This window comes from Aptenodytes patagonicus, chromosome 3, assembly GCF_965638725.1.
Source record: "Aptenodytes patagonicus chromosome 3, bAptPat1.pri.cur, whole genome shotgun sequence".
In the NCBI taxonomy this organism is placed as follows: domain Eukaryota; kingdom Metazoa; phylum Chordata; class Aves; order Sphenisciformes; family Spheniscidae; genus Aptenodytes; species Aptenodytes patagonicus.
The window spans coordinates 130,812,166-131,089,806 of NC_134951.1; the positions used below are offsets into that span (position 1 = coordinate 130,812,166).

Sequence of the window (277,641 nt, forward strand, 5' to 3'; positions counted from 1 at the left end):
GTGCGGGACCCCTCTCCGGCTGGCAGGAGGACGAGCAGCCGGAGCTGGACGGGCTTTGCTGAATCATGTGCACCGTGTGCCTGATTTTATTTTACGAGTGATAACGAAAGTAAGAAAAGTGCTTTGAGGGTTTTGCAAAGCTCTGCCGCTGACTTGCTTCGGGAATGACTTTGCCGCGATGCTTTGGGAATTCCTTTCCATGCGGGGTGAGCGGAGGGGGAGCGCCGCGGCACAGCCGGCGTGGGAAAGTGCGCCGCTTCCCGCTGCCAAAACCCGTGAGCAGCACCCGGCGCAAAAAAAAAAAAACCCAAAACCCCAGCGTATTTTGTGCTTTGCTTTACCAGGAATCTCCGAAAATCCCCAGCCCCGCTTGCAGACGGCAATTTCTCCCGTCGCTGAAGACGACGTACTTAAAAAAATAGTGCAGTTTTGCTGGGACCCACACTTTTCAAACAAGCCGGTGCCACTTGGGTGTCCTGATTTTTCTAGCGACCAAATTTCCGATGCACACAAGAGGAGACGGCAGCTGCCGCCGCTGGCCGCAGTGACTGTCATCGCTACAGACGTGGATTTTATTACGCTTAAAACCAAATAGTCCGAGTAGGAATGAAATTATTGATGTCCCTAGATACCAGACCATCAAATCCGCCACATACGTGGTTGATAAATGTGAGTTTTGAAAATATAGCGTGAAATAATATTATGAAAATATGGAAAATTTTCTACACGGGTAGAAAAAAATACATTGAGCAATTGCTCAAAGCAGTGCAACAGTCAGGGACTAGACCTGCCTTATTTTAATGCTGTGTGTGCGGTGGAAGAGCCCGGCGAGTACGGGGAGGGGCACCTTCGTGCCGGGATTCGGTCCCAAGTGGCAAATATTTAAAAAAAAAAAAAAGTCCTTAAAATCTGGAAGGCCCCAAACTGCTGGAAAGCCACACTCCGCACCCTTTCCCATCCGGAGCCCCCCCGGGAAGCCCGGCATGGCGGTGGGGAGAGAGCGGCTGGGTGGGCGGCGGGGCCGCAGCCACCCTCCTTCCCGCCCGGCTGCCTCCTGCCTGCCGGCTGGCTTGCAGGCAGGGGCACAGGCAGCGCGTTGGTGGGGGCCAGGCTGGAGCGCCGCTTTGACGCTCAGAGAGAAATCCCCACCTACGGCGAGCATTAGTTTCGGTTTCGAGGCGCAACAAACGCTGTGGCACGAGCTCTTTCCTCCGCCGCTGCCGTGCCGCGGGGCGGCAGGGGAGGGGACGGGCGCCGGGCCCCCGGCAGAGGCGGGCAGCTGCCACGCCGGGGATGCACGGCGGCACATGCCGGCGTTGCGTGTCGGCACGGGCAGGCGGTCTCCAGCCGGAGTCAGCTCCCTGCATCCCTGCACAGCTCCCGGCGATGCTCTCCGGCACGGCAAGCCAAAGCCATGCCGGTGCCTTTACCGGCAGTTACAACCCCAGAGGAGAGGGGAGCAGGGCGAGCCGTCGCCCGGTGCTGGGAATGGCACTATAAACCCAGCCATACATACAGAATATGGACTTGGCATCCTTGGAGGCAGCCAAACCGGGGCTGGATACGGCCCCGAGCTCCCGGCTCTGCTTGGGGCGAGCAGGGAGGCAGCCACAGCCGGGGCTGCCCATGTCTTCATCTCAAGACTCGATACCCTGCCTGGGTTTAATCCTTCGGCTTGTCTCAGTTCTTTAAACCAATTTCCCTGTAAGTTCTCACAAAGGAACAGTTCCTGTTTCTCTGCCTCAGCCATGACCGCGCTTTTTTCCGCCCGGCCCTGGGCGCAGCCCTCCTCCCCGCAGCTCCCCCGGGCGCCTCCGCTACAGCCCCACGGGAAACCCGGGGATTTAGAAAATACTCAGCTTTGCTCTAATTCAGACCTTTTTTTTTTTTTTTCTTTTTTTAATTCCCTGTGGGCCGAAATTCCTAGGAAACGTTGGGTTTGGATACCTGGCATCACCAACCCGCGCCCAGCCCCGCGGCTGCGGTGTGACTCGGGTGATGGAGACCCTGGCCGGAGCCGTACCCGTCACCACCCCCTGCCACCCCAGGGCTGAGGGACAGGGACGCCAAAAGCCGGACACGTCGCGTTAGTCCCGGCAGGCGCCATTAACCCCTTTTGTCAGCACAACGCAACCGCGCGCTCAGGCTTAAAAGTGGGTTTCGTGGTTGGTTTAAGGATGCCGTGATTAACACGCACCTGGGTTCAAAAATCATTTTTCTTCCTCTGCCACGCAGGCACGGGGACACCCGGGCGCTTCCCGCCGAGAGAAAACTGGGGCTAGCCAAAGGCCACGGGGACGGGCACCCCCACTTGCACCCATGCCTGGGTGCAGGTGCCTCCAGCCCCGGGCTGCTTCTCCGTAGGAGGACCAGAGGAGAGCAGGGCAGAGGCGAAAGCTGATGCCCAAGTGAGATGCTGCATCCCTGCACGGCCCCGCGCAGCAGCACCAGCACCAGCAGCCCCACCAGCACCAGCAGCAGCACCAGTACCACCAGCAGCACCAGCAGCAGCACCAGCAGCAGGAGAAGGGACGGCGGCAGAAGGGGAAGAGCATCCCAGGGCGCCGCTCTCCCCTCTCCTGCAGCAGCCGCGCTTGCTGCTGACTCATTTTTGGCCAGCGAGCCCACGCGAGGCGCAGCACCTCCCGCCGCTCCGTGGGGTTTTTCCTTTCTTCTTCGTCAAACAGGCGCCAAGTTACCAAAAACCCTCATCACGTGGCCCAGCTTTCATTTACTGGAACTGTACAGCCTCGAAAAAACACAAGTTTCCAGCAGACGAGCCGAGCCACTGATGCTCTCAGCGGGCCCTCCCTGGGCTACGGGGTCCCGGTGGCACCCACAGCCCCCTTCCCGGCCAGACACCCGGGGCTTCGAAGGTAAGGAGCTCCTGCATGGGTGGGTTCCCTGTCCGGGCAGCCCCCCCTCAGCTCGGTGCCTTGCGGGGTGCACTGGGCACCCCAAACTACCCGTCCCAAAGCTGTGCCGCCCGTCCCACGGAGACACTCACCCGAACTGCAGCTCCTTCCCTGCATCCTCCAGAGCCAGCGCCTGCGATGGGGAGAGAAAACATCAGAGCTGGGTATGTTTTCATGGGAACGGGTTAAAAAAAACCAAAAGCGCTGTCTGGACAGGCACAAATGTTGGTTATTTCCCACCATTAAGCGATGACCAAAATAATTAGGAGGGGAAAAAGAACCTCCCCCCCCCCCCGCCTCGGTCCCTACTCCCAGCGGGACGGCTGTGCTCCTGCTGACTCACCCGCTGCTCCCTCCTCCAGTGCCACCGGCCAGCCCGGCAGGGTCCGCTGCCCTGGGGAAAAATAGGCTTTTTTTCATTTACGCTGCTCGAAAAGCCTCTTCTGCTTCTTGCGTTTCAGCGAAGGGCCGGGGAATCACCTGCGGAGGAACGAGATCTTCGTTAGCGGTAACGGGAATGCCGGACACGGGACCAGAGCCAGACCCTGTGCGAGGATGTTTCGCCCCCTTGCCTCCAGGTTTACTCCGGCGGGGTTTTGTGCCACAGGGTGGAAATCGGCGAGGGCTTTGCGCCGCCTCGGATGCCGGCGGCGTGCGCCCGGGGCAGGATGCTCAACCACGGGGGCTTTGCTCCAGGGATTCATCCCTTTGCTTCCCGCGCTTCCCCTTTTACGGGCATTTAATGACAAGGGTTTAATATCAGCTTGTCTGGGGAAAGCCCACAGCCCAAACCTGCACAGTTTCTGCTTGAATGCCATTAATGCTTAAATATTAAGCATTAATGGAAATAACGGGGGGAATGTCGGCGAAACAGAGGAAAGCTAAGCTTTAGCATCCTCCCCTGGGCTGCGAGAGCGGTCCATGCTGGGTAAAGGACAGCACGTGTCCTTAGGGCAGATAAAAAGTCCATCAGCCAGGGCAAATCGTAGCTCCTTCAAGTGCAGAGTCTCCACTTTACCCTGCCGGCCGGGGTACCGGGATCCCCTCTCGGCGCAGAGCCCCCCGCTTCCCAGGCGCGGGTGTATCCTCCCGTACCAAACCCCACGCACACCGGTTTCCGACGCCAGCACCGAAAGCCACGCGTGGATCCCCTGCACCTCTCGGACCATAACAAATCCATCCGACATCCTACCTGGCCTCTCCTCCGCCACAGCTCCCGGCCCGGGACGTGCCGGCGGGTTTATACGGCCCCCGCCACCCCCCGCCAAGATGCGGGGAAGGGAGATTTTTCCCACGGCCGATGGGTGCTCCCACTTCCCCCGAAGCGGCCGGCTACACCCATCGGGAAAGGCTCAGGGTTTTTTTTCTCATCGGAAGGGGCCTTCGCTGGGAAAGGTCTCGTTTCCCAGGGCTTGCAGCCAAACCCACGGGGACCACGGCGGCAGCAGCGGGCTGGGGAGGGGATGAGATGCAGGCACCAAAATCCACTGTCCCGGGGGGGGGGGTGGTGGGAGGCTCTGCCGAGTGGCCCCTGACTCTCCGGTCTTTCAGCCGGGCGGTGCATCCCCAAGCTCTCAGGCACCTGGATGCTTCCAGCCTGTCTGCTGGGAAGCGCTCTGTTTTCCCCCCCCCCATCCCCATCGGATGGGCTAAAAAAAGCTGTGACCTCCCTGCAAACCTCGTGGGAAAGGCTGCTGGCTGCCACGTGGGTGATGGAAACCATCCCCGTCCCCCAGGAAACAGTTCCGGCAAGCGCCCATCGGAGATGCTCATCCCACCCCAAGCCCTTTCCCTCCCCTGCTAAGGGACCCTTTCCCTCTCTCCCGCTGCGGGGCAGTGGCTGTCACCCTGCTTGTGTCCCCCGCCCTGGTTTTTCACGCTCATTTTCTGTTTTGCATGATTTTGGCGTGGCCGGGAGTACGGTTCTTATGTGTTTCAAGAAAATGAACTGACCCGAAAATGGCTTACCGGCAGGCTTTTGCTCCCTGATTCAGCTGGAGTTCAGAGATGAGTCAGGCAGCGGTGAACAGCCCCAGGAGGGGGTAACGTGGAGGCTGCTTTAATCAGCCTTTCGCAAATTCACGCTATTTAAAAAACGGGTTTAGCACATCGGAGCGGCTGCAGCAGCGGCTCGGATCTGGCGGGGTTTGGCAACGCCAGGTGCCCCGTGGCCCTGCCTCCCCGTCGGCGCGGCAGCCTCGCTGGGGCTCCGGCGGAGCATCCCAGGGAGCATCCACGACCTCCAGCCAGTGCATCCCCACCGCTCGGTGGCAGCTTTAACCCTTCCAGCGCCGTCGCCGCCAGCTCCTAACCTCAGCTTCGCCACAGTCACTTCGGTGGCAATCCGTGCAGCCGCAGCGCCAGGGTGAACCTGCCGCTCGCTCGCCGCCGGCCGTGCCCGAGGGAGCCACTGCGGGGATGGCCGACGGCCGATGCTCCGGCTTATCTGATGAGCGCGAGCGCCCACGGGCCAGGAAAAAACACCAAAACACCAGCCCCTTCATGTTCTCATCTGCGGCTTTCACAGATTTCTCATACGAGGAGCAAGTCACCCATGCTGAAATGTCGGCAGCCGCCCCCTTGCAGCAACAGCCCGTAAAAGAGGCTGGGGGCAGTGATGATGCTTATTGTAATACGTAGAAGGAACTCGAGGGTTAATTATAAATTTCTACGCATTGACCCGTGGTGTTTTATCATAGAATCATAGACTGGTTTGGGTTGGAAGACACCTTTAAAGGTCATCTAGTCCAACCCCCCCGCCGTGGGCAGGGACATCTGCAACTAGATCAGGTTGCTCAGAGCCCCGTCCAACCTGACCTGGAATGTTTCCAGGGATGGGGCATCCACCACCTCTCTGGGCAACCTGGGCCAGTGCTTCACCACCCTCAGCGTAAAACATTTCTTCCTTAGATCTAGTCTAACTCTACCCCCCTTTAGTTTAAAGCCGTTCCCCCTTGTCCTGTCGCAACAGGCCCTGCTAAAAAGTCTGCCCCCATCTTTTTTATAAGCCCCTTTAAGTACTGAGAGGCTGCAAGAAGGTCTCCCCGAAGACTTCTCTTCTCCAGGCTGAACAACCCCAACTCTCTCAGCCTGTCCTCATAGGAGAGGTGTTCCATCCCCCTGAGCATTTTCGTGACCCTCCTCTGGACCCGCTCCAGCAGGTCCGTCTCTTTCTTATGCTGAGGGCTCCAGTTTGTGACTGCTCCATCCCTGTAGACCCCTTGGGCTGTTTCACATCCCATCACCGAGCCTCGCAGTGTTTATAGGTGAATTTACCCGCACTAAAGCACCGATGCTGCCGGCTCCCGCTCTCACCAGGAGCTTTTGGCTTTCCCCTGCCCTGAAGGGCTGGGGCAGCCGGCAGGCGCTCTGCAAGCAGAGAGGGAAGCGGGGCGAGGGACCGGCGCATGATCCCTCCTCCCTAATTATTTCAGTATGCGGCCGCGGGAGTCCGGCGCTGGAAGCGGCGTGTTGTTTCATGTCCAACTTGGCTGGGCCTCGAGGGATCACGAGCCCCCAGATGAACCCAGGAGCTGCGGAGGTCTGGAGGCGTCGGAGCCCGACGCCGGCTACCTGGCAGCAGTGTCAGCCGCTTGCTGTGCCGTGGCCCCTAAAGCTTGGATATTGCCCCAAAATCAAGGGGATGGGTGGTCCTCTTTATCCGGCGCTCCCCAGGGACATCCCTGGAGCTCGCCCCAGTAGAGCGCGAGCCGGTGGGAAATGTCCTACCTGGAGGAACGGTGGAAAGAAATCACCCCACAAGCATCCCACGGGAGGAGGAGGAGGAAGAGGAGGAGAAGGAGGGCTGGCACATGCACACGTGGTCAGAAAACGCTCATCCCGCTCCCCTCCCACCTCCTTCCCCCCCAAATATTGCAACAAAAACGGAAAAATGTGCTGGCAGTCATTAGCATCTCCCTGGAAAAAGCCGGTTTGCTGGCCCAGCTTCAAAATCCAGTTCACCAGAAACCCCCGAACGTCTCCAGCATGCGGCTGCGAGCTTTATGGGAAGCCAGAGTTTTCTGCAGAAAGGGGGTCGTGGGGTTTCTTTGGTAAATTTTTGTCCTTGTCAAAAATCCCATTTTCCTTCTAAAAAGAAAATAAGAAGCCCCAAAGGGGTGGAAACCGTTCCAGCTGGGCCCAGGGCGGGGCGGTGCGGGGGGGGGGTAGCATCAGCTGGCGCCAGCTGCTCGGGGAAACCACTGGATTCACAGAGCTTCAGCCCTCGATCGGGGAGGGTAAAAAAAAAAAAAAAAAATAGCTAGAGAAGAAAATTTGCAAAAAATAAAGAAAACAAACCTGGAAATGCTGCCTTGGCTTCATTTTTCTGCCAAACCCCGCTGCCAGGGAGCAGGATGCCGGGGGAGCGTGGGGTGAAGGTGCCTTTGAGGAAGCAGCAGCGAGAGGTTTGGGTTTATCTTTTGTTTTGGGCACTGGTGGCGTGTGTTTTTTGGAGCAAAGCCCTGCAGAGAAATTCTTTTGAGCCGGATTTTCCCGGTGGGACCGAGCGCCCGGCGGTGCCCCAGGGGATGCTTGGTCCCTGCTGCCGCCACGCCCCGGGGAGATGCGGGTCCCAAGGGACCACGCGCCGCGAGATGCCACCGCCTGCATCACCCATGGGATCCAGCTGCAGAAATCAGTACAGGCAAAAGCAACGACCCCGAAACATCTCAGCAGCCAGCCGGGACCCCACGGGATGGCCGGGATCCCGCGGGACAGCCGATTTGCAGGGCATGCTGGCACCTGCCTTCCCGCGGAGCAAAAAAATAAGTCGCTAAGTCACAGCAAAACCATGAAAGCAAAACCACAGAGCCCCAAAGCACCTCTGAGTCACTCCCCTGGCCGCCGCCACGGCCCCACAGCCCTCCAGAACTCGCCGCCACCTGCAGCTGGCCCCAAACTGCTGAGCCGCCCTCAGCCCGCCGGCACAGCACAGCGTGGTGCGGCAGGGCACGCATCAGGCTGCCCCTATGGGCGCTGGCAGCATCGCCCAGGAGGCAAAGCCCCTCTGCCTGAGCAGGCAGGGGCACAGGCAGCAACCGCCGTCTCACGGACGGAGGAGCAGAGGGCAGAGCAGAGGTGACCGGTCGCACCAGCTCAGCATCCTCCCCCGAGCCAAAAGCGACCCGGCAGCCCCCGCTCGCCGGCGCCGCTTCGCAGCCAAAACACTTCCTTCCCCTCTTTCCTGTAAAATCGCCTGTATTTTTTATTATTATTATTTTAAATTGTGAAAAATACTCATTTGAAACGTGAATGGAGATGAAACATTCACAGAAAGTGCTACCAGGATTAGTCACCAGTTGTAATATCTCTATTTACATGAGTCACGGAGGTTGGCCGCGCGGCTCTTAAATTAAATCCCCGCCGGGTTTTCGATTTTTGGGCTGTCCTCGGGAGACCTTTTGGTAACTTTTCTCCGGTTCTGAGCAGAGCTGGCAGCTGCCTCCCAGCACGCCTGCTTACCGAAACACCGGCAGTAGCTGCAAGGGCTTTGCCACGAGGTTATGCAGCAGCCGGGGCTGGAGGCGATGCTTGGAGGGCAGGATTTGCCCCCTCTACCCAAGTAATTTCCCCATTTGTGATGAAGATGGGAAGAGGGAGAGAGGCGGCAGGCGCCGGGGCGGTGATGGCTGGGTGGGATGTAGCCGGGTGATGGCGGGGGCCAAGCCGGTGGCACCGGGCCCCGGCGGCGGCGGCGGTGCCGACAGAGGTCACTGTTGCCGAAAAACCGCGCGCCCCAGCAGAAAAAGGGAACTCGGCGGGGAAGGCGGCGATGGGGCAGGCCCGGTTTTGAACAGGCGCTGTGCTCCAGCAGCCACGAGGCCACCGCGCCGGGGACCTCCGTCCCCGGTGCCGGTGCCAAAGCCCCGGGGCAACGCACAGGGTGGCTGATCCAGCATCGTGGTCCACGGGACGGGCTGGAGAAGCTTTGGTCTCCCCCCCCACAGCCACATCGGGGACCTCTGAGGGTGCCGACCAACTGAGATGAAAAGCAAAAAAATAACGAGGAGGAAAGGAAACAGGCTCGACGTGGGGCTGGAGGGGGAACACGCTGCCACGGGATGTCTCTGAGGCTGAGAGCTGAGTGAGGGAAGGGGCAGGAGGGGGGGACCCCAGGCTCCCGCAGGCATCCCTCGGGCTGCTAAACCCCTCGCAGAGCTACTCAGTTCCAGGACAGCCATAGGGAAACATGAGCAGAGCCCAAGCAAGCGCAGTTTGGGATGAGTTGGATGGATGTATTCGCTTCCCATGGCAGAAAGTGGCAGGTCCTGCGTGGCGGGACCCCAGGAGTGGCAGGAGGACGCCTCGCTGCTGCTTTTCCTCGCCCAAAGCCCAAGGGAGAGCATGCAAACCGCTTGCGAGCGCAGCGTAAAAATAAAACCCCAGAAAGGTGACTAAGCACTCTGGGTACCGAGGCATGACGCCAGAGGAGCCCAGCCTCCGTCCCCAGCTGCGCCAGGCTCCCACCAGTTATCCAGGCACGGGCCCCCGGCGTGGGAGGAAGAGCCCCAGGGCTGCTGCTGATGGGTGGCAGAAAGCCTCCACGTCCCATCTCCCCTGGTCTCCGTGCCGTCCCCGAGCAGAGCTGCTGCCCTCTGCGAAGCCCCCCAAGGGGCCGCGCAGCCCGGCTCCCACCTACAACCGCCCGCGGGCAGAGACCGGAGCATGGAGCACCCATGGAGCACCCAAGGACTGCCCAGGCTGTGGCTCGCTGAGGGGCTGGACGGGTCCCTCTTGCCAGCGGGGTGCTCGCCCACCCGCGGCAGGGGTGAGCGAGAGCCTGCAAGGGAGCTGGGGGAGGCTTTGAGGCGCTGGGATGCTGGGCACGGGGCATGGCGCCAGGAGAGGCGGGGGGGGGGATGCTGCGGGGGGACCCAATTTAGCCAGGCAGAGCGGGGCTCCCCATGTGCCGAGACTGCCCCTGCCTCACCCCCCCGCACCTCCCAGGGGACATCCCCCAAAGTCCTCCCCCACCCCACCACAGCCAGGGCTCCCCAAGAAGAGCCCCTGCACGGGGGCGGCACATGTTCCACGGGTGCTCAGGGACCCGCCGCGGGACGAGGCAAAGCACGAAACCCAACCAGCAGCCAGCGCTCGCAGTTTAAACGTGCAAAATTTAAAATGTTCACCCTGCACTGAGGGCAGGGAGCCCGGCGCCAAGCAACACACAGCAGCGCAAGGAGCGTAAGGCATTGCAAAAATCTATTGCATATATATAACTTTTTGCAATTCACAGCCGGCAGCTAAAGTAACCAGAGTTTTAAACCGCTCGCAAAGCCTCGCCCGCAGCAGTAAATAGCACCTTACCCTGGCAGGCCGGGGGAGCCTGGGGCCGAGGCAGCCCCCCGGGGCCGGAGGGAGCGCGGGGGCTCCACGTGGGGCCGGGAGAGCGAGGCTGGCATTCGTAACGGGCGCCAGGCACCCCAAGCTGAAACTCCCCCGCCGCTCTGCCCAGATCATTGGTCCAGGTCGCGGCGGCGGCTGCTTTCAAATTCTGTTAAACCTTAAAAAGGAAACAGGAAGCCTCTCGGCTCTTGACTTCATGCAGCTCAAGAGGCTCGCAGACACACGCACACCCACACGCTCTCCTTCCTACCCCCGAGGCTGAAGCAATGGCAGGCAGGGTGCTGCCAAGGCGGTAGAGCCGTGCCGTGCCGTGCCCCGGGCACGCTGTGCTCCCGGCATCAGGCTGGACCTTGCGAGCAGCCTAACCCCAGCTGCACGGGGAGATGCTTCCTCCAACCCCGGGGGAAGCTGCGCTTTGCGCCTCCTTGCAGGGGCTTGCCTAAAGCCTGCTTTGCTTAAAGCCTGCTTTGCCTTTTCATTTTCTTTGTGGTGAAATGCATCTTCGCCTTCCAGCTTGCCGAGCCACCGGGCAGCGTCAGGCTCACGATGGAGCCTGGACCACGGACCTCAGGCACCGGACTGTTGTCCAAAACTCCTCTGAATGTAGGACAAAACCTCCGTTATCCAGCAGGAGAGCATTAGCACACCTTCAGTTCGGGTTTCTCAGCTTTTCACTCAACATCCAGCATTTGTGCTGCCTGCTCCTCTTTTCCTCCCGCAGCATGCACAGGGCAAAAAAGTAACAGAGGGAAACCTGTGCAATTCGTTCTGTGTTTGTGGTAGGGGCTTTAGGAGGCTAAAAAACATTTGTCCTCAGAAAAGCCAGTGGCTGCCCAAGGAAGTTAGAAAAGCACGGTTTCATTTGTTTTGAGAAGTGAGGGTTTAATGCTTCACGCTTCCCTAATTTAGAAGGGAGAAAACAACTTCCCCACGCTGCACCAAGGGGGGAGGTATGCCCACCCCCGAGCCTGGCACGAACCGCCATCCCGGGGGAAGGAACAGCCGGGACTGTACGGCTAGACCTCACGGCTCCCAGTGGCAGAAGTGGGGTTTTCCCCACTTCTCTGCTAATGGGTTTGTTTAATTCACATAACAAAGAAGGTACCTCTGGAGGAGGCGTTTTTTGTTTTGCTTTTTAGAAGACTAAACCCCCAATGCCTCTGGGCTCCAGCTGTCAAGAGAGGCACCGCAAGGCGCTCCCTCTCCTTTCCAAAGTCTCGAATGCAAACCCTCGCCCCCGGACGGAGACGGCTCCTGTGCGCTCTGCGCAGGAACTTCCCTCAGGACACATCTGATTTCCTCTTGCCCTCGCTGCTCCACCCACGAGCCTGTTGTGTGTCGGGCTCATCCTTTTTTGCAACCCCTCTCCTGACCCGGAGCCAGCAGCAGGACACGGGGAGACTGTCACACACACCACCACCCCCACCACCCCCCCCCCAGGTCACTCGACGCAGCTCTTGCGTACGGAGAAAACCCATCCGCTCACTTCCCATCGCCAACACGGGGAGCCGTGCAACCCGCAAACAGGATATAGCTCAGGGGGCTGGCATCCGAGCTACAGCTCCAAAGCAGCTGCCTTTGAGCTCTTTGTCCATCACGTCGGTTAAACGACACGCCGACTCTCCTATGCGGCTGCCCAAGGAAATTAGATCAACTTCTGAACAGCTTAAAAAAAACAGGGGAGGGGGGTAAGATCTGTCACGGGCTCCACAGGGTTGCAACTCAGGTCCTCGCTTCAGTACATCTTAAGCCACTGAAAACCTTGGTTAATACTCGTCAAACGTTCCTTTTAATAACATTTTTCTACTTTTGCTTTCTTCATAATCACTCCTAGTTCCCTTCCTCCATCCATATGTCCCCTCCCTAAAATCCTTTGGCTCCCCTACTTGAGGGTTTGGAAAAAAAGGGGACCAAGATCAGCACAAGTCCCACAGAATAAGATCAAATTTGAAACTTCAGAATAAGCAGAGTCCAAGGGCTTGGCTCCGGCTGCTTTTCTAGTAGTAATCATTCAACCTCTGGCTGCTTTTATTGGAGTAACTCCACCTCTTTTATGAAAAATTAAGTGCCTGGCCTGCCCAGAACAAACATGGAACCAGCCACGCTCCAAGTTCAGCGTGCTCTGGGGAAATAAATAAGGCAGCATAGCAGGGATGAAGGAAACACAAACGAATGCCCAATTATTTAAATTGTCTGTAAGTAGTTTCAGTTCTTGCCCAGACATAACGTAACGTAGTTGAGGCAGGTGTTTTCTCAGCAGCCACTGACTAATTGCTGAACAAAGATTAGAAAAGAAAAAAAAAAAAAAAAGATGTAAACAGTGCAGTAGTGAGTACGTCGCGGATGAGTCGGAGCAGAGCAATTTATACTTACAGAGTACGTATGCGTATGGAGGAGATATACAGTAGCCTTTATGAGACAAAAAAAATAATATTGCATGAATGAGACTGAAAGATCATGCCAGTTCACGAAAAGCATACTTGGCACGATGCAAGCGGCGTGGCAGGTGGCTTGCTTCCCCTTCCAGCCCGAGAGGCAAGAGGAAAAGCAAGTTTGGCGTCTTCTGGGCTGCCTATCTCCTAAAATCTACAGTACCTTGTGGAAGCGGATTAAGACACATCGCAAGCAAAGAAGTTATAAAAACAAGGAAATCGTACGGTTCCCAGCCAAGGTCTTTTCAGAATTCACCACAAAAGACATATTTGTAAACAATCCTTAGTTACAAAAGTAAATTTATTATTAGTTCACTTTTACAGGGTTGGTTTTTTTTTTTTATTCATTGTAACGATTTATAAATAACTCCTGGTCATCGTCACCGCATCCGGGGACAAGTTTGAAGTTTATGTTGCTTGAGAAGTTACAAAATCAAGTACATTCTACCTGTTTTTGAAAAGCGTGAAATGGCTCTGTCATTCAGTAACCGCACGCAAAACGAGCGCCGCGGACCTACAGCACCATGGACTGTGGATTTCTAAGCAACAGAGGAGCGAGCCTTAACAACGCACGAACTGGCATATTCAACTGCTTGAACTTCAAAAGCAGCTCAGAGAAGTTCGTGCTTCCTAAAGAGATTGAAGAAAGAAAGAAAATGAGCACGTATTGGTGTAACGCTTGCTCGAGGAAAGAACTGCCAATAGAGGAAGGAGAGCCAGCCAGTGTTCAGGGCGTACCTCTGGAGATGTGCTCACTGCTACTGGTTTTGTTGCAACACTGGTTAAAAAGTAAGTTTTTTGTATCAGAAGTTTAAGAAATCCCAAATTCAATTAACACGGCAGGAACTCCCAGAATAGAGGCATGTAACAGGTAAAGAGGACACGGAATACCAGGATTTCCATAAAGGCTTTTCGACCTGAACAGATACCCAGGCACCCGATTGGAAGGTGTCCAAGACGAGACACGTTAGCCTGCACGCTGAGGGAGCCATCGCCTGCACAGGACTCCTGGGCCGGGGGGCTGTGGCCTCTGCCAAGCCTTCAGCAACAGATTCCTCTCACCACTGAGGCAGTAACATTCATGTCACACCCCTTAAGCAAGCCAGAGAGTTCCCCAAATCAAAGTCCAGCTGCATTTCTTTTGCAACCCGAGAAACATTGGAAGAGGCTGCCCAGGGAAGTGGTTGAGTCCCCATCCCTGGAGGTATTTAAAAGACGTGTAGATGAGGCGCTTAGGGACATGGCTTAGTGGGCATGGTGGTGTTGGGTTGACAGTTGGACTCGATCTTAGAGGTCTTTTCCAACCTTAATGATTCTATGATTCTATGAAACCTTAGGCAAATAGAGGACTGGTATATCCCCAGGTTGGGCTGACGGAGGTCAAGAGAAAAGCTGCCTAGTGAAAGGGCCCAGGATTTCCCTGGATCCCAGATCAGATTACCGCTGGAAACCTAGGAGAGCAGGTGATCGCTCTAACTAGGTACTTAGAGGAAAGATTTAAGGACATTCGGGATACGGTTAGCCCAACAAAAAGAACATCTTTCCTTGTTACAGCCCATCTTATCTGGTGCTGCTGCCTGCGAGAACATTGTTACCTGCAGGTCAGGGAAAAGCTAAGACTTTTTTTATATAGGCTAATTCTGGCTTCTTTAGTCCTGCATAAAGTTTCTACCTTTTCTGTCCAGACTCGAGACAATTAACAAAGAATAAAAATCGACGGAACAGCTTTCAGAGGAAATGCACGCTGTCACATAACTTACAGGATATATTCCTTTCAGTATGCAAGGCCAAACCCCGGAGCGTGTGTCCACGCAAGTCCAGAGTGGTGTCCTGCACTCCAGTCTTACCTTCCAAGCCTCCAGCTGCCAGCTGACCTGGTGTCGGGACAGAGTGGTAAATAAGGAAGCAAGCCAGCATGCTCAGCTGAGACTCCTCCGTGGGCTGCCCACTTAGGTAGGAATGCAGACAGACATCCCCTCCAGCTGTAATATACAAAACCCTCTGATGAAATTCAGGGAACATTTGTGGGAGGAAACAGAAAGGCAAGACAACAGTATTTCCACAGAAAAAGCCCGCTGAAAAGAGTCTCCATCTCCCCACAGAGAGGGACTAGGGGTTTTGTTTACAAGCCGCCTTCATTCTGCCATGGCCACCCTTCACCCTGTTCTCTGCTGTGGTCACCCCTTGCTTTTGCTCCTAGAAAATTCTCCCAGTGCAATTATTAGGAAAGCATTTTCTCTGGGAAACAAAACCTTCCACGTTAACTAAACTTCCCACCAATACAGTCAAACATAATTCTTCAGTGAATGTTTCACACTAAACTGAAAACAAGTTGTTTTATGCTAACATGCAAGTGCCTCCCCTTCAGTTATCATTTTTCAGTACTTTGAGGCAAAAGTCAACCCGGATCAGCAAGAAGACAAGAACGCTGAATTGCGATCGTGGCTGTAAGATTAAAAAGTTATCTTCTCTATACCTTCAAGCCACTGATCCAAAGTGTTATCGATAGTGCACTTCATCACAGGCAGAAATTCAGAGTTCATGAAGAGTCCTCGGTTTGGATTCCTGCTCATCCTCTCCTGGTGACTTCTGGAACTGAAAAATTCTAACACCAGCTTTATCTGCCACAGCTCAAATGTCTCGGACATTTCTCTTCTTTCTAATCGCCTCACAGCCTGGCAGAGGGGAAATACAAAGTGACTGTGAGAATGTGAACTGGAGGAGGAAAGAAATGTTGCTGTCATAAACATTAAGTAAATGAATCCTAAACCCCCCCTTGCCAAGGGCTGCCCTTCTGAGCACCTACTGAGAAAAACTGCCGGCTAATGTTTCTGGTGTAATTTCAGTTTTCATTAACTTAGATTATTTTCCATTTTGCTTTTAAAATCTCTGCTATCTCCCTGTAAGCTCGCTAGTATGTCTCCCCTTCTTCCTTTCTGTCTTCTACAAGAATCACGCGCAGTGAACAATACTCATGCCAAAGCGTAGCTTTAAAAAAGAAAAAAGGTCTACTCCACCTGATCTATCGCTATGTACGTGGGCAGCATCTCTGGATTTTCTTGGGTAACACACTCATAAAGAATTGAGGAGAAAAGATCCAGGATTTCCTGTTTCTGATAAAAGACACATGTTTAACAAAGCACACATGCTAGATACAATTTATTTCAGGTTCTTGCATTGCTCACATTTCCTTCCATTAAAGTTAACCCATGCACTGACATTACATAAATGAGTGATAGCTAACAATGCCTCACAGCTTGCTTTCATTCTTGGGCTTATTAACGCTAGGCATAATACTCCCTCCCTTCAGTCATTTCGTGCAGAGAAATACAGTGCAAAACACCCTAACCCTTCTGCAGTGACTTCACCTAAATGCTTCAGGACACCGAACAGGGCTCTCGGTATTTGTTAAACACATTCTGCAATGAATACAACTGGTGTAGACAACTAGCAGCAACTGTGAGGTAACCAATGGGAAAAAAACCCAAACAAAACCAACAAAAACTATAGGGTCGACACTGTTTTACACCTCTGTATTACAAAATATGCCTTAGAATATTCCCTGTCCCCACTACTTGAAGGACTGAATTCTGTTCCTCAGTTTAACGTAGGATTTTTCCCACCTTTTATTCATGCAAGCCAGAAACCGTGCTAGTCCACATCTAGGCATCATACCTGTCCCATGTTCACAGTTGGTTTGCAAAAATAATCAGCGAATGAAAACAGAGCAGGATCAGAAGTGAAAGCTGAAATTGCTTCTGGCTAAAAAAACAGATTAAAACAGACTCTTAAAATGAACTTTTTGGCTTTACTGCACAAATCAAGTAGCAATTTATACCCAACCCTTCCTTCCCCAGCACACAAGTGAGAAGATGGTAACCTACATAAATCACATCATGGGCAAAACTTGCCCAACGCTTCTGTCTGCCCACGACAAACGTACATTCGCATAGCTGCTCTTAGCTTAAGCTCATCACATGCCCTGTGAAAGCCACCAGACTTCCTTTCCCTCAAGCAAAGCACGTTAACTTCAGTACTCATAAGCATGTGGCAGAGCTAGGTGCTGGTAATAAATAACACAGCACGACCTGCTGTGCTTCCCTCAGCCTTTCTAGAGGCAGCATTCCTGGCAGGAAACCAGTCTGGGAGCGATACCTTGAATGCCCGAGCTTCAGAGTTTCGGTGAGTAACAGTCTGTGCTAAGAGACTGCGCCAGCCCATCGGGTCCTCCTTGTAGGAGAGCTGCCCGGCTCTCAGCTTCACGTACAAGACGCCACCCTTTGAAAGAATTGATCTGAAATAACAACAACGGTGCTTACTTTAAATTGATACATATACGCAAACGACGCAGACCTGTAAAGGAAACGTGAACTCCAACAGCTCATATACAGCAATATCCCCGTTTAGGCTTTGTCCTGATTATTTAAACCCTGCCCCACTTGCGCGTGTGTATATATATATATATATATATAAAAAGTCTTGGTATCTTCAGGGCAAGCTGCTATCAAACAGTGATGTGATGGCAGGCAATGGTGGTGAAAAAGGGATGAGCCCTACAGATAAGGAATGTAACTTCCTGAAGCCACTGCAGGTTCTTGTTAGACTCTTCAAGGATGAGCTCCCAGCACCAAGGAAAACCATGCAAGTTGGTATCCACAGCTTTAAAGGCGTGCTGTGATGGTCCTTTCTCCATGAAAAAAAAAACCCCAACAAAAAAACCCCCAAACACCCCCAAAACAACAAAACCCCACTATTCCTGACCAAGCCTACAAATAGAAGTGTGCAGCAGTTCAAAGTTACGCTATTGCAAAGCAGCTGCGTGTTTACCTGATTTAGAGTATCAGTTGCGCCATTAACTGTAGGCACTGGGCATCCTTAAAATAACTAAATTATCTGTATTGAAACTAACTGCTTAGCATAACAGCATAGCAGCAATTCACATGTAGTAAGATAGGGAAAATTATTTCTCACACGTGCATTTATCTCCAGAACAATGCCAGCCAGGTCCCTACCATTTTAAAAGGCTGGGGACAAGATGTTGTGACATGAGAGCTGACAGATGCAAAGCATCTGGAGACCCAGAGAACAGGCAAGTCCCAAAGGCAGCAAGTTTCTCAGTCACCCACGCTGGTTTCTGCTGCGGCAGCACAGGAAGGCTCTTTTGGACAAACAAGTGCTCAAGTGTGGTAAAGGCTTAACCCAGAAGGACAAAGCTGGCTTCTGCCAGCTCTGGTGCAGCAGATGAATCAGTATGTGCCTCCTGATCTGGAGGACTCTGCACTCTGCCTCAGTCCTGTTTGTTATCTTTAAAGGCATGGACCACTAGATGCTGCATTGTAGTGCCTAATTTAATCTCAATAGTGGCATTTAAAGTAACTAGAAAAACCATGTTACTGATGAAAGATGCAGCTGGCTGCTTCTATACTACTCACAGCAGCAAGTTACACTGTAGGCTGTTAAGCACAAAGATGAGAATGATTTTACCCGCAGATACTGTATTCCGGTAAGATTTCTGTTTTTCACAGTTGCCCGACAGAGTTAAAATGCAGTAAGCAGTACTTTGTATACTTCACGTAACATGAGAAAAATAGTATTTCACAAAGCAGTAACAGTTAGCTAACTACTGTATCAACAGTCTGGGAAACATGACATCACATCAACTCAAAACTAAACTAAAACCATGAGTTGAAGATGGTTTCTGGTACTGCTCAATCCCGCTGCCAATATCTGCGGTTTTTACTATCAGGTTTTCCCCTGCCCTGTTTTTGCATGAATTATTCACATCAATAGGTGAAACCAACTACGCAGTTTCTTTCTTCACCCTAAAGTGCTGTCAAATGCACAACAGTGAACCGATCAAAACCAGACTTCTTTCCAAACTGTAGGTGTTACAAGTACAGGAGGTTTTAAAAAAAATTCTAAGAAATATTACTACAAGGTCATTATTCAGTTAGGCATTATAAAGAATACTTACTTTAGATGATTCGTTCCCTTGCTTAAATCTATTAATAACTCCCAGTACCGTGGTCCCTTCACTCTGATCTGTCAATGTAAGCATTTTTATTACTAGATACAACCAGAATCATAAAATTAAGAGTTTTCTACAGAAGCCTACAGTTCTCTCTGGGCCCTTACAAGGGCACGTGCCCTTTTATAGTGCTACCCACCCTGAAAACTCAGGAAGAGCACTTAGCTTTGTCTCTCCTACAGTGAAGCTTTCTGGCACAGGGAACTCCCTGCTACATCAGATCTTGAAAGCATTATGCTCGAGACCGAGGAGAAGCGTGTGGCATAATTAAACACATGCTCCATAGTGACAGAATTGTCTTTGGAGATATTACTATGGGACAGCATCGTCCAGAGTCTGGCTAAGGTTGAACAGGGAATCAGTGAAAAGTCACTAAGTCTCTGCTCTTGCACTGTTTGTGACACACTGGGTGATTAAATTCCTCACTAAAATGGAGACTTCCTTTACCTGCTTCAGTAAGTGAAGCTCTGGAAGAAGCGTGGGTGCCATCAGTTCCTCGGTGGCTTCTGCATACCACTGCGTGCCCTTCAAAATGCCACCAGTAGTCACATATTAGTAAAGCTCATTTTCGTGAGAAAAGAAAGAAAACGTGCATCTCATTTATATAACAACTCCATTGGCAGAAGTCAGGCAGTTTCTGTTCCTGAGTTCTGAGTAAATACATGACTTAGCATTGCCTTTAATGTCAGGAAACATACACCTAAATTAAAGGTATGTTTCCCGTGGATGGATCAACACATAACATTGTGCAAGTCAGGCACACTTCAACTGAAATCTGAAGGTTTGAAAAGTAAACTATATTATGAACATGCAGAACTCTGCCAGAACCACAAGGGATCCATGCTGCACCTCTTCTCCCCTGAAATCCCAAGAACCCTTTCTTTAGTCCTTTCATGAGCATTACCTGTCTCACGTAAGCTTGTACAAAATAAATCCTGCAGAAAGGACTCTTCCCCAAAAGAGACATAATGCAAGCACCCAGGAGAAACACTAGGTTGCCCGTTTCAGCAGAATTAGGAGAAGGCTTTTAAAACCACGGATGGTTCCAACCACCTCTGTGCCTTCGGAAGTCCTTCCTCTTTAGAAAGAGGACAACTATGACCCCGGGTCAGTCATTACACACTTGACTGTTTGAAGACTTTGTGGTGCCTTTTACTTGTCCTGTATTCTGCTCTCCGGGTGACATCAAAGCACATGTAAGGTGTGAGTGGGCTGAGCACAACCCTTCCATTATTTGCGTAGAATTTGGCTTGTCTCCACCACAACTTGAAAACAAACCCAAGGCTGCTGGCCACAACAATGAAAACAGCGCGCCTTTGGTATATCAGAGTCTTCAGTTGTCTCCCACACCTTCTCAAAGGCCTTCGCTCCTTACTGCCTCCCAGACACATTACCTTGTACGTAACCTCTATCAGTGCGTAACAAGGAGTGTTTGAATCCACATCAACGGGTGTTAAGAGCCTTGGTTCTGCCGCCAGCACGTACAAGTGTCGCAGAGCCTGAAGGTGGTACCTGTGTATGGGAATAAGGAATTCGTCACCGTGTAGTACAGCCAGGGAATAATCCCCAAATACCAAACTACACACAGCTCAATAACCAAATACAGCTGTTGATTAAACTAAAAAGAAATTTGTAGTAATTTAGTAGGTTTTATATTGCCTTAACATGTACGCGTTAGCTAACGGAACAGGACTTCATGAATCATAGCTAAAACTGATTAAGAGCCATAAATGGACAGAGCTTCCATAAAAATCTTTTCTGCTGAGCAAACTGGAACAGTCAAGTCACAGGACCACAGCGCAGAGCCTCAGGAAACCTGCTTGCATTTCCTCACTGATCAAAGATCACTACCATCATCTTATATCTTCATTCATTTCTTCTATTTTTCACTTTTTTTTTTAAACCTGAAAAAAAATTATTTACAGAGTGCCCAGGTAAAAATTCTAAATAATTTGCCTCTAGATAACCTCTTTTGTAAGAAGATGATTTAGCCTAAGGAACTAAGAACCCTAGCAAACCCTTACCGATTGTCCGTGCTGTGAACAGGGAAGTGAGGGTACAGAGCACAAAGGAGAGCAGCAATTGAAGAATTAGAAGTGCTCAGTGAGTATCTGTAGAAAAACATTATCTATTAGTTTCAGTGCTAACAAAGGCTGGCCACTAGCAAAGGTGTTCAAAATATTTTGGTGTCCCAGGGAAGGGAAGGACAGTAGCAAAGCACATACAAGCAAGGAATTTACAAATGTGTTCCTACAGCAGTCAAAATAAACATGTAGCAGTGGGAAATAAACACAAGCCAGAAACACTCCTATGGCATTCAAGTAATGTAGTATCTAGAAAACAACAGGACTTTCATTTGCAATAGAAAATGTCTTTATTCATCTGTATGTTATTAAAAAAAAATAATCAATTAAATTGCACACTGCTCCAGCTTTTGCAGGAGAGGTGAGAGAAATAAAAACCTGCCTTTGGAAATGGCAAGTTACCTTCCTCCTCCCAGAAAGAGAAGCCCCAAAGCCATGTGGTGAGCCAGGTGGAACCCGTAGTTCATCTCTCCGCCTGTCTTCTTGTGCATGAAACGGCAAAGCTGAAGAACTTTCAGGTTTCCGGAGCCAGCCATCACCATCGCGAGAGACAGCAGCAAGACGCTCAAGCATGTTTCGAGATTATAGTGACCTGTCTTCAAGTAGAATAGGGAAGGCATTGTTACACTTCTGTGGTCAAACGCACGCTTCTGGTCGGTCTAATACGCTGCTTTCTACCCCAGCATTCGAAAACCACATTCCACAGAAAGAGGGAGAGCGGAGAACCAGCAAAGTCCTTAACAAAAATGATTCACAGCCCTGCCACATTCTATAAATAGTCTGTAATTTAGAAAAGTAAAAGGGATGGTTTTGTTTCTATTAAGGTTTTGGTGAGAGTAATCAAAGTACGTTACACAACAAAACCTCCTTTTCATTGAGAGAAAACTAGAAAGAACTTACTATTGAAGCTGTTGGTGCTGACAAACACTTCAGGAAATCTGTTGCATATTTGTACTGGGAAGAAAAGAAACGCACACTAAATATAGATACCATAGAGCTGTAACTTATCTTTTGTAATTGAAGGGAAAAAATAAAAACCTCTTACCAAGCACTTAAATGCTGCCAGATTTTCTGAACCAGCAAATCGAAATCCCAGTGACAAACACGCTCCAGCAATGATATAGACATGAGCTTGCCTAATAAGCAACATAAACAGGAAATGACTAAATGTTTCTCTCTGTCTCATCTGAATACGCATCACAAACTCCTTCATAATTAAAAAAAGGGAAAGTTGAAAAGAAAGACTTATCTTTTACAGAAAACAGAGAATAAAATTCCCTAAATGTCAAGGGAGAGATTTTTTTGCATGCTAATATCCCTATAAAGAGCTCAGCTGCATTTTTCAGAAGAAGAATTTTTTACATGTTACTTACGCCAGTGTTTCTAAACTCAGGTCTTCAGATGAAGGCAGCTCTGTTGCATGAAGAGATATACTGTTCTCTCTTATGATCTACAAAAACCATTAAGACATAGAAAAATTAATCCAGGGGAAACTGATTAATTAACTGAAACTCTGGGCACTGAGGGTTCATAACTGATACAAAACAGGTCTGTGTCACAGGCATATAAGGGCTGTTTTTTCTTCCACATGCTATTGCTCCATTGTACTTCTGATCCAAGAGGGACACCCTTCAATGCTCCTGGATCTGGTCCCTTAAAGATTTCTAAAACAACGGCAAGACTCTGTCAAAAGCACAATGTGTACTCAAATATGAGAGAAAACAGAACAGGATGAGACCTCAAGAGGCTATGTAGTCCATCAGCATCCTGTATTTCTGATAGATAAATATCTAAGTTATTCATAACGCTCAACTGAAACCTCCTTGCAGCAGTTTTACACCTGGCTTCTTGCTTGGTCAAGGTGGAGTTTAATCCCTATCTCTCTCTGGCACCATTTTATGTCTTGAACAGTTGCATCCCTCCTCAATCCTCTCCTCTCTAGCATGACGGGATGGGAGTCCCCAGTGCTCCCATAACAGTCCAGGAATCCAACGTAACCATCATCTCTGTCATGTGAACACGATTAACATACATTTTCTTGTGCAGCTCATCCGACTACGGAAATGTTCACATGCAGAGCAATCCAGTGAGATGTAAAATTGGGAAGTAAGCACATTAAGTGTAGATACCTACTTGGGGCACGTTGCTATTAACCCACTTGGAATTGGGCAAGATGTCATCCCACAAAATCAGGCATCGAGCCAAAGTCTAAAAAAAGTGAGAAAGCCAAAACATAAGGAAGAAAAAAAAACCCAATACAAACATCAATTTTTTTTTTTTTAATGTACTAAATGCATTCAGAAACGCAGACAATCCAGCTACCCACTAGCAGCTTCTTCACTGTTTCTCAGCCTTCGTATCAGAAGTGACAAAATAGCTTTTATTTTAAGAGATGCAAATTGTGCTTGCAGAAAAAAGAACCACAGAATAAATCCTTGCAAGGTCTGTATCTTTAGTTGGTAAAGCGAGATGAAAATTCACTATGTACTTATAACAGATGCTGAGGCCTAACTTATTTTTTACCTGTGAAATTAATTTGGGAAAAGCTAGAAACATTTACCTAAACATCTAATTGAACATTCCACATAAAATGTATTATTCAAATATTTCTCACTAAATTCTGTCTCTAGTGCCGCATGACAAGCAAGCTGCCTTACTGCAAGCAGAAATTGTTTGAAGGTATGAGTTTGGCTGGCAAGCAAGTGAATTACCAGCTATCTAAAGGATTCTGCATGATAGGCACGTGGGCTGGATTAAAAATTAAAATAAAGAAGATGCATTTTTAGTATCATTAAGTAGATGAAGAAGTGAAACAAAAGAAAATCTTACCCTCAATAAAAGGAACTCTGGTTTTACAAAGTCCAGCAAATACATGGTATCTGGTGCTTGAAGCCAGTCAGCAATGGATCTGCAGAGCACAGTAAGGAACAGGGTTTCCAGATCTTATTTCAGCAATGCACAAAATTGAGTAAGCCACACAAAGCAGAGCCAACATTACGGCAGTTTAAACTGCTATCACAAGTTACTGCAAAATGTCTGAGCAATTCCAAGGTTAATACCTGTTATTAGTCTTTAGGTAGATCATAGCAAGTGCAAGTGTGGCACCTGGACAAGTAACATCCACATTTATGGTGTCTCCCTCCTGTGAAAACGCAATGCATACTTTCAGACCAGCTGACTAGGAAGACAACAGCCTGCAGTGATGTGTACAGGCATTCAAAGTCACTTGGCGCATCGAGACACATACCTCTCGGACTTCAACTATTGTTGTTTTCAGCTTAAATGAGCAAAAACATCATCAACACGTACCTTGATTTGATAACTGGGAGACTTGTGCTTCTCTCTGTGCATTCCCGCTTGGAACCGCCTGTGGCCTCCAACCATGTACTGGTAAAGCTGCTCGGGAACATTGAGGTCTGACATGCCTATCAAATTACTGCCGTGCTAAGGAATGAAGAGGAGAAGAAATAATATGGAAGTGCCTTGCTATATGAGAAAAAAACGCTTTCAGCCAAAGGCAGTTGGGAGTCAAGGATGAAACAGCTCTTGCTACCCCACCCCAATATATAATGATTCTTCTACTCAATTGCAGCTGAAATGAAGAGAGGCACTTACCCCTAGGCAAACCATGCCTAAGGCTAGCCCAGATGCAAGTGAATAGGACTCTCTGTCTGTGCAGTACTCCATTTCTGGTCCAGGGGGACGTCCTGGAGAAAAACAGAACAGTGAAACTAATCTTTTAAAATTCCAGCTAAGTAAACATTCTTTCATTAAGCACTACATTTCTAATGAAATGAGGGGGAAAAAAAAAATCTGTCCCTTCAAGAAAGTCAAGAAAGTTCTCAGTGGAATTACAAATAATTGTCACTTAACCCATCCATCACCAAATGGCAAACCCCACCAGAAGCAGTATATATTGCTAAATGATATGGTTGGGGTTCAGAAAGAGAGAGAGTGAAAAGGCCATGTTACAATTGCGTATACTTTAAGACCTCTGAACCTATCCAAATGCTGTCAGCAGAGTTCAAAAGCTGTTGCTAGGAAAGATTGCATGTATCAAATTACCAGAAACAGAACAGGTACAATTTCACCCTTAAAATTTATCTCATTCTCTATTTAATAATCCATACAGTCTCTTTTAAAGTTACATATAAACATTAATAAGAACCGTTACAAATAAAATCAGAAGAACTATCCGCAGAATGAGGACACAATTCAGATCAGAAATTTACTGTTCAGAACCAGCTCTTAAAGACTACTGTTTAGAAAGCCTTAAACAAATTCGGAACAGGAGAATTTAGGACACGATGGCTGCACTTCCACCAACCTAGCGAGCCAACAAGACTGTCCTTGCAAGAGGAAAGCATTTTTTCCCCACCCAGTGCCTCCATCTCTGGTTTCTACAGTGGCAGCTACCTCATGGACAGACATGAGAAACAACAAGTGTCTGGGAAGCATCAGATGCGTTGGGTATACAGCGTGCAACAGATCTGCTCAAAAGCTGTAGAGGGTCAGGATCTCTGCAGATACAGCATCCGGGTCAGGAGGAATGTGTAGTTACTGCAGTCCTTTTACCAAGTAGCTGGCAACCCCAGAAACCCCAGACCAGCTCTCATCAGACAAAATTTCCAGATGGAAAAAGCATCTAGGTCCAGCACTGATGCTGCTACATTTCTTCTACTAAATTCAATGATTGTTCTATGCTATACAGATACACAGTTCACAGTAACTTCTGTTTCTCTGAAAACAGAAGATGGGGTTTGGAAAATGAGAGGCGAGTATTGCAGTGGCAGATGTATAGTTAAAGACGTTAAAATTCCCAGCTCCCTGATGCATTGTGCTAATCATTCACACGTTGCGATCCTCCCAGTCCTCATCCCGTTTTTTCAGCGTTAGCACCTACCTATTTCAGCCAGCAGAACCTCAGCTGTGTGCCTGTGAGCGGTGCCCTGATAGACGAGGCCTATTCCTATCACGGCAGCCACCTGCACATTGTGGGGGACATCCAGCTCTGTTGAAGTTGGTGGCAGGAGAGCAGGTATGTGGATGCTCAGGAGGCGTGTAATAGCCATATCCATTGTGCCCAACTTGGCAGCAGAAACACCAAGCAATAGTCCAATACTTGTCATCTCATGGCCCTGAGAAAGGCAACAAGCATCAGCGACCAAAGAAAGCAGACGTGTTCAGAAAAGGAAAGACACTTGTCCAAGTATCTAACACAAGTCTTACATTCTCAAGTATACACAGCAGCTAAACTTTTTTATCCACCCCTTCAGGAAAATGAACACTAGCTGTTATGGGTGTAAAGGTATTTCCCAAATGCATGACCTTACTGCAGAGGCAAGACTTCAATCCAAATAGAAATTCTCACACAATCAAATACTAAGCATGGTTATAATGTAAATGTTTAGTTTCCAAAAAAACCCCAACACACTTGGGTTGTTCTAAAACAAAACCTGAAGTTTTTGCTTTAAAAGGATCTTACCTATCTCCTTGGTAGTTCTTTATCAATCCCTCCCCCCAAGCCACATGTATCGTTTCCTGGTGTTTAAGTTTGAAAGTAATTATGTGTTCACAACTTCTTACAATTTAGGGTGAGATTTCAAGAGCACATATCATTTTCAGCCTTTTAATGCAAAGTCCATAAAATCTTGAGTCCCTAGCTCTAACTCTGTAATGCAAAGATTAACAAGAACATTTTGATAGAAAGTGAGCAGAAGTAATTCAGAGCATTCACCTATCCCAATGAGCTGTGCACAACATGGAAAGATTTAGTCATAAAACTGCTGAAAATCTTTTAAACAGAAATGAAGCCCTGCACTACTAACATTAGTGAAGCAACTCTGATATTCTCCCACGCTAGGAAACTTCCAATTCAGTGTTTCAAAGAAATCTGCTGACTTTTCTTTCTTGTTTTGTTTAAAGAATTCAAGTCCTACAGATATTTTTCTCTGTTGCCTATGAAAGAAGGCCTCACCTTTGTTAGGTAGTCATGTATATTGAGCGTGGCAAGTTTTGTGAGATGCCCGTTGAGACCCAGCGCCATGAGGAAGCCTGCGTATTCATTTGCTAGTTCAGCAATTTTGGGCTTGTTATAGACAATCCAAGCAGAGTCTATCTGTGAAGCAGGCGCTATCTTCAGGCCGGCAGCTACCCCGTTGTGAAAGCTGGCCCAGCAAGCCATGTTAGGAGGCACATCGATGTTCCCACTGTTCAGATCAACAGTGGTGTTCCTAGGAGGAGCACGGCCTGCCCATGACAAAATCATTAAAAGCAATTAGGTGAATCCAAACCACTTCAGAAACAGCTCTCAACTTAGCAGGGTGCCAAGTGAACAAACTCTGACAGCATGCTACATAACACTTCCAATCCGAAGACAGCCTTGGGTATCTTCAGGCATGTCAGAAGACAGCACAGCATAGTAGATGAACCAGCGATGTGGACTTTGCAGTATCTCTGTCCTGTATGACACCAACACTGATCAGCTGCGTGCCCTTAGACAATTTATTTCACCTCTCTGCTTCTCAGAATGTACCTGATATAAGGTCTCAGTGTTAGATAACAACATTGGCCTCATAACAAGAAGCTAGTAGGTGACAGATTCAAAACAAAGAGCTACTTCTTCACAAAAAGCACACTTAAGCTATGGAACTCTTTGCAGAGAGACACAGAAGATGCTATAAAAATTACGACAGGTTTAGAAAGAAATGGGGTAACAACCGAAAGAAACTCCGACCAACGTACCAGTTAGATTCAGCTTAGGGATGGGCAACTGTTCTGTTGGAACAGGATGATATGAGAACAAAGTGAACATTCCTCGTCCAACAGGTAGTGCCATGGTTCGCTGGCACAGCTGTAACAGCCTGTTGGGGAGACGACAGAAAAACCGAGCCAGTTGCTCAATACAGAAAATTTTTCCAAATACGTGATATAAAATGAACCTACAGACAACAGGCACTGGACAGACCGTTTTTTGATAGCATGTTGTCTTTCCTTTTTTTTTTTTTTAGTAGGCTAAAACTTTTGAACCGCATTGTTGCTCCTTACAAGATTAATTTCAAAGATATACTTTAGCTGACATCATGTTGAAACTTGTCTCTATTTTTCCCTTAAAGCTAGGTGCTAGTTAAACAAATCTGTGCTACGGACAATTTAGCAGCCATATCAGAAACAAGGTGTTAGGAGAAAGCAAAACAAAGCTGATTGCCGTATGGGATCTGGCTATGACTAGTGATCACATCTAGTAATAACCTGTGTACAGAATTAATAATGTGCTTCCAAGAATGCTGACCACAATTCTCTATGATTTACTCTGGAAACACTTTCTAGACTTGCTAGATTACTCAGCTTGTTAGGTCAGACAATAATTTGATGCATTCCTTTAGCTTCCTACTTCTGTAGAGTGCTTTGCATGTTAATCATGTTCTGAAGTTTGCTTTTTTTCTTTTGTTTTTTAAAGAAGATACTTTTAACACCCCCAAAATAAGTGACTAAAGAAGGAGGATGGGGACAATGGTGAGGCCACTAGGCATATAATGGCTCCAATAGGAGGTTTCAAAAGAGAGAGGGATGGGACAGTGAACTTGCTTTCTGTAGAATTAATTCGGTCCCCTGACCCAAGTCTTGCTTAAACCTAAGATCAGCCCTGAACAAAGGGCTCTCTAGTTTTAGGCAGGGGATGGACGACACTTTGTTCTCTACAGAGGCATTTTCTCTACAGACTAGGTCCTCCTTATATTTCACACATTTTAGGTAGGGGGGGAAAAAAAAAAAAGCTACAATCTGCTTTCAAACCCTAACTGATCTCAACATGCTGTCTGGGGTTCAAACTAACAATCTTTCCCATATGCTGCTCCAATCCGGAGTGCCCTCCAACTCAAACACAGCAGAGTTTTGATGTACACTGAGCTTCAAAGACTTGGATTATGAAATCCAACCCTCTTCTGTGTGTCCTTCACTCAGGCCTGCCTACTTTAATGTTCAGTTCAGACTAAGATATATTGCACTGTTTGGTTAGACATACTGAACTTTAAGCCACCAAAAATATTCAAACAATTTTTCACCCGAGTGAAATGCTAACGAAATACTGCTAGAAACGGAGACAGTTTTTACCGGTTTTCTTTCTCTTCTATGTATTCATGATCACTAGCTTCTGGCATCTGCACTACATTGACACGTACAGGACGGGCACTCTGAAGGAGTCTGCGTACTTCCTGCACTCTCAAATCCTCGCTCCATATTAGTGACATCACTTCCTCGTTCATGTCATTCATGCCATCCTCATCCTCTTCCGATTCGGTTCCAGAGGGAATATCGGAGGACAGGACTGGGCCCACAGACTACAAGGGAAAGAGAAAGGAGAGAAGTCATTTCCAGTAGTGCACATGGATATTGCTAACTCTCAGAAAGCCAGCAAACATCAGCACCACAACCTGGACGCACTCAGCACAATTACCTGCACTGAGATGGGTCTGTAAATAGAATGGACTGAGATTCGTGCAATCGTGAACGACACTGTTCACCCACTCCTTACATTCATTTAGGAGGCCACGAGGAGTTCTGAACATTGTAATCAGCTATTTTTGCACACCTAAATGGGATAAATAACTATCAAGAGAGGAGGAGATGTCAAAGATGTAGCAAAGGCTGTTGAGCAAGGACTGACAAGCGGGAGCTTGAAGAGGTGAGATACGAAAGTCATCTTTCTTTCAAAACTATTTCTTGTTTCAGAGCAGTAGTAGGAAAGGGCTTTCCCCTCCCTGCCTACACAATTATCTATGATGGCTATGAAAACACATATGTGTTTTTTTCTTCAAGTTCAGCAGTGAAAAAACAGAAACCTAGATGAGCGTTTTGGTGTATATTAAAACAGAGGTTAAAATCCGGAAGCAACAGACACAGTCCTCTGATGACAACCTCCTTTTAGAATCATAGAATAGTTTGGGTTGGAAGACACCTTTAAAGGTCATCTAGTCCAACCCCCCTGCCGTGGGCAGGGACATCTGCAACTAGATCAGGTTGCTCAGAGCCCCGTCCAACCTGACCTGGAATGTTTCCAGGGATGGGGCATCCACCACCTCTCTGGGCAACCTGTCCCAGTGCTTCACCACCCTCAGCGTAAAACATTTCTTCCTTATCTCTAGTCTAAATCTACCCCCCTTTAGTTTAAAGCCATTCCCCCTTGTCCTGTCGCAACAGGCCCTGCCCTTTTATAAGTGCCAGTACCTACTGACCCTCAACCCAGTTAGAACTGCTGTTCTGCATATTCTGTTCGGGAACCTGCTTTATTGTTCTAATCATTGATGTTCTCATGAATTAGGGCTTTAATTTGGATTCCCCCCTACAACAACCTTGGAAAAGCCAAGCTACCTATTAAAATAAACAGTCAGCCTGCATGGCAGTAAATTCCAAACATTTGCTGCTGTCACCCAACCTGGGTTTCACCACAGTACCGGAACGTTTTTTGAACTTGCACACCAGAACTACATGACCAGAAAAATACCGAAGCACTTCGTTGCTTAGAAGCACTGTGGAAAAGCCCTCTTTCTATGCAAGATTTATGAAATCCTTGTTTAAGACTCTGTCCTCTCCTGTTTATTGACATCACACAAGCAATGCACAGGACCACTGACAAGAATGGCAAGGATAGCATAGGTCAGGATGCAACAGAGTATGCCCACAATCTGCTTGCCCTACACTTGCTTCAGACAAGGCTGTCACCCTGCATGAAGGGTTCATTTTATTTTTAGAGTTCTGCAGAAATAAGCTTTCCTGCAGAATATACAGTTTCCTTATGGTCCGACAAAATAATACGGACATCGACCCTAAGGTGGGCCAGCATACTCCTCTTTCTTTTCCATCTCTCACAGATGAGAGATTAATTTAAAAAAATAACAAGGCAAGAGATGATAAATATTGGTATGATAAATCTAGGAACAAAAAACCCCACATTTCTCTCTAAACTGGTCATTTTTCCTGTTCTATACCTCGGAATTTCAGCACGCTGAAAGATACAGACTTACACAGACTAGATCGAACACAGGGCCTTCCTAAGGCTCACTGGTAACACATGACTCCAGGAGGGCGAGTAAATTAACAGCTGATGAATGAAAACCAATTTCTTCTGATAAATACGCACTAAATCTCAATACATAACTGCACCACCCATATAGCCAGCGTCCGTTTTGAAACAGGAAACTCCACCCTGCCCTCCTGAGAAATGACAAACAATTTGGTGTTTGAAGATCACTTTATCCTTTTAAGGTAACATATATTCGAGGCATTGTTATAAAGTAAGTGATAAAATCAAATTTATCATCATTTTAAGATTCAGTACTGTTACCGTTGGGCAAAACTTCACCAGCAAAAAATAAAATGGATTTTTAATGAATGGTGGGACATCAGATTTGGACATATAGTTCATTTACTTTTCTGCTAAATGAACTTTTAAAAAAAATAATTTTTTTTGATATGTAGTTAGTCATGAAGCCTCTGTTACAAAAAGTCAGAATAATTTTAATATCACTTTCAAAGCTAAGACAGCAAAAAGGATCTTGACCAAGAGGTACTTGAGACTGAGTCCCTCTTCCTGACTTCTGAAAAGGCTACAGACAATCTCTCTGCTACTATTAAGTGCTTTTATGCATGCCCCTAACCAGCTTTCAAGAAGAGTTTTGGCTTCCAGAGTGTCTTCAACAAAAGACACGTAAGTGAGCTACAACTCTGTGGGAATCACTAGCATCTTACAATCAGAAGAAAACGTTTAAAAGAAAAACACCACACTTTTTTTTCCATTTTGCTTCAGGATACAAAGAACTAAACGCTTTTTGAGGAAAAAAAAAAGTATATAAAAAGCGTCTTTCAGAAAGCAATCCGGTTCTTCCAGAGGAGAGGGAGATGCCAGCTATGCCAACCCAAGAAGGAGCCAGACTGACAAATACCCACTTCCTTCTCCCTGGGCCACTGCTGTTTTGATGGCAGTCTCCAGATGGAGTACCAAAACCTCTCTAACACCTCTCAAAGGTGCAGCCATTTTGGAGATGAGGAGGACTTACAGAGGCAATCAAATAGCTCTGTAGGCAAAACTTTTGAGGACCATGCCTGAATTAAGTTTAAAATCTGTTTTATGTTGACAGTTTCCACAGCTATGCATGTACTCTTCCTGTGCCGGATGCTGGTTTTTATACTGAAACCCTCATATGCGTGTAAACCCTGTGCTGCCCTCAATCTTGAATTCTGCACCTTCTGATGCCCTGAGCAGCAGCAGATGGTGGGGAAGTTTCTGAACAGAGTGCTCTGCCCAATACCCAATACCGTGAAATCCATTTATGCCCATACTCACAGATTTACCCTTTTGCAGGTTCCCTTCACACGCCTGTTTGGACAGATCCTGGCGCCCAATCAAGAGACAAACTGCTTCTGGCCAGTCTGAGGCAGGCTGCTCTCGGCAATAATATATTGCATCTCTAATAGGAAGAGCTACACCAAAGGGGAGAGACTCCAGATCTCTTAAGGTGAAACCTTAAAATTAATGAGGAAAAAAAATAAACTGTTTTATCGAAACTAGATAAAGTGTATTTCCTATTAGGCAAGCACAAGACTTAGTAATATCATATTACTAAGTAATATGTAAATAGTAAAATCATATTACTTATGATTTTACCGCTTTGCACAACGATAAAAGCTGCTCTTACCAACATTAGTCATCCAAATAACTAACTTTTCAGCCAGGCTGGAAACAGATGTGCTGTGTCTGAAACTGCATCTGTAAAATAAAGGGAAATAAAGGACAAGCCAATAAAAGCTAGTCCAAAACTCAGCAGAGTCAAAAACTCAAAGAGTTTAAAATAATACTAAAAAACCCCATACCGATAGTCATCCTGTTCTGTTTGCTGTTTTCGTTGTCCTAGGAAAGACAAGGCCACATTACTTCCACATTCTCCAAGCAAAAGGACAGCACATAACAAGCACAAGGCACTAGGAGATACTATGATGGCATCAAAGCATCATTACCTGATGTAATCTTGTACAAATAATGGGAGGCTTCGTTAGATACAGCGCTCTCATCACCAAGTATATACAGAGCCACACTCTGGACAGGAAAGAGACACCATAATACAAAGTCACTTAGTGTGCAGCTATTGCTGTACTGCCTATCAAAACAGGCAGAAATAACTTTAGTAACTTAAACAGTGGGCAGGTTTATCACGAAAACATTGTTAGTAAAAGGAGATTGAAACAACAGAAGCAAGAACAAACTCTTACGCTTTAGATTTCTATCTTGAAGTTTGGAAAAAATAAATCCTGAAACAATTAACTCAATTTTCCCTGATAATTGTTTCAAAGGTAAAAAGAGAAAGATCTTCTAAAGAGAAAAACATGTTCCTAGTATATTTCCCATGTTTCTCACATTTCATTTAATTTCTTTTGCAAAACACACACACATCTTCTACAGACACCATTTTTCACTCAGTTTTCTCCACATCTTGAATATTGGCTACTTTGTGAAGGCTCCGAGTGAAGAGTTGTTCCCCGTGCAAAGCAGGGTCCACTTCAGCTATCAAAGTGATCTGTCACCCTGTTTACTTTTTGATACTGAGAGACAAGCTGGCAGGGCAAAAGCAAAAATCACAGGTAAAAGTCTTTTGTGTTTTTCATTAAGATCTTCTGATAAGATACACTGCCAACATGCCAGCTCTGACCTCCGTATAGGCAAGTCACGCAGAGGTAGGAGAAAAGACAGAGCTGGATGGACAGTCACAGGTGACAGCCCGAGGGAAAGGCTACAGTTCTTCAGAGCTTGAATGCGGAGGCAAGTTTTAAGCAAAAGCATCAGCACTTTAAACAGTCTCAGCACTGCTCCTTCAACCCTCCACACTCTGAAGCAGAGGACAGGCTGACTCCTGGCAGCTCAAATCAGAGACTCCGCAACTAATCTTGGTCACTTGGGTCAGAGCAGAGTCTCTCCTCCCTGTTTTTCTCTTCATCCACCTCAGGCTCAACACCTCTGCTCCAAACCCTGTGTTGGCAGGTTTTCTCCATAAATGCTTTGTGAATAAGTGAGCAAGGCTGACCAAGAGGTAACATCAGCGCTTATAACTACTCATGAGACTAAATATTTATGCTGATACATGCCCAAGAAGAAAGCCGGGAAATTCTCACTCACAAAATACAGTTAACTTTGAGTTACATTATTACTTTGCACATGCCACTACTGCAAACCACAAAAAAAAACATAAGCAGTGAAGCATAGGCTACTCACTCTGCACTCACGAGCTCTCCTTCCCAACCTCAAATACCTCCTCCCACCTGCTAAAACCCATCTACACACTTCAGTAATATTGAAGTAATAAAAGAGAAGATGGGACTCGCAGGGATTTCTCTGCTAAACACATATTATTCCCGCTGTGGTGAGGCTGACACCACACAGTTTACTATATCGCAGGGGATACTCATGAGAACTTCATGCAGACAGATGAGGTCTACTTAGTACAGAGCAGCAACACTTGGAGATGCTTAAGTCTCCAAATAGTACAGCTACAGCCGAGTGAGTTATCACAGGCTCAATACCCCTCCAGTATGGCTACTGCCCTGCTTCAGTATGCCCCCGTTGCTCCACACAGTACGGTTAAACCCTCTGTTATTCAACTTCCCACTGGGGACACTTCACTTGCAGGAAATTAAGCAGCTGGGGCAAACCCTGGCCACAGTGCTGCTGTGCTGACAGAATAAAACACATCCTTTTTGCCAAAGTACGTACCAGTACTACCAGTTTGCTCCTTTCACAGATTCCTGGTAAGTAAGGATAAGGCTGCACTCTTTCTCCCTTCAGACAGGAACTCAGCCACTGAAAGATACTCGGAGGCTCAGCAGAAAAAAATGAGGGATGGTGCATGAAACCTGTTTGGACTTAATCATATGAACAGCAATGACATTGAGTCCCTGGCAAATGCACAAAAAGTTCTCCACTATTCCCAAAGCAAGCCCTACAGTACATCTTTTAACAACAAAAATATAGTATTTCCCCAAAATGTTACAGACCACATCTCCCTTCTGTTAGATGGAAGTTTATAGCTAGACAGTAATGACAACTTGAGACACCTACCTGTCTTTCAAGAACAAAAACTATCTCAGCCCACGGTGAAAAAGAGTAAGTATAACAAGTAATTCTCAAAGACCTCACTGGAGCAGTCTTGTAATTCAACAACATTAAATTGCTTAAGTGAGAGGACAACCTAACTATCACCTCTTCGCCTTCCCTGTCCACCAACATGAGTAGCAAAGCCTGAGCGATGCTATGAGATTTTTTTTTCTCTGTCAGGAGAAACAGTAGCTATTCTTACACGACCACTAAATTTCAGCTGGTAGGACACTAAACAGGTGCACAGACAATATATGACCTTATTTTAAATTTTGTGGTTTTAGCTCTGATTTAGTTTTTATGAACCATAAACTGAAAGCCTGCCAGCCTAGCAATACTTCCACAAGAGAGGCACATCTCACTACCAGGCTTTTCCACAGTTGCCTGCTAAGATTTCTCAGCCAGCCTGAGCTGGGAGTTTGCCAAGACGAAACCATCATTCCCTCCCAAGGCCTTGTCCTGTGGAGTGTCCCAGGAGGCACCAGCTCATGACTGTGTTATGCTAATTTCACCCCAGTCATCTTAGGAGGCTATTAAAAACAAAGGAACAAGGCAACCTCAGCACTATGAGCACAGTTTTGCATATTGGGATTAAGTCCTAACCAGCTTTAAAGGGAACAGTTACCAACATGCTCAGTATTAGAGATAGTTTACACATCATTATCACTGAATATTCAGCTTTGCAAAGCCTTAAACTCACCTTGATCAATTACGCAAGTCTGTCTGGAGGTTTTTACAAGGGCTGGATAGTCTCTGTAGTAATAATCTATATAAGCTTCAAGTTTTAAGTCCCTAGAATGAGAGAGGTGAATCACATTAGAGAGGAAAAATACCACTCCGCTTTCCTGCATTTCTGTGACATTTTCTGTTGAGTTTTTTTTAATGTTTGTGTAAGCACTAGATACAAGGAGAGAAGTTCTGACTTCCTGAACTAAGACCTCTCATGGGCACCGCCCATTCCCTAAGCAGTGAATCCGTATGTTTAATTTTTCCCCAGCGCATTTCTCTTCAGCTGTCATTCTGCTTTGTCCCACACCTCCACCACTGCCTAAGGTGTGACCACTGTCGCTACAGTTTCCTCCAAATTCCAGTTGTTAAAGCTAGATAACCTGCTGGGTTATCCACAAGACATGAATGCATACAACAGCTGCCAGCCTCAAAAGACACACAGTCTTTCATTTCAGACTTGCTTCTTGTTGGCATGATAGAATAGAGGACAGGCCAACCTTTTCAGCACTAGGGACTGGATGCCGCTTCTGGGAACCATTTAGCCAGCCAGCTATAGTAGGTGCTGTTGGGGAAGAATCTATAGCCGTAGAAAAAGTTTGGTAGAAATAGCAAATACAACTCAGGGAGACATTACTGGGCCTTTTACTTAAACACCTACCTGTATCTATCTATATGCATGCAATGCAACTTGAAGGTGGTTGTGGAAGACATGAAGGCGCAGGCACTGGCTGCGGGTGAAGATGCCACAACAAACAAGAATATTCAACAGATCTCATGAGCTGAGCTGTGACAATACAGTAGAAAAAACACGAGCTGCAGCATCTAAGATTTGTGAATCTCACTGATGTTGGGAAGTGGCCAGAACCATATAAGAGATTTGCTACAGCAAATATCTTTAAGCACAATAAGGTTTTAAACATTCATTTGTTTTCTTCAAATACATGAAAAGTCTGCTCCACTGGGCAATCCCCAAATTCCCCATAAAAACAATACACACCCATCATCAAGAGACGCTGCATGATATATAATATCTGCATTTGTCAGTTGGGCATACCTGGCCAGCTGAATCAGAAGAACAACAAGCGAACGAATTCCTTCTCCCATCAGACTATTCAGTTTGAGCTCCTCATAGATGAGATGAAGAACAAAGAAAATAGCAGGAATATGGGTGAAAAGGAGGGTTGAGGAATCCAAACTAAGGCTCTGTGAAAAGTCATCCTTTGGAGCCAAAACTTCCAGAGGGTCCAGTCGCAAAGCTTTGGCAACAGGATGAGACTCAAAATTCCTGTGGTAATCAGAGCTCAAGAGATATTCCCAGTCCTAGACCAAACAAACAGGAAAGAGAAGCAGAGGTTCCACAGTGAACATAACCTTCCAGCAAGAGAACTCCAAAGCACTGTTACAGAGGAGGTTTCTTCCCCATAAACCAATACAAATGTGATTGTTGTATGGTAAATGTGCTGCACAAACCCTGCAAGCCACAGAAATTCAACTGTTAAGTTTCACCCTCTTCCCCCCCCCTCCCCGTTGTGCATAAAAGAATCAAAGCCTTATATTTAAGAGAACAAGACAAAAGAAAGCCAAGAGTGCCTTCTTTGCACCAGTATTCTGTGCATGAGACCTCACTGGATATTTATGCAATTCACCTAGTGCTCCCAGCCTTCTTTGTACCTCCCCTGCCACAGCACATCAGGCATTAGATCCTGACCTTTGTTCCATGTAGACTGTAGTCCGTAACCCTGTGGGCTCACTGAGCTGTCAACCCACAAAAAGCTAATAGCACGACTGGACCACCACAGCTTCTAAGCCTCTTATGATGTGATGATAGTAAGCCTCATCCACTTTACTGTTCGACCATGTGAAAACTTCCTATTCCTGTCTAGGCAAAACCCAGTGAATCAGTCTTAAACACTCCACTAAATTTGGTGAAAATCAGCACATTCAGTGAAGTACATAATTTGATGCTCCTAACTTGCTAAAGGTGCTGAGTAGCCATGGGAATGAGACAACTTCATTTTAAAGGGATGAAGCATCTAGGAGAGATCTGACATCGTCAGGAGACTATCTGGGACTGCTTTGTGATCCATATTAAATTCATTCGTGAGTCCAACCTACTTCTCTAGAAGTGAGAACCCTAACAAGCAAGGTCACATGATGCAGCCACTGCACAAGGCAAAATAACTTTTCTTCCCCCAAAGGCTTGTAATCTCAGTTGAGCTTAGATGAAAGGTACTACTCAGAGGGTGTTTCCTCCGGTTTGCCTTAAAAAAAAAAAACAACCAAAAAAAAAACCAACCCCAAACCGACCAAACAACCCCCCAAGGCTCTTATTTATAAGGGAAAACCATTTCTTACTTCATCTGACCCTGTTTCTGATGGTCTAGCCTTCTTTGGAGCAATAACTGGTGAAAGTGATCCTTCAAAATCAAGCTGCAAGAAATAAAATGATCAGAAGTAGCTCAGTATTGAAATTCCCAAGGTTGCATAAGTGAATCAGCAATCATATCTGAATTCAAACCAAGCATTACACGACATTGCTTTAGGTACTTCTATACTTTGCTTTCATATAAAACATACGGCAATTAGATTTTTCTACACACGGCTAGTTATTCTAGAGTACGGTGCATGATTTCACAGTTTGACTGCCTAACATCTGGTATTTACTAGGACATAGGAAATACCGTGGATGAGCTAATGCTAGTAATGTAGATACACTGTAATTGCTTTCGTTTCATTTGTATGCATATCCTTGCTGTTGGTTTTTTTTCCTGCAAGTACTGCAAACGTACTTGCTAGCAGGAAACCCACTCACAGAAAACTCCAAATACATTCAGTAAAATAGTTGGGAAAAAAAATAGAACTTTAAACATTGTAATTCAAAAACTACATGGAAAATCTTCTTTAGCAAATGGGAATCCGAGTTCTGATCTGCGTTTCTAGTGAAAACAGGTTTAATACGGATTAGGTGAATCAAATCCTTAATGCATCAGTGTTAGTCATGGAATCGAGTAGAATCTTCATAATCTATTTAATTTGACCAAGACAGTTGGTGGTAAGTACCTTATAAATATATTTCGTGATAAACAGAGACTAAAGTGTACACCTGAAATTTAGAAATGTAGAATTGATTTGATGGCATCTTGTGATTTAAGAGAAGATACAATCCATTTCTGACTTCAGTGTCTCTCTAACCATTTTGAACCTTGAACAATTATCAGTAGCATTAATGTAAGCTAGGAAAACAAACATATGAGATTGCTTACATTACGCGTCCAGGACAGTCTCTCTGTGTTGTAACCCATCATATTCATGAGACATGTTACAAATAAATTCCATTCTGAGTGATAGCTTGGTCCTCCTGGAGCATTATAAGCATTGTACCACTTGACAAGCATCTGTACCGCTACCTCCTTGGGCAGGATAGCTTTGACACCTTGCAGACATCTTTTCACTGTTGGAAAAGAAGAAAAGAGTGTGTTTTCCATCTTACCTCCCTGGTACTTCTTCCAATTAGTGCTATAAATCTCTACAGTTCTTGGCAATAAAAGCCACACCACACAACCTCCAACAGCTGTTCCTTTAGTTCAGGTTGAGCACAGCCCCTCTAATTCACCACACAAAGGGGAAAAAAAAGTTCCTTTTTGCTCATTACCGAAACGAGCTTTTGTCTGAACTGCCATCTCAGCCCTTCCTCAAGCAATAATATATACAATAGTAGAGAGCAAAGCAACCTAAAGAACAAAGGACGTTCTAAGAGTGCAGCGGGTGAAGCACTGAAAGCATGCTAGAGCACGCCTAAATAAATGGTAGCAGCTCTAGAAGGTAAGTTAATAGAGCTTGGAATAGACTGTAATGATTCAGTACCACATAAGCTATGCATAAACTACTTCAAAAATGAACCCTCAAAGATTATGGAACACATTTCCTGTGATGGACTCTGACTCATACCTAGTTCTGAAGTGGCAATTTCAGGAATTGTAATCCGAACCATCGTATTATTGCTGAGTTCCTGAAAAAATAAAAATTAAAAAAAGTTAAGAGTCAAATTATGAAATGCATCTTTAACTAAAGCCAGGGTCCTTTTCCATCAACTAAGAACTCATTTCTATATTAAGCGTATTCCTAATTCTTGGCTATTTGCTACACTAAAGATTTGCAACCTCAAACGCTAGCTCCATGAAACACTTGAAATGGATCCTGAGCTGAATCACTTGAGGGAATCAATTAAATTCTGTGACTTCAAGGGTATTCTACAGAGAGAAAAATGTGGAGCCACCAACACAGGTGTGACATTTTGCTGTTGGTCAGGAGCTGCTAGCAACGTCTTACTATGCAGTAGAAGTAAACTTGATCCTCACTGTGCTTTGCTAACAAAAGTGTTGACTCAAATTACAGGATAATACCTACTAAAGTCACTCTGTTGTGGACAGGATCTCTCAGAGCGTGAATGAATGTCCCAAGCTGCTGAAAAGTACAGTCTTCAACGTAAGTCGAGTCGTGAAGTTTGGAAGAATCTCTTAGCTCTGGAACTGGTGACAAAAGCACACCCTGAAAAGTGGTAAAAATGATCACTTAGAATTGTTGAAATAAGAGAATGAGCGACGGACAGCTAAAACTGCCATTTTTAATGTACTAATAAGTATTTTGAAAATAACTACAAGTCTTTCCAATCTCTGCCTCAGAAGTTTTACAAAAATCATAAATAAATAGGGCAGCACTAAATAGATCTTCTTTAAACACTGTTTATTCAGGGGACTTACAGAAGGAAAAAAAAAAAAATATTTAGCTCCAAAAGATACTTGAAAGTTAAAAATCAACCAATCATTTGAAGCTGTTACAACTAAACCCTTTCCAAGGCGGGACTTCCTTTCTTCTTACCTCTTCTAGGGGTCCCAGATGCTTATTCAAAGGCTTGGATGGAGTGCTGACACTATCCAAGGGAGTACTTGGCCGAGGCATTTGGTTGGACATTGTCAGGGATGGAGCAGGCAGTCCGGGAATAAAAACCTTCCCTACCTTTTTGTGAACAATATATAGGAAAACAAATAGTTGGTTTAATGCCTGTGCTTCCACAAGCTTGTTTACATATACAGACATTATCAGATTTTAACATCTTAAAGCAAAAGTTTTAAGAAAAGTGGCCATGTACTTAAACTAAAGTCTCTGAAGAGAAGATTAAAGATTACTTCATGTAATTACTTTCTTCAGATGATGACACCGAAAAAACTACCATATATGGTCAGTATGGTACATTATCGCTACAGGTCTACTCCCACTAAAAGTTCTAGCAGGGCTTCACTGAGAAAGCTCTACTTTCAGAAAGTATATATTTTTTTTTAATATACATACATATATATGTGTGTGTGTATATACACACATGCACACAAATGTGTGTACACACACACGTACGTACAAATTGCACTGTCCAAGGTTTCTGCATATCTCTACAGAATTTAAGAAAAAGTTTTAATTATTTTGGATGAATCATGTCCATCCTAATAACAGCCCTTTGTAAAACAAAATAATTTGACATCTAAAAGTATCTGGCATGCTACAGAGAAGTTTGAAAGTTTTTTGTTCAGGAACAATTCTTATGTTCCATATTCTTGAAGTTTTCTTTCTTTGAAAGCATTTTATTACTTTAGTATTTTACTATCACTGAAAATAAGCTCAAGAGATTATTTAAGCGTACCACAAGGTACCACTGATTCTTCAGAACTGCCTTTCCAGCACGGCACATAAACTACACTTGGTACGTGAGCACAGCCACCTTCCCAAGCAAGTCCCAAGCAAGCAGCAGTCTACAATAGCTTAAAATGATACCTTGTGAGGTATGACGCACACAGGATCCCTCCGTACAGCCCAGCTTGTAACCAAGGATTCAAACATTTATTTTGGGATAGAAAAACTGTTACTCACCCGAACCACTCCAGAATAAAGCACTAGATTTCCACTGCCTTCCAGAACCAGCAGTGTATCGATGCCCTGTAAGAATCAAGCAGCATATTCAGCTTCTTGTATTTAAGTAAGAAGACAACAGTTGGACAAGAAGTGACAAAGCAGGATACTCCACAGTTAATAGTCCATACAGAGGTACCTACCTGCACTGGAGCTGCATCCTTTGCTTGAATATTGGTAACAGAACCAAAGATCAGCTGCGACTTATCGTTGCTCTCTTGAAATTTTACACACCTAGAGATTTGAGAAAACAACAGGAAACATAAAAGGACTGTCCTATCTGCTGTTACAGAAAGAAGACAGAAAATAAGAACCGTGTTGCATGGTGCAGTTACTTTTATTGTGGTATACCTGGTTCCTTCCTCCTTCCTTTGCTTGTTTTGCCCTGCTAGTCAACTTATTTTTACTGTGCTAGTCTAATTAAAACCCCCAATGTACTTCTAAAGGGTAAAAGATGATGATAAATAAGAATACCATTCAAATTACAGTGAATGTTCTCTCACAACTTCAGTTTTATTTAAATAGCCCAAATCATCTATGCCACCACATGTCATACAAGAGCCAGTGACGTATCACATGTTGTCATAACAGATTCCACTAGCTGGAGGAATAAGTATGTTAAAACCCATATCTAGCCGGTAATTTCTAGAGTGCTCCTCTTTGTTCATCCCTATCTATCCCAAGATAGGGATGCTCACCGCAGCTGGAGCTGGGATTCCACTAAAAAGCACAAGAACTTCTGCCCACAAAGGTCAGTGGTAATAAACACTTTTGATGCTTGGGAATTCTTCTCTCTGTAAAAGAGACACAATGATCAGCACACTGTTTGGTCTACTATAAAAATTTTAATGAAGGAAAACACAGTGTCCACAAGCTGTAGGGTCACACTAGACTTCAGTTAGCAGTGCATCGAGTTGCCAGAACGCACCAGTCTCAGTTTGAGTCATTACTCTTAAAACTGAAGATTGGAGTGCTAGAAAATCACATTCCCCACTTTTTGGCATGCAGAGCACATGCTACTTGGCTTTGTTCTCCTGTTCAGTCTTAGGGTTTAAGCTGTGGTTTGCCCCTTTTGACGGTAACAGAGAAAGAGATACTCCCCCTAGGAGATCAGAAAAACCCCAAAGCAATGACCAGGTTAGAACCTACTTTGCTTTAGAGATCTCATGAAACCATTGCCCCCGCTCAGAGGGCCATGGATAACACAAGAGGCAAAACTGTTCCAAGCGCCCAATTCTCTTTTGAAGGGAGTTAGACACTTAGTGAGCATCATTTTTCAAAAAAATTAGAAGTACAAGTCCACGAAATCTACTTTAAGGTGGCACCATTTGCAGAAAACACATACTAAAATAAGCTGTCATTTTACTTTATTTCCCCCCCGCAATGGAAATCCAGAATTTCTCATATCCCAACACAAGCACCTAACCTCATGTTTGTGACGGTTTCTGTCCACAGATGATCTATACACAGCTCGGGAATAATTGGTTCAGTTTCTGGTACAAGGAAGGAATCACTGGAAGTGCTGTTTGGCGAATGGGTAATACTGTGCCTCTTCGGTGACTGAGCATTACTGGAAAAGTTGAACCTCTGCACTCCTGAGAAAGAATGCACTCCCAGGGCAGGGGAATGAGAGCGGCTGCAAGCAAAGACATAAGACACTACTGAAGAGTGGATTTTCAAAATCAGGTACAGAATCCCAGGGAGCTCATACACTGGTAGAGACTTCAAAAACAAACCAAAACCACGTTAAACCAGTAGCTAGTTCAGTATTAAGTTTCCTTTAGCAATACACCCCAGCATAGGAAAATAATTATCTAATTAATTTCCAATCATCTCTGTCAGAATCCAACAGATAAGATTTCAAAAGAAAGAAAACCAACATTTTAAGTTGAGTGGTCCATTCCATCAAAAATCTCTCCCAACCTGTTCCCTCTGAATATGCCTTTCTTCAGAAAAGCTAACCGAAAACACTCCTGGGACTCAAGACCTGCAGACAGCTCTCGACTCCACTACAGACTGGCTGTGTGATGACAGAACAGCCTCTTTGGCTCTTGCACACCAGTTACCCTCCTGTGCTATAGGGATAATAGCACACCAAGTGTCACAAGGGCATTCCAAGAGGGCTTTCAGATGCTGTAACAGAGGAGGCACCTGCACCTTAGCTGGACAGACTTGTAACAGTAGAGAAAGACAGGCAGCAATTCCAGATGTGAATCCTATTCCATAGCTCGTATTCTTTGGTATCGTCTGTCTATGCATCATGTTCAGCACCCACCTCAAAGCAGCCATGTTGGAGATAGACGGCGAGCGGGACTGCATGCTGGGCGACGACACTGATCTGCTCTGGCTGTGGATAGACGAATAGTTCTGGAAAGGGGAGCCCACAGGAGAGTCTCCTTTTGAGAGGCTTCTGAGATGAGCAGTCAAAGAGCTGCTAGTGGCCACGTGCTGCGGTGTGCCCATCTGCTCCGAGAACTTCAGCACCATGTTCTGCTCCTGGGAGAGAAAACAGAGCTGTCTATGCACAAACAGCACATGGGCAGTAACAGCCAGGAAGACACTCAAATAGCTTGTTTCATCAGTTCGGTGTTAAAAATTTATCCCTACGTAGATGCTCAGCCTAAGAAGTTATTCCTGCCAACCATGCTGTCTCACTCCCAGCACAGAAACTATTCCTATGGTTTTCAGGCACTAAGTTGTTTGTCACTTTTCTTACAGAATACAACACTTTAAGCAGAGTCAAAACCTTCTAGTACAATATATGGAATATCACGATAAGCACAGTATACTTCGTGACCATCACCATCATGTGATCTCCCTGACTGTGGTACAGGCAAATATATGAAAGAAACTATTAAAAAAAAAAAAACCCACACCAAACAAACATCTTACTCTCTTATAAATAAAATGAATTGCAAGTACCAGGCATTTCTAACGCACACAGCCATAAGGGCATGTAAACACACACAAAGATTTTTGATAATGATGTTTAGTCAACAACGAATTTGTACCTCTGGCTTTACTCTCCGAAGAGCCCAAACAGTATGTAAGCTCTGCACAGTATCATAGGTCATCACAATGGAAGGTTCAGCATTGAGAAACACGATCCTCAAGGTGTAATCAGCAACATACTGCACTCTCGCAGAACCAAACACACCTGCTAAAGAAGCAGTTAACTTCAGTTAAGGTGAAAGGACCATTTCTACAACAGTGTTATCAGTTACAGGGTTAGCATTTCTCATACCCTCTTTCTTCTGCAACCTAGGTTTCTTTCCTGAACAGTAAGCAGCTAAAACAGTCCACTTCTGAATTCTTGAAAGAGTGATTATTTGCAAATTTTTTAATACAGAAAATGCTCAAGTGACACATTAAGCGTTTGATGCCATACCGATGGACTCCAAGTGAGACATCTAAAGATGTAAACCTACCTCCAGACTTACAGATGAGAGGTGTTATCTCATCTAATGGGTGTAGCATGCTGAACATAGTAGGCAAAGGTTCTCTAGAAAGAAACCAAACAAAGCATGTTCAAAAACCAAATGCTAACAAGCATAATTGTTCTCTCTTGTAGCTGGTACATGTGCTGTGATCCCAAAACAGCTCCTCAGACCTTAACAGATCAGAGCCTGAAATCTAACAGTAGAGACATACATTCCGTTCACAGAAGCTTGTTGGATTAACTGAGCAAAGTTGGACAAAGGCTGGTGTATCAAACAGGATGATTAGGTCTTGTTTTACATCTTCCCAAAGCACTTGAGAATGACCCCACCTGGTGGCCACACGACAGGCTTTGGCTGGCCCCAAGGAACAGAGGTGGCACCAGCCCAGTTTGGAGGAGAATTAGGAAGAGAAAGCCCTTAACCCAGACTCAGCTTAAGAGTTTAGGTTCCACAGCTCCCAGGTCCCAGACAAGCAGACAGCCATCAGGTCATTTGTATCCATCACAGAGCAGCAACCAAGCCACCCATCTGTGGTGGCAGCAGCAAAAGGAAGAATTTTCACGGAAGGCCAGCTTGAGTAGGGTCAATCGCAATTTTTGCAATGTACCCTTTTGAACACTTTTAGGACCTCTATTTCTGATCCCAACTCTTCTGAGGACTAGAGAATCACAAGTGCCTGGAACGGACACATAAAGCCCAAGAGAGAGCAAGCGGCTGTATTAAAGCTGCTCATCAGCACACTATCCAACTCCTTACTCTACTTCTCAGCTGTATGCCCAGCCACAGAGCACAGGGTCTACGATCCTCACCAAACAGGTAACGGGATGCTCCATACATTTAAAGCATCCTGCAGCTGAGAGAAAATGTCTCAATGACAATCCCTCAGTGAATCTCCCAGTCATCCATCACAGCCTGGAACAGGACAAACCTTAATGAGATCAGACTAGTAACACCCATATCGTGCCTCCCATATCCTATTCCCAGGATCACCACTCCCAACTAGTTCTTAACACAATATCAGAGGAATATCATGTATTATCAGTATTCAGCCTCTTCCTGATGTTTCACCTGATTTCACCTGTCTCCATCATGACCAGACAGATCCTTTCATTATTGCTCTTCACTCTTGCACTCCTGTATTAGATTAGCAAACAGTCCATAACGGAACAATCAAAGCCACTCATTACATACCTGGGTGGACTTGGAGGTACTTCATGTGAAGAACTGCTGCGCTCAAATAACAAACCATATTTTGTTGGCCAGACGTTTGCGACCTAGAAAAAATTACAAATGTATTTATGACAAAAAAATTAAGTACTCCCTATATCATGTTTCACGTTTGAGTATCTCATTGTAACAAATACGATGTTTAGGCCTTTTTTTGAGAGAAGGGTAATGCAAATCGGAGCAGGTTCTCAGACTACGAAGCGGTCATACCCGTACTTTCCCACGTCATACAACTGGCTGCCACTACTTCCAGAAGTATTCAATGCCCTGACCACACAGCCGCACTTTCATTAGCTTTGTCGCTTTCACCCACAGAGTGAAGAACTTGGGCAGCCACCACCAGCAGTGCTTTACACACACACACACACCCCACCACAGCATGCAAACAGGTAACCAGCCCCTTTGTGGACAAAAAAAGGACAGCACTTACCTGAAAAGGTAAAGCAGCAATGTAATCCTTTCCCTCTATGCTATGCACATTTATACAGGAATTCTGCAATATGCAGATACATTTCTCTACTATTTCATCACTGTCTGAAACTGGGGGGGGAAAAAAAGAAAAAAGAAACCCACAGTAAAGTTTCTCTCTTTCCTTAGACATCCTCTATACACAAAAGGTAAACTTGAGGGGGGGTGTGTGGCTGTCTTAATATAGCAAGTCTTGATGACTAAACTTATACCAAGAGAGCTGAACTCAAAACATTGGTTTGGCATTACAGTAAGCAGGAAACTTACCATCAGCTTTTTCAGATTTTTCCTGGGGTATAGTGAAGTCGCACCATAAGGCCTAAAACCAAATACAGTATGATTATTTCTGAAGAACGAGCTGATGCTACCACACAATCTCATCTTTCCGTATTTCCCCAAATAACCCCACCCCAGAACGCTGTTTGAAAACTGTCAGCGAGCATTTTTTAGCTAACGTGCATTCATTCAGTCGCCACCTCTCCGCGTTTTCATACCTGCAGAACAGGGCTGTCGACAGTGAAAGCTTTATAAACGGTAGACGCTTGGTTTTTACTTCCTTTGCTCCAGATGACCATATTGCTGGCCACATACAGCTCTTCATCATAGTCCACCTCTTCCCCGACATCACCGACGCCTTTCCTCAACTGCCAACTTTCCTGAAAACCAAGATTTTTTTTTTAAGGAAAAGTTACAAGACCTGCCGGTGTGACCACAACAGCCGGTAATCGCTCAGCGGTCAACGGCGTCGCCAATGCGTTTAGGAAGTCCGAAAGCCAGGCCGCGGCCCCCGCGCCCTCGCCGCCTCGTACCCGCTGCCGCTCGTGGATCGTCACCTCGCGGAGGGACCCCACCAGGCCAGCCGCCCCGTCGGAGGAGCAGAGCTCGGAGGCGGGCTGCAGCCGCCGCAGCTGGAGGGTGAGGGCGCTGGGGTGGCGCCGGCAGTGCTCGCGGCCCCGGGGGGCGAACTCCTGCAGGTCGCCGGCCGCAATCATCGTCGCCCTCTCGTCAGAGTGGTCCGACATGGGGGCCCGATATCCTCATTATTTCTGGGACGGACGCACACCCGCCGCGACCGGGCTCCGGCTCCCCCGCCGCCCGGGGGCCACGCGGGAAGGGGCAGCGCGGCTGGGGCGAGCGCGGACGCCGGCAGCGGCGGCTCCTCACACGGGCGCGGCCATCTTGTCGCTCCCGCCCTGCCCCGCGGCGCGGCGCCGCGCGGGGGAGGCCGGGAAGGAAATGGCGGAGGGCGGGGGCGCGGCGCCGCCCGCTCCGTCCCCGCCGGGGGGGGGGGGGGGGGGTGTCTCACGCCGGGCCCGCAGGGCGTTTGGCGGTGTCTCCTGAGGTGAATCCAGCCCAAAATGCCGATTTTGGGGTGGTACGGTCGCACCGATCTTTAAAACAGAACCGCTGATGTTTGGGGGCGGTCCAGGCCCTCGGCAGCCCGACGCCCCCCCCCCCCGGCAGCAGGGTACTTCGCGTAACGCTGCTACCTCAGCCCCCTGCACGCCCGTCCCTTTCCCACCTCCCGAGGCAAGTTTCCTCATAAACTTGGACCTATCCCACCCCTCACGAACCGAATTGTCACTCTGCGCCTTGTCTTCTGACTGTGGCCAGCCGAACGGCCAAAGGACTGTCCTGTAAATCTCTTGAGGCCTGCGACAAAATCCCCCCTTACAACCAGGCCTCTATTTCTGCAGTTACATATTTAACAGCTTCTCCACTGGTGCCTCAACGTCTTTTTGCTTTAAGGCATAAAAGTTTACGCAGCGTGGAATTAATTTACCTGTACGGTTTGAGCAGTATGTATGAGCAGTTGCTTTCCAAAGGCAGGCATGGTGCTTAGGAAACAGAAAACACCACATACCTTAGACCATTTCATAGGACTGGCGCTGCCTCCCAGACCCGTGTCACTGCGGTCGTCAACAGACATGCTGTACAACCTTCTTCACAAAATTTCAGGTGCTCGTGTGATACGGATTAGCATAACTCGTTGGAAGTCTGGGCTCCACTGACTTACACCAGCTAAAAACCCAGCTCCTGACGTGCCGGTGGTCAGTGCCCGAGGCGGCTGTTCTCCTTTCTTGAGAGAGAGAGGTTGTATCATCCACCGTCCCTCCTGAATGGGTGCAGGGACAGCCTGCCACACTTGTACAGGCTAGGGCTGAGCGTGCCAAAACCTTCGCAGCTGCATCTCTGGCTACCAGCACTAAGTGTCAGGCACTTAGCCTGGCTTTTATGATGACAACCGCTAGATTTTGCCAAAGGAATGATGCCTTGATGTGCATTTCTGTCTAATCAAATGTCACCCACGTGTAATCGGGCCATTTGGGTTCCAGCACCTGCTGTTCTGCCTTGGTTGTGGTGTCACAGCAAAACGTGCAGAATTAGTGGTCTGGGATGTACTCAGCTGCCAAAATCTGGGGGGACAATCAGATTATTTTTATTCTTTTAAGAACAAGTTTCACTGATGAGATCAGCACCGTGCTGTTAATCTGCCCATCTTGCAGGCGCTGTGGCACACGCAGGCATCTGTACCACGCGGATGCGTTGGCAGTAAGCAAGCTTATCCTGCGGTCTTTTCAACCATTCGTACATAGCAAAACGAGCTCTTTTCTTTACCTCTCACCTTCATGATTGCTCACCTAAACAAGAGGGTGTTGCTGGCTACAGATCACAGCCAGTTACTAGCTTTCAGCATAGCACCATTCCTGCAACGGCGTACTTTCTCCATTTGTGTCCAAGTAGCATACCAGAAAAGGCTTTTTTTTTTTTTTATTAGCACCTGTGGTGTGAAGCACAAAAGGAGCCTGTGTTTGTCTGACAGGCAATAATAACAGAACAAAACCTGTATGAAGTACCCTGACGGGAACTGGAAAGGTAGTGCATTCTGATGAGGACGATTTTTTTTCAAGGTAGTAGTTTCACATGAGAAATCAAAGGAGGAGGGAGAAGCTGGTGAAGAATTGAAAGCATATTTGAAACCGTGGTTCCAGCATGTGGTTTGCAGAATCCTTGGTTCAAGTCATGACAATAAGCACTATTGTTTTCTCAGAAACAAGAAGAAGCCTGCTGGGGAAAACCAGGTTTAGGAGAAGCAAGAATTCACCGAGCTGCAGAGTGCTTTCAAATTGTATCACAGCTTCTGGCAGGAAGACAACTGGAAGAAATGCTAGCCTGGGTCTACAGATCCAGCCAGGAACCAAATTTCCATGTGGAGACAAACGGGGGTATTGACACAAATAAGACTGTGAAATACAAACAGCAATTTTGTGGGCAAGTAAGAATGCCCAGGGCTCAAAACGAGGAAGGTTCAAGCCAGCGTCCAACCTTTGGAGGTGGCTTTCTGCCTTTGCGAAATAATTTGCAGACCAGGAGAAATTGTCCTAGGAAAAAACAGCTGAGCCAAGGGACAGACTGTGCCTGGTAAGAGACGTAGCATGTACCATGTGCCCAAAGAAAGCAGCACAAGAAAAAAGGCATTTTAGTAGCACCACAAAGTGTTCAGTTTTCTCTGCAAATTGTTTGCGAGCTGCATCCTGTGACCGGGGTGTAACATTTAACACAAACGGGCCATCTGCCTTGAGCTAAAAACATGTTGCCAGAGGAGTTTGGTATTTAAAAGAACAGGAGCCCCTGCAAATAGAAATAAAAATAGACACAAAGAGAAAGCAGAAATAAAGGAAAGAAGAGGTTTAGCAAAATGAAAATAAAAATACAGAAATAGCAAAGGGGAAAAAAAATCTCGGCAGATAACAGCCCAAAGCCTGATTGCTGAGTGCCATTTCTACTAAGTGGTCCGATTTCACAAGTATTACGTTGCCTCCAAAGTCTCCAAACAGTCTTGTGAAGAAATGGTGTCAATGGTCTGAAGTGAAACTGCAAAAGACCTAAAGGGTCAGGCTCAGGCTCTAGCCTGGCACCACGACGCTCCGGGGTGCCTCTGAGAGCGCCTAAAGCACTCGCCGGGATCCTGCTAAGAGAAAGCTGACAATACCTGTGGAGCTGCTGATGTTATCGGAAGGGGATTATAACTTCTCATGCAGGCAGGAGAAGCCCGTGATGATAAAGCCAGGCATCTTTGCGCTCAGGAGCAGGACTCTGCGTGCATATGTATACAAACACAGCAGGAAAACGTGGACTCAAAGGGCAGCGGCCCCTCCTCGGAGGGATGGCCCGGGCGATGGATCCGATAACCTTGGCGCTGGAGAGCCACGGGCTGAAAGCGTGGCTCAGAAACGGCCGGTACCTGTGCAGTTACCTGCACTCTGCTCTGCCCTCCTCCTTCGGAAGGGGAGAGGTGGGTGCTCCCTCCAGTGTGGTCTGTGCTGCACTGCAGCACCTGGAGAGCTGCGAGCACGGCTGGTTTGGCTGGTTCAGGGTCGGATCCTGGCGCTCAGACAGAGGAGAGGGGCAGCCTTTGTTTCCAATTAAAGGTTCTCTGGTTGGTTCGGTCCTCCTTCCTTTGACATCAGTTGTTTTTTTTCCTCTCCCACTGCCCTCTGAGGGCTGCGAGGTATTTCTAGGGCCACATGCCAGCTGATGCCCAGCCCCAGGCAGCGAGAACAGGGGATGCTGTTCGGGGAGATCTTGTGCCTCCGGCCACGCGTGTACTTTGGGACCAAAAACCACAAGCCGTTTGTGTGCAGACCTCAGCATCTGTTGAGTTTGGGCTCTGAGGTACGGAAATACGTAAGCTGCTCAGAGGAAGGCCGTCGAGGCTGCTCCCGAGCCTATATTCCATATGCCGTTGGAAGGAGACTGAGGGCGACAATATGCTGGGCGAGGTGGAAGCTGCACGTCACCAACCCAAGAGCGGCCGGAGCGGTCAGACTGTCTCCTGCCGGCTGCTTCCAGACCTTTCCTACCGCAGACCTCGCCAGAGAGTTTCTCCTCTGGTTTCTTCTCTCCCTGTTTCTTCCTCCCCCTCCATGCACCGGCCTCTTCCTCACGTCAAGCTGTGCCCAAACGAACCGCAACAAACCTTATTGAGCTGGAGACTAGTTTACACCAGCGCTGAGCAGAAACCAACCTACTGTAAAGAAATGACCCAAATTAGGGGATTTTAGAGAGCTGCTTAAATCCTCTTTATGTGCCCATGTGTTCTCACTGTTTATTTTTTTTCTTCCTTTCGTAGAAATTGCTCCTGCTTCCTCACCCCGTGTTAGTGGGGCAATTATACGACATTATCCCGATGCGAGGGGCTGTTTCCACTCTGCAGCCCACAAAGGCCAAAGGCTTTGTTCCCAAAAATCGCAAAGCCAGCAGCAACGGGGAACGTAGCCAGATGAAAGTGCACTCGTGCGGCCAAGGCTGACCGCAAATGACAGCCTCGTATCAAGAGCCAGCCTGGAAAGACAGAGGGACAAATGCCTGTCCCCCGATCTCCTCCTACTCCCTGAGTGACGTTGGATGCATGGGGAACGCACTCAAAATCTGGAGGAAAAGCGGCGCTGCTGGAGTTGTACGGAAGGCGCTGGCTCTTAAGCACCGCTGAAGATGCTCAGTCTTCTCGCAGCAGCTTTAGCACATTTTTCTTCTCCCCTTTAATCTGGGCCTCTAGCGACACGTGCCCGCCCTTAGCTGCTGATCACTTCAAGATGTGAGAAGCTGGTCTGGAGCGAAAGAGGCGGCGAGGGGGGGAAATTCAATCTCTGTCACCAGGGCCTGAGAATATGCAGTGAATAGGCAGCTTTGCAAGTCAAAGGAGTCTGGGAGTGATTTGTTCTTTTTTTCACTGAACTTAAGATGTTTTTTCTTCCCAGCTGGAAAAGCTTTCCAACTGGATTTCATCTGGTTCTTTTCTTTCTAACAGCCTGAGAAGTGCACTGCCCTTCCCAGCTCTCATTACAAATTATACACAAACAGAAATGAGCAGCTTCAACACAGAGCTGTCTTCTTGCCCCATCTCTGTTTCCACGGTGCGCCGGTGCTTACCTAGTGCTAACAGAACAAAATTTACATCTCTTTTCCTAATTTCAAGGCTTTGGGAGGACTGGCAGGCTGCTGGAAAAAAAGTTACGCTTGTGTCGTAGCTTCAGAGAATTTTTTGTGCAGGGAGCAGAGTGGTTGCAGCAGAGAAATACACTGAGTCACGTCAAGTCAGCCCGTTCCCCCAAATCCCAGTCCCTTCCCATTTGCGGTGGGGAAACGCTGATGGCCTCAATACAGCTTGGTCTCAAACCCCTTCAAGCACGGCCAGCGTTTGGGACAGGTTCTGAATACCCAGAAACTCCTTCGTTTCCTTCCCGTGCCGTCAGGAGACCTGTTCTTTTTCACTCCTTACATTAAACGGCTTGTGTTGCACATTGGTTTCACTCGGGTCTTCCTCCTTTTCTCATCGCGGCCTGGTTTCGTCTCTGTCCCCTCTTGTCCTGCTGTTCTGGTCCAGGCAAGCGAGGAGCGGTGCTTTCAGCACACCGTGCCCTTCCCAGCCCGCAACACAGGGTCCTGTATCTGGTCCCCCAGGCAGCAGCCATGTCCCCACCTTCTCGGTGTGGGGCTCCGCGGGAAGCGGAGGCTGGGAAGAAGGGAGCTGCTCCTCAGAACGTGCAAGCGCAGCCCTAAAATACCTTCCTGGCGATAAATCCAGTCCCCCTGCATGAAGAAGTTGTCCATCCACGGAGAACTGAAGGACAAGCTCTTCTCCCAAGCAGCAGCGATTGCACCCAGCATCCCACCGGGGCCAAGCCCGGGCACCTTTGCGACCTGCCGGGCCGGCCTGGCGGGGCTTGTGGGGCGGGACCGCAGCCCTGGAGCGCAGGGCACCGTGCCCCGGTGCTGCCCCGTCCCCGCCCCGCGCCGGGGCCCCGCGGGCGGGAGGCGGGCCGGTGCCGGGCCGGGGCGGGGCGGCAGCGCGCTGGCGGCGCCGAGGCGCGGCGGAGCGGAGCGGAGCGGTGCCGGTGGCGGCGGCGGCGGCGGCGGCGGCGGGCGATGGGCGGCGGGCGATGGGCGCTGCTCTGGGCGCTGCTGGCGGCCCTGCGCCCGCCCCGCGGAGGGGCCGGTGAGTCCGCGGGGAGCCGCCGGGCGTGGAGGCCGGGGGAGCCCGGGGGGCTCCCGGGCTGGGGGCGCCCAGGACGACCCGGGGATGCCAGGGCTGCTCGGGTGCCGGTGGGGGCGTCGGGGGTCCGGCGAGCCGTGTTCGTCCGGGGGCACGGGGAGCATTTTGCCTGCAGATGCTGCTTCGTTTCACCCTGCCAGCGGCCAGGGTGTTGCATGGGCACCCCAGTTGACCCCCGCACCCCGCTGCTGCTCGCTGGGCCTGCAGACCTCAGCAATGCTTAAGTCCTGGGGGGAAGCTCAGCAGTGATTTCGCTGCGGGTCTCTAGCGGCAGCACATCTCTGCCAGCCCCAGAGAGCGGGTTTTGCTGTCCTGGGGGACAGCTCTGCCTCTGCATCGTGGTCGTGTCGCAGCACTTTGCTGTGTGATGTGCCTCTGCTTGCTGGGGACACCGCGACAGGCAGGGACCAAAAGCTGCGACACATCAGCGGGTCTGGGATTTATCCCGTTAGCCGTGAGCCAGCTGTGTACCGGTGCTGGGAAAAATCACCGGGAAACTCTGTGGTTTGCGGCACAGGGGACGTGCTTTGCGGTGCTGTCAGTCTGCTGGCTTTTCAGCTCCACGTGCTCAGTTACCTGCAAAAAGAAATGCAAAGAGGCAAAAGTAGGTTTTGGACTTGAAGTGTGCCGTCATCAGGGCTGCCCGACGTTTGGTCGCAGGCTGTGAGCTGCTGGGGGTTTATAGCCCATGCTCAGGGATGCTGGGGGGTCTCGGAGTCGGTATGCAGATGGGATTTAGCAGGGAAGGCAGGAATGCGAGTGTTTGCTTTGGGCAGGATGGAGTGAAAAGCCCTGACTCTGTAACAGCGGGAATCTGCAGTGAGGGGAACTCCCTGTGGATTTAACCAGGAATCCTGGACTGGTTTATGCAAAAGGTGTTTGAACCCCGAGAATCTCTTTGGAAGTCAGGTGTGGCCCTGGGGGAAATTCACTTCTGACAGCTCCCAGGGGATGGGGAGGTAGGAAACCCTACAGGCAGGGGCTCTCCATTCCTCCTGCCCTGTCCGGGTGCGAAGGTACACTCAACAAGTGCCTGAGCAGAAAGCTGTTGTCAGCAGGTGAATTACTTCCAGTAATGGGAAATCCAGGGCTAGGGATGTAGGGAGCTTTTTGGCAGACCTGGGTGTTTTCTAATGCCTTCCTTACTGGGACTGCAGCAGAACGATGCACTGTTTCAGTCGTGGGGTGTGCAACTCCCTGCTTTTTGTTTTTCATCCATAATAAAGTATCTTGCCTCTAATAGCAGGCAAGACTTTCTTGTTAAAGCTCCGTTCTCCAGGCGAGTAGTGGAGAAGGCATGAGGGACCTGCCAGGCTGCACAGTAAGATCTGCCTTTGCTAGTGCTTTAGTTTCGCTGTGATCCCAGGTGTTTCAAGAGAGCAGCAGTGTGCTTGCAAGTGGATTTATTTCCACGCCAGCTTTTCCCTCAGGCCAAGTTGCGGTAAGCGAGGGGAGCTGCTCCAGTGTGGCAGGCACCCACGCAGGCACGCCGGCTTTCAGTTCCTCGGCTCTAGCGTGGGCTTTTAGAGCCAGGCTAAGCAAATCGCTCTGGATACAGGTAAGGGGTGTCCTGCCACGCAGGGCAAATCCCTTTGAAGATGCCGTGAAGATAACCACATCCCAAACAGCTGGGGATGGAACGGGTACCCAAAGGCAGCGCTAGATATGAGAAATTCCTGTTGTCACATGAGTCAGAGAGGAAAGTATTTCATTCCTGGGCAAGCAAACACCTCTTTTCACTTAATCAGTACAGAAAACGAGGCTAAGATCACCTTTGCTCTTTGCCTTTAAACTTGAAGCAGCCTGGGGGAGCAGAAATCATCCCGGACCAGGCGGAGCGCTTGCCAAGGGCAGGGACACGCGTCCGTGTCCTCCCCGGCCAGGGGTCCCTGCCGGGGGAGCTGCTCTGGCCAGAGCTGAAAAGCTTCAAAATGCAGCATGAAAACATCTGTTTGAGGTTGGATTGTGCCAGGCGGCGAGTGGCTCCAGCCTGGGTAACCTCTGGGAAGAGCAGGGGAGGGAAGGGGATTTGGGCTTGCTCGCTTGCTTGCATTTGGCACATCTTTTTGGAGCTGCCTGGCTGTTTGAGAGCCGGTGACCCGGCCCGCAAGTAAATGGCAGTGGACTGCGTTTTGCAGCAGTCACATGGCCTTTGTTTGTGTTGGGATGGTAAAGCTTAGGAAGCAGGTTGGAAAAGCTTAGGGTCTTTTTTTTTTTTTTTTTTTTTTTTTCTAAAAGGGAAACCCATTGTTTTGTGTGAGAGCCAGGGAGAGCCTTGCGCTTTTCTCTGCACCACCAGACCGGGCAGAACTTAAAAAGCCTTCTCAAATTTCTGTCTAGAAGTAGCATTTCTCGAGGGTTAAAAATAGTGAGCAATTTAGCAAAGGAATATATCCAGCCTCAAAATTAGGTTGTGTTTCTTGGCTCTCGGGAAAGCGCACTAGGCTCATGCCCCATTACTCACAATAGTAATGACGTAGTTTTGAAAACTTGTCGTTTGGTGTTTGAGGACTAAGACCTGCCTCAAAACAAACTCAGCTGAACTCCAGTTAAATAAAAAGGTTGTGCTTTCTACCTGCGGTATTAGCTTTTAAATTGTGAATAGGTTTTTTTTCGGAAGAGGCAAATTAATTTAGCTGAAATTCCTGTCTGGCACGATGCCTTTGCTTGCTGAAAGCAGCAAGGGAGATTTGCCACTCCGCTTGGGATTTCTGTGTGCCTGTGAAAGCCTCAGGAAGCTCGGAAACGGTCTGGTAAAAGCATCTACTTGTGGTGTATTCGCTAGATCTTATCTCTTCAAAAATATACAGTTTTGTTTGGGGGGAGTTGCTTTATATGGAGCTGCTCTTCATCATGGTCGTGGCTGGGGTGAGAAGTGCTGGGAGGGAGGAGGAAAACGCCGTTACAGGACCGGGTATGTTAAGTGATTTGTAGGTGGGGGCACGAAGCCCTCGGAAAGAGCTGGTAAATAGCCTTCCCTTGGGAAAAATGTCGGGGAAAAGACCCTGGGAGAGCAATACTAAACAGCAGCCGGCTCCTACACACTGTCTGAAGACATTTCTTCATCCGTCTGCAGCTGTTTCACCAAGAAAAGCAGCTCAGTGGAGTCACTTAGCTTAGCAAAAGCGTTTGTGGTTGACTCAGAGAGCATCTCCCCCTTTCAGAGCAGCTCACCCTGTCCTGGGAAGGGAGCAGCATCACCAGCAAAGAGCCTAAAATCAGAGAAATCCCGACCGGGGACTCTTGCTCTGCCCCAGCTGAAAATGGTTGAGATGAGGCCCCCGAAAGGGGTTTGCTGGAGTAAAGTCCCAAATTCCTCCTGCCCAGGGATCCTTTTATATTCCAGTCCCGGGGGTGCAATGCAGCAGAAATAGCTCCTGCCTCTCCTCTGCCGAAACAGAGGCGGCCGAGCACTTTCTTTAGCCTGGGCTGCTCTGGTTTGTTTTAAAAAGGTTTTTTTTGAAGGTGCTGCTTATACATAGTCAGGCTGGGGGCAGCCCCCAGCTCCATGTTTCCTCCTTGGGTCTCTTATGAGAGGTCTCCTAGAGATTTTGAGTATTTGAAGCATCTGTAAATGAACTGCCTTTAATTATTAATGGAAGCAGTGGGGCTTTGCAGGGTTTTGGAAGGGGGCACTTGCTGGCTGGTGCTAGCAAAACCGAGGTCTTCTCTTGCAGATGGTGCTGACCGAAATCGAGATCCGAGGCTGTACCTGTTGGCAGAGTCCCACGGCCCTGAGCGAAGCGTGGCCACCGTTGGTCAGTGGCCTCACCAGGGCACAGAGCAGCCCCAGGAGGAGCCCTCAGCCAGCTCTCTAGGACAGATTAAGTTTAACCCCACGGTGCGACACATTGTGATTAATGAGCACAAGGATGTCACGTTTAATTGCTCCATCAAAGTACCTCAGCTGCTGCTCAGGCCGGACACCCCAGGCATTTCCTTGTGGAAGGACGGGAGGGAGCTGCACGTGCTGGACCGCATCGCCACCAGCCACTTCGAGATCTCTGACGAGGAGGAGGTGGCAATGACCTCCACCTTCAGGTAACCGGTGCAGTCCTTCCTGGAGGAATGCCCTGAGCGTTGGCTCCCAGGGAGAGATGGGAAGCCAGATGGCTAGCAGGAGCCTGGGGCTGGGACTAGGACGGGCAGACACTCCCTGGCCCCCAAAGCCTGGCTTTGCAAGCCCAGCTTCTGCTTGGTGTGTGCTGTGGGGTGGTTGGTACTGATTGAAGCCCACCCCCAGGCTGGCAGTATTGCCGTGTCCTCCTGTGGCAGCTGTGTGTGGGGCAAGGCTCCCTGCCAGAGCCCTGACATGGTCTCTGTTCTCTCTGGCAGCATCCTTGCCGCCCAGCGCTCGGATAATGGCTCCTACGTTTGCAAACTCAACATCTCCGGCACAGAGGTGGTGTCAGATCCCATCTCGGTGCAGCTGGAAGGTGAGCTGGAGAAGGGCTAGGGCGGACGTGCTGGAGGTGTGGAGCATTGTGCCCCGGCTGAGTGTGATCTGGGACCTGCGAGCTGTCCTCCAGAATCAGGGAGTCCTGGCTGGGAAGGGGCTTGTTGCTGGAGCTGGGCACAGCCCCGGGCAGGACAGTTTGGGGTTGTTGATAGGGCTGTGTTTCCAAGCTCTCTGAATCTCTTGCTTCTCTGCTTGTCTCCGTGCAGGGCTCCCACACTTCATTCATCAGCCCGAGAAGCTGAATGTCACCAAGAACAGTCCCTTCAACCTCACATGCCAAGCCGTGGGCCCCCCGGAGCCTGTGGAGATCTACTGGTTTCGCAACAACGTCCAAGTCAATGAGAAGCCCTACATCTCCCCATCAGTCCTGACCGTGCCAGGTAAGCCATGCAGCGTCCTTGCCACAGCCAGCTGGGACACCTCTGTGTGGTTACTAGGAAGGGCAGGGTGGGAAGGTGTCTTGTGCCGTCTCACAGCCTGTCCCCTTGGCCTCGCACCTCCCGTTAGGCAGGGGCTGTGTTCCCATGCGCTGTCACAAGGCCATTGCAGCCTGCTTCGTCTTTGTGTGGCACTGTGCATTGCTGACCCTGGGCTGGAAAGCTCAGCACAGATAAATTTCCCAGGAGGTTTGGCATAAAATACGGCCGTCAAATTGCCTACAGTGGGACACGGGGGTCCAGCTTTGCAAAAGAGGTACCACAGAGGTACCAGTTTGCAAAAATGAGTCCCAGCCTGTTACTGCTCCATCCTCAGCGCTGGGAGCGCGGCTCTGCCCAGCACCGTCTGTACCACTTGTTCGGCAGCCCTGGGGACCACTCTGCCAGGGATGATCTGGGGGCAGGAACCCCCATCCCGACCCCCTCTGGCTGCTGCCAGAAATTTCTTCCTCAGAAGAGGCAGGATACTCAAACAGCTCTTTCCTAAGCAAGAAGCAGATTTTTCCTCTAGCCTGTGGCCAGGCCACCGAGTACACTGCTGCTGTTATGGGCTGCTTTACTGATGGTCGCTGCTTAATGTCTCTGAAAGACCTTCGGTTGGCCCCTGCAGCATGTCTCCATATCAGCCTGGTAGAGCACAGGGAGAAGTCCTTCATGTGACATAAAACCCATCATGGTTTTGCTGCAGAGGCAAAAGAGAGGAGGGATTTCTTGATTTGCTCATGAGGAGAAGGCCACTAGCTAATTAGCAGCCACACTATAACTGACTCGTCTTGGTGTCCAAAGGCAGGCTTTAAAAGGCAGTGAAAGCCGGAAGAAGTGACTCATTCCTCTTGGATGTTCTTGTATCCGGCTGGCACACGCTAGGTCAGGTCATTTGAACAGTCCCTCTCCTGGCCCAGGAGCCTCGTCGCACTGAGAGGCGCTGCTGCTGGTGTGAGCAAACGCTCAGCATGTCCAGCGCACCGTAGCGAGCCCTTCACCTTGCAGCAGCGGCAAGCAATGTGCCCAGGAGTGACAGCCCTGCACCTCCAGTAAAGTCCTTTGCATGAGACGAAAATCCTGAGCGCTGTTGCTGCCCGGGGTCATCTCACACAGGCCATGCCAACACCCCCGGAGAAACAAGCAGCTGGCCGCACTTGGGTATTTCCAGTGGCCCCCAAAAGCAGTTGTTCTCCGTTATCAGCTGGGAGATTTGAGCAATCTTCGACAAGCAATAAGTCATCTGATTCAAGCTGTGGCAGTGGGCTCTTCTGCTTTCTGCCTTCCCCTCTTTGAATGCAAAACAAATGCTTACTCAGGAGGTTGTGCAACGGCGCCTTAGAAACGTACGGTCCTGCCTGCTGTGCTGCGTCTCGCACTGGTGGCACGTTCGTGCTCGCAGCGTGGAAGGTGGGTGAGCTGGACCGCGGGGGTCACCCCTGGGCAGTCAGCACAGAAGTGCCGCAAAGGGAAGCGATGAGTGCAAAATAAAAGGTCTTTTGTGGTGCTGGAAAAAAAATAAAGCAACAGTGCAAGAAAGGAAGCCACAAGGGTTTTCTGTGAGCAGCAGGTGGAGAATTGGTGTGATTTGTGCATTTTGTGCAGGTCCAGTGAACAGGTCCTTATTTTTCCCCCTGCAGGTCTTAATGAAACGGCGCTGTTCAGCTGCGAGGCTCACAACAGTAAAGGGCTGACCGCCTCCAACCCGGGGCAGGTCAACGTGAAAGGTAAGCGGCGACGTGATGCTTGCTTTACCTGTTGACTACATGTGTCCAGGCAGGAGCTGTCCTGATCTCCACCCTTCCCAGCAGTCATTCTACGAGAGCTGAAGGAGATGTTTTTAGCGCTCCCATACTTATTTTTCCTCCTTTTAAACCTATATTTAAAATCAAGCAGGGTGCACGTAGTAGCATGGTCACCCCGTGCGGTTCTGTCATCCCAGTATCACTGCCGTGGGTGGAAGCACCAAAACGCACATTTGAAAGCAGAACTGTCAGCCCCAGAGCAGGTTTCGGAAGGGCTGTATCACTCTTTTCCTTCCTTCACAACCAGGGCGGTGCTCGCAATTTTCCATAGGAAATGGTGGAAATTCTTGACATTCCTGATGGGAGCCACTCCAGCAATGTGAGGAAGGTGTTCCCCAAAATATGTCATTGCCTCTAAGCAGCCCAGAGAGTTCACAAATACAGAACATGGTCAAGATAGTCCTGCAAATGACTTTTTCCTGCTTCCCTGTCCAGTGGTCTGAAACATCCGCGGTACACTGATAGAGGATGCCACTGCGGCTGTAGCCAGGGCAGTACCCGGGGTTCACGCACAGTCGGTCTGAGCCCTGGGAGCTGCCTGGGGGAAGCCAGATGTGCCGCGTTTGTGCTTAGGCCTCCAGCTGACTGTCCTTGGCTTTTCCCTGCAGGAATACCATCTGCACCCGCCAGCGTGCATGTCCTCAACCGAACGGCCCACGGTATCGTGATATCCTGGGTGCCAGGCTTTGATGCATTCTCTGCCTTGAACAGCTGCAGTGTCCAGGTGAGCATCCATAACCTCCCTTTGCCCCTGCAACCTCCCCTCACACGGATGCTCTGAGGCAGGTGGAAATCAATGTTTGGCATGAACCACATGGATTCGACCAGACCGTTGGTTTGGGCAAATTGAGTTGGACTTTCCCAGCGGTTTTGAAGGGGGAAACTGGCACACTGTCTCACCCGTGCCCTGCGGTCTGGGTGGCTGGGGAATTTGTGGTGGCATGATGTTGAGGAGTCAAAGTTGAGCAGCGAGCAGAGTCCCCAGGTGCTGGGACCTGGGGCAGCCGGAGCACTGCCGAGGTGGACAGGAGGCTTGGAAGGAGGTGCTAGAGGCTAGCTTGGTGGTGTCTGCTCACAAAGAGTGGCTTTGCTCTGCCCGCTGCGAGGGGGGAAAGATGGTGGAAGGGGTCCCGCAGAAAAGCCGACGCAGGGAGTGTGAAGCAGGCTTTTGTCCCGGGAGCGGCGTGGTTGAGTGGGGGCAGAAACAAAGGGCGATAGAAACAGGTGAGTTGCCTGCCTGGAAGAGCCCATCTGGGCTCGTGCCTGTGAAGCGTGCGGGAGCAAGCCGCGAGAATCTCTCCCCTCAGGTGAGACAGTCAGGTTCTCGTGTCTCCTCATGGAGAGATGCCCGGAATGCTCCAAGTAGCTCTTCGGGAGACTTTGCAAGCCTTGAGTTGCTGCGGGCACATGCTTGTCCCTACTTTTACCTCCTGGTCAAACGCTTCCCAAACAAGCAGCCTTCCCGCTGGGGTTTGGAGGTGGAGGTTTCTCTCGACTCCCCACTCCTTGCAAGTACTGGAAAGGAGCTGAGGGGTTGCCTGTCTCCTGGACAAGGCAGGGAATGCCATCTCCATGGGTACAGCCCTGCAAGTAGTTTCCACCTGCTCTATCTGTTTAACATTGCCAGGTTTCACAGTTCAAGCCCATTGCTTGCTCTCTTGTGGATATGTTTTTTGTACTGGCTAATCTATACTCTGGCTGAGGTAATGCATGGAGAGAGGCGATGTTTGAAGCCAGGTAAAAGTGAAAGGAGTTACAGGGAGGAAAGGTACCAGAGCTAATATTAGCGCTGCGTCCACTGCTGCCTTCCAGCTGGAGCTTGGGAAGTGGGGTGGAGAGCCAAGGAATTTCCTATGACTTAACATTCACGGTCTGTCATTAGGAAATAGCCTTTCAAACTGGAAAACAAGACATGATTTCTGGCAAAAACACAGCTGTGACTAAGCCTTTTTGCTCCTGTCCCCTTTGATAATCCCCTTGCTTGGGTAGCGTGGCCCACCGACCAAGTGACTCATTTCTGAGCACGCTGGTGCTTAAAAGGGAAGCTGTTGCTGTCACACCTGCCAAGTTCAAACTGTTTAAGTTTGCAAAAAGCCTGATTTTTAAAAAATACATAAATTTGATGGACTCTCTCCAGAAAAGTTGAGGATCGAGATAGCTGAGCTGGGCTCGATGCTCAGGCGAACGGCCAGTCCCAGTGGTGCTTTCAGGAGCAGCTTGCACATTCATCTGATCACTGCTCACGTCCCTCAAAGCAGCTAGTGATGGCTTGGGGACCTTGTCAGCTTTATGAGGCTGAAGGCTATTCTCTTTCATTTTGGCTGGAAAATACTGCTGGTGTTGATGCTGAGACCGTCCTGAGCATCCTGGGCTACCCAGAGGGGTACTCTGGTTGCTTAAGCAGAAGAGCAGGTCTCCTCCCACCCCAAAACCACACATGGAGGCTTTTGAGAGGACTGTATGACCTTCTGCTTGTAGTTCACGCTGAAACACATCCTGTGGGTTGTCTTCTGAGTTAACTGTTTCGCTTGCACTGGCGTCCCTCGTTCTTGCTCTTCCCTCTTTCCTCCCACTGCCCAGGCCCAGGCCACTCTTTTGGTGCTTCCCACTTTCCGGAGAGCTGCAAGGGCTGTGTGGGCAGCTGCATGGGTGCTCAATAGCCAGCCCTTTGGGGAGAGAGCAATTTCTCTTTGTGTAAAAAGCATGACTTGTTTTTAGTACGTTGAATTCATCCATGCTGCTAAATGTAATGATGGAGTCTGACGAGGTCTGTGATTAAGTCCCGCAACATCTGATGGTGCTAAGTCCTGCGGTCTAGTGATGTGTTGCATGAAAAAGGACTTTCCTTTGTTTGTTTGGGACTCGCTGCCTGGTAATGTTATTGGGCGCTCCTTTTGCTCCATGCCATAAGAAAGAGCAAATCATCCCTCCCTCCTCCTTTCCGCAGTGATGGCGATTTCACACATCTCTGCCGTGTCCCCACCGCAACTCTTTCTTCTCTGCGTGTGTTGGAGCCCTTGTCCTGGGCCCCGCGAATGGCCTGCCGTCAGCTTTCTGCTCGGCAGAGACGAGTCAGCATGCAGGAACAAGACCCTGCCGGTGTTTGGGAGGCAGGGCGGGAGGCAGGGCTCTGGATCCTGTTTACAGATGTAAAATTCCTGCCGCGCGTCTCACCCTGCAGGTTGTTGCTGACTAACCCCTGTTTGTGGATTGATTTTTCAATTAAGGTCAAGGAAGCTGTTCCACGAAGCAACATCTCACTTCTGCTCTTCAATACCTCGGTGCCTCCCCACGTGTATCACATCCAGCAGCTGGGGCCCATGGCGGACTATAACATCCGCGTTTCCTGTGGGAATGAAGTCGGCTGGTCGCCGTTTAGCCCGTGGATAACCGCCAGCACCACCGAGGGAGGTAGGAAATGAGTAGCTAAGACTGAGAAGGGTTTCCCTGCCTCGGTCGCGCAGCTGTGCTTTGTGCAGGACTCTCTGGATGAGAGGTTGGTCCAGAGTCATGGTCGCTTACGGGGTGGGACATCTCGACTCTGTTGATTGGGGAAAGGAAATTTACCTGCTGGAAATACTAAAGGCTGTAGGAAATACCGTGTGCTTTCTGGTTGAGCTACAGCTCATTTTCCATCAGCCTACCATGTCCGTGCACCCATCCACGTGGCTCCCCTCACCTTCTTTCTCTTTGATTCCTGCAGCTCCAACCACCCCACCACTGAACGTCACGGTGTCATTCAATGAATCCAGCTCCTCCCTGGAGATCCGATGGGTGAAGCCACCCCTGGGGAGGATCCACGGAGAACTGCAGGGCTATCACATCTGGTACAGGTGGCAGAACTCCAAGGGGTTGGTAAGTCACTGGGGGACTGGGGAAGAATGGCTAAAGCCTAGAAAAAATCCCAGCAGGCATCAAGCAGGGATGTCCAGTTTGGTGTTGGTGCTTCCACATATTCTTTCTGAGCTTATTTGTCTGCTGTCTTGTGCTTTCATCTGGGCTTTTTTAATACAAGTGGTCTCTCTGTTGCGTGTTTATGTAACTCGTGGTAATGCCCTAAGTCAATAATATTGGGAAGAAGCAGTTCTGCTTGAAGGAGACAAGAGGTTTGCTACCACGGCTCCTATTCTCTAAAATAGAAGTGAGACTCTTCCCGGTGTTGACAATCTTTGGTATGGCCTTTGGAGTGGCAGTCAAGGTTTGGCAGCATCTCTTGGCACTTTCAGCAATGGAGTCAATCATAAGGCGTTTGGGAGAATTTGTTCCCTGGGTTTTGAGTCGTTCTTTACTCGGATGGGATGTATTCCATGCATTAACTCATCTGCAAACCCATGGCACAGAGTTTCACAGCTCAAGGAACATTTTGGGGCCGGGGACCTGTCCATGAGCATATGAAGTCATCTGGCACAACCTTGGTTGCCTTTCCCAGGATTTGGGAAGTAGCCTTCGGGAATTTGCCAGGGGCAGGTTGGCCTGACCTCTCGGGCAGTCCTGGCTCATCTCAGCTATCGGGCAAAAGAGCATCCCGTCCAGGCTCTGCCAGTGGTCGGGGAGCCTCTGGATAATTGCGCAGATGTATCCAGCTGTCGCCTCTGCGCTGTGGTTTGGTCTTCCTCTGTCCCAGGCTGAAAGCACAGAGGGGCACTGATGGCCTGAACCCGGTGTGGAAAAAGTGACTCACCCCCTACTTTTTGTAGGATGCTGCATTTTCTGTTCTCCTTTTGCGCCTCTGAAAAAGAGCATGTATAGATCCAGACCGAATGAAGTCAGGGAAACGATATTATGGTCTTGTGACTAGCATGGAAAAAAAAAATGCTGACATATTTGTCATCTCTCAAGCGGAAAGCAAAAAACAGGATTTGCCCTTTAAGCCCGGGGAGACTGTTTTTTTGTTGTTGTTGTTGTTTTTTATAAATTTCCCCAGTCAAATGCTTGTGGGGTGAAATTTCTGCATGAGTTCCTGGTCAGTAACTGTTCTCATTAACGCTGGCTTTCAGGAGGCTCAGAAAACCCCTCTGGTGGGGAATGAGTTCAGGTGGGAGGTAGCTGTGCGAGGGACCTCGGCTCTTTGCAGACCGAAGGAAGCAGTTGTGTTTGTTGCTGATCTGTTTCATCAGCCTCCGGGTTTTATGGAAGGCAAAAACGCGTGTCAGAACCAGCCGAGGGCAGGGGCCAGCACGTCTTTTTATAAGGGCTGTTGCAGAATTAAGGGGCACGGGAACGGCTTGAGCCTGTGCCGTAACCTTTCTGCAGAGCACCATGGGCTGGTGCGGTGCCCGGTTCTCCCATGCACCCCCAAGGGTCTCCTGAGCCGATGGACAGTCTGAAGCACAAGAGCAACATGCTTGCTGTCGAGTGGAGCTCTGATTTCTCAGAAGTAAAGTCTCTGAGTTTTGGCCCTGGACAGGCTAAATATGAAATGCCCCAAAATAACCATTGGTTTAACAACGCCAGCATGATAAAGGCGGGGGGGGTCCTGTATTTCTGTGTCAGCAGGGCCACCTGCAGGCCTCTTCTTCTCCACAACCAGCTTAAAAACTATTTTAAAAACTTCAGAAACGTTGTTTTATTTTATTCTTAAACCAGCAGTTCTTGTTTGAGCCAAGGCTGCCGGAGCTGGGACGTGAAGAAATTCCTCAAGTACCGCAACACTCATAAAAACCATTAACTTTGGCAGTTCTGTCCTGCCAGAATGGCTGTCTGCTTTGCCAGTGTGCTCATGCTCTCCGCAGTCTGTTTGATAACAGTTGGGCTCTGTCCTCAGATGACACAACAGAGCTGTCTGCGATATGAAAGGATCCCGGTGCATTTTTAGGCTGGCGGTAGGGAAAGGATCTCCTGTGCGTTTCTGCCGAAGGATGCCGTGAACGCGAGGCTGGAGGAAAGCAGGAGTTTGGGAGCGGAGGCAGCAGCGGGTATCAGCTCACGCCACTGCCCGATGGCACAGACGCGCTCCTGGGGCTGGGGTGTGTTTCGCATCCATTTCTGTGGCTTTTTTATGACTCTGAACAGAAACCGGTTCCCTCTGAGCAGCTCCAATTTCCTCCTCCTTGCCCACCGATCCCCCTCGGCTGCTGCTTTTGCTCGTCCGCGTGGCATTCAGCCAGGGTGAGGAGCTGGGCTCTGCTGGCCGCAGCAGCCTGCCAGATGTTCTGGATGCCACTGGGCAGCTGTTTTGCAGCTGAGGATCGGTGGAGAGCAGCAGCAGCACTTTCTCAGCTGAAGAAGACCAGGAAATGACAGGGAATTTGCAGGGAAAGACTCACTTATGTTTTCACCAAGGAAAAAGGTCTGTGCCATGGGGCACACTGACTCCTGCCATGTTACCAGGCAAGAAAACACACCCTTAAAGCTGGAAAAATTATTAGCTTGACACAAAACCACAGTCAGAAAATATCTGCCCTAAGATCTACTTTCTGTGGCAGGGCACTTGAACTGTCAAACCAGGAGCGCTGCGGCTGAAAGCGGTCGGAGATGCTCTGCGAAGGAGCGGCGGTGGCGAGCGCCGAGGCTCTGCGAGTGCCGAGGCTTGCGGGGCTGCCCGGCACGAGCCGCGGGCATCCCTGGCTGGCAGCGAAGAGGGGTGCGAGCCTCCGCTGGCCAAGCCGACCGCAATGAAGGCTGGGGGTCAAAATGCACGTTACTACCAGTGCATGAAATGCTTTTCCCCCTTCCTTGCGAGATCGCTTTCCTGCCTCTCTTCTGGCTCAGGCTGCTGGTCCCGCTGCTGTTGACAAGCAAGGAGCGACAGCAGCACGAGGTTTGAACGGGAAAGGCTGCTCAGCCCCTTTCCAGATCCCATCCGGCTCTTGCAGGCAGGGCTATTATTCTCCGTAAATAGCTTGGTGCTGCATTTCCTCTGGGCTTGTGAAAGCAAAGCAACGCAGAAGTTTGACAAGGAGACAATTCTCAGTAAATCTCTAGGTTTCCCTCCTGCTGTAGGGAGGGGCTGCTGTATCCCCCAGCCCAGGATTTTCTTCCCTTCCTCTCTCCAGCAGAACGTCTCCGCTGAAGCCTGGCAGAACACCAGCGTGGCCCTCCTGCCCGTGGTGGCCACCAACGCCACCTGCTCCGTCCGTGTGGCTGCAGTCACCAAGGGGGGAGTGGGACCTTTCAGCAGCCCAGTGGAGGTCTTCATCCCCGGCAGCGGTAAGAAGATGCCTGTCCCTGCCCGCGCGGCGTGGGTGCAGGGGATGGTGATGGGGAAGCATGCAGGGCATGCTTTCCTTGCCCGGCCAAGGCCATTTGGCATCCCTCCATCCTCCTTCAGACGTTTTCCCCGTCAGCCAGGCTATCGGCCAAGAATCTGGGATCTTCAGCATGCTTTGGTAGCCAGGAGAGACTTGCTCTCCATGTGCAGCCTTGGTCCTCATGCCCTCTTCTCCCATGTAACCCTTTGGGCTTTACTGGGTTTGGTTTCAGCCCCTGGGAAATGCCCCCCCAACCCCTGGGTGCTGCAGGCTGAGTCCTTCACCGGCTCCATTAATGGGGTATTTTCTTAGGATTAATAACCTCAGCACCCTCTTCGACTCCAGCCTCCGGGAACGCAGACTCCTTTATCATAGCCCTGGGCTTTATCTGTGGGACGATTGCTGTTGGGCTGATCCTCTGCTTGTCCGTGGTCATCCAGAAAAGATGCATGGAAACAAAATATGGGTAAGCCGAAGGGAAAACAGCTTGCAGAGGTGCCCCGAGCTGGGCAGGTCACAGGCGCGTGGGGCACAGGCAGGCAGGGTGGGTGGCCAGCAGCCCACGCTGGACACGGGGAGAAGACTTCTGCCTCCAGTACTGATGTCATCCCCACAAATGGCATTTTTTTATGCCCGTGGTGAGGGACTGAGTGTATTTTTACTGCCGCGATGGTACTTCCCCTCCCTTCCTTAGCCTAGCAATTCACCTTTCGCTCACTATTCCTGTTTTTAAAGGGAAGTAAACTTGTGCAACTTGGTATGGGAGGGTGGCCTCGGCGTTTTGACACAGAGGTGAGAGAGCAGAGATGTATAATATCCTGTGGCCTGTGGCCTAGAGAAACCCCTCCTGCCTCGTCACACGCCAAATTTGTCTTGGTCCGATGGCTAAGTGTGGCACCAGCCCCGCCGGGCAGAGAGACTGCCACCGGGCTGCATAAGTGGTGTTTTAATGATGTGGACAAAGGACTGTTTTCTGCTACAATAAGCCAACACTACTCACTCACCCTTGTGACTTTCTAAGTGGCATTTAACTGCCCTGTGCTACTGTTTTTGTTAAAGAATTGTGGTCCTAGCAGCTTTTCTTATAAGCGCTATCACTTGGGTGTCCACTGCCAAACTGGAAATGTGATATAATTAACTCCTTTGGAAGAGCATCATTTCAGTAAGGGAGTTTATTGAGCTGGTGAAGGAATCCCACCTACTCTGATCTCCCATGGCATCACCCCCATCCCGATTTGGAACCTGGTAGTATGTAAGGATCCCTTTCCTAACTGGTGTAGCATTGTCGCTTTTTCCTTGCGATAATAGCTCCCTGGGAGCTCTTGAGCATCCGCTGTGTTTTTGTTTCCCGGAGCTGGACCTCTGCACGGCCCCGTACCAGAGGGGTTGCACAGCATCTCCCAGCAGCATGCCCATCACCACCGTTTTGGGGCCATGGTGTGAAGCTCCCTTTAGTTTCTTTTCGGCTAACAGATGGGGGTTGCACATGCTAATGGAGAGCATTGACAGGCTGGAGTTGTGCATCGGGCAAGAGAAGAGATCGCTTTAGGAGGTAGATCTGGGCACCACATTCCTACCGGTACAGACTGCTCTCTGAGTAGGAAATGAGTATCCCATTTCCTCCCCAAAAAACCTCTGTGACTCACTCCTTGACAGATCAGGCCTGTTTATCAAGTGGCTGTTTTGCTCGGATGTTGTAAGCAAGGGCACCACTCCAGTAAGAGGGAAATGAAAAAAGTTAGCAAGAATGTGCATATTTCCTCCTTTAATACCGATACCCCTGGTAGCGCTGTGGCCTCCCGCCCCTGCAGCGGCGATTCCTTCATCGGAGGAGAAGCAGCCGCACGTGGCCCAGCAGGTTCTGTTTCTGTCTCGCCAGGAACGCGTTCAGCAGGAACGACTCGGAGCTGGCAGTGAACTACACGGCCAAGAAGTCCTACTGTCGGAGAGCCGTTGAACTTACGCGTAAGTATATTTTTTTGTCCCTCTGCAAGGAGGTCGACGGGGATATTGCAGCAGCGATATGTCTGCAGGTTGGAGGTGACCTGAGCTTCTGTTCCCCTCTCCTGCAGTGGGCAGCCTGGGTGTCAGCAGTGAGCTCCAGCAGAAGCTGCAGGACGTTGTCGTGGACAGAAACGCCCTCAGCCTGGGGAAGGTCCTGGGAGAGGGTGAGTGCTGGATCTGGAGAGCTGGGGATGGACATATGGGGCAGGGGCTGCCACTGTTACCTACATCATCCCCCAGCTCCAGGCCTGGGGGATATGGGGGAGATGGTGGGTCAAGATGACCAAGTGCCAGGACCCCTGGGTTCCTGTCTTCCTTCTGCCACTGATGGAAGACTTTTGGGGACGAGGTGTCCGTCTTAGAGCATTTCAGACCTTCAGGGACAAAGTGGTGTCCTTTAGGGCTGTGGATAAAGTGCTTGCTTCTTTCCATGGTGCAGGGGAGTTCGGGTCAGTGATGGAGGGGCGTCTCAGCCAGCCTGAAGGCACCCCGCAGAAGGTGGCTGTGAAGACTATGAAGTGTAAGTCATCACCCTGGCCTTGCAGAACTTGATGTTGTTTGTCCCAGTGGGTGCCAGCGCTCCTGCTACCCATCTCAGGTGGTGCTCTCTCTGCATGCTGGCACCATTTTGGGGGGATGCTGGCCTCTCTGCCACAGCTCCTGGTGCCAGTCAGGAAGGGGCACTCATATCAGACAGCCAAAGATGGCAGAGACATCCCGGTGGTCCCTTCCCCCTGACTCACGCAGGAGCTATTTCTAAATAACTGTGCTGTGAAGGAGGATGGCAGCAGTGATTTGGGGTGTTAAAGCTCTCGGGGTTTTAAACCTCCTCCTTTTTCTCTGCTTCCCAGTGGATAACTTTTCCCAAAGGGAGATAGAAGAGTTCCTCAGCGAAGCAGCGTGCATGAAGGACTTTGACCATCCCAATGTCATCAAGCTCCTAGGTATGGGCTGTCACTCCCCGCTCTCCAGCTGGGATTTGGGCTGGGGAGCCGGACCTGGGAGTGCTCGGGTCCTGCACAGACGTCTGCGGGGGGAGTGTGGTGCCTTTGCCCACGGGGCTGTGCAACCTGTCCATGTTTCCCAGGCGTGTGCATCGAGCTGAGCTCCCAGCAGGTCCCCAAGCCCATGGTGATTCTCCCATTCATGAAATATGGCGACCTGCACAGCTTCCTGCTTCGCTCGCGGCTGGAGATGGCTCCCCAGGTAATGAGCGCCGGGAGCAGAGGGCCCTGTGTCTGCGAGGAGCAAGGTGGGGCCATGCCTCTTTTGGGGACAAACCCGCCTTTGTTTTTCGAGAACGTCAAGAGGACTTGGTTGTAGTCCTGCTTCCCGCCTTTGTCAGGTGGCAGTGGTGGCATCCAGCTCCACAAAAGCCTGTGGGATTCTCGCCTTCCCTTCTCCAGGCTGAACAAGCCCAGTTATCTCAGCTTCTCCTTGTACACCATCTCCTCCAGCCTCATCTTAGTGGTCTCCTCTGGGCTTGCTCCAACGTGTCTTTCTCTTACTGAGGAGCCCCAAATGGGGCACAGCATCCAGATGTGGCCTCACCGGTGCCAGATTAAGGGGAAGAATAGTTTCTCTTGACCTGCTGGCTGCTCTCTTGCTAATGCAGCCTGCTACAAGGTTGGCCTTCGTTGGCACAGAGGGGCACTGCTGAACCACGGTCAACTTGCTCTACACCAGGGTCCTTTTCTGCAGAGCTGCTTTCTAGCCAAAAATACGTGACCTGAAGGCAGCCAGTGGGAAAGGCAAGAAGGAAGCAACGTCTAGTTGCAGGCTGCACTCCAGAGACGTGGAAGGAGGAGGTGGGGGTGGGAAGGGTATCCACTGCTACAGCAAACCACAGCGAGATGTGGTTTGCCGGGACGGGCTCTTCTGGCCAGCGGCACAGCCTGGCAGACAGTGCCTGGGCTTATTTCTAAAACAACTGTCCCCGCATCTGCAGCTCCTGCAGGCTTGTGATTCAATAAATCTTACAGTCTGAGGGCGTTAGCCCAACGGGGGTGGGAGAGGCCACAGTGGCTGCTGCTGCGGGCTCCTGGTGCTCTCCAAGGCCGGTGAGACCACCAGGATGTCAGCCGGCAGGCCTGGACAGGGAAGCCTTTCAGATCAAACCAAACGTGCTTCCCAAAGGGCTTGCACTAACCCGCACCTTCCCTTCCCAGTTTGTGCCCCTGCAGATGCTGGTGAAGTTCATGGTCGATATCGCCCTGGGGATGGAGTATCTGAGCAGTCGGCACTTTCTCCACAGGGATTTGGCGGCTCGAAACTGCATGTGAGTTTGTTTTCCTCTGCTTCGTCCTGGATAGATGAACACGGGTGGAAGCCCTGTGGTTTTACAGCACAACGTGGCTTCCCTCAATAAAACCTCCCTCGGTCTTGAGAGGCATGGGAAAAGAGCTCAGCCTCAGGTTTCTGCTTCGGAATTTGGCATGTCAGACTTTTCTACCTCATCATCCCTGTTTCCGCCTGACAGGTTACGGGACGACATGACGGTGTGCGTGGCGGACTTCGGTTTGTCGAAGAAGATTTACAGCGGCGATTACTACCGTCAGGGCCGGATAGCGAAAATGCCGGTGAAGTGGATTGCCATCGAGTCCCTGGCTGACCGCGTCTACACCACCAAGAGCGATGTGGTAGGTCCACGTGGCTGGGCAGCCAGGCGGCAGGAGGCGAGAGCTGGGGACCGATCCCCGGGTTGAGTCGTCCACCCTTGCCGCGCTTTGTTACGGCTGTTCTTGTACCCTGGAAGTGCAAAGCCAGAGGGGCGGGAGGCTGTCGGTAATGGGACGCGCTGACCTTTCGCTGCCTGCCCAGCCTCCTGGAATAGGTTTACTGAGTGGGCCGCTCGCCTCATCTGTGGCATTGCTTATTATTTCCAATTTTGGGGAGGGCAGGACTGGAGCGACAACTCTTAGCATTGTGCGAGGGCCCAGTGGACGCTGGGCAGTGACCTTTCCCCGTGAAAAGACTCATTCATTCCTCCTGGAAGCGTCCTTTCAGCGCGCTTTCCCTTTGTCCTCGCAGTGGGCATTTGGCATTACCATGTGGGAGATAGCGACCCGAGGGATGACGCCCTACCCAGGAGTGCAGAACCACGAGATCTATGAGTACCTCTTCCACGGGCAGCGCCTGAAAAAGCCCGAGGACTGCTTGGATGAGCTGTGAGTATTGTAACCCTGTTTCTGGGCTGTAGCGCCGCCCCTTTGCTCTCTGCCTGCCTGCAGATAGCCTGTGCACCGCTTGCCCTTAGCTGAGGTGGTTTCTGTGGGGTGCTACTCTTTGCGCTTTGTGGCTCTCAGTTGCTGGTGTCCTTTCTTTAAGGACACAGCAACTGCTCGTGCTGTGGATTTGTGGCTTAGCACTGAACGTGGCTGAAAGCCCGCGAAGCTGTGCATCACAGCGCAATCAAAGACCGTGCCGGTATGCCCGTGCTCCCACCTGCCGCAAACCTGCCTCTCCAAGCGGAGTGAGACGGGTCTGTCCCGGGGAGGGAGTCGCCTTCCGCCTCACCCCCTCCATTTCTCCCACAGCCCCCAGAAACAACAGTTATTAAAGATTGGATTTTTTAAAAAATGGCAAGGATTTAACCTTTTCTTCCCTGTGGGGTTGACGGGCAGGGAGCTTACAAGAACGCACACGCAGGTTAGCTCTCAGAGGAAATGGTGTGGGTCAAATTTTAAATTGAAGTATCACAGAAACAAACACTTCAAAACCCTTAATATTTGCATAATCTCCCGAGGTTTGACGTGCCTAATAAAAGCCAAATCCCAGAGCAGAGCAGCGTATCACCCAGGGAGGAAGAAGCATCTTCTTAACTCCAGGCAAACTGGCGCGCAGAAATCCCAACGAATATCCCAGGAGAGAGCGATGTGCTTGCAGGGCTGGCACGGAGGGCTGGCGAGCTGGGCTGTTGGCAGCCGGCGGCGTGGGGCGGGTGGGAAGAGCCGGGTTCACCTCGCTGCTCCTGTGAGGGCAGGAGCAGTGCCCTCTGCAGTTTGTGGTGGAGGAATCCGACTTTTTAGTTTTGGGGTTTTTTTTAATTAAGATCATAGAATCATAGAATCATAGAATCATTGAGGTTGGAAAAGACCTCTAAGATCATCGAGTCCAACCATTGACCCAACACCCCCATGCCCACTAAACCATGTCCCTAAGCGCCTCATCTACACGTCTTTTAAATACCTCCAGGGATGGGGACTCCACCACTTCCCTGGGCAGCCTCTTCCAATGTTTAACCACTCTTTCAGTAAAGAAATTTTTCCTCACGTCCAATCTAAACCTCCCCTGCCGCAACTTGAGGCCATTTCCTCTCGTCCTGTCGCTTGTTACTTGGGAGAAGAGACCGACCCCCACCTCGCTACAACCTCCTTTCAGGTAGTTGTAGAGAGCGATGAGGTCTCCCCTCAGCCTCCTCTTCTCCAGGCTGAACAACCCCAGTTCCCTCAGCCGCTCCTCATCAGACTTGTTCTCCAGACCCCTCGCCAGCCTCGTTGCCCTTCTCTGGACACGCTCCAGCACCTCGACGTCCTTCTTGCAGTGAGGGGCCCAAAACTGAACACAGTGTTCGAGGTGCGGCCTCACCAGGGCCGAGTACAGGGGCACGATCACTTCCCTATAGTTTTGATAAGATAGTTTTGGCCGGAAGGTCTTGGCTGGTGATGCTCTTCTCTGCCCCACAAAACTCCCTCTAGCTACTCAGGGCCCTTCAGTGCCTAAAATCTACGAATCTGGAAAGGGAAAATGTGGGAACCTCAAAACTTTGCATTTCTGAGCAGCTCAGCAAGGGTTTTCCTCCTGAGTTTTCTCCCTGAGTTTTCCTCCGGTGCCATTACAGCTGAAAATGTTTAACCCCCCCCATGGCTAAAAGCTGCAAATACGAAAATGGTTAAACTAGCAAAGGTGCTTGGAGTGGCACAGCGGTTCCTACGAGGCCCCTCTCCAAGGCCTGTCCCTGAAGGAAGGGGCAAAGAAACCTTTTGTTGGATCCAGCCTGCTAGAGGGCGGAGGAGGCGGTGTGTGCCCAGCAGTGACCCGCTTGCGGGGAGGCTCTGGGAGTTTCCGACGTGCCCTGACGTCCAGCCTGGGAACAGGCACCTGCGGGAAGGACAAGAGAAGGGCTCCGTGCCCCGGGAGCAGAACTGGGATGTTCCCGGGGGGGGGGGGGGGGCTGATCACAGGGCTGCAGCTGGCTGCCTCTGCCCGACCCTCAGTGAGTGCCAGGCACTGGAAGAGACTTCTAACAGCAGCTTGGGCTGATAAATCCCTGCCGTTGGGCAAACAGCCTAAGCAGAGGGAGTTGTTTTTGCTATGTTTTAATGCAAAGCAGCTCAGGGCTTGCCCAGTTTGGAAAGAAGCAGGGAATTGGCCCCCGTACACCCTGTAGCCCAGCGCCTGGCAACATCCTCCACGATAACCACGCTCCTTTCCCGATTTCCAGGTATGAAATAATGTTTGCATGCTGGAGAGCTGACCCTGCCGCCCGCCCGACGTTCTCGCAGCTGAAAGTCCATCTGGAGAAGCTGCTGGAAAACCTGCCCGCCGTCAGGGGATCCGGGGACATCATCTACATCAACACCAGCCTGCCCAAGGAGAGCCCGGACTCCACCCAGGATTCAGGCTTCCCCCAAGCGGACTCTGATTTGGACCCCGGGGACGTTGCCGAGCCCTGCTCCCCCGGAGCGGAGGCGGCGCTGGTGGCCGTGGACGTCCACCACAACGAACGATGGGGGACGAGGTACGTCCTGGAGGAGCAGCTCGGCGGCCCCGCGGAGGAGGCCTACGTCCCGCTGCTGCCCGAGGGGGCGGCCGGCGAGGGCTCGGCGTGGACCCAGGCCAGCACCTTGCCCGCCAGCGGCTCGCTCGCGCCGGGGCTGCCGTGCACCCCATAGCTGCGCGGAGGACTCCAAAGTGCTGCTGTGAAAGGGGGAGCCTGCGTAGAGCAGGGTGTAAATGGGCTCCGAGAAAAGGACAGAGAGGGTCTATTTTAATAAACAGTCGCCTGTTTTATTTCCTCCTGCGTGATTTTCGTGCCAGAGTCTGGCCCTTCCCAGGAGCTCTTTCCTGGGCTGAAGTCACGGGGGTTTGTAATTAAATGCTGTAACGAGTTTTTCTGTATTGGGAGGCTTTGGTATTTGAGCTCCCTACGGCTCACAGGTAAGGGGCAGCAACTGACCCCCCCCAGGGGTAACAGAGCATGGCCGGTGCGGCCGGTGCCGCGGCGTGGGGGCACACGGTGAGCACAGGTGAGCTCCCCTCTGCCACCCCACGTGGGGTTGGCTTCCCGCTGTGCGGGCTGCACCGGCACCGAAGGGCGAGGGTGCAGCCAGCCTCGCGTGGCCTTTTTTTTCCCTTTCTCACCATTTTTTGTGGCTTCTGTGATGGGCAGCCCTACGGATGGTCTGGGCCCCTGCTAGACAGCCCGCTGAGGGATTTCAGGCTGCAAGACATCCCCGTCGAAAATCGCAAGCGGAGCCCAAACAGGAACAGCGGGTGCTTCAAAATCCCCTTCTCCCAGACAGCAGGTTTCCGTCTGTCCTGGCCGTGTGCCGAGAAAACCATCGGTCCTGTTGCAACGACGAGGAAACAGGAGTCTGTAAGGGGGTCCCGGGAGGGATGGAGCCACCCTGCGATGGCTTGGCCCTTCCCAGCTGCCCCTTCTCCGTTTGAGGGGATTTCTGCTCTTTCCGTAGCAGGGGTTGCTCTACATCAGCCGGCCGCCCCGCCGCGCCCAGCAGATGGAGCAGGGACCCTGCGCACCGCCCGGCCGCCTCTTGCCTCTCCTGCGGGGGTGCAGGAGCTGGGAAGGGGGTGCAGGGGATGAGGAAAGGGGTGCGGGGGCTGGGGAAGGGGTGCAGGGCTGGGGAAGGGGGTGCAGGGGATGAGGAAGGGGGTGCAGGGGATGAGGAAGGGGTGCAGGGCTGGCGAAGGGGGTGCAGGGGATGAGGAAGGGGGTGCAGGGGATGAGGAAGGGGTGCCAGGCTGGGGAAGAGGGTGCAGGGGTTGGGTAAGGGGTACAGGGGATGAGGAAGAGGTGCAGGGGCTGGGTAAGGGGTACAGGGGATGAGGAAGAGGTGCAGGGGCTGGGTAAGGGGTACAGGGGATGAGGAAGAGGTGCAGGGGCTGGGTAAGGGGTGCAGGGGATGAGGAAGAGGTGCAGGGGCTGGGTGAGGGGGCGCAGGTGATGAGGAAGGGGTGCCGGGCTGGGTGAGGTGGTCCCGGCCCAGCCGGAGCTGGGGGCTGGCGGTGGGCTCCTGCACGGTGCTCGCTCGTCCCGGCAGCGGCAGAAACAGCTTTTCTGCAAAAAGACGCCCCAAAACGCTGCAGGGAGAGCATCGTGCCGGGGGCGTCGAGCGTTTGCTCCGCAGGGTCTGCGCGGGGTGGCAACACGCGTAGCCTGGGGGCCCGCCGGGGGATGCTGGAAGCGGGACAGGGCGCTGCCAGGTGTCCCAAGGGGATGCGGCGGTGGCGGCCGGGACGCCCGCAGCATCCCCCCCGCAAAAGGCCGGCGCCGGGGCGTGGGGGGGCGGGGTGTCCCCGCAGCCCCGGGTCGGGGAGCGGGGGGGGGGGGACACCTCTGCGGCCGGCTGCCCCGAGCGGCGGGGGGGGAGAGCCAGGGCGGGGGGACCCGGCTCCCCGGGGCGGGGAAGCGCCGTCCTCCCCGTCGGGGGGGGGGGGGGGGGAAGCCGAGCGCCGCGTCCCGCTCCACGGGGGAGCGTGGCCGCGCGTGGGGCGGGGGCGGCGTGGGAGGGAGAGCTCGCCCGCAGCCGGGGCGGGGAGAGGCGGCTGCCGGCGCCCGGGAGAGCCCTTCCTCGGCGGACGAGAGCCGCGCCGGCCGCCGGACCATGCCGGGGGCGCGGTGCCGCCTCCCGCTGCTGCTGCTGCCGCCGCTGCTGCTGCTGCTGCTCCCGGCGGCGCCGGCGCCCCAGGTGAGCGGGGGGCCCGGGGGGGGGGGGGGGAGGGAGGGGGGGCCGGGGCGCGGCGGCCCCCCCCCCCCCCCGCCTCGGAAAGGCTTTCCGGGGGTGGGGGGGAGAAAGGTCTCCTCTCCTCTTCCCTCCCCGCCGGTGCCGGTGCGCTGTGTGTCTGGCCGCCCTTACGGTCTGGCTGTGCAGACCGCGCTCCCGCCCCGGCCCCAGCAAACAGGTGGGCAAAGCCGGGGGGGAGCTTAAACGGGGCTTAAACCGGGCCCGGTTTCTTTTGGGCTCTTGTTTTCCTTCTTACCCCGCACCTGAAGTCACCACCGAGTACACCGGGGGCGAAGAATCCTCCCGGTTTTACGGGAGAGCCGGGGTTTGCTACGCTTCAGCATCCCGCGGGGAGCTCACGCTGGCTCTTGAAGTTAAAACCAGCCCTAACAAAGAGCTGTTTATTAAAGCGAGCTACATGCCAGGCATCTATTTGCTTTTGCCTCCCTCCCTCTCGGCGCGGGGCACCCCAGAGCTGCAGGCACAGACCGGCTCATCCCCACCGGCAGCCCATGACCCCCCAAAACTGCACCAAGGGAAGCAGAGGACAGCACGCCGCTTGGGCTGGCTTTTATTTCTTCTTCGTAAACCCTCGGTAGCTGTTTGGAAAGGAGTATAATTTCAACCCTGCACAGCGTGGCTGGGGGGGGAAAGAAATCCCTTAGGCCAGGTGGGCCGGTGCCCAGCAGCTCCGCTCGCTTTCCCGGAGCTCATTTGCCCCCGGCCTCATGCCACCCAGACCAGACCCCGTGTGTGCTCTCCCCCCCCATGCGCTCCGCGAACCTCTGAGCTCTAAAACTGGCTTGGCTTTGCTCAGCTCTTGCTCTTTTTCTTCGGTTTTAAGTCAATTCCGCAGGAAACCTATAATAATGATGCCCGTCTCCTGCATGAGTCAGTCCCGTGGTAGCGATCAGTTTGCAGGCAGGAGTCCCACCAGTGTTCCTGGCCCCAGCAGAACTCACAAGACAGCTGTTTTCCTCTGATTTTGTAATGTGGAAGTGGGACAGGGCTCTAGCTCCAGCAGGATGAAACATGAGTTATGGCATCTCTCCCAGGGCTAACAAAGTGATTACAGCCCTGCTTGTAGCGCTGCGTTACCCGTTTAGATGTAGAGCATGCCTGAGCTAAGGACTTCTTGCACGGGCTGGAACAACTCCTGCATCTGGGTAAACGGGGGGAAAAAAATATAAAATCAGAGATCTCGGGGGATCTTTGATGCTGCAGAGCTCCTGCACGAGCATCCCCCCGCAGCCGGGGCAGGCTGCGTGCAGCAGGTTGGGTCCCGGGTGGCGCGGCAGCACGGGGGCCGGAGCGATGTCCCCTCGCTGAGCAGCCGCCCCGTCCCCGCAGAGCTGCCTCAGCAGGCAGCAGCTCCTGGCCGCCATCCGGCAGATGCAGCAGCTGCTGAAGGGGCAGGAGACGCGCTTCACCGAGGGCCTCCGCGTGATGAAGAGCCGGCTGAGCACCCTGCACGCCTCCCTGGCCAAAGCCGCCCCCGAGCCGCCGGCCGGTGAGTCCTCCCTGGGCACCACCGGTTGCTTTTATGGCCTCAGAGGATGCTGGGGCGGGCAGGTCAGGATGCTCAGGGCTGCGATGGGTGGAGGTTTGGGCATCTCCACAGGTGGAGATACCTGTTCCCATGTTGGCAATTTGTGAGTGTGAATTCAAGCACTTCTCCAGCCTGGTGAGACGTGGGGAGGCTCAAAAGCCCTTAGCTGCAAAGCAGAGAGCTCCCGGCAAAGCACTGGAGGCGCGTGGGCTGGAAAACCATGTCTCCAGCAAAAGAGCCGCAGTCCTGTGCTGGGACCATGAGAGAGGTGGCAAAAATGCCACCAAACCCCTTGCCAGTGACGCTCAGCCCCACTGCGGGGCTGGATGTTACCGATTAACCTCAGCAGGCCAATATTCGAGGAAAATAACAGTTAAAGAGGAGTTCTTGGTGGAACTGGGTGAACCGTGGTAGAGTTGGGGACAGGAAAGGTAAGTCAGTGCTCCCCCAAAGCACCCGCCTGAATACTGACACCCCCCCCCCCCGCTCCCCGCGGTGCTCTTGCAGCCTCCTGCCCTGCCCTGCAAGCCCCCGCGGACGGGAGGAAGTTTGGCACCAAGTATTTGGCGGAGCACGAGGTTCACTTCACCTGCGACCCGGGCTTCCAGCTCCTGGGCTCCAGCACGCGGACGTGCCAGGCCAACGGCAGCTGGACCGGGCAGGAGCCCCGCTGCGTAGGTACTGCTCTGGGCTGCCTACGGCAGGGCTGCCGGGCAGGCGGCCGCCGTCGTAGGGCTGCTTCGTGCCCGTGGACATCATTTGGAAGAGTGGGATGCAATTTGGGTTTATTTAAACATGGGGGATTATTGGGGTTCACCAAACAGGGAGGTATCGCAGCTGTCCCCGAGTCCCAGCTAGCCAACATCCCATGGATGCTGCAGCTCCTGTGGCCGGTGATTTGGGGTTTCTCATCCTCAAGGAAGGCTGGAAATCACAGCTGGAGCCTCACCGGCAGCTCAGCAGCAGAGATGAGGGGAAAAGGCATCGGTGCTACGATGGCTCCCTGCGTCGTAGCAAACCTTTGCGCCAGGGCAGCGCCGCAGCATCGGAAACGGCCGGTGTCTGAGTTCGGCAAAATAAATGGTTATGATGTGCTGTGGGGTACCAAAGCGGCCCGGTGCGTGCGGCGTTCCTGTGGCTTGCTTCCCAAAATAAAATAAAATGAAACGTGCCTGCTTTTTTTGCAGAGATCAGCGAGTGCTCGAGCAGCCCCTGCCAGAACGGCGGGACGTGCCTGGAGGGGCTGAACCAGTACAAGTGCCTCTGCCCCCAGCAGTGGACCGGGGCCGCCTGCCAGTACCAGGCGCAGACGGGTGGGTGACCCACCGCCGGGGTGGGTGACCCGCCGCCCTCCAGGCATATTTCGGCACCCCGCCTCATTTCAAACCCCATCCCGCGGTGTCCCCCCAGCTCCCCCCGCCTGGAGCGTCACGGACGACCCGGCGTTCAGCCGCCAGCCCCGCTGCGCCCAAATCGACCGGACCCAGCACTGCAGCTGCGAGCCCGGCTTCCACATGAGCGGCACGGCCGCCAACGGCCTCTGCCAGGGTGAGCCGCGCCGGGGGGGGGGGAACGCGGTGGGGTGGGCTGCGGGGTCTCGGCCGTGCACCCGCTCCCCTCATCTCTCCGCAGACCTCAACGAGTGCGAGGTGTACAAGCGGGAGGGGGGTCCCCGGCTCTGCGCCCACGCCTGCGTCAACCTCCCCGGCTCCTACCGCTGCGCCTGCCCCGCCGGGTACGTCCTCCTGGGCGACGGCAAGAGCTGCGAAGGTGAGGGGGGGGGGGCTGGAAACCCGCGGGTTTACCAGTTTTCCCAGCTTGCATGACTGCTTTTTTTATTTTTTTCCCTTTTTTCTCCTTGTTTGCAAGCATCTCCGCGTGCGAAAATCTCGGGGGGGTTTGCACAGAGAGGTGGTTCCCAGGCTGGGTGCGGGGGGGGGGGGGGGGGGAGGAGAGTGATGGAGGTTCAGGCGCTGGCAAACACGTGCGATGCTTTGGGGCTACGGGAGCCCCGCTGCGGTGGTGGGGCTGTCGGTCCCCTGTGAGCGGGATGGCCCCGAGAAGAAACGCAAATAGCGTTAAAAAGCAAGAATTAGACGGCGAGGGGTCAGCTCGGAGGCCGGCAGCTTCTCCTCCGAAAACAGGGGAGTCGGGGTGTGGGCTGAGAGCAAAGCAAAGCGGCAGCAGGTAGGGATAGGGGTGGTGGGTGGGTGGCCAGAACTGCTCGCATGAAAGTCTCCTCCTGAAAAACAGGGATTTTTTTTGTGTTACAAAGTGTTGATTAATGCAGCTCGTGCTGAAAAAGCTCACGCTTTCTCCTTTTCCCCCCGGATTTCTGCACGTTTCGATAGCATCTTGCTAATGCTCCCAGCAAATACCTGCATTCAGAGCTCCTGATTTCATCGCCAGGTATCTTGGTGGTTACCTAGGAGTTCAGTAAATAAAAAGAGATGGTGTTTTCAAACAACTTAGCAGAAAGTTAGGAAAATAAGCTGCCCTCCTGCTGTGAGAGTGCTGCCGTTAACCCTTGCTGGCCCAGGGCAGAGCTCGGGGAGAGGAGAGCAGGCACGGAGTGGGATTTCAGGCGATTTAGGTGTTTTCAGCCATACTCTCGTACTTTTTTGATCACCATTTCAAGGTGCTTTTGCCTATTTTCCGCCAAAAGGAACCCCTCAATGGGGTCGGTTTGAGGTCTCCGGTGGGCTTGACCCGCTGCCCACCCCTGTTTTGCAGACATCGACGAGTGCGCCCTGTCGCAGGATAACTGCACGAGGGGGACCACCTGCATCAACACGGGGGGGGGCTTCCAGTGCGTCAGCCCCCAGTGCCCCCAGGCCACCGGCAACATCACCTACGTCAAAACATCACCCTTGTAAGTGCGGCGGGGCGCAAGGCCTGTCCCTGCTTCGGTTTCTTGGGTGCTGGGTCCCAAAACCACCTGCACAGCATCCACATGGATCCAATGCCACTGAGGTGGGGGACACGGGCCCCGCATCCCTGGGGTCCCCTGAAAACCTCCCCCGCCTTTTGCCTTTGCAGCCAGTGCGAGCGCAACCCCTGCCCGATGGAGAGCCGGTCGTGCCACCAAGCACCCAAAACCATCTCCTTCCACTACCTTCCCCTGCCGTCCAACCTGCTGACGCCCACCCCGCTCTTCCGCATGGCCACGGCGGCGGCGCCCGGACGGCCGGGACCCGACAGCCTGCGCTTCGGCATCGTGGGCGGCAGCAACCGCGGCCACTTCGTGATGCAGCGGTCGGACCGGCAGACCGGGGAGCTCATCCTGGTGCAGAGCCTCAAGGGTCCCCAGACCATCCAGGTGGACGTGGACATGTCCGAGTACCTGGACCGTGTCTTCCAGGCCAAGCACGTGTCCAAAATCACCGTCTTCGTCTCCGCCTATGAGTTTTAGGGGAGGCGGCAGCCGGGGCGGCTTCCCTGACGGCGATGGTCCCCGCTCAGCACCCTCCACCCGAAAGCGCTAGCCCTGGAGGCAGGCGTGTAATGGGAGCTCCAGGTGACATCCCATGCCGAAGCCTCTCTGCAGCCAACCATCCTCCCCTCTGCGTCAAGGTTTTTCTGCCCAGGCGGCTTTTACACCCACCTGTGTGGGGGAAAAAAAAGCAAACGAGGCGTAAAAGAAATCAGGTGCAGGGGATACCTGCTCGCCGGGGCGCGGGAGCAGAGCATCGTCCTCACCCGAGGCTCCAGAAGGACGATGTCCCGCAGCCTCGGCGCCTCCACAGTGCAGAAAACAGCGGATAGAAACCACGGCCCTCATCCCCTTTTCAATTCCTTTTTTTTTTCTTTAGGAAAGAAGTTAAACTGGTGCATGCAGGAGGAGGGCGGCTCATAGCGGCTACCGCTCTCCTCTCCGCTGGCCCGGGCTTGCTTGCACTGATCCCAGCCCTGCGCAAGCGTGCCTCCGCTCCCCTTGGGATGCCGAGAAAACCCACGGCAGCCCACGGGGAGGGGGCTGGTCCGGCGTCTCAATCCCCCAGGATTGACTGGGATCGGGAAAAAAATCCCTGAACATCCACCCCTCCGAGAGCTGGCTGGCTCTCGGTGCCCTCCTTGGCGAGGGGGACGTTGCTGCTGGGCGAAGGAGGAGTCCCAGGGCTCTGCAGATGAGTGCTGGCGATGGGCTGGGGCCGTCCCGTGCTTCAGCCCGTGGGCAGCAGCTCCTTAAAACCTCCTGAACTGGGTTGTGTGCGCGCATCCCCCCCCCCCCGCCGCCCCCCCGCCCCGCGCCGTGACCCCCGGGAGGGCTTCGGCTGCGCTTGGTGCTCGCGTCGAGGGAGCTCGAGGTGTGAATATTTCATTTTTCAATCAGCCGCAGCCTCCAGCCCCGCTGTGTGTAAGCGGCTCCAGGAGTAGCTGGGGTTCGGCTGTAACACACGCCGGGGGGGGGGGACACACGGGACGACACACACCCCTCCCCGGTCTTCCCTTCCCCCTCGATACCTGTTCCTCGGTGCAGCGCTTGTGCATGTTAACCACAAAACCTCGACGTTATGCATGTTTCTTCATTATGCTGGTTTTAGTACCATTAAACGATGATATAGCCTCTGAGCGGGTGCAGAGCGAAGTACCCGATGCGTGTGCGGCCCGGGGGGGGAGGGGGGGGGGGGGGCGATGCTCACGGGGAGCTGCCCGGGGAGGGGGGGCTCAGGGTCCGCGGGGCAAGAACCTGCCTCCCTTGTTTTTATTTTTCTGCCTTACGTTGCTTGGAAGGGGCTGGCTGGTGGCAGGGCGGCTCATCCCCGAGCATCCTTCCCCCCCCCCCCCCCCGAGCATCCTCCGGAGGCCTCGAGGAAGAGGAGCCTGCTGTTGCCCGCCCCCCCCCCCCCCCCCAAAAAGGCAGCAGGGCAGAGTCCCCTCGGGGGGGCACGGTGTGTGCGCTGAGCTGCGCCCACTAAAATCCTTCCCACTCCTTGCCCCAGGGGAAGAGACTTCCTGACGAGACCGATCTGTGCCGTGCCCTTCGAGGGATCGAGCTCCCGGATTTTTTGGGGGGGGGGTACGGCTTTTCCGTGGGAGCTCGGAAGGGGGGGGCAGGACCTCTCCCCACCAAACAAGGAGAGACATTCAGTGCCTGCTCCTCGCCGCTGTCGGCACGGGGCTGCCGGAGCCCGGGCACGGCGGATGGAGGATGTTTGGGTTGGCGGGCGCTCCGGCTGGACGGCGGAGCCGGGCAGGGAAATACATCCCAGGGTTGTGCTGGGGGAGGGAAATTAAAACCTAACGGGCTCGCTCCTCCACCCGAGTGCTTAAAAAAAAAAAAAAAATTAAAATAAAATGGTTTTCTGGAAGCGTAGCTGCTTTCAAAACCGGGTGATGGTGGAGAGGGGTGGCCCGGCTCCAGCGGGAACTCAGGTGCCTGCAGAGCAGCAGACCTGGGGGTTGCCCACCTTTAGATGGGGGTGCTGGAGATCCGCAGGGAAAGACCCCCCAGCTGCAGGAGGCCAACACCCAGGGGGACCGTCAGGAGAGGAGAAAGGAGCGGCTGGTCGGGTGGCTCAGTGCTGCCTCCCTCAAAGGGGGCCGAGATGTCCTCTCCTCTCCCAAGGCAGGAGGACCTCCCCGTCCTGCTGAGGACACCCCGTTAATCCTGGGGTGGCGCGGGGCCGGGGGGGCTGTCACCATGCAGCCGGCCTCAGCACGGGGAAGGAGGTGGCTTTTTTTGGTCCTGGCCAGGGAAGGCCCCACAGGAGGTCGTGCTGCAAGAGAAATTGGGTTGCAATACGGACGGCAGGGGACGTGCCCGGTTTTATTTCCTCAGCGCGCACGGGGACGGGCGAAGACTGCCGGGGGGGGGGGGGGGGAAATGTCCTTTAAAGCTCTGTGGCGTAAGAGCAGAGATAGAGGCAGAGGCAGATGCACCCGCAGGCGTACGGGACTCTGCCAAAGGTAACCCCAAGGGTCCCGGGATATGGGGAGAAGAAAAAGACCCGGAGAAAATGTGGTCCATGGGGGGTACGCCTGGGGAAACCCACCCTTACCTTCCCCCACCGGGATGCTGGGGGTGAAATCCTGCACGTGCCAGCTCAGCGTCCAGCCGGGGCTGCGATCGGAGGACGCCGCCGGGCATCATCAGAGGAGGGACAGGGAACGGGGCAGCACACGCCGCCGGACCTCTCTGCCATGCGCCTGCATCCCAGGATGCCCCCGAGCAGCAGGCGACGAGGTTTTCCCTCGGAGCCGCCCGGACCCCGGCCAAGTTGCCTTTTGTCCAGGAAAGGGAGCAGTTATCCCCCGTGAACCCAGCCCGGCGTGTGTTTTAAATTAGCGCCTTAGATAAGAGAGCAGCGCTGCGGAGGCGGCTGGCTGCGTCCTCGTACGCCACCGAAAATCGCTGCTGGAAGACAAAAGCCGTAACAGGAAAGGAGCTGAGCTGAAATGAGAAGGAATATTTTATTTTATTTCTTTTTTAGGAAAAGCCGAGGACGGACGGACAGCTTTGGGGAAAGAAAACAAAGTTATGAGAAAGAAGGCTACAGAGCAGGCAGCCCAGAGCCTGTGGTTTGCCAGAGCAGGGTCTGCCCAGCCGCGGTTGCCCAGCGCGGTTGGACGTGCTTCTGCAACGTGCCGTTACGGCGTTTTAGGGACGATAAAGAAATCCCCGCGCGTGGGGACGTGCTCCTCCACGAGATGCAGAAGAGGAGGCCGGGGACGCGCCAGGAGCAGCTCCCGGTGCCTTACCTCCGCTGTCTCCGTCACCCGTTCCTAGCCGCAGCACCTCTGACACGGGGTGAACGATGTGTTTCATCATCCTTGCTCTGACTGCGCTTTTCCCCCCACCCCCGGCCTTGCCGGGCTCTGGGAGCCAAAAAAGAGGAGTCCGTAAGAGGATAAGTTCCTGATGGGGCAGAATAGTTTCCGTCTGATGCTTTAACCGGCTAACGAGGCTGGAGACGGGCGTTTGGAGAGCTTTGCGCTGGAGGCTTTTCCTCGCAGCACAACCCTGAACTGACAACATTTTCCTAATTCCCGAGGCCAGGGTGAACTGGTTTCCCCTCTCCGGGTCGGGCTGGCACGCCGCCGCCGGGGCTCGGCGAAGCCGTGCCCGTCCTCCCAGCCGCTTCTTGCCCGCCTCGAGGGCCAGGACCAGAGCTGGGAAGCTCAGCCGTCTCTCCCAGCGTTAGCTGGCTGCAGATCTCCCTTTCAGCCCCAGAAACGTTTAAGGTCGGCTCTCCGGCGTCTGGACTGGGCTGCAAACCCCTGGCCGGCATTTGAGCTGACTACAGGAGATTTTTTTTTCCCCTCCCAGAGCGGCCGCTCCGGCATCTTGCAGACTTCCCGAGCCTGGAATGTGCAGAGAGAGGCTCTTCTGGCCCCGGTAAATACAACTTCTCTTTGGGATAATAATATTTTGGAGCTCAAAAAATAGCTGGTTTGCCTCTGCTCCCCTTCCGCGGTCCCCGGCGCAGCTGACTCCAGATGCGCTCCGTGTGCCCGAGCCCCAAAGCCACAGTCTCTCAGCCCAAACGGATGGGGGGGGGGGTGAGGGTGCAAAGGCTGAAGACCTCGCGCGGAGGCGGCCTTGGAGGGAGGCTACGCAGCGCCCGCCAAGGTGGCAGGAGAGAAATACGGCGCCTTCGAATTTCCGAGGTCTGCGTGGGAAAGTGTTCCCTCTCCTCCTCCCCCTGTGCGGGGAGACAAGCCCCAGCCTTGGGGCAGGGGCGAGAGGAGGCGACGGGCGGCTTGCTTCATGCCCCGTTTTCTCCTCCTACTCATCATCCTCCTTCCAAAATGCATTCCTGATGGGCCTCTCCCTGCAGAGCATCCAAAGTCCTGGGCATCCCTGCGCCTCAGTCTAATGAGAGACATCCCTGCAACCGAAAGAATGATCATTATCTCTTTAACACACGTGAGAACGTCAGGTTATTTTCAGCCGCAGGTTAAGATCTGAATTTTGTTACCTAGCTAGCATCCTTGAGAAGTCCACGCCTGGTGCACGTCCACCAGCGCTGCCGTGTCTCCTCTCACCCCACGGATTCGTACCGCGGTCTGAATCCTTCCCGAGGCGAAAGCGCCAGCACACACGCCAAAACACTTATTAATCCTGTTACGGGCTTTAATGAAGAGCTGAACCACGACATTTGTATTTGTTATGGTTGCTAGGTATGTTGCTACGCTCCCCACACCATACCCCGCGTCCCGGTATATCTGTGATATCCGAGAGCGCGTACTGGGGAATTTGTTTAGCTCCTATTGCCAAATTCAGTTATACTTTGGGGAAAAAAAAAAAAAAAAAAGAGCCATTCAGGAGCTTCTCACAAGCGTCACCTTTTTCCCCGACAACGCAAACACACGTAGGGATATTGAAACAAACAGCTGCACGCCGCCCCTGCCGACACTTTTTTTGTCTAAAAGGGATTTTTGCACCTGCGTGCGCTGCGAGAAAAGCAGGAGCCGGGCTTTTATCCCGAGTTCGAAATCCCTTTTTTTTTTTTTGCCCATCGCCTGGGGAGACGGTGCTGAGCCCTGTGGGCGTTGGCCCCCCCGGGCCGCGCACCGCACCGAGAGGCGCGCATGCCGATGGGACTAATTAGCCTTCATTAGCCCTAATGGCCCTCACCAGCCCCGCCCGAGGCCACCACCCACACCCCTCCCGTGCTCCCCGGAGCCCTATTTCAGTCCCTGAGCTGCAGGAGCAGCTGGTCTCTGGCCCAGGTTGGTTTCCTGCCTTGGCTTTGGACTTGAGTGATGATCCGGACCCTTGGTTGAACTTGGCCGTGATCTCCTGCCCCGCTCGTCTTGCTCAGGTACCGGCCTGGTGCGCGAGACCGCGGAGAGGCGGCTCTTTCCTCGTGGGTGTGAGGCCACGCTTTGCCTCTCTGTAAGGGGAAAAAAACGTACCTCCCAAAGGGGAACTGATGTGGGTGTTCTTTTTGTTGTGGTTTTTTTTTTTTTTTAAATTTTATATTCTGCTAGGATTGCTGGCACTGGAAAAAGAGAGTCATGTGTCCCGAAAAGCCCTGCAAGCCAGGGAGACTAGCCTGTAAAGGAAAATAAGTTGATGTAACTTACTTGGGATTTTTCCAGAAAGTTTTGACAAAGTCCCTCAAAAGACAATGTTAAAAGAAATATTGTTAAAATGGTTAGAGAACAACAAACAAGCTTCTCCCGGGGACTATGAACTGCTGGGAGTCAGCAGAACCGGGGCAGGAATGAACGGCCAGCTCTCAGCACGCAGAGGTCCAGCAGGTGGGATATCTCCATCTTGGTGCCAGTGTTGTCGTAAGCAGACGCATAAAGGAAGACCGTGTTTATGGAAGAAAGGATGAGCAATGAGATGACAACGCTCGCAGCTGATGCTATTTGAGTTGGACGAGACCGTCCTGAGGTGAAGGTACCGAGCTTGGGGACGCGGTACCGCAGGAGAGGATGACAGTCACCGAAAACGCAAAACAAGGGGCACGGAAAGGGACGCCGAGAGCTGCTGCCCGCCTTGCCGGGTTACGGAGCAGGCAGAACGGGGGGAAACGTCGGCCTGCAACCGGCTGCGACCCAGCGAGAGCCGCTGAAGGCGCAGGTCAGGCCTGCCGCTGCGCCAGTCACAGCACGAAGTTAAACTCCTTATTACAGTTATCGACACAAACGTTACGAGTTTGGTGGGTCGTGTTTGGGGTTTGGTTTTTTTTTTTTTTTTTCCTTCATTATTGGCTTCAGCAATGCTCTTCAGCATTTTGTTCCACGGCTCCGTTTAAGGATGTCTTAACGGGTTTTGAACTTCCTCCCTTTTATTAAAAGGGTAGTCACTGAAGCGATGCCAACAAGCGCGTCTTCCCTTAACCTACACACGAGCCTACCCTCTCCCAACCTCTTTAGCACCGGGTTTTGTACCCACGAGCCTACCCTCTCCCAACCTCTTTAACACCGGGTTTTATATATGAGTTTACGCTCTCCTAACCTCTTTAACACCGGGTTTTGTACCCATGAGCCTAACCTCTTTAACACCAGGTTTTATACATGAGTCTACCCTCTCCTAACCTCTTTAACACCAGGTTTTATACATGAGTCTACCCTCTCCTAACCTCTTTAACACTGGGTTTTATACATGAGTCTACCCTCTCTTAACCTCTTTAACACCGGGTTTTGTACCCGTGGGTCTACCCTCTCCCAACCTTTTTAACACCGGGTTTTGTACCCACGAGCCTACCCTCTCCCAACCTCTTTAACACCGGGTTTTATATATGAGTTTACGCTCTCCTAACCTCTTTAACACCGGGTTTTGTACCCATGAGCCTAACCTTTTTAACACTGGGTTTTATACATGAGTCTACCCTCTCCCAACCTCTTTAACACCGGGTTTTATACATGAGTCTACCCTCTCCCAACCTCTTTAACACCGGGTTTTATACATGAGTCTACCCTCTCCTAACCTCTTTAGCACCGGGTTTTATACATGAGTCTACCCTCTCCTAACCTCTTTAACACTGGGTTTTATACATGAGTCTACCCTCTCTTAACCTCTTTAACACCGGGTTTTGTACCCGTGGGTCTACCCTCTCCCAACCTTTTTAACACCGGGTTTTGTACCCACGAGCCTACCCTCTCCCAACCTCTTTAACACCGGGTTTTATATATGAGTCTACGCTCTCCTAACCTCTTTAACACCGGGTTTTGTACCCATGAGCCTAACCTCTTTAACACCGGGTTTTATACATGAGTCTACCCTCTCCCAACCTCTTTAACACCGGGTTTTATACACGAGCCTAACCTCTCCTAACCTCTTTAACACCGGGGTTTATACATGAGCCTAACCTCTTTAACACCGGGTTTTGTACCCGTGGGTCTACCCTCTCCTAACCTCTTTAGCACCGGGTTTTGTACCCATGAGCCTAACCTCTTTAACACCAGGTTTTATACATGAGTCTACCCTCTCCCAACCTCTTTAACACCGGGTTTTATACACGAGCCTAACCTCTCCCAACCTCTTTAACACCGGGTTTTATACACGAGCCTAACCTCTCCTAACCTCTTTAACACCGGGGTTTATACATGAGCCTAACCTCTTTAACACCGGGTTTTGTACCCGTGGGTCTACCCTCTCCTAACCTCTTTAACACCGGGTTTTGTACCCGTGGGTCTACCCTCTCCTAACCTCTTTAACACCGGGTTTTGTACCCGTGGGTCTACCCTCTCCTAACCTCTTTAACACCGGGTTTTGTACCCGTGGGTCTACCCTCTCCTAACCTCTTTAGCACCGGGTTTTATCGTGCCCTGGGCAACGTTAAACTTCTCCAAACGTTACTTCTCCAAGTAACGGTTTAACGACCCGCCTCGGGGAACGCGCCGGTCCGCCTAGGCCCCTCGCCCTAAACGCGGTGACGGCCTTTACCTTGGGAGGACGAGGGGTCTTAAAGCCGGGGTGGGGGGGGGGCGGGCGCTTGTTTTAATTAGAAATGACAATCTAGGAACCAACTAATCGCCCGGGGACCCGGCCCGGCGGCGGGCTCGGAGGCCCGGCGCTCACCGGGGCGGGGGGCGGCGGGGGAAGCGGAGGCCGCGGGTTGCCTCAGCGGCGGGGGGGGGGGGGGCCGGGCCCCGCCCTCGGCTCTCGCGAGGCGGCGCGGGGCGGAAGCCGCCCCCGCGGAGCGCGAGGGGAGGGGGCGGCCCGGAAGCGCCGTAGCGGGCGGGCGGCCGCCATTAGCGGCCGCCATAACGGCCGGCGGGGCGCGCACGTGACGCCAGCCCGCACGCGGCGAGGCGGGGCCCCGCCCCCTTGCCTCCCTCCGCTCCCCTCCCCCTCCCCCCAACCGCTGGCGCGCGCACACGTCGCCCGCGCGGGGCGGCGGGGGAGGGCGGGGCCCGCCGCGCTCGCGCGACGTCACGGCGGCGTGACGGGCGGCGCGCCGCTGCCAATGGGCGGCCTGGCCGGCGCGGTGACGCGGGGCGCCGCCGGCCAACGGCGGCGCGCGGGGGGCGGGGCGGCGGCGGCGGCGGAGGAGGAGGAGCGTGTTCGCGGGCGGCGGCGGCGGCCAGCGCGAGGCGACGCCATCGCGGCCCCGACGGGCGCGGAAGACGCAGTGGTGGCGGCGGCGCGTGCGGGCCGCGGCCGCTGAGCGAGCTGGGGGCAAGCGCCGGGGGTCGCTGCTGCCGCTGCCGCCGTTCTCCTCCGCCGCCGCTGCCGCCGCCGCCGCTGCCGCCGCCATTTTGTGAGAGTGCCTCGAGCGGGCGCCATGTTTGTAAGGAAGAATTAGGGCAGCCATCTCCGGCCACCAGCACCTCCCTTCCCCCGTGTGTGTGTCCTCTCGTTCTCCTGTGCCCCGGGCCTGCTCCTCCGAGCCGCCGCCGCTGCTGCCTCCTCCTCCTCCTGCCCGCGCGGGGCGGCCGGGCTCAGCCTGTGCAGCCTCGCCCTGCACTGAGTGCCCGTTAGTGTCTCACTAAGTAACCGTGAGTGAAACCTTCATCATCTCTCCTCACTGAGGGACCCGACCCTCCTCCTCACCGAGCCGCCCCCAGAGCGGCTGTGCGCGCCGCCGCCGCCGCCACCTCCTCCTCCTCCCTCCGCACCACGGGCAGCGGCAGTGTCCTGCCTTCCTCCACCTCCCTCCTCCTCCTCACCACACCACAGCCAGCACAATGGCCTTTGAAAGCCTGTTCTCCAAACCCCCAAACCCAGTTCTTGACCCAAACATGCCCGACTCTGACAGGCAACATGCAGGGGACGAAAGGTCGAGTAACATTCTTCTCTCTCTCCGCTTCTCATAATGGTGATACTAGTGGGGTGATGATGATGCTGATAATGATGATGATGATGATGATGATGATGCTGTGTGTTAATGTGCCTAGGGGGTTAACGATGTTTTTGTGGGGGCAGGTCACCTTCAGGCTGGAAGACCGGGGTGAGGACTGGGGTGGTGGTGGTGGAATGCAAGGAGGGGAGGGGGGGTGTCACTGAATTAGAAGTGCATTATTAGTAGGGTTTTATTTTTTGGAATGCATGCATTTTACATCTTCATTTATTTATTCTGGCTGGGAAGGGGGACTGTTTTCCATTTCTTTCCATAAATTGCACTTTCCAGCGGGTGTCTGTTGAATGTCACCATTGTTCTTTTTCTCCCTTCCCCTGGCGCTGCTAGTCAGGTAGGAAAGGGTGCTTTGAGGTTTTTTTTTTGTTGTTGTTGTTGTTTTTGTTCATACAAGAATCTCTCACTAGATCCATATTTAACGTCATTTTCTTGCCAGATTACACCTTACACATTTAACTGGATCTTTTTTTATGCAGATTAAGGTCTGACTGACGTTATCTTTGCCACCTCTCAATCCCCATGCGCAGAAAACCAGAGTCCTGTTCCTGGTGAAAGGACCTCTGTTCCTCCCTCCCTTTCTCTCCTGCAGCTGCTGGAAATTCAAATCCTTTCTCCAGGCAGCCCTGGCCTTCCTAACTAGTTCCAAAAATACTATGCCAGGGTGACAGCTACCAGTCCTTCAGTCTACATCTACTCAGAGCATTTGTGACACAACTGCAGGAGTTAAAAATGCTGGTTTTCGACAGCCGGGCTTCAGTCTGTCCTCCCCACACAGCTCCACAACCGTGCTTGGTGCTTGCTTCAGAGGACTGAAAAACACTGGGGAAAAAAACGGGCTTGTGAGCGAACGTAACCGTTCCCTCACTGGAGAAAGAGTCACTAATTCTGTGTTACAAATTGGGAAGTGGAGGGCCGCACGAGCTGACTGACTGGTCCAAAAATCATACTGTGATTTAGTGACAGGTTCAGGGCAGACCCCAGAGCTGCTGATTCTTGTTTTCACCTTCCTGCTTTTAATTGTGAAATAGTTTAAGTTGTGTCATGCTGTATGTTCCAAAAAGAGCGCTGTGTAAAAAGCAAACTAGTAATCCACTGGGATTGCTGAAGATAGGGCGTAACTACTGATTAAAACTGTGCAGCAAGTAGCAGGCGAAGTGTTTTAAGAGTTCCCGGAGTTAGTAAGTCTGTGACTTTGTACTGTTTCAGTGATTGAAAATAAAGTCCTCCTTGAGGACAAGCCCAAGTTACCCACTGTTCTGCTGGAAGCATAGTTTTTCTAACTTGGGAGTTACTCATGCGATGTTGACAAGTAGAGTTCCTCTAACCAGCTGTTCTCACCAGTACGCCTGTTGTTACACTGGTAAATTATGAAATAGAATAAATAAGTACTACCTAATAGTCTAATGTACTTTTAATACAGGTTAATTTATAAACATTGCTTTATAACGTTTTAATTTCAGAAGACTAACAATAAACACATTTACCTCTTGAATAATACTTTTTGAAAACAAGGCTTCTATAAAACTTCTCCCCTCTGATCTGAGACATGTATAGTGAAGTGTATTCTTAGTACACCTAGAGCGTTGTTAAAAGAAAAAAAAAAAAGCCCCAAGTATAAGTCTTTGTATTATATTAAGTGTGCAAATGTAATCCTGTCAAAATGTAGTTTAACTTCCTGAAGTTTATAAAGATTTCCCTACTAGCTGGTGACTGGGAAGGCCTAAAGCGAAACGGGGTCTTTCCCGTCCACAGAAAACATGGTCGACTCGCCAGGGGGAGGGGCAGCACGGCTTTAACTATGAACGATTTTTAGTACTTAACTGATTTTGTCCTGTCTCCGTTGTAGTCGGCTGAAAAGCCAGTTGTAAGTTCTATAGGAAAGATGCAAGTACCTGATACACTCGTATGCCGAGTTACCTTGAATTGGTGTCTCACTGTAATACTAGTTTGGCATTTTAAAATTAACACGTCTAGTTTCAATACATTTTATCTTGCAATCCATTTTTTACTGCATTGGTAGCTCAGTAGGTCTAGTTTACCGTAGGTACAGCCCGTAATAGGAAGCTGCTGAAATAATTTAACAGATTAGATCAATTTGCGCGGCATAAATTAATAGCATTTCTGTTAACAGTTAGTTTGGTTTTGAACTGATCTGTAGAATTATAAAGAAGTTGGTTAGTGTTTTTGAGCAGTAGAAAACAGTAAAAAACATTGTCTGTCCACACTCTGAATATTCGAAGTTGGAAGATTGTTTTAATCCAAAGTCTTTGTTCTCTTGGTTTATAGATGGGACAGCTGATTAAATGAGGAAGGTTTCTCATTCTTTAAATATTTTTAGTTAACTCATTGTGGAGATGTTCTCTTTGATGAAGTGTTTGAGACGTTCTATACACAGAGATAACAGGTGTCTTTTTAAAGTTTTTCCTGTAAGGTTGGGTTTTATTAGGAATTGCTTGTTACATAGGTAATCTTTGATAGGGTAAGAAAGAAGTCCAAAGCAGGGTGCAGGCAAACTCAGTTACAGCAAATAAATACACAAATGTGTGTAAATGTGCAAATTACCGCTCTCTTCTGGAGGGCAGCAAGGTCTGATTACTTGTGATAGTTTGTGGTTGCTGTTAGCATGATCTGCAGGACCGGGCGCTTCATGTTTCTTTTAAACTCTACTTTGTAGGCATTGTCCCACCTATACATCATGCTGTCGATGAATGTACCTGCCTAAGAGAACTTAACTCTTGTCACAAATATAAAAGAAGTCGGTCCTCACGCAGACTTCTGTAGACTTTGATTTTCTGACTAATAGTGAGCTGTTTACGGGCTTGAGAAGGACTTGTTTGCTACAGCTGGTTCTGCATTTGAAATCGGTGCCAGATTTACAATTGCCAGGAACTTTAGAAAATAACTCTGAGTTCATTTATTTTTAAAATCTAAAACGTCAGGTTGATACTTTCTGTTGGCTATCTCTGCTTTACTGTCATTTAATCTCCAGACTTGGAGATCTCTTATACCGTCATCTGCTGTAAAAATAACAGTGACCTAATGATAGGTCACAACATTGAGATGCTAACTCACAGACCACGGAGGTGCAAGTAATGCTTCTGTAGCCAGCGTGGTCTTACGAGCTGCATTGCAAGTGTAAGTATCGGGCCCCTTTTTACGTGCTTATGGTACAACAAAGGAAATTCTACGTTAGAGACGGCTCTCCGACAGACACCCGAGTGGCCTGTGCAAAGGTTCTTTAGAAAATTGTCCTGATTTTTGCAGAGGATGTTTGGAAACGCTACTTCAAAGCCGGGCTTGTCTGTTGCATTTCAGGTTCCTTTTCCCGAGAACCATGCTACTCCTCATTGTGCACTTTTTCATTGTGTATTTGATACAATTTTTACGGTTTAAAAGGAAGTTGGTACAGTCACTTTCTTCCTCAAGATAAACTGATTTGAGTTTTACGAAGCACAGCTGAAGTGTTTGGTTATGCGAGTCTGCCCACTTCTAGCTGTGGTGCTGCTCTTCCAAAGCCTCTCCTTTGCCAGCTATGTGTGCCTGGTGTACGTCCAGATGAGCCAGGTGAATAGAGGCTCCACCCAGCCACCCCTTTGCTTTTATTTTATTTTCCCAGTTTCCTCTTCCAGCTGTCTTAGGAATCGCCCGCTCCCTTTCAGTGCACCAGTTTTGCACTCCTGTCCTTGGTGAGCATGATTTACGCTCTGCTGCTCTAACAGGTCTGTCTGGTTCACCGTAATGGAGACCTGCTCTGCTAAATTACAGCCGGTGGCAAGTAAAGGGAAAAATGCAAGTGGCGGGTTGTAACCAAGACGAGTAACAGCAAATTGAAATCTGTATTATATACCTTAGTTGTGCATTTTCTCCGTTACTGCTTAGTCAACACAACACTGCGAGCGGCTCTGCCCGCGTCTTGTCTCCATCTGCGTGGCTCCTCAGCTCTGTGAAGCACCATAGCGTTACAGATCAGGGAAGCGTTTGTGGAGCAGAAGGGCTAAAGATCTCCTCTAATCCGCAGCTGCTATTGTCCAGCCTGACTGCTCTCCCAGTCTCCCTTGCCGTAAGGCTACTATCCATCTTTAGTTAAACTTGATGACTTAAATGCGTCTCTTTTATTCTACCTGGTGTTTTAATGCCCTCTGTCTGCGGGTGCATAATTTGGTTTGAAAATGTTTACTTACGGCTGTTTTTAGAGATTTTTTTATTTTTAGTAATAGTTAACCACCAAAGAATGTGTTCATGTTAAGTTGAAGTTGTTTGTGATCACTGGATGCAGTCTTCTAGTGATTTATTGTTTTTGAGCATGATTTCAAAACTTGCTTTGACATTAGGAAAACAGGAAGTGAAGAGATAATCACTCCCAAATACGCCCTGTGGGCAAACAAGGCTTGCGTGCCATCCAGCAAACATTGCAGGAGTGGCAAAAATGCAGCTGGCTGTCATAGCTGTTACTCCTCGTCCTCCTGGGGAGGAGGAGGTGGTCTCTCTGAATTTCTGTAATTTATTCTACAGTAATAAACCCCAGAGACTGGAGATGGTTAGGCGGCAGGGTGAGAAGGTGGGCTTTCCAAAAGGTGCTCGTTGGCCTCCAGTACCACCGCAGGAAGCTGTTTTTTGGCTGTCTGTCTTGTTTCTTTCCCCCATTTTATGGGAACACAGTATCTGTTAAAGCCAGCCCTGGGGATAAAAGCCAAACAGAGGTTAAAAACCCCAAGCAATCTGGTCTGTAACTTTTCATGATGCAATTTCACTGCCTGGCTGTAGATTAAAATAACTTCACATTTGCAGAGTGGTCAAAACTAACGGGCAGCTGAAAAGTGCCATTAAGTGACCTGCATAACATTGTCAAAGAAGCCAGTGCCAGTTCTAGTTAGACACTGGCTTGTTGTGTTAACTGCAACAACATCTACTAGTTTTGTACTTCTTTTCCTTATTCATGAATAAATTCTGTAGTGTAGCAGCGTGCTAGGACAAATTAATTTTGTGAATTTTAGCCCTCTAAGATCTTACTTTAGACATGTAATTTTCATGTCATTGAATTGCATCTGCGTTATTGTGCTCTTCATAATTTTATAAAAACAAAATCTTCCCTGCGAGAGTATTGTGGGTTCATTGCATGGTAGTGAACAGGACAGAAAGTAAGCATGTCATGATGAGAAGTGATAGCCGTGTACGTCTGTGCAGTCATGAGTGCTGCGTAGCACCATGTTTTTCTAGATGCATTGGGTGTGGAAAATATGTGCAGGAGGGTTATATGAAGCAGCAGGAGCGTATGAGAAGCTGGAATAGAGGGGCTGAGGGAGAAATCTACTTTGGGGTACTAAGAAAAACACGCCCAAAGGAAACTAAGGAGGAAGAATATCCGGGAGGGGTGGAAGGCTTTTTCACTAAATAAGTCTTAGAACAGTGTCAAAAACACTCGGGTAGTTTCCCATCAGTTTAAACTCTCTCTCCTGCATTGTATGTCCTTATCACAGATATTCAGAGGTCAGCAGAACAGGTGTACAATGCTGTTATCAGCCCCTGTAAATTAAGAGCTGTTAACATACTGTTTCTATATGAGAAGATGAATTTTTGGACATCCTGGGTGTTTTCTGATAACCTATCTCTTCTAGAACTAATGGCAGAAAAAAAGAGGTTAAGGTTTAACAATGCACTCACTTTAGGAAGACATAGATTCTGTTTTACTTTTGGACAGTAATATTCAGTTATCACCAGAAATTAGTAGCTTCTTAAAAATAATTACTTAATGCGTTAGAGTTCTTGCTCATGTATAAAGTTTGCATCCTTGTTACTGCATCCTTTCTCTACAACAAATCTCTGTGTCAAGAAGTAAAAGGGAGATGTTTGCAGCCTTTAATTTTTATCTACTATATACTTTTTCTATTCTTGGTAATGCTTTCGGAAGCTCTTGGCTATTTATATTCTCTTTAAGTCTTAGTCTAATAAATAAAGTCAAAAACATCATATTGTAAACCAAAATGTAATTATCTTTAAATGAGACCTTTCCTCACCTGTGAAACAAACCTACCAAAAATGGACTTAACAAAAAATAATGTTTGATAATAGAGATTCACATTTTGGTTGTACGATTTCGTTCATGTAAGTTCTTAAAACATACAGAAGTATGATTCTTGTGTAGCACCTGCTGTATCTGCAAGTACGCTAAGTACTTCTGTCAGTAAGATTGGAAAAACAGCCCCACAGGGAAAACCCTTTTAGTTTTCTTAAAATATTTCAGAGCTACAATCTTCAGTGCACTGAGAAAAATGCATCTCGTTTTTGTATCTTGGACTTAAGGAGCTTGAGTTGTAAATCTTCTTTGAACATAAAGAATGCTATTTTTAAAAATGACTCAGACTAAGGGCAAGAAAGGTAAGTTAAAGCCGAGTTTGAATGTTAGAAATTAAACTGTAAACACTAAAGTAATGGTACATTACTTTATGTGTGAATGTCTATTTTCCCTAACCAAATATTTGCATAACTGCTCTTTCAGTGATTTCACCAGACTGATTCTCCCTGAAAAATAATTTGGCTTCTGTGCCTTTCTAATCCATTTTGGAGATGCTCTAGAAATACACTCGGGACAGTGGAAACGCTTTATGGTTCTGTTTTCACATACCCATCAAGCTCCGAGTATCTGGAGATTGTGGAAGAGGGAGTGATCCATCGGCGATTTTAGTTCTTTCTCTCGGATTTGGAGATGAACCAGATTTTTTGTGTGTGTAGCTAGTCCTTGTACAGGGGCTTATAGGAAAGATCATGGCCAGTATGCTGCCTTTTGTTTAGTTAGGATTTGTTTAGCTCGTGGAGTCTAGGTGATGTTATTTAATTTTGCGTCTCCTGTGTTCTGGATTGCAAGACTGCATTTGCTGTCCCATGGGTTATGAGGAAATAGTAGTGCCGTATGGCAACTTGTTTTAATCATTGAAGTCATCCAGGGCTCCTTATGAAGGAGTTCCAGTAGGTCAAGCAGCGGTAGCCAAACACCTCTAAGCAACTTAAACTGGGTATTTAATGAAGATGCTTTTGTTTCTCTTCCAGAAGGACTTGAAATGCACTAGGATGGGAAGGGCTTGGTAATGCTAGCTGAGATCTCTGGTTAGAGGTGAGGAACCTCTTTTGCAGTTTTCTGTGACAGAAATTTATACTGCAGGTCTGCGCTGTAATAGGTCAGGGATTAACTTCTGTTAACTTCTGTTAATTCTGTTAATCTGAAGATGCATCAGATTTAGGTCAGCCTTTGCAAATACAAGTGTAGAACCCAAGAAAATGACACATGGCAGAGGTTAAGAATTGCCGGTGTTTGTTCCTTCAGCGCAGAGGCTGTCTTTCCGACTCCCGCGGTATGCGTTGTGTAGGCATCGTAAACTGTTCCCCCCACAGCTTGTTGGCATTATTTCAGTGAAGGTTGTTTTTGTGGTGTATTGTTTTGTGGGGTAGGGTAGTTGAAAGAGAAGTGAATCTTGAAAAAGGCAACAAAATTATACTTCCTTGCTTTTCTAGATCAAGAAAATTTTGGGGTTTGTGTGTCAGGCATTTCCAGCAATAACAGAAACATACTGAGATATTGTGTAAGCAGGAAGCTGTACTTTGCAAAACAGAAGTTCATACTCTCTCTTGTTAGATCAGTGTTGTGATTTGTTTACTGTAGATACTGCCAAAGGGAAAGCAACCTAAGACTCGGACCCATCTCCTAGAAAATCATCCGCTAGCTGTGTTTTTTCCAGATGACGTCTGTTTGTTGACTGTTATTACTCATAGTGGAAAAGGAGGTAGTCTTGGTTCACATGGCTGAAAGCCCTTCCCAAAGCTGCTTGCTATAGCCAAGTCTGTGGAATAAAATTAGGAAGTGAACTTCTAAAAGGAGTAGGTTCTGCACTCACTTTCTAGTGTACAGCTCCAGTTTGGATTTTAAATGGGGGGAAAAAAGCCTATAAAACGGAAGGTAATTTCTGCCCTATCACTTCCTTTAAACTTTCTTTGAAGTATAATTAAATTATTTCCAAGAAATTACACATTTTTGACCATTATCTTTTCAAATCATACTTATCTGGTCTTTTTTGGTTGGTGGGGTTTTTTTTGGTTGGTTTTCTTGAAGTTCATTCTTGAAGTTCAATGCTTGGAAAATTCTAGGACGTTGTGGAAAGAATTTAGGCATTTGGGGATTAGAGGACTTTTGTAACCTTACCTTTGAAGTGCGATCCAGATGATAGTATTACTGAGATTCTGCCCAGTTGTTTTACCTAGAGAGTTATTTGAGTCCTGGATGCACCCCAGAGTGTAAATATATGACAGCAGTTCCCAAAGGAACTGGTAACTGGTAAATACCTTATTTCCCAAAGAGCATTTTCAGTAGGCATGTTACTTAAGAGGATATTTTAATTGAGTAGACATCCTTGAGAGAGTGAGTTTAGCTCACGTTGTCAAAATATGAAATATTGTTTTTTCTAATAGCTGCAGGTGTTTCATAAATATTTGCATTTCAGTTTCATTAGGCACACTTTATTAATCAAGTATCTCCTGGAAAGATGTGACAAATGCTTTCTTGGGGTATTACAGGAGGTACTTCAGAATTTGTCAGGGAATGCTGGAGATAATGGACACTGGTGTTTGAAGACAGGATTTATTTTATGCTTGGGGTATATATTCTGAAGATCCTTTATCTCTTCTGAAGTATGGGAGTATCTTGGTGTTACGTTCTCCTTCGCGAGGCAGTGTAAGGATTGTGCATGAGCAGATCTCTATGGGCGCCTTGAAAAAAACACATAAAAATGGGTTCTGAAGCTGCTTCTCTACTTCATGTTTGGTGCCCACTTGGTAGTGGGCATACCTTTATTATTATTAATTTCTGTTACTTCTTCAAAAGCTAACTTTGACTTCATAGCTTCCTATTGTTTTATATTTGCACTAAAAAATAATGTCCTTTTCAGAACGTGTCCCAGTAAATATTTAAGGCCATAAGCAAAACCAATGACGACTGCATTTGCAGTGTAGCTAAACTTAAGACATAGCAGTTGAGCGGTTTTTCTTACCTTCTTTCTAAGTTCCCTTTTATTTTCCTAGCCTCTGTGGCTGTGTTCAGTGTGTTGGAGGGAACAGCCATGCCTTTAATGGGCTTGTTTTCTGTGAATTTGTCCAGTCCCTTTCTGCGGCTGCTGCTGTCTGCTTCAACAACTGCCTGTGGCAGTAAGTCCTCGAAGTTCATTCACTACCTGCCATGAACTTTCTTTTAATGCCAGTCAATATGAATGATGGTCTTTAAATGACACCTTCTGCAGCAGAATCTTCTAATCAGATTAAATCTGTCTTTTTATGCCCACTTTTTAATATTTTGACATTTGAAAGCTTCTTATGAACTTTCCTTCTTTCCAGTGTGCTACTCCATGCTGCTTAGCAAAACAAAACTATCTTCAGTACTTGTCTAGAAGATTATTTTCTCCTGTATTCCAGAGTACTTTTTTCAATCGCTAGATAGGCTAGCTGCCCTTGTGCATTGCTTAGAAATGTTCTTCGAGTCCCCTTCTCGATCATGTAATACAGCGAAGCATCTTCATGAGGCTTGGACGTATATAACTTGTCTTTACGTGGTTGCAGTGGGCTGCCACGAGGTGATAGGAGAATGTCGCAGTTGCTGTAGATACGCTGTACGATCTCACCAATGGTTGAGAATTAAAGGTGAAGAGGTGGTACCTTGAAATTGATGGATTTCCTTAATTTGTCTCCAAAGCCTTTATGCGAGTCGATAATCTGAATGTGGGGTTTTTTTCCTTCCGTTTTTTGGCTGGTTAGTGATCTATAATCATATCTTGATGTTCTGTTGCTTTGGTTTGTTTTTTGGTTTTTTTTTCCCCACCCTCTTTTTTGCATCGTGGTTGTTAAGAGTATTTAGTTCTAAGAGGTTCCAGGACGTACGAGGTGACAATACAGCAGTCATGTCTTCTCCCCTTCTCCCTGGCACATCCATTTACTCTTCTTACAAAAAGCCAGAACTTTGGGTTGCTTCTAACTTCTTAACCACTGTTTTTTTACTGTGGAGACTCGGGTCTTTCGCTTCCTGGTGAGTTCTTTTCCAACCTCAATGATCTATGATTCTTCCCCCTTCCTAGTATTCGCAGTCCCTTGAAGTAGACAGAGTTGATCATCAGGTTAGCTAATACATTGTGAATACAGGACTGAGGTGGACACATTGTAAGGCAATTTAATAGAGGCTAATTACTACTTCTGTCCTAATACCTTCTACTGCCCCCAGCACTAGTTTGGTCTTGTTTTAGGGTTGGGGTTTTTTTGTTTGTTTGTTTGGTTTTTTTAATATAGTTTTCTAGTATCTACAGGCTTCTCCCCTTGCTGCTCCCCCCCACCTGCTCAGTCTGGTACGTTCATGGAGTGAGGGTTTCAGACAGCATAGGACTGATGGCATTTTCAAGCAGTCTCCATGTGAAAATTCAGGACTGAGTGTCTGTAAGGTTCCACGATGCCTGCAAAGGCTGAATTCCTGAAGCAGTGGTAATGTAGAAATGATTATATAGAGCCAATTATAGATGTTTAAAAGCAATAAATTCTTCCACAACCAAAACCCAGCAAATACCAAATAGTAGAAGGGGAGTTGAGATTGCTTCAGCAGTGTCTGAAATAGGGGTGAGAAATAGGTTAGCTGGTGTTTTGTCAAAATGTTTCTTTCATTGCAAAATATTTTCAGGGCTGTTATTATTTGGGTCAGTAGACAAAACTTTATTTGAAGTCTTGTGTAATCATAGAAACTTTTTTCCCCTACTGATGGAGATAAGCACAAGCCTTTCTGTTATTTAGTCTACAAGCGCTGTGTTAGATTTTGTTTGTTTTGGTTTTTTTTAATCATCCTTTGGTGTTACTCCAATGTAAAGTTTTTTGAGACAGTCACATTCATACGCAGGGGACATTCACATGCATATTGTTCCATTTACAGTATTTATTGATGTATGAAACAACCCCCTACAAATGTCAATGTTACAAATCTTAAAAAGAGAAAAACCACCCTGGGTAGCTTAGAAAAACAGCATCATCAAATGTCTGGTTTCTGTCAGTTTTTAGATTCTAGCAAATGAAATTCAACTGTTAACTACTCCTTTCTTGTCAACTACTACTACTAATTTCTTTTGAAGAATCCACTTAACAGCTAAATTAATTCTCCTTTTTCGAATTGCTCATGACTGGCCATTACACCCTAGATACTACAGACCCATCTTTAGTTCCAGGACCTGGTGTGTTGAAGGAAATGTGTTTGTATTACTATGCATTGTTTTTCCTGCAGTGCCCAACTACTTCTTTTCATTATTGCTACTCTTTAACTCTATGGTTTTCAGAGAGTTTTAATTGCCTTTAAGTTTGATCACATCTGTTCTGCAAATACAGCATCATAAAGGCATGTAATAGCATTGTAGTAGAAGTATTTCTAGAAATGGTTAAACTACCTCTTCAGTTTGAAATGTGTTTAAGGGCAACAGAGTGCTGTATATTGAAGCAGGTTTTTTTATCTAGGTTGGAGAAAACTATGTAAGAAGACAAGACCTTTGTTCTGAGAAGGAAAAAAAAATATAGTTTTTAAACTTTTTAATTTTGCAGTACAATTTAAGGCCATTTAACGGTTTGCATTCCGTTTTTCTTTAAAAGAAAATTCTAAAATCCTAATAGGTCTTGGGGTGTTACATGTATTAAAAAGTATATGCACGTGTATAAAAATGTAACTGGTGGAAAGAAATACTGGGTGTGTTTGTTTTTACTGTGCTGTTGGACAGATGAGATGGATGATAACATGTAATTTTATTGTACTGATATTTTCCTCCTACAGAGAAGATGGAGAGCTGGAAGATGGTGAAATAGATGATGCAGCATATGAAGATGTGAAAGAACACGGTACAAAAGGTGATGATAAGCAGAAAAATGAAAAAGGACATAGAAAATCACGGAAGAAACGCAAAAAAGAAAAAGAAAAGAAAAAATCAAAAAGGAGAAGACGGGATAAGCATAAGGTTAGGAAATGCAAACCACAATATTGGAGGTGCTTATTTTAATTCCAGGTTTCCAGGTTTAGACAAGAATCCAGGGAATTAGAAAAGTAAACTAAAATGGTTTTATTACTATTTAGGCAATCTTTTGTCTCTGAGGGCAAGTTTTGGGATTCCTATCTTACCAATGCACTTCAATATTAAAGAATTTGTTTAAATAGATTTTCAACACATGGAAATGCATATTCACACATTTCAGTGACAGTTTATGTGGGGTAAGAGACAATAAATCATTAAATAATCCAGCCATAGAACATTTCGAATGATAGTTTGGAAACTTGCTTGTTAGCTTTGCCTGAATGCATTTTCATAAACTTGGTTTTCATCTGTTTATATTTAAAAGAAGTACAAAAATCAGATTGCGGGTGTAACTGTGTTATTTGTGATACACATCTTCATTGGATGCTTATTTATTACAGTATTTCTTTTAATAGCAGTTTACAAAATACATTTATGAACATTTTACTCTCTGCCGTTGTCAGTGGTTGTGGTAGTTCTGACATGAAAGGCCGAAGTGTTAAACCACTTCTTAAATTCTTTAAATCTTAAGCAGCAGCGTAAGTTAAGCAGTGGCCACTGACTGATAATGGTAGCTGAACCACAGCGAGTGAAAGTTTTTCAGGGTAAGAGGCAAAATGTAAATGTATCAATTTCACTTTTTGTGCTAATTATCATATTTATGGAAAGAAGATTTAGGCTAGTTATCTTAACGAACTTTACTGAAGAATTCATTTAATGTTTCTAATATATATTTTAATCAACTTAAAAAAAAATGCAAGAGATTCACAAAATTTTAACCTAGACAATTAAACCTGACAGTCCTTTTCTAAAAATCGCAGAAATACAGTATTCTTGTATGGTTGCCCCTCTAAATTTTCTGCAAAACAATACATCTAAATAAAACACCTGTAATGAAGTAACGCTGAGTTTTCTCCCCGCAGAAAATGACAGGATGCTAATCATTTCTATGGTCCTATGCAAGTTTCTAGCCATCTCCCAGATTTGTTAGCCTTCCAGCAGCATCCCTGCTATGTCGCAAAGAAGCAGGGCTCAGAGAGACCTGTAGGAAGCTGATATAACCCAGAGAAACCACATAGCCCTCAATGTTTATGTTCGGAAGCCTCGTCGGATCAGATCTCTTTCTCTGATAAAAAGAGTGGGTCATCAAAGAGTGTGCTTTCTTTAGCTTCCCCCTGAAGGCAGAGGTTTGTGAGAGTTAAGAAAATACTTTCATTTATTTATTGGGCTAATGCTTCCTTTAAGTTCGTGTACAACAGACCAGTTAGATAGGGAATTACATAACAACGTTTGAGAGCGCTATTTTCTTCTTTTTTTCAGCATAACTCCCCTTCCAGTGATGACAGTTCAGACTACAGCCATGACTCTGATATTGAGCGTACAGAAAGACCACATAAAAAGAGTAGCAGTTCTTCATACAGAGATTATGATTCTTCGTTCAGTCAGGTAGTATTTTTTTAAACTGATTTCTCATGTCTTTATTTTAGATGTGATTTAGAAAATGCAAATGTAAATGATGCGGTTTTTGAAGGCTGACTTGATCACAGTGCCCATTCTCACAGATTTCAGGAAACGCATCTAGTTCTCATCTCCTTGGGCAGAGTTCCAAATGTAAAGCGTTATCTGTGGCATGAATGTATGCAGGTGGTGTAAAGAAGCCTGATACTATTTTTTCCTCCATCAGGCAACAATTAAGCTATCTTTATTACTGCCTACATTGGATTTAGATGGTACGAAGAGGAAACACTTCTTGAGAAGCCCCCTTTAAATATCTAGAGTTGATTCTGCTTTCTGATAGTTCAATTTGTCCTGGCTTTTCTCAGTCTGTGCAGCTCGATAGCCCTCCTGAGACCACTGGGTGATATAGAATGCCGTTCTCTGAAGCTGCGATAGAGCAGCTAGAGGGTTGATGAAACTCTGGTACTTGAGAGGAGAGGAGACTTTCCTTTTAGACTGAAACCATTCCAGAAACCTCTAAGCCAGCCGATTTTATTAACAAACTGAAGATCCTGTCTGCAGAAATGGGAGAAGGGACAGTGCTGGCTTAGGGAGTGGCAATAAGCAGTATTTCATCCTGACTGGCAGAGGCAGGACAGGTTGTTTCATCTGTGTCCAAGATCGTCGGGGTATGGAGATCGTGAAAGGAAAAAAATTAATTTAATCATAGTTCATTTAAGTAGCACTTAGGACACTTAGAACAGCATACGTTAAAATGCTTTGTCAACCCTACTGAAAAGTTTTCTGGAGTATAGACGCTGATGCTGTTCTTTTTTTGTCCTTTCTTCCTGTTTTGATGCATTCAGAATCAAAAGTACTAGTTTTTACTAAATAACCGATTTTCACTGTTTATTATTAATGCTTGTTTGTGCAAATCTGGTAGACAGCATGACAATAAAACAGGGTGAAAACAGTTGGGTTTGTAGAGCAGATTGGAGGGGTATTTTTTGAAATACTGAGTTGCTTCTGAACAATGCAATCCCTTTCATACAGCATGGACACGTATCAGGAAATTACATGAGTTCACAGAAAATGCAACATAAAAAAAATATTAAAAGTAAGGAGTACGACGACTATAGTCATTACAGTGATGAAAACTTTGGTAATTATAACGAGGAAGAAAAGGATGAAGATTTTGCTGATCAGCTTAAACAATACAGGCAAGCTAAAGAGACTTCCAGTACTGATTTAGGACCTCCATTCCCAAAAGAACCAGTGAAAAAACAGGGGATGAAAGGGATCCAGAAAGGTAAGATAATTTGAATCGTTAACTGTAGTAATGGATGGTGGCAGCAGTTGTATCATGCGTCATTTCAGGATGTTTGTCTTGAGAGCTGAATGAAGAAAGCTGCCGGTGGTGGCTTTCCTATGAGCTTGCAGTCTCCCATCAGTAAGTGAAAATGCTGTTCATCATGAAGGAATAATATCATATGGTCGCACTGATGCATATATTGAAGAAAAAGATCGAGTGTTGGGTAATGTGTGCATAGTAAATAAAGAACTAAAACCCTATTAAAAAGCCAAGATCTTCGTTGTGTAAGTGCTTGAGTAAGAAATCATAGGGCTGTAAAGTGACTTTCTGGTGGTAGTTTATGAAAGTCTGAAATGGGACTTGATTGGGGGGAGGAATGTAAATACGTCAATTCCAAAATCTAAGTTAGCACACACCCCCCGACCCCGGAAGAAAAAAATCAAGTACCTAGAAATGTTGATAGGTGCCTGAATACTTTTATTAGAATGCCCCACAAGTATGCTAGTATCCTTTTATTTTTCTTTTCACAACTTTTCTTGCATTCAGAGCTGGGCCGATACAAATGCTGGTGAAAAGTATTCCTCTTGAGCAACGTATTCCTGGTAGAGTCCTGCTGCCCTTATTTCATGCCTTACTTATATAAGCTTTGTTATGCAAGCGTTCTTGTTTGCACCTTTCATTTGGTGTCTCATCACTTCCTTACCATTGTAATGCAGTTCATGGAGCCAGCTTACATCTCTGGCCTCCATATTATGAAGGGACTTCTGACTCCCCAGTTGTCTTGTATTCCTGCATATTGCCGTGGGGTGTGGAAGGTTAGGCAATGGAGATGGTGTATACCGTTGACAGAGAGAGCCTGATCTACCATCTAGAAATGCTTAACTTGTTCTCATCCCTTTCTTTACGAGATCAAGTTCTCATTTCAGAAACTGTCAATTCAGTTTGCAAAATTTTCTCCCTTTAATCGTGGCTAAAAGGGCTAATTTTGTCTCCCAGGCAAAATTTGAGCAGGGTTTTGTATGACAGTATGAATACCTTACTGGTTCTCAGGAAGATACTCTGTGTTATACAAAGGTAGTAAGCTGTCTTTCATTTACTACAGTGAAGATTTATTGTATTCTGTTTTGGTTCACAACAAAATAAATTGGCAAAAGATGGGTAGAATCTTTTTAGCTGAGACAAAAATGGCTTTTCATGTGCTGCTTGGCAATACTGCTTCAAAGTCTCTTGTCTGCAAGTCATCTGAGATGAAGTCAAGGCGTTTTCACTGGAATCAGCCTTGCTGTTGCGGAGTGGCTGCCACCTGAAGCGGGTGTGATGTCCGCAGAACTTTCTAACTGGTTTTCTTTGGTTTTAAATCGATGAGAAAGCAGATACTCTGTCTCGGTGGTTTTAGTTGAGACCACGACTCCTGGCATGCTGCTGGCTGGATAATTACTGTCTTGAGGCTTCCAAACAGTTACCATTAAAGATTTTTATATTCAAAGCTGTTCTGTCCTATTTCTTAGGTTATGATCTCAGGTTTCTTGCATGTTGTGACAATGAAACATACACAGACACCTGGGTGCCAGTTGTGCTGGCTGGTTTTGTGTTCGGAAAGTGACCAAGCGGCACAGAATATTTCAAGTATTTGGGCTGGTTAGAAATAACATGTCTGCACTTCTAATTGTGAGAAGCTGCTTTGAACAAGATTAATTTTATATTCAGTTTGTCAGTCTGCTGTTGATTTAAAGAGCAGGCAGTTGCACAGAATTACAATTGGCCAGTGTAGTTATACTTGCCAACTCGTGATTCGATATAGTATTTAGGAATTCAGACTGCAAAAAGGTAGATGTTTACTTTGTTAGATTTGTCTGTATTCGATGTCACTAGATAACTATTTTTCTTTACTTTCTGAGGTCATTTAAAGAGGTCATTGCTGTTTTTCAGGTATTTCTCAAAGAGGTAATAATTACAATGTTGGTCGAGGGCGTGGAATGCAAAAGAAATTGAAGCGTAAAGATCGTGGAAGGGGAAGAGGGGGCAATAAAGGATCTGATGGCTTTCATGAGGTACGTGGACTTAAAGCTGAATTCCTAATGTAATTATTTCAAATGACTGGATGCTTTGCTTTAACAGAAGAGTATTTAAAAATACATATCTTTAAACTTTTTTCTCTTATCTAGAAAACTACTAGAATTTTCCAACACTTGATGTACAAAGTATAATTGATAACTTGAGCTAATACATAATTTTCATGTTTTTCTTGGAAACAGGAAAAACTAGCAGAAAGTGGTTTATGAGCTTTGGTTTCGAATGGTGCATGAACTTCAATGTTAACTCTATCTGAAATAAGCTGTTTTGCTACCACCAATTCACCTCAGATTTTTCAGCAAAGAAAATGGACGCCTTCACGGCATTTGCCAGTTTTTGTCTGAATCCTGAAGAATTCTGCTTCTCTTTCCATAGCTGTGACTGTGGGAATGGAAATATACGTGACCTTGGTTTTCATTTAGTAATTCTTTGCACAGGAATTGGAGAAAACATAGTGTACAGTATTGCCACGGTATTTGTAAATTTCTCACTCCAGTCTTTATTTAAATGCAAAACAATACAAAATTGGTGATTAATGGATCAAATCCATCCATGGCCGAAAAACATTTTTTAAGCCAAATCATATTTAAGTCTGTATACTGCAACTAAAATGTCTGTGGTTCTCCTCCCTCCTGCGCTCAAGAATGCACACGGCTGGCTTCTCGCTCATGTGGTGATGTGTAATTCAGCCATGTTAATTTTTCCCCGTGTTCTCCAGCTGGCCTTACTCTCTGGGGCTCCTGGGTGGTCCCGATGAGATGTTCCTTTCCCTGCCCTGCATGCGGTAGGGAAAAGGGCAGCCTTTTGATCTGTTAGGACGATGCCTCGTTTATAGGACTCCTCCTTCCTGTTGCTGTAGAGCATGCCCTGTCCTCCAGCACCATCTCCCAAGCCGTGGGGAAGGGTGGAGGCGAGGAGGCAGCTGCAGGCAGGTCCCAGCAGGGCTGGGAGGCAGAAAACAAAAAGCTGGGCTCCTGGCTACAGCAAAATAATGAATTCTGCGACGCAGATGCTGGGCTGCACGGTGTGTTGGGGTAACCGCCGAGAGTTCCGAGCCGCACAGCGATGTCCCTGGAATTCTCAGGGACACGGTGGGAGCGTTTCAACCTTCCTCAGGCTGTTGTTTCAAGTGCTTTGCAGTGTGGGACGGTTGCTGGTTTGCAGTGCTCCCAGAGAGACTTGGAGCATTGTGTTTATGTGATGTTTGCGTTAACCTTGAAGAGGATCAAGTGTTGGATTCAAAGCTGCTTTGTCTGAAGCAGATGAGATGTCTCTGGATTTAGTGTGTTCAGAGTAGAAAATGGATCTTGACTGATCCAGGAGCAGCATTTCTAGCTCGAAGATTTCTGCTTTGCAATGTCAACAAAATCCGCTAATCGTTCTTGTTGTTAATTGTGACATTGCTTAATTTGCCGAGCAAAATGAGACCGGACGCTTGATGTGCTGATGATCGTGTGTGCTCACGATTCAGTGTGGTGACTGTGGAGAACCACATCCATTCCGTTTCAGAAGTTGCTACTCAGCAGTCAGATCCCTGCTCGTTTTTGTGAAAATGGGAAATCAGAAAAGCCTTTTTCCCCTCTATCATCAGATCAGTAGGCAGCCACCTAGCACTGCAAAGAAGACATTTTCTGCTACCCTCTGTTGCAGTGTCACGGACAGCAGTTTGTTGAAGGCCACCTACTTCCATAACTTCACTAGCTCTGCCAGGCCCCCTCAACATCTGTCCCAGGCTCTCTAGTCAGATTGAGTTTACCGCGGTTTCTTTAGTTTATCTCAAGGGCAGATGCCACATGGGAATCAAATCGTAAGAGGGAGCAATTATTTGCCTCCCCAGGTACCTAATAATTCTTACGTGTTAGGTCATGATTGAATTGTGCTTCCTCTCTGCTTTGCCTCATGGTATAAGCAAACAGGTTATTTTTCTTCTAATGGGAAAAAAAAGAAGATAGATAATCTGGAGATAACAATGGCGTGAGAAGCACGTGGAGGGGAAGGACTGGCAAAGTATAGCCTTGTGGCTAAGATGGTGGTCTGGAAGCCTGGATGATTACTCAACTCCTGGCGGTCTGCAGAGGTGCCCTTAGTCAGGGGGCGGTTGGCCCTGACATAGTGGGTGCCCAGGAGTCGGTGCTGCTTTCCAGCATCGTCAAATGAAGTGTGAGATAGTCTGTCCATTCAGTGAAGTTATTTGTGTCTGTTATATTGCAAGAAGTTTCTGATTTGGTTGCATTTATAAAAAAGACACTCTATTAAAGCAGCTAAGAAAAAGTATGTGTATTTACCTTTACTTTTAGCCATGGGTATAATAATTTTAAGAACTTACATCATGGTGTAGTTCATCACATTTTGGGGTAACTAGTGCACCAAGTATGCTCTAATATTTTTGCAACTGTGCTTAATAAGTAAGCATCAGTAGGACGTTCATTTTTCTTACAGGACGGCAAACCAGTGAAGAAATGGGTTAATATGAGTCAGGAGTTCATAAATCAGCATACAGTGGAACACAAAGGCAAACAAATCTGTAAATATTTCCTTGAAGGGAGATGTATTAAGGTAATTATGCACTGCGTCTGTCGGTCATCGTCTTTGGTGTGAGGAAGGGGAGAAGATGCTCTGTTCTTTTTTACTTCAGCTGATGCAAAGGAAACTTGTATGTTGAAACTCAGTGTTTTGATTTCTAATGTTTTGCATATTTATAGATAAATGCCAACAGAAGTACTTGTGGAAAAATATCCCCTTCTGTTACACATTTTGAATTATAACAAATTCTATTAAAAATTATTGTGTTTGCTTATCAGTGTATAGTAAAAACATCTGTGATAGTATCATAAACTTACACTGACAGTGTATCATATGTAAATATACAAATCTTACGAGTATGGAATCTGCAAATAGGCAATGATTTCTGAATGTATTAGATTATTTCTCTTTTATGTGCTACTGCTAATTTTGAAACATTGAAGGAATTGCTTAATTATGCTAAATTATTTCTCTCTCTAAAGTAAAAAGTGGGGTTGTAGTAATAGTTCCCCTACCAAAGAATCATCTTCCTTCAGCCAGCAAGTGGAAGGCAGCAGAAAGAAGAGAACGCTATTCAGAGCAGTCAGCTGTCAAGCAAAAGCCCTAGCAAGACAGTCTCTTATTACATTAAAAAAATTGCTGTTGCTTCATTTTGAAGCTTATGCTGCTGTGGAGTTGAATCCTCTGGTGTGAGACTAGTTCAGTCAGTTATAAAACACACTTAAGAAAAACTGCATGCTTCTCGAATAAGTGAGTGCGTCATTTATATTTGGTTCCTCTGTGTATTTAGAGATAGAACATTTTCTGTTTCTTTTTCAAATGGTCAAAGTAAAGGTGAAAATTAGTACGCTTTTTTCCCAACCCAGGGGGGAACTGAAAACAATGTATTTGTTGCTGCCTTTATATATTTTAATACGCCATGCTCAGTGAGATGAGTATTTGCTGCCACCTTCAGTTTTAAAACAAGTGGCTGAAAGAGCACTTAGTGTATTTTTCATAAAAATAAGTAAAAAAAATATGCAAAAAACCTCTCCAGCAAAGTAATCCTAATGTATAACATGATATGGTTGATATAAACTTGGTATTATTTGGACTCTCTTTTTCCTACATGGAAGGGTCTTAATACTCTGCTTGTTGGACTTTAAGTTCTCCCACACACCCTTAAAACAGAATGAGGTTTTCTGGTCAAGTGCATAAGTGTTTATATGGAAAAGAATTTCTGTAAAGTATTTGTTTAAATGCCTTTTTAATGCAAATTGCTAGGTGGAGACAGAGAAGAGCACTGGTGCTGCTGTAAGGCCAGCTTGTTTTCTGTGACCGCTGCATATATTCCCGATTGAATCCCAGTTCAGGAATTGTTTCTCTTACGTCCAGGCCCCCCTATTCACAGTTTTTAGGGACATGCTTATAATGCAATTCTGTGTTAGTAAAGATAAAAAAGTTTAAGTTCAGCTAAGGAGGATGTTTTTCTTTAAATATGAAATGGAATTACTCAGCATTTCAGATTGATAATGTTTTTTCTTGTTTTTTTTTATTTATAGGGAGAGCAGTGTAAATTTGATCATGATGCAGAGATTGAAAAGAAAAAGGAAATCTGCAAGTTTTACATACAGGGTTACTGCACCAAAGGAGAGAACTGCATTTATTTGCACAATATCCTTAAAAAAAAAAACCAAACTTGAATTAAACTGAAAGTTTATATTTACTCTTAATTGATGTAAGTGATGTTTAAGGGTGTAGCTATTTCTTTTCTTAAGAGATTATACAAAAGACTATGTAGATTTACTACAAGAAGATTATTTTTCTGCTCAAATACTTAGGAGGAGAAAATACGTATAAAATTACTGGTTTGTTTTCGGTTTTAAGGATTTTTAATGTTTTAAAAGATAAAACCCCTTGAAGTTAGATGCATTTGTCCACATACTTCTAAAACCCCTATCTGTTCTTGTTTGTTGTAAAGGACTTGTGTTGTATTCTGGAATTGAGACCTTCATCTTTTTAATCACAATTTTAGAATCAAGTCAAAAATAATGTTAAGGCCACAGTAGTGTAATTATTAGTAGAATGTTAAATGGAACTAGGAGGTAAGTTGGTTGTTAGCTTTCAAAATTCTTAATATACTGCTTTGGAAAGATTAAGTACTGGTGAAGAACTGAAGGATAGTTGACAGCTGAATTTCATGAACTTGCCAAACAGTGCAAACTAGAAATCAGCCTTTGTTAGGAATCCTTAATACATTGCTCACATGAATTCCCTTGCAAGTTCTACCATACAGGAGCAAAATGCTATCAAGGAGATAAGTGCAAATTTTCTCACGCTCCCCTGACTGCAGAAACGAAAGAGCTGTTGGATAAGGTGAGCAATTCGTAGTCTGTAAATACAAGGTTTGTTGCTAGAAAGAACAGGGGGGAGGTTGCTAGAAATTTCCGTGGGATTCTCGGGGAGTGTGATGCTAAACAGTAATGATGTTAAGCTTCCCTGTTGCTCTTCAGCACAGTAAGTCTGTGACCAGGTTCAATACCAGGAATTCCCCTTGCCATCAGTTACTCATTTTTTTAGCCATATCAGACTCGTTTATTTTCACAACTCAAGTTTCTGCCCATGAACTTTCTTTTGCATCCCTTTCTGTGGAAATCTTGGCTTTTACATTGTCTACCTTTAGCTGCCTAGAAGTTAGATATCACCTGACTGACTTCTGCACTCAGGGTGGAGAAAGGAATGAGGTGCCTCCTCTGAATGATTCATGAAATCTCGACCTTTGTGATAAGTAGGATATTCGTGTGTCTCTCCAGTTACTGTACAACAGGTCTTAACGGAAAAGTGGCCTGAATTTTACACTAGAAACATTATGAATCTTAGAGTAAGTCCTTCAGTTTCTGTCCCTTAAAATTACCGTTTGAAGGAAATGGACTTGTGTGAAATTGCCCTTTTCTAACTACAGAAATAGTTTCCTTCCTGGCTGTGAATCAGTGTCCTGTGGAACAAGTAATAATAGATTTATAATTCATCTGAATTTGATGTCAATATATAGTAGTATTGTAGCAGGTAATTATATTTAAATGGGAAGTGCAAGACTAAATTGAATTGCATATACTGCAAAATTAATGAAGTGTTTGCTACGTGGCTTTGTTCTAGGTTTTGAATACCGAGGAGGAACCGCAAAATGAAGATGAGAAAGAACTGGAGGAACTCAGAAAGCGCGGCATAGTTCCTCTCCCTAAGCCACCACCAGGTGTTGGACTTCTGCCAACCCCGCCAGAGCAATATCCGTTTTCTGAGTCTGATATAGAAAATTACCAAGATCCTTCGGGAGAATATAAGAAAATCCCATCTCTCTTTGAAATAGTTGTGAAGCCTACTGTGGATTTAGCACACAAAATTGGAAAAAAGTAGGTTTTAGAATTTTGTGTAGAACTCTCCTTAAAACGTGGCTGCATAAATATTTAACCAACGCTCTTCGCTTCTGTCAGAAGTATGTACTTCTGAGTATATTGCTCAGTTAATGATCTGTCAGATATCGACTATCCTAATTATTGACTTATTTAATGCTTTCCACAGAAGAGAACTTACTGAGCCTTGACCTTCCAGAAAGTCACTCTATTGGCTCTTGTTTTGGCTCTGTGCCTGCCTTGCCTATCTCCATTTGCAGGTTGAGCAAAGTTCATTCTCTTCTAAACTCTAAAATATAGTTATCTTTTTCTTGACCGAAGCCAATCGACACTCCTGATGGAGACTGTTGGCCTTGGGATGTTTAAAACTCTTAGCTGCAGCAAATGTCCAGTTCTGCATGTGCTAATATTGAAAAAATGTTCTACTTCCAGGCAAGCTCTGTCATGTGTAATGTATATAGTTACTCTCTTTGAAAATTATTTTGCTTCTTTCAGATTTTTATCCAACTTAAGATCAAATAAGTACAAACAGACATCTGTAAGAGTGAGGACGGGGAGGAGATAGCCAATAGGCTGTTGATCTTTGTAGGTGCAAAATTTGATTCACTACTTTTCTTTTGCCTACAGGCCACCGACCTTCTATAACAGCGCATCGCCACCAAGACCACCGTTTCAGGGAAATGACCCGCATTCTCAGCATATGTATAATCCAGGTTCAAGTCCAGGGCCGGGACCCGGCATGTCACAAGGACATAACGGGCCGCCGATGCACCCAGGTTCTCCCGGACATCATCCGTGCGCAGGGCCTCAAGGCCCAGGAATGCCGCAGAGTCCTCCTATGCAGGGTGTTCCACCAGGCTTTCTCGGACCACAGAACCAGACTGGTATGCCTATGCAAGGACAGCAAGGTGGTCCACCTCTCACACCGCCGGGTCTCGGTGGATCTTACAATGCCCCAGGAGTTCAAGGACATATGGTGAATATGCCGAGGGAGAATCATTGTCCTCCGGGGCCACAATACCAGCAGATTCCTGGTGAACGGCAGCCGAATATGAATTATGAGCCTATTCAGAACCCAGCTGATTTCTATGACAATTACTATTCTCATCAAGCCGTACATAACTTCCAGCCAGCTAATAACTCTGGTGGTAAGGACATTTAAAAATTGTTGTTTCTTGATACGGTGCTTTGCAGTTGTGTGGTAGTAAAACATCATGGCTCCAAAGCTGAGCAGCTGAAAGAATTTTGGATAGAAAGCCAAACCTCCTGGAATGGCTTCAGTGTATAGGCTTTTTCAGCTCATGCTTTCCAGTTGTGTAATATAAGTCACATTAGTTTTGCTTGATTCCGTTTTATGTTTTATCTCCTCTGCTGTAAAAGCTTGTATAGGTTAGCTGCTAACTGGTTTTTTCGTACTGCAGATGGAACATGGCATGGAGAATTTACAGATCACCAGGCTCACCTCATGGCTCAAGAGTCGCATCAAGGTGGAAGCGAGTCAGACTGCATGAGTAGCCATATGGGCCATAAACCAGCCATTAATGTACCGGATTTTCTTCCAGCAATGCAGAAGGCCCTTTATGTAAGACTTAGTCAAAAGCATCAAAGAGATGGAGACTCTGTCAGCAGCCAGGGTCAGAGGGCAATGAGCAAAGACGAAGGTAAAGATAATTTTGTTAGAGTTCTAAAGGTACTTACTGACCATATATCAGCCTGGAACAAATCTGTTGACTTGGATTTTCATCACGTTACCACTCACAGTTATTGTGAATGTGCAAGTACCAACTCAAATAATACTTTCAGCTGAATATACTTGTTTTCCTTCCCAGCTTGTTCCAGGATTTTAGTGTACGCTTAGTTGCTGCGTTCCAGTTCCAAGTAGAAAGATCTGTGGATAATTTTTGGATATAGTTTATACTTTTAAAAGGTTCTGTTGTTGATAACTCAATTACTTCTTAAAATCCCTGATTGAAACAGCAAGGTTATTATTTCTAACTGCCAGTATTGCAAGTGCATCTTAGATTCTGTTTATTCGGTTGTGCCTCTTGATCTTTTCTGGATATTCTGTTTCTCTAGAGGAGTATTTTTTCCTCTGTGATATCCGAAACTTGCAGTGTTTAATCTGAGTGTCTCTTCTGTAAGCTGGACAATGGAGAGCAGTAAGCCTGCAGATCAGATTCAGCCAGCCAGAGTACGTTTGTCCCTTGGCCTGCTCCCTGCTGCACCCTTTTTGGAGGCTGCTAGGTTACGTGACCAGAAATGCATCTTCTGTCTGACCAAAAGGCAGTTGCTGTATCAAATGATTTCAAGGATATTGCCAATATAATTCTGATCAAATTATGAGAGAGATTTGGAAATGCAGCCCTTCAGGCTACGTACAAAACCAGAGCGGCCTAGAGTAATCTACTTCGAACTGCCGACTTCTCGCCAGTGCTTTAGAGTGACTGGTCCTCCCGTCTGGAGGGCTTTCGGAAAGCAGTATAATGGAAAAATGTTCCGATTAGTTGCCTCCAACAACACGTCGCTCCCTGCTGTTTGAATATTTGTGTGGTAGAAGAAGCGTTGAGGAGACATGCGTTATCGTGCAGTAGATAGTGGTGATGGTGGTGGGTTTTGCCTTCAGTTCTCATTTTATTGAGCCAGAATAGACCACTGGTGTCCTTCAGTGAGTAGGCAAGTGTCGGGTGTGGACCTGAGCACACAGCTGTGTTGGTAAGGCTTACCAAATTGCAGAAGGTGGTTGAGAATTTATCCTTTAAAATGAAATACTCTTATTTTTTCCCTTCCTGAATCTTGACCTCTCCCCAAAACCTTGTGATTCGGATTGTAATAAGGCAGTGAATTCCACATTTGTAATTTATCTGTTTTTAAGACTACGGTGAGGTGCCATTTTACTTTTCATTCTACCGTCCCACAATGAAGGTCATTTTCATCAAGACTCAGATTTTAAATGTTTTTTTTACTAGTACTGGTAGAAATAATTGTTTGAAAGCAGGTTATTTTCCCAGGTTAGTATTGACAGATTTGTAGACAGAATGCATGGGAGTATCTCAACTAGCTACAGTTTTTTTGTTATGTCAATTCTTCATTGAAATTAATTTTTGTCATTTTAGATTACGGTTCTTACAATACAGGGAGCGATGATTTAATATCAGGTCTTTTCAGTTTGATTTTACTGAGAAGTTACCCTTTTATGAGTAAATGTCTTGTATTGCCTGGTGATCGTTTGCTCGAATAATCTTTTTTTTTTTTTTTTTAAGATGACAATGTCAACTGGTATTCCAGTAGTGAAGAGGAAGAGGGGAGCAGTGTTAAATCAATACTAAAAACCTTAAAGAAACAAAGCGAAAATTTTAGGAATCGGCAACAACATTCCACAGAGCAGCACATGCTTGGTATTCCTACTGATCCGAGGCTGGCAAAAGAAAAAGGCGCAGGGCCTCAGGCTGCTGACCCGAGGCTTCGGGCCTCTCCAAGGTCCAACCCCAGAAAGCCTTCAGAATCCGCGTCCTTGGACCCACGGCTTGTACGAGACCCCAGGATGCACAAGGTCAGTGAGGGTGGTCATGCCAGCTCGTCCCTTGGGGGAGCAAAGCTAGATTTACACCACGCGCACACTGGAGTTAAAGTCAAGCAAAAAGGGATGGATGATGATGAAGAGGACTCAGAAAGAGAACTGAGAGAACGAGCTTTTCTGATACCGTTGGAACCTTTGCCTGGCGTAACGTTAAGGGATCCCCGATCTCAGCTTAGGCAGTTCAGCCACATTAAAATGGATGTTACCCTGATGAAACCGAACTTTGCTAAGCATATTGTATGGGCACCCGAAGACTTGCTCCCAATACCTTTGCCTAAGCCTGACCCCGTCTCTTCAATCAACTTACCTCTTCCTCCGCTCATTGCTGACCAGAGACTTAATAAACTGCGGAATTTGAAAAGCGATCCCCATCCAAATGCCATGCCAGCTGACCCGCGGCTAGCTGCAAAGGCAAAAAACAACTTAACGGGCAGGAGCGGCTATTTGGATCCGTCCGCAGATTCGCATGCCAGTAGCTCAAGCAAATTAGGAGATCCTCGCTTACAAAAAAACGTCGATCCCAGACTCCACAGACTGTCGAGTGCAGATACGCATCATGGAGTCGCAAAGGATTCACACCCTCCGAAGTTTGACCCCCGCCTCGCCAGATCTGCTGCCGGCTCATCGCAGCCCTCGGAAGCTGCAACTGCTAAACCCGACCCAGATGCTCTGCCTCCGTACGCACCCAAATTATCATCGAGCGGTGTCAGGCTGGGAACTCCAGGCTCGATACTGAGCGGTATTAGTTTGTATGATCCGAGAGATCACAGCTCATCATTGGACACAGCTCCAGCTAGTTCAGGAGAGAACGGAGAGAACCAGAAAAAAAGTATTTTGAAAAATTCTGGTAAAAATGAACCCAGTCTCTCAGAAGATACATCGCTGCAGAAGGCCGCCTCGAACGTGGAAAAAACCACAGAAGGATCAGCAGAAGCTGCTTCAGATAAAGCAAATAGCACCAGTAAATCTCAGGCTAAACACTCCAGCGCCGCACCTGCGGTGCATAATCTTCCTATCCAAGCTTTATCGGGATTAATCAGACCGCAGTACAGCGACCCAAGGCAGGTTAGACAGCCTGGACAGGTAACACAAACACAGGATAGTGATCCGAATGGGGAATCAGATGATAAGTCGTTAAAAGATGTTTTCAAGACTTTCGATCCAACTGCTTCACCGTTTTGTTAGCAATTGATTTTAAGTCTTTTTACTGTTGTGAATATTGCAGTTTTCTGCTGTTTTGTAACTGGTTTACCTCTTTGCTTTATTTATTTTTAAATTATAATTATCAACACTTTTCAGCTGCTAATCTCAGAACCACATGCAGTTATACAGTATGCTATAGTGTTTGCAAAGCTGTGGTATTTTCTATATAATACTTTTCCAATTTCAGGGAGACTAATAATTGACATGTAGAAAAAACTCCATGTATCGTGTTAGAGCTGATAAAAGCACTTTCATTGTAAATAAGTCATTAAGAAAGTCCGAAGACCTGTATATGTGTGAGCTGTCTCTTTCATAAACAACATTTAGATATGATTGCCACATTTGTATGATTGTATAGATACAAGCAATATTATGTACATTACTGTGAGAGACACTGTTTGACAAGGATTGTCTGACGCATCAAGCCAAACCTACTAACTGATTTAAAACCTACGTAAAAGATTTAAAAGGAAAACGTTGATCCTCCTTTTCAGATCAGTTGATGTAAGACATTGACAGTTTTTATTCATGCAGTCAATATTCTTAGTGTAAAAGAGACCTATATCGCATATTGAGGATTAAAAATGTCATATCTTTTAAAAGTATTTTATTCTATGCTGTATATAGAAGAAATTGTGAAGTACATAACTAGAAGAAAGTTACTGTTAAAAGTGGAGAATACCTAAGTTGTCTAATACAAAAAAGGTTTTTATTTAATTTTTTCACGCATACACAACTCTGATTAGTGCTATAAGTTACGTTGTGGTGTTCATGTATTTCAATGTATTTTTGTATTCAGCTGCTTAATTTGTATTGCTTTTTTTGTATTGATGTAACTGCAGTACTTGTATTCATGGTGTCTTTATGACATTTTTAACAAAAAAATTAAAAAGGGTACAGTTAAAGTCTGGTAACGACTGTGATGTTGACCTGTTGGCAGCTAGTGCAGCGCTGGGGAAAGAGCGGCGGGGGTGTCGGCAGGATGAAGGTGGCTAAACCCGGTTTTGGTACAGTCGCTACACCGCTTTACGGTCAGATGGTAGCGGGTTTTTAAACTGACCTTGTGCCGAATCCAAATGGAGTTAGCTTGCTGCGTGGTTCCAAGTTCAGACTGCTGATTCGGAGAGAGTCGTCATTGTTCTCTTGCTACACTTACCAGCATCGCTGTGAGAAATGTCGTGCATGTTCTTTAATTTCTGAAGATGTTGCATGCCGAGAGCACAACTGTCCTCAAAGCCTCTCTTGTTTTGCCTTTTGGGTTGCTTTTTATATAGAGGAAATGTAGTCATACCTAGCTAGCTACATTTACAATAAAAATTTGCCGTCTGCTCAATTGCCATCTGGTTCCCGCCCACTTGGAATGTTTCTTTGCATTAAGTCTCTTCCTTGGTGGACCTTTTCCTCTTTGTTTCTGTTTGTTGGCCCAAGTAATGCTTGCGACTGGGACGGTACGATGTTTATCACAAATTCAGAGGTTTTGGTTTCTTGTGTCTGTGAGACAAACAGTAATCCAGGCAAGAATTGCACGTGTCTTGCGTTGATGAGCAGAGCTTGGACGGACAGAGGGAAGCTGCTGATTTCTACGTGTGCAGAGGAGACCGCTGAAGGCAGCAATGGTTTCAGTTTGCCTTCCTAATTTCCCAGAGTATAAATTGTACTAATTTTACGATATTTTGAATCGTGCTCACTCAAAATAGTCGAAAACTAGGTAACGGACATGAAACTTTGGTTGTTATTTTGGAGTAATCTATTAGTCCTACATAATTAATTCTTATTGCTCCTTCATCTGGTGACAAGTTTGGCTGTTCAAGAATGTCGTCAAAAAACCAAGCCAGTGGAATTGGACAGCAGGGAAACGCAGAAATAGTTTGGAAATAGCACATGGGTCGATAGGGGAACAAAGAGGAGAAAGTGACAGTATTGAAGCCAGATGCGTGGTTTCACGTTGAGACGTGGAAAGTACTTGTAGGATGCGCGGCTCTAACCTGAAGTTGCAACTTCTTCTCGGGTGGTGATGATGCCATCACTCAAATGGTTTAGTGGGCACGGTGGTGTTGGGTTGACGGTTGGACTCGATGATCTTAGAGGTCTCTTCCAACCTTAATGATTCTATGATTCTATGAAATGGATTCTCTGTGGTTTTTTGACAGTACAGGGAAAAATAAGAGTCAAAGGAGAAGCTTTGATACCAAGAGCAAAATGACATGCTTTACAATTGAGATAATTGAAGGATCTCGGGTGTTTTGCCATCGGTCTGGTTGTGGACCCATTTTGGAGCTGCAGATCAAGATTGGGTGCGTTCCGGTAGGGGGACGCAGCGTGCTGGTTTCTAAGCTTGGAGATCCACTGCCATCTCAGTACCTTTAATACAGTTCTTTATATTGGAAAAGAAGGGGACGAAGTAAAGAGGAAATGTAATCTGAAAGGGGGCAGCCGGTCCTTGCAGCCTGTTGTCTCCATGTGTAACTGCCTCCTTCCTTCCTCCTTCCCAGATCCAGCCGTGCCCAGCCAGCAGGTCGCTGTGGGCCTCCCCAGCTACGGCGCGAGGGTCTGCGGGCTGCTGCTGCTTGGCTCCTCCGTCCGCCTGCGCTCGCTGGTTTGTTCGTTGCAGATCTCTTCCCCGAGTCTACGCTCGCTCTGGTGTGCCCGCTGCTACTGCGCCCTCTCGAAACGAGGAGGTTCACCGCTACAGCGCAAGTACTAAACTATCTGATAGGGGGAAGGTGCTGGGGGGGTCAGAGGGGGCAGGTGGGGACAGTCCCGCCGCGCCGAGGTGGGCTGGAATGGGCTGCAGCCACCGAGCAAGTCGAGTCTGATCTGCTGTGCGGATTGATTGTGTCTTTCGCAGGGGAGGCTGGTTTCCGTCTCTTCCGCACGGCAGTATGCTGGCACGGAGCAGCCTTTCCCTCGGACGCTTGCAACGCACGCCCCTGAGGCTGTGAAGCACGGGTGTGGAGAGCGGAGGCGGGAGCAGCCGGTATCGTTGGTCCTGGATACTCTGGAAGCCTGTAGCTGTGAGGTGGGTGATCCTCAGCGTTGAGTGTTTTACTCTGGGTAAAAGAGAGTCCTGGGGCTGAGAGGGATTTGGGGAGAAAAGTCTCATTTCTCTGCAGGCTGCAGGATCTCCTGAGTCGGGGGCAGCAGGTAAGACAAAATGCTCCCCGCTCCTGCTAGCCCTGGAGATGTGAGAGAGTAAAATGTTTGTCTCTGATCTTGTCTGCTCTCTGCGCTTCAGAAAGACTGAGCGTTGCTAGATCACTACCTGGTGTTTGCTGCCCCGTGATAAAAATACTCGGAGGGATAAAAATACTCGGACAGGTCTCCCTAGGTAGCCTGTTTTAGTGTTTTTCTACCATGATGAAAAGACTCTAACATGAATCCTTCATATTGCAAAGTAAATCAATGTATTCTTGCAAAGTAGAGAATACTTAATTCGCTCCTGTTTTGCATTTCAAAAGGCAGTGATCCCATCCCTTAGTCTTCCTTCTCATTCAGTTCTTCTTTCCTCCAGCTTTTGTAGTGCATGTTACCCTCTGAATTTGTATTTTGCGTATGAGCTCTACCCAGTGCGCTGGCTCTTCGGCAGGATTATATCTCTCTGGCTGCCCTTCCTGTGCAGTGTTTAGGATTGCTACCCCTAGAAGAAAAGGTGATGGTTGCTAAAAAGCCGATGATTGCAAAAAAGTTTGGTAGTGTGCTAAAGATCAGGGCCTGAGAAACCTCCCAGCTTGAGGCTTTCTTGCGCAGCAGATGAGCAATTCAATCATTTACGGAACCCCCTGATCCTTCCCTCCAGCCAGATTTGCTGGTGCTGTTCCAAATGCGTTCCTACATCCTTCTGCTCACATCTTGGGTGCTGCAGAACACAGAAGAACTGGCAGTTACTGGAAGGAATACAATGGAGGTGCTCATCAAATGCTGTCTTCCCTGTATCGGTGTTTGCCAAAGGAGGAAAAAAAAAAAAGCCTGACTGACTACATCAAGAGCCAGAGCTGGCTCACAGCTGGACGGGGGCATGCAGTATAAGAAAATAAAGAATTTCATTTCCGTGTGGCCCCACTTGGTGGCCATTGATTCAAGAGTAACGGTTTCAAAGTGACTCCCGTGCCAGGTGACAAAGATCAGTGAATGATGTTTTCCCGAACAGGAAACCCTCTGTTTTCCCTTTGCCTGGGTCTTAAAGCTCTTCCCCAACTCCTGTGTCCTCCGTGGCTCGGTATCACATCTTCTTACTCAACTTCCAGCGCCACCTGGACGAGAGGGCTCTTGGGAAACACACTAGCGTGTGGCATCATTTTATTCTTCTCTTTGTTCAGTCGCCAAAAGGAAGCAGTGTCTCTGCAGGGTGGAATTCGCCACAGGAGGAGCGGCCAGCGCACAAAAGCCTTTTCAGGCCTTGCACTCTCGGTCCTCCTGCAAGAGCAGCTCTAGCAGAAGAGATGTGAGCTGGGAGGAGTGCAGCACGGGCTGCCTTCTTTCTGCTGAGGCCAGTTAGCGATGCAGTTCCCCTCCGGCAGAAGTCCCTTCCTGTTTTTACAGGTGGCCGTCCATAATTGTGTGTCCTTTAATAGGTTTTGGACGCTTGGGGGTATTCTTGGTCTGAGGTGATTGTTCTTGCACCATAGCCGTCAGGGTGGGTTCAGCCTTTGCCCGAGTCTTGCGGAGCCCTAATTCATCCCTGTCTGAGTTTAAAGACTCCTTGGCTCTGTGCCACAACAGGTTTTTTCTCCACTGCATGCAAAAAGCAGCTACTTCTTCTTCTTCTTCAGAGTCAGGCGGGGGCTGTCGCAAACCCTATTAGACAAAATATTTGCATGCTTTAATACATTGTGGTACGTGAACTCATTTAAAATATCTTAAGTGATACGAAAGTCTGAATGTATTGATGTGTGCGTGACCAATGTGGCATCTCTACCTGTTTATGCTTAAAAAAAAAAAATGCTTAAAATGCTTAAAAGTGCTTAAAAACCTGCTTACAGAGAGATAAAGGGAATGCAGTGTAGTTAGTTTATTGATAAGCAGGGAAATTTCCAAAGGGGGAAAAAGCCAGGTCATATAAAGGACTTTGTAATCTGGACAATCAAGATAAAAGAAGGCTGGTTACTTCAGGCTGACATCAGCAAAGTAAAAAATGGACATATATAGTATGTTTTTAACAGTACAGGCAATTAACGGCAGGAGGAGCTTTTCCACGCTTATGGCTGATTCTCCATCAAATAGAATTCTAATCAAAACTGTCTCTCTTTCAAAAAGATGTGCGGGAGCTCAGCAAAAGTTGCGGGATTATGTAGCAGGCTAAGGCACACGATGAACAGCTGCATCAGTGGAGAGTCTGGTTGTATTTGCACTTGTTTTCTGAGTGCTTTCAGAAAAAGTCTGCTCTCACAAACTATTTGCAGTTGGATCAATCAGCCATTGTTGGCAGCTGCAAGGGAAGCTCTTGGGAGTTTTGATCAAAGCTCATCTTGAGACAACATAAAGGCTCAGACTGACGTGGACTATTTCCAGATAAAGGCCTCCAACGAGATGCTGCTGCTCTCCTATCCAAAAATGAAATGGGAAACGGACCAGCTAAAGATGACTTCAGCGTTGGTAGCAGTGACAGTGACAGTCTTTCCAGCAGTGCCTGGAAAGACGTGTAGCAGGCTTTGGAAACGAGACAGAAAGGCATAAAATAAAAACATCACAGTAAGAATCTTTTTCCCCGCCGCTGGAGCTGCCAGAGGTCCCACCTCCCATAACCAGGCTTGACTGGAGGAGCTCCCCACAGCGTGGACTCGCCTTGCAAAACCTATTTGATGCCATCAGCGTTAACTTACTTTGATACATGCTGCCTCGGCTGCCTTCAGAACATGCAAAACCGCTTGAATTAGGTTCTGCGCGTTGCTCACGAGCAGCTCAGAAGAGGACTTGCTCTCTGCAGTGACGGCTTTTACCCTTAAAAGACATTTTGAAGGATTTTACTGGAAGAGCATCAGACAGCGTGCCTCCCCTGTGTGGCCAGAACTCTTGTCAGTTACTCCAAAACCAGAAGATTGTCCCCTGCACTGTCAGAGCAGGTTTCCATAGAGGCAGGCAAACCAGGGGAGGACAGGGCTGTTTACAGCAACAGGAAGAGGAGAGGGAGCCCCCTGAATTGTAACTGAACTCTAAGGGCTACACCCTGATCCAGCAAGGACCTCTGGAGACCACCGCCGCACATCTCTTTGAGAAGCGGGCCACCAGCCTTGGGAGAGATGGTCCTTGACCCCGGCAACTCACCTGGCCACGATGCCGAGCTGGCTGCTGATGGTGTGGGTCTGCTCTGCGGCGCACAGCAGCTCTGCGGAGCATCTCTTGTCGAGGCAGTGCTTCGCAACGATGCGGCCAAATTTAACGAACACCTGCCCGTCGGAAGCGATTTGCCTCGCACAGGCGACAAGCTGGTCCTTGCTCTAAAAAAAAATAGAAATAAATGCGTTTGAGGAGAGAATGAGAAAAAAGACCACTTTTCCTGCAAGACAGGGGAGGGTCCAGGAAGCCCAGATATATTCTGAGGCAAGGCAAGGATTGGATGCTAAGGTCACATCTAATCAGGAGGAAGTAATTTCTAGTGCTTTGGGCAAGTGCAGCCGGTGCCGCTCTTACAAGAGCGGGGTAATGCAGGGGTTTCAGCAGGCGCTGGGCAGCCCCGTCACTGGCTTTGACCGCGCTCTCGAGGAAAAAATGCGCTGGGGCGGAGGGGGTGAAACACTCCATACCATGATGGGGCCCTTCTTCCTCAGGAACTGAGTCATGTGAAGCATCCTTGTTGCCATGTCCTTGGTGACCTGGGACATCTTGCTGGGACCATCCTGCCATGTGTCACTGTCTTCTCTCTCATGCTTCGCAGGGCCGCTGGCAAGGGAGATGCTGGGAGGACCGTTCTGGTGCTGTTGAGACAAGAACTGAACAGATTTGAAGTCTGGAGCGTGCAGACGCACCGATGCTGAGAAGTCTCCACCTGTGTGTTTCCGAAGCAGTTTTTGGTGAGTAAAGGAGACGGGAGAGCTGCCTGCCACCTCTCTGGGTCTGCTCTGCCTTCCCAACCAGCCCTTCTCTCCCCTGCCTTCACCCCCAGTGGGACTATCAAATCCAAATGCCCCGTGCCATCGTCCCCTGGAGCTCTCTCTAAATGGGTGGTAGCTGTCATGTGAGCTGACAGTGCCCGCGGTTGAGAAGTATGATTGAGTGCTCTAAACCACTCCGCTGAGTGATCTGGATCATGTTGCTGAAGCCTTTGCCAGCTCCTGACAACTGACAGCGGTTGTTGTGGAAGTGGAGTTGCTGGTACTCCCAAAGGGTGCTTGTGGGGAGGCGAGGAGCTGAGCAGAGACGGGTAGTGTTTCAGGGGAGGGAGAGCAGTACGGCCCTCTGCTCCTCAGAAACAGCGTTTTGGAGATGGGTTTATTTATGCAAGAGTGTCCGTCAGATCAGATATCCAGAACTCAGCTGAGTTCTGGATCAGGGCAGCCAGCAACCTGATCTAACTTTGAGGGTGGCCGGGGGGGGTTGGACTACTGACCTCCAGAGGTCCCTGCCAGCGTGACGTATCTTAATGCTCCACGGTGCGGGTAACAGGACTGACTGACAGCCCTGACCATCACCCTGCAGTAAGTGCTGATGGGGGGGGGGAAAAGCTACTGTACCATTTCGCCTGCCTCCCTGGCAGCTCCACTTGCTCGTCCGCTCCTGCTTGGGCAAGTTTCTGCTGACTTGCTGTGGCTCAGAGCATCAAGCTCTCGGGCTGGGAAGAGATTGGCTGCGCTGCTGTGTTGTCTTGGAGGGCGCTGGTCCCCTGCGTTCTGCAAGCGTTGTCTGATGAGCTGCAGGACGTGTCCGCTGATGCCCTGGACAGCCCGAAGCTGCGTGACGAGGTAGTGCGCCGTTGCTGACCAGTACCAGACGATACTGTCTAGGCGGAGATGCCCTTTGTCCTGGCGGCTCTGGAAGAGCTGGTTGGCGCTGCCCACTGCGTCAGACGTGAGGACCAGGAGGTGGTCTGCGACAGAGAGCAGGTTCGCCTGCGACTGCAGTTGAGCACTGGCCTCCAGAACGTCTTGGAGGGTGGTTTTGACCCACTGAACATTAGCCATTAGCCGACTTGCCTTCTCTTCAAAGGCCTGTTTGCTCCTCTCCCTCTCCTCTTGAGAGAGGGGGGACAGGGCTGGTCCAACGACGTCTTGGATGACCCGCAGGTGTTCGGTATTGACCTTCTCCAGGTGGAGCAATAACGCCTTGGTCTTGAGGGCCAAGTCTCTCTGCAGGAGCTCAAAGCGAATGTACGAGCTCGCAGTAGACAGTGGGGAGACCGAGAGGGTATTGGAGGCATCCAGCAGTGCTTCCATTAGCACCTTTATCTCCTCCCTGAGCGCTAGGATTTCACTGCGACCACGGTCTTCAGGGCAGGACAAGTAAGAGAGCCGGGCGGCCTCCTGCAGCCTCAGGGAGTTCTCGGACACAGCAGCCAAGAGGCTCCGCGAGCAAAGCTTGTTCTTCACGGCGCTCCTCAGCTCCCTCAGGAACAGGACGTCCCTGCCTATGAACCGATCCACAGCACCCAGCAGGACGTGCATGCTGACGGCCCACTGGACACAGTGCAGCTCCAGGCTGGCCTCTCCCACCCTGCAGGAGCCCTGGAAGGATGCTGCTTTCTCAAGTAACACTTTGGTGTTCATCTGAGCACGCGAAAACTTGGCTTGGACCTGTAGAAAGCTCTCCCAGACATCGGGGGAAATGGGATTTCCCTTACTACAGGCTACGCTTGCAATGTCTCCTGCGAACTGAACTGCTCCTGCTAAACCCATCATGGTCTCGTCCAAAGCCTGTTTGCCTCTCGGAAAGTCAGCAGACAAGATAAAGCCAAATACTTGCTGAGACAGACTATACCAAAAGCCTGCCACGGCTGCCAGGCACTCTTTGGTCTCACAGATCCTTTCGGAGAGCGTGAGTGCCATTTGGAGAAGTCCGCCCGGACGACAAAGCTGCCCTGGGGCTGTTTCCCTGGCCAGGCTAACAACACACGGTGTCAGTAACACAATCTTCTGGTACTGCCCCAGCGTCTCCGTCTGGGGAGACTCAGCAAAGGGCAGCGCTTCCTTTGCCGCATCGATACAGCCGTTGGAGAGTTCAAGCAAGGCGGAGCAAGCAGCGTTGACAGCTGCCATATCATGGGCTCTTGTTGCTGCTAGGAGAGCCGTAATGACAGGGTGCGTATCTCCTTTCCTTGGAACAACACCCAGGTGTAAGTTACCTGCTCGTGGAGACGGGCGACTTAAGGTGTCTTCTTGCAATGCAGCCTCATCAGTAATGGTTTTTAGCCCAGCGTGCGACAGGCTGAGTTCAGGTGCCTTTGCAGCATCAGTGCTTCGCACTTGTGCCCGGAGCGGGCTGAGGATATCTGGGTGGTTGGACCCATCCAGCCCGTCTTGGACATGGTGAGCAGTATCCATCAGGCAGCTTGCTGCCTTTGAAAAGACATCCCTAGTTTGGAGGCAGGAGAGTCTCTCTGGGCAAAGGGCTGCGACCGCTTTCAGCTCAAGAACGGAGTTGGCCAGTTGCTCGACCCAAACCAGCAAGCCGTTCCTGAAAATGGGGTCTGTGGCTCTGTCCACGTACCTGGTGGTAGCTTCAACCACCCACCGAGCCCAACTGGTGAGGCGAGTTGCATGCCAAGAGAGCCTCTCAGGGTCCTGACTTTCCAGGGCCTTTTCACACCGTTCCCTGTGCTTGGCCATTTCCTGGACGGAGAGCTTAAGGAATTCACGCATGCCGACCGTCTCCTCAAAACACCGCAAGAGGCTTTCCGTTGTTCCAGCCCACGTGTGGTACAAGGACTGCAGTTGCTCAGCAGCGCTCATCTGGGCCGTATTTCTGCTCATTTCTGTGAGCAGTGGAGGGAGACTGGCAAGGAGTCTCTTCAAATACTCCACCCACTCTCCGATTTCTCTAGCGGTTTGGGTTTTGGTGCACCTGGCCAGAACAAAGTCTGCCACGCTGAGCATCTGCTGGGCGTGTGTGAAGAAGGTGGCAGCGAGGGGCTGAAGCTTCTTTAAAAATCCTCCTTGTCCTGCTGGAAAACACCCTGTACCAGCAAGGCTAAGGGCATCTTCAACTAAACGCCTCAGGGGCTCCTTACCCTCAAAGAAGGTGTCGAGGATTCGGCACAGAGTAGCTGTGAGCACTGCCTGGTCGAGAGTCTCCACCTCCTCTCTCATGGCGTGACATTCCTTCTCCAGGCTTTCTCCCCAGCTTTGCCCTGGCCATCCCTCCTGCTGGCTTACATGGCTGCAGATGCTCTTCCTCAGCCGTAGCAGAGCCCAGCAATGTTTTACCAGGTCCTGCTTCAGATCTGGCCTGGACGAGTCTGCTAGAAGCATGCAGTAGAAAATGACCGCTTCCACGTGAGCACTGAACTCGCTGTCGGAGAGGTGCGCTGGGTCTGGGCAAGAAAGGAGAGCCAGCAGCCTGCTCAGGTGCTGGGAGAAGGTCCCGTTTCCGTCCCGTGGCTCCTTGCTGCCCGTACTGTCGATGAGCAGGGAAGTGAGCTCTTTGATGGTCCTCTCCGTCAGCTGGAAAGCATAGTCTTTAGAGAAGTTGACTTGCCAATCCCATGAGTGTTTAAGATGGCTGTGCTTGGCTGCATGGAGCAAAGGAATGCACTTCTGAAGGAGCTGCGAAGTTTGGGCCAAGCTCTTCTGTCGAGGACAATCTCCGAGTTCCTCGAGGCGCTTTGCTGTCAGGTGGCTCAGCAGAAGCGAGGCCTCGGAAAAGGCCCGGAAAGCAGCCAGCAGTCCTGGCGTGTCCCCTGCATCCCGCAGCACGCTCAGGCACTCCAAAAGCCAGCTGGCAGCCTGAATTATCCTCCTCGCCCCAGCGGCATCTTCGATCTGAAGGATCTAACCAGAAAAAAAGGGCAGAAAAACTGGTCAGAGTGGCTAAAGCTCAGGAATCCCTGTTCGCGATTTCATCCCTTGTGCAGCCAAGATGACACCTGCAGGGAAGAGAAGAGGCGCGTTTTGCTCAGCAGACCTGCCCTAGTGAGCACATGGTGAAGAAACAGCCGTTGCTCCAGCTAGAGCTTCCCCCAAACCCCAGCCCCTGTCCTGGTAGGGGGGCAGCTCTTGTCCCTCCTACAGCTGCACCCTTACCCACCGCTGCGTCCCAGCCTGACCTCCTCCCCTCCTCACTCCGGCACCGTCCCCCTCCGCCATTACCTTCGCTGTCTCTGTTAAGACCCTCTTTGCCGACGCAGCCAGCTCCTCCCTGTGGCTGGGGTTCTTCGGCTGTACCTGGAGCTTGCAGGCTGCCAGCAGCACGCACCTCCCTGCCAGGACGAGGGACTCGGCCGCAGGACGCGTCTCCTCCTTGAACACCTCGTCGCCGGACTCCTCAGCCAACCTGCAACGGAAGCCGCTGGGCTCAGCTCTTCGCCATCCTGTTGAGTACCAGCCTCGGTGGGTAGCAGCAAGGATGCCGCGCCGGTCTCGGGCTTTATCGCAACAGTTAGCCACGCCAGACCTTAACTGGGCTTGAACTGATTTTAGCTGTATTCGCACGCTGTTTCAGAACCTTTTGCAGTGGCTGCAATTCACTTTAAGATAGGGTGTCTACTGTCTGTCTACCTACCAGGTCCTAGCTGTAACAGCAGAATAACCCAGCGGCCAGCGCCCGATCTGTGGGTTTGGGCTCCAGTTCACTGAAGCATTCGGTCAACTTGCCCCACTACTATTTTAAGATGTGTTTAGCTTAAACGTTGCTTGTTGAGGTTTTGCTTACTTTGTCACGTCCCTTCCAAGCACATATCCCTGCTTTGTCCCACCTCTCCTTTTCCCTTCCTAGTCCTATTTCCCCCCTTCACGTTCCCCGTCCCTTCCTCGTCACGTTCCCCGTCCCTTCCTCCTCACGTTCCCCGTCCCTTCCTCGTCACGTTCCCACCTTTCCAGCGGGGCGCAGGCAGGGAGCACCAGGCGGGAGAGGCAGGCTCCCTGCCAGTTTCTTTGCCATCCCTTCCTCCTCCTTCCCAGCCCCCAAATCTGCCCGGGAGACACCCAGCAAACTTACCTTCTTGCAACAGAAGCGAGTTCTTCCGTGGCTTTGGCTAATTCTTCAGCATTCTCCCCTAAATTGGGAAAGGCCTGACAGATCCCATCTTCCCGTTCCAGGGCGAGGATTAGATGGCAGAGCTGCGCAGCCATGGGGCAGAGGATCCTTTGAACACCTTTGTTTTCTGTTAGGAGCCCGAGGTCATAGAGAGAAAAAGGCTCCATTGCGTCCTGCCTGGGGAAGGGAAACAAAACCTGGGGCTATTCGGGATCCTTTGCAATCTGTAGCCGTTACCAGTTTTACTGGCGACCTTGGATTTGGATGGCAGCTTCTGGCTTTGGAAATGCTACTGGGTTTAGTTTCTCCCAGCCCTGCAACGAGGTCAGCAACCTGCGTTTCCCCCCGGCTTTTTGCCCAGCCTCTCCCCGGTGCGGACCCCCGGCTCTGCAGTCTGGCTTTGCTCGGCGCCGAGGCACCGGCCGTGCCTCGGGGATGCCCCGGACCCATCCTACGGTCCCGAGTTTGCATCCACGCGGCTCCCATCCTTACGTGAGCCCAGGTATTTCCTTACCCGGGCGCCGGACGGTCCTGCGGACGAGTGCTGGGGGACGGGGTCGCGGGCTGTTGCCAGCGGCGAGACCCCGTGACGGTGACGGTGAGGTTACCTCCTAGCGACCGGCTGTCAGCGGGGGGACCACGGGGGTGCCCACGCCGCCGCGGGCCTTTGCGCCTGCAAACAGCTCCTGGGCAGGGATACGGACCCACGGCGGGGAGGCGGGGGGGGGGATTAATTACACCTTGATTACCGTAACTCGGCTCCTGTCGTGGACAAGGTGAAAGGCAAAGGCGGCGGGCCGGCGCCTGCGGGGCAGAGGGCCTTGGGGGGTAGTGGGGGGGCTGGCGGCTGGCACCCCCGTGGGCCTCCCTCCTGCTCCCCTCATGCTCTTCCGAGGCCGGGGACGTTTCCGGGGGCCTGGGGGCTGCCCCAGCCCTGGGGGATTGCCGGAGGTCCGCAGGGTGCCCGAGGGCCCTGGACGGGGGGGGGGGGATGCGCCAGCATCTCCATGGAGACGCGGAGGACGGTCGGGCGCAGGGCGGCGGCGGCAGCGGCGGCAGCATTGCGGGGCGCCCGGCCGCGGGGCACGCTGGGAGCTGTAGTCCGGCGTTGGGTGCAGGAGGGCTGGGCCTCGGCGGTGGCCTTGGCCTTGAACCCCCCCCCCCCCCCCCCCCAGCCCTGGGCCACTAATCTGCCTAATCTAGGGGCCGGCTGCCTGCACGGCTTGGTTCTGGCCCTTCCAGCCCCCTTGATCCTGGCGCTGCACCAGCGGGCGCGCGCCCTGCCTCCCGCCCGCCATCGCGCCTGGCTTCGTAGGGGCCGAGGGGGGCCGCGTGCGCGGGGACGCGCCGCCACGGCCCTAAAAACCTGAGGAAACAAGCGGCTGTGCGGGAGTACTGGGGACACCCGGAGCGGGGGCGGGGGTCCCTCCTCGCGCCAGGCCTGCCCGAGGCCCAGGCTCCCGCTTCGGCCTTTGCTAACGAGCGTCCCTCGCAGGGCCTCGGCCGTTCGGCCTTTGGTTAAGAAGCGAGGCTGGTGCAGCTTTACGGGGTGGAAAGAAAAAAAAAAAAAGAGTGATTTCCACCTTCTCCTTTTCTCCCATGCCTTCGGTCCGCGTGAGGTCCGTAAGCCCTGCGCTGAACTGCTGAAGGGAGGGACTCGTCTGTGTGCGCAGATAATCGGGGGGGGGGGGGGGGGGGTAGGACACAAACGCATGCGAGAGAGAAAACGGGCACGTTTTCTGCCTGTTCTGATTTCTTCTGTACCCTTTCACCTAATGCAGAATGTCCACCGGCAACGACGACCCTTCTCCCAGGAGCCTGAGCTTCAGCTCTGCCTCCTGTATTGCCGTGATTCCGTGGAAGCTCAGAGAGTAACGTAAATAAAAGCAGAATCGGAGCTGCAAAAAAAAAAAAAAAAAAGAGACCTTCAGGTTGGGATAAATTCACTTTTTCCTCTTTCCGGCATACTCTGTACGCGCAGCTAGTGGGGGAGCGGGTAAGTGCTTTGGCTGTGGCGTGGTAAGGATTGATCCTGACTGAGATCTGTCCCTTCGCAACGCGTGCTGCTCACGGACCTCTGTCTAATGAAGTGCTGGAGCTGGATCCGGCTCCGATGTCCTCGTATTTTAAGCACTCCCATCCCAGCGATGGCCGATTTCCCGAGGGGTACGTACGTTTTCAGGAGGGTCGCGAACGAATCTACCTTTAGAAATGATTTTTGTAATTCTGAGGGTGACAGACGTCTCCGGGGCGGCGCAGCTGCACAAGTTTCACCCTCTTGCACTCTCCCCCCCTTGTTGTGAAGGTGCAAAAGCTGATTGACTCCAGCTGCACGCGCAGGCGTCAGGATGCTTGCTTTTAAAGAAGCTGCAAAAGAATCCTGAGAGTTTCCAGGCCTTCATGCCGCCTTACCACGGCGCGCGAAACGGGGGTCGCAAGCCGATCCCGCCACTTCCAAAACGCTTGGAGAGCCGGAGGGAAAACCCCGCCAGGTGTGCCTGCCTTCCTCCCCTTCGGGGTTGGGAAGCTGGGGTGGCGCGCGACGTGCAGCCTGAACCCTGCAACGCGCAACATGCATCTTGCAATGCGGATTGTGCACCGCGCAGCCTGAACCCTGCAACGTGCAACACGCATCTTGCAATGCGGATTGTGCACCGCGCAGCCTGAACCCTGCAACGTGCAACACGCATCTTGCAATGCGGATTGTGCACCGCGCAGCCTGAACCGTGCAACATGCGTCTTGCAATGTGGATCGCAGCGTGAATCGTGCAACGTGGAACACGCATCTTGCAACATGGATTGTGCGCCGCGCAGCCTGAACCGTGCAACACGCATCTTGCAATGTGGATCGTGCACCGTGCAGCATGAACCGTGCAACGTGGAACACGCATCTTGCAACGTGGATCGTGCACCGCGCAGCCTGAACCGTGCAACACGCATCTTGCAACGTGGATCGTGCAGCATGAATTGTGCAATGTGCAACACGCATCTTGCAACGTGGATCATGCACCGCGCAGCCTGAATCGTGCAACACGCATCTTGCAACGTGGATCGTGCACCGCGCAGCCTGAACCGTGCAACACGCATCTTGCAACGCGAGTCGTGCGACCTGAACCGTGCAACGTGCGCGGTGCAGCCCGAATCGCGCGCCCCGCAGCGTGCACCGGGCACGGTGCACACGCCCCGCCCCCGGGCACGCGCCCGCCGCCGCCCTCCCCGTGCACGCGCCCGCCGGTGCAGCGCCGGCGGAGGAAGGAGGAGGAAGGAGGAGGCCCGCCGCGATGGACAGCACGGGCAAGGAGCGGGAGGCCGTGCAGCTGATGGCGGAGGCCGAGAAGCGGGTGAAGGGCTCCCACTCCTTCCTGCGGGGGCTCTTCGGGTGAGCGGGGCTGCGGGTCGGGGGGGGGGGGGCGCTGGGGCTGCGGGACGGAGCTGCAAAGGGGTGTGTGGGGGGGGTGTGTAGGCGTGCAAAGGGAGCCGGGCCCTGCGTGTGGGTGCCTGCAGGGGGGGCAGCCCCAGCTCCCCCCCCCCCCCCCCCCGAGCGTGGGTGAGGGTCTCCCTTAGCCTCTGCAGTGGGGGGGCTGTGTTAGGGCATTGGGGGGGCACCCCAGTGCCCTAACACAGCCCCCCCAATAGCACAGCAGGGGTGAGCCCGGCCGGCGGTGCTCCGACTGCCCCCCCCCCCCGCCCCGGGTGCTGCCTCTCCTCCATCTGTCCATGGGCACAGCGGTGTGATGAGCCCACTCGGCCTCTGCAGCTCGGGGCGCCCGCCTGTGCCCCCCCCGCCCCCCGTGTTCAGCCCGCCGCCGGGGGGGGGGGGGGGTAGGGGTGTCCCCGGGTCCGGCTCCACGGCGGGCTGTGCTTGCTCATCCCAGCTTTACCCCCATGGGGACTCGCCACCGGTAATCCTCTCACGGCCGCGGCGTCGCCGGGGTTCGCCCTGGCGAGGGCTGGCCTCTCCCCTTATCCCGGGGAGCATCCTCACCCCGACGGGCAGCGGCGGCGGCACCCAGGGGATCTGCGAGGGCTGCTGCGAACGGTGCCGGGGCGAGGCTTGAAGCGCCCCCCCCCTCCGCTTCCTCGAGGCCTTTTGCAGCTCCAGGGAGGGTTTGGACCAGGCTCGGGGTTTTACAGATGATTTTCTGCCCGGTGGAGCCGTGGTCCCCTCGCGGCACCGAGGCCTTGGCTCACGGCATGGAGACCCTCCGGAGGGATGGGGTTGCCGGGGGGAGCGATACCCTCAGAAAACGGCAAAGCTTCCTTTTTACTGGGTCTTTTTGTTCAAAAGTAAATATTCCTGGGGGTGCAAGAGCTGTGCCTGGAAGGGTTTTGAAAAACTAGCAGTTTTGGCCACCTCAAGCTTTCTTCTTCATGGCTTTTTGGTTTTTTTTTTTTTTTTTTTTATTTTTAAGATGAGCATTTATGGAGTGATGCTCCCATGGAGGCCTCGATGTTTCTAAACAACGGCCTGGAAAAATCTAGTGTCCGCAGCCCTGAAAGCAGAAGTTTTAAAAATAAATTCCTCCCCAGCCTCTGGCAGATTAATCGGGCAGGGGCATAATCTGGGCAGCAAATTGCCGAAAATCCTTGGAGTGAACCGGCAGAGATTTCGAGAGGCAAATTTCTCATTTTCTTGGGCTAAAAATAGATGCAAGAAAAATGGCTTTTAAAATGGAAGAAAAGGTGGTGGGTGACTTTGCTCTCGGCATCCTCCCGGTGAAAGGACGGTGAGTGCCTGGCCCAAAAGCGTTATTGATAGCCGGGCTTTTTCCTGAAGAGCTCCATTAGCTTGCACAAATGCTTTTCCTTCTTTTTTTTTTTTTTTTTTTGGAGACTAAAAGGCTGAAAACCGCCCCATTTTGGACGCCTTGCAGGGTGTAGCGTTACCTCGCGCCACCTCCTTTGGCTTTAGTTCACGCAAAAGGCGGCTTGCAAGAGCAAGAAAGAGTGGTCCAAAAAACCCGCCAGCGCTTAGAAATGAAAACGCGGTCGTCTGCCAGAAGGAGGAAGGGAAAAAAACCAATGGCAATAATAAATGTTTTCACCTCCTGCACTCCAGCCCTTTCCGGGGTCAGGAGGACCGCGCGCTACAGAGGGCAGTAACGACCTTGCAGGAGTAAGTCCATGAAGAAATCTGCGTTTAATTAACAAAAATATTTAACTTCTCTCTCAAGATAAATTAATCGTTAATCATCCGGTTCGGGGAGCCGAGTTACGCCGCTAACCCCCGCCAGTTAAGACTCGTGTTGAGTTGTTCCCTCGCTTGCGTTCCCGGCCAGAAGGTGCAGAGGTGAAAACCCGCCGGCGTGCCAGGGCTTGGTCCGTTGAGGTTTTATTTGTTGGGAGCCGGGGGGCGCGCCCCTGCGTTTGTTAGGCAAGCAGCAAGTTGTCTAGCATCTCTTTGATTTTTGGTTTGCTTTACGTTCCCTAAATGACGCAGTAGTTTGTCGCGTACTAGAGTTTGCTTTTTGCAGGTGTTTTTTGCCGAGTGTCTCGTGAGACTCTTACAAGCCAGCTGCTCCTGCCCAAAACGGAGGGACCCAAGTCAAACAGCAGACGGGGGCTTGCTCCAGGCTCCAAACTCTTTAGGAACGTGCCAGAACCCTAAGCTGCCGTTTCAGGAGTGGGTTTCCCCTCTGCTTTTCTGTCCCCGCTTTATGCAGTGGAAAAACTCTGCCTCCCCTTTCTAGCAAGGGCTTGGTTATTCGGTGCCTGCCGGCTCCGCCTGCTCCCTGTTCGCAGTGGGGCTTGGGGGGGATCCCGTTGGGCGCTAACCGAACTTCTCCCCACCTCCACTGTGCATAGGTAACGAGCTGGCACCCCCTGGGAGAGGGGTCTGGCAAGGGCAGGGGGGCTGCCGGTCCCCCAAATGCAGCTTTCCCCTCTGTGAGCAGCGTGATGCTCACCCTGCATTTTAAAATTAGGGGCCACGTCGCCCGAGCACACGGGGCTGCAACACCCCAAGCCCTGTTTCAGCTCTCGGCCCCCGTTCCGGGGGCAGCGTTTCGTTCCAGCACGGTGTCAGGGGCTCTCTCGCTGCATTTCAGGGGCAACACCAGGGTGGAGGAAGCCTGTGAAATGTACACCAGGGCTGCCAACATGTTCAAGATCGCCAAAAACTGGAGCGGTGAGTACAGCCCCCGCCGTTGGGGGGGCTGCGTAGAGAGGGTGGCTGACGCCGGGGTGACCCGCGAGTGCCCGAGCATCTTCCTGCGAATTATCGCAGCGGAGTTTTACATCCCAGGCTGTTGCCATGGGGACGGTCCCTATGGCGATGCAGTTCCTCTGCTCTGCCCCGCCCTGCGATGATTTCAGTACTGGGAGGGTGGGCAAAGGGGGGGTGACCTGAAGGTTCCTGATGTTCAGTTAGCCGGGGCGCAGTCTGTCGTTTTTTTTTAAAATGAAAGCTCGTAATTCTGCCGGGAAGCCTGCTAAAGGGGCGCTGCCCTGGCTTTGCCCTCCAGCAAGGAAATCCCTTGGGGTGGGACGTCAAGTCCGACGGGTTCCGAGATCCAGGGGATCCCCCTTGCTGATCCAGTAGATGCAGGGCGCAGCCAGTAGCGAGGATGAACGCGCGCTGCCAGGGATGAGCGTGCGGGTGGGATGCCCCCACTGCGCCCCGGGGGGACGGGCTCAACCCCCCCCCCCCCTGCCGGACGAGCAGTGCCTGGCCACACACGCTTGGGGGTTGTCGCATCTCTAAACCTCTCCGGTTCCTGGGAAGCGACGCGTGCTTCGCCGTTTTGCGGCGATCCCGCTCGTTGCCGGGCTGGAGGGGTACACGGGGTCGGTGTGCGCTTCTCTCCCAGCCGCAGGAAACGCGTTCTGTCAGGCGGCCAAGCTGCACATGCAGCTGCAGAGCAAACACGACTCGGCCACCAGCTTCGTGGACGCCGGGAACGCCTACAAAAAAGCAGACCCGCAAGGTAAGGGGGGGGCGAAAGCCGGGATTGTTTCTTGCAAAGCTGCTTAGCGGCAGAGGAGGTGGCGCGCCGAGGCTTTCGGTAGTCACCGGCTCCGTGGGGCTGCGGATCCTCGCTGCAGGCTACTCGAAAGACGTAATACCTCCTGCCCTTAGCCCCAGGCCCCTCCCAGGGGCTTCCCCGGGGCAGAGGCGAGGCGGGAGGAGAACGGACTGACCTTTGATGGGATGAGGATAAAGGATCTGGGTTCTTTAGATCTGGCCGCAAAGAGCAGGGCTGTGGTTGTCTGGAAGACCTCCCATTCCCCTTACCCTAGCTGAGTGTTTGGAAACAAACCAACCGACCCACCAGTATTACTGATGCTTTCCTGTGCCAGCGGGCTGAAGAAACTAACTCGGGGCCGATTATACTGTTTTATAATTGTAAAACACCCAGATTTCCTAGGAAATGGCAGGCTCTGCATGTTTATGAGATCGGCGTTTTGAATTTTGCTCTGTTTGAGGATGCAGCCTTACAAACCCAGGGTACAAGTCGTTTGTATTTTGCCCGTCCTAATTTTGGACTGTTACCTTTCAGCGTCGGAGTTCTCGCCCGGGCGAGCCGGCAGGCTGTTGGTGGGGTGCGGGCTGTGCGGGGTGGGTGAATCAGGATTAGATCCGCGGATGCAAAAATGCAGGGGGGTGTTACATCCGTAGGTCTTAGGGGTTGAAAACGCTGTGTCGGTTGTTCCGGACGTACATACACGTGTGAGTAGATATTTACTGAAGAAGCTGGCTTGTGGTCTGAGGAAGAGAAATGCTACCGAGATCTGGTTTTTGGAGGCGCGGGGTGGGGGGGGCAGGTCTTGGGCTGGGCAGTCTGACGTGCTGGCTGACTGTTGTTTTTCCTGAACACTCATGCTGCAGAGGCCATCAACTGCTTAAATGCAGCTATCGATATCTACACCGACATGGTAAGAAGCTGCACTGGCAGCTCGTGGACCGATGTGCTTGTAAGAGACGCAGCTCGGTAAATGCTGTGTGCGCTGGGCCGGGGGGGGGGGGGAGCCCCCGTCTCACGTGCAACCTCTGCCTTCTCTAGGGGCGATTCACTATCGCTGCCAAGCACCACATCACCATTGCGGAGATCTACGAGGCCGAGCTGGTAGACATTGAAAAGGTAAGGACGCCGGGCGCTGCTGGTACTGCTCTGCAGGTGCTGCGGCGGCGGCTGCATTTCCTTCCCCGGCCAGAGCAGCGCCGAGCTCAGCGCGGCCGATAAAACCCGTCTCCCATCCGGCCCCAGGCTTCTTTATGTAGGTGCAAGTCAGCCGTAACTTGAAGTTAGCGTTAACAGGGTGAGCGATGATTTTCCCGGCACGGGTCTCTCGCGGGGCAGTCCTGACTCTCTGGCGTGCCCCTCTGCTGAGCGGCAGCAAGGCAGGGCTGGCAGAAACGGCCAGGTGAGAAACCTTCTCGACTGAAGTGGTGCTTCACATCCGAAAAGCACTTTGGAGAAGTGGTGGGGGCAGTTTTACAGCTATTTTCTGACGCACCCAAAGGAAGCTGCTGTTACTTTTAGTTCACGCTTCAGCACTGACCCTCTCTCGTTCCCATAACCGAGGTCCCTGAGCAGGAATCCTGCAGCAGCTCAACCGGCTGCAAGTCTTCTGCTCGAAGTTTGCAGAACAAAAATTTATCGTTTCTAGATATTATTTGCTAGACAATCGTTTCCTTCCTCAGCTCCACTTCACTGGATCCTGTCTGTCTCTATTAATGACTTCAGCGTTGCCTCTCCACGTGCAGCCCCACTTCAATCAAGCCCTGCTACGTCAGGGCTGTTCCGCTAAGCGATTTATTGTACGGTGGCAAACCTGGCAGGAGCTCTGTCGCGCTGTGATTATAAGTGTTTGTAGTCATTACCTCAGGAGTAGCGTCACCTGTCTTAAACCTGCACCGGAGTTCGGGGCTCTTAACGAGTTCAGGGTCACATTTCCAAGGGCAGCCTCGTGTTTTGAGTGCGCAGGGGATGCGCGGCGGCGCCTCGCTCCACCAGAAACCCCGCAGCGTGCCGCGCCGCCGCTCCCTTTGTGCGCAGAGCAGACAGGTTTTTTTGTGAATGCGGTGGCTGTACGCTGGTCTGACCAAAAAACTGTACTTTAGAAGTGGCATTCAAGCGCGATGTTTCTGTCCCCAGGCGATTGCACACTACGAGCAGGCTGCAGACTATTACAAAGGAGAGGAGTCTAACAGGCAAGTGGTCTTTGTAAAAGAGTCACGACAGGGAAGGGCTGGAGACGGGGATTTGTCCTAGAAGGCCCACGCGCTTGCGCGGCTCGCCTGCCGGCCTCTTCTAAAATGTCCTTTGGTGGGATGCCCGAGTCCTGCTTAGATTTCTGTTTAAGGTTCTCATCCCGCACGCAGGCTTGTCTGGTTTGGGGTGCCCGTTTTGGGTGCAGAGGAAGCAGGGAGGGATTGAACGGTGTCTGACAGCAGGTCTGTGCTGAGCTGAAGGTCTTCGTGCCTTTCCGTGTGTTTTAATTTTGGCTGTTAAAAAGAAAATTCCCCTGATTTGCAGCTTTTTGGGTCCCACTTGTATATACGCTAAGTAGTACAGGTCATGCTTTGGAGGTACCAGGGTATGGATTTTATTTTTCTTCCCCAGGACACAATTAACTTACTTTAATGCTGTAATTGATTGTAGCTCAGCCAACAAGTGTCTGCTGAAGGTGGCCGCCTACGCCGCGCAGCTGGAGCAGTACCAGAAGGCGATCGAAATCTACGAGCAGGTGAGGATGCGCGCTTGTCCGACGGGGCTGGGGCAGCCTGGCTGCCAGCGCCTGCGCGGTGCTGCTGGTGTGCTGGCCGTGGCGTCCCTCGGCGGCTGAGCTCCTGTCCCTTGCGCTGGCATGGGGGCAGTTACGGCAGTCTCGGCGGTGGGGACGTGATGAGTTTTCTGCTGTAGGACCGAGTTAGCCGCAGCTAAATTTTTAAGGACCCTCCTACACGTGGGACGTTTTCAGGTCCGGTCGGGGGTGGAAGGTTTTCTTGTTTAAATGGTGCTGCAGATCGGGTGAGAGACGCGAATTAGAGAAAATCCTCAGCCGCAAAATTTCTTGAAAATGGAAAGCGGGTCAGTGTGTCGGTCTCGCAAAATTGCCGTGGCCTAGAAGCTCCTAATCGTACGTATTTCGGGGCTGATTATGCCTTTATGAGACGTGGTTTGCTCCTTTGCTTTTAAGAGTTGCTATAACTTACCAAAGGCTTTTTTTCCCCCTGAATTCTATTGTTTCTAGAGAAAGGCTGGGGGAAGCGGGGGGAAGGAAATCTGTAATTACGCTTTTGATCGTATTTATAAATACGTTTGGCAGAAAATTTCCCCCCAGATCTGTAAACTTGATTGCTCTGCCTTTGTACCAGGTATTTACCTGGGAATACTTGCAGCGCTGCTTTTGTGCTTCCGGAGGGTTAATATTGGAGCAGGTCCTCACCGAGTCGACTTGCCTTCCCCTTTCTGCGGGGGGACAGGACATACTGAGGTGGCGGTGCGGCGCCCCTGAGCTGGTGCAGTGGCTCCCTGGGAGGACGGGCTGCGTGGGCGCGCTCTCGCAGCTGCGTGCGGGTTTCCGACCTCGCCTGGGATTAGTTAAAAATCTGTCTGGCTTCCCGATAGCTTTTTGTACGGACGCTGGCGTTTTTTCCGTGGTCCTTATTCGCGTTATGGTGCTGCGTGTCATTTTGATCAGCTGTCCTGTTTTTAATTCAGTTCTTCAGGATGCGGTTTTCTTTCCCAGCTCTAGTAATATCTTTTTGTGCCTAGGTCGGAACAAACACGATGGATAATCCTTTGCTCAAGTATAGCGCGAAAGAGTATTTCTTCAAAGCCGCTCTGTGCCACTTCATCGTGGATGAGCTGAACGCGAAGGTCAGTGGGCTCAGAGCGGTTATCCCGAATTTTCTGCATCCCTCTTTAATCCACCTTTGCCGGCTGGGACACGTTCTTGCGTGCACAGGGATTTGCGTGGCTGTTGCACGGACTGAAGCTCGAAGTGCCGTAGCGTCAGATTGGATTTACTGTGAATACTTGCTCTTGGTTTTACTGTGAATACTTCCCCAAGCTCTCTGTGCAGTTTTAGGAGTGGAAGGCAAAAGCTGAAAAAAAAAAGCAAGTAGTTTTGTGTGAAACGAGCGTAAGGGTTGTCTTCTCTCTTTCAGCTTGCGCTTGAGAAATACGAAGAAATGTTCCCAGCATTCACGGATTCACGGGAGTGCAAGCTATTGAAAGTGAGTAAAGCCGGGAGTAAAATAATAGTCAGGCTTGAAAATGCATACCGCCCTTTACTTTGTGCTTCTTCACCTTGCCATGGATCTGGTCGTTTATTCGAACCTTTTAGAGGACATCAGACTCACTTTGCATTGGGTTTGTACCAGACTTGTGGAAGTAGCTGCAGCAGAAAGATGATTATTCTAGCTAACTTAAAAAAAACCCCGAAAACAACCCAACAGACTATTTCTGCGTTCGTGGCGGGTGGTTTGAATGGGTTGCGAAGGTGCCGCTGCTGGACACGCGGGTGCCCGGCAGTGCGGGTGCAGAGGTCCCCCCTCTCCTGGGGACGAGAGGCCCGTGCACCGGCCCTGCGGGAACACGCAGTAACGGAGTATTTTCTGATATTTTCTGATCCTTAACGGTGTTCTCCTAGAAACTGCTGGAAGCCCACGAGGAGCAGAACTGCGAGGCATACACCGAAGCAGTAAGTAGTCACGAATTTGCTAAGGTGCGCTCGTGGGTGGCGGGTTGTTCCTTTTTTACCTTTCTGGGGTGCGCGCGCGCTGTTAAACGTTGGGTAACCGGTTGCCCGAGCTCCGAGTGCTGCGACCGAGTCCCGTGGGGCAGAACACGGGGCGCTTCGCTGCTTAACCATCCTGCCACGAAACAACCCGCAGGAGAGATGGACTTTAGCAGCCCGTGCTCTAGCAAGTCCCGAACTTAATACTTTAAAATTACTAGTCTATCATTGAGAGTTAAGTAAAGATCCTGCCTGGTTTTGCTCCAGCCCCTTTCGGTGTTTGACAGCGGCTTAAAGTGCTCTGTGTGTTTTTTGGATAGATAGATAGATACCTTTTATTTTATTTTACTTTATTTTTTTCTCTGGGAAGACTAGAAGTTTCAAAAGACCATACCAGAAGAGCTGCAGAGAGCTGCTTTCGCAGCAGCCTCGTTTGCTTTCTAACATCTTAGTTTAAACCGGTGTTTGTTTTTTCTTCCTAATAGGTTAAAGAATTCGATTCAATATCGCGGTTGGATCAGTGGCTTACAACCATGTTGCTTCGCATCAAAAAGTCAATCCAAGGAGAAGGGGATGGGGACCTGAAGTGAATCGTTCGTGGTGTTTGTGGCATGCAGCCTAAGTAATCTGTTCTTGTGTTACAGCCAAGGACCACTGTGGGATACGTGGTGAAATATCTAGCTTTATTTTGTTGCTTACGAATCCAATGACTTGTGTGTTTCTTTACTATCCCGCTCTTTGTCGTGACAACGTGGGTAGATGAGAAGCGATGCTCTGGGTATCACTGGCAGATCGTTCTGAGGCGAAAGCAGCAGCACTTCTGGCAGAAACCCTTTCTTGGTTTTGTTAGCTGTGAACCCAAAGTGGGCACTTCCAACTACTATTTTTTCCCCGCTGTTCTGTCCTAAGGCTCAGTACCGTTGATTCCAGCATGTAGGTATTTTGTCCACGCCAGTACAGTACGAATAACTGCTTCTGAGCTGTCGCTGTATCGTTACCGTTTTCTGTTTCTACATGGACCTCTGTCAGATACACGTGGACCTTGGTTTTGGGGTTTTTTTTTTTTGTTGTTTTTAAATGATTGAGCTTTTTTAATGGTGCTTTGAAATGAAAGGCTTTGTGACTCTCATATACAGTATGCATGTGTGTGTATACATCCCTATACAGATACATGTGTGCACATATAAGTACGGAACACACAACGACCTAGTGCTGAAAGCATTACACGCTAGGGGACGGGACTGCTTAGATGGGTGCCAGCCCTCCGGACAGTCGTCGCGAGTAGACCTGGTTAATGGTGTATTTTGTATTTCAGATCTAAATATAAAATGTAAGGTTCTTCTATATTTTCTTGGATCTATTTTTCCACTTACTTTATTTTGTGGTGCATCCCATCCCTCCTACCCCGAGGTGACTTGACCCGAGTAATAATCTATTTTTCTAACTTTTCATTTACGTGAACTCCTGCTGCTGTCTCTACTACAGGTCTCTTGTGTGCGCCGGGCAACACCCGTTAGTTTCCGACCTCTTTGCTGTTGGCGCGTCGCTCGTTCTTGTGACGCGCGAAGGCGTTGGCTGAGCCTTGACGTTACGCAGAAACCTTGTTGTAGTTGTCTGGGTGACAGACGAATCGAGCTTGCTTTGGAAAGCTGTAGACACGTTTAACGATTCCTGCGGTAATTTTAGAAATGTGTTTTAAAATGTCTGCAGCCAAGGCTCTTCCGCGCAGTGCTTTGTTTTAACTAGAGATGATTAAGCCACCTATTATCTCATGTGTCGCTCTTAAGAAGGACTCGGGCGCCTATGCAATTTGCCAGCGGGAGTTGTGACGCGGTGTTTCTCTGTCATGAAGTGATTTTCAGCTGCAACACTGTGACGTGTAAAGAATGAAAAAGTAATTAATTAATTGCTTTGTTTGGCACAACTGCTGTTTAAGTGGGCCCTCTCCCACCGCCGGAGCAGGAACGTCGCGGTAGCCCCCAGCAGGCGGCTTCGGCGGGCACCGCCGCCCAGCGCGGGCTCTGCCCCTTGTTTCTCTCGATGAAGCGATTGTCTCTGCTCATATTCTGGCAGCCAAAATGCCGGCTTTCGCACTTCTCTTCAGTTTTTTTTTAATCTGGGTGTTTATTTGAGTAGAACGCAGTTTGGCTTATTGGTCTAAGGGGTTTCGTTCTATTACAGCGGTACTTTATCTCTACCACTGACTTAGGAAAAAGAAAACCCAAGAAACTCCTGGTACATGCCGAATTATTTATTTTGTTTGTTTTCCTGACCGATCTCACCCGTCACTTACTTTCTGTAGACTGTTCTGTGCATCCTAACTTGACAGAAAAGACCCGTGAGCTGTGCAGAACTGGCAAGGTGAGTGCATTAAAAAAGCCCGGACGGACGATGCTCGTTCTTCCAAGCAGCTTCGGTTTCTTCACTCCTCAGATGCGTTTGTAAGGCTGCTGCTCACGATCAACCTCTGTCCGCAACAAAACCGTCGCTTTAACTTAGACCACCGTGTGTCTTTCCGCGAAGAAATGCTTTAAATTCCGTTTAGCGCGTGGTCCTGGTCTGTCTCCCCCCGAGGCGCTCCGAGGGGCGGGTGCACACCTCAGCTCATAGAAACGAGGACCGACTGACGTTTTCCAAGGGCGTCCCGTCCCTGTGCCAGAGTCCTTCGCGTGCTTGTGCCACCTCCGCTGGGCAGAGAAAATGCTGGGCTTAGGACGCAGCTAGCAGGGTAGGCGGGTAATCCTGTCGCTAAAGCTTGGCTTGGCTGCAGATTTGCTCTCGTTTTGGACAAGGGGGCCCGAAGATGTGACTGCCGCCGAACTGACTCTGTTAAAAGGATGGGCTCGGAACCCTTTCTGTTTGCTTAGCCTGTTTCCTTAGCGAGCAAAGACCCACCGCATTGATGGGTTTGTGGTGACTTGTATCCACCTCCTTTGGAGCCTTGGTGCGGGGTGCTGAGGCGGCACGGGCCGTGAGGTTTGCCTTGCCTAGCGTCGCACACAACCCAGGCGAGCATTTTCCGCCTTTCTGTGTTCACTTTTCCAGTTGTCGGTATTACGCGCAGTTGTGATAAGACGCGTATGGAGCTGGCGGACCCAAAGACCGTACCCGTGGGGTCTGTTACTGTGCTCCGGAGTAAAACCATTAAAATACCAATGTTCATTCTGTATGAGTAGGCTACAGCATGTCCTCCAGTGTACCAGTGGTCAATTGTGACAGTTCTAAAATGACGGTCTGCCACTCTGCTGTATTTCCCCCCCAGAACACAACTCCCTTCTATGAAAACTTATTAACAAAATGGCCTTAGCAAGAATATAATGTTTTGTGTGAATCCGTACATGAATAAAGTGAAAATCATGAACGTAAGCAGTGAGAAGCGTTCTTTGCCGGCAAATGCAGAAGGCAGGCTAAAAGCTAGAGCCTGCGTAAAGCCGCGGGGTGTGGCGATGCTAAAAGCCAGCGTGCACAGCGCTCCCTTTCAGTTAGTTTGGTGACCGGTTGAGGTACGTCCTAAGGGTGCATACTCGTACAGGAAAGCACTGGCTGATCATTTTACAGTGACTCTCATGCCACTTGAGCGCTTGTCGTGCAACGCGTCATCTGGAGGAAACCGGAATGTCCCAGAGTGTTGCATTTCCTATTTTTTCAGGCGTGTTTCTTAAAGGTAAGCTCCAAGAAACCGTTCCCGACTCGTGGAAAGGAAAGGTCTAGCCCAGGCTTTCACAGCGCTGTATTGTCCCTCTCGGGCAGCTCTTGCAGGGCCTGGGGAACGCGAGCGGCACCCGCCAGCTTCAGGCCTGCAGCAGAGCCGAGTTAGGACTTACCCCAGTCCTAGTGCCTTCACGGCGACGGGCGTCTGTGCTTTGTGTGGAGGGTATAGGAACACGCTCATTAAGTCACTGGAAGGGTCAGTCTTCAGGTTTCAATATTTTAATAAGAACAGTTCATACGAGTAACTCACTTCCGTACATTCATGGAGTACAAAAGTTTCCCTGGCTACAGGTACTAATGCTCAGACTTTAAATATATCTACAAACTCTTTACATGGGTCACTGGGAATACTAAGCTTCAACAGGAACATCGTGCTTGAATAAATATTTCAAATATAACCTCTTGGAAACGTTCTCTTTAAAAAAATTCCCTTTCTATAGATTAAGTTATGATTCCACGGTAACGCCTCAGACATCCCTTTAAGGTTCAAAAATAGCTCTGTGCCACAGTTTGGGTATCTTTATTGCTTTGCCAACCCCTAAGCCTTAGAAGGGGCCCCGCCAAGGCTTGATTGTGCTTACCTTTACACTAACGCAATCTTTCAGAAAGTTTTTCCTCACAGCTTCAGCTGAGAAAGTTTCTGTGGAAATACTACATTAATATTAAAATAAAGAGAGGCAGAAGAGCAAAAGGGGAAAACGAATTAGAAAAGCTCCAGATTTTTACATGGTGGCACTGGGGGGGGAGTCTGGTCCTGAGTTTGACGCCTTAACCGTACCAGCAAGTTGCTGTTGATTCACAGCTGCTCCCAAAAAACAGGAGTCGTCCCAGTCAGACCTTTGTCAGTGCCAACTACTTCAAAGGTTCCTTCCCCGCACAGGGAAAATACCCCAAATCCTCCCGAGTGCTCCAGTGAGGTTAACGTGAGGTCAACCAAAGTAACTCCTCTCTCGCTAACAGCGAGGCTGAGCCGGAACAAAGGAAATGCAGAAAACGCTTACCCTGGACAGAAACTCTCTGGGTTTGCCTGTGCAACGGCTTTCCCAGCTACTGGGCAGAACACGGGGATGTGCTCCTTGGGGAAGGGGAGGAGATTCTAGGGAAAGATCCGTCCGTCTTGGTAAGAAAGGCCGGAACAGAAGCGCGATTCTCGTAGCGACGGGTGGTGCTGGGATCCAAACCCAGCGGGTGCTGGGGCAGGCTGAACGGGAGCCGTACTTGGGGACCCTTAGTCCCTCTGCTCACTTCGTCACGCTTCCGTATTTCAAACAAACAAACAAAAAGGCGCATTGCCAGGGTTATTCTACCACAATTGAGCAGCAGATGCTAATCGGTTAAAACCTCTGAACCGCAAGGTTATTCATCGCTTAGGTTCTTAAGGCCTGCCCCTCACACCTCACTGGGGACAGTTAGACACCAGCCCAAAACTGCCGTTCAGATTCCAGCACGGTCTTACAGACAAAGTATTCGCCACCTGGGAAATCGAGGCCTAAACCCCTTGAACAGGCCAGTACCTTTTTCACTTATTTGCATCTTTTTATGCCATTAGTCCTGCGAACCCTGACCGCCTCCCGTTTGTAACTGAATTTACCTCTGGAGACTCTCGCACTGGTGGAATTAGCTGTAGCAACTCGACAGCAAAAAACAGTAATTAACTTTTCCCACCGGAGTATTACTTCATTTAAAAGTAGGTCTGCAGTTCAGAGCAACAGTGACGTTCGAGTTACGGTGGAGAGAAGAGCATCGCTGACCCATCCGGACCAGCAGAAAACAGCTTAGGTAGATGCAAGTTAACAGGAAAATGGCAATAAGCTGTCTTTCTACGCTAGCTTTTCCGGCATAGCTGAAGCACTACTTTTCACAGACATTTTTACAAGAGATGTTCTGGTCTCTTAATTGCCAAGTTACACGTAAGCTGGAGCAGTTAGAAGATGGAGACTGTCTGACCGAGTGCAAGTGTCAAACTGCACCAGGTTTCACTGAAATGTCAAAATAACGCCGCCACCACCTGTACAGACGCAGCGCTTGGCTCCCATTTTGCAACTAGAGAATCAAATCTCCCGGAATGAAACTCCCCGTCTTTCCGAAGCTTGCTCCTACTCATATTCCCAAGGAGTGAGCTGGCTCACTGCTTGGATCTTTGGCAAAAGCAGAGATAAACCAACATTTCCTGAAAAGCAATTTAGTAAAACTTAACTTATTTTATGTATGAATTTCCACTAGGGAGAAAACAATTAATTTCACTAAGCTACTAGGCTGAGAAACACAACATCATTTCTCTTGATTGTACGTGTGTCATCAAATCAACTGGAAATCAAACTCGCACCTTCTTTATAACCTATCTGAATATAGGTACTTACTTTCACGGCAGGCCAGCTAGAGCGAACAAGCTGAACGACACCCTTTTATTCGTAGGGAATAAACTTACTGGGACTGCTGCCTCCTCTGCCACCACCCTGTGGTGGTGTTACGCTGCCCTACCTTCAAGGAGATGGAGCTGTACTTGTTGGAGGTGGATAACGAATCTTTTGAGGAAATTCTGGAAATCCAGCGCACGTCTTTCACGTCTAGCCCTGCTTCCTTGTCATAGCTTCCCCTCGTTCCCTCGGTAGGTTACTGGCAAAGTCAAAGGACTATACAAAGGGCGCAGCTTAAACTGGATTTGTAAATACCAAGTTATTCCATATTCGCCAGAGCATGAAGCTGTGGCTGAATAGAGTCTGTCTGTGTGTGTAGCACTGTCAGCTCACTTAAAGTGGTAGCTATAAGGGCTTCTTGGGGTCCCGGGGTCCCGTCTGACTTACAGTCTGCTCCCGTGGCAGAACCGTTGTCATGCAGTGCAGTCACGCTCCCCGGGACAGCAGTCAAGTTTTGGTAGTGGCCGTTTTCAGAGAAAGACAGCAGCTTCTCTGGTATTTTAGGTGACACGTCGTATTCTTCGTCGGGAAGCTCTGTTTTGTGACCTTCATCATTCTTAGATGCTCCTTCAACAATGACAAGGAAGGACTTCCAGGGTGTGTTTTTATCGTGTATCTGGAAAAAAAAACCCAAAAACCAGAAGGCTGAACACATGATGACTGTCGGGGAGGCAAAAGCGTGGACCCAACTCATACCTGACTCTGGTAGAAAAGGTCTCTCTTTTCATCCCACGTAACTGTCCCCAAACTAGGTCAGTATACACCCACGCACTAATCTGTGTCCCTGGTGAGCTTCCCGTTTTCATAAAGCATCTAACCGGTCCAGCAGGGAGCCTGGCCCAGACAGCGAATTCTCCTGCCACTTGCCAGTCACGTGGGGAACACGCTCAGAGGCCACAAAACAAGTCCGTGACTGAACGGTCCTCAGGCGTGACCTATATGGGCTACGCCACAATGGATTAAGAACGGCTTCCCTGCAGACTCAGGACTGAACACGAACCATGCGAGTATGGTAATGCCACGTCAGAGAGAGGACGACGTGCTAAACCCAACAAAAACTGGACAGGAAGTCCCCTCCAGGCCTGACAAAGTCGACAGGTCAGTACGTGGCCACGGAGAAGGCTCCAGGGCTACCAGGTAGTGGGATGACAGGTTCTTACCGAAGTGTGCCGTCGGAGGGTGGACTTGTCGGTGAAAGTTCGCCCACAGGCGTTGCACATGAACGGCTTCTCGCCGGTGTGTATTCGATGGTGACGCTGCAGCGCATTCAGCTGTGTGAACTGCTTACCACACTGGTCACAGCAATAGGGTCGTTCACCTGAAAGCAGAGGACAGCACTGAAGTGGTGATGTCGGGGTATTACGAGTGCTGCGCACTGGGGAACCTCAAGGAACCCCTGTACTTCATGAAACGATAAGGCAGGCGCAAGCATCTTCAGAAAAAAACCAAGATGTTTTCAGAATTCTCACAGTTGGGTAAATTTTGACACATCTGAAGTAAGCAGGTACTTGCAGAGCCTGCAGAAATCTGTGCAGCCGCTGAAGCCTCCACACTCTTTACATGTGTTTTCCATTAGCAGCTGAGGTCCTGTCCCAGAACACAAGTTTTCCGATTTACGAGGTACGTTGCGTGAGCATGAATACCAGAGCTACTCATAACCACTACGTTCTCTCCAACTACATCATAAACTGCCACGCTGCAGTCACTGTATTACGCACTTTTTGAAACACCCACGTTTACTCCCTCCTTGGCTAAGGTAGAAAAAAGGGATACCAAAAAACTTTCTAACAGATGCAAGTGGTGTCACAGAAAAAGAGATGACGTTCCAGAACAGGAAAAAAAAAAAGAGGAAAAAAAAAAGCATTAACGTCAGCACTGCCACGCCGACGTCCCCTGCTCCCCCCACAGTAACGCCACACCGGACACGCAGATGCAAGGAGTAAAGAGCGAGCAAGGCATGGCAGCCAAACAAGAATTTTGTTAACAGAGAACATTGGCAAGGACGCTTCCCACAGGCTGGCACTGGATAAGGAAGCGTGGTATTTATTACGTGATGAAAGTAACTCGAGCATTTCCAACCTGCTGTATTGCAGAATCATGTGGACTTTGCGAGAGCGGGTAAGAAAACCGAAGAGAGAACGCATGCCTAAGATTCCGTGGGAGGGATGAAATTTAGAGCTAGCACTGGGAAGAAACCGGGGAGTGCTGTCCCTCTAAAGAGGCAGGGTAAGAGAACGTAAAATGGAGAGGAACGCTAAGGCTGCAAATAGTGAAAGTGACCGTTCTCTTGTCATTCCACGCTGGCACAAAGCCTAGGTGACACCGACAGCACCACTTGAAAGTCAGTGTTATCGTACCTATGGTCACTGCTTTCTACTCAAAAAAACAGAGGAGCGGGTGGGAACGAAACAGACCCCGAAGAGAAAATCCAAGCAGGAGAGAATGCAAACAGAAAAGGTGGGCGAGCAGGCAAGAACGAGACCAGCACTCTGCAGTGCTTTGCTCAGAGCTCAAACATAGTCCTTCGGTCACTAATAACCCTGGCAGCATTATTAACAATACCTGCGTAGCTCTCGGAAGATTTCAGAGAATTGCTGCAACTCGGTAAGAAGCGCAGGGAGTACTAGGAGAAGGGAGGTGGATGAAAGAACTCACCGCATCAAGAACCAAAACACGCATGCAGGGTATCGGGGAAATCCTAGTCGAGAAATTCCTTGTCTGAATGACGCAACTGCGAGGCCTACGTCTTTAAACGGTGGTGGTTTGTCACACCTCCTACCTGTGTGAACTTTTATGTGCTGGTAAAGCGAGTTCCTCTGTGCAAACGTTCTGAAGCAAACTTCACATTTGAACGGTTTGGATCCAGTATGGATTCTGTTATGGTGTTTCAAGTACTCCTTAGAGGCAAAGCTCTTCCCGCACGTTTCGCACATAAAAGGCCTCTCCCCTACAGCAAGGGCGAAAAGGAGAATTAAACCGACGCAGCGTTCGAGAATGCTATTAAACATCACACGCAACAACTGAACGCTATTAGATACAAATGAACCACATGCCAGCCTCGCAAAAGGACCCGAACGGGCCACAGCGACAGCGGTGATCTCTGCGGAAGGCACAGAGCTTTCCTGCAAGAAACCTGCACAAACCCCCTTCCAAGTGCAAGGGCAACCGCGCCTATCCGACAGTACACCAATAGCTCTACACAGTACGTGAAAAGCCCAGGGGGATCCGCAGCTAGCAGTCTTCTCACCGTCTCTGGGGTATTCTGGCTTACTCCCGTCATAAACACAACGCTGCATGCCTCTGGTGAAAGGCCTCCATCCGTAAGCAGCCAATTTTAGTTATACGCGGCTTGAAAAGCGTTCTTGGAATTATGCGCTATTTCATCGTAATTTAATGTTTTCTGCTATCCGCATTTAGTTACGAGTTACTGGCAGAAGGCAGACCGTTTTAAGAGAGGTCAATTAAGAGATGCAAAAGTACCACACGCAACTGGCGGGTGGTACGAAGGGTCAGTTCAAAACACCAATTTACACCACAAAGGATACCCGGGAGAAGGTCACGTGCTTTTAAAAAGATCAGAATAAGCCAAGACAGCTGTTTTACATTCCTTGGGCTAACTGTTCCAGACTTACAGAGAAATCATTTTTCTGCTAAGAATTCAACCGGACCTTTTATTGATGACAGGTCTTTGGATATTGAAGGCTATCCAAACAGCCTCAGTCCACACTTCAGACGCCGGATCCCAGCCAGGCGGGAACTCCTGCTCTCTTCAACAAGCTCCTTTTACTCTCTCCACTGTCTGCCTATCCACCTATAGGAACCTTTCTCAGTAAAATCGTGTCTAGGGATGAGAATATCTGATTTTATGTAAAAAACAACAACAACAAAGCATTTTCGGAACGAAAATAAGATGTCCTGGTTTCACAGCAGGCCGCCTCCTATACCTAGTACATTGCAAAAGAAAGCCTTACCTGTGTGACATCGTTTGTGATATATAAGCATGTGATTCTGAGTGAACCTGGCACCACATTCATCACAGGCAAAAGGTTTTTCACCAGTATGGATTCTGAAATGAGACAGCAACATTAAAGCGCCGAGGTATATCTCTTTCCTTTGCAGCACAACGCAAGTTGTCTTTACTTTGTGGCTGCTCTCTGAAGAGCGACTGTGTGCCTGCACGAGATTTTTAGCGTCTTTTAAAAATACCTTCAGCTGGGCCAAATTCTGCATTGTGGTTTCTGCAGCGCGGCTTTTATTGCTCGATCGTGCATGTGCTGCACGATCAAGGCCCAGATCCAGAAATTTCTTTAGGGCAAAAACAAATTTTTAAAGGTAAAAATTGAGTAAAGTTTAGAAAACTCGTATCCGGATAGACAGGACGAAAGAAAAACGTAACCATCTTTTGGGATCTGAAGTAAAGCAGGTATCTTTATATTGCTGACACTATTAATAAACTATTCCACGCAGAACGTGAGTGATGTGTTCCCTGGCACGCTGCTCTTGCAAGGCCATCAAGTAGAGAGTCACTGGCTACTCTGGAACAAGTGGCACCCAAGGAGCGGAATAAAAAGGTGCCACTTCCATACAGTCAGTTTTCTTGCTGTCACCCCACGCTCGTGCTATCACCTCCCGAGGAAGGCTGTGCGTACAGGAAGGGCAGTTTACAGAATTGCTGCCTGTGCCAGTTTACTCTAGCTTAAATTTTTGAGCCCACGCACACTTCAGGACTCTTTTGGGTAGTGCTGCAGGAGCACAGCCAACAGAGGCCAGTTTTCATGGTGATGTACATCAACAGGAAGAGCACAGATGTGAAAATATATACAAACAGATGAGAAATTCTCACCACAGACTGTCACGATACACAAGTTAGGACAGCACCGAGTTTCCAGCATTCAGCCAGCTTACTGAACAGTCGCAGTGGTACACAATGGAGGAGAAACTCCACCTATGCCAAACCCGAATTTTTTAAGCAGCACAAAGCGGTTACTTGCGGTTAGGAAAGGACACGTGATGAAAGAGAGATGCCATACAGCTGCATCAGCAATAACATCACAGGAGCACCCTAGCAAAAGTTACGCTTCTGGATGTGCTTTCTACCACTGGGAGTAAACCCACTGACTTCAAAAGGGGCGGTGAAGCAAAGCAGTGGTTACTGAACCCTTCTGCCTTGCAGGAAATGCCACCTAGGAACACGCCGACACCACCGCACTCTCTTTTTGGGTCTGAGCAGTAGTACTTTGGGATATTTCTTCTATACCTCCCTCTCCACGCTTACTCCCTGGCTATAATCTGAACTTTGGTTGCAGATGACTGCTTCGGCAGACTGATAAAAGCAGGCTAAAGCCCTTAACAGCTAGAATTTTTGCCTTGATAAAAATGTCTCTCCCGTGAACTTTCAAGGCCACGCGTTTGCACCTCCACCTTTGAGTCTCGCTGCAATATAAGCGCTACAACTGATTTCATCAGCTCCCTGTGGGTGCCTTTGGTGCTTCACTCGCCTCCAGACGGTGACGTGTCAGCCTGTTTCTAGTCACGTATCAGTTGTTTTCTATGCTTAGCACCCAAATCTCGTATTCTTGAATTTAATACACGACCAAATCTTTTTAGAATGTTTTCATCCTTTTTGCATAACATTTTTCTATTGAATATAAAGAGGCATCGAATTAGCCGAAATAATTATAGCCCTCGTCCTACAAATAATTTGGCGTGGGGGTTGCTTTTCTCATGTGAAACATCCCACTGGCTCTTAACAGGTCTACTCCCAAGAGAAAAGTTAACTGTGCGCTTCAGCAGCAGCAGGCTTAAAGAAAATTACAACAACTCCCTTAACCTGAAAAGCAGACAAAAAAAAAAAAAAAAAAGGCGCTATGAAAAAAAGGAAATACGGAAACTTTCCAGTCAGTCACGTTTTACATCCCCACTTCACTTGAAGGCTCAAGGTGTGTTCCAGGGGATTCTGCTTCTCCCCCCAGAATCTAACAAGGCCAGTTAAGTCTGTTCATACCTCATGTGTGTTTTAAGTGCAGAAGGCTGAGAAAATTTAGCCTCACACTCTGTGCACCCATAAGGCTTGTCGCCTGTATGCGTCCTTTCATGGAGCCTCAAGGCAGTTTTGGAGCTCAACCCCTTTCCACACTGTTGGCACTGATGACGCTCCCCACCACCCTCATGAACCTGGAGAATGTGCCTCTTGACGTCCTTCTTCCTCTTGAACTTCTTACCGCAGAGCTCACAAGGGAAGTGGCGCTCGCTGCTGTGGACATGGCGCTGATGGCTTTTTAGGTTGCACCGGTTGGCAAAGGTCTGACTGCAGGTTTCACACCGATAAATGATTTCGGCTGCAATGCCGTGGCTGTGCTTTATGTGCTTGAGAAAACTTTTCTCATACAGGAATTCCTTCTCACACGTGCTGCACTTGAAGTTACTGCCTCGTTTCTTTTTATCCTCTTCAGATTTTTTCAGGTTTTCTTCCAATTCAAAGTTGCCATCACATTCTTCGCTTTCAGGTTTGATGTTGTTGCTCTCCGCTTGCTCCTCCTCTCTCTCCATATCACACATATCCTGATCTTGAGGATATTTGTCTTCTTCAACAGCAACCTCTGCATTCTTCTGCTGCTCTCTCAGCCGCCTTGTGTATTTCTTCTTCGGGATTTCCACAAATACTTTCCTCCCAGCCAGTCTCCCACTCGCCCTTCTGATTTTGGCATAAGGAGGCTTCATCAATTCCTTCTTTTTGTCCATTTTTTCTTTTGATTTGGTAGCCGGCACCTCAGGAGACATTCCGTTGCTGAGCCTGTCTGCTGGGGAATCCGGAGGATCCAGAGGACAGTCTGCCTGGTCAGCTTCTGCCACAGCAGCTGCTTTGGACTCGAGCAAAATGCTTGGCTGGGTAGCGCTCTCTTCCTCAGAGTTCTGTGATTCTGAGAAGTTTTGCAACTCCAACAGCACCGATTCAAGCATCTGCTTCTTTAATTGAAAGCAGGTTTCCGAGAGGTCCAAGCACTTCAGCTTTTCGGCTATTTCTAGCATACGCTGCACTCTGTCTTCTTCCACTTCTACCTTAGCAGTATAGACAAACTCAAGAAATGAAGCAAAATCAGCAACCTGGACCTCGTTCAAGAACACGTTGGTCCTTGGGCCATCCATGCCCTTCTCATTAAGGAACACCTCCTTGAAAAATTTGCTTGTTGCTGCCAATACGGCCTTGTGAGCAACAAACTCTGCCCTGACACCTTGATACTCCACGCTGACAGTCACGTCGCAGAGGTGGCCCAGGAGACGCAGCTGATGCATTTCATTCAGAAGGTTGATAGGAGAGGACTTGGATTCCAGTAAAACTGCATTACTTTCCATCTTTCTTCTCTCTGCAAAAAGCTGTTAACAACATTGCACGTTAGCTATTTGCACAGAAACTGACAAAACTCAAGGGTTTCAGCGGCCAAAAGTCATGTCTAGACTTTCGAGAGTGCTTCACTTCAGATTTAAGCACTTAAGGTGCTTGCGCTTAAGTGACCAGACTTTCAAAAGAGCGTTGTGAAAAGTCTGGCTAGAAGCACAGTTTTCAAAAAGTGTCACCCTAATAAAACCATGCCGCCAGTCATACACAGAGATTTCTCTGAAGTTAATTTGAGTTCAAATCTCAACCGTAATTTTACCTGAAACACTAGAGACTACTAGAACCCGTAATAGGGACAAAGCAAACAGAGGAACATCAAAGGAAACGTTCTTATTAAGACATGTGGAATTAAGAAATTATTCTCCCTCCTAATCAGGCAGTAAGAGAAAGGTAAGATTAAGTAAAAAAGTTAACTGCAATCCTAAATGAACGCTTCCTTAAACAGGCTTTCGAGATAAGACTTTTAAACAAGACTCGGATAAAATTCCAAATGCTCAACCGACCAAAGCACAGGAGACTGCATAATCATATTCTCAAACTGTAAACCTAAAAAATCGTAAAACTTCCTCAAAGTGTTTTCTTTTTTAAAAAATTCATCGCTCAAAATAGACTTGCAGCCTCTAAATTTTGAATGCCCATTTGCAGCCTCACAAGGGCTTCACAATTTTCGCTATCGTTTAGGTTGTGGCATATTTCCCAGTAAAGTTTTAAGCTGCTCCGAAGTCCTCAAAAGAACTGAGTGGGTTTTTTTTAAAAGTCCCAGAACAAACGATATTTCTATGAACTTTGAAGACACTCTGAGCACCGCCCCCCCCGCAATCTATTGAGTTTTGCTGCGTTCCTAACAACTATGCACGCATGCATTTTGAATCCGAAGAATTTCTTTCCACTTCCTAAAAGTTAATTAAGGTTTCTTTTCTCTGTACGTGCTTAGGTACAGTAGACTTGCAGTCTTTTATATATGGGACACTAGAAATCTTGTTCAGAGATTAAAAAAATAGCGTACAAATGGAACAAAATTTATAGTAATACAGCAGTAAGAAAGCCATATTAAGCACGAAAGAGAGACACGGGAATAATATTCACAGCATCAGAAAGAGATACTCTTTCCCCTCAAAGAGCTATAAACTCAAATTTTAGTCCATACTCACTTCAACAACCCAAAAGTTAGACTCGCATCCCAATGCCGTTTTCTGTTAAAACAGCTTTAATAACATATTTTCAAGAAACTGTAAAATTGAGAGCTACAAAATACACAGATTCACGGAGACTATGAGTAGCCGCGTAAAATGAATGCTTCACGGACTTGATACCACACAAGGCAAAAAGCCACAGGGAGCCCCTGCCCTAAGGAGTTTACAAATAAAGCAGACAAGACCTGAGGGAAGTAGAATCATTTCCCCAACCTCCCGCAACAAGCAAGTGGGAGAACAGGGAACACAATCCACCACGGGCACCCAAACCTTAGGTTCTACAGAAAAAGATTATCCTCGGAACCAAACCTTTCCTATTTCCTAGCCTTTGAATCTTCAGCTCAGTAAGCTTACTATTAAGATTTAAATAGTTCCGTTAACGTTATTCTAACAAATACCTAAAACCCCGCTGTCCCCGAGTTACACTTTACTACACCTAAAACAAAAGACCCAGGAAGGGGATAAAGAATCGCCTGTGCCAGCTCAGAGCTCAACAAGCATCTCAAAACACTGTCCACTTCTACAAGCAAACCCCAACGCTACGCTTCAGTTTTGATAGGAAGTTCATATGAACGAGAATGACGCGATCTGACTCCTGACTGAAAGGCTGACTCTTATAAATAAGCACAAAAGACGACGTTTAAACTTTGCTTCCCTTTCTCCATAGCCACTCTGTGATTTTTTTTCCCTCCCAGTTATACAACGCAGCGGCACTCCAAATATTTGAGGATGAATTAAGCAAAGACTCACTGAACGCTTTATCGGAAATAATCAGTGATATAAAAACGTAACTTTTTTTTCCGCAAAACATTATGTTTGAACTACTTATCGTGTTATTTCACAGCTATCCATCCATTTGCCATTCGAGCACACAGCAAAAGCTGTGGTCACACGTAGACAACAGTGATCCCCAGCAGGAAACAAGAACCCAAACCACAAACTTCTCCCACTGGGGTGAACGAGCTCCTAACTGTACTCAGCGAGCTGCTCGTTTCAGGAGCTGACCACAGACGCCTGTGTTAACAGACACGTTACGCCAATTCCTTTTTTCTTAAGGCTGCAAAACAGAAACCTCCTGTTCTTCCCACCATAGCGTTTGCAGAATGAAAAGCCACTGCGAAAACGCATCGCTCGCTCTCGTTGCTAGCCTTCTGCTGGTTTGGAATTTGTTCAGAGGAGGAGCGTTAATCCAACACGTACAGTAAGATACGTTGCACTGTGAAGGCTTTTCATTGCCACTCCTGTGGCAAGCATACCGAGCTGCTGAGCACTGGGCTGGCACATCTTCAACAGAAGTATGATACCTTCGCCTTGAAAAAGACAAGGCCTGAAAAATCTGCAGACTGAGCCTGCTCACTAGGACTAGCCTGTAGAACCGGGATTCAAATGAAAGCAACTCTTGCGTGCAGTCAGCCATCATACACCCTGAACGTATCCCCTCCCAGAGGCAAAACTAGCTGAAAAGAGGTAAAAAGAGCCAGCTAGATTTAGCAGATTGTGAACCCACAAGCCTGTCTGCTCTTCTGCACTGACAGTTCCACGCAGTTAATAAGAGACGTTACTGCTACACACCAACCCGCCTCATTTAGGATTGCTCCAACTGTTGAAGCTACAATAATGGCACCGCAACAACAGGCACAGTCCCCAGGGCTGAAGGAGAAGTTAAACCTACGCAGCGAAGGACAGCACGCTACAGCAAACACCCAGCCCGAGTTTTAGGATGACAGGCTGGAGCACCCCCCGAGGACCCGGCAGCCCCTGTGAGAGTGCAGGGGCACTCGGAGACGTGCACCGACCCCAGACCCGGCCAGGAGACTCCTGCGTGGAAGGAGGATGGGGCATCGCCACGTGCTTCCCCACAGCTCGCGTGGCAAAGCCAGTCGCCCTCCTCCTCCTCCTCCTCAGCAGGCTTCGTCCTCGGCCTCCCCCGCTTGCCCGCTTGCCACAGCGGCCCGAAGACGGGCCTGGACACCGGCTGCAGCCCACACGCACATCTCAACCCGGCCACAAGAGAGCGCAGCAGCCGCCGAAGGGACGCCGGGGAGAGGCTGCCCAGCTGGCTGCCCGCACCTAGGGCAGGCCACGAGGCTACCGACCTCCTCTGCTGAGGGGAGGTCCCGCCCGCCCTCCCCTTACGGGAAAGGGCCGCGGATCTCACGGGAACGCTGGGAGCACCCCTCCCGCTACCTCCCCACGGCGGGGACGGGGCGGAGAGCGGCTCCCGGCGCAACGGCCGCCGCGCCGAGGGCCACCGCGGCTACCCGGCTGCGAGGGGAAGGGTAACGGCCGGCGGCTGAGGGAGGCGGCAAGGCCGCTGGGGGGGGCGGGCCGGGGGCCAGACCCACCACCGCTCCCCCGCCTACGGCGGCCCGCGAAGGGCCGGCTGCCTCCGTGTGGGGGGAAGGCCCCTCCCGCCCCCGCGCTCACCGGGCAGCCCCGCGGCCGGGCCGGGCCGGGCCGGGCCGCGCCGCTCCTCGCCGCACAGCCTCCGGGCGGCGGCCGGAAGCGCTTGCCGCGCGATGGCCCCGCCCCCTCGCCCCGACAACGGCCGTTGGCGGAGGGGGAAGGCGCAGGCGCGGCGGCGACGCGTACGCGCAGGAAGCGGCGCCGGGCGGTGCGGCGGGACGTTGCTAGGCAACGCGGCCCAGCGGGCCCGGCCGCGCCCGGCCCTCCGCCCCTCGGCGGCGACCCTCCGCCCTTCAGCGGGGACCCCCCGCCCCTCGGCGGGGACCCCGTAGGGAGCCACCCCCCGCCTCTTCACCCCTGCCCGCATTAACGAGTCGCATCCCGGCGAACGAATCAGTCACGGGGCGGAGGGCCGCCGAGGTTACGAGCGCGTCTTTATTGGGAAAGAAGAGCAGTGATTTACAGCGAGGGCGCCGCGGCCGTGTCCCGTAAGGCGGGCGGCAAACCTGCGTGGGCTTCCCCCAGAGAGACGCTCCAGGCCGCGTTCGAGCCCTCAGTAAAAAATAAAGCTCTGTACGGTTCTAAAATCCAAGCGGGGCCAAGTACTTTTAAGAAGGAACCCCTTTCTCCGACTGCAGCGTCCCTACCTCCACAGCGCGCCCCCGTGAAGACGACACACCACCCCGCAAGGAGCTGAACCAGGCGGCCGCAATCAACCTTCGAGATCAATTTAGCCGATTACGAGCCGGAGAGACCGTGCGCGGCTTTCTGGCGATAACGGGCCTTAGAAGCGTGAAAGGGAGCGACCGGTGCCCTCCGCGCTAACGCTAGACGGCACGCGTTCTGCTTTTTCAAGAACAACGCTTTCTGGTTTATAAAGTTTACCTTGGTCAACCGACCAAATTTCCGGCGCGGAGTCTTCACCCATACAGGCTTCCGAGAACGTTTCTATTTTGGACCAGTTATGGTCTTTTTTGGTTGTGAGATCTATTAAGAAACTTCTCCAGTGAGCATTCCGGTCATGAATCTAGAGGGGAAAAAAAAAAGGGGGGGGGGGGAAACAATTACATCTGATTTTTTCCTAACAATAACTTTAATAACTGAAGATTTAATCCAGTGCAAAATCAAACAGTATCGGTGGGTCAACTCTGTGACGCTGTGCTCAAGTGCAAAAGCTGAACTCTGAAACGCAAGAGCAAGTCTGTTTTGCCGACTCTGCACTGATTTTCCGGCTCCGCTGTCGCGGTACGCTTCCAAAAGAAGCTAGAATTTTAGCAAACATCAACTTAAAAACCTGTAATTGGAAAAAACCCCTTATGTCCCGTCTTAGCAGCCACTACAAGGACCCGAAGGTCTCCGAAAACAGCCGAGCTCAGCAATCCATTTTTCAGCACGTCGCAACGCTGGCAACACATGAAATCACATTCATCTGCAACACGAAGACGTTCTAAACCATCACGTTACGGCCTCTGCGTAAGAGGCTTAAAAGACTGCAGAGACTGTAGTAACGGAAAACGTGGTACCGTTCCTCTTCTAAGAAAAGGATTCGGTCAGTAATAAGCATTTTAAATAACCGCTGCCCCAAGAGCAGGTTTTCCTTTTGAAGACAATACAACTATAGTTGGGAGACGACTGGTTTGACAGCCAGTAGCGGGAGCTGCTGCGCTGCGGGAGGAAAATTCTGCACACTTCAGAAACACGTTTTTAAAAGCTGCCTGTAGATGGCAGCGCAATCTCCCAACCCTAATATTCACCCTCCCGCAATTATTTTATTTTATTTTTTTTTTTTTAATAAAGATCAGAACTTAAGCACCAAGCTGAACCCTCATTAAGCCAAGAAACTTCTCTCAGTAGTTAAACGTCACCACCGCAGTTTGCCTGCCACAGGGACACCCGAGGGGCAGCGTACCGACACGTGTCTGCGCAAGGTGGACATGTCCGTGAAGGTTCTCTCGCAAGCTCTGCACTTGTACGGCTTTTCCCCGGTGTGAATGCGCTGGTGGCGCCGGAGAGCGCCCTGTTGGGTGAACGTTTTCCCGCACTGTTCGCAGAAATACGGACGGGTCTCTAAAAACAACAACAAAACCCAGGAAGCACGGAGTTAGGAGGCAGGTTCTTTTGGCCCCGATTTCAGCAGAGAAAAGGTGTAAAGAATTTTCATTGAAGAGACCAGTGCTGACAGAGCGGCGTACGTAGGCGACACGTGCTCGGGGCCCTGGTTTACGTGATAACCGTTTCCTGGCTGCGAGGGAAAGCCTGAGAACAGCTCCCTGATCTTGCCTAGAGGAACAGCAGCAACTACAGCCGCTCTCTGCTCCGACGTCCCTCAGCAGCACAAAACAGGCCTCAGCCTTCTGGGCAAGCACCATCTGATACGATACAAGACGATATCGTGCCCCGTTTAACAAGCCAGGATCAGTACGAGCCCCGCTTCTCCCCATCGCCCAATTCAAGGAGCTTCTAAAAGTGGTTCTGGAATAAAACGTCACCATCCAAACTGGAAAGTACTTCAGACCCAAGCTTCCAGTGCTGTTTGTTTTCCCAGCCCCGAGTATTTTTTCTTTCGTTACCTGCGTGGACGTTACTGTGCTGGGCTAGCGAGGCTCTCAGTCCAAACATCTTCCCACAAACCTCGCACTTGTAGGGCTTAGCACCCATGTGGCATCGTTTATGGCATTTTAAGTATTCGTTGGTGGCAAAGTGTTTTCCACACACATCGCATTTAAAAAGGCGCTCTCCTGAGTAAAGAGAGAAAAGACAGTCTGAATTCTTTCAGCAGAATTTTGTCCTTCAAAGTCGGTTTTCCAACGCCTTTCTACCCCTAGTAGTTCCTTCCCGGTTCTCGAAGCCTCTTCTGCGAGTTACCAAAAAAAAAGCATGCACCTTCTTCAAATCTCCAACTAGCACCTTCTAGCAGTAAGAAGGGAGGCGACGGGAGGGAACCAGATAGGAGGAACAGAAGTATTTACTGCCTACCTGTGTGGGTCCTTTTGTGGCCAGTGAGTTTGCCTTTATCAGCAAAGCAAGCCCCGCAGTCCTCACAAATGTACGGCTTTTCCCCTGTATGGGACCTAAATGAAGCGACACACAAATGCGTGTTAATAAATTAGCTCTTGTAGTGCATTCTTAAACTAATGGATTTGAAATTACATTCTACACCCTACAGGCAGCATACTTCATTTTTTAAATGAAGTGGAAAAAAGTACATTCTGCTCACTCAGGAAATAAGAGGGTTTACAAGTACAGGTGCTACACCAAAGCACTAAAATTCCCATTTAAGGTTTACCTTTTCCTCACTCTCAGGCCCTACAAAATCCACCCTTCTTTCACAAGTTACAGCTCACAGTATCGGCATCGGAAGGGAGAAAGCAGGGAAGATGACAAGCTGCTGCTGTGCTAGAGACTGAAAGTGCATCCAGGTTGTCCCCAGCACAATGCCAGCAGCAGATCTCTTGGGGCACTGTGGGCCACGTTCTCGGCTTCCGCAATCCCTCAGCCTCACGTCCTCTGGCCTGCAAACTTTAACTGGCAGGATATTCCCATTTTTAAGACAAAAGGCACTAAGGAAAGTCAGGCAAGCAGTGTTTCTGAACACATGCCGGACACCTGATTTTAAACTAGCTCAAATCAGAGAAAGTCTGAGCCTAATGTTTGGTCTTAACGCTGTGCTGACTTCCCCTTATTCCAACCCAAATAGTATGACGCGCAAAAACATGGATCATTTTGAGTTGTCAGGCAAAATGCTGCAAATACGAGACAGCCAGTTACCCAACACAAACCCCCACAAGTCACTGTTCTGTTGCAGTCACACCGCATCTTACACCCAGCGCTGAGATTGCCCTGACGTTTCAGATGTTTCGCCGGTCCTGAATCAGTATGCCTCACGAGTTTTTAAATCACTGTAAGAACACTTAGGAGACAGAAGAAAGCTACTGTCCCCGTTGTACGGGTCCACAGTCTCTAGCAACAGGATTTCTCTCACCTCGTTTAGCCCTCCGACAGTTAACGTCTTATAAGCTATCCGCTATGCTCCCTGTTTGGAGAAAGATGGGAAATTCCACGGGATGATTCACTCTCTCCTGGGAGCGGACACGTTTAACACAGCCGCCACCAGAGAGCAATTCATCCAGTCTAGCTCCAATGACTACAGAGGGAGCCCAGATGAGAAGTCCAGCTTTTGTACCGCATACAAGAAATTAAACCCCACACTAAGCGACTTGCTGGGAGTGACAAAGAGCGAGCAGGGCTCAGCATCTGGGTCTCTGAGGTCCCTGACTAATTCTTCAGCCCATGCTACTTCTCATCAGTGAAGGCCGTCATCTTATTTTGAAGACTGTCCCGAATGACTGGCTTTTGCTTACAAGTTCGGATAGAGCATCTGTTTCAAAATGCTCACTAAAACCGATGCAATGACCAGATGCAGACAAAGCCTTTACGTAAAAGAATTAATCACAGATACTACAGAACAAATTACTTCCCAGTGTTCCTGCTGTAAGGACACTCAAGGAGAATGACTCGGAACTGGGAAGTCTGAAGGGGAAAAAGAAGCGCTGAAGTACGCTGGGCATGCAGGGAGCGGTAACGGGAGAAGCAGTACTGTAGGCTGACCTGGTATGGACCTTAAGTTGCGACGGCTGAGCAAATTTTGAATGACAAATGCCACATTCGTACGGTTTTTCTCCTGTATGCGTCCGCATATGAAACACTAGCGCTGTTCGGGAGCTGAGGATCTTCCCGCAGACAGAGCAGAGAGGGCGTTTGACCCTGCCTTCGTGCTTCCGCATGTAATGTGTCCTCACATCCCTCTTTCTTTTAAAAGTAGCATTGCAAAGGGTGCAGGCAAACTGCCTTTCTTCAGTGTGGACACATGCTCGGTGCTCCTTCCAGCTGTTGTAACTAGCGAACGACTTGCTGCAGACGTCACACTGATAGACTTTACCAGGCAAGCACTGATGGACGTCTCTGCAGTGATCCACATACTTTTTCCGGGAAACAAACTGCTCGTTACACTTATCGCACGTTATTACATAGGCAGATTTGTTATTCACCCCACTTTTATTTACCTTCTTTATTTTAAACTCTTCATCTGATTCACGTTCTTCACCATCCTTCTCATTAGAGTATTCATCATCCTCATCGTCCTCCTCCTCAGTACGGACCTCCTCATTACCTCTGCTGTCTTCAACCTCCGAATACCCCGCTTCGTAATCTCCCTCCTCCTCTCCCTTCACACTCATTTCACCTTCATCTTCATTCCCTTCTTCACTCGTTTTTTCACTTCTTGCTTCAGCTTCCTTACTTTTCCGCTTCCGTTCTTCTTGCTCATTGCTACAGTCTGCTTCGGTAACAGACGAACCCCCGGGTTCTTCCTCACGACTGGTGGCCTCTTCGTGCCTCGCACACTTGCGTCGTTCAGCCTCCGACGTCCAACCCCACGTCTCTCTGTCAGAATTTTTGTCACAGCTTGTTGCGTTTGGTCTACGCGCGGGCGGAACTACCATCCAATAGACAGGCATAAGTTGCCTCTCTTGCCCAGACTCATGGATTTTTCTGTTAAAACAAACAAACAAACAACAGAGCACAACTTCAGTAGGTTTAATCGTTTCAATTCAGGCATGTTTGCCTGAATCGAGTTGTTTCCTTTTAATTCTTCTTCACACCATTTAAGAAATTAACAGCATGTTTGGAGAGCCGAACGATGTGGAATTTTTGTGTAGAGTTGGACCAGTTAATTAAAGAAAATTAAAAGGTCTCAGTTCATCAAGGATGGAGCCTCTCAAGTACACATATTCGTCATCTGACTAGTAACATAGGACGGACCGTACGTTTTCCTCCAAGACCATGCCGGACAGGGTAAGAAATTATGGACTTAAAACAAGGGAAGTACAGATTAAATGCCTGTATGGAAAAACAAAACAGACCCCCTTGTAAGCCATCAATTGCAGCGGTTAACTCCACTTACCGCTATGCAGTGCGCGGAACAAGCTATGTCACTGCACCCGCGACACATCTGGAACGTTTTTTCTGCTACTGGACTGAACTACAAACAAATTTTGACATTTTTTAAAAGGGAGGCTGAGATCCAGTAGAAAACCACGTATCTCCTGTACCACACAGGCAGGTTACGGAGACGTTTGACATGTACAGTGGCTTTTGCAGTTCTGGAAACTACTGTGCAATTTCAACATCTTGTTTTCAGTCAGGCAGCACTTAATAAGCCTATCTGGAAGCTCACACTACCCAGTGAAACAGCATGCAGGATATCTGGCCCATGAAAACCACACTAAAAAGCATCACACTGCCCTGACGTTTATGAAATGGGCATTTTCTTGTGCATTTCAAACAGATGCCGATTCTTTTCAGGCTCCTATTTAAAAACCCAAATCTGAGGCTTCCAAAATCACCTAACAGATCTGGTTGCACAAGTCCTCTTTGATTCAACGGGACACGTTCACCTAAATTCCCAGTCTGGGAGACCTCAATCCAGTAATCCGGACTGAGAGCTTGATCAGGTCAACAGAAAAAAATCTGTGCCGATTTCAGCACGCTTCTGATCAGATCTAAGGAATCCTGGAACTAAAGCAGCGAGGACTTCAGGAAGGCTTTTATCCTGGTGACCAGAGAGAAAAACACGTTTTCCTGCGCGCGCATAGACACACACACACATACAGAGAATGCTGTACCTTACATGAGTATTGTAAGCAGACCTCTGAGCAAAGCTGGCGGGGCAGCGTTCGCATTTATAAGGTTTCTCTCCCGTGTGCGTTCGCATGTGGACTGTCAGGCCGCACTTGGAACTGATAACCTTGTCGCAGTACGGGCAGGCCTGGGGATCCCGCTTCTTCTCATGCACCCTGCGGATATGGTCGTTTATGTCCTTCCGGCGCTTAAACCTCTTGTCGCAAAACACGCAGGAGAAGCCCTGCTCATCACTGTGAACGGTGAGGCGGTGCTGCCGGAGGTTCTGGTGAGTGGAGAAGAGCTGCTCACACGCGTTGCAGCTGTACTTGACAGCCAGATTAACGTCATGCTTGAGCTCCATGTGTGACCGGTACTGCTTGGTAACGCGGAATGATTCGTTGCGCTTCTCGCACGCAATCTGTGGCAAGACTTTTGCCACATGCCGCGGTGATTTCCTACGTTCGGTTTTACTGGCAAGTTTGGAAATCAAACTGTTTTCATCTTCCCACTGCTCAGGCAGCGCGTTCCCAATTACTACGCAGGCTTCCTTTGACTCAGTCTGACTTAGGAAAGAATGACTGTTCTCGTTTTCCAGACTAACGATATCCATGCTGAGTCTGTTCCTGGTATCTGTCTTGTTACATTTCGGTAGCTTTGCTGTCCTGGATTTTGGTTCTGGAAAAGCGGTGTCCTCCTGCTCCAGGCTTGCCGGTTGGCCTTCAATGAGTTTGTAGCCAGCCAGCAACTTTTTATGTTTTTGCCTATCCCAAAGTTTCCTCTGCATGGGTATCGCCACAACTTGGGAAGAGTTACTCAGTGTGCGGTCCTCCTCTTGCTGGATGCGAGTCCACTGTGGCCCACCATTTTCACACAGCTGGCCTTTCAGATGGAGGCTCAAATCTAAACCCTTCCTGCCCTCTGCTTTCACTTCTTCACAAATGTCAAGCAAATCCTTGCATTCAAGTCTTTCGGCTATTTCTTTCATCCGTTGCAGTTTTTCCGCTTCAATCTCCACTTCTGCAGTGTAAACAAACTCCAGAAAGGAGGTGAACTCTTCCGTGTAAATGTCTTGCAGAGTCACCGTGCAATTCTTGGTGTCCAGCATCTCATCGTGCAGGAAAAGCCCCTTGAAATAGTTGCTGGAAGCTGCCAAGACAGCTTTGTGAACCAGAAACTCCTCCTGAATTCCTAGATGTTGCGTGTGAACCGTCACGTCACAGAGGTGACCGAACTGGTACAGAGAATGCAGGGCCCTCAGGAGGTTAGGAGCAGCAACCTTGGATTTCATTAGAATTTTCTTTTTCTCCATCCTGCCAGAAAAACAGACAAATGTTTGAATGCTTGCTCTCCCTCTTCCATCAGCTATCTTTTCATTCATGTACGACATCAATCACTTAAGAAAAAGCTCAGTGGAGATACATGTCCTAATTCCTAATTTACAAGACGTGGTAAAGACCTCAAGGTTACTTCTATCAACACAACCGTCATCAGCAAACACACTTGGTTTATTACAGTAACAGTTTAGATTTACACTCTAGGATGACCCTTCAGAGCAAATATTCTGTAGCACAGATAGTAACAGTAATGAATTACGAGTAACATGATTGGCCCACCTTAATAATAAAACGTTCTTCACGCAAGCACTTTTCAACAGCAGAGGTCACAACAATTTACAGTGGAAACAAGCATCTTTCCCCACCCCTCTTGTACCAAGGAGGAACTGAAGCATAGCAAGTCACTTCACTTCTGATTGTTTCCAGGCCGGTGTTGAAACACAGCCTGTGTCTGTGTTTTCACAGTCACACCAGGCTCCACTCACTGTGCCAGGCAGCCCCTTGTGCCAAAGCAGGGGGATAAATCTTTGGATCTGGTTCAGTTTTATTTCTGGTGTCGTGTCCCCCCTGGTTCAGTTTTATTTCTGGTGTTGTGTGTCGTGTCGTCCCCCCCCCCGAACAATCAGACCTAGGGTTAATAATGATAGTTAGTAAGTTTCTACTGTATTTGGCCACTTAAATAATATACAGGAACAAACTACGTATCTAGAAATAGCTACAAATTTTTTGAGGAGGTAGTAGCGTTTTATTTGAAAAATCCTTCAAAACTGCTCCTTCTCAATCAACAAACGGAGGGATCGGAAGTTTTCTGACATTTTCAGAAAGAACAATTTGCGTTTCCCCGCCAGCTCTAGACAGACACCAGCTGTTACGACAGTAAATCCCATGCCTGAGAACTCTGTAGCTTTCCCGTCTCAACCCGCGTATGACACCTACGCTGCTTGGAACAAGAAGTCTCATTCATCCTTGCCCATAAAGCACCACAACGATGCTGTCAACCCTGCTGAGGCCTTTAGATGCTCCGATCTGTTCCTCTAAGCTGATATTCCCGATCCAGCATAGTTTTTAAACGTCTGTTATTTAGCACGTGCTTACAATGGCTTTGTAACCAAGGGAGGAACATTAGGCCAAAATAAACAGACGAATCAGCTTGCTATTGGTTAAAGGCTCTGTTTAAGCTTGGCTTGCTGTGCTTCGCTCTCACGGTAATAATGGTTGGCAGAAAATGACACCAAACTGTACTTTCGCTTCTCATCTAAATTACGTTTGACGTTATATTAAATACACTCCTGGCAGATACAAACTGTCCGATTAAGAAGACAAATGTGTCTTCAACACAAAGTGCCAGGAAGTCAAATATAATACATAGCCTAGAGTGAATAGGTTTCAATAGCAAGCTTAAGAGAGAGCTTTGAGAATACTCTTCCTATTACAAGCTACCGCAGCAAGGACCGCAGAGGATAATCATCTTCTAATCCGCAAGGCGTAAGTCATGCAATGCTTGTGACACCCCAAATAATGTTTTAAAAACTGCATTTAAAGGTTCAAACTGATTTTCCAACGACCCCATTAAGCACCACTGGAACGCGTACAGCTTCGTTCGTAGGAAACGGACAAGATTTCTGCTAGATATAAAATGTCTGTAAATTTGAGTTATGCAGAACCTCAAATGTTTGTACCTAATTGGGGGTTTGATCCTGAGTACTCGACGAGCTCCTGCGAGAAGTCCCACCCCAATCAGTGGGACTGTTTGGGATCTCAGCCTTCTTGCCTAGCTGGTGCAGAACCTCCTCGCTCCCGCACTCCTCGCTGCTAGCAAGTTCACAGATGTTTACTCAGAGAGAAGAAAACAAAAATATCACTACAGGAAAAATACTTAGGAAAAGTAACTAGAAGAAAAAGACAAACAAAGCATGTGTTGAAACATCCCACAGAAGCTGGAAATTGAGGGGGGCGATGTGCAAAGTAGCACTGTCTAAATTCTGTCAGAAAAGGACTGCTCGCATCCAGACTCCTACAAACGTTTGGTAATTATCACAGTCTCTGCCTTATGAATTCTGGCCAGCAGGCATCTTTAAAACACTCCCAACACAACATCTGCCAACTATTCCCTACCAACAATCAGCAGCTACGTGGAGACATAACCCCAACAGCTCCTACGGCACGCTTGCAGGCTGCAGGAAGAAGCGCAGATCCGGAGGTTAATATCTATATTCAGTCCGTAAATTCACAAAAGCTTCCACTTAATCTGTCCCCTGGCTTGCCCTTCTTCGTGTTTTCCAACAGGATATATTCCTTCTTCATTTCTGTGCAGAACTGACCCCAGCGTTGCGAAGCTCACCGATCAGTAGCGCTTAAAGAAATCAATGAGCAGAGCATGTGCTAATTTCCTCCTTCTCCTTTTTAAGATCCCCATCTGCGATAAATTCACGATACGCGCTCCCATGTGAGCTCTACTAACACTAATATCTGATACTAAGCCAAATGGAGAGGTACGTTCCAACATCATCTCTTTAGTTCAGCTGCTTCTAGATTAAATCAGCCCAGAAATGGTTTACCGAAATGTCTTTCCAACGAAAAATGACACAAATTAATCAATCCTCACGGTTTTTTTTTTCCTTCAGAAAAAAAGAGACCGTACTTTTTGTTACCATTTGGAAAGGAAATTGATCTTTAGTTTTCTGAAGTGGTGTTGAATATACTTGGTTTCTTGTTTTACGGTTTCATGAGGTTGAGAGTAGAACACAATGTTTCAGGGGTATAAAACAGTATGTCAGATTCCCCACCCCACCCCCCAAAAAAAAAAAGTTGCGGGAATAGATCATCTCCAAGTATTTTTCTTTCATTTTGGGGGTAAGGAAGCAGCTTCTTATCCCCGATGGATTAAGAAACCTATTTTCCCGTTACTCTTTACACTTCATTAACACTTAATGACAAGAAAAGATTGTTGAGGAATTCCCATCCACAGCAACGGGAACGAGGATGACAAACGTTGCAGTAAATCGTCCAGTTATCGAATCAAAGAGAAGGGCATGTTTTGTTCTAACTGCTGGTTAACGTCGGCTTGAAATATCCGCCAGTAATCGAATAGGAAAAATAACATCGTTAATAGGTTTAATTCTAACCCTCCATTTATGAACACAAGGCACCCTGGTCTTCATAATCCTAACTTTCGCTCCCAACTGCATCCGTAAACCAAGGATTCCCAGAGCTGCACCCCACCCCTTCCGCTTTCCAGCGCTCTAGCCAGCCCAAACCTCCAAATGATCGACACGCCTCTCTCCTGCTCCACTTCAAACACGCCACCCTAACCCGGCAGAACAAGCTCCCGAGCGGCGACGCAGGACGGTCACGAAGGCGGAAAAAGCGCAACGCGGCAGGAGAGGCGTGCTCTGCCGCTCCGCAACCCCTCTGCTATTTTCTCACACCCTCAGGAACCCTCTCGGAGCTCCTCCGGGGAGGCGGCAGGGTTCGCGGCCCGCTGGGAGAAAGATACCGCTGATCACTGCGGGTCATCGTGCACCCGTTACCGCCTACGAAACCAGGAAGCCCAAGGGAGCTAGAGGCCAAAGGGTTAGAGGCCAACAGCCCTAATAAGCATCATTCTGCTGTACCCTGAAGCTACCTTCTGAAAGCAGCAAGTGGCCAGTCTCCGAGACACTGACTTCAACGGGAAGATTTAAATGAAAACAACGTTTTTTCCACATGTTGCATTTTACGGGTTTGTTTGTAACGTCTTTCAGCTTTTTGCCCAGTAATAAGGGAATAAATACTTCAAAGAATTCGCACGTATGTAAAATTTACAGAAAACGTAATTAATCTAACAGAACCAGTGCAAAAGCCAAAACATATTTCAATTCAATTACAGTTCCTGATAAGACCACTGGAATAAGTACAACTGTTTTAAAAAATAAAGCCTAACACTGGCTTCCAATCTCCAAGAAGAGATTTATATTTGCTCTGTGCTATAACTTTTTTTTTTTTTTTAATGATGCAACAACATAGTCAATAGCAGCTCTCTAATTCAGGATAATTAACGCGGTAAATGAAGACGTTTGTAGGAAGGACAATAAATATTTCTAAAACGTTGTTGGTTCTTGGACTTTCACTGTTCACATCTACTTTGCAATTTCTGTGGGCCAGAGCCTTGACTAGTGTGATACGGTACAGCCCTTTTGAAGTGAAGACAGTGAAGGTACACCGATTATCTACACCCAAGTATCTAGGGGAGAAAAACCCAATAGGTAAAAAAAATTGAATTGCATACTTCTCAAAAATTCTGTTATTCACATAAATATGACCTGCTTTTTGCAAAGTCTACGTAATCTTTGGTTGCTTGACTTTCCCCAAGCCTTTTTAATTAGATCTTAAGCTTCTCTTCAGAGAAGCGAGGAGGAAATTCTTCCTTATTTTCCCAAGAAGGGCTCCTTTGAACTCTCAAGAACATGTACACGTACAACAAAGGGCCCCGACAGTGATCAGAATGAGAACCCTTGAAATATTGACGGTGTTTGACCGCTTGGCAAAACAAGACCGACATGGGTAGATCACAACAGCAGTGCGACACCCCAGATCCTGACCACTAAAACGAACCACTCAAGAGATCGGATTAAACAACCAGAACTGCAGTAGAACAAGCAGAATATTTAAGAGCGCACAACCTGCCTTAAGTAAAGGGCAATACGACTCATTGTCACGGATGCATGACTCCTAGCTTCAGTCCTCAAACAAGCCATACCTGTGATATTTTTTCTGATTTTTGCTCTGTTTTTTTCCTGTAAAATCAGGTAATGTTTACCTGTCTTAAAGGCAGATTGTGATGATAAAAAAACATTAATAGCAGTGAGATAATAAGCTAACGTAGGTGAAAAAGAACATTACAAGGACATAAATAACAGCTGGAGTTACTCAACTGTATTAATCATCTGGAAAATTAAGCTTATTCACATGAATTCCCACATGATGCAGCTACGGAAAGTTAGGTGTGTCAGGACACTGAGCAAATAGCAACGATGACTGCACCTCTCCTGCCACAGTTTCTGGCCTGCTTGTGCACTGCTGAGTAAGTTGAGGAATTGCCATCCGGAGCATCCCAATTTATCCTCCAGCGCACCGCTGGACAAATTCCTCCAAGAGCCATTTAAAGTTGCTTGGTTCATTTTCTTTTTTTTTTTTAAACGTACAGAACTTTGATTTCTGCCCTGCTAAAAACCAAGTACGTTACCTTTGAGATGCAACTGGAAGAGCTCCTTACGTGAGAAAAATCAAGGCTGACCACGCTTTCCAGGTGGAATAGCACTAACACTCACAATCCTATCAGAAAGATACCGCACCCTGTTATTCCTTACGCCGCTAACAACACGCAGTTGTGATCATCTTCTGGTTTTTACCATTTACTTTAGGCGGCCAACAGGTTTCTACACGCGTAACGGCCTGCAGCGCGCACAGGTGCCCCCTGAGCCCTGCGAGGAAATCGGAAACCGAAGACGTTTTTCCCGGCGCTCGACACGAGTCTCCTCACGGCACGGCAGGCGGCCGGAGCTCCGAGCAACACCAGCGCGGAGACGTGGGGCAGGCCGGCTGTCACCCGCCACCCGCGCAGGGGGGACACAGGTCGGTCCCCAGGGACACCGCAAGGCCACCCCACGCCCCGCTCCCGGGTGAGGCCTCGCCGCCGCCACGCCTGGCTCGTGAGGCGTCGAGGCCCGGCCTGCGCCCCAAGGGCGGCGGTCGCCGTCCCGCCGGGCAGGGCGGTGGTAGCAGCTGCGGCCGGTGGTGGCGGCGGCAGCAGCAGCAGCAGCAGCCGGGCCCCCTCCCCACCCTCCCGGCGGCCCCGGGGATGCTTCCCCGCTGCCCGGCCCGGCCGCCCCCTCACGGCCCCCGCCCGGCCTTACCCTGCCAGGCGGGGCGGCCCGCTCCCGCCTCAGCCGCGCTCCTCCCGCCCGGGCACCGCCCCCGGGCGCAACCACCGCTCCCCCCCCCCCCCCCCCCCCTCCCCGGAGAAATGGTACGGCGCGGGGAAGGACCGCCTGACAGGGCCCTGCTGCCCGGAAGCAACATGGCCGCCGCGGCTTCGCCACGTCAGCCTCCTGTCCTTTGCAGCCATCTTGAGTGAGGGAGGCGGCAGGCCGCGAGCAGGCAGCCATCTTGGGCGCGGGCAGAGGGCCCGGGCAGCTGGCGTTCCCGCGCTCCGTGAGGAGAGGCGCCGGTCTCCTGACGGAGCCCTCAGAATTGCAGGCAGGGGTCAGTTTTACCCCATTACTTGGAGTGCCTTCCGCTACGCTTTATAATTATTTTCTCTCAAGAAACGGCAGCAACTCCCCCGTTGATCAGGAATACCACAGGGTGCCAAGGCCTTGCTCTTACCTGTACACATAGGCCAGCCCATAGATTTATTTTGGGGAGGGTACTCACCCCAGGCAGAAGAAAATCTCAGGTCTCTGTGTCAGTTTTTTCTCTTCCTGTGAGAAGGCGAGCCAGCTTCGCTCCAGTCTCGCAGCAGGTCACGTTTCAGGGCCCCAGTTGTGAAAACTGATTCAAGCTGGCTGCCAGGGCTCAGTTCACTCTGGTGTGGTACAGTGCCGTCTCTCTACGTCTCCAGGCCAGACTACAGTAAATTTAATGATTTCTGTGAGGACTTCGTTCTTCCAATGATCCATCCACATGGAGCGGTTGATTGAAAAAACATCCATGAATTTTTCATAGCTTGTGCTTAGCTGTTTCCACAAAACCAAAAAAAAAAAATTCCAATCAAGTCAAAACAGTTTGTTTTCACATTTGCAAAGCGTGGTGTGCTTCAGTGTTTAACCAGGTTAAATTGCTCCTGTTGCCAATGGCTGTCTACGGTGGGTTTGTTCCCCAGGCGCAATAAATGTCTTCACTCATCTTCTAGCCCAGTTTGCTCTGCCAGCTAGATCCAGCTCCTCGTTGTCTCCCAGTATAGATACTGGCAGGTTATTTCCAGTGTTAAGAGAAAGGTTATAGGAACTAACTTAAGAGTCTGCACTTTGGTGGGGTAAATCTGGGCTCAGGAGAAGCACAAATGGGGTCTCGCATCTCCCAGAACCTCTGTTCCTGCAGGATGAGCTGCTGTTTCTCACCAGCGACCCCGTATCATGTGAAATGATTTTAAACAGCCAACGGATGGGACAAGTCACTCTGTGGGCTGCCAAGTACTTAAGCACACAAATCTTGTTTCCAAGACAAATGACGGATAAATTCCTCCTTGGAAGCATTTTTTACTTAAGTGCAGGTTTTAATCTTCAGATTTTAACGGCTTGTAAAAACATTGGATGATGATTGTAATTCCAATGAGGTGACGTAAAATAAATTCCTCCATTATTAAAAAAAAAAAAATCAGGAAGAGGCAGACATCACTGCAAGTTATTACGCTATTTACCTTTCTTTTCTATATTTCTACTACATCAGTTTGAACCTAGATCCTATAATTATCAGGCTGCTGGCCAGATACTAGAAAACGTTCACATATTTATGTGAAAACAAGACTACAGTAGGAAAGACAGAATAAAAATACTTCAAATAAAAATAACTAGTGCAAACTCAACTTGCTTAGACTCGTACAGGCCGAGAGGCAAATCTAGCCTGACAGACAGCTCCCACCGAGGAGTGCACGCTTCCACCATGAATTTGGTTTTCAACCCTGATTATTTTGTTTGTATTCAGGGAATGTTTCTATTGTTAAGACACAGCTCTAGGAGTGGAGAGAACGAGCAGCAATATGAGTGATCCATGCTAAAATGTCAGCATAATATTCCTCTATCTTAGCACAAGGGAATGGTGTTTGCTTTTACTTTATCGGAAACCTGGTCTGCTTCAACAGTTCTCACCCAGAGGAGTTGGGAGAGAAGATGAAGTGCGGGCTCCTGTCCAATTTAGTCTTGCTTTCATAAGGATTGAGTGAATTGCTGCAGAAGTTGGCAGCGCTGTTGTGCTGGGTTGTATCGGCGCGTCAATCTTTGCGGAGGTGCCCAGGAGGGATTCTCCCAACGCTCCTTTGGCATGCCAGCAGCTGCGTGACTCCAGGCTGGATTTCACAATACCCTCTGTCACCAGTCTTATTTCTTCAGGCCGGGGGAGATGAACTTGATTCTCCAAATGTCCTGGGTGCTCAGATGCACTTCAGGAGTGAACGTAACCCTGTGGCTTCCTAGAGCAGAACATTGAGCCCCGTCTCCCTCACCCCTGATGAGTGTCCTGATTGCCGGGGGGGGGTGAGGGAAGAGGAGGGAAGGGTGTCTTATTCGCTCTCTCTGAATCATTAATTCTTTTCTGCAGAGTTTCAGCAGGAGGGATGGAACAGTTGGGAGGCGGCCCAGAGGTGTCTGAACCCTTCTTGGGCTGAGGAAGACGCTGGACCTGGGTGCCCCATGTGTGAGGCAAGCGCTCCAGACGCAGGGCGGTTGTAATAAAACAGGACGCAACAACCCATTTTGCCCTTTGAGCCAAAACACAGCAAAGTCCAGGAAACAACGGCAGCCTGGGAACCCAGATTTTATCAGAGTACTTCCTTCGCCCGGGAGGAAAGGCTTTGGGCTTTGATCATGGCGCCTAAGACCAGGAAAAGGGGAGAAATTGGGGAGCATTTCTGCCAGCCAGGTCACTCCGCTGCCGATACAAGTTCTGCTCCTGCCACACCGGACCGTCACACATTTGCAGACGCTTGCCCAAGGTCAGCCGGGACATCTGCGGCAAAGCAAGGAATGGAAACGTAGTCCCCAAATCCTAGATTGCTGGGCTGCCTCTTCCTCTCTGGAGCACAGGGGTAGCTCCCCATACACAACATCACCTGGTCGGCATTAGGGTGTTTGCGATTTCGGCTCTTCCCAGTCGCATTGCGGATGAGTGAAGCTGAGGTACGTTTTTTAGAGGCCCCAAACCCTTCCCTGGCAACGCAGGACGAAACCTCATCGTGCCTCTCCCCCGGATAGCCATCCTTTCCTTGCGGCTCCGCCAGAGGATGCTGCAGACTTTGGAAAGAGCAGCCCGGACTGCAGCCCAGCTCATCCTTCCCAGGATCCAGAGATCTGCGTCCAGTTGCTCACCGACGTAACCTCGGCCTCCTCGCATGCGAGGCGAAACGATTTTAACGCGCTTGCGATCAGAGAAACTAACCCTAACTAGCTTTGCTCGGGATCACCACCAGCTCCCTGCTGGCCTTTCCCCAGCACAGCAGTACTCGGGTGCGCTGGTAGCACTGCCAGATTTGCAGGCAGGGAGGGCCTGCCAAGTCCTGTCCGGGGCAGGAGCAGATCTGCGAAGGGTATCCTTACGCGACAGCCTCGCAGCAGGAGCCCGGTCTGACTGGGCTGCCCCTTTGCCAGGGAGAAAGGAAAAAGAGGTTAAATAGTTAAGGAGCCTAGAGTGAAAAATATTCCGGGAAAGATAGGAAAAGGCCGATTTGAATAGTTTCCTCGGTGGACAAATTCATCCCCCATGCTGTTCAACTGGCTGTTACATCGGGAGGAATCTGACCACGTGTCTGCAGAGCCTTTGAGGAGGAGAGGGCTTCAAAATGTGGTTTTTCCCAAGTTTGGAGCTGATGAAACTGAAGCTTTCCTGAATGGGAGCCAAGCCACCACGCAGCAAACCTTAGTGTTGTCCCCAAAACAGAGACAGAGCTTTCAGCATAGTCTAAAAATGTAAATTCCAGACAAAATCCTAATGAAAAACAAACAGCAGGCTCTTGGTCTATATGTCAGTGGCGCGTACTGGTTAGCCTCTAATGCTATTCTGCATAATACATTTTGGCATATGATTTTGCTACAAATCAAACATACCATATATACTCCCCCTTACGCTGCTTATATGTTAAGTCTCAAGAATCAGGAGTTATATATATTCTGGCAAAAAATTCCAAGATCTTGGTGTCACTTGACAAAAAACCCATGAGTTAATAAAAGTTCTTATGCATTTTTTTTTTGTCTTAAAAAGGAGATATTACAATACTAAAGAGAAGCAAAATTTAATTCTCAGCAAGGTACAGTTTGTTTCACTGGAGAGAGACCGGCCACTGGAGCAAGCCAAAAGGAAATAGCAGCTTCTTCATCCCCAGATGATTTCAAGCGCCCTTCTAGAAGGAAAGTTTTAGATAGCCACAGCTAACTGCACTCAGTAACCGGATAACAGTGTATGGTTGGTGGTAAATGAGGTCAGACTGGATGGACTAACAGCCCTCCTGGCTTTAAAAATCTATGAATATATAAATTACATAGGTTGTGTAAGATCTATGATGTTCTCCAAGCCTACGCTAGATGAGTCGGTTCAACTGGGTGGTTAAAATCATGATCCCTTCCTACCCTGAGGCTTGGCTCCACCGTGAGAACTTGGGGCTTTACAAAGCCTTAACGTCTGCCTTCGTCTGGTACCAAGATGATGAATAATTATTCGCTGGGTTGTCACCTGGAACACCTAACAGCCTTTGTCACTTTACTGATATTGGACTATCAGGTAGTTTCGTGCACGCTCCTGCTATGGGGCTTACTTTAACCAATGCAGTAAACAATTTTGGGTGCTGCTGCACAGGAAGGAAAAACAAAAAAGCCCGCCAAGCGATCCCTGGTTTTGTGAAGAGAGCTCTGGTGTGCTGGAGCGGTGGGAAAAGCTCTTTTCAACACTTCTTGTTCCCTTGTGCTATTGAGCCAACAGTTTTGATATTAACTTCACGTTACTGATCCAAAGCCTATAAAAGTCACTGGAAGGGCTCCCCACCGAGGTCAAGGGCCCTGGGCAAGGCCCTTATTTGAGGAGGTCTCTCAGCAATGAACTTGGAGCCAGGTCAGCATCACCTGATTGGCATTAGGGCGTCCGCGATTTCGGCTATCGCCTGTGAATTACTGATACAGAGCGGCGCTTGTCCCATCTAGTTTTTCTTTGTAGCTCATTCCTGCATTTAGGCATTTGCAACAGGATATATTCCCACAGCTTTGGGAGGGGGCGCGGGGGGACTGCTTTTGGGTTAATTCACTACAATCCTGACACCACGCTCTTGACAAGCGGCCTGTTAAGTCGATGGAAAGCCAAATGTAAGAGGTGCATCAGCAGACGGTTTCCCTTCGTTACCAAATAAATCCGCCGCACAGCTCGTTTGTTACATGCCCTTGTTTATTACACGTATTTAAGCTGTTGGCACATTGTAAACTTCTCTTTCTCCCTGTACCTTCCGGAGAAGCAAAATATTTTAACCCGTGCTGAACTATAGGCATCAAAACCAGCAATTGCCTTTGGAAGCGTATGGTTTTTCTACCACGTTCCAGGAAATATCAAAGGTCTGATGCAGCTCTGGAGAGCTCAGGCAAGCTTTCCCTCTGCATGCAAACCTTTTAGCTCCGTAACACTCTTCACGTTTCCAGTCAAGCCCACATTCAAATAGTTTGCTGAGTCTGGGGGGGGTTGTGAAAGATTATAAAGATCTTGTTTCTCTGTCAAGAATCTAGAAAGCAGGTGGATGATGTTTAGTCTCTGGCTAACAGACACTGCTGATATCTGCAGGATGCTAGTGCTTTCTCCTCTTGGAAACAAGCTGCCTCCGGTTTAGTTACAGGCGCTTAAATATAATTAAAAAAAAAAAAAGCAGAGGGGAAGAAAAAGCATATACATAAGGCCAAATGGATTGCAGAGGATCACAGAGAATAAATTAATATTAGCACCTTGCTCCCAGCCAAAAGAAATAAAGCAAACAAAAGTTATTCTTAATGGCAAGAAAATAGCAATTTCTTGCCAGATTTACAGTCCCAGCCTTGCACTGTTAATATTATCGTCCTTTATTTTGACCGAGACTTCTAGTAAAACAGCTGCCGATTTGATGAGGGTGATGCCAGACAAACTCCACCTGATCCCAGCTGTCGACTGATGAGAATTTTAGGGAAAAGAAGTACGTCCAAATATATCGGACGAGGGCTCTTTTGCAATGACTAGCTGAATCATCCCTTGATCCCCGGAAAGCAGCCTTGCCTTGCAAGACCCCAAACTCGCCGATAATCGGTGCAAAAACCCTCCTGCGAAGCCCAGTCAAGCAGCAAAGCATCCCTGGTGCCTGCAGGCTACATCTGGCATCAAGATCCCCGCTGTGCACCAAGGCGGATCCCTAAAAGCTCGGCTACTGCCTGGGACCAGGTGATTGCGGGGCAAGCCAAGACCTAGGTGCCTTCCTGCAGCTCTTCCTCAACCAAGATTGTTCTACTGTAAGAAAAGCAAAAAAAACCCACCAAACCCCACAATCGTACCTCTTTCCTTGCCTCTGACCATAATTCAGTACTGTAACGATAACGCAGCCGTTAATTTAGCCAGGGACTTGATTCATGCTCCCGTACCCATCTCGGCCCTGGCGTGAGCCAGCCCACAAGTGCTTCACGTGCGGCGGACGGCAACACATCCAAAAGACGACTCACCCCCGGCAAGGGTCTGCGCCCTCCATATCATCTTAGAGAAGCCCCTTGACTTTCAGACACCTGAGTTAGCCTATACTTTTTTTTTTTTAAATAAGTAGACATCTCCTGTCTTCACAGCAATAATACATTTTTTCCCCCCACAGAGATTATTTCCCTTAGCGATGGGCCCTCATCACGATCTGAGAGTCCAAATTATTTGGAAAAAGATGAGAATTTAGGTTTGCATCTGGTCGCTCTCTCTGGAGGGGTGCAACCGATGTCCTGGACCCGAGCGTCTTCAGGGAGCTGTGATCTGGCTCTGAACTTTTTGCCGTGGGCATATTCATACCTCCAACTGCTATTGCTTGTTCCCTGTCCGTGATGAGAAAAATGCCCTTTTTATCACCAGATTGGGCATGGAGCCTTCGCCTGCGATGAGTAAACACGCAAAAGGCAGCTGCCTGGAGAAATAAACACCTGGCAAAACGTTTTTGGAAATTTCACTGTTAGTCATTGTCTGTGTGTTCGTGAAGGTCGGCCCCCAGCTGCGCAGCTTGGGTGACGGGGAGCCTTCCCGGAGGCTGTATCTGTAGTCAACAGGTTTTATACGTTAACATAGCTTTGGTTTTCCAGCATGGATGCTGGTCTAAAGATGTCCCTTTCCTACATCAGTTGGCGGTAGCTTTGGGGAACAAACCATCACAAGACGACCAAGGCGTCTTGGTTAGAGCTGATGGACTGACACTGTTGGTCAGAGCACATCTGCATGGATTTACATGCATGTAAATTGCCCAGCTGTTGAAGCCCCGTGAGGAGGCGAGGATGGACTCGAAGGTACAGCTACCTGAAAATACGCAAAGTCTATCTGCAGGGCGTCTTGCAGTCTGAAAACAAAGCACGTGCTCGAGGACTTGCCAAGGCACGGCAGGTATGAACTTCAACTACTAAACGCATCTGAAGTGTCATCTGAGGGTCGCTCTGGGTTTCGAGCGGCTCCCTCCGAAGCAGGTGGCAACCCTTCTGTGACGGGTGTCCGAAATACCGGGCGGGAAGTGGTCATTACCGTGGGAGCGGACAATCCCTTGTCATAACTACCAGGGTCCTGCAGCGCCACGTTCTTCCTTTGGCCAGAAACCTGGGTTAAAGTCGGCACAAGTAGCCACATGTGGAGCTCTGGGATTTCATCCAAGAAACCCGATACGTATAACTTCGAAATACAAATGAACAAGCAAGCACACTGCAGAGGGGGAAAGAAGAGGCAACGCAGAGGAGACACACCAGGAGAAGGAGATGCTACAGCAGAGAAAGAGAGGGAGAAGTTGAGGGCGAGCCGTTTCACCCGGTACACTGGAAGGAAAGCTGCCCCGTTAAAACCTTCAGCGGTGATCCACGTCTTCCCCCGGCTCTGGGAGCCCTGCTGCTGGCCACTGAGCTCCAGCCACTTTGTCCTGGAGGTGATCTGAGAAAAATCTCCTCTTTTTTTACTTGTGAGGGTGGTCAAACACTGGAGCAGGCTGCCCAGAGAGGCCGTGCAGCCTCTCCACCCTTGGAGGTATTCAAAAGCCATCCGGACGCGGGTCCTGGCACCCGGCTCTGGGTGACCCTGCTTGAGCAGGGGTTGGAGGTAGTTCAAGGAACGAACTATGTATTTATACACCAGTATCACCTCTGCATTCGCTGCCTTGGGAAAACTGCACCAGGTGGGGCTGGTGGGCTTCAGCCAGCCACACGCCAGTAAGATGCAGCCCCAATTTTTATTGACATGAGATATCTTTGAACCGGATCTGTCATCTCACAGCTGCAACTGGAGATCAGAAGAATTTGCTGTCGAGACTGGGAGAACGCTCTTCCTGCTCGTAAACCTGCAGGTAAACGGGTTCTCACGTTGCTTCTCGCTTCAGAGAGACAGTTTTGTGGCAAATTACAGCAGCACTGCAAAGAAGGCAATGGGAACTCTTGGCAACAAATTGCTGTTTCATGCAGTGGCTGCTCATGAAGCACGTCATGTTTACCAGCGCCGGATTGGGAACAGAAGCCTGCCTTTTAAATACGTGATTCACATAGATACCGAACAGCAATACCTTTTCTAGCCTCTGTTTTTGTTTTCAACAATTTATGAAATTATCTGTCGGGTCTAACTCCAGAGATTTTTGTCATTTGCAGTATCTCCTCTGATAGTTCCAAGAGCTCTCACTACAGTGCTGGGCATAATTATCTACCAGATCTCAAACAGAAGAGAGACACGAAAACTTCTTTAGACTACGCAAACAATATTTGCTTTATGTTTCCTGGGGGTGTAATTAGATAACAGACTAATCTAAATGGAAGCGTATGATGCATTTAGTCTAGCTGCAATACCTCACTAGGGTGAAAACCTGACTCAGGTTTCCTGGATGCAGAATCATCCCAATGCAGTTTTCTCATCTGCTTTCATCTTTTATCCCATCTTTGTATGCTCCTTTCAGCTGTCCTGCCTGGAGAAGCACCATGCTGAGATCTGTCCTTGTCACCACCAACAGAAAATGCCGATGGGACATCGTCATCTCTGCCTGGTCCGCAGCGAGCTTCAGTTTCTGTGCAAGAGGAATGTTCAAGCTCATTAAAAACACAATTAATCCCCTTTTAACCATCAATATTTGTCCCAGCACGGTCGTTAAACACAGAAAAGGAGGAGGGAAGTTTTGTGCTGGAAGCTAACAAATGGGTTATTTTTGGACTCCTCCCAGAGAGTTTTGCTTTTCCCTTAAGCCCTCCTTGCCCTCTCCAGTCCCCAAGGCTCCATGTTTGGATGGGAAATAATTGATTATTTCGCTCATAGAATAACAGCAAAGAGGAGTAAAGGAAACAAATGAGAACGTTGTTCTGCTTGATGAGGAGGTGGGTCCGGCTCTCCTGGGAGCGTAGGAACAGGCGGGCTCGGTCCTTTGCTCCGGCCGTGGTGGAGCTGCAGGGACATCTCACTTCTGCAGGAGCTCTCAGTGTAGATCGGACCGTTTGCTCTTGCAGATATTAAGTATGATAAAAAACCTGGAGCAATACTGAGATTACCATCTTTCCTGAATTGCAAGAAAAGCTTAAAAAAACCCCGAACAGTTGGGGGAGGAGGCTTGGGCATGCCAAAAGGCCCACCTGTGTGGGAGATGGAGAGTTTAGTGCCATGGATGCGGGCTGCTCCCCACCTTGGTCCCAGGACGGGTCTCGAGCATGTTTAAATTGCTTATTTACAGGCATAGCCCGAGAGTCTTAGGGCTCTGACGGCGCAAGCGGGAAGACGGCAGCGGGCATTTCCATCAGCCTCTTGTCGGCAGGGTACCCATTTGTAGCTGAGGGTTATGCCAGCCTCAGGGTGAAAAGAGCGGGTTGGGGAGGGGACCTCTGGCTGTTTGGCTCTCCGAGCTCTGCTTTCGTTTTACCTCTTTTCCCGTTGTTTTTACAGCTTGTATCCTTGGCTTTAGAACTGCTTATCTTCCAGGTCAGCAAACAGCGCTTGCCTCGCCAAGGGCTTGCTCTGCGTTACCCCTACTTGCCGTCCGTCCGTGGGGTCGCACTGCCTGAGCATATGAATAATTAATAAAAAGGAGGATTGATCTGTCTAAGGAGATTAACAATGGGTCAGTGAAACAACAGTGTAGTCTGTGCAGGAGTTAATGGACTGAACAGGCAGAACGACAGCTTGAACTGAATGGTTTTTATATCTGTTTTTGTCAAGATACAGCTTGCTTTGTAAATCGTGAAAGTCAAAATTAATCCACATCTAAGGCAAAGGGCTTTATTAACTTCAGCTGAAGGAGGAGGAGAAGGGTCGCAGAGTTTTTCACCAAGGTTGCAATAATTTACTAGCTTTGTGCTTATTTCAAATAATTACGTAGTACTAAATATCTCAGGGATGGTTTTCATTGCTGGAAGCAGGACCAAGCGTAAGCTCGGCTGAGACCTGCTGCTCTCCACTGCAGAACGATGGCCACCTTGCTCTTCAAATATACAAAATAGATATACAGAAATGTTTCCAGAAAAATAACTGATAATTTTTAAAAGAATGTTTCCCCAACTACTGTTAAAAAAAAATAACGTTCCTAAATAGCGATAGGGCTAGCAAGAGGCCGTATACCCTTCGGTATAGCAGCGGTGACTTTTGTTCAGGCCATGAGCTCTTTGTTAAAAGCATCTGCTTTTACTTCAGGATATTTAATGATTGTAGAGCGCCAGAAACGCACCAATTCCAGAGCTGTAGAAATGCCAGAGTGGAGAAAGTAAAAAAATATTCCTTCAGGCGGAGTTTGCGTTTACAAAGTTTTACTTCACCTTAACTAAAATCCCAGAACATCGTGCACTGATGGGCTTTTGCATTCTTATTTCATTACTCTTTATATGATTATAAACTAGTATTGCAGAGAAATAAGAAAACAACGTTGCTGCAAACATGCTCTCACAGGAACTTTTAGTGCAAGCCTAAACCTTTTGTACCCAAAGGAGAAACTGTGCCATGTGTATGTGGCACAGCTTGGCTTCCCCCGGTTGCAAGTGGGGCTGAGCCTGTCTGTCCCAGGTCAGGATTTGTCTAAAGATGCGCCTTATCGGAGCGGCTGCCTAAACACGGCAGCACCCGAGTATTCACAGGTGCTTTGGGAAAGCCTTAGGTTCAGCAGGAACTTAAGGCAGCTTGCGTATGCTGAGCTTTGCAAGGAGAGAGTCTAACAGCAGGGATGCAGACCGGCCCAGGCAGCTGGGCACGGGGCTGGAGAAGGCTCCGAGCGAGGCCGAGTTTACTGGGGTAGGCACAGTCAAAGCGAACTCGAGTGCCTAAAGGTACAGATCTGACCTCTCCTACGCTGAGCGCCATCCTTCCATCTCCCTCACCCCAGATAAAACGCGCTCGCGGGGAAAAAGCAATTTCTCTGAGCACGAATATAAGCAAAGCAACCCTGTTTTGTGTGCACAGACTTGTTGAGCAACTGGCGACGACACTGCCGGTGCAGCTGGCTTTCTTAATCCCACATATCAATACAAAAAGATGTAAATTCAGTCAGTCCCTAGGCTGCGCTGGCTGGAGACTGTAAACAAACCGAGGCGAGACAATGTCAGACAAGGGTGCGAGCGATGCTGCAACGCACAGGAGACGGCACTGCAGGCACAGAGTTTTGCAGGGAAAACGTTGAAATGCATACAGAAACAGTTTTACCCGAATCCCTCCACGACAAGGACCTTTAGGTACAGTCAGCTGGACGCTCCTGATGTAATTTGGAAAGGAAACCCAGCGAGAAGAGGGGCTGAGCCCAGGCAGGCCGGGAAGGAAGGACCGCTGAGCAATTACAGAAATTGTGGCCACGACCAGGCAGCTTCCTATCCCGTACCTAACACCCGTTACTTTATTAGTCTGCTCCGCTTAATTGGAAAGCGAACCATTACACCCTGCGCGGCTGGAGTGGTCTGGGGTATTGTTATTGCTGCCCCCCTCCACCTCCCACCTGCAGGGAGGGCAGTCCACGTCGCACCGAAAACACGCGGCCGCATGAAACGGCAACACTTCCAAGTCACCACGCTGGCTTCAACGCACCCCGGCCCTCCTGCAATCACGGCTTGGAAACTCCTGCCTTTTCACTTTGAAAAAACAAAACCACAGATAAATCACAGCGGTGAGCAACACTGGCTCATGTCGGGCTGAGGTTTCTGTTCCGGTTTTATTTTGAGAACGTGCATTGCACCTCAGAGCTGTGGTTTGCTTCATTTCTCTCTTATTGCTCTCAAAAGAATAAAAAAATAAAAAAAAAAATCAAACTCCCTGCCAGAAGCTCCGAAATAAAGCAAAGGCCAGGGCTCTCGTTCATCATCCTGGGCCGGGCCGACCTGTCTCCCTCCTTCGGTCACCCACCTCGCTCAGATAACACACCATTTATATAAACTCACGCAGCAGAACGAACACGCTCAAGGATTATAACGAGCTGCAGCCCCCATGCCGTGCCACCCAAACCAACCCCCCCCAGATGCACGCAAAAACCTCGGCTTGATTTGGTTTATTTCTAAGTGCCCTCGGAAATGGGGCAAATATAGGGGCTTTTGGTTAAATACCATTAGGCGTGTGTCGTCTTTCTAACGCTCCTCTCCATTTTCATGCTCGAGCCACATCAGCGATAAAGCGTTCTGACATTAATGGTAGGCTCTGTAAGCAGTCGTGTCACTTTATAAAAATGTATTTTTAATCGCTGCACGGTCTTGGAGAGTGCAATTATCTCATGGTTAGAAAGCTGTAAAAATTACATTAAGAATCCGTATAAATCAGTTTGAATTACCAGTTCCTGTAGAAGCTGGACAACGTAATGAAACCGCTGGAGGGGAAAAACTTGTTTTATACTGGCTTGCAGAACAACGCAGGCCTAACAAAGGACATCTATTTACATCAAAACATTTTTTTTTTTTTTTTTTTTTTTTTGGAAAGGAATCACACTGGCAGAGAGACCGGGTCTCCAGCAGCGTCTGAAAGGTGACAAAAAAAGGCGGGTGACATTTTGTGCATCTATTTTCACAGCTCGGAAATTGTCAGAGCACTCGGCTTCAAGAGAAAGGCGTGGGGTCGTGAGGATTTCCAGCAGCCGGAGACCTGGCCCCGCGTACCCGCAGATCTCGGTGGCAGGTCACGGTGGAAATGGAGACGTGCCAGACACTGCCATGGTCTCCGTGAACAATGAACCTCTCCTGGAGCTGCGCTGCTCTCATTCCAGGAGGCTCTCCAAGTGTGTTAAGCAGCATGTTTTTATGTAGAGGAAGAAAATTTTCACCTATCACACTGAAATATAATGAAGATTAATTAGGTCATGGTTGCAAAGCACTCATCAGCGCCAGGTGCCTACTGCTAGTGTAATTATATTTATTACGGATGTGCCAGAGCATCCCAACTGCTCTTACACGGAGAGCCTGACGACAGATTTACGGAGCGCTGTTTATGCCAGCAGAGCATCCCAGAATTGCTCTTTTCAGCCCGTGGAGGTTTTGCAAAGAGAGCTGCTCCCGGGCGTGCACAGCACCTGAGCCGCGGTGAGCATCCCATCCCGAGCCAGCCGCGCACCATCACCGCACAGCCGAGGGGGACGAGCCTTTCAAAACCACGATGGGCGAGGAAGGAGAGGAAAGGGTCATCTTCTTCCACCAGCAGCTGAGCTGCAGAAGCGCTACAGCACGGCAAGGGCTTTCCGCACCTCTGAAGCAATTACAGGCTGTCGCCACTCGCAATAACACGTTACGCAGAGTCATATCATTTCAAAGACGGATCCCGGATGACTTGCGTGCTACCGAAAGACAAGGGAGGTGACACAAGTCCCGCTGGCGTGCTGCTCAGTTGCTAGGCTGTCTCCTCTCCACCCACCCTGCAGCTGACTAATGCCGGCAACCCTGGAGACGTTTCACTTGTTGAAGATAAAACAATGAACACAAGGCTTCCAAACTCTATCGCTGTTGCTATGGGGTGATTTTCAGCTCTGATGAAGGCAAGCGCCTCGGCTCAAGCGGTTGCGTGGTCTCACCAGGCTGCTGCGGGCTTCCTGGGAGAAGGTGTGGGTTCCTGCAGGTGGAAACCCAGCGGGAGCGAGCAATCCCCACCGCAGCCTCTCCTGACGGCAGAGGGAAGCACTGCAAGCCACAGCCCCGCTGCTCTACGCGGGCAGAGCCTCTTTTCTGGTATTTTACCATTCCTGGCCACTCTGCAGCGGATCTCTCGAGATCGCTGCTGGTGGAAAGCAGAGGAAACGATTAATGTGCTTTGTTAGTGGAGCCGGCAATTCTGCTAAAGGCTTTCCGAAGCCCACCACTGTTTTGCCAGGGGGCTCAGCTCCAAGGTCAGCCGTCTGCCCCCAGTTTCAGGGGACCCCAGCGAGGAGGCAGCAGGGCGAGGGCGTTGTGCGAGACAGCCGGGGTGGGAGGAACGGCGGGGTGTGCTTGCCATGTGTGCCAGCCTTCCTGCACCACCCCGGGCAGGTCTGGCCGCGTCCCCTCTCCCGTGCAGGATGCTTTCCTCATCAAAGGCTCTCCTGAACATCCCACGTTTCCTCTCTCCCTCCTCGGGAGACACACGCAACCTGCTGCCCACCCCATGCTTAGACTGCAAGCGAAACACGGCTTGCTGCGCTGACCCCATAGCGACGCCACTCCCTGCTTTTCCGATCACGTCGGTGGGTAAATAAACGTGTCTCCTCGGCACGCACGACTAGCCCAAATCTCTGCTGCTGCAGCTCTGTGGTCCCTGGGAGGCGTTTGCAAGCACGGGGACGGTGCCAGTCTGGCCACAGTCGTGGGGCTGCTGCAGAGCTGTAGGACTGGAGGTGGGACTGCTCGGGGTGCACCTGAGCCAAGCCCAGGCTTGCTTTGGGTGGCTGAAGAATATCCCAAAATACAGCGGGTCTGTATTTTTAAGCCCTACCTCTCAGACACATGAAAAACCTATCCTTTAAAGAAAAAAAAGACAACAGGCATCAGAGAAAAATCTGGCAGAGACCTAAATGCCTTAGCAAGGCTCAGAAGCCAAAAGGAAGTGAAAAAGATCCAAGACTACTTTTTAAGCTAATCTCATGAGTTATCGCAGCTCAGCCAGAGGCCTCTGAGGGCACAGCTTGCCACAGCACGCTGAAAGGCCGAGAAGCGGAGTCCCTCCTCAGAACGTGCTGGTGGCACAGTAAAGCAGAGGAAAATCAGAGGCCACTGAAAGCCACCAGAAATGATGGCTTTGTCCCCCCAGATGCTTTCTGCATTTGTTCACAGCCCTGGAGGGCTGACTGTCTCTAGACTCCAACCATTTACTGCCAGCAACGATCATACATCAGCTTCCTTACGGACCAAAATGTTCTCCCTGCATCACCTGGTTGCTCGCTGGAAACTGTCACCATGGTGGCACGCACCACCCAAACACGCAGAGGGTAGAGGTGCTCTGGGAGCAGAGGTGCTGCACTTGGGGCACACCAGATGCTTCTCCTACTCTGTTAAAGACTTTACAATCTCGGGCGAATCACTTAAAGCTCTCTCGACACCAGCCTTTCATTTTTAAGTCCATCTCGCCTGCATGGGCTCCTTGGCTCTGGGGCCAAGGAGCAGACCGGCTGCCTCCAAACACAGGGGACCTTTCCTCGCCCCGTGCTGCCGGCAGACGTGGCGGATGCGCAACGCGACATTTAAAACTTCCCAAGGGAACGGCGCGCTCGCCAGCAGAGGTTATGGAAAGGTTTACGAGTGGATCCGTGTGAGCGTGGCTCCACAAATAGCACTTTCCTCTCCAGAGCAAGAGGTTGGGAGTTCAAGACACACACCTAGAACCGAGATATGAGCAAACAGCCATTTATGAGCCCAGAAGTCTCACGTCAGTAAATGCCAACCGTTGGCCTGTGCTGATGTTTCCTGCCTTTTTCCGGTGCTAACCAGCCCGAGAGAGACCCGTCGGCAGCAGGACAAGGTGCACAAAGTCACGCCACGGCTCAACCCGCCGTGATGAGTATGAGGATCAGGGTGGGAATTTTATTCCTCTGGAAAATGTTAGTGCGTGGGAAGGAACATCCCATCTTTGCTTCTGCACAGAACAAAGCAGTAACCTCACCCTTTTATAAAGGACAGGGCGCAGCACCTGCACCATGATGTCAAGCGGCTGGGTGTCTTAACTCGCTGGCGGGGATGGAGCAGAGGAAGGTGGCTTGGCACGCTCTGCTCCCCTCCTCGGAACTTTCTAAATGGGGCTGAAAAAGTCACTTAGGTTATTTTGCTGGGAAACGCAAACTGGAAGGATAAAACCAAGAGGCTGGAAGATCTCCACGCCTTGCTGCAAGCCTCCCCTACGGCCTCTCGCACCTGCAGCACCCTTGGAAAGAGCCAAGCGAGTGCTCGCCTCTGAAACGCTCCCGGTGTGCATCGGGGAAGTGCTTTCCTTGGCTGGTGCGTCCCACCCAAAGTATCGTGCTCAGCCAGGGCTGCTGTTTCAGCCACGGCGGCTTGGGGGGGGGGGGGGTTGGGGGTCATGCAAGTGGGGGTCCCCTCCCAAAGGACCCTTCTTCCCTCGAGCAGCAGCACAAACACGCCGCTTCCAAAGACGAGCCTGGGAAATCCCTTTTCCTCGGTGCCTTGGGGCAGCAGTGTGCGGCCTGCCTGTTTATTTTGGCAGGGCTGCGCTAGCTGGGGTGGAGTTTCCACCTCCGAACCACTGGTAAAGCGGTCAGGCCCTCGCTGCAACCCCACGTGCGCTGCAGGCACGTCCCCAGGTGCTTCTGGGGCCGCCTGCCCTGAAAACACAGCTGAGGTGCCAAGACACGAGTGCCTGGGGACTAACATCACATCACCACAAAGCCTGCTCGCCTTCCAAATGGGCTGCCCACCCAGAGCCCCTCAGCTATGCGCGACGGTTCTGCTTATCTACGTTTTGTAAAAATAAAGATCACCTCAGCTGGACGGTCGTGAGCTGGTGGGCAGTGCTTGGAAATAGGCGATGCATTTGGCTGTGCTGAGACACCCGCCCTCCCGCTTGGAGCAGCTCTGCTAGACAAGAGGTACCATCCGGGGGGGGGGGTTCCCACCCGTGACACACACAGACTAACGCACTACAAATGCTGTGTTTAATCCCTTAGTAAGCCGCAAGTCAGCCGGGCTGGGATGACGAAGGCAGCACACACACTGTGACGAAGCAAGGCAGTCATGCCGCCTCGAACGCCCTCGTGGGATACCTGTGTTCGCTGATTTTCCGTAATCCTTTCAAGCTGTCCTGAATTCGAAGTGTTTGCAAGAGTTGGAGTTTGTACATTCACACCATTTCCCTGAAGGAAAGAGGCCGCTCCTTCCAACCCCCTCCACGCTACTTGGAGACGGAAAAGCTTTTCCCGAAAAGCACCGCTGGCTGCTCCGAGCCTGCCCTGCCATCGCGGTGACCTCTGCAAACCCATCTGGCAGGAGCGGGCAGAAAGGGGATGACCCACAGATCCCACCCATGCGCGTCCAGCGTCAGAGACTGGTGCAGCTCCTCTGACATTCCTTCCGGAGACGATTGGGATACTCAAAAGGAATACTGGAGCACATCCTCATTTCACGATTTTTCCGTCCCCTTTGCCAGTTTAAAGCTGTTTTCACAGATATCCAAAAATAACCTCATTTTTCTAGCGTGAGCTTGGGATCTTGTGTCAGCGAACGGGAGAGCGAGAGCCTGTGAGAGCAGCCCAAAACAGAGCAGGTGCCTCCCGTTGCTTGCTGCCTGCTGCTCCCTGTGTTTCTGGGGGGCTGCCACAGGCAGCGTAATCCATCTTTTTCCTTAGATTGCGGCTAACAAGGATAAGCAACGAGGAGAAAGAATGCAGTTGGCTTCTTAATAAAAATATTTCACTCGCAGATGTCAAGATGCTTCCAATTCCCCGCCAAGGTATTCATATCCTGAGCACAGTTTTGGGGGATTTTTTTCACCTCTCTAAAGGCAAGAGTGTGGCATCAGGAAGGGGTGCATTTGTCTCTGGCCACCTCACAAGGGTCTCTTGCAGATTGCCAGTGCAATGCACACTGGTCTGCCTTGGTGTCCTCGGCCAGCGAGCTGAGAGAAGAAGCAGATGCTGACAGAGAGGTGGAGGCGAGGGAAAGGAGGATGAGGAGGCACAGAGGGGTCAGGGGAAAGGAGGACGAGGAGGCGCAGAGGGGTGCAGCCCGTGGCAAGGCGCAGGAGAGGAGCCTTCCCATAAGAGGAGCAGCAAGAAGAGAAGAGGCAGCCCTTGTCCTTGCTGCCAGCCCTCAGGGTCCGGGTTGTTAGCAATTAATGCCCAAGGCATGCTTTCCACCTGACATAAACACACGTTTGGCTTTAAACACGTCCCCCAAATGCTCATCCCCCGCGTGCCATAAAGCGCCCCACGGCAGTGACCCCCTGGTCCCAGAGGTGCCTGCAGAGCTGCTCCCATTGACTCATCCCCGTGGATTTCCCACCTGGACGGTGGGGCTCCCCTGGGAAGGTCCGGACAGGGTGTCCCTTCCTCCCAGCTCGTAATTCAGGCCCCCGCCTGCCTTTGTCTCTGAGCTCCCTTGCGCAGACCAGCTTTTATCGCAGAGCCTAAGGTGATACGGCTCTATTTGCCGCCTCATTAACCAAACCAGACCTGCCCTGGTCCGGTTTGGGGCTGAAGGCGGCATGGCTGGAGAAGATGGGAGCTCCTTGGGAAGGCAGGCAAACCACAGATGACCCCATCCGGCTCTGCTGATGTAAACCAAGAGCTCATTGCCATGGCAACAGAGCGAGGACCACAACATGTATTTTTCCAGCGTGATCTCAGCAGCTCCCGATTCATACCAGAGAGCCTGTTCTCACGGGGCTGGGCGACTCGGGGGGGAGGTTTGCTCTCTCCCCTTTGGCACCAAGAGCCATGGACGTTGCTCATGTGCTTCATGTCCAGCCAGTTCAGCCATAGGGCATGAAGAGGGTTGCACAGGCCCTAAGAGTCCTAGATAAGTGAAGGATATCCCAGCCAGCCTGCAAGGAAAGGAGGGATAGCTCAACCCAGTGCAAGTGCATGAACAGAGCGGGGGGAAAAAAAAAAAAAAAAAGCACATTTCGGGGGTGCTTTCCACCTAGTTTCCATGGAAAATGCTCATGGGGTCGGGATCCCGCAGAGCCCTAAACGAAGCAGTGGGGTTAGGAGGACGGAGAAGCGATGGCGTAGGGATGGCACGGCAGCAACACGGCCTTTCTGCTCTCTGAAACCCTGAGCTTGCAGGCTGACCGCGCAACCGAAGCCGCACACACTATGCGCACGAGATTGCCACGAACAACTTGCGACTTAACTTGGGAAACGGCAAAGCTTCAGCGTTCCTTCCTTCCAAGTTTGTGGCCCGTAATAAACGTACGGGATGATTTACGCAAAGAAATAAGCTATATGCCTTATCAGCAACATAGGAGTTTGCTTCGTGACGGCAACAAAAGGCTTGGGCAGGATTCAGGCCGTTGTGTAGCACTGGCTATCCCCAAATATATCTGCTGGTGTTTTCAGTAAGTGGCTGCAGCTGGAACACCTGGAGACAGACGCTGAGGCCGATGTGCGCAGATTGATCACACAAATAAAACACTCACCCCTCTTCTCCCCCTTACCGGAGCCGCGGCTGTTTCACCCCAAGACAGATCGTCCGGGGACGTGGTGGATTCTCCACCTTTACAGCGTTTTAATCAAGACCAAATGCCTTTTTAAAGCTAGGTGGGAGTTCAAACACACATTATTCTCGCTCAGCGCCAAAACTGCTGGGTGAAATTTATAGCCCGAGTTACACAAGAGGTCAGTCCCGAATGCTACGAACTTTGAGACACACGTATGAGCAAGATCATATCCGAGATTGTCTGCAGCCTTACAACGCATCCAGAGATTTGTGGCTTTTGTACGTAAACTTGGAGGGGGGGGGGGGGGGGCTTGCAGGAATCCGCTCTGATGAGCCAAGATGGGAATTTACTGAGGATAAATAAAGGAGTACTGTCTTACATTAAAAACCTCTCTTTCTCAGAAGACATGCAGGTCGTATCATAAAGGGGTTATAATTTCAGCAGGCGAAGTTTATCATCACCTAGAAGGGAATTTGTGGTTTGGATGGGGCTCGACTTCGCTACTCGGGTAAAGCGGGATGTCACCAGGAGCAGTGTTGCACCGTCACCCCATGGCTTTGCTGTTCTTGGTGCCATCCATTAATAGTAAAAATGACAAATAAATAAAGCAAGCTTGAGAAATAGGGCAGGGAAGAGCTCCAAGGGAAGAGGAGGAGGACGGTGCCAGCACTGCCACATTCCTACAACCATGAGCTGAACTGTGGGATGCTGCGTTTCCACCTCTGCCCTTTAAAGAGTCAAGTAGACATCGCCCATTTTAAGTTCTGCCAACAGAAAAGCGCAATTAAAAGAGAAGTCTGGCATAGCTGATAGTGACTCATCCACCCGCTGTAGCCACAGCGGTTCAGAGGGGCGGAGAGGGCAAGCTGCCCCGGCTCCACACAGGGCGCAGGGTCTGCTGCGCCAGCGGAAAGGGGAGCACCGACTTGCAGCCGAGCCTGGGTGCTGCAGTAATGCCGGTAGCATTATAGCTCTGATCGCGCCTATTTGGGGAAGTCACTTTGCCCTCTTGTTTCTTTGCAAGATGGGAATCGCGTTCTCTTTATTTTCTGAATTGCTTAACTTACGGTGCACGTGTGGTGCAACCTGCTTCCCCAGCGGCACAAACGCACCTCCCTAAGAATAATCTAGGGGTTGCTATTTCTGCCTGCTGTAACGCACCCCCAGCTCTGCCTGTCCTACCTGCCTATCGATAGGCAGAGCTGCCCGACTGGGCTTTTCCAGTATTTCACGATAGTTTTCTGAAAACCACACCAAACCACCCAGAATGAGCTGTTCAACAGAGAAATGAATCAGCTTCGTCAGGAGGGGTTATAACAGGAAGCCCAGCCTCAGCACAGCACTTTTACTTGGTCCCAAAGGGCAGCCTTGGGGGGAAAAAAAGAGAATTTGAAGCTTTTACTTTGGGGTGGGGGGGGGTGGGGGGGGTGGGGAGGCTGACCCCCCCCAGACCTCCTGTAGCCAAAGGCGTCTGGATTAGAGACAGCCCCAATCTCAGTAGGAACCCTCATAGGGTCCCGGCAGCAAAAAGTCTCAAGAGAGCTTTGGGGACAGGCCAAGCTTTTAGGCACAGGTTCATCGCGTTTTGCCGCAGCCGAGGGCACGCGTTTTTCCTTAAATCCTTCTGCATGTCCAGTCTCTCATTCCGCAATCCTTTCCTTCCTGCAAAAACAGGGGGGGGGTGTAGGGAATATTTCCCCAGTGAGGTCAGTGGAAAGGCTGCACTTGCCTCCAGCTGGGTTTGGATCAGGCCAGGGCATGCAGGTGTCCGGGGCGAGGCACCACGGCACGGCCAGGATTTTTTCCTTTCGCACCCCCAAGGGCTCGCAGTGGTCTGCAAACACCCTCGCAACAGTCCCATCCTCTGCGAGCCCGCACTCGGCCCCTCTCTGCCCTCCCCGGGACCATCCCTTGTTCCTCCCCACCTTTCTCCTCCCGCTGCTCCTTTTTGGATAACAATTGCAGGATCCAGATGCTTATCTGCAGGGCTCTTCCCACTTCCAGCAGGATGCTCACCTGTCCTCCGGCCACCCAGTCCTTCACCGAAATCTACGTGGATGCTCAGAAAGCATCCGCAGATAGCCCCTACAGATAGCCTAGCTCCTGGGAAAGATAAAAAAGCCTGGGAAATACTGCAGAAGAGGGAACGCCCGCGACATCTACAAGATTTCTTACTCATCTCAACCAAATTACGAACACGAGAATTAGGTGAGGTTGGCCATTATTTAACCAGATGGCAACGAAATCCCGTACCAGCTGCAGCTATGGTAAGGTGCACACACGCGGCTTTGACCCGTTGATGAATCACCGAAATACAGGAAAACATTAAGCTTCGGAAAGGGGGAGCATCCCGCCTCCGCACCGCGGGACCAACCGTCCCCAGAAGGTCTGGTTACAGCCCCGATCCCCGCAGCTCTGCTGGTAACAGCCAGCGGGTTTCCCCTTCCCAAAGCCAAGATGGGACATCTCTCTGTCCCGTGAATATCCGAGTCCTCCCAAGAAGATGAGCGAGCGATCTGGAAACGATAACGGCATCATGGCGTCTCTGGAGACGGAGGGCTGGAGCCCGATACATCTTACTTGTCGCTGTTTACATTTTTTGCCTGGTGCCAGCGGTCTCAGGATATAGCTGCATCAAAGCCCCAAAATACCAGTGACCTCAGCCCCCGGCTCCGTTAATCAGCCGTCCCCGCGGTAAGCGAATCAAGCAGCGGATGCCTATAAGACACATGTTTATCATAGCGCAGGGGAGGAGCCTGCCTATGGGGACGCAAATAAATAGTGCTGTAAAAGAGATAAAGTGCCTTTGTTTTAAAACCCCGAGTAAGCATTTTCTTCGCTGCTTTTGGCAGTTCAGTACAGGGCGGGGGGGGGGGGGGGGTGGGAAAAAAAGATAACTGGAGCCGGGTTCAGAGTCAAGGAGAGGTTTTCCTCTGGCTGAGACGCGCCCCAGAGCCCAGCGCTTCTCCCTCCCCAGCACAGAACAGCACCAGACAAGGCGATAGTCACTTTTTATTTACTTAATTTACTTTTTTTTTTTTTGCTAAAGTGGTCACGTTTCAGCTCAGGCACCTAAACCCAGGCAGCCAGCACATCCCCTGGCACCAGCGCCCGGTTCCTGCCGCGCAGCGATAAGGAGGGAGGAACGCAGACCCCGGGGCGAAGGGTACGCGTCCTCCGGCCGGCTGGAGAACGGTCCGGGCGGGCTTCGCACAGCCTTTCCAGCTCTTATCTTTATAGCCCACATTACGAACAATCGCCACGTCCCCATCTTTTATTTATGAAGTTCTTATCCTGGAGGTTAATAATCGTAAACAAGGCTGCCTTCAGCATCCGCGTACGGCAAGGCCAGCCTCCGATGCACTAGATACCTGCACGCTCACATAGGGCGCAGCCACGTCCGAGCTCAGCAGGGACGTAAGATTCTGTGCTACAAGTATGAACAGCAGCTCAATTCAGGCCAAAAAAAAAAAATCTAGTCTTGCTTAATAATTAAAAAAAATAGTTGCAATATGCGTTGTTACAGCAACGGCAAAAAAAAACTTGTAACACCCTTCCTTCCTGCCCCAATGGCGCCTGTGGGGCGCAGCCCCGGGGGTCCCGGCCCCGACCGCGTGCTGGGGGCACGCAGCGACCGGGGAAGGCAGGACGGCTCGGGGCCAGCCAGCACCCGAGCGATGACTGCAGAAAACTGCTGATGCTTTCCTGTATTGCGGGGTCCCTCCCTGCAGGAAATAATGCATTGTACTGCAGAGCGCCTCGCTTTCCTGCAAAATCCCAGCGGCGGGGGGGGGGGGGGGGCGGGGGGCAGCCCTTGCCTCTGCCCTCCGCTGCTGACACCACACCACCAGCGCCGGGCCGGAGGAAAAAGATTTCACCTTGTCCACAGAGCGGGGGGGGGGAAGGCAGCACGACCCTTGCTTTCCAAAGCAGCGCTACCGAGGAAACCCTCGGAGGTGGTTTAAAGCAGAGCTTGGCAGCTCCAGTAAATTAAGTCAGGCTTAAGGCCAGGGACCTGATCCCCAAACGCTGTCAACCCGTGCCTCAATTTGGGGCACGGAGGGGTTTTTTTTTTTTTATTCATTTACCTATGCCTTGCTGCAATCAGTGCCCTTTTACTCATTTAATCTTTATGCACTACAACAGTGGGGACCACAGCTAATTACTAATTGCTTTACCAGACTAACTAATACTGCAGATGGGATCATTACCCACCTGCAAGCCACCATCGGACAGGGACAGCCACCGTCGCGCAGATCTGTCCCAGCTGCGCATCTCGCCTCCCACCGCCTCCTGCAGGGCGAAGAGCTGGGGAGAGGGAAGGGGCTCCCTGTGCCACGGACCACAGGTTATTAGTCTCACACGGAAATGCACTCACAGAGCGAGTTAATTATGGACCCAGACCAAAGAGAGCAGAAGGTTCAGCCCCAGCCGCGGTGACCTCTGGATGCGATCCATTCTGTTTCGCCAGCTCTTACAGAAAGATTTAACTGACATTTTTCTGTGCCACCTCCTGCATCTGGAGGTCTTCCTCCTGCCAGAGCCGCCATGCTGTCTCTCCAAGCCCAATCCCCAGCGAGACGGCTTGGGAGCAGATTTAAGCACGCCCGCTTGCTAGCTCTCCAGCTCACCGCTTAGTGCCAGCCCAGCCTGTTTCGGCAACTCAAAGCACCCCGGGGTCAGGACCTCGGCTTTATTCACACACAAATCAACACCGATGCTGAGCAAAGGGCATCTTGTACCGGCATCCGCCCAGGAAGACCTGAGATCCCAGCAGGCCTTCAAACGAGGTGGGATTTGCTTCTGCCCAGAGTCAAAGCAAGAAAACAAAACCTTGCTTGACCTTTTCCTGGTGATTTTAGATTTTTTTTTTTTTCCCCTCTCCTCCCCAAAACATACAGATTTCCTAGCTGTTGGTTTGCCCTGAAGCAGAAGCTTGGCACGAGGCGGCTCCAGCTCTAGGGATGCCCTTTTTCTGAGCCCTACGCCAGTTTTGCAGCTGAGGGTGGCGGCCCAGCTCAGAAGCGATTACTCCTCCATCCTATTTAAATGTAAGGAAGCACCTCAGGATCCCACCACCAGCATCACGAGCGGCGCAGTAATAAGACGGATGCGGAGGTCTGACCTTTCGGCAGACAGCGATGCCACGCGGGGCTCGGCAGCTCCTGCCTTCCTGCCATTGAAATGCCGAGCAGCCTCGTTTCCCTGGGTAAACACGAGATGTAAGTGGTAAAAGAGTTAAATGAAAAAAAAAAAAACCAACACAAAACCACCACCAAAGGAAAGAAAACTTGGACCAACTTGAGTACATGGAAAATGAAAACCATGTCGGAATCGCTCTATGTATTCCACCAGGTCATGGCAGCTCTCCCAAGCTGTACTCAGGAGGGCGACTCAAAGCATTCGTTTTCCATGCAAAAAGGGGTGTTTTTCGTTCCCCCCCCAACCATGTCATCATTGCTAAGGTAAACAACAGCTTGTAACAGCACAAGGCTTTTGCTTCCCTCCTGTTTTACATGTTTGGGGTTGGTTTTTTTGTTTTTTGGTTTTGGTTTTGTTTTTTTCTGTTTTTTTAAATCCATCTGCTCTACCATAAGCTATGAAAACCGCTGTCAAAATATACCTCCCAGGAGCTCGAGGAGAGCCTGCACGTGGTCATTGCACTGGCTTTAAAAACAATAATAAAGCGGGCGAAAGGCAAATCTCTTTCCCCCAGAATGGAAACTCTCCGGGGCTTCGGTAATTACAGCAGCTCTCAAAACGAGGCAGGATGCACACCTAACGCTCTGATCCTGCAGAAGGGACCAGTGCCTCCCTCGTTAGCGATCCCAGCCTCAACGAGCCTCGGTGGCCTCTGTGAAGCTCAGCCAGAAGAGGGCACGTCTGCCTTGGCTGCGGAACAGAGATCCCAACGCGCTCGAGATTTACGGCAACACCTCCCAACAGGTGGGTTTCTGTTAAAACCACTAAAGTGAAAAGTTTCCAGCCTGGCCATTATTCCTAAAGAGGCAGCGGTGCGGGGAGATGCTCCCCTGGGTCTGGAAGGAAAGGGGCCAGCCCCTGCCCAGGGCAGGCTGGGTTAGCATCGCCCGCTTCTTCAGGAGCCACGTGAGTCACAGCCCAGCTTCTGCTCAAAACCATGACTTAGGATCATGCCGACAGCATTTTGTAATCTCTTTTTAGCCTTTTTTTTTTTTTGTAGCTCCGTTTTATTTCCTTTTGGGGTTTTAAGTGCAAGGACGGGGTAGGTTTCTGAGCACTTCTCCACAACCAAAGGGGCTAGAAACTTTGGCTTTCTTAAAATGAAAGCTGAAGCATCATGCGATTCCAGGGACTGAGATGCGAAGGAAATATTTACACGTTTATTTACTTATTTTTGGCCTGGGCGGGAATATTGATTTCCCACCTCGCAAAAATCTTTGCGGCTCGTTCATTGCCCGCGGTTAAGCGCAATACTTCCCACGTGAGCGAATGCAGTCAGCAGGCAAGTGACTGGTTTGGGGATTTCTATGCACTTGAGAAGCGGGTCCGAGCGGGACCTGGCTCCGCATACCGCAGGCCAGGGAATGACCAGGAATTCCTTGCACTGGGAGCTACAGCATCACACGTCCCAGGTGAGAAAACAGACCCAAGCAGCAGCTTTCGCAGCCTCCGAAGCCCGAACCCCAGGGGGTGCGAGCTAGAAACAGGGGGAGGAGCGAAGGGAACGGTTATTGCAGTGCATTTGCTGAACTTGGGATCCAAACCTTTGGCGTTTAAACCCGGAGCCCTCCAGGCATCCAGGCTCTTGGGAATGAAGCGCCGGCCACTTCTTGCTACCTTAGGCATGACTTCCAGCTGAACCCTGTGCCTTAGAAAACAAAACCAGCAAAAAACGGGGGCCAGCTCACATGGACGGGGCTTATCTTTGGCTTCCCCTTGACTTTCTGTTTATATATTGTTATATTATGAGGCTTACATGGAATAATGTTAGCTAAAGATAACTCACTTGTTTATACTGGATTCAGCTGGCTTTGATGACACTAGAAATAAAGCTCCAGCAATGCTTACCAGCTGGCTCCTGACACATCTGTAACTTCTGCTGAGCTCCCTGCAAAAAGCCGGAGCCGCTTCTTGCAAAGAGATGGGCACACGCGAAGCTCGACCGAAACCCGGGGGGGGGGGGCACGCACTGCGAAAGCACGCGGCCCCAGAAAGGCACAGCCTAGGGCTCCCAAAAGCAATGCTCTCTCCCAGAATGCAATTCTGGATTTGCAAAGAAATGGGGGGGGAAAAAAAAAAAAAAAGAGAAAAGGAGGAAAAAAGAAAGAAATCGGAATAAAAAGCCCACGCTATTCCCAGATCAAAGTACCGTGGAAGAGATGCCCAGAGCCGGCATCCATGCTCACAGCGGGGAAGCGGAAAATGAGTTGGGCTAATCTTTCCTTTGGCTCCTCACGCTGCACATCAGCTATAAATATCCAATTTCTTTCGCTTCTGAGTGACAAACTTCATTAGCAGAAAGGAAAACAGATTTTTCTTGGGGTCGCTCTCGCGTCACTGGAAGGGCAAGCGCTGCTTTCGCTGCGCCCTCACTCCCAGGGCAAACCGAAGGCGCCTGCCCCTCCCGGGCAGTCTGTCTATCCTCATCCTCCTCTTCCGAAGGCGAGCATTTGCTGGGTATAACTAAAGAAATGCCTCGGAAAGAGCCCAGTTCCGGAAGACACGAATCGCAAAGCTCTTGGCGAGAGCAGTCCACGCATTGCTCAGATCGGCTCCTTCTGCATGGGGTCCCCGGGGGGATGACCTCAACGATTTCATGTGCTGCAAGATACTTTTCTGCCAAGCTTCTAAAAAAAAAAACCAAACCCCAAACCCAAACGCACCACATTTGAGCTGTAGGCTCATCTTCCTTCTTAACGTGCCCCCTGATGGGACCTCTCCTTGGCAGCAGATGGGGAGAGGGGCTGGGGGGGACCACATCCCATAGCGGGGGGGGGGGGGGCCGTCAGCCTCCTTGCACTGCTGGTAGCGGATCAGCAGCTCCATACTCCCCAGTTAATGACAACATTTTGTAAACACCCCCCCCCCCCCTTTTTCTACGGGATCGCTGTTCCCCCCACCCCAACAGCGCTGGCAGCACGTTGCAGCTTTTTCAGTCAGCAGCAAATTTGACTATTCTCATTGCGCCGCTACGGCTGCACTTTCGTTAACCACCGCCACAGCGAGACATCTCCCCCGGTGCGGCCGGGATGCCGCTGCCTCCATTTCCATGGCAGCGGCCAGAGTCAGCTCAAACCCAACCCCACGGGGGGCAACCCCAGAGAGTCCCCCGAAGGGGCAGTGCACACAAACGACCCAAGATCCAGTCTACGTCACACAAATTTTGTCTTTCTGGGGATGGAAGACGCACAGAAGACTGATTTGCTTGCAGAAATTTTATTAGCAGAACAGTAACACCACTTTTGAAAGCAAAGAATTAATTATCCTCCTTCTACCACCGCAGGTTGAATTTCATGGCCTTGTCACACCACATCCCTCGATCAATCCCTCGTCATTTGGGTTATATTGATTTTTTTTTTTTTTAACCCCGCTGTCCAGGCTGTAGAGGAGGGAGGAAGGAGCAAACGCATCCCATGCCACCCGAGCGAGCCCTGACTGATGCTCCTGTGAGTCGGAGAGCGTGCGGGGCAGCCGCTCGTCCCCTCGGAGGATTTCCACCCTCCCTTTCCTTCCAGCTATTGCTGCCCAGGCAGGGCAACACCCATCCCTTCCCCGAGCCCCTGGTTTGTTTACAACCCTGCCTTTTCCTTCACATTTCCCTCAGGCAGGTTTCAGGCTGCCTCCAAACCCATCTCCTTCACGTGAGCGAGCGCATCAGCAGGAGGTAACAGGGGAGAGGAAAAGGAATTCAATGCAGCTGGGCTGGGACAAAAAAAAAAAAAAAAGGAAAAATAGAAAAAATAAGAAACAACCCAGCTGGCTGTGCTGGAGATGGGAGGCAGAGGGATGGTGCCGCCAGCACCCGCCCGGCTGAGTCACACCGGTCCCTCCTGGGCCCAGGGGCTGTGGGAATTACAAGTAAATCGCGCTAAGCTCAGCAGCAAGAAGTTGGTGTTTAGGCGGCAGAGCCAGAGCAAGCCGATGCCCCGTTTCAGCCAGTTTGTGCCACTTGAATTCTTTCCCATCCACGCATTTCACACTTGGGGCTGCCAGGCGGCAAGCCTCGGCCAAGAAATTTGGGGGGAAAGACACAAACACAGAGACTCTAGCAGGAGGGTGAGGGAAAGCAGGCAGGAAATTGTGAATTATGAGTAAACAGCCTATAAAGGGAGGAAATTAATATTTAATAAAAAGAGCCCACCACTCCCATGGCTCTGCTCCAGAAAGGAAGCCACAGACATTTGGAGACACCTTCATTTATGCACGTGCGTGACTGTCCTCAACGTCAACGAGAGCCCCGGAAACCTCCACCCTGGACCCCACCGCCCTTTCTGGACCCGACCGTCCCCGCTGGTGGGATCACATATGGTGGAGGCTGGATCTGCGAGCGCGAGGGATGATGGTGCTTCCTTTGGGATTCCCCCTCTGGCCCCAAAGGGGGAAGACACAGAGTACGGGCGACCACCTCGGACCCCCCCCTGCTCCCAGCTTTAAGAGAAAACGGGGCGCTGCGCTGGCGGCGTGCAACCGTCCTCGCTCGGCCACAGCTCTGCGTGTCCCCGAGGTGGTGAGGACAGCCAGCCCTGCAACACGCTCCACTTCGGTCTCCGTTAGGGCTGCAAACGAGACTTGAGAGGAACAATTTGTTTCCCTTCCTATTAGCAGGAGCAAAGCTAAAAGCTGAAGCTAATGGCATCTTCAAGACTTCTCTGCATCGTCTACCACCCAAGCTTGGCTCTAGGTGAAAGATGTTTCCCGCGGCTTGACAATCCTACGTAATGAGGACAACCTTTTTTCCATGGGAAAGAAACGTTATGAACCGTAAACATAAAGAGGAAACAAGTCCTCACATATCACCTGAGAGAGAAGTGGTGCAATACTTTCTTTCCACGTTAATTCAATCTTTGGACAGGCAGCGGCTCACCCGCCCACGTCCACCCTCCCGCTCGGGCTGGTTTCCGAGGGCTCGCCGCGGCCGTCGGCCGCCCACCAAGCCCAGCCCTGGCTGGTCGGTGCTGTACATCCACCAGCGCAGGAGAGGTGTCAAATCTGCACTGGGAAAAGCCATTTGCCATGAAATACGTCATTATAGCCTAGCAATAACGAGCGCCGATTAGGATAGCGCTCGACCCACCGGGGTTTTAGGCGGGGTTATTAGAGAAGATGCTGCCCCACGTCCATACGCCGCACTCTGCGGGAACACAGCCGGTGTCGGCCGCCGTGGCTCCCAGTTACGCATCTTTAGAGCACTTCTGAGGCCGCAGTGAATTAAAGTACCTGTGCTGCATTTGCAGGCAGGAACAGGAGGCGCAGAGAAGCTGTGGGTGCACAGTAAGCTCTTTATCAGACCCCAGTACGGTTAGCACCTCAAGCACGCCCCTGCATTTCTCTTCTCCTGCCGTACCCGTACAAGTATTTCCCTTGTGCAATATTTTCCCCAATATACTGGAGAATAACTGCTTTGAAACTAGCATCTGTTTACTGATGAAAACCTCAGCTTTGAGCCTGTCGTCTTAAGTTTTGCGGAACTTTTACAATTTCAAGGGGGGGGGGGGGGGGGGGCCGGGAAGAGAAGCAAAAACTTCAGAAAAAAGCATTAATGAAACTATTTCTCCCCACGCCCGGCTCTGAGACACTTGGGAGACCAAAGCAAATGCAGGAGCCCCCAGCATTTTCTAAGCAAAGCAATGCTTTGCCCCTTATTTCGAAACGCAACGTAACGCTGTTGAAGCATCATCGCTATCGGATACCACGACCTCACGCCGCTGTGTGACGCGGGGAGCAGGAGCAACGGGGTTATAGTCATCCGCACCAGGCTCCTGCTCCACACAAGAGGAGCTGGACGGGGTAAAGCGACCGCGGAGAGGGGAAACGTTGGCCAAAATTAGGGCTAGCGAAGGGACCTGCGCAGAGGGAAGCAGGGACGCTCAGCCCGTGGTCCTGTGCTTGGGCTCTGCACTAGCCAGGAACGCGCGTCCTCAGCGTGGGCGCGCTTATCTCGCTTCTGCTTAGGGTGCTTTGTGGGCTTAGGGTGGTTTTGGGGTTTTTTTTTTTTAATTTTTACTTTTTTTTTTTTTAAACTGTCAGGCCCAGCGTTGCAGAAGGGCTGCTGCAGGCTCTGAAGAGCGGGCACACGTCTGAATTTCCAGTATCCATATCAGTACTTTGCAGTCCTTGCTGTGAGTATTTAATAACCTTTATTCATTTGCACTGGGGGGGGGGGGGGGAATGCAGTTACTAAATGGAGCGAGCTAAAATGGAAATCCCTTCCAGCATTTACTACTGACAGGGGAGAATCCCAAGCTATGCAAAAAAAAAAAAAGCATCAGAGTATGCTAAAAATGTTTTCCCACTGTATTTTGCCCTTGCGGCCAGCTCCCCACAAAGAACAGACACACAACTTCGGGGGGGGAAAAAACGTGCAAGACTTCCCCGTGCCTTTGCAATTAGCAATTATCTTTCACCAGTTTGTATTTCAGGGCCAGTAATTGCAGGAGCAGATGAAATGGCCCAGTTTTCCTTTTCTTAGGCAACCCCTGGTTGGGCAGGCATATTGCAGTTCCCCCTGGCCACACTGCTCCAGCCACCACTTCAGGAACATCCTCGAGGAGCACAACCCTCCCTGCATTGCCAAACCATCTAACAGCTCGCCCGGCAAAGCGGATGACCGGGATATATTATGAGATTCAGGAATAACAGGGTATTCAGCAGAGCTGAAGCATTTTTTTTTGCAGCGGCGGCACCCTGGCGCAGGCTCTTACTCTGCCACCACCGCAAAAAATGCTTCAGATTGCAGGTCATCAGCAGGCAAATTACCACTCGCTCTGACTTCTCCGAGCTCAAAATCCCAGACTAAACTTAACAGGATGGGTTGGATCATTTGGCCTTAAAAAATCCCACTGTTTATTTTGCAGCCAGAGGGCGTGTTCATTAGCCAGGTGTCCTGGTGGGATTCCAACAGTAATATCCCTAAATCTCCCCCTGAAATTAAAAGGAGGGATTGTTGGGCTTCGCTTTTTTTTTTTTAACATCTGTCCTCTTCTTCACCTTCCCCCCTACTACAGCATAACTCCTCCAAAGTATTTGTCGTATAATATTGCTCGCCCTACCAGCACTTCAGCGGGAGGAGAGATCCTTCCGCATGCAAGCGCTAAGGGACAGCATCGCATTTAATTCTCTTTGTTTTCTGAAACGCGCTCTGTCTGCGAGGAAGACGCGGCGAGAGGCGATTACGATGCCGCATTTTACACACCCCGTCGACACGCAGCCCCCAGACCACCCAATACAAACTAGTCAGCAGTTTCAGCACTTGCAAGGCACCGCACCGAGCTTTCGGACACGAGTTACGGCAAAATTAAAAGGCAAAACATCCCTTGGTGTTAGTTAATCGGGACTCTGCCCGTTGTCCCACAAGGTATTTCCTTGCGAAGGAGGCTGGTGCTCCCGGGAGGCAGGACCCCCAGCCCCAGGAGGCCGGCCAGGCAGCCGAAAGCTCCCAGGACGAATTCCCGCTGATGTCCCGTTCCCGTAAGCATCTGGAGAGCCTTTCCCTTTGCGCAGACTTGCGTGTAAACAAATCTGTGCCAATGAGGAGCTCTGCCAAGCTCAGGCAGCTTTATTATGGCTTTCAGAGTAATAACTTTCTAGTTTTCTTAGTGCCCCGCTGCTGCTACCAGGTCATTTCTATGACAGCCTAATATTCCAGCTACGGTCCAGTCCTCCCGCTTGCAGGAAAAAGAGCCTGGGAAGAGCACCCCGTATATAAGATAAACCAATTAAAAACCCCTGCACACTCAATTCCCCCCCACCCATCCCCAAGGCTCAACATTTTTAGGTCAATCCCCTGCTATTCAGTGTGATCTCGCCTCCCCGGACGCTCAGCCAGCAGCCCTTGAACACCTCTAGCAGACGGACAGACGCGGCCAAAACCCGCGGAGAGCAGGGCTCGGACCCCGGGGTCCGGCAGCCCCGCGTGTGTCCCCGCCGCCCGCCCCAGGGCTCAGCCTGCTCCCCGCGGGATGCCACCGGCTTCCCCGGCTATCGCAGCAGGGTGGCTGGCAGCCCGTCAGGGACGGCAGCCAGAACCTTCTGTTTACTCAGCTCCTTCCTGACTCTGCAGCACAAGTTGCTTTTGGAGACTGGGAACTCCTAACATTACCTTTTTTTTTTTAATAGCCATTGTTATCATTGTTGCACGACGTGATTTATTAGTCAGCCAGAGATTATCAGTGCCCGTATTAATTTGGAGAGGAAGAAAGAGAGACAATGTTTGAAATATCTGGGTTTAAACACGCAGGGTCCAAGCACAAGGGGCGAGGTGGGCTGGCGCCGCTGAGGCCGTGGTGGTCAGACTTTCTCCGTCTGGAGAAAGCGCAGAGGGGACAAAAAACCGGACCGATGCGGGACCACCGTGAGCTGGAGCTGTCCCGTGGGAGAGGGTGGGCAACGGAGGCGAGCATACATCAGCCCGCAGGCGGATGCATTTTGCAGGATGGTTAGTCCCGCTGCCGAGCGCATCGCTGCCTGCAGGGTTGGACAGTCACACCTTAAGGCACAGCACAAAAATCACCCCAAGGAGCCCCGGCACCAGTACCACAGCTCAGCCTTCCTCTGCCAGGTGTATTCTGGCTCAGAGCACCCCGCCTGGGGAGGATTTCAGCCCAAAGGCAGTGACATGTGTCCTTATTTGACCTCCAGCAGCATACGTTACCCGTTATCATTAGAGCTGCTAGTAACACACTGCATCAGCTCCCTCCCGCCTGGCAGAGACCCCACGTAGCACCTGCAAACATCTCGCCCAGGCAAGCCAGGTCAGGGACAGCCAAGGCACAGGGATCCCACCGGAGAAGCGCATGGATAACAGGGAACCTCAGCTGGTGCCCCCCGGCATCTCGCAGCACGAAGCTGCTGTCTCAGCACAGATGGCTGTTGCTATTTCGCCCCAGAGATGTCCCGCAGACCCTTTTTAGCTGCCACCGTCTCCTGGTCTTCCCCTTGCATCCTGCCAGCTCAGCACCTCATGCTCCAACCAGACCTGGCAGCCCCCCTTCACCCTCCCACTGGAAGATGCTCAAAGGATTTCGGGCGCGGAGGAGCTTGGGTGCAGAGGAGCGGGACCGGGGCACAGCCGGGGAGGAGCACCCACCCACGCTGCCCAAGCAAGCAAAGGTCTGTGCACAAGATAAGGGCAAGAGCAGCTCGGGTTTTATCTGCAAAAGATATGAAAAGGTTCGATTTCACAATGAGGTTGTTTTGAACATTGGGTATCCACGCAGCTGAGCGGCTCTGCTGGAAACGGCTCAGAAATAGGTGGAAAAATCCGCTTTTGGCTGTTGATGCCGAAAAGCAGGAGGCATTCAAAGCCCACCCCGGGGGCCGGGAGCCCACGCCGATCACCTCCGCCGACCCCGGGAGAGCTGCAAACCGCATGGCCAGCCGGGGAACAGAGCATCGCATGGGGAGTAACCCCCTGCGTGGGCCCGACCGGCAGGCAGGGCTGGCCTGGGCACCGCCTCGAGCTCGGCAGCACAGCGCCCTGATTGCATCCACTCTCGGGAAGGTTTAAAAAAAAAACCCACACCAACACCCAACCTCCCCCCAGCTTTAGCCTGAAGGTTGCTTCAATGTGGGAGAAACATTGACAGCAGCAAGAAACTGCAGAAGCTGATAAATCTGCAGGGAGGGTTCTTAAACTGCACGCTGCCAGGATGAGAAAAAAAAAAGAGCCCATAAATCTGGGCTGCCATGCAAATAGCAAATCTCCCCTCCTCCACTAAGGAAAAAAAAGAAATAAAAAAGGGGGGCGTGGAGAGAGACGCAGAGCGTGCCGATGCTCAGAAGCGAGGGGATACTTGGGTGGGGACGGCTCCTTCCTTTCCTCGCTCACCATTTCCTTCCATCCAGGCGGGTACTCGCTTACTCCATCAAAAACATCACCTCTGCTGGACGATTACGCTGGGATTTAGTAAGAGTTTTCCAAACACGGGGTAAAAGGGCCAAAGGATAACGCTCTCCACACGAGCCGGTTTTGAACGCTGTCGCAACTGTAGAGCGAAACACGCACCGAACAGCTCCAGGAGCCCCCCTCCGTCCCCGAGCCCCCCCCCCCCTCCCCTCCGTGTTTTGAGTCACCAAGTAACAGTCCCTCCACTCATTAATCACGCAGCATCTGTTGGGCCAGTTGTACTTAATTAATGAATAACAAGACCATTAAAGGGCACAACAAGCTTTGGGTGCTCAGGCTGGGGAGTTCACATCTGTGCCTGTTTCACCACGATTAAACAGAAACAGCATATTGAGAAAAAAACCCCACATAATAAGTTAAGCACCACATTGCCATGTATATACTTAGAAGCCTTTGTATTGCATGTGAATCCTGCCAGTTTGTTCCAGTTTTGCCCTGGCTTATTTTACTTCTCCTAACGGGTTTTGTTAGAGGAGATTTATTCCAAGATTTATTTTTTTTTTTTTTAATTATTGTTTTTTATCCTTTAGCAAGATGACTTTGTTATTTTCTGCAGTAGAAAACCACACGAGCTCCTTGCAATGCCCAGAAATCAAATCAAACAGTCAGGAACCACCTTCAGGGTCCCGTGCCTTTATTTACCACGCTGTCCCTTCTGCAGGCCATTAGTGCTGTTTCTGGAAAGAGGGAGTTGTCCCATCTTTTTGCAGTTAAATAAGAGGCAAACATTGCATGAACATTTTGACCTGCGTTTTGCCAACACATTGCATAAATACACTGAAGCACGATGCAAACGTGACGCTGATTTTTGCTGTACAGCTGTGAGACCATAAAAATACGCGGTTGGGGCCCCGTTTCCCCCGCGCTTTCCCAAACGGCACGTTCTCCAAGAGAACAACCCAAAATACCAACTGCAAGCATTTAAGCAGCAACAGGCAACTCATTTTCCTGTGGCCCCCAACAAAGAAACAGCGCTACCCACCACCCTCGCCAAAGGCGAACCCGCCAGGGAAACGGCCAGATCACTTCAGCTCCCTTCTCCTTGGAAGGGGCTGCTGCCGTTAGCTGGGGGGGGGGGGGGGGGGGGGGGTGGCTCTAAGGTTTGGGCTCTCCCAAGACAAACCCGCTGCAGCCCCCGGTTAGGTCACCGCGCACCAGCCTGAGCCTCACCCGTTGCCTTAAGGCAGCAATGGGTCTCGTAACCGAGACGAGGAGCCTGACAGCTCAACGCCTCCAAAGCCGCAGCAGCGGCCCGGGCGCAGCGGTCCAGGATGCGCCGTAGCTCGGGCCTGCAGCAATCGCCACCAAAACGGCTTCTGGGGAATTACCGACCAGCAGCTCCAGCACCACCAGAGCCGAGACAAAAACACCTCCAAGAAGCTTCACCGGACCATTTAACAAGGTGCAGTACAGCCATTTCATCCCCTACCTGCTGTAGCGAAGCCCGCGGATGCTCATCCGGAGTCTTTAGGATCCAACACACATTGAATTTGGAGCAACGCTTTGGATGCACAGCACAGAGAAGGTCCTCCCAGCCCAAGCTCTCAGAAGAAGCGTGCTGGGGGAGAAGCCGAGTGAAATAGCTGCAGTTGGACGAGCCTGATGCCCATCAAGCCCTAACAAGCACAGCCCCCCCCCCCCCCCCCCCCCAGGGCTGCCTGATCCCCATCACCTGGGGGAGGGGGGCTCCACCCAGGAGCAGCAACCCAAGAAAACCCGAGGAGCCGCTGCCTGTTGCGCCTGCGTCACGGCAGCGTGGCGGGTGGTTTGGGCGGCACAGATACCCAGCTTCACCCCGGGACACTTCCTCGGGGTTTGCAGTGAGCTCTGCCCAAAAGGAGCGACTTAAAGACTTCCCTGATGGTGCCCTCCTCTGAGCTGGGCTCAGAGATGCCACCAGCAAAGGGCTCCCTGCAAACGCAGCCTGTTGCAGGTGTCGGGGGGGGGCAGGCACTTATCCCAGCCATTAGCAAACCGGGAGCAGCTGGGTTGGCTCCTCAGCTGAACCCTGCAAAATCAAGCCCTGCAGAGTTTATCCCAAGTTACGGAATTATTTTATCTGTGCGAGCAGATGCAGCTAGGTGTCACCCAGCCACGCCGGGTGGGAAGCATGCTCCTTCGGCACGAAGACAGTGAGTTCATCCAAAGGGGCAGAGTGCCACAGGCGAGCAGCAAAAGGAAGCGTCGATTAACTGTCACGGGCATGCCAAAAAGGAAGCAGCAGCACCCCCAAAACCCCTCTGAATAGCGCCGGGCCGGGGTTTGAAGCGCCGTGTTTGTGCTGGTGCTGCTGCGCTCTGCTTGCTGGCCCCCATCCCACGCGCTTTGCATCCCCGCTTCCCCCCGGCTCCTTAAGGCAGGGGCCATCCCAAACACTTAGCCACGGGCTAATGACGCGGGGAAAGGTGCTGCAGGTGAGAGGAGGAGGAGGAGGAGGAGGATGCTCGACAACAGCAATCGTTCTCGGTCCCCCGGGAGAGTCGTGCCGTAGAAAGCAAACAGCAATACGTTGGGGCGAGGGAAAGGGGAAGACAGAGATTGCGGGCCGCGATAGTTCCGTTCACTAAATGGGAATTAAAATCTTTATCTGCGGAGCGCAGAGCCTGGGGAGATGGAGATAACGCAGCTCCATTGCACTGCGGCGTGTGATACCAACCGAGCCGCTGGGCTTTCATGCCTTTCTTTTAATTGCCCCCTTCCTGCTAAATTTAATTGGAAAATAAACAAGCAGGAGCCTTGAGAAGGAGACTCGGGAGCAGAGGATGTCTGCCCAGAGCGATTAATTACGTTGACCCGCCCTAATGATGTCCACTCCTTCCAGGGTGTGATACAGCCCCAGGTTTCACAGGTGGCTGAAGGTGTGACTGTAGCCACGTCCCTGACATCTCGGTTCTTTCTTTAAATACTGAGTCATAAGCCCTTCAGCTACCGCTCCGGGAGTCCCACAGAAGAGAAACGAAAGCTTGTGAGGCGGCGGGGGGCAAGCTAGAAACTCCTTTACAGTAAAAATGGAAAAGTGCACAACTTTATTGTAAATCATTGCTCGTGGTATGCACGACGTAGGACCGCATACGCACTGACAGAAATCCCGGCAGGTAACAGAGTACAGCGAGACCTCAGTATCAACAGTGTGCGCGTAGGAAATATGACTCGACACCGCGGATCTTCCGATTTCGGCGCTGCGGTTCAGCCTCAGGTCGGATCAATATAACACTTTTGGGCCCCAGCCCCGTTGGATTTCATCCAGCATTTGCCAATCAAACTATCAAATTTTTAATCTCGTTTTCCAGGCTCCTGGGGAGCCACATGAGAGCTGCTGGAACGCAGAAAACATTATTTTTGAAAAGACTTTCAGAACAGCCCCCAGCAGACATTTTACATCCAAAAGCAACCTTTTTGCTCCTTTTTAAAAGACACAGCTTTGTGGCCGTGACTTTGAGACGGGGAGCGCGAGCCCCTTTCCCCCTCTGCCCGCCAGCCGTGAACACGCTGAGCTGCGGCTGAGGCTTAGGAGGAGGCTGTCGCTGAGCCTTTTGGAGGGACGCGTCCAGGCCCTGGTCCTGCAGATGCTCAGACACGCGGTTTTAACTTTGCACGCAGCGCAAGTCCCAGTGCAGCGGGTCCACAGAAGTGCACGTGGAAAGGATGCCTGAGGAGGGCCCCAGCAAGACACCTCATCTGCCTCCCGGCCAGGAATTTTTAGTTAAAATATTCTCCAAATATTTAACTTAAATCTCCCTTGCTGCCATTTAAATCTTGACCCGGGACAGAGGGAGCAGGTTATCACCCACCCAGGGAAGCGTGAGTGCCGTGGCGAGCAGGATGGGGACCACGGGGCCAGGTCTGCTGCAGGAAAGGAAGCCCCGCAGGTCGGCTGGGGCGGGCTGGGTTTACACCCTCTGCTTTCCAAAACCGGCCGTGCTGACCCCCCTTTGCGTGTGCATACACAGGCGGCACGGGGTGGCGGGCGCGGGCTGCTGCCCCCCAAGCTCGGCTTTCCACCCCGCTGTAGGAACAGCGTCCTTACAGCACCAGCGGTGACAGAGCGGTGGAGAAGGTGCTGTTGTAGGAACAGCATCTTTATGGCTGATATATGTATATACACGCAGCTGATACAGCTTTATAGTGACGGTGATGGAGCCGGTGCTTTCCGCGACCACGCTGAAGGAGGGTCGCATAGCTCCTGCGCGTGCGGGAGGGCACAGGAGCAGGAGGGCTCCTCCAGTGGCGCGGGGGCAAGGACCTTCACCTCGTGTTGCTTCACCCCCCTCGACTGCAAATGGAAACCCTCCCACTGGATTTAACCCTTCCGTTCAGATAGAATTTGCGTAGATTACAAATATTTCCGAGCAAGGGATTTTTTCATTGCTCCGGCTACGTACAAAACCAGCCACAAGCAGAGCCCAAGTCCAGCTCAGGACCGCTTGGTTCAGCTGCGCTACACACAAATAACAGCAGCAAAGCCTTTTATAAGCGGAAAAGCAAGTACAGATCCCAAGGCTTGATAGTTAGCGTATGACAGAGAGCATAAGCAGCTCCCCAGGAAAAAGGTACAGCTCTACCACGGCCATTGGGATCGCAGGAGAGAGGACAGGGCGATGAGAAACCCAGCCCTGGTAACCATCTGCCCTTTAAACCACCCATTTAATTGGGTAACAAACTTCATAAAAATAACATTTCGGAGCCATTCCCCAGCTGCCAATAAAGACAGACACACAATTTACATGGGAAACTCATACCCAGGGAAATAAAGGAGAGCAATAAAAACGAGTGAAAAGGGGACAGTTTATGAGTTTGGATGCGTGCTGCCTCTCCCTCCCATCTTGTCCTCGCCACATGTGTTTTAATTTTCCTCCCACTCCCATCTTTATTGTACTCCTCTTCCCAGGGAGACAAAACACGGTGCTCTCCTCATTAAAACTGCCAACAGCGGGAGGAGGACAAATATATCCGACTTAACCCCGCTTTGGCTTCAGTGCCGTCCCCGGGGCGATCCCCGTGCCCTCCCGCCGGCGATCCCTGTGCCCTGCCGCGGTCCTTGTCCTGGGCAGACGTGCTAACCGGGCTAGGGCTGCTTGCTGAAGGACCCAGCCGCTCTTTGCAGGTATCACCTCTACGAAGTAAGCGAAGAGTCGGTCACAAAGGGAAAACCCGCGAAACCCATCACTTTGGAAAGGAAAAAATAAAACTAGTGGCTTTAGCTGTAGCTCGCGCAATGCACGCCTTGCCTAAGCAATCAGTCATTACGTTGCTCCTAAAAAACAGGGGAGCCCAGGGAAAAGAAAACCAGCGAGAAACGCACGGCAGCACCCAGGCAATCGCGTTACAGCAGGGGAAATGTAAGGTCTCGGTGTCCTCCCACCCACCCACCCACCAACACTGTAACCCAAACACCCTCTCCACTTAATAAATCAATACTACTTTGGTGGGGGGTTTTTTTGTTTGTTTGTTTGTTTGGGGTTTTTTGACTGAATCTCCAAAGGTTTGCTAGGACCGCAGCTCAAGGAAAGAGGACTATTTATTAGTCTGGGATTCATGTTTCCGCGCAGTTTTCCAGAAGCGACGTGAGGATGGAGGCCTGGGTGCCGTGCGGGCAGGGACGCGCCTTCTCTTGCGTCTGCATGGCAATGCTCATCCGTGAAGGAGGCTCCCTGGTGCCGCCGTCGTACACGCAAGCAAGCGATTGCCTTCATTACCATGAAATAGGGCCAGCCTGCCAAATTAGGGTAACTTTTCAAAGTAAATGTAATTTTAAACAGGAGTTCATTTGCTCTGGAAAAGGCGGCCGCCTCCTGCAGGGATCTTTGCAGAGGGGGATGGAAACCGGAGCAGATTGCTGCTGGCCCTCGGTAATCCCTTCCTCAGGAAGAGGGGGAAAAGGTGTTTCTGAAGGTGAAAAAACACCCCAGGGAAACACAGTTTTTCCCAGAAGGGTGGCAGAGGCTGGCACACGAGCTGCATTTTCCCCGGCCACAGCCACTGGCCCATGACCATCGAATAACCCTTCCCGACTCCACAGTTATCACCTGCGTTTGCTCCCGAAGGGCTCCACGCCGAAACCAGCAGAGCCTGTAAAGAAATCACCAGCTGTGTAGGACACAGGATCCGGCCCCATGTCCTCATCCGCTTTCCCGATGAAATGCCTGTTTAGGTTTCGGGCATCCCCATCCCAGCACCACCCTTTTATCCAGACACACCCCCCCCCCCCTTCCAGCGTTGCACCTCGAAGGGGCAGCATCGTCCGCAGCACAGAGGGGAAGGCAGGACAGATAAACAGAGGGGCGCAGCACGATGCCCGGCCCCAGCCTTTGGGGATAAAAGGCACGGTTTCTTCTCCGCCGGGCGGGTGGGCGAAGCCGGTGAGACTTGCAGAAGAGGGAAGCGCTGCCTTCATGGGGCTGCCTTTCATGTGGGCCGCTGATAACATCTTATTTTAAAAAAAACCCCTTGCTGTTCAAAAAGCATCCAGATCCTGGCGACTGTGGGGTTTGCGTAGCCTGATGCAGAAATGGCTTTGTGGACCCGATGCCCAAAGCCGATGCTCTTCGGTCGGCACCGGGGGCGACAGCATCTCTGGGGCTCTGCGGTCCGTCTGCTCCAGAATAAACCAGAATAGCACTGGCTATGGTCCCATCCGTCGCCTGGTCCTGGCTGGCTGCTCAGCCTCCTCCTTCTGCCGTCGGCAGTGGCTTGTTGCAGCGCCTCTGCTATCCCGGTGGGGAACACAGGCTGCGTTAGTGCTTCACGAGCCTTTCCAGCTGTTTTAACAACTGAAAGCAAGGTGGAAACACATCCTTCCCCTCCGCGCTGAGGCCCTTTCTTTGTTACAGCCACTTAGAGAAACTAACAGCACCAAAAGAAGGTCTTACAAAAATAATTCCGAGAGATCACCACTAAAGAATGTGAAATATTTTCGTTTGCTTTTCTTAAAAAGTTGACTTTGTTGCATTTATTCACAGGGAGTATTTTTCTTTCTCTGTGCAAAGGCCCCTGCAAAAATCCTGGGAGGATTTGCGGAGCGTGATATTCCTCAGTCGGACTCAGCAGGAGAGCCTACTGGAGCCCAGAGGGAATTCTAATGTACCTGTTGATAAAAATATGTAGAATGAGGTTTATAAATCTGTATATGAAGTATGCATATGTGTTTGTGTGTGTAATATCAACAAAAATAAATAGTAACTGGAGAGGGTATGTATGTCCTGCAAAGACAAGTACAGCATTAACGAATGAACTGCGGCACCGGTTGTGACTGTGCTGCGCTCCCTCGAAATGCAGGCTCGGCCCGCTCCCGCGTGACACTGAGAACCGGGCTTGTAACCTCATCCGCAGTTTGAGAAGAAGAATACGAGGACGAGACGACCACCTGGTGCAAACGGATCCCCTCCGAGGGCGAGACCCCGCTCGCTCCCCTCCCAGTCGTAGAGACGTTTCCCAGTAGCCGGCTTGGGCGCTCCTGGCTGTTTGCAAAGCCTTTCTCCATCCGTCCCCTTACGCTCCGGGTTTTGGAAGTTGTTTTTCTGCCCCCCCCCCCCCCCCCTTGTATTCAATGTTGTTTGCTTTTCTGCTTCCTCCCAGGCATTTTTCAATAACTGGCAGGGTCTCCAGCAGCTTGGCTAAAGCGTTAAGCGACCGGCTTTGCGACTCCCGGTGCTGGTCTCAGACAGCACCCGGGGCTCTGCTGACCCTGCCGGGAGGGCAAGCCCGGCGGAGTGGGAGCAGGGGAGGAGGAACACCTCCCCGTACCCGGCTGCATCCCAAAAGTATGTCAGAAATAGCTGCTTTGAGTCGCTGAACGAGCAAGCTACCGACATGCCACGGCCTCATAATTATGAGGCCCTTAACAAAAATCAGTCTTCTTCTTTACCTGACTGCAAGGCCTGCAAGCAAATGCACCTACTGTTGCCATAAATATAACAACGATGATAGCTGGAAACTAAATAAAGCAACGTCCTGTTCCTGGCACTATGGATTTTGTTTCCGCTACAGCCCTGCTAATTCCTGCTTCTCAGCAAGGGACTCCAACACCGGCCACTAAGCATCATCCTTCAAATACAGTTAGCTGGAAAACGTTCCAGTCAGCTCTGATAGCGTTAAGATTTTCTTGCTTTAAAAGGAGATGATACAAATCTTAATATCCAGTAAGGCCTTGCTGGAAATCATCAAAACTAAAGTGCACTCATGCAAACACGCAGTGGCCTCTCCAGTGCCTGCGCTTGGCATCAGCGGGAATCGACCCAGTTCCGCATCGCCCAAATTCCCCGAAATTTCACATGCAAAAAAAACCCGTTACCCCATCCCCAGAGCCTGCCCACTGCGCTGGGGCCGCCAGGCCCCACTCCTCGCCCGGGGGAGCGGGCGGTTTGCACACCGCCGACCTGACGCGATGTCCTTGAGGACGTCCCCGGAGGAAGCCCAGTTCCTCCTATTCTTCTCCGGCTGCTGCTGGCGCAGGTGTCCCCCCGGCCCCGGCCCCATTGTCCCTTGTCCCAGCCTTGGGGGTTTGCACAAACAGCCCGTTGCTGGTGTCAAGCGGACGGTACGTGTTTCCTTCTTTGGCCTTGGAGAAACATTTTTTAACCAGTTCCTTCGGCAAGCTGATTTTTAGATTTTTCTGATTTATTTTCATATATTTTTTTTAAGTGCGGTATGCCACTCGGCAGGATTTCTGGTCTCCAGAAGATAATTTGGTTTTGATTATCATCTGAAACAGGGTTTTATAGAGGTGTTCAGCCGTGGGGGTTGAGGAGCAAACCCCCTTTTAACTCAGGGACCAGGACTCCGATTGATTTTCAAATGGGAACATCAGCCCAACTGAGAAGGAAATTTAAAAATTTAAATTTTGGCATATTTAACAAAAAACATTCGAAGCACGATGTGGTTTTTTAGCTACCAAAAACTACTCTCTTGCCAAGACTGTGGGTAAAAATATTAGCATAAGCTTCGCAGATGAAGATCTCGGTAAAAAACGGGGAGGGGGGAGGTTTCCTGTCCATGAAATTGTAACCAGCCCGTAAACAGCTCCAGCAGGAACATTCAAGCATTTATTGGGGAAAAAGAAAAAATAAAGCCACGGGGAAAAGCTGTTACCTATATTCTTGCAAATCAAAGGAAAGGATCTGACAGCGCGGTCCTGAAAAAGGAGTTCTCTTCCCTGGGACAGGAGCCCTGACTTCCACCTGGTCAGACCTCATACACACCCCAATGAAGAATATCACCAGCAATTCATTAATTACTCTGCTGGAATGACCTCTTAGATACGCAACCTAGAAATTATTTTTGTCCATAACCCCAGCTTGGAAATGTCCGGAGGAGCTACAGTTAGAAATGGCCTTTTTTTTTGTCCGTGGAACCCGGCTGGACAAAAAAATATGCTCGTTTGGGTTGCTGAAATAAATTGTCAGTTGAGCACTCAGCCTGTCTGACCATTTCAGCTGGAAAGAGAAAACACGAGCAGTGTTTTTATAAAAGCAAAGACACGTACTGGTTCAGCGGAAAGGAAATGCTTTTGTGTTGAGCTCTCTTACTTTGTACAAGTCGAAAGAAAGTTCCCCCCATTTTTTCCAGTAGGAAATTCTGAATAAAGCCAATTCGAGATGGCATCGAAGTATTTTTTTCCTCCCAACGCAGCTTTTTGGTGTTGGCTGCTGACCCAAAACGCTCCGCGGTTTCGGAGCGTTGGCTGCGGATCCCTGCATCTTCTTCTCAGCTCGGACAGGAGCGACACCTCCGCGTCACCCAAACGATGCTTCTCCCTTTTTTTAGTGAGGACAGTGCCATCCAGTAGCTCGCCAAACCGTAGGGTGCGGGAGAGGTTGGTGAAGGGGCTCCAGCTCCTGCCCCTTCCTCCTCCTTTGCATCAAAGGTCTTCGCAACCTTCAGATGTGCCAAGACCCGAAACCCAGCACCGGTCCCTGCTGCTGACCAGAGGACATCCCAGCGACCAGGGGTCTTCCAGGAACGCTGTACGTCAGCGGGTCTGGGGAAGAACAACGGAAATCGGTAGTCTTCAGTACTGGGATTTTTGGAGACTTTTATATTTAGGGTCTAAAGGAGGGAAGTGAACGAGGGGGTTTCTTGTTTCGGTTCCTCAGTTGGGTTGCTGTCGCTCGCTGCCGCGCTACTGAGCTAACTCAGCACACAAAAAACAGATAAATCAACAAATAGGAAGATTACTGGAATGAACATTGAATTCATGGTTATGATGGACGCCTGCTAAGCATGGAAAGATAAGATAGACTCGCAGGTCAAGGGGTTATAAAGTCGGAGTTAGCTGCCGCGAGAGGGAAGCTCCAGGAGAAGATCCCAGGATGCAGAAGGGCGGGCGGACCGTCAGCGAGGGAACCGGGATTAGCTTTTTTTTAAACTCATCAGCTTTTTGCTCGTTTGCTATCCCAGCAAGTGGAAAACGCAAGGAGCACCGCATCTGGAGAGCCTCCCCTGCAGCCCTCCCTTCTTCGGGGCGGTCCATTAATCTTCACCCTCTGTAAGACTGTCACCATCCTGACCTCTCTGCAGATTCTGCGGGCAGGAATCCGCTTGAGAAGTTTGAATTTGAGAATTGAAATTTCAATCACACTGCTAAAATGCTTTTGGAGCCTAAAACACTTGCAGAGAAGTTGCCTCAAGCCCTTTTAGGGCCTTTTGCAACATTAACGTTTGTTTAAACATTACAGTGTGCTACATTAATGCCTTTGCCCTTTCTCTAACGGCCTTCCGCAGAGCCACCGACATCGGCCAAGCCCAGCCCATTCTCTGCACCACACTGGATCGGGGTCAAGTGATTAGTGAGTTATTAACGCGGAGCATCACAGCATCAACCCTCACCCGTGTGATGCCGGGGGCAGCCGCCGGCCAGCGCTTCCCTCGGCATGGAGGGTTTGCTCCGGACGGCATCGGGGACGGGCTGAGCTTGGCTCCGTCCTGGCAGCCTGGACCTTCCCACGACCTAACTCCTATTTCAGGGCTCCTCCGTCTATTTAAAGCGCACGAAGAAGGGGAAAAATGCACTGGAAACATAGCGTGCGCACGAGACACCGCGCCAAATATTCAGTTTCTTTTAGAGGCCGATAGCGCAGGATCCCACGGCTTTTTATTTTTGGGTTTGTTTTTCTTTTTTTTCCCCTTTTAGCGATACATGCCTGAAGGCTATCAGGCCCTATTAGGGATTAGAAAAACCATCTGCCGGGCGAGTGAGCAGATCAAGCCCTCGAACACCAAAAAAAAAAGAAAAAGCAGGAACCCGGCTGGTTTCTCCGGCAGAAAAGCGGCACCGGCCGGAGCACAGCGAGCCCCTTTCGCAGCCGAAAAGCTTTAGGATGGGAGCGGGGAGCCCGCCGCGCCGGGGGGAAGGGGAAGGCAAGCGAGGCCAGCGCTTGGGCCGCCAACAAGAAGCGGCCAGCCAGACCACGCTACAGGAAGCCGTAGCCTCCGGTGATAAATAGGAGACCCGGGAGCACAGGATGCGCGCAGGGCCAGCTCGGCGGGACGAGGGGATGTGAGCCGGCCACCGACGAGTCCCTCCGTCCCACCATCCGTCCGTCCGTCCGTCCGTCCAGCCGGCGGGATGGCCATCGCCCGGCTGCTGCCGCTGCCGCTGCCGCTGGTGCTGGTGGTGGTGGTGGTGGTGGCGGTGGCGGTGCGGGGGTCCGGCGGGGAGGACGCCGAGGTGGTCTGCGCCGGCACCGCCTGCTACAGCCTGCACCGGGCCGAGCTGGGCTGGAGCGGCGCCCAGGAGCGTTGCCGGCACAACGGCGGCAACCTGGCTCCGGCGGGCAGCCCCGCCGAGGCCGAGCGGCTGCGGGAGCTGCTGGCGGCGGCCGGCTGGCCGGGCCCGGCCTGGATCGGGCTGTCGCTGTCGCGGGGCCGCTGCGTCCAGCCGCAGGAGCCCCTGCGGGGCTTCGCCTGGGCGGCCGGCGGGGAGCCCGGTAACTACTCGGCCTGGCTGTCCGAGCCCGCCGTCACCTGCCTCAGCTCCCGCTGCGTCAGCCTGCGGCCGGCCGAGCCCTCCGGCACCGCCGGCTGGGCCGACGGCCCCTGCCGGGCCCCGCTGCCCGCCTTCCTCTGCAAGTTCAGCTTCCGGGGGATGTGCGGGCCCCTGCCGCTGGCCGGGCCCGGCCGGGTCAGCTACGCCACCCCCTTCGGGGTGCGCAGCCCCCGGCTGGCGGCCGCCCCCTTCGGCACGCTGGCGGAGGCCGACTGCGAGGGGGGCGAGGGCCCGGCCTTCGCCCTCTGCAAGGGGCCGCTGGAGGGGGGCGGCTTCGCCTGGCACCCCCCCGGCCCCCTCTGCCCCGCCGCCTGCGCCCACCGCAACGGGGGCTGCCAGCACCGCTGCCTGGAGGCGCCGGGGGAGCCGCCGCGCTGCGCCTGCCGTCCCGGCTACGCCCTGGCCCCCGACATGGCCTCCTGCCTGCCCGAGGACGCCTGCCGCCCCAACCCCTGCCAGGGGACCTGCCGGACCCGGCCCGGCGGCTTCGAGTGCGGCTGCGAGGCCGGCTACGCCCTGGCGCCCGACGGCCGCCGCTGCCTGGACGTGGACGAGTGCCTGGCCGGGCCCTGCCAGCACGAGTGCCGCAACACGGCCGGCAGCTTCGTCTGCCTCTGCCGGCCCGGCTACCGGCCGACCGGGCCGGGCGGCCGCCACTGCCGCGACGAGGACGAGTGCGCCCGGCCCGGCGTCTGCCCCCAGCTCTGCCTCAACGTCCCCGGCTCCTTCCACTGCGCCTGCCGGCCCGGCTACCAGCACCAGCCCGGCGGTGGCGACGCCTGCCTGGATGTGGACGAGTGCCTGCGGAACCCCTGCCCCGGGCCCTGCCGCAACCTGCCTGGCGGCTTCGAGTGCCTCTGCCCGCCCGGCTTCCTCCCGGAGGGGGATGGACGCGGCTGCCGCGCCGCACCCACCGCCGGAGAGGAGCCCGCGGGGGCCCCCGACAGCGCCCCGCCGTCCACGGGCATCCCGCGGACCACGGGCGCCCTGCGGACCGCGGGCGTCCTCCGGACCACGGCTGCCCCATGGACCACGGGCGCCCCCCAGACCCTGGGCATCCCCGTCGGGGGGGCGACGCCGCCGGCCCCCACGGCGGTAAGGTCGGCGCCCGGCCCCGAGCACAGCGCCGACGGCCCCAGGCTGCTCCTCTACTACATCCTGGGCAGCCTGGTGGCCATCCTGCTGGTGCTGGCCTTCGCCCTGGTCCTGCTGGCCTGCAGGAGGAGGGCGGCCAAGCGGGAGAAGCGGACGGCCAAAAGCGCGGCGGACAACTACTGTTGGGTGCCCGAGCAGCCGGAGAGCCGCGGGGCGGGCGGCGAGCGCAGGTAACGGCGCCCGGGGCGGCGAGGGGAGAGGCAGAGCCGTGGGTGCCAGAGACCGTTTCTGCAAATGGAAAAGAAAAATAAAAGGGGGTGGGTGGGGGGGAGGTGGGGGGGGTGGCGGTGGTGGCGATGCTGTCTGTTCAACACGGTTTTGCGTGTCCGAGAGCCTGTCCTGGGGTTCCCTTGCGAAGCGGGAGCTGATCTCCCCCCAAAAGGCGGGTCTCGGCGCTGGGTGGGAAGGCAGCCCAGATCAGGCCTGCGGTTTATAAACCAGCCGCCGCTCCTCCGAGGGAAGGGTTAACGGGGACAGCGCTGCGAGGTGGCGAGGGAGCGGGGTTGAATTTGCCTGCCAGGGCTGCTCCTCAACTCTGCAGAACCTCACCGTGCTTAAAAACAGCAAATTACAAGTATTGATTTGTCTTCCTGGAGGAAAACGGTTAATTTCATTTTTCATTTGGTCTCCCCTACCTGTATTTGAAATGCCGACATGCAAAAGCAGCAGCTTCCCTGCCCTGTCCCCCGCAGCACCCCCCCCCCCCGTCCTTTGCCATCCCAAAAGCAATGCTAGCCCCCCCCTCGCCTGCCTGGCAGCAGACGGCCTGCATTCAACCCTTGTTTTTGCCTTGTTCTCATTGAAATGGGTTTGAAATTCTTACGTGTTTCACCAGGGCAAGAACTGGTCTCTGCAGCCAGAAGCAGGGTTTTTGGTTTTTTTTTTTTAGTGTTTTGGGTTTTTTTCTTTTCAAGATGTCACATCAGAGGTGGCTGAATAAACCTTTTTAAAACTACAGCAGCAGAGAGCTTCTCCAGGGGAGCAGGCACCGTAAGGTTAGGGGAGCTGTCATCCCCGCAGCTCCCCAGACCCGCGCGGGAGCCTGTGCGATTGCACTGGGTTTGGAGCAGTGAGGCAGGCAGCGGTGCTTCCCCCAAAGCATCGAGCCCCGTAAGGGCGAGACCTTAATCCACCCCCTGAGCGCAGGAGGCGCGCAGGGCGGGGGAAGCTGTTCGACTCGGCCTTGTAGACGAGGGGCCAAGGCAGAGAATATATGGTAAAAAGGTATGAAAAGCTGCGTTTGGAAGAACCGCCTACCCGTTTCCAGCGTATTCAGTTTAAAACCACTTGGAAAATACAGAAAGCAGCGCTCTCCTTCAAATGCAGCCGGATGAGAGACCGGACTTTTCCTGTTGGATCATAGTTTTTGGGTAGGGCCCCTTCCCGACGGCTGGGGGTCCAGGCTGAGTGCATTTTCCATTCCTCCCCCTGTAAAGAATACACTGGATGTTGTATATTTGCTGATTATTATATATAAAATGTTTAACCCCGCTTCAAAGCAAATGCTTTCTCAGGGCAAAGTTGTTCCCCAGTCTTCCCCAGGTACCTAACTTCAGGGAGCTGTTAATACTCAGCCACTCCCGACGATGAAGCCTCTTCGACCTGTTTCAGCGTGAATCCTCCCCAAAAAACTGAGGGGCACAGGGGCCATTCCTGCTTCCCAGCAAGCAGTGCTAGCTTCGTTACATACCCGTGCTCTACAAGGCAAAAAGGTGCTAGAAAAGAATAGGCGTGTGATTTGAAGGGTACATCAGTTTCCTGAAGTTTCTGCTGGTTTTATTGTGTACTTGAGGCTTAATTGCTACAGAAATGGGAACTGAACACAAAGGAGTTTGCTGTAGGCAGCGACCTGCATCCTGTTCTTCCATGTGTGGAGGAAAACCCTTTCCTGCTGTTTTTTTCGTCTTCATTTCTCCATTGTAAAATTAAAAAAAAAACCCAAACCAAAACAACACAGGAAAATGTAGCTGATAGAAATGTTTTTAGTGTTCTGTCCGCGCTTCCTTTTCTCCACACAGTGGCTGGGAGAAGCGGTGAACGCAGCAGCGGCACTCTTGGAGGTCCCGCAGAAAATTCATACCCTGTCTCTGTTACGACAAGCCCGCAAAGCATTTTGAATGCATGAATAAATCAAGCAAACGAATAATCCTACCGAAATCAGTGGGACAACCTACATACGTAAAATTATGCCAGACGCAGGGTCCGTCCAGGGAAAAGGCAGTCACAGCAACGTGCCTCGCGTTGCAGGGGCTGCTTGGTTTGCTTTATAGAAAGCTGAGGCATTTTCCAGACGTTAAGAGTCTCGGGAGTGTTTCTGCCTTATTTTTCAGTTAAGGTGTCAATTAATTGTTGTATGTAACACTTGGTCCGCTATGGAAAAGGGAAAAGGAAGCGCGAGCGTGGTCTCAGAGCTGGTACAAATCTGAGAGGTGTTATTTATTCCAGAAATGCCTCAGTACAACCTATAATCCTGATTTCTGTTATGACCTTTGTGTATTGCGGTATGTGTACTGTGTTACCGACGGAGTATGGTAGTGGGTCCAGCCTAGGGAAGACACTTAATTTGTGCCTAGGTTTAGTCTGGGTTCTCTCTGGTGGAATATTTCCCGATGTAGCATCCTTCACCCCAGTGCAATTTACGCCTGGATAATCTCCTGTCTCCCTTTCTTCCTGCCACAAACCCAGCGGGAACATTTTGATCCGTGTCCTCGTTAAGGAGTTATCCAGGGCCCAGTGAATCCCGCGGGCCAAAGCAAATAGGAACGGGACCAGCCAGTTTGGTACCCCGTCTTACAGTCAGAGGAGACGGGATGTCCATCCCGGCCCGCGGGGGTTTTGCCGTGGTGCCCGGGGCAGCTACCTCTGCTCCCCGTTCCTTCCATTGAAATGAGGTGCCGTTGTAAGCAAGACGTGTCACCGCGGCAGGACGGGCTAGCCGACACGTCCGAAATGCTTTGTACGTATCAACTGGTTTGTAATGAAGCAAGTGGTGTATTTTTTACCGCCCGGAATCAAGACGCCCCTCATCCTTTGTGGAAGTGGCACGTCAGGACTGAATTTTACTTTGTCATCCGCAAGGCAGTGGGGCAGCACCGCAGTCTCGCAGTTGCCTTCGACTAAAAGAATAAGGTTATCCCACACGTTGAATAACGCTGTATGTTGCTTTTCTGATGAAACACCAATAAAATCTGAACAGAACGTGTCTTCAGTGGTTTTTAATAAATACATACGACATCAAAACCTATTGATCCGGTACAGGTAATCCTCGCATTTTCTACAGTGGTGGGTGGTGCTAACAGATCCTCTATCGGTGCTCGTCCCGCACGCAGCGAAGTCGGCGGGGTCTCGGCCTTTCGTAGGCACTGCTGTCCTGAGCGAGGGCCATTCACTTCGTGTCCACCAAGGCCATGGGAGGGGGGGCACTGGGGTGATCTCAGCTGGATCCCAAGCCCGTGAGCAAAGCCCTAAGCCCACAGGCAAGGTCCTAAGCCCACAAGCAAGGTCCTAAGCCCACAAGCAATCCCGCTGATTTCAGCGTAGCTCTGTGTGAGGGCAGAGATCTGCTTTCCCGGCTCTGGCCGGCAACCGGGCACAGAAGTCGCTCGATGAATCCAAACTGCAGGGTTGCCGGTGGCTAGAGCTGCCTCCACGACACGCACCGCCAAAGAAAGGCCATCCTTTAAAGGGAGAAGGTCACAAAGACGGGGGGAAAAACCTCAACGACACAAAAAACCCGCTCGTAAAACCTCAACGACGCAAAAACCCCCCTCGTATCGCCCATTTCTGCAAGGGCACTCATGTGGTGTTTTATCAGTCATTGACATTTGCCTTAAGTGGTGTTTAAAAACAAGAAAACCCTAAAAAAAAACCCAAACAAAAAGACACTGCGTCTCATGATGGATGTGTGGTGCCTCCACGCATCGAACTACAAGGAGCATTCCCAGAGTTGCTCCGCCTGCCCTGGTTAGCACCCGTGGGGATAAGGCGCCGGCCATGCAAAATTTGCCGGCAGAGTCCGTGCGGGGAGCAGGGGGGGGGGGGTCCCCTGCCGAGCGCAAGGAGCTGCCGAGGGTGGGAGGATGGTTCTATTTTAGCAGGAACATTGCTCCCAGCCGGAGCGTGGCGAGAGACTGCCAGCCTGTCGTCACCTCTAATCCTATTTATTTTGCCCTCCTGAGGTTGGGGCACGTTGGATGGAGTTCCCCCTGCAAGGCCCTCACGGCTAACCCGATAAACCAAAGCGAAGGAGGGCAACGTGGTAATTCGGCCACCCCCAGGATATAATTTTTCCCCGTTTCTGGGAAAGGTGCTGCAAGGAAATGACCTCCACCAGAGGAATTTAGAGAAAAGGTACTGACTAATGTTAAAATACAATCTACAAAATACCACGCTCCTTCCTTCAAATCCCACAAAGAGCCAGCCGCTGCAAAAACAAATGCTTTGAATGTCTGCTCATTTCCTCTTTTTATCATTTTTATCTTTTAAATATTTCTTGGCATTTGGCTCTCCCGAGCCCTGTCAAGGCTGCTAAGCGCAGCTCGCGTCTCGCCGAGCGGATTTGAGCAGCGCCGGTGACAACGTGACAGAGGGAAAGAGCCGGCCTGCGGCGGAGGGAAGGTCCTTCGGCTTCCCTAAAGGAAAACCCAGCACGTGCCTGAAGGTGTCTCGGGCTGCTGGGCCAAGCGCGTGTGTTGGAGATGTTGGAAGGCTCAACAGAAAGCTCACGGAGAAGGACAAGAGTCTTTAATGCCCCTAAATAAGCAAAACTTGGGATGTCTTCCCTGCTGGGGTGCTGACAAGGTTCGTCTAGCCTCTCCCTCCCCTGTAAACTGAGCTGCGCGTGAGCCATCGCTTACAGAAGAGACCAATTAATTCAGCCGCGCTGGCTTGGGGCGGGGGCGCAGGGATGGGGCGGTGGTAAAGGCAGGTTGCCAGGTGAAGGGGATGGTAGGAGGAGAAGTCGCACACTTCCCATGCCGGATAACGCGAACACCCAGCCTCGGGAGGCTTTAATCCCTGTGGGAAACGGCACCGGCTGCTTTCCCTGGTTGTAGTCCAAGAATTGACATAAAACCATGAGACAGAGGGAAAAAAGTACCAGGCACGCTTGCAGGACCTAGCTCAGCCCTACCGCTACTCTCAGATTGTATTTTCTGCACCCGGACTGAAAATAGGGGCTGTAGCAGACCGTGGCGATGCGAGGGCGTGGAGAAAACTTATTTCCCCGGTTTTAGCAAGAAAGAAGACTCAGTCACCACCTGGCGTGACCTCCCCAGCCCTGCCCTCTCCAAAGCCATGGCAAGCAAAACTCCCTTCAGGCAAAACCGCCCTAAGGAGTGCTCTTAATTAACGTGCAGCCAATTAAGCATCCTCAGCGTGGCTGTGCAGCGACACCCCTTTGCAGGTCCCTACCTTGCCTGGGTGCCTGGCCGGGCATTACGTCTTATTTTTGGATGTATTTATTTGTCCGGCACTTCCTGGCCTTGAGATATTTTTCTCCTTGCGTCTGATCCAGCGCAGGGAAATTCGCCTTTTCTGCAAGGGATTCCTGCCCAGGACCTGCGGGAACACGGCTCGTACGCAGCCGGTGGACACCGCGAAACCCCGAGCGGACGGCCCAAATCGGGGAGGGGGGACCCCTGTGCAGTTTTAACGATCCCAAGCGGGATCGCATGCAGACCGTGCATAGGTGGGAAGGCACGTATACGCTACTTAATGGTCTGCTTTTAGTTTTTTTTAGAATCCTGACATAACAATTTAATAGTATATTGTTATATTAATTATACCATATTATATATATTATATTATATTATATTATATTATATTATATTATATTGTATTGTATTGTATTGTATTACATTATATTACATTATATTACATTATATTACATTATATTACATTATATTACATTATATTAACTTGTGTATAATTGTCAGCATTCTGACATGAGGAACCTCGTTTCCAAAACCCAACAAACAAGCGAAGAAAATCCGTGACACATACCCCCATAACCGCAGGTCAAAAGAACCATTCAAAATACCCGCTATCAGCATTCCTGACGCTGCGGATGAGTCAGACTCAAGTAAAGCGAAAGGTCTCCCTCCTGTTATCGCAGCGGACAGCCGGTGATGTCTTGCAATAACTTTGCCTTGCGGAGGAGCGTGATTAATCAGCTTTTATAAAGGAAAAGCAGTATGTCAGCAGGAAGGGCATTTCTGCATCTCTGAGTCAGCCCGCCAGGGCCACAGCAGCCAACGCCTGTCATGCTTTGAGGCAACAGAGGGAAAAGATCATCGGAATAAAAAAAGAGTTATTAAAACGTGATTAATCTCGTTTCTCCTACCCTGATTATCTTTCCCTTCTGCTGGCAAGATCAACCCTGCAAGCTGTTGTCGGCGGGGCAAGGGCATCAGCGCGACGATCTGAGAAACCATTGTTTGGGGTGGACTGTGTTTTTTCCTGGGGATTTTCAAAATATTTCTCATCATGCAGCCTTGAAAAGGAAATTTTTATCTGTTTTTATAATGTCTTAAAAAAAGAGAGAATTCAAATCTGTTGGTGGTTTTTTTATTTTCCGCTGATTACATTCTGTCTTCTTTCTTCTTCCGCGGTTTGCCCTGACCTTCCCCCCCCCCTTATTTTGCTGTTTTGCTTCTGAAAACAGAAAAAGACCACCAGAAGTGGAAAAAAAAAGAAATGAAAACTGGGGAAACAACAGGTTTTACTAAAGCAAAGAAAGATCGGCGTTACCAAGCCCTCCGGGAGACTTCTGGGAATGACCCTATTTACACGTTTTGTGGCGATGAAGAGCAACCGAGCCCTTCTTGGGTGAACTATTTTATCCAGGGAGTGACCGGCACCGGCCAGGCGGCCGTTGCAAGCTCACCCGTACGTGTACTAATTTGTCCCTCCTTTCCAGAGGTCAGAGGAACGGCGGATCAGACCCGCGGGACGTGTGTCACCTAGGAGGAGACGATGGCTTTGGGTTGAGATTAGGGAACCCTGGCCCGAGCCCAGCCCGAGCCCTGGGCTTCATTAGTGGAGAAAACGAACCCGCCCTGCGCCGTACCCCCGCCTGCCTTTCTGCTTTCGGGGGACGTCCCTGCTGATGAAATTAAAACCCACTGACATTTATTTCCCGTGCAGGTGAGAGAGCTGAAATTTTCAAGGGGGTGAAATGATAGATTTGAATGCTCTGTAGGCCGAGGTCTGAGCTCTCCGTCGCTCCTCCTGCAGTCTGAGCCGAAAATGGCATTTCCTTGATATTCCCCTTCCCAGAGAGGCGGTGGATGAAGGTGTGAAAGAGGCCGAAGACAGGCAGGGGGAAAGGCGTCTGATAAAGAGCATGAGCTCCTCTGCTCCCGTTTCCATCAGGCTAGCTTTGCAGCTACCAAGCGGCACAGCTTGTTTGGTTTATTATTATTATTTTATTATTATTATTATTATTATTATTAAGGTTTATTATTACTCTTTTCCCCATCTCCCCTTTCCTCCGCAGCCAGAATCAATGCCCACAGCCTGGTGTGAGCTACACGAACCGCACAGGGCTGGAAGAGGACAAGACAAACCGTGAGAGTTTAATAAAGTAACCTCCTCGCAATGAGCGAAGTAAAGAAATATGGATTTGCTGCTCCGCAGGGGATCCCGAGGGCTAATTGCAGTGACTGAGTCTTCCGGTAAAAACACTGCTCTCAAAATTAAAAAAAAAGGGTCAAACTCCCTTTCTTTTGAGTGGCAAAGCTTTGGATGTTTGCTTTTCATTTTTATTTTGCTCTTGGCCATGTTCTGACAGCAGAGGTGGATCCTGCAAAGACAAAAACACGGAAAGGGTACAGCTGTTCAGAAAACAGCAGCAGAGGCGCCCGTGAGGAAGGGGAGCCGGCCCCCTGGGGGGCGAGACACCCCCCCCCCCCCGGCTGGGCAGGAGCACAGGGGATGGGGCCCCTCTCCCGGGGCTCAGCCCCAGCTCTCCCTGCGCCGCTCTGGCAGCGTAGGAGCCAGGACGCTGTCCCGAAGCAGGGCGCAGCACGCTGCCGGCCTCTCCACGCCGATTTTCTCTAATTTCAAGAGCAAGGCCGTGCCAGCCCTGTTTATAACTGGGGGGTGATTTGCAAAGCCCAGGGGAAAGCCCACTTTTTCCTGGCGTCCCATCTTAGCTCGAATCCTCTGGAACTGCTTTGCTGGGCTGCGAGGTGTAAGGCACACGGAGATGGTCGCCCATCGCTGTCAACACCGCGTCCTTCAAGCACAGGGAAGGGCTCTCCCAAGCCCCTCGCTGCTATAGCAAAAATCAGCAAATCCCCGGGGACATCTCAGAATTTCCTTCCCCTTTGAAAAACCCATTTTTTTTTTTTTTTCTTTAAAGTCGGACTTTGTCCTGGAAGGGCTGGCAGCCTGACCCCCGCCTTCACTCTGGCGCATCTTCGATGCACAGATGCATCGCTGGGAGCTGCCACCTCTGCGGTCCAGAGTGGCAGAGGCGCCTGAGCAATGGGGCACTTCTTCCCAGCAGCGCGGGTGCCCACTGCAGCCTCCCAGCCACATGCCACCTACCGCCAGCGGTAGACATCACCCTCTGCTGTGCCACCGTCCCTCGGGGACCCTGCCTCGCCCCCGGAGAAGAGCGAGTGATGGGAAGAGGCCAAGGGGCGGGCAGGCGCGGCCACCAGCCCTATGGCCCCCGATCCTGGCTGCCTTGAAGGTGCAAAGGTATCTGGCGGTCCTGCGTGGTCTGCGGCTGAGCGGCAGCCTCCCTCGGAAACGGCTGGTGTGAAATCGAGACGCTGAAGCTCCAGGAGAGGCAGCGGATGAGCAGTGGTGTTTAGGCTGGAAGGGGCCACCAGGCCACCCGTCAGGCCCTGGCGGGGCGTCCCGAGCGGGGACGGCTTGCGGGGCTGCCGTCGGTGCTGCTGCCATCACTGTCTCACGTCAGCTTCTGGGGCTACGTAGGCTTTGGGGTGGTGCTGGCTGCAGTAAAGCCGATGCTGCAGCAAGACGGGCAGCCTTACAACCGGGGTGAGGAACCCAGCGGGGTTCGCACGTCCGACTGCCCTCCTGAGGTGCCCCTTCAGCAACTCACCGTGCCTCCAGTGCTTGCTCTCCCTTTGCACAAGGAGAAAACATATTTTTCCCGGCTCTGCTCAGCCCCTAAACCCGCTTCCCCAGGCTGCCGCAGGTGCCCAGCACCTCGGCGCCGGGCGAGCCGTCCCTGGAGCATCCCGCGGGGTACCCGGGGCAGCTCTCGGCTCCCCCCGCTCTCCTCGCGTGTTTTCCAGCCCGGCAGCGGCGGGGAGCATCCCCGGCCCGGGCCGTCCCTGCCCCGCCGCCCGGGCGGGACCAGCCGGCAGCTCGGCGGGGAGGAGCCGGGCAGAAGGAGTTGGGGGGGGGGGGGGGGGGGGGAACGGCTGAGCGGCGGGGGCGGGCGGGGAGGAGGGGGGGGGGGGGAACACGACCGGCTGGGCGGCGGCTGGACGGCTGCCCCCGGAGGGCCGCCCCCGCCCCGCGGCCGGGATTCACCCGCCGCCGGGGCCGCCCCCGCCGCAATCACTCCGCACGGCGGCGGCGGCGGCGGCGGCGGCGGCGGCCCGTCCCCGGAGGCGCTTCCTTCCTGCGGCGGGCGGCGGGGAGGGCCGGAGCGCCTATAAATCGGGCGGGCGGGCGACGGCGGCATGCCAGAGATTTGCCGCGCCGGCCGGCCCCTCCGCCGCCCGCCATGCGGCGGCTCCCGCTGCCGCTGCTGCTGGCCGGGCTGGGGCTGGGGCTGGGGCTCGGGGGGGAGCCGGGGCCGGGGCCGGGGCCGGGACCGGGACCGGGGCCGGTCGCCCCCTCGGGCGCGCAGTGCCTGGAGCACGACTGCTTCGGCATCTTCTGGGCGGCGCGGCCCTTCGCGGAGGCCAGCGCGGCGTGCGAGCGGGGCGGCGGGCACCTGATGACCGTCCGCTCCACCGTGGCGGAGGACGCCATCGCCCTGCTGCTGCAGAACCGCAGCGGGCGGCTGTGGCTGGGGCTGCGCCTCCCCCTGCCCCTCGCCTGCACCGAACCGGCCCAGCGCCTCCGCGGCTTCCAGTGGGTGACGGGCGATCGCCGCACCGACTACTCCAACTGGGCGCCGTCGGGGCGGCGGTGCGGGGAGCTCTGCGTGACCGTGTCGCGGGAGCTGCGCTGGGAGGAACGGCGCTGCGAGGCGCCGGCCGACGGCTTCCTCTGCGAGTACAACTACGCGGGCAGCTGCCCGCGCCTGCCTCCCGCCGAGGGGCTGCCCGTCGCCTACGCCACCCCCTTCGGCGCCCGCGGCGGGGATTTCCTGGCGCTGCCGCCCGGCAGCTCCGCCGTCGTCCCGGCGCTGGGGCTGGAGCTGCGCTGCGACGAGGAAGGGGAAAGCGAGGGGCTGCGCTGGGGCCGCGCCGCCCCGGGAGCCTGGCCCTGCCGCCTGGCCAACGGGGGCTGCGAGGGGGCCTGCGGCGAGGAGGGCGGCCGGCCGCGCTGCTCCTGCCCCGACGGCAAGGTGCTGGCCCCCGACGGCCGCGGCTGCAGCTCGCCCTGCGCCGGCGCGCCCTGCCAGCATCACTGCGTCGTCGCCGACACCACCTTCCTCTGCATGTGCGAGTCGGGCTACCGGCTGGCCGCCGACGGCAGCAGCTGCGAGGACGACGACGACTGCGCCGTGTTGCCGAAGCTGTGCGAGCAGGTCTGCGTCAACACCGAGGGCGGCTTCGAGTGCCGCTGCCACCGCGGCTACAAGATGCTGGAGGGGCGCTGCCGGCCCGTCTCCCACTGCTACGAGGCGCCCTGCGAGCAGCGATGCGAGGACGTGCCCGGCGGGTACCACTGCGGCTGCTTCCCCGGCTACGCCGTCGACCCGCAGGTGCCCACCCGCTGCCTGCTGCACTGCAACCGCAGCCAGTGCCCGGCCCAGTGCGACCTGCGCAACCAGTCCTGCGAGTGCCCCGAGGGCTTCTTGCTGGACGACGATACCGACAGCGGGCAGGTCTGCGTGGACATCGACGAGTGCGACATGAACTTCTGCCAACACAACTGCACCAACCGCCCTGGCAGCTACGAGTGCCACTGCCACGCTGGCTACCAGCTCCTCGACCAGAACCACTGCGTCAAAATCCCGGAGGGCGACAGGGAGGGAGAGTACTCGGGGGATTTCGGGCCCGGACCCCAGACGCCCATCCCCAGCCGGACCCCACCGAAGGCGGAGCACTTCCACCCCGGTGTGCTGGTGGGCATCGCCGTGGGCGCCCTCTCCGCGGCCCTGGCCCTGCTGGCCCTGGGGTACCACCTGGCGAAGAAGCGCTGCAGGCCCCCCGCCACCATGGATTACAAGTGCAGCGGCCCCCACGAAAAGGAGATGGGACTTCAGCCGGTCGCCTCGGGGTGTGCCGCCTCCGGCCAGAAACTGTAGGGAGACCGGGATGGACGGAGAGAGGGAGGTGGATGGAACCGGGTAACATTTACTTCCCCCCCCCCCCCCCCCCCCCGCAATTTTTTAATGATAAAGAGAATTTGTGAAAAGCTGTGATCACCCCCACTTCCAAAAATGCTCACTGCTTTCCAGCTGGCTCTTGCAACACTCGCGCCAGAGAGCGGGGAAGGTGGAAGGCACGGAGCGCTGCTCCGTTTCTGCTCCCTTCGCCGGCAGCGGCGGGCGTTCGGCTTTCCTTTTCCCACGCCAGCGCTTGGGGCGGGGGGGCTTCAAGGAAAACCCGTCCGTATGTTACAGGAGGGACGTCTCCGTCTGGAACTGACTGTTTAAACCCGCATCGATGTGGGGCGAGAGCACGCGTGCCACGGCCGGCCGAGTCGTCGCAGACCATGGAAGGTCGCCTGGCCCCGATTCCCCCTCCCCGCAGGCGGGAAGCGTGCCGCTGGGCTGGAGATGACGATTTTCCCGGGGTGGCGAGGAGCTGGGATGCTTCTGCCTTTGTCTGGGTTCGGTTTAGTTTTTTTAAACTGATGGGTGATGGAAGAGGGAGCAAAGAGCTTGTGGTCAGCACTTTGCCTCGCTCCTCTGCCCCCCTCTGCCTCATCGGCAGAAATCTCAGTTTTTGTTCCCCCCCCCCGGCTATCTTTCGCCTCTCACCTCTGGCAGCTGAGCACTTCTCAACTTAAATCACCAGCGGCGGTGGAGACCCTGCTGAGAGTCACCGTGTGAGGGCTAAAATGCCTGATTTCTATTCCCTCTTACCATTTCAGGGCTTTTTTGGGGGGCGCAGAGGTTAAATGGGATACCGAGAACACCGGGGTAATTTTTTCCGTGGTAGGAAAGGTTGTTTGCGGCGCCGGGGAGCCTCATGTTCCCCACGCAATTTCTTCCGTGATTTTCTGCCGTTGTTGGGCTAAACCGTTTGGGTTTTGTTGGTTTTTTGTTTTTTTTTTTTTTACAAACCCGCTTAAGCGACTCCTCCTGTCCGCAGGGCTTTTTCCTGTTTTCCCTTTAGTCTTGTCCAGATCATGGCCGAGGGCTGAGTCTAATCCATGTTGAAGCTCGTGGCAAAACTTTCCCGGGGGACAGGATCCGGCCCGCTGCTTGCTTCCCAGCCACCGACTGGGGGGGGAAATCTGAGAAACTTATTTTACGCGTTTTTCCAGCTCCATCGTTCGGCGGGGAGACAAGGGGCAGCTCTGCAAAGCCAGCACGCTGCCGGGCAGAGCTGGCGGGGCTGGGGGGGGGCCCTGCTCCGGCAGCCGTGGTGGGGTGAAGCCGGCGGCTGTTGGTGCGGGCACGGGGCGAGCGGCGGAGCGGGTGCTGACAGCTTTATGCCCGTGAAGTATCAGCCTGCAGCAGCGGTTATCTTTCCCGCAGGAAGTTTTGCAAGCCTGGGGTCAGAACTTGGGAGGGCTGGACGCTTCAGAGGGGCTGCAGAGCTCCGGGGGGTTGTGTCCCCCCGCATCCCCCCTTACGTGCTAAGTGAGCTTGCTACCACGCAGCGTTCCCCCCCCCCCCTCCCCGATATGATATAGAGCTACGTTGCAGCCTCCAAGGAAAATAAAGATACGCGTTGTATGAACTGTAGCTTTCCTAATGTAAATGGTTCAACCCACTGTTTTATACACCTGGCACATTTGTAAATACTTATTTATTTATTGGAAATATACCCTACGCAATGCACAATCACATGGTGATTTTGTGTGTAGACCAATAAAGCTTTTACAGTCTGGTTTATAGAAAGCTGCTAATGAAATATTCTTTCTCCCCTTCCCTAAAAAATGACTGTTTTTTTCCTCACTGAGCACCGGCCCGTCTCGCAGCCAGAGCTCCAGAAGTCACAAACCCCGCTGGAGCAAAAAAAAAAAAAGAAAAAAAAAAGAAAAAAAAAAAGGAGCTGTGGGCTCTTAGCGGAGCATCAGGCTGAAAACATTACCTGCTGGTTATTTCACCAGTGTGATTAAAATAGAAGGAATGAGCCATAAATAATGGAGAACAAGAATAACATTGAAAGGACAAAGTTAAAACCAAATAAGCTGGAAATGGCTAATTTAATACTACCTCAGTGCAGCCAAGCCGGTATAGCCCCAGTGCTGTTCTTCAGCTCAAGTTTCTATGGGTATGTGTTTCAAGTACCTCTAGAGGTGATGTTTACCTGGGGCAAAGAGAGCGGGATTCGGTTCTCCTGGGTTTTCTTGTGGAAAATACAATTTCGGTCCCGTGTGTGCTAAAATCTCTTTGCCTGGGAATTTGGGTGGGGTGGGGGAGGTTTATTGTTGGGACCTAAGTTTTTCCCTGTCCCCAGTAGCTGAAGGGAGGTTCGGGACTCCCTGGCACCTGCCGAGGCTCAGTTTGCGTCGTCTCAAGCTCTGATCTCAGTTGTTCAGAAACTCCCTTTTTTTACAGAAGAGGAACCCAAAGGGGTCAGGCTGATCCTGTGCTCTCAATGCCCCGCAGAGCTGATGTAGAAGTCCCATCCTTGTGAGGTCCTACCCCCTCACTCTGCTGTAGACGTCGCGGGGCTGATGGGCTTTAGGACTTTCCTCTGTCTTTCAGAGGATGTTTTGGGAAGGAACGGGAAGTTTGTGTTTTATTATTCTGGAGGGGCACCCGCCCCGTGGCTACAGTCACTGTTCCCTAATGCGTTCTGAAATCCTCATCATCACTGATCCCAGCGGAGGCTCCTCGGTGCCAAAGGTAACGGCAATAATTACTCAGTCGACGTAATTAACTGTATCACGGGCCAGTCTTATGGCTTTTTATCTTGTCGAACTGCACAGCAGGAGTGAGGACCGGCGGTGCGGGGCACGGCAGTTTGCCCCCTCTCCAGCCGGGGACCCCTTTGCCCTTGCCTGGTGGAGACGCCCGTCCAGGGGCCGGCGAGGCGTGGGGGCACCCTAGAAGGCGGTGGTCTTTGTGAGGAGGGGTCCGGGCTTGCAGCAGGGCTCGGGGTGCACGGGCTCCTGCTGGCAGGGCAGGGGTGGGCACATGCAGCCCTTGCCCTTGTCGTCCCCCCGGGGAGTGGCGCAGTAGTCGAGGGGCTCTTCCTCCTCCTCCTCCTCCTCGGCGGCCCCCTCCCTGGCATGGCAGCAGCAGAGGCTGGCGTCGAGGCAGCGGCGCAGCACGCCGTGGAAGGAGTGCCGGAAATTTTCGGAGAGGAAGCCGTAGAGGATGGGGTTGGCGCAACTGTTGGAGTAGCTGAGGATGAGGGAGGCGTTGTTGATGGTGGCATCCAGGCGGCCGGGCAGCAGGAGGTTGACCAGCTGCACCACGTAGAAGGGCATCCAGCAGACCACGAACATGGCGACCACCATCAGCACCAGGCGCGTCAGCTTGCCCTCGGAGCGCCGGCGCTGCTGCCAGCCCACCCGCTGCGCCACCGCCCGCATCTTGCCCACGATCAGCAGGTAGCACAGCCCCATGGCCAGCACCGGCAGCAGGAAGCCCAGCAAGGTGGTGTAGACCACAAAAGCGGCCGACCAGGCCGGGCTCGGCCACAGGAGGTTGCAGGCCACCGCTTGGCCATCGCGGGTGGTTGCCGTACCGGCGAAGACGGGGATGGGCGAGGCCACCAGCAAGGAGAGGAGCCACACGCCCCCGTTGACCATCTTGGCCACCCGAGGACGGCGGTAGGTGGCTGCCCGCAGCGGGTGCACCACCGCGATGTAGCGGTCCAGGCTGAGGACGGTCAAGCAGAAGACGCTGGTGAACATGTTGAGCCCGTCGACGCCCAGCACGGTGCGGCACAGGGCCCGGCCGAAGGGCCAGTGGTGCAGGGCGGCCGACGTGGCCACGAAGGGGATGCTGAGCATGAAGAGTTCGTCAGCGATGGCCAGGTTGAGCAGGTAGATGTTGGTGGCCGTCTTCATCTTGGCGTAGCGCAGGATGACGAAGATCACCAGGGAGTTGCCCAGCAGTCCCAGCAGGCACACCAGGGCGTAGATGCACTGGATCACCACCATGCCCGCGATCTCGCCCGCCTTGCCCCCCCACTCCGCTTGCCCCTGATGCCGGCCGGCCTCCCCCGCGGCCGCGCTGGTGTTGGGGGGCACCTCGGAGGCGGCCCAGCTGGATACGGTCCAGAGGGGCACGCCGGCCACCTGGGCCCCCGCCGGGAGCTGCTCAGCATCGGCGCTCATGCTGGGAGGTGGTCCATGGACGGGACACCGCTGGGGATGGGTGCCAGCCTGCAGGCAGGGCACGGGCAGAGAGAGAAGGGGATGAGAGCTGTGGTGCGCGGCGGATGCAGAGCGTGCTCCCCTGCCTTCCCCCTCGGGTCACGGCCACGTGCTTTGGGCAGCTCCGGCCGTGGCCCCCCCCTGCTCCCTCCATCCTCCCCCCTCCCTGCCCGGGGAACCTTCACGTCACTCCTCAGGGCAGCAGCATCCCTCTCCAGGCCGGGGCATCCCATTTGGGGTCTTAGGGGTTGTGGGCGTGGGGTGTTCATTAACCGTGCGTGGGGGGACCTCGGCTGCCAGCGGCAAACCGGTGGCATGACCTGGGAATCAATGCCGTCATCCGCCTTAACGAACCTCTACAAATCTCAATGGTTTCGTTAACCCCTGCGGGGAAAGCAAACAGAAGGAGAAACCGAGGTGGAGATATTTTACCTCTCAATCCTCCAGGGATTGAAAGAGCCTCCCGCCTCCCTCCCGGGGGGCAGCAGCAGGCGCTGGGAGCTGCTCCGGTGGGATCTGCGGGCTGTTGGCAACGCAAAGTCCTGCTTGACCTGAATCAGATGACCAGAAGGATCCGGACCTTTTAAAGTGAAAGACAGACCACGCTTGCCGGATGGGAATACAGGCTGTTCTAGCTCACCCCCATCACCTACGCCATGAAAATCAGCTTCCCCATTAAAAATAAATAATAATAATTAAAAAAAAAATCCAACTTTCTGATTTACGCTCTCCGCTTTCCAATTGAAAATAAAGCAGCAGACGTACCCTTCCCCCTTCTCTCTTAGGTGCGCGGTATTCTGCTCGCTGTGGCCACGCCGAGGGGACACACCATCCTCCGGGGCTCCGCCGGCGCCGAGCCCTCCCGCCGCCCCGGCCGGTAGCGCGGCCCGTCCCCGGCGCTGCGGGCACTGCGGCGGGCGGGATGCTGCAGTCCGGGCGCCGCGGCGGGGCGGGAGGGACGGGGCCCCCCGCGCACCCCGCCTTCGCATCCCCCTCGCACCGGCGGGTCCCTCCGGGGGCCGGCGGGGTGTCCCCCCGCCCGGGCGAGGCGGGAGATGGAGGCAGGTTGCCCTGGCGACTGCCGGCAGCCCGCCCCCCGCGCTCGCTCCCGCATCCCTTCCGCGCATCCCCGCGTTCCCCCTGCCCGGCCCTCCCCCGCCAACCCCCCCCCCCCCTTCCCACCCGCTTCAAGGCGGGGGGGGGGGGGGGGGGATGCAGGCGGGGACCCCCGGCTGGCCGGCGGCCCCCGCTCCCTTGGCGGGAGAGGAGCATCCCGCAGCAGCGGGCCTCCAAAACCTGGGGACGGGGAGGCGGCGGGGCGAGGACCAGCCTGAGCCTGGCCCCGAAACCGGTTATGCACCAAAAATCTCGCCCCAAACCGAAGTCTACACTGAATTTCGTGGTGCGATGAGTAAAAAGGGGCAGAGATTGCATCTTTTTTTGGTTTTGTTTTGGTTTTTTAGGCAACTGTTATGCTTGGGTTTTTGTTTTTTTTGGTGAGAGGGATCAAGGGCATCTTTGCGCCAAGAAATCACCGGCAGCGGCTCAGCTCGGTGACAGCCCGGGTCTGGGGCAGGGAGGACCACTTCTAGTTGTCTGTGGGGCTGGGGACTTTCTGATGCTGCAGCCCTAACCCTACACTCCATCGCTCCCTCCCGGTCCGGGCCATCAAGCGATGGAGCAAAGGACCTTTTTCTCAGTCGTCCGCCTCTCATGCTCCCAAGTCACCGCGTTGGGTGAGCGCCTGTGGGTCGTGGAGGTTTTGGGAAGTCGGGGTGGAGCTGTGAGCTGACAGCGAGCTGGCTGAATGAGCGCCTTTGTGCGAGGAGCGGGTCCTGACCACACGGGTGGGAATACAGATAAATGCATATATTACATTACTGAGAACAGGCTCGACGTGCATGGGAAAGCAGGTGCATTTTTTCTTCTCGGTGCTTAAATACGTGACCATAGTTAATCGTGCAGCTGGCAAAGATGTTTTGGCTATGACATCCCGGCTTAAATATTGCGGACGTGGAGAAGCACAGACAGTGCTGGTCCCCAGAGCTGCAGGGACCGCGGCGCCGGGAGCAGAGCACCCCGTCTCCGCACACCGCTCCCCCGCCCCCAGCTCCGTGGGGTGTTTTATTTGGGGGGGGAAAGCGATGGTCTGGTCCGCTGCGATGACACAAAAGTTCCCAGCATCAGTGGCTGCCAGGCTGGGCGCGGAGGCCCAGGAGGGGCACCGTGTTCCAGGGGTTCCTGTTGCAGCCGGCGACCGGAAAATGTGTAATAAAACAATGAAACCGCCTGCAGATTACATCGACCCCCTCCACCTCCCAGGAGGAACAGGAAACTTTTAAATGCTCTTTTACTGTAAAGGAGGAAACTCCTTCGCAGCGAGCAGGACTTTTGCCCACATTGTACTGCTGGTACCAGTCCTTCCATGGAAAAGCCTTGGGTGGGGAGAAGCGGGGATGAATAGCGACTGCTTTGGCTGCAGGGGAACGTCTGGTGGTGGCTGGTGCCACGAGAGCCTCCTTGTAGGCGGCTGAGGGTGCCCTGACACGGGGCGGTTTGTCAGCGCCCTGGGAAGTGCCTCCCCAGCAGCTCGGGAGCAGCTCTCCTGCTTGGGGTGATTACCTAGGGGATCCTGCCCCCAGCGCCTGTAAAAGATGAGTTTGTCTAAGCCAAAGTGCTCCCCGTGGCTGGAAGGATGACCAGCAGTAACGGCTTTAAACCCTCTCCTGGTGCTGCCCTCCGTGCCGAGCTAACCAGCCTTTTCCCTCCCTCCTTCCTTCCTTCCAAACCTCACGGAGCCGAGAGATTTGAGATGAGAGGGTCTTCACCGAGAGCGAATTATTTTAACTGAATTGCCTAAGAAGCAAAAGCAACCTGCCTTCCCGCAAGTGAAGCTCTCCAGACGGTTAATTTTAAAATAAAACACAGGTCATTCCCCCCCCCCCCCCCAAGATAGCATCAAGTGGTATTTAAATAGGTTAAACAACCCCCTAACCTCAACACCCACGGCCCGCAATAATAAAAATTGGCTTTTCCAGGTGAAATCTGAAGGCTTCCCTTATCAGTTTATCGCGAACACACGACAAGCTGGCACATGGGTATGTTTTTTGGATGCCAAGTGTCCACCCACCAGAGTCTGCACCCCGTTGCCTTACAGCCGGGTGTGCAAGCGTGCCCTTTTCCAGGCCTGCCTGATGCGAACGTCGCATAACGGGGGCTGCGTGCACGCACGTGCTCGCGCGGGCAGCTTTCCCTCTAACAGCAACCTGCCATCGCCGCCAGCTCAACGTTTGTAAACCCAAGCCTCACCCTGCCCTGCCGGGTTCTTCCAGCAAAAGGCAGCTGGCGATTGCTTTTTTTTTTTTTCTGGCTGCAACAAAAAAAATCCACCTTGAAATACAGCCAAAAGAGTTAAAAAACGGCCAACGAAAATGCCTTGTTCTTCTCTGATCAAAATGGAAATCCAATGAAATATAGTGCTGGGCAGAACAGACTGTGAGGTTTTTTTCCTTTTAGGCTGGGTTTTTGGTTTTTTTTTTTTAAATCTTTTCCTAAAAAAAGAAATGTAGTTTCGAAATGGAACAGGTGGAATATTCCAATTTTAAAATGTCTGAAAAACATACTTTAAAATAGCCCCCAGCTGTTACCCTGCGGTGTAAAGGGGGTTTCTAGCCCACGCCGGGCTCCACGGCGTGGCTGGTAAAGCTCGCACCAGGGATGCTGGTCTGGAGGAGCTGCATATAGACGTACCCAGCGGGAACATATACATGGGCAATAACATGAGACTGTGTCGAATTAGTCCCATTTCCATACCTCAATGTTGATGTAAACGCTACTCATGAGGAGGAACGTATCATTTCCTTCAGATAATGGTCCCCACGGCTGATTATCTCATTATTACCTACTTACATCTGGTTTCTAATCTGATTAGAAGCAAAGACGCGCCGAGGGCTTTGCAGGGCTAAACCCTGGGGAGGGGGGGGGTCTCCCCTCTGCCGGGCTGGACCCCTCGGGCTGCCGGGGCTGAAGGCGTGCGCTTGAGATCTGGGGGGGTCGCTTTGCCGTTACAAAGTGCAACCTCTCTGTCAGCATCCAGGAGCTGCTTTCTCAGCTAAAAATAGGCTAATCCCTGCAGCAGGAGCTGAATTAATATAAAAATGACACTGCCAAATGCGCATTTTCTCCATTCTTAGCCTTTCAGGCTCGAATGTAAAATCTGAACATCTTCGCTTTGCAGCCTTTAGATACATCCCCCTCTGGTTTTAGCTATGCAGAAGCCAAAAGCCTTTGCATACCAAAACCTCCGCTGGAATACTGTGCAGTCGTGAAGGAGGAGCAGAAAATCACTCTCGAATGCCTGACCCTGCTTGTCCAGCTTTAATTTTGGCATTGTGAAATTAACGGTTGCATCGGTTCGTGAAAGAAGAGGGGTCTCCCAAGAGGACTGCTCAGCAGAAGGCCCCACGTCACCTTCGAGGGCGGCAGTTGCCCCCGAGCGCGTGGCCCCCCGAGGGCCTGTCGCACCCGCATGCGATAACAGCGTCACGGCAGGCAGCGGCGATTGCCAGCGGGGCTGGCGGGCAGCAGTTTGTCCAACTTCGGTTTGCGCGTCTTTCTGATCGGAAGGAAAAATATGCCTAAAATACCCTACTGTTTGAGGGATTTCAATTAAATTTCAACTTTAAAAATTTCAGTTAATGTCACAATTTCAATTAAAAAAAAAAAAATAAATCACAAAATGAGATAATACCGTTACCGCTGGAGCAGAACAGCCAAGCACAGAAAGAAGAGAGATTTAAAATGCGTTAAATCATATTGTAGGATTTTGCTGCTTCCAGTTTCGTGCGGGAGCGGCCATCGCACTGCATATCCCACCCTTCTCCCCGGGCAAATATGTGTCCTCATCAATCATTACTTCCAAAACGAGGTGACAGAAAATGAGTTGAAACCAATGAAATCCAAACGGGGGTTCTGGGCTTCTGATTGCGCGATGGTACAGAGTCACGCAGGGCTCCTCCTGAAAATCTCTGGCTCTTACACAGAAGATGTGAGATGCTTCACGGCCGTGTTACGAGAACCAGCAGCTCAAGGCAAAGAGCAGCATCAGAAAAACGCAAGTTTTTCCCCGACTTCAAAGTGCCCACAGTAGGAGCATCACCCACTGCCCTTTGAAGTCAGGGGAGAGGCGTCGTCCCCGCCCAGGCGTTTGAAATTCGACATTTTAAGCGGTATTATTGTTACATTTTTCTCGGAAAGCTCTCTCTTGCAATCATAGAATAATAGAATAGTTTGGGTTGGAAGGGACCTCTAAAGGCCATCTAGTCCAACCCCCCCGCCGTGGGCAGGGACATCTGCAACTAGATCAGGTTGCTCAGAGCCCCGTCCAACCTGACCTGGAATGTTTCCAGGGATGGGGCATCCACCACCTCTCTGGGCAACCTGGGCCAGTGCTCCACCACCCTCAGCGTAAAACATTTCTTCCTTATCTCTAGTCTAAATCCACCCCCCTTTAGTTTAAAGCCATTCCCCCTTGTCCTGTCGCTACAGGCCCTGCTAAAAAGTCTGCCGCTGTCTTTTTTAGAAGCCCCCTTTAAGTACTGATAGGCTGCAAGAAGGTCTCCCCAAAGCCTTCTCCTCTCCAGGCTGAACAACCCCAACTCTCTCAGCCTTTCTCCATAGCAGAGGTGTTCCATCCCCCTGAGCATTTTCGTGACCCTCCTCTGGACCCGCTCCAACAGGTCCGTGTCTTTCTTACGCTGAGGGCTCCAGAGCTGGACGCAGTGCTCCAGGTGGGGTCTCACCAGAGTAGGGGGGCAGAATCCCCTCCCTCGACCTGCTGGCCACGCTGCTTTGGATGCAGTCCAGGATACGGTTGGCCTTCTGGGCTGCGAGCGCACATTGCTGGCTCATGTCCAGCTTTTCATCCACCAGTACCCCCAAGTCCTTCTCGGCAGGGCTGCTCTCAATCCTCATCCCCCAGCCTGTAGTGATACCGGGGGTTGCCCCAACCCAGGGGCAGGACCTTGCACTTGGCCTTGTTAACCCTCATGAGGTTCACACAGGCCCACTTCTCCAGCTTGTCCAGGTCCCTCTGGATGGCATCCCGTCCCTCTGGCGTGTCAACTGCACCACTCAGCCTGGTGTCACCTGCAAACTTGCTGAGGGTGCACTCGATCCCACTGCCTATGTCATTGATGAAGATATTAAATGGTACTGGTCCCAGTATGGACCCCTGAGGGACACCAATCATTACCGATCTCCATCTGGACATTGAGCCATTGACCACTACCCTCTGGATGTGACCATCTAACCAATTCCTTGTCCACTGAATAGTCTATCCATCAGATCCATATCTCTCCAGTTTAGAGAAGGATGTTGTGGGGGACCGTGTCAAAGGCCTTACAGAGGTCCAGATAGATGACATCTGTAGCCTTTCCCATGTCCACTGATGTAGTCACTCCATCATAGAAGGCCACTAGGTTGGTCAGGCAGGACTTGCCCTTGGTGAAGCCACGCTGGCTGTCTCGAATCCCCTCCTTGTCCTCCATGTGCCTTAGCAGAGCTTCCAGGCACATGGAAGCTAAATGAAAAGCAAGTGCTCATCCTGGAGAGAGGCACTCCAGAAACCCACCTGGCAGCTGGGCACCCCCTTGCCACTGCTGTCCGTGGCCGGGGACACCCTGACGCCCGTGATGCCTGGCTCCGTCTGCTTTGCATCACGGAGAGGCTCTGGGTACCGGAGAGCGAGGAGGGGAGGATGCGCCCGGCATCAGGCAGGATTCGGGCGTCTCCGGACACGTCCATGTGTGGCAAGGGGGAGCCCTCCTGGGGGGTTTAATGGGAGCAGGGGAATCAAATCATCTCGCGACATCGTGGTTGCTGTCTGTGTTTGAATTTTTTTTTTTGCGCACACTTTCCTCTAACAAAGTAAAAGCAATGGGGAAAAAAAAAAAAAATAGGAATCTGCACCAGGCTCTGCCCTGAAGGCCGATACGGCTGTCTTTCTCACACTTCAAAAACGTTCGCTGAAAAATTCAGCCCAGCTCCATTGCCAGAGGACAGGACGTTACACAACGTGCTGGGGGTATTTTGCTCTCCTGCAGCACACGGCCGCTCCTACAAATCGTCTTTGGAAAAAAAAAAAAAACCCCAAACCCCCACGTTTCACACACATGACAATAGAGTTCGTGGAGATGCGGCCAGTTTCTGCAGGGCTGGGGATTTCCTGGCAGAGCACACGTACCCTTTGTTACGGAAAGCAGACATCAGCGGGGACGCCACACCTTCGGGGGGGGGGGGGGGGGGGGCTCGGCGAGCTGCACCGACACCGGGAACAGCCCGTGCCCTTTGGGACCCCCATCCTCACCCAGGGCAGAGCCGAGCAGGGGGTGGCTGTGGCTGGTGGGGTACTGCCTCTCTCCTGCCTTCTCCTTAATAATGCAAACGAAAGCAAACCTCTTGCATGCCCGGTGACAGCTCTTGCATTTTCATAAAAAAATCCTTTGTTTCCAGCGATCGCATTGCAAAAACAGAGAATTTTCAAAGTAAGCAAAACCTCCCCTGTGCATGAAAACCTCCCGCTCCATGAGATCACCCCCAGCCCTTGCTGGGTTATTTGCAGAAAACATTCTGCTGGTTTTCTTTCTGGCCTTGGGGCTGTGTTACACCTCCAGGCAGGGGCCGCTCGGTTGCGAAGCCAGATCCGAGTCCCCCACATCGCTTCCAAGAGGTGCCGTGTGGAGCAACGTGTCTTATGCAAACCAGGGAAGGAAGCGTTATTAGGGTCCCCAAAGACCTGCTTAATTTCCCAGGTGCAGCGAATAAAACTGATTCTTGACATCGCATTTTGGTACCCCCAGGGACTTGCCTCCTCGCTCTCCGTGCCTTGGGGAAGACGGGATGATTTCCCCACCATCCCGTCCCGAGATGCCTGCAGCGCTTGGGTCCGTTGAGCAGGGAAAGGTCAGACCCCGGGGAGGGTAGGGGGTGTTGCAATAGCTTTTGGGACGCATTTGTTCCCAGAAGTCTGATAGATCGGCAGCACATGAGTTACGGCTGTCCCCCCTCCCGGGAGGATGTCACCCCCACCCTTCCCTTCGGGCGCCGGGCTGAGCCGCCGGATGGGATGCTCCTCCCGGCCGCCCCGCTGCCAGCACCCGGCTCCTTCCCTCCCGGCCCCTTCCCGCCCCGGCCCCGCGGGGACGTGCAAGCCCCCGACCTGCCGCAGCACCCCGCAGCGCCGCGGGAGCAACTCAGGATCTTAAATAAGGCTTTGGCTCTTATGGATGGAGCCGGGTCTTAGCCCAGGGGTCCGCAGCCTGGCCAGGGAGTGGCAACAAGGGTCAGAGGCGGGCAGCAAGGCAGAGCTTTAGCTGCAGCCTTCCCAGAAAGCCGGCTGGCTCCAAGCTGTCTGCCAGAATAACCCAGAGGGGAAAGATGGGAGAAGGAGACGCTGGAGCGATGCTGAGCCCCGGGGCACCTCTCTGCGTCCCACCACCATCAGGAGGTGGGGACGCATTTTCGGGGGGGGGGCCTGGAAAAGCCAGCCCGGGCCCTGCCTAATAGTTTGGGCAGCACCAAAGGCAGCCTTCGTGCCTGCAGCCTTTCCCCTCCCTTGTAGCCGCTTGGAGCAGGCAGACGGCCGAGCGGGCGATGCTATGGGAGCGGCCGGGCAGGGAGATGCACGGTGGGCGGCCGCTGGTGCATAAACACTCGGGGAGCGCCCGGGCAGGGTCCCCCCCATCCCGAAAGCTGCGAGATGACAGATGCCACATCCTGCCTTTGTTCGCAGTGGGCGGAGGGGCCGGGAGGCGCCGATAGCATCACCCCCAGCTCCCCCGGCCCTGGGAGAGCGAGCCGGCCTCTGCAGCGAGAAAAGGATCTTTGCTTTTTTTTTCTCCGGGTTATCTCAGGAAATCGGGCCGGGGACACACGTCGGAGGTTTATCCCGAGCACACAAGCATGAAAAGGGGAGGTTTTGCCTTGTCCGTGCGGGCAACGCGGGCTGGGAGGAGGGTGCTGGGGCTTGCCTGCCCGAGGGCAGCATGTTTTGTGTGCACCTGCTTTCCTGCCCCAGCGTCCGCGCTGAAAACATCGTCAAGATAGTATCTTAATCGTAGCTTGGGTTTTGGTGGTGGCGAACCCTGAATCTTGTTTCAGTGCTGCTCCTGATCTGAATAACTGCTTGAGTGAGGTACCAAAAGGAAATCCGGCACTTTCTAATGATGACTGTTAACTGCTTGGAGGAGAAATGTAGAGGAAAAGTCCCTTTTTCAGAAAAAAAAGCCTTTTACTCTGAAAAAGCCTTCACTTTCATACGAGGTGGGGCCTCTGAAAAGAAAAGCCACTGAAAGTACCTTTGCCTGTTGGTGCTCCCGAGTTTCAGGGGCTTTAGTCTGGCTAGAAGTTGAAGTCGTTCTCAAATTTAAATTGAGCATCAGAGGGCTTAATGTATTGCCTCAAATGCTTCCCATTTATAAATGGCAATTTTAATTTCAGAGGGGCCTGGAAGTGGGGGGCTCTGAGCACCCTCGCTGGGAGGAGATACCCGAACACCGCAGTAGCTGACGTACAGAAATGCGGGGTAGCGGAGCAGGACAAGCGGGGAGGCAGCGTGATGGGAGCCTGGGAGGAGTCCTTTAAACCACGGAAATTAAACCCTGGGCCAACAGTAGGTGCTAAACATCCCTCATGGCTTTGCGGGGTTATGTTTCGTCACGTATGTGAGCAAAAGTGTAAGGGATGGAAATCGGGTCCCGCTCGGGACCGTCGTCTCGCCAGCAGCTCGTCTTTCTCCCTGGGAGGGGAAGTCTCGGCTTTGATCTGAAGGTGATTCGAGAAGCAAAACATTTGCATTCGCGTCGTGCTGCGGGTTGCAAGCCGCTCAGCGAAGCCTCGTGCTCGCGAAGAGAACTGGTGCTTGGGATGGGCCCCTCCGTGCCACCGAGTATTGCAAAATGGGAGGAGGAGGAGGAGGCTCAGAACCCTGCCTGCCAGATGGGCCAGCTGCCCCGGGTGCGTTGCAGGCAGCTGCCTGCAGCCACTCGGGGCGGGGAGGGGGGTGTGTGTGGGGTGTTGAATGCTTGGCAGGGGGAGCGGGGAGGAAACCAGTGTCGCTCTGGCCACGAGCGATCTGACGGTCTGCCGGGGGCAAGCGGAGGGGGACAGGGAGCCTGGATCGCAGAGGATGTTATTCCACATAGGGGAGGGGGGGGCCTCCATCGGCTTTTTAGGAAAAAAAAAAAAAAAAGAAAAGAAAAACTGATTTTCCTGATATTGTTTTGCACCTTTAAAGGAAACGCCAGGACTGGGAACCTTCAGGGAAACAATGAGCGGGGCTGGGAGCGAGGGTGGGCTGCCCCAGGTTGGCGTGGCCTCCTGCAGCCAGGGCAGGTCCCCGCGCCCCCACCCCTGCCCTTTTGGACACGGTCAGGGTGTCCGCCCGGGCCCCCACGCTACTGCGGGTGGAGAAGGGGTGGCCGCACGAAAGCCGCGCTGCCGGCATCCCGCTGCTCGCGCCGGCAGAGAGCCGCGCTGCCGGGCATCCCGCTGCCCGCGCCCCGCACTGGATGGATGCAGGGCTTGTTTTTTGCTTCGCAATTTCCTGCAACCTTGCTTTTTCAGAAAAACACCCAAATTCCAGAGCAAGGATGACACGTTGGGATGCTCCCTGGCGTTTCATGCCCAGGAGAAGACTCTCTTTTTTCAGAGGGGCCAATATTTCAGCCTCGCTGCAAGTGTTTCTGCTGCAGGGGTCAACTGAGCACATCCAGACCACTGCACTTTTTACTGAGACGCGAGTTTTAGGAGAAAATGGTTATTTCTCTCTGCCTCTTCCCTGAAATGGCAAAGGCGGCTTTTATTTTCAACGCTGTAAGTTTCCTGGGGAGCACAGCTCTCCCCTCTGTTAGCATCGGCCACACTCTGCATCCCTGTGGATGGGGCCGTGCTTGCTTAGCGATGCTTCAGCCCAGACAACTGATGGTATCGCTGGAGAAAAGCAACAGTGCGCCGAGCCCGGGCGACCCGAGCAAGATGGAGTTCTCGTGGGATCCCGCAGCTCCCCTCTCCCGCGGCGCGTGAACGTCCCACGGCACAAACGGGGGGCTGCTGCGCTTTGCAGGGGGTTTGAGTGCTCTGGTTGCAGCAGTGACGGTAATTCAGCATCGTGGAGGTGTCTGCTGGTACGCAGAGGTCTTCTCCATTGCGGTGGCCACAGGCGGCGCGTTGGGGTGTAATTGTTAATGACACCGGGTCCATCAGCGCTGAGGTCCATGGGCTGGATGCAGACATGCTCAACTGCTCCCCATCCTTAATAGGTTCGTTAATACGTGTTGGAAAGACGTTTCTCCCTTCCTCTGGTTTCCCTGCTGCGTTTCCCTTCCCTCTGCTGAGATGCAAGTGTTAAATTCCCGGCTTAGCAAAACAGGCTTTGGTGTCAAATGCTTCATTTCAGGTTTTTGTGAGGAGCCAGTTCATTTACAAATCACCAGCTGGAAGTTATTAGGCCCTTAAAACAAAATAAATTACTACAAAATTGTGCCTCCCTGCAGTTGGTCTGCTATTAATTTGTGCTGAGTGCTGGAGCCAGCTAAACCCCAGCCCGCTGGCTTCCTTCTTCCCCTCTGGCATCTTTCGGCATGATGGAAAGGGCAGCGAGACGGAGGGTGCGGGGAGGCGCTGGGATTTCAGGTGCCCGGTTCTCCGTTGATGCTGGGTCCGTCCGACGGTAGCTGCTTTATTCCCTGCTTCGTGCTGAAAAGCAGCGTGCCTCAGGAAGCAGCGAGGACTTGCTGGTAGGAAAAACGAGTGTAAAAAATGTGGAAAAAATGGGCTAAATACATTTAAAAATTATTCAATTATTCTTTATCTTTCATGTTTAAAGAGGCCCAGGACGATTTGCTCCCCGGAGCTGCAGCTCGGTGCAGGGCTTCGCTCCCCGCAGCCGGGCGTCACCCCTGCACAGCCGTGCTTGTGCGTCCCCGGGGCTGCGCAGGCGTGTGGCCGAGCCCTGCACCTCCGCCTGGTGTGGCCCCAGCTCTTATCTGAACCGCTGGAATATTGCGAGAGCAGCACGAGCGCCAGCAGCCTTACGGCAGGCATCACTTCTTCCATCTGACAGCGGAGGTGGGGTGTTTTAGGTCAGAAATGGGCCGCGGGGTCCCTCCTTTTGCTCTTTCTCAGGGCCAGGCAACCTTTAGCGGGCTGGGACGAACACCTCCAGTGCTAGGGGATCTCCCCCGGGCTCACCCTGGCCCAGTGACCAAGATTTCTCCCAAGCAATGACCTCGTGGGTTTGGTCCCTTCTGCGACCTGCAGAGCTAGAACGAGCCCTCGCTTCTCCATACAAACTCCGGACTGCTTTTTGTTATCCTTTCCACTGAAGACTACCTCTAGCATAACCTGGGAGTCTCCTCCACCAGCCCAGGACCACAAATCCGCAGCGGTGAGGGGAGCGGCCGTGCCTTGCACGAGAGCTGTTTTCGGGCTGGAGAAGGCGTGCGCCTGGCTGCTCGCATCCTGACTCCGCGGAGCCAGGTTTCCTCCCTGCCTTCGCCTCCCCGCTGCCCCCTCCCTCCTCTGTGTCGGCAGGGATGTCACTTTACGAGTGACAGCAGCCGACGAAGACAACGACCTGCTTTTGCTGAGAGAGCTGGGGATTTCCTCCGCCGAGCTCTGCTTCCCTTTCTGTCCCAAACAGAGTACGACCTTCCCCACAAGCACCGTCAGATGCCACGGCTGGTTCGGAGTATCTTGGTACCACCTGGAGACTTCTCTTTAAAGCGATGCTCTGCGTCTGGGCGGTACGTTAAGGGGGAAGGGTGCTCACCGTGATTTCTTGCTGTGAAGCAGCGTTGGAGCATCGAACACAGCACAGCTTGGAGCCGTGGCCTCCGTTCCCGTCTGGAGCACTTGCTGCCTGTGGGTTAATTCATCGTGTTGTGATAGAGCAAGGGAGCATTTGTCTTTTCCCTGGATCAGCTGGGAGTGAGTTTGTCTGGGCAGCCCTGAAGATGTTTTCTAACACTGGGAAAATTCCCTAAAATAAGTAGCCAGGGAATGACCCCGCAATAACTGCTTTGGTACCGGTCTGTGCTACGGGCATCTTCGGCTTGCAGCAGGTTCCCAAGCCTGGGCAGCCTCCGCTCCTCCCCACGGAGCAGCATTTCTCAGCACGGGGCTTGTGCCCGAGGACAGGAGCCAGGAGCCGCTCCTCTCCTTCCAGTCGCACCCCAGCACCCCAGCTTTGCTGCGACAGCATGGTGATAAAATGTGAGTCTCTTCCTTTCGTGGCTGCAAAGAAAACCCAGGGAGGGTCTGCCAAACCAGGCGGTGCCCGGGCTAATGATGTGCCCTCTTAAAAGCCTCAAAGTCCAGGTCATGAAGTGTTCCTTGGCACCTAAGTGCCACCAGGATCCGAAATTTCACTAATCGTTTACTGTTGGCCAACACACACGCTTTCAAGTGAATAAACTGTTTGCAGAAGTATTTCCTAGAGCTGTCCCTGTCGTGCCCATGTCCTCGCCCTTCCCGTATTTTCCTCAGCAGCGGATCCAATTTCTTTCTTTTCATGCTGAGTTTGCTCAGAACTACAAAGAAATAAATAAGCCCTAGTGATTTGTATGACCTCATCTTGAAAGGCTAATTCGGACGGACGGTTTGAGTTCATTTTAACATCCCTCCAGCTCGGAAGAATGAAGCGAACGTGTCTTTGCCCTGCCCATCCATCTCTGTCAGAGCTGGAGGGGACCACAGAAAATCACATCCCTCCTTTCAGGTGGGGGATCGCAGCAAACCCCCAGCCTGCCACCCCACGCGGGGCTCTCCGGGGGGGACTCTGCGGGGCCTGCAAACTATTTTCTCCCTCCCAGAACAAACCCCAGATCATCCCCACAGCCACGTTTGTGGGAGGAGGGTTTGAACCTAAGGGTAGCGGAAAAGCAGCACGAGTTATTTTGTGTCAAAAAAAAAGAAGAAAAAAAGCCCCTGCTTGTATTTCAGATTTCTGACAGCATTTACGCCTTCCCAGCCAAACTGGAAAGAAAACAATCCCAGGGTTCAATGACTGAAAAAATGCTTGATTTGCTAAAAAGTACCTTCCTCTCGCTGGAGGGGGGGGGGGGGCGCGGAACGGGACGGGACCCAGGGCAGCCCTCCCTCCCAAATAGTTTGAGTTATCAAAAAAGCCTGAAAAATTTCAGCTGAATCAGAACAGTTCCTGGCAGTCAGTAAGATGTGCCTCATAAGTAAAACATCCTGGTGCAAACACGTTGCATCGGCTCCGCTGCCGGCGCAGTTCACGGGACCGCGACATGACCCCCCCGTCGCGTCCCCTCCTTTCTGTCCCCTCTGGGGAACGTGCTGCTGCGGGACGGGGATGCTGAGCCCCTTGCCGGGGCTGCTCCCCATCGCCGACACCCTTCGCGGCCCCCCCGGCTGGTACACCTCCCTCTCTTTTTTTTTTTAGCCCATCAATGAGGGGAATAACCTTGTGTAGGGTAGGGTCTCCCTCTGTACGGTACTGCTGCCTCTAGCAACGCGGAGAAATTGCCTCAGGTCTTCCTAATTCACAAGAATTAAGGGTTGGTTTTTTTGTTTTTGAACTATTACCACATAATAATAATATTAGAATCAGGATTTGGCAGGGAGAAGAAAATCTGTCCCCATTTTGCAGCGCTCTGGAAACTTCTGCTTCCTACCTGCTTCACAGAAACGTCCTTGAGCTTAATCTTTAAATTCCCCCCAAACTCTACCCTCGGGGAGCTGCCCCGGCTGCGCACAGACCGTCCCAACCAGCTGTCTGAGCCCGCTTCGGTGCAAAGGGAAAAGCTGGATTTGCTCGCGGGGGCTGCGTGCGTCCCTGTGAGCGCGGGGATGCTGTTAAGTCCCAGGCGAGCCATGGACCTTGGGCTCACCAGTTTGGGGTTTTTAAGTTCTGCAGCATACGGTGTTTGTAGGAAACCTCTAAGTCAACAAATTGCAAGGAAATAGTCCTGGTTTTTAAGCGGTATATGGTTTTCCCTCTGCCCCAGTGTTAGGAAATGGGCTGGTTTAGCTCTCCTTAGCCTGCATTTGCCCCCTCATCCCCGCGTGCCCTGCGTGCAGTGGACCCCCTGCCCGGTGCCCCCTCATCCTCGCGTGCCCTGCGTGCAGTGGACCCCCCGCCTGGTGCCCCCTCATCCTCGTGTGCCCTGCGTGCAGTGGACCCCCTACCCGGTGCCCCCTCATCCCCACGTGCCCTGTGTGCAGTGGACCCCCTGCCCGGTGCCCCCTCATCCCCACGTGCCCTGCGTGCAGTGGACCCCCTGCCCGGTGCCCCCTCATCCCCGCGTGCCCTGCGTGCAGTGGACCCCCTGCCCGGTGCCCCCTCATCCTCGCGTGCCCTGCGTGCAGTGGACCCCCCGCCCGGTGCCCCCTCATCCTCGTGTGCCCTGCGTGCAGTGGACCCCCTACCCGGTGCCCCCTCATCCCCACGTGCCCTGTGTGCAGTGGACCCCCTGCCCGGTGCCCCCTCATCCCCGTGTGCCCTGTGTGCAGTGGACCCCCCGCCCGGTGCCCCCTCATCCCCACGTGCCCTGTGTGCAGTGGACCCCCCGCCCGGTGCCCCCTCATCCCCGCGTGCCCTGTGTGCAGTGGACCCCCCGCCCGGTGCCTGCTGGCAGTGGTCCTGCCCTGCTCCCCCGCCATGGCTGGACCCCAAATTCGCAGCCAAGGGGTCGGCCCCAGGTGGGAAAAGAGCAGGGGAGCCTGTAGATGCTGAGGGCATGGCAGAGGGCACAGCCGGGGGATTAATTAACCGCTAAACGAGGGCTCCTCAGGTGGTTTTTGTCAGGGTGAACTCCCATTCAGGGGGTGCAAAGGGCCTCTCCCTGTGGGATGAGGGTGTTCTTGGTGGAGGTAAGTGCTGGGGGAGGCTTGTGGTTCCCTGGGTGCGATTGCTCGGCAGGGCTGGGGGGAGCAGAAAACCGGCTGTCCCCTTTCGCTGTTACAAATCTCAGCTGACTGGGCTCAGCGCACCCACGGAGCAGTTCCAACAGACAAGGGTGAGCGCATCGCTCCTCGGCTCGAAGCTCAGGCTGGTTAAAGCGGTGCTGTGCGAGTAGGGACCGGGTGGGCTGCGTGGGGATGGCGCGTGGGGAGCGTGGCGGGTGCTGCGGGGAAAAGCTGCTGGGTGCGTCTGTCCTCCGCTCGCTGAAGTGCGTTCGCGGTGCTGGCTTGTTTTGTTCTGTGTTTGTTGCCCCGGTGGTTTCTGCTGAAGAGCTCTGGAGAGCTGTGTTGCCTGTGCTATGAAGCACTGGCCTGGGCCTTGGGGGCTCTGCTCTGTTGCAGAGAAATCCTAGGTGACCTTGGAGAAATCCCTTCTCCTTTTGCCTTCAGGCTAGGGATTTGTTTCCTCACAGGAGGAAGGATTTGGCCTTTGCTTTGCATATATGTAGACGTACCGCTGATGAAGCTGTTGCAGACTGGTGCAGTGCTGCTGTTGCAGTGAAGCCCCTTTGCTTTCTGCCAGCTGCAGCTCTGGCTTTTGTTTCATACCTGTCCTGGGCAGAGCTGGGAGCCTCCCAAAGCTGCTTTTCCACCCTCTGCCTGATAAACACTGAGGATGGGACCGTGCTCTCCCTTCCTCGGCAGCTGGGGAGCGTAGGGCGCAAATGAGGCTGGCTTCACCGTGTTACGGTACTTCTTTTGTTGCTGACATGGTATTTCACGGGCAGAGAAAAGAGAAAAATGCTTTCAGGATCGTTACAGAAGCGCAGGTCTCCTACAGGCACCCGCTGCCTGCTCTTATTAGCTGCCACGCTGCGATTCTGTGTTTTCTCTCCAAAACCTGCTGCGTTCCCTGTGGCTGTGCCAAATGAAGAGGGTGCTGAGTGGAGCCACATGGCTGATGAAGTGAGGGGCGAGATGCAGCAACTGCTGCTGGTGCTCCTTATCACATTTAATCACTGGCAAGGGGAAGCTGCTGCTTCTGCCTGCTGTGCATGGGCTGCTGCTGCAAAATCCTGCCCAGCTTCTGCCGGCAGGCTTTGCTAAGCCAGGTTTTGCCAACGCAGCTGACTGACCTTTGCTGCCCACTTGCGTGGTCTTGAGGGCGGGTGACAAACAGCCAGAGGAGGCGACGCTTTAGTTGGCGCCGTTTGCAAAACGAGTGTGTTTGCAAAATGAGCGTGGTGCTGCTCCCCAATTCCAGTAAACCCTCTGTGCCAGGCGGCTTGCAGTCACTTCAGACAGGGCTTTTTGACAGCTTGGGACTTCCCTGGGCCTCGTTGTCACCTCCTGGGGACAGCCTGAATCAAGGCAAGCTTTGCGGTCTCCCTGTGACTCAGTGGCTGGCCCTGCAAAGAGCAGCCGCGTGCATTCAAGCCCCCCCTTTGGTAGCCGTGCCCGGTTTTGAGGGGCAGCTGCCTGCCGTGCAACCTGGCCGTGGGGGGCCTGCGCCCCGGGACAGACCTGCGAGGCCGTCCGTCTGTCCGCGTCCCCGCACTCGCGGAGCAGCCGGTGTGCAAACGGGGCGGCCGCGGGTGATGGAGCCTCGTTTATCCGGGCGTTTCTGGCACTTTGCAAAGCTGTGTCCCCCCCCCTTCCCCTGCCTGCCACCCTCTCCGGCCCCGCAGCCCCGGGCCAGCCGCCTGCAGAGCCCGAAATGTGAATCTCTGCTGCCCTCTCCTGTTAGCTCTGCCGGGGAGCCGACCCCCAGAGCCGCCCCGCCTGGCTACGCCGGGATTTGGGGTGGTTCTAGGTGTGTTTCTCGCCCTGGCTGGCAAACCAAAGCAAAGGGGGGCTAGCTGGAGGCGTATCGGTACTTTCAAAGGGAATTTCCCGTATCCCATAACCACAGTTATTAAGGCTGCTGTGCCTCTGAAACCCCGCCGGCGTGCTTTGCCGGCAGGTTGGTCTGCGGGGCTGAAACCCCGCGGCACCTGCAAGCTGCACGGCTGCGAAGAAAGGCAGCCTGGCTCCAGCCAACTCTTGGGTTTGGCACTTTCCAGTTCTTTTATTTCATGCTTTAGGGTTTGGTTTTGGTTTGGTTTTTTAACATCGCTTGCAATCTCAAAGCAGAAAGTCATTTCCAGTAAAGAAAATTTATCTTTTAAGAAGCGCCGGGATAGGATCCTTCCAAAATGCTAAACAAACAGGTACTGATGAATTTTAAAACTTCGTTTCCCCTCCTAAAATACTATGTTATTGGGAGATGTGGTAAAACTGCACCTTTGATTAGGAACAGTTTTCTGGCCAAAACATAACCGGCTGGAGGTTTTTGACCAGCTCAGTTAATGGCCAGTACGCTGGGGATGTCTTCAGCACAGCTGCTGCCTTTTTGTTTTCCAGAAAATAGCATCTTTAAGCTCTTCAGACTCTTTCCCCTCTTAACTTTGGGGCTTCTGCTACCTCATACAGGAAGAGTTTTCAGGAAAACGACCATTTTTTGGCAAATGAAGGCATTACCAAAAAGAAACTCCATGTAGTTTAAAAGCCACCTTGCTACTGGAGAAGTGTGCATCCCCATACAAATGATAAGGGAAAAAGACCTTTATTGCAGTTTGTGCATTTATAAAGCAAGTATCTCAAAAAAAAAAAAAACAAACCCAACCAAACAAAAAAAAAAAAACCAAACGAGGGGGAGGCCAGATGAAGCTTGGAAGGTTGGCGGTGTTTCTGTTCACGTGTGCACGCCAAGACCCCTGCTCCTGCTGTCAGCATGTGGTGCGTTACCTACGTGGGCCCTCCTTGGACCGTGCGAGGGATGGATGGAGCTGCCCGCTCCTCAGCCCTGCTCGCAGGCAGGTTGCTGACACCTTCCAGGGTGCTTTGCTGCTGTTTTATCCCCAGAATACCTGGATGGTATGCAAATACCTGAATACCTTTCTCCTCCACGGTGGGTGAGGAGGTGGTGTTAATCTCTGCTCGTAGGGAGAGATGGAGGTCGGGGCTCTGCGCGTCCCCCCGATGCCAGCCGGCAGAGCTCGGGCGGGGAGCTGTGTTGAGCAGGTATTTGTTTACACGGTCTGGGGAACCACAGTGGTGTTACTTATTCCTGCCCTGGCTGGTGTCCCGGCAGCTCCTGGACGCTGGCAGCTCGGCGGTGCCGGCCGGGAGTGTGGCAGACACTGCTGCGTTTCACAGCCCCGCTCAATGCCCCTGTGTCTGCTCCTCCAAATATTCACACCTCCGCGAGAGCCTGGGGATGGGGGAGCCGCTGGTGCGGGGTGCATGGGATGGGGGACAACCCCAGGGCTGCAGGGGTGTCCCCAAACCTCAATCATCCTGGACCCCTCTCCCCTTGCAAGCTGCCACAGAGGGGGGACATGGCGTGGGTCTGGCCGCCAATTTGGGCTGGGGCCACGGCCAAGGTACACAGGACACGTCTTGGAGTGAGCACCGGCCAGGGTCGGCTTGCTGCGCCCCGTCTGACCCAGCTTTTCAGCCCGCTGCTCCATCCGAATGCCTCTCACGTCCTCCCTGCGGGCTGGGAGACGTGGCATGGGCTGTGGGAGGCACAGCCTGGCTGCGGGGCACAGCTGCCGGCTGGGTGGTGGGATGCCTTGTCTGCATCCCCTCTTTCCCTTCCCCAAGCCCCACTCGCTCAGAGCTGTCGAGTTCGGCCCGTGCTCTTACCCTTCAGTTAGGTTTTCGTTTGCACGCATCAAAGTGCAGGTTTTTGTGCCCAAGTTCTCCCCCTGTGCCCAAACCTTGGCTTTACTGGCATAAATATTCGGGTTGGTCCATGGAGTGCTGATGCAGGAAAATCTACCCTGACAAAGCGGGGAAGGGGCAGAGGCATGGCACTGGGCAGGAGGGGACCCTTATGCCACTTGAACCCTGTGGACTTGCAAGGCTTATGCCTACAGGCGTATTTAACAGACTTAAAGCAAGAAGAGCAGCCCAGCAAGCAGACGGCTGAGTGGGCGTGTGCGCTTGGCCATGCAAGATAGCAGAGCAGCAAGAGCAAAGAGCTGGATTTATCTCAGCTCCGGCAATAGGAAGGAACCCCTTAATCCCAGGTCACCCAAGACTGGACCAACCTTTTAACCTAGGGAGCTGAGGGCAGAGCGGGGAGTAATTCAGCTAATTACCCATTGCCCTGCTCTGGTCCGATCCCCGCAGCGAGGGCTTCGCCAGGCTCCTCGGCTCTCGAGGGGTCTGGGGGATGGCAAGGCAGCCAGGCTGCCATTCATCCCTCGGCGCCTGCCAGCCCCTGCCTGTTTGCCATAAACCTACTTGAAAAACGTCTCCCAGATTTGGAGGGATGAAAGCTGTTTGAAAGGATATGCAGGATGCGCCGGGTGAGAAATCTTAATTAATATTTAAATAGCGTGGTGGAATTTGTCTAAATCCTGCTAGATTAAATGCAGGCATGGTAATGGATGAGCTTGAATTTCTGATGGAAATTGCAGCGAGCCATGCTGTACAGAAATACAGCAGCCAAACGAGTGCTCAGAAGCTACAGTGCCTTCAGTATTTGGTCCAAATGCTGATGTACAAGAGAGATGGTGCTTTTCATCTTGATGGGAGTTATATATTTGTAGTTTATCCCTTTAGCTACGGACAAAACCAATCAAAAGGGGAAAGCGCTGAAAACAGGTGAAACTCAAAAGGTGCTTGCGGTCACCAAATCTCACAATTCTCTTAAGTGCCTCATTGGAAATGAGAGGTTTTTAGAGCCCCTGGTCGTAGTGTGAGGGTTTCTCTTGTTAGTACAAAAAAGAAAGAGAAGGAGGATTTCCCTTCCTGTTGTGAAAGAAAGGCAATGACGGCTTCGTGTTAAATCCCTTAATATTCCCCAGTTTTTCCCTGGGTGCGCGTGTTCTCTGTCTCGAGCCGCAGCTTTTCGCGGTGCCTTTCCTCCAGCCCAGCCAGGGCATTTCTGGGAAGAGTGGGATGAAGTCAGGACAGAGGGGTGCATTTATCCCCCCCCCCGGCTCCGGCTCGCTGTAAGGCCGAGGTGACATCATTTCGCCAGTCACTCACACCATATTAATTTAGCTGCACCTTATTTTGGAGAGCTGGAGCCTGAGGCTTTGCCATTTCCTATGGTCTCCTCAAGCCGGCTGAGGTTTCCTGGCTGCCAAGACAGAGAAGCAGGTAACTTTTATGGCAGGGCACTGCCGAAACCCGGCTGGGGATGAATAGAACCCATAAATAGAAAATCTGGAGCGGCTCCCCTTGCAGAGCAGCTCTGCCCAGGCACGCTCCGGCTGGAGGAAACCAGAGAGCCGGAAAGCATCTCGCCCTGCCCGTGGTCCCCCCGTCCGGGGCGGGCCAGGTCTGCGGGGACGGTGGCTGCTGGCCACGGGGATGGGCTCTGACGCCCAGAAATGTCCCCGGCTGGCCTGCGGGTCTCCCGGCTGCGGAGATGCGCCCTTGCTTAGAAGGCTGGGGCTGCGGGGTCCTGCAGGGCTGCGCACCCACCGCCCCCCGGCCCCCTCCTTGCGTTGGGGTGCTGCTTTTGCCTTTTTTTTTTTTTTTTCTTTTTTTTGCACGGTCAGGCTGAAGGGATCTCCCCTCTTCCGTCCTTCCCCGCAGGTGGTGTGGCCCGGATCACCTGCTGAGGGGAGGAGAGGCTGCCGCGCTCTTGCCGGGGTGCCCGGAGCACGGGCCGGCTGCGCATCTCCCTGTTTGCACTGGGTGAGGAAACACCCCCTGTGCTTTCTTGAGTCTCTGGCACTCGCAGAGGAAGGCCGCTACCACCTCAAAACCATTTGCAAATAGCTTCTGTTTGCTCAGACAAACACTGGAAAAAAATATATAATTTTTTTTTTTTTTTTTCCTCGCAGCAGCATGTTTATTGCCCTCTGTGCTTTAGCGCGGGCTTAGCCCTGGGCGCTGCCGAGCGCCGTTTCCAGTTGTCTGCTTTCAAGCTGGCCACAGTTTCAGCAGTTTTTCGTGAGTGATTTTTCTCCAAGCAGTGTAAACGCTGCCCTTAAACCCGGCTTTTCTGTGCTCGGCTCTGTCCCCTGCCCACCTGCATCAGCAGCGGTGGGGAGAGCGGGTTGGAGAAGAACCATCCGTATTGTTTAAGATGACGCAAACTGGGCTGGAGAGGGCGTCCCCCTCGCTTTCCTGGGGGCAGGGGTGGGATGCCGGTGCATCTGCAAGCCCCCCTGCCTGCTCCTGGTCGTGCGCTCCGTGGAGAGCCTGGGAACACGCTTCAATCCACCGCGGCACAGGCTTAGCGTTGAAGTGCGAGCTTAGCGCCCATTGACTCGTGGGCTTTACTTACTGTATGCACAGCTGGAGAAAAAAAAACCTCCCTAGTTCAATCGCATAGTTAATGCCCTACCTGAGGAAATGTTTTTTCCTGCCTGAAGTCGGAGCGAGGTCTGGCAGCTGGGCGAGCAGAAAGAGGCCTTAAGGCTTGGCTGCTGTTTGCTCAAGCAAACAGCTGTGGCAGTGTCAGATGTTACCAGCTCCCCCGGTCGCTTCTCAGCATCCCTGTGCCGGTCAGGAAGGCAGGGAAGGTGCCCTCTCCTCCCTATTCGATATTCAGCAATTTACACGGCATTCGGCACCTCCAAAGCGGGGATGCTGTGGTCCAGGGGTGCCTGCCCTCCCGCTGTCCCTGCAGAGCATCCTCTTGCCAGGGGGTCGGGAGGACGGGTGACCCTCAAAATAGCTTTTTTCACCTCGTCGAGCCCCACAATGTGGCACCTCCAAGCCACGAGCCCTTCTGAGCCCAGCGGCCCAGCCACCTGTGCTGCAGAAGGTGAATGTATGCAATGCAGCTCTGTTTGGTGGGGGGAGGTCCCCCTCTGGTCCCCTGGTATGCTCCTACTGCTGCTCCTGCTCCGATGCTCCTCCATGACCTGGTTCGACTGCTGCTGTTCCTGCACTCCTCCATGACCTGGTTCAACTGCTCCTACTGCTGCTCCTGCTCCGATGCTCCTCCATGACCTGGTTCGACTGCTCCTACTGCTGCTCCTGCTCCGATGCTCCTCCATGACCTGGTTCGACTGCTCCTACTGCTGCTCCTGCTCCGATGCTCCTCCATGACCTGGTTCGACTGCTCCTACTGCTGCTCCTGCTCCGATGCTCCTCCATGACCTGGTTCAACTCACTGATCCAGCAGAAAACAAACCCGGCTGGCAAAAGGTGACTCTTCTGCTGGTTTGGTGAGTTAGAGCAGCTGGGCTGGTGCTCGAAGAGAGGTGGTGCAAGGAGAGGGGTAAAAAAAAACCCCTGCGGCCGAAAGCAGAGCCAGGAGCATCCCCCTGTGCCCTGCTGCCAGCTGCTGCCCATGAGCCAAAGGAAAAGAAATGTGATTTTTTTTTTTTTTTTTTCTTTTAACCAAATGGCTTCAGCTGGATCACGGTGCTGCTGTGCCTTGAGCCATCACAGGATTTCCTTCACTCTGTGGTGCGTTAATTATAAATATTCTGCAAATTGCAGGGTGTTTATAGCCCCAGGGGAAGGGCACCATCTACAACCGGAGCGATACAGGTGTGTATTTTTGCTGGCCACCTCCAGGAGCAGCATAGCCCAGTGGAAAGGGCAGAATTTTGAGCATTGGCTCGTCCTGGCCCCGCTAACGGACTTGACTTCCCCGGACCTCGGTTCCTTCATCCACAAACCAACATGACGCGCCTTGTAGCCTGCGGCTGGGAATGCGCCAGGTATTACTAATACAGATTATTACAATAACGTGTGGTCCGGTGTGTAAATTTGGAATGCTTCCCTGAAGAAAATCACCCAGATACTAAAAGAAAACATGGGATTTTACTGTGTTAGGTCAGAGATTTCAAGGGAGTTTGAATTTGCCCGAATCCTGTGAAATTTCAGTGGGATTTGGGAAACAAATCCCGGCGAAAGGGGTTTTCACGACAATAGTGGCTTTTCTTTCTCCCCCTTGCTTTTATGAAGCAGATGAACAAATAAAAACAACAGAGAAAGTAACGGGAAGGATGATGCAAGGGGCAGGAGGCTGGTATCTAAGCTGTGTTATTACAGAGAAAATGACCTGGCACTGAAAGAATTAAAATAATGTCATTCCTGTTTGCTCTGGCTCATTTTTAATACGCCAGTCACCTTGACATTTCTAAAAGAATTTTTCAAGTATGTAAGTTCAAAAATTATGCAACTTGACAAAAGCAAGGGGGATATTTGAGGCTGGCGGAATAAATTGGGAGCCGGAGGCAGTACGTGACCCGTGCCCCCGTGTGGGGAGTGATGCTGGTGCGAGCTGGGCTGGATGGGGCCGGCTCCTGCACCCGCACCTGGGGGGACAGGGAGGTATCAAGGGGCAAGGCGAGGGGACGGGACGGCTTGGGGCTATCCCTGTGTGCCAGCGCCGGGCAAAGCGGGGCCGTTTGCCAGCCACACCGCAATGGATGCGGTCCCAGCCCAGCTTTTCTAGGGATGCTTTGGGTCTTTAACAGGTTGCAATTTAGAAAATGGTGCGTGGAAGCAAACCCGGCTGGCTGGCGGCCTTCCTCCGGCGTCCCACCAGCCGCGCTGCCCCCGAGACCCTCTTCCTCTGGGAGCGTGAGTTGGGGAGGGGGGCCGGGCTGCCACGCTGAACCAGAGCAGGGGGGACGGGGCCAGATCTGCACCCCCGTGGTGCGAGCCAAAGCTGGGCGATGGCTCATGCGGAAGCCATGGAGGAGATCATTTGCCTGTGTAATTGTATGCTTTGCTGTTAAGTGTATTGATTCTGAAAAGTTAATCAGACAATTTGGAGGTGCTATATCTAAAAATATAAATTCCCATTAAACTGATTAAATTAAAATGGAGTCCATCTTAAATAACCCCATGCAACTTAAAATTGTTGAAATAGCATATTGTATTCAAATAAAATTATTTCAGTCAAACAAGGCTGCGAGGAGCTCTCGCCCACCGATGCCTTGTGTGTCTCAGCGAGTGCCTGTGCCAGGAGCTGCGCGCAGGGATCCCCCGTCGTACAACGCCTTCCATGTTTTGGGACCGTGGTGACATTGGTGAGGGTCCCTCCGGGACAAATCCTTGGGCGGTGATGCTGGGGACAGGGCTGTGACTGATGCACATGTGGCCACATCTGCGTGAGGGATGTGGTACAGCCTCGACAGCCTTCTCCTTGCAGCTTGGGGAAGATGGGATGCTTAACAGCGGTCTGTTCCCAGAGACATCGGGTTACGTGACCGCATCTAAGCTGTGGTGTACCTTAAGGTGCGTTATGCTTCATGCTGCAACCTGAACGGCTTCTTGAAAATGATGCTTTGCCATGTGCTTTTCGAAGTGACTGGCAGTCCTGGGTGCCCAACTTGAGATGGTGTTTGTGGTCTGCTCATCAGATTGGAAGTCAAAAGGGCTTTGGAGTGGATATAACATGCATTTTACAAACCTGGAGGCTCCTGCCTGCAGGCAGAGCAGTGCAGGGCGCAGCTCTTGCAATACTGGAAGTGCCCCAGAAGGAGCAGGGGGTCGGATGGGATCGTTCGTCAGCGGGGAGAGCTGCGGCTGGGGAGCACGCCTGCCGTGCCTGGCACATCGCCCTGATACGCTGCAGGTAGCCGAGGCGCCTCGTGGAGCGGCAGCGGGCCCGGCCACCCGTGGGGCCCCCCGGACACAGCCTGCGCGGGGCGGAGGGGTTTGCCCTTGGGGCACGCCTTGCCCTGGATCTCGCAAGCCGGCAGAGCAAAGGCCCTCTGACAAGGTCAGCGCCTTGATTTGAGCAACACCTTTGCTAGGAGGAGGGAGGAGATAGCACAGGGCGGCCGTGAGCTTGGAACAAGCGCTGATCCCTGCAGCGTTCCCATCCCTGCCGTCCCACGGCCTGCGGCCTCTCGCTGCGGCACGTGAGCTTCCCAAATCAGCTCTGCTCCAAACAGGTGCCCGCTCTTGGCACGAGGCCCCCGGCTTTGGAAACGGCCCCCTGGCTCTGTCGAAATGCCAGCGTGGAGCTTTGGGCAGATGCGGCGGCGGCAGCAGCAGCTGATTTCAGCCATCTGAGGGACAAGAAAAGGTTTTATCTACCAGGAGCCGAGTTCAGGATTGTTTCTGATTGCATCACTCAGCTAAAGCGCTGCGGAGAGCTGTATGCCTTATATTGCCTTAGTGATGTTATCGGCTGGCACCTGGCAAAGCAGGACTTGTGACTTGGAGATAAGTGGAGGATTGCTCAGTTAGTTTGCTTCCAAATTTGTTTATTTTCCCCTTTCTGAGTCTACCATCTCCCCTTCTTGATAAGTTCAGATTGCGAGCCAGCCTCTATTTATTCGTAAAGAAAAGCATTCCTTTTCACCTTTACAAGGGAGCGATGGTAATAATAATGACATCCCTGTCGGGGGATGAGCACTGGCTCCCCTCCGCCCTAACGAGGAGCTTCGTGCAGGGACCTGTCCATACCGGAGGGCTTCCCGAGCATCCCGCTCCAGCTGGCCTGCAGTTTGCTTTGGAAGGTGCTTCCCCTGCTCTCCTGCCAACCTAAAGGACTGCCTTTCCAAATAGGACAGGCACCGGCATACCGAGCTCCTCGCTAGTGGAAGCGAGCAAACGCACAGGGAAGTTTTATTGCCGAGAATGGCGGGTGCCTGGTGAGCGTACTGGCACGTGAAGCGTGCCACTGCCTCCCGGCCCACGGGCACGCTCTTAGGCACGCCTTTCTCTACACGCAGGGTCACCAAAAGCTGGGAGAAAGGCTTTCCACAGGCAAACCCTGTCACGTCACCGCTGTGACCTCCGGAGAGTCTGAAGGCAATTGCAGGTGGCTTGGGACCACGCGTAGGCAAGTCAGAGGGGTTTGAAATGACCGGAGGGCTTTAATCCTCGCGGGGATCGAAGGAGCGGAACAAGCAGCAGCGGTGCAGCGGGGAGGGCTGCGGGTGACTTTCCCTTTTCTCCGGGCCCCGGCTGATGTTTCTGCCTGAGCAGAAGGCGCGCACTTCTTGAACCTTCCCCTGCTCCCTCTGAGAGCGTCTGTTTACCTTTGCTGGCCCCGCGAAGCGGGCAGGGGAGGTATCAGCATGCTAAATTTCCAGCCCTGACCTCTGCAGCACTGACACGCTGCTTTATCTCCTCCGCAACCACGGGGCTGCTTTTTGCAGCATCCTGAACAAAGGACGTGCCAGCGGCTGCCGTTTTTCACGGCGTCGTTCATGGCTGCGAGCTGCCACCGGAGAATAAATCCTGTCGTCCCCCCCTCACCAGCAGCGGGGAACCTTCCTCCCAAGGCCGTCGGGTGCGTGCCAGCGGCGACGTCCCCCGCGCTGGGCCTAATCCCACGGCACAGCGCGAGGAGGGGAAGCGTCCCCTTCTGCAGTGGGGGGACGGGGATAATGGGGAGCCCATTAGCATCTGTATGTGCGGGGGCTCGGGGAGCAGCGGGGCGCGGGGCCGCTTCCTGAATCCACATCCTGGCATCCCTGCCCTCCCAGGTGCTGTTTGCCCACCCGAGATGCCGGGGCTGGAGGCAGCTGTGCCCCCGGGGCCAGGAAGCATCCTCCTCCTCCTCCTCCTCCTCCTCCTCCTCCTCTTCCTCCCGCCCCGGGGGCTCTGCATGACAAGGCCCGGGGTATTTCCTCGGCCGGGCGGGCTGTGTTTGCCGGGGTCCCCGGGGAGCTGATGAGGTGTTAATGCGAGGGCTGCCGGCGGCTTTTCAGCCTGCAAACCGCCGGCGGTGCCGGGCGGGGGGGTGGCCGGGGGCGAGCCGGCCGTGCCCGGGGAGGACGGGGACGGGAGGCAGCCAGGGGCTCACCCCCGCCGCTGCTGCGTTGCAAACACCCCCCCCCCCCCCCCCATGAGAGCGCAGCTGGGCCGGAGGGAGCGGCCGGCAGGGAAAAAGGCTCATTTTGCGGTGGGAAAACCCCAAAGAGCCCGGGGGCAAGGCACGGAGCGGGGCGGGGGTCCGCGCCCGGGGAGCCGGGAGGGCAGGGATGCTGCGGCCGCGGGCGGGAACGGCCTCTGTGGATTGGGAAAGGTGTTCTGCCAGTGGGTCTTTTGTGATGGAAGCGGAGGGGGGGAAAAGGGGGGGGGAGGGGGGTTGTTAGTGAAAGTTGTGTGCTGCGGTGAAAGTTGTGATGCTCGGGTACCCTCACGCTGCCTTCTGCAGCATGGGCAGGGAGACAGCAGGAGCTGCGGAAGTCTCGGCCCGGCAAAAGCCTCCCTGCAGAGCAGGGGATGGTTGGGTGGATGGGGCGGCTGCAGGTGGGAGCTGCCAGCGGGCTTCGGCCGGCTGCCTGCGCTGGCCACGGCTCAAACCTACCCGCGTTTGCGGTGGAATAGGGCCTGGGTGGGCAAAGTAGGGTGGTTTGGTTGCTGTCAGCAACGGTGTCGGTGCAAACCACCCTGCCGTGCACGTGGGCAGAGCTTCGCTGACAGAGCTTGGGAAGGGGACGCCTCCGAAGGCCAGGTCCCCTCCGACGCAGCATGCAGAGCCCATCGGTGAGGGCAGGCTGAGGTAGGGACGGGGACCGGGGTGCAGGCGCCTGCAAGGGCTTCACTGGGACCAGCACAACCAGCCCTCAGCAGTCCCGGGTACTGGCGGAAAGAGGTCTGGTCCAGGAGGGTCCATGGGCTCTCTCCCTTCCCCTCCCCATGCAGGCACAAGAGCAAGAGAGATCCCAAGTGCTAGAGCTAAGGAGAAATCATGCCTCTTTCTTTCCTTTTTATCTTTTTCAGCTTTTTCTGGTCTGGTCTTTTCTTATATTTTTGTTGCTCGCTCATCACTACTCTCTCTGACCTTTGTTTTCTGATTAAAGAACAAACATGTTCTCTGGGGCGTCTTTTGGCATCAAAATAAACGTGTGACACGTCCAGACACCCATTCCTACTGCTTTAGTGTATAAAAACATACCCAAGGTAGAAAGCTCGACATATAAAGCATAATCCATGTACTTCATTTAGTAAATGGTGGTGGATAAGGATGTACACGCAGCACATCTACAGATGGGTATCTGCAGAGATAAGGGCAAGCCTTGCTGTTCGCATACGGAGCCGCGGCTGATGAGGTGCGTAGTGGTCCTGTGTCCCCGCAAGAGTGGATTTAACTCCTGACGGGAGACCTCGGGGAGCTCTGTCTCCTGCGCAGAGATTGAATTAGCTGGGCAACGGGGCTGGCCGCTGCAGCCGCAGGAAAGGGCCGAGGTATGGAGACTGGGAGGCTGCCGCCGGAGATAAGCGGTGCCCTCGCTTCCCAGCCGGGATGAGGACTGGGTGGGACCGGATCACTGTATGTCCCCAGGGAATGGGTCTCCCTAGCTTGGGAAGAGAAGGGAAACCAGCAGTTCCGCTGCTCGCTCCCTCCTGCTGCGTGCGAGCACGTCCAGCCGAGCCCCTCGGACCGTCACCAGCACGGCTCGTCGGGGCTGGCTCTCTCCCAAAGGGACAAGGTGATTCGGCAGTTTGCACTCATTCCTGCAGCTTTGCATCTGCAAATATTTGGAGGAAAATATCCACAAATGCCTCAGATGTCATCTTTTTTTTTTTTTCTTTTTTTGGATATTCATGAGAAAAAGAAAAATTAAGAAGAACTTGGGGATGCTCGGGTGCCTTTAGGACCAGCCCTGAGGTCCTGGCCCATGGCTTTGCCTCCGTAGGACCGGAATTGCCCGCGGAGGCTCGCAGAAGCTACCAGACCCAGCGAGGAGCTGCCTGCTCGCCGGCCCACGTGCGTGCCACGTGCTGCCGGCCCGGCGGCTGCCGAAATCCCCCCGGCGCACACCTGGGGTGGGGGGGGCCGCCGCGTCTGCCCCGCTCCCAAAGAGGCGCTGCTAGCGGCAGATGGAAATAGCAGCAGCTCTGTTGATTTACAACCACAGCCCTGACTTTAATGGGCTGTTTTTGCTCCCCGACAGCTACGGATTTGGTCTTTATTTTAACAAGCCTCTCTTTTTCCCTGTGTGCGACCCATCGGCTCCTCGAACCAAGGGCACGCGGGGAGGCGAGGGTTCGCCCTGCGTGCTGGGGGTACACACGAGCTGCTCTCATCTCCCCTTTGAAAAAAACCAACCCCAATCCTATAAGCATAAAAGGCCTTTGTCTGCAGTGGTCCCTGCTCCCCTGGGAGAGGCAGCCGGTGACTGCGAGCAGGCGGGTGCTGCTGCACCCCGGTGAAGGGCCGGCGGGCGGTGGCAGCCCCGGAGCCGGCCCCGGGCGCCCCAGCCACGCCGCAGGGTGATGCCTCCCTACGCCAGCCCCGGCAGGAATGTTTGCTGTCACCGCAGCCTGCGGCGAGGAAATATTTTCCAAGCAAAAAAAGGCCTCCCAGTGTATTTCGCGCTGACGGCTTCCAGCAGCCCTCTGTAGCCGTCTTGTTCTGCCGCCGCCGGGACACCTACCCGGAGGAAGAGAGGAGGCGAAGGTGGGAGAGCTTTAAAAAGCTCTGGTTAAGTTTGTTCCACCCTGGCCGTCCCCCTCTAGAGCGGGGCTTTAGAGGCTGCAAAACACCCGGCGGCTGCTCGGGGAGGGGGCAGATGGTTTCCCGTCTGCCTCGGATGCTCAAACCCCCCTGCCCAGCATCGCGTCCCGGGGGAGGAGAGGAGAAGCAGGGTCCCCTGCATCGCAAAGCGGGGCAGCTCCGGGGTCGTTAAGGGATGCCCTGGCTCCTTCCCAGGCTGGACTGCGAATGTAGGTCAAAGCCCTCTCCTCATTGAAATCCAGTGACGATGATGGTGTTACAGGTTGGGCTGAAATATGTACCTCCGGGTCTTTACTCTGGCACCGAAACAAAACGTACTCAGAAAACTGTGAAAAATAAACCCAGCTTGTGAATGCAGCTGATTGGAAGTTTTTCCAGCAGAAAGTGCTGTCCGACCCGTGTAAAATCATTCCCCGGACATGTGTTGATTTGGGCAATGTTTCCTCTGAAAAAAAAGATCAGAGTGAGGGGGGAGAAATGTTTGGAGAGAGCCGGAGCCACCGCCTGCAGCGGAGCTTTTCCATCCCTGCTGCAGAACGGCTCTCCCTTGGAAATGCACTTTATTTAGCAGCCTAAATGCAGTTTATTTAGCAGCCCGCTGCCTGGTACGTGCTGCTGTCGCAGGGGGGCAAAACAAGATCGTCCGCTGCGGACTTGGCTAAGACGCTGGTCCCTGGTGGGGATGCTCCTGCTGCCTCCACGCTTTTCCCCCAAGGACACAGGAATGCGAGTTTTACCGGGAGGGAAACGCTGGCTTAGTTTTAGGGGGGGGGAAAGGGTCTCGGCAGCATGCAGGAGCCAGCCCCTGGGAGAAAGCCTGTCTGGGACAAGCCGTGCCGGTGGGCATGACAGCTCGGTCAGCACGTCCCACCTGGGACGGGCAGCCTTGGCCTTGGGCTACCTTTTCCTAAAACACCCCATTTCCCACTGCCCTAGTTGCAGCCGTTTTCGGGGCCGAGAGCAGGTGCCAAACGCTTGTGCTCGAGTTGAGGTTGTTTTTTTTCCATCGGAAAGATTTTCTTTTGAGCAGAAAGAAAGGATTTACTGAGCCAGATGAACATTTGTTTGGCGAAAGTTAAGCCAATCATGCAGTCAAAGCTTTCTCGGATCCTAACAGCACAGGTTGAGATTAAATCTTTTGCCTGGAAATGAGTGGGGTGGAATTAAAACGTCGTGGCAGGTGGCAGCAACCCTTAGCTCTAGCGATGGGTGTCGCTGGCCCATGGCAGAGGCGGGTGCCCCTGGGATGGGGTGCCCATCCTGGACCGAAAACACCACTGTAATCTGGCTGTGCCGAGCTCAAGGCGGCGGGGGTACGGATGTCCTGGCAGCCCCGGGCTCGCCCCACCGGGGTGGCACCGACCCCTCGCCCTGGGGCAGGCTCTGCGTCCCGCTTGCACTCATCGCACAGAAATGGGCTTGTGTGCCCGCGGCCGACCCCAAGCAGATTTATTGGGTGATCCTGGGCTGCTATTAGTGGTCAAGGAACCACAGGCTCACAGACAGGGTCTGAGTCCCAGGCAAGCTCCTGTGTTTTTCTGGAGCAGAAATCTCCGCTCCGGCTGTTTTGCCGGCGGCTCTGCCAGGGACACCTCGTTCTCGTGGGCCGCCGGCTCCAGATGGGGCACCCGGGGAGACGGGGTCCCCTGGGAGCGGCGGGCTCCCCCAGGGGGGGATGGGGGGGTGACACAGAGGGGGGGTGATGCAGAGGCTCTGAGCAAAGCGTGCCGCCGAGCTCGCCGAGCTCGGAGGAGCCGTCGCACTCGGCGAGCGGTTCGCCCTGCTATTTATACCCGCCGCGCGCGAGAGGAGCCTTTCAGTATAAATGAAGCTATTTTAAAGGTCTTGGCCAGGTATAACTGGTTTAAACAAGGCCGGTAATGACTCAGAGGGCTATAAATGTCCGTCAGAGTCCTCAGCGAAGCTGTCGGGGATTGATCTCCTGGGCAAGCAGCCTCCCGTTGCAATGTGAAAGCGCGGGCAGCCTGTGCACGCTCCCGTCCCCATGCTCCGTCACCGGCCCCACCGACAGCACCCCTTCAAGCTCCCTTCGTCCACGGCCTGAGGGTTCATAGACGCAGTTCCTCCACAGTTAATCCTGGGCTCCGTCTGGGTACGGGCCCTGCGGTCCCCACGTCTCCATTCTCCAGCCGGAGGCTGTGCAGCTGCATCCCTGCTGCAGGCTGAGCATCGGCAGCTCCCGACGGGCTCGGGCAGAGCGGGATGCCCCAGCGACTGGTTTGGCTGGTCACATCTCTCTGGTTTTATGGGACGTGTTAAGTCTTTTGTAACTGGGTCCCCATTTAAGGTGATGGGGGCGATGGGCTGAACCTTGGGCGATGCGCTGGGCCACCTTGGGCTGCAGTGGGGTTGCTTTATCCCACTCCGTAATGAAAGCTGCTGCGTTCCTCCTCCCTCAGTCTCTACGGGGACTGAAGCGCCTTCAGACTACGCCAGGCTGGAAGGTTTCCAGCAGAAAGGGGTTTTGTTAGGAAATAACAGGGAGTTTTTAAAGCAGAGGTTTTTGGGAGGAGTCTCTATGTTCAATTTTTCTGTTTGTTTTCTTATTGTAAAACCAAAGACATTTCAGTTTTCAGAAACTGATAATTAAACATAAAAAATATTTCCCCTGAATGAAACCAAAACCTGAATACTTTGGTCAGCCAGGTAGAACTTCCCCTGCCTGCCAGGGCCTTTGGGGACGAAGCTAACGAAAACGTCCGTGGCAGGACTTTCCTGGGAGGTGAGGAAGACTTTCTTTTCTTCCTTTCTTTTTTGACCTGGAAAGCTGGGCATCTCCCTCAGCACCTCCTTCTCCCTCCGCCGTGTGAAAGCAGGGGAGCTGGAGCAGCCCCGCACACCCCACGCGCCAGGATGAATCCGTTAGCTCCAGGTTTTTCACACCAAGCCTTCTCCCCCGGACATCATTCCAGATGCCTGCGCATCTTGTTTACCCAGCAAAATGTGCTCGTGGAGAAAAACCAGCGCCGGGGCGTCACGTGGGCCACAGTAAACAGCCAGCAGATGCACTCTGTTTATTTTGCTTCAGAGCCTTTCCAGAAGGCACCGTTTTGCTGGTGGGCTTCTCGGAGGGGGCTTTTTCCCATACCCGCATCCTACACGGTGGCAGATTCCCGCTGCCGGCAGCCCCGCCGGGGCTCAGCAGCAGCTGTGGTTCCACCGGTGCCCATCGCACCATCCCTGGGTGCCGTGGACCAGCGAGGTCCCTACGTTGGCCTGTCGTCGCACCCAGGGGCTGTTTGCAAACGCTCTCAGGTTTCCCGGTTGCTTCTCGGGAGCTCCTTGTTCCCATCGGTACCGGGGCCGACGCTCACCGAGCATCCTGCCGATGCCGGTGAGCCGGGGGGACCTCCTCCGTCCCCGAGGGGGACAATAATGGGACTTTATTTCCCCCGCCCCCCATCACGTTCTTCAGGCACTTCCAGGGTTTTATTTTACCTTGTGGTGCCAACCACTGATTCCAGCAACTCGTTACCTTCACTGGCATGTTGAATAATTACAGAGCGGGGAGGAACGTTAAAATAGCACCTGGAGGACTGAATACGCCAAAAATAGCCACGCTGGCCATGTCCCGACCGGGGGTACGCTTGCGGATGAAGAGAGTTTGTCTGCGATGGAGTCCCTGAGAACTTGGGTCTGGGGGATGTCATTCCAGTATTAGAAAGGTAGATATCCTTGGGCTCTTGATCAGATATTAAAATTACAAAAATTTTGCATACTCCTGACTCTTCCTTTGTTAGACTTGTTAAAGCCTTGGAAAATATTTTCACGAATTAAGAAGCCCCATTAAATGTTGAATCTAATTAGGAGAGACTTGGCTGTGGAGTTCTTCAAATAGTTAAGTCAATATTATACGGTGTAATTGTGGTAATTCCCCGGCGGTGCCGCAGCTGACGACAGCCCGTTTCAGCGCGTAGGTAACTCCGTGGATGGGGGAAAAACTCTCCCCACCACGGAATGTCACTTATTTCAATGGTTCCCATCTGAATCCTTGAATGAGCAAAGGGTGTTGTTTCCTGACATGCCCCGCAGAAATGGCGGGAACTCTGGAGGCGTCCTCAGGAGTGGGGGACCCCGGCGCACCGTGCTGAGCCGATAGCGAACGTGACCTTGGGATCAGGCCGTGCTGGAGCGCCGGGCTCTTTTTAGCTCTGCCACGGGACTGCCCAGAGGGCTTTGGTGAGGATGCTCGACCTCTCTCCAGCGTTACTTCCCCAGTTCAGAAATGTGAATCCTCCTCCTCCTCCTCCTCCTCCTCCTCCAGCCGTCTGTTCTGCTTGTTTGAGCGAAAGCTCCTGGGGATGCCCCCGGCCCAGCAGAGCCCCTTGACCTTACAAAGAGCTCCTTCCAGGGATCCTAAAGGAACAAACTGGGGATAAAGCCAGTGAGAGGGAGTGCTGCAGGCACCACGTGGCACAGGGGCGACGGCGGCTCCCCTGCCCCAGCTCCACCTTCACCCTTCCCTCTCCCCGGCTCAGGACCAACCGCTCCCGCCTCTTCCTCGAGTACCTCCGTGCATCGATTCCGCCGTAATTTTCACGTCTTATCAGGGGAAGGCCTCAATAAATCCCGGCGGTAATTGCGGTGGCACTGTACAAGCACGCCGGGCCGTCTCCCTTCCTGGCAGGCCAGTTGCCTTTTGTCTCTAACAAGATCTGCAGCCGCGCGGACTCCTTTTGCTTCTTGTTATTGAAATGCCTCTCTTCTTGAGGGCAACGACTGCTTCTATCTCGCAGGAGAGCCCCTTCCTCAATTAAAGGGAAAAAAAAAAAGCCAACGCATTTATTTTGAAAGAGCAGTGCAATTGGGATAGTTCATTATATTGGATTAATTATGATAATTATCAGTAGAAGGGAGATAATTACCCCGGTTGTTGTCGAGAACAAGGTAAGGGGTTCTTTTTTTTTTTTTTTTTTTTAATTATTATTTTCTTTTGCAGAGACCAGCCTGGTTATGCGGTGTGGGGGGCACAGGGGAGGAGAACACCAGCACCGGGGCTTCACCCTCTCCCACCGTTGGGCACGTGGTTCGTCGCCGCTCGGCCTCCGGCTGCGGTTACGTGCTCACCCCCTCGCTTGCTTCCAAAGCCCGGACGTGGGTCTCGGCTCGGAAGCATCCTCCCCCTCCCAGCAATGCCCTGCATCGCCCTGGCTGTACACGAAATCGCCTTTGCAACCCAGGCGGCTGCACAGGGCAAGTGCCCGTCCCCGGGAGCGCCGGGGAAGAGGGAGCGGGATGCGCTCGCTGCCATCATCATTGCTGCAAGTGACGGAGACGGCCAGAAAGCGCCCCAACTCCTGGCAAAGCTTCGCACCAGCCACTGGCCTCCTACCCCTGGGAGAGGAGAGGTGGCTCCTCGAGTCATGGCTTCTAACGCAAATAAGAACGTAATTTAAAAATTAAATTTAAAATAAATATTAGTTAAATATTAAAGAGAAGAAATCATTTTTAAATGGCCAGCGTGTTTCTCGGTAACCCAACCAAGTATGTTTAAATAAGACACCGCTGAAAATTTTCAATTTTTATCATCCTAGGTATTTTTAAGAATGTTTCTTATAAGGCAAGCATATATATTTTTCTGCTCTCTTAAGAGGTATTAGTTTTAGCAGGTTTCCTCAGGCTAGCAGCATGGAAAGCTGCCCTTGAGAAAGAAGGGAGAAGGCGGTGGCGGCTGCAGGACCCGGGTTATTTACAGGAGCCGAGATCCCCGTTGCTGCCTCCTGGGTCGGTCCCACATCCAGCCACCTTCAGACAAGCCGCCGTCTTTGCCTGGCCATGTTTCTGAATGCAAACGCTCGCGTAGCTCAGAAAGCGCGTGTCCTTGCGTTAGAGAGACAAAGCCTTTGTCTGAGCGGGAGGACGCGGTTGCTGTAGCTCACCCTCAGCACCACGTCCCCAGGACGGGCGCACCAATGATGCTCGGGGCACGCGGACCGGGAGGGACGCCACCACCACCGTTCCTTGTGACGCAGGGGACGCGTTGGACGAGGAGAGCTTCTCCTCGTCCAACACGCTTCATGGAAGGCCCTTCACGTCCCGGGCAGGGCGAGAGACTGGGATCGTGGGACTGACAGCGGAGGGTGCAACAGCAGGCCAAGAAGGCAAAACCGGACCTAAGTGTCGGGGCTGGAGCAACAACAGCAGGAACGTCCTCTGTAGCTGAGGAGTGGCCTCAAGTGAACATTTTGGGTCAAAATCCAAGCAAACAGGACTCTCATGAAAGCAACTCTCCTTTGCCGCTCCGCAGCTTCCAGTCCGTGCACAGGGGGGTGACGAGAGGTAGAAAAACCTCATCTTTGGTGGCAAGAAAATTCAAAGTCCTGCTGACCTGAGGGGGAAACGGCACTTCATAAAGAGCGGTGCGAGACCGGGACCCGCAGGGCTCTGGGCGCGCGTTAGCCTCCTGCCACTCCTCGTGCTGAGGTGCCAGACGTGCTCGGAGCACGCTAACATCTGTGCCGCTGCAGGACGAAGGCCTGACGGTGGGCGAGCTTCTTGCAGGGGGAAAGTCTCATTATGGCCTCTCTCCTCCTCCTCTGGAGCTCGCCGGGAACTTCTGTACCAAATCCAGCCGCGCTGAAAACACACGCTCACCTCCCGCACCTCGTGTTCAGAGGGAAAAAATGATGCTAAAGCTAACCACACCTTACCCTAAATGGCTGAAGTCAGCTACAAGCGGGGAGCTGAGCGGACAGGATCTTTGAACTGGTGATGTTTGTCGTGTCCAGTAGCCACGTCGCTAATTTTACTGAATTCTCCCCGAGTTCTCCCTTCCTGAGCCTTTTGACCGTTACTCCAAAGGAGCAAAAAGCTCCGTGGAGATGCATGAGGTCGGAGGGTCCTGCCTCGGGCTGTGCTAAGTCAGACCGGGGGTGCACCTAGCCCAGGAGCCCCTTTCAGCCGTGACCCAGGGCGGGTGTTTTGGGGGTGAATATAAAGCACCCGGCGTGGGCGGGGTGCTCCCCCCCGGGGAAAAGCCTCTCCCGCCTCTTGCGGAGACGAGTGTGCCTCGGCCGTTTGGAGTGAGACCCCCACCCCGGGGGATGCAGCACCCGCACGGCGGCCCCCGGGGATCCCCCGGGGTGTCGTGTCCCCCCCCCCCAACACCCCCGGCCCTGCGGACCCGGGGACAGCAGGCGACAGGGGGCGCCCCGCCACCGCTGTTAGCCGGCGGGACGGCGGGACGAGCCCCTCCCGGCGGGGGGGCACCGCCGCTCCCCTCGCTTTTGGGGGTACCACCCCCCCCTCCCGGCGGGGGGCAGCCCCCCTCGGGCCATACCCCAACCAACCCCCAAACCCCCTAAATAGGGGCTGGGGCGGGAGGGAGGCGGGCTGCCACCGTCGCCGCGGCTATCGCGATAGGAGCGTGCCCTTCTGGAGCCGGTGGGGTTGTTCTCGTTCGGCGATGGCTCCTGGGGGTGCTGGAGCCCGGGGAAGAGTCCTGCGGGAGGTTTAGGGTTCCTCCCAGAGCGGGAGCCCCGCGGTTAGGTGAAATCCTGCTCTCTGACGGGTTTGTGTTAATATTTAAAAACTATTGCCAGCCTTCGCCGATCGATGGGGTGTCCCCCGTCCCCTCCCCGTCCCCCCCCCCCGGGAGCGATAAATAAATAAATAAAGGGGAGAAAAAAATCGGCGGTTTATGGGGGTTTTTTGAAGGTGGGTAGGGATCCATGAAACAGGCAAAAAACAAATCCCCGGGCGCGGTGGAGGCGGCCGGGGCCGTGCGCCGCGCCTCGGCGCCGGGGGGGCAGGCAGGGATGCTGCCGGGGGAGGCACGGCCCCAGCCCGGGGCGGGGGGGCGGGGGGGGGGGGGGGGGGGTGCGTGTGGAGGTGGAGGGAAGCCCCCCCGCTCCCTCCTGCCGGGGAAGGAGCCGCGCTCGGTCCCCCTCCGCCGGCTGGACCCCGCCGGGAGCCGACGTGCCCGCAGCGCCGATGGGGCGGGCGGCGGAGCCGGGTGGGTTTTGGAGCCGGGTGATTTTTGTCGTCCGTCTGTCCGTCCTTCCTTCCTTCCTTCCTTTCTTCCTTCCTTCCTTCCTTTCCTCCCCCCTCAGAGGCTGCCGGGGCGTCTCGGCAGCGGGAGCGGCGGCGCTGCCCCGACGGCGCCCACCGGGACCCCGCATCGCCCGGCCCGGCGCCGGGGGAGCCCCCGGGCCCCCGACGGCGCTTCTCCCGCGCCGCCCGCCGCGCCGCCGCCTCCCCTACCCTCCCTGTTTGTTTTAGTTACGAATTTGTTGTAGGTACCTGAGCCGGAGCCCGGGGAAGAGCCAGAGCGGCGGCTGCCGGGCCCGCCGATGGGGCAGAGCCGGGGCACGGCCGGGCGGGCGGCGGCCTGAGCCCCGGGGCCGGGGGCTCCGCCGAGCAGCCGCGGGGAGAAAAGGTGCGTGGGGCTGGGCTGGGAGCTGCCTCCCGTCGGGGCTGCCGGGGGGGGGGGGAGGACAGCTCCCGTTGGGGGTGCGGGGGGGGGGGCTGGAAGGCAGCTCCCTTCGGGGCTGCGGGGGGGGGGCGGGGGGGAGTCGGCTCCCGTCGGGGCTGCCCGGGGAGGGGGGGTTATGATGGAAATCGGCTCCCGCAAGATCCCCCCTGCAAAGTCGGGGGGAGACCGGGTACGGGGGGGGCGGGAGGGGGGGCGTCCCGGCGCCCTGGGGTGCTGCCGGGCCCCCCGTGCTCGGCGGCGGGGTGCGGATAGGTGCGCGGGGGGTCGCGGAGGAGCCTCTCCCGCCTAGGTGTGAGCTGATTATTCAAATGGGCAGCCGAGGACCTGGGGATTGGAGGCTCGCCCGGCCGCTCCGTGCTATATCACTCGGGCACCCACGTCACTGCAGCACTTGTCCTCCTCTTCCTCCTCCTCCTCTTCTTCCTCCCTCCTCCCTCCTCCTCCTCCGGCTCCTCCATCGCCTCCGGGCGACTCTTCGCCGCGAAGCACTGCGAAAACCCACCCAAGGAGCAGCAGCGAAAAAAAAAACCCCAGCCCCAGCGCCGCTCGATTCCCCCCCCCCCCCTTCCTCCCTCCCTCCTCTTCCTCCTCCTCCAGAGGCTCCGACGGAGGGGAGGGAGGGCTGGGGACTTTTTTTTTTTTTTTCTTTTTTTTTTTTCTTTTTTTTTTTTTTGGGTTGCTCTCTGTCGTCGTTTGTTGTGGCTGTTAAATTTTAAACTGCCATGCACTCCACTTCCAGTATGCTGGGAGCGGTGAAAATGGAAGGCCATGAGCACACGGACTGGAGCAACTACTACGGGGAGCCCGAGGTAAGGAAGGGAGCCGGGGCTCCGCCGCCCCCCGCCCCGGCCCGCCCCGGCCCCGGCCGGGATCCCCCCGCCGTGCCAGCCCCGGGACAAGATTAACTTTGGCATTCAAACGCTGGCTCGGGGCGCCCGGCCGCGCTGGCTGCCTGCTGCGGGCAGGGCTGCGCCGGGCGCGGGCAGGGGCGCGGCGGCAGCGCGGGTGGGGGGTCCCGGGGGGGCGCGGGGCAG

The 277,641-nt window shown here is 51.6% G+C and overlaps 12 protein-coding genes and 2 long non-coding RNA genes across 23 annotated transcripts in view; 7 read left to right on the forward strand and 7 right to left on the reverse strand.

Annotated features, from left to right (window-relative positions):
• Positions 1 to 3,381, reverse strand: part of LOC143158802 (uncharacterized) — a 24,833-nt gene extending 21,452 nt beyond the window's left edge. For both annotated transcript variants that reach the window (XR_012995064.1, XR_012995063.1), the window contains exons 1-2: positions 3,259 to 3,381; positions 3,008 to 3,048 (exon numbers count right to left, since the gene is read on the reverse strand). This is a non-coding gene — a long non-coding RNA (uncharacterized LOC143158802). The remainder of the gene's footprint in view (positions 1 to 3,007; positions 3,049 to 3,258) is intronic.
• Positions 3,382 to 12,976: 9,595 nt separating this feature from the next.
• On the reverse strand, positions 12,977 to 47,894 carry ANAPC1 (anaphase promoting complex subunit 1). Of its 3 annotated transcripts, none has more exons than XM_076335237.1 (47): positions 47,578 to 47,894; positions 47,263 to 47,424; positions 47,036 to 47,087; positions 46,731 to 46,840; positions 46,265 to 46,347; positions 45,062 to 45,135; positions 44,645 to 44,790; positions 43,909 to 44,129; positions 43,060 to 43,269; positions 42,332 to 42,427; positions 41,777 to 41,867; positions 41,595 to 41,660; positions 40,554 to 40,691; positions 40,083 to 40,223; positions 39,624 to 39,684; positions 38,939 to 39,126; positions 38,031 to 38,105; positions 36,730 to 36,995; positions 35,647 to 35,738; positions 34,566 to 34,714; positions 32,819 to 32,897; positions 32,675 to 32,711; positions 32,500 to 32,570; positions 32,148 to 32,326; positions 28,919 to 29,145; positions 27,551 to 27,669; positions 26,784 to 27,055; positions 25,710 to 25,944; positions 24,422 to 24,513; positions 24,116 to 24,250; positions 23,866 to 23,948; positions 23,636 to 23,714; positions 22,940 to 23,014; positions 22,180 to 22,256; positions 21,852 to 21,942; positions 21,707 to 21,760; positions 21,209 to 21,402; positions 20,747 to 20,833; positions 20,117 to 20,234; positions 19,170 to 19,247; positions 18,669 to 18,736; positions 16,850 to 16,988; positions 16,370 to 16,456; positions 15,712 to 15,807; positions 15,171 to 15,369; positions 14,542 to 14,676; positions 12,977 to 13,324 (listed from the first exon to the last, which is right to left on the reverse strand). In XM_076335237.1, the coding sequence occupies exons 1-47, from the start codon at positions 47,788 to 47,790 to the stop codon at positions 13,209 to 13,211; spliced, it is 5,856 nt and encodes a 1,951-aa protein (XP_076191352.1). In that variant the 5' UTR covers positions 47,791 to 47,894; the 3' UTR covers positions 12,977 to 13,208. The 3 variants fall into 3 exon arrangements, with proteins under 3 accessions (XP_076191352.1, XP_076191351.1, XP_076191353.1); XM_076335236.1 differs by having other exon boundaries at positions 44,645 to 44,793; XM_076335238.1 differs by having other exon boundaries at positions 13,233 to 13,472; positions 44,645 to 44,793.
• A 5,804-nt stretch (positions 47,895 to 53,698) lies between these two features.
• Positions 53,699 to 75,714, forward strand: MERTK (MER proto-oncogene, tyrosine kinase). 3 transcript variants are annotated; one of them, XM_076335239.1, is made up of 19 exons: positions 53,699 to 53,768; positions 57,503 to 57,866; positions 58,161 to 58,261; positions 58,491 to 58,664; positions 60,344 to 60,430; positions 61,117 to 61,232; positions 63,736 to 63,919; positions 64,212 to 64,363; positions 67,504 to 67,657; positions 68,011 to 68,164; positions 69,578 to 69,663; positions 69,771 to 69,866; positions 70,142 to 70,222; positions 70,554 to 70,646; positions 70,790 to 70,908; positions 71,871 to 71,980; positions 72,182 to 72,341; positions 72,733 to 72,869; positions 75,146 to 75,714. In XM_076335239.1, the coding sequence occupies exons 1-19, from the start codon at positions 53,699 to 53,701 to the stop codon at positions 75,594 to 75,596; spliced, it is 2,889 nt and encodes a 962-aa protein (XP_076191354.1). In that variant the 3' UTR covers positions 75,597 to 75,714. The 3 variants fall into 3 exon arrangements, with proteins under 3 accessions (XP_076191354.1, XP_076191356.1, XP_076191355.1); XM_076335241.1 differs by having other exon boundaries at positions 68,044 to 68,164; XM_076335240.1 differs by having other exon boundaries at positions 67,507 to 67,657.
• A 1,835-nt stretch (positions 75,715 to 77,549) lies between these two features.
• FBLN7 (fibulin 7) lies at positions 77,550 to 83,433 on the forward strand. The gene is made up of 8 exons (XM_076335599.1): positions 77,550 to 77,633; positions 79,020 to 79,179; positions 79,726 to 79,896; positions 80,406 to 80,531; positions 80,629 to 80,766; positions 80,851 to 80,988; positions 81,952 to 82,090; positions 82,258 to 83,433. Exons 1-8 carry the CDS (start codon positions 77,550 to 77,552, stop codon positions 82,628 to 82,630), a joined length of 1,329 nt encoding a protein of 442 aa, XP_076191714.1. The 3' UTR covers positions 82,631 to 83,433.
• Positions 83,434 to 85,618: 2,185 nt separating this feature from the next.
• On the reverse strand, positions 85,619 to 87,808 carry LOC143158806 (uncharacterized). The gene is made up of 2 exons (XR_012995065.1): positions 87,141 to 87,808; positions 85,619 to 87,050 (listed from the first exon to the last, which is right to left on the reverse strand). It is a non-coding gene; the product is annotated as an uncharacterized LOC143158806 (long non-coding RNA).
• A 3,612-nt stretch (positions 87,809 to 91,420) lies between these two features.
• On the forward strand, positions 91,421 to 120,894 carry ZC3H6 (zinc finger CCCH-type containing 6). The gene is made up of 12 exons (XM_076335243.1): positions 91,421 to 91,901; positions 103,807 to 103,987; positions 105,362 to 105,487; positions 106,532 to 106,787; positions 108,720 to 108,841; positions 111,303 to 111,419; positions 112,928 to 113,039; positions 113,632 to 113,741; positions 114,522 to 114,775; positions 115,403 to 115,923; positions 116,197 to 116,436; positions 118,036 to 120,894. Exons 1-12 carry the CDS (start codon positions 91,810 to 91,812, stop codon positions 119,535 to 119,537), a joined length of 3,633 nt encoding a protein of 1,210 aa, XP_076191358.1. The 5' UTR covers positions 91,421 to 91,809; the 3' UTR covers positions 119,538 to 120,894.
• Positions 120,895 to 122,306: 1,412 nt separating this feature from the next.
• On the reverse strand, positions 122,307 to 132,232 carry LOC143158808 (uncharacterized). The gene is made up of 8 exons (XM_076335244.1): positions 132,190 to 132,232; positions 131,637 to 131,852; positions 130,790 to 130,973; positions 127,223 to 130,471; positions 126,296 to 126,466; positions 125,817 to 125,989; positions 125,375 to 125,492; positions 122,307 to 124,349 (listed from the first exon to the last, which is right to left on the reverse strand). Exons 2-8 carry the CDS (start codon positions 131,840 to 131,842, stop codon positions 124,089 to 124,091), a joined length of 4,362 nt encoding a protein of 1,453 aa, XP_076191359.1. The 5' UTR covers positions 131,843 to 131,852; positions 132,190 to 132,232; the 3' UTR covers positions 122,307 to 124,088.
• A 2,674-nt stretch (positions 132,233 to 134,906) lies between these two features.
• Positions 134,907 to 146,729, forward strand: NAPB (NSF attachment protein beta). The gene is made up of 11 exons (XM_076335245.1): positions 134,907 to 135,054; positions 137,723 to 137,802; positions 138,485 to 138,601; positions 139,504 to 139,550; positions 139,679 to 139,756; positions 140,774 to 140,829; positions 141,281 to 141,365; positions 142,397 to 142,501; positions 142,792 to 142,860; positions 143,277 to 143,327; positions 143,849 to 146,729. Exons 1-11 carry the CDS (start codon positions 134,957 to 134,959, stop codon positions 143,951 to 143,953), a joined length of 891 nt encoding a protein of 296 aa, XP_076191360.1. The 5' UTR covers positions 134,907 to 134,956; the 3' UTR covers positions 143,954 to 146,729.
• Positions 146,730 to 149,209: 2,480 nt separating this feature from the next.
• GZF1 (GDNF inducible zinc finger protein 1) lies at positions 149,210 to 161,390 on the reverse strand. 2 transcript variants are annotated; one of them, XM_076335252.1, is made up of 6 exons: positions 161,372 to 161,390; positions 155,496 to 156,865; positions 153,463 to 153,557; positions 152,271 to 152,438; positions 150,652 to 150,809; positions 149,210 to 150,107 (listed from the first exon to the last, which is right to left on the reverse strand). In XM_076335252.1, the coding sequence occupies exons 2-6, from the start codon at positions 156,842 to 156,844 to the stop codon at positions 149,751 to 149,753; spliced, it is 2,127 nt and encodes a 708-aa protein (XP_076191367.1). In that variant the 5' UTR covers positions 156,845 to 156,865; positions 161,372 to 161,390; the 3' UTR covers positions 149,210 to 149,750. The 2 variants fall into 2 exon arrangements, with proteins under 2 accessions (XP_076191367.1, XP_076191366.1); XM_076335251.1 differs by lacking the exon at positions 161,372 to 161,390 and adding an exon at positions 160,508 to 160,555.
• LOC143158810 (uncharacterized) lies at positions 160,892 to 174,437 on the reverse strand. 4 transcript variants are annotated; one of them, XM_076335246.1, is made up of 7 exons: positions 174,396 to 174,437; positions 167,170 to 168,477; positions 165,095 to 166,036; positions 163,463 to 163,557; positions 163,057 to 163,224; positions 162,396 to 162,553; positions 160,892 to 161,513 (listed from the first exon to the last, which is right to left on the reverse strand). In XM_076335246.1, exons 2-7 carry the CDS (start codon positions 168,474 to 168,476, stop codon positions 161,271 to 161,273), a joined length of 2,913 nt encoding a protein of 970 aa, XP_076191361.1. In that variant the 5' UTR covers position 168,477; positions 174,396 to 174,437; the 3' UTR covers positions 160,892 to 161,270. The 4 variants fall into 4 exon arrangements, with proteins under 4 accessions (XP_076191361.1, XP_076191362.1, XP_076191363.1 ...); XM_076335247.1 differs by lacking the exon at positions 174,396 to 174,437 and adding an exon at positions 173,726 to 174,102; XM_076335248.1 differs by lacking the exon at positions 174,396 to 174,437 and adding an exon at positions 170,181 to 170,404.
• A 45,841-nt stretch (positions 174,438 to 220,278) lies between these two features.
• Positions 220,279 to 222,444, forward strand: CD93 (CD93 molecule). The gene has a single exon (XM_076335253.1). It carries the CDS (start codon positions 220,638 to 220,640, stop codon positions 222,384 to 222,386), a length of 1,749 nt encoding a protein of 582 aa, XP_076191368.1. The 5' UTR covers positions 220,279 to 220,637; the 3' UTR covers positions 222,387 to 222,444.
• Positions 222,445 to 231,924: 9,480 nt separating this feature from the next.
• THBD (thrombomodulin) lies at positions 231,925 to 233,669 on the forward strand. Its single transcript, XM_076335254.1, has one exon. It carries the CDS (start codon positions 231,925 to 231,927, stop codon positions 233,620 to 233,622), a length of 1,698 nt encoding a protein of 565 aa, XP_076191369.1. The 3' UTR covers positions 233,623 to 233,669.
• Positions 233,670 to 235,280: 1,611 nt separating this feature from the next.
• Positions 235,281 to 237,825, reverse strand: SSTR4 (somatostatin receptor 4). Its single transcript, XM_076335255.1, has one exon. It carries the CDS (start codon positions 237,783 to 237,785, stop codon positions 236,544 to 236,546), a length of 1,242 nt encoding a protein of 413 aa, XP_076191370.1. The 5' UTR covers positions 237,786 to 237,825; the 3' UTR covers positions 235,281 to 236,543.
• A 39,504-nt stretch (positions 237,826 to 277,329) lies between these two features.
• The window catches only part of FOXA2 (forkhead box A2), a 2,280-nt gene continuing 1,968 nt past the window's right edge, over positions 277,330 to 277,641 (forward strand). Inside the window, 1 exon segment of the mRNA XM_076335601.1 lies at positions 277,330 to 277,416. Within this exon segment, the coding sequence (XP_076191716.1) occupies positions 277,330 to 277,416 (87 nt within the window).

Excerpts from the sequence above, each read along its gene's own strand:
- MERTK (XM_076335239.1), top strand. The coding sequence starts at position 53,699 with ATGGGCGGCGGGCGATGGGCGCTGCTCTGGGCGCTGCTGGCGGCCCTG. Across the intron at positions 57,867-58,160 it reads GCAATGACCTCCACCTTCAG|CATCCTTGCCGCCCAGCGCT; the intron begins GTAACCGGTGCA and ends TCTCTCTGGCAG. Across the intron at positions 72,870-75,145 it reads GAGGACTGCTTGGATGAGCT|GTATGAAATAATGTTTGCAT; the intron begins GTGAGTATTGTA and ends CCCGATTTCCAG.
- ANAPC1 (XM_076335236.1), bottom strand. The coding sequence starts at position 47,790 with ATGTCGGACCACTCTGACGAGAGGGCGACGATGATTGCGGCCGGCGAC. Across the intron at positions 47,425-47,577 it reads CGATCCACGAGCGGCAGCGG|GAAAGTTGGCAGTTGAGGAA; the intron begins GTACGAGGCGGC and ends CTTGGTTTTCAG. Across the intron at positions 29,146-32,147 it reads ACCTGCAAAAGGGTAAATCT|TCTGTGGGCCCAGTCCTGTC; the intron begins GTGAGTATGGGC and ends TTTCCCTTGTAG.
- LOC143158808 (XM_076335244.1), bottom strand. The coding sequence starts at position 131,842 with ATGGAGCCTTTTTCTCTCTATGACCTCGGGCTCCTAACAGAAAACAAA. Across the intron at positions 130,472-130,789 it reads TCTTAACAGAGACAGCGAAG|ATCCTTCAGATCGAAGATGC; the intron begins GTAATGGCGGAG and ends TTTTCTGGTTAG. Across the intron at positions 126,467-127,222 it reads CCAGGGAGGCAGGCGAAATG|CACCAGAACGGTCCTCCCAG; the intron begins GTACAGTAGCTT and ends TTGTCTCAACAG.
- GZF1 (XM_076335252.1), bottom strand. The coding sequence starts at position 156,844 with ATGGAAAGTAATGCAGTTTTACTGGAATCCAAGTCCTCTCCTATCAAC. Across the intron at positions 152,439-153,462 it reads TCACAAACGATGTCACACAG|GGGAGAGGCCTTTTATGTGC; the intron begins GTAAGGCTTTCT and ends CCCTTGCTGTAG. Across the intron at positions 150,810-152,270 it reads GCACATAAAAGTTCACACAG|GTGAACGACCCTATTGCTGT; the intron begins GTAGGAGGTGTG and ends CTCTGCTTTCAG.
- THBD (XM_076335254.1), top strand. The coding sequence starts at position 231,925 with ATGCGGCGGCTCCCGCTGCCGCTGCTGCTGGCCGGGCTGGGGCTGGGG.
- FBLN7 (XM_076335599.1), top strand. The coding sequence starts at position 77,550 with ATGCCGGGGGCGCGGTGCCGCCTCCCGCTGCTGCTGCTGCCGCCGCTG. Across the intron at positions 79,180-79,725 it reads CGCCCCCGAGCCGCCGGCCG|CCTCCTGCCCTGCCCTGCAA; the intron begins GTGAGTCCTCCC and ends GTGCTCTTGCAG. Across the intron at positions 80,532-80,628 it reads CCAGTACCAGGCGCAGACGG|CTCCCCCCGCCTGGAGCGTC; the intron begins GTGGGTGACCCA and ends GTGTCCCCCCAG.
- SSTR4 (XM_076335255.1), bottom strand. The coding sequence starts at position 237,785 with ATGAGCGCCGATGCTGAGCAGCTCCCGGCGGGGGCCCAGGTGGCCGGC.
- LOC143158810 (XM_076335246.1), bottom strand. The coding sequence starts at position 168,476 with ATGGAGAAAAAGAAAATTCTAATGAAATCCAAGGTTGCTGCTCCTAAC. Across the intron at positions 163,225-163,462 it reads CCACAAAAGGACCCACACAG|GAGAGCGCCTTTTTAAATGC; the intron begins GTAGGCAGTAAA and ends CTCTTTACTCAG. Across the intron at positions 162,554-163,056 it reads GCACAGTAACGTCCACGCAG|AGACCCGTCCGTATTTCTGC; the intron begins GTAACGAAAGAA and ends TGTTGTTTTTAG.
- CD93 (XM_076335253.1), top strand. The coding sequence starts at position 220,638 with ATGGCCATCGCCCGGCTGCTGCCGCTGCCGCTGCCGCTGGTGCTGGTG.
- NAPB (XM_076335245.1), top strand. The coding sequence starts at position 134,957 with ATGGACAGCACGGGCAAGGAGCGGGAGGCCGTGCAGCTGATGGCGGAG. Across the intron at positions 142,502-142,791 it reads TGGATGAGCTGAACGCGAAG|CTTGCGCTTGAGAAATACGA; the intron begins GTCAGTGGGCTC and ends TCTCTCTTTCAG. Across the intron at positions 142,861-143,276 it reads GGGAGTGCAAGCTATTGAAA|AAACTGCTGGAAGCCCACGA; the intron begins GTGAGTAAAGCC and ends GTGTTCTCCTAG.
- ZC3H6 (XM_076335243.1), top strand. The coding sequence starts at position 91,810 with ATGGCCTTTGAAAGCCTGTTCTCCAAACCCCCAAACCCAGTTCTTGAC. Across the intron at positions 105,488-106,531 it reads ATGATTCTTCGTTCAGTCAG|CATGGACACGTATCAGGAAA; the intron begins GTAGTATTTTTT and ends CCTTTCATACAG. Across the intron at positions 116,437-118,035 it reads GGCAATGAGCAAAGACGAAG|ATGACAATGTCAACTGGTAT; the intron begins GTAAAGATAATT and ends TTTTTTTTTAAG.